General features: G+C 31.1%; 26 protein-coding genes across 43 annotated transcripts; 12 read left to right on the top strand and 14 right to left on the bottom strand.

Moving 5' to 3' along the window:
• Positions 1-6403: 6403 nt before the first annotated feature.
• LOC114399536 (hydrophobic protein RCI2B) lies at positions 6404-7605 on the bottom strand. The gene is made up of 3 exons (XM_028361733.1): positions 7434-7605; positions 7194-7303; positions 6404-6704 (listed from the first exon to the last, which is right to left on the bottom strand). Exons 1-2 carry the CDS (start codon positions 7521-7523, stop codon positions 7220-7222), a joined length of 174 nt encoding a protein of 57 aa, XP_028217534.1. The 5' UTR covers positions 7524-7605; the 3' UTR covers positions 6404-6704; positions 7194-7219.
• Positions 7606-12919: 5314 nt separating this feature from the next.
• LOC114399010 (transcription factor PIF3-like) lies at positions 12920-17881 on the top strand. Its single transcript, XM_028361106.1, has 8 exons — positions 12920-13129; positions 13614-13860; positions 13964-14999; positions 15079-15180; positions 15308-15373; positions 16766-16831; positions 16937-17356; positions 17584-17881. The coding sequence occupies exons 2-8, from the start codon at positions 13769-13771 to the stop codon at positions 17701-17703; spliced, it is 1902 nt and encodes a 633-aa protein (XP_028216907.1). The 5' UTR covers positions 12920-13129; positions 13614-13768; the 3' UTR covers positions 17704-17881.
• A 9818-nt stretch (positions 17882-27699) lies between these two features.
• LOC114399071 (transcription factor MYB61-like) lies at positions 27700-29974 on the top strand. Its single transcript, XM_028361173.1, has 3 exons — positions 27700-28050; positions 28220-28349; positions 28524-29974. Exons 1-3 carry the CDS (start codon positions 27918-27920, stop codon positions 29563-29565), a joined length of 1305 nt encoding a protein of 434 aa, XP_028216974.1. The 5' UTR covers positions 27700-27917; the 3' UTR covers positions 29566-29974.
• A 9229-nt stretch (positions 29975-39203) lies between these two features.
• LOC114400067 (pectin acetylesterase 10-like) lies at positions 39204-44413 on the bottom strand. 2 transcript variants are annotated; one of them, XM_028362331.1, is made up of 12 exons: positions 43962-44396; positions 43316-43398; positions 42831-42960; positions 42646-42719; positions 41749-41835; positions 41554-41678; positions 41385-41445; positions 40973-41026; positions 40761-40838; positions 40527-40632; positions 40284-40429; positions 39204-39767 (listed from the first exon to the last, which is right to left on the bottom strand). In XM_028362331.1, the coding sequence occupies exons 1-12, from the start codon at positions 44170-44172 to the stop codon at positions 39660-39662; spliced, it is 1263 nt and encodes a 420-aa protein (XP_028218132.1). In that variant the 5' UTR covers positions 44173-44396; the 3' UTR covers positions 39204-39659. The 2 variants fall into 2 exon arrangements, with proteins under 2 accessions (XP_028218132.1, XP_028218133.1); XM_028362332.1 differs by lacking the exons at positions 39204-39767; positions 40284-40429 and having other exon boundaries at positions 40544-40670; positions 43962-44413.
• Positions 44414-49121: 4708 nt separating this feature from the next.
• LOC114400066 (protein NRT1/ PTR FAMILY 4.6-like) lies at positions 49122-53671 on the bottom strand. The gene is made up of 6 exons (XM_028362330.1): positions 53080-53671; positions 52862-52949; positions 52534-52751; positions 51898-52320; positions 51659-51777; positions 49122-50352 (listed from the first exon to the last, which is right to left on the bottom strand). Exons 1-6 carry the CDS (start codon positions 53080-53082, stop codon positions 49473-49475), a joined length of 1731 nt encoding a protein of 576 aa, XP_028218131.1. The 5' UTR covers positions 53083-53671; the 3' UTR covers positions 49122-49472.
• Positions 53672-63131: 9460 nt separating this feature from the next.
• Positions 63132-64696, top strand: LOC114400068 (rhicadhesin receptor-like). The gene is made up of 2 exons (XM_028362333.1): positions 63132-63429; positions 64002-64696. The coding sequence occupies exons 1-2, from the start codon at positions 63315-63317 to the stop codon at positions 64544-64546; spliced, it is 660 nt and encodes a 219-aa protein (XP_028218134.1). The 5' UTR covers positions 63132-63314; the 3' UTR covers positions 64547-64696.
• Positions 64697-68442: 3746 nt separating this feature from the next.
• LOC114400064 (phytochrome A-like) lies at positions 68443-74532 on the bottom strand. Of its 4 annotated transcripts, none has more exons than XM_028362327.1 (5): positions 73963-74529; positions 71191-73280; positions 70077-70893; positions 69395-69685; positions 68443-68910 (listed from the first exon to the last, which is right to left on the bottom strand). In XM_028362327.1, the coding sequence occupies exons 2-5, from the start codon at positions 73262-73264 to the stop codon at positions 68700-68702; spliced, it is 3393 nt and encodes a 1130-aa protein (XP_028218128.1). In that variant the 5' UTR covers positions 73265-73280; positions 73963-74529; the 3' UTR covers positions 68443-68699. The 4 variants fall into 4 exon arrangements, with proteins under 4 accessions (XP_028218128.1, XP_028218127.1, XP_028218129.1 ...); XM_028362326.1 differs by having other exon boundaries at positions 71191-73275; positions 73963-74528; XM_028362328.1 differs by lacking the exon at positions 68443-68910 and having other exon boundaries at positions 69485-69729; positions 71191-73275; positions 73963-74532.
• Positions 74533-80444: 5912 nt separating this feature from the next.
• On the bottom strand, positions 80445-80885 carry LOC114398894. Its single transcript, XM_028360996.1, has one exon. The coding sequence runs from the start codon at positions 80883-80885 to the stop codon at positions 80445-80447; it is 441 nt and encodes a 146-aa protein (XP_028216797.1).
• Positions 80886-81880: 995 nt separating this feature from the next.
• LOC114400109 (translation initiation factor IF-2-like) lies at positions 81881-87329 on the bottom strand. 2 transcript variants are annotated; one of them, XM_028362391.1, is made up of 8 exons: positions 87181-87329; positions 86058-86111; positions 85771-85891; positions 85606-85672; positions 85106-85424; positions 83472-84512; positions 82697-82846; positions 81881-82584 (listed from the first exon to the last, which is right to left on the bottom strand). In XM_028362391.1, the coding sequence occupies exons 2-8, from the start codon at positions 86082-86084 to the stop codon at positions 82153-82155; spliced, it is 2157 nt and encodes a 718-aa protein (XP_028218192.1). In that variant the 5' UTR covers positions 86085-86111; positions 87181-87329; the 3' UTR covers positions 81881-82152. The 2 variants fall into 2 exon arrangements, with proteins under 2 accessions (XP_028218192.1, XP_028218191.1); XM_028362390.1 differs by having other exon boundaries at positions 86058-86098.
• A 13026-nt stretch (positions 87330-100355) lies between these two features.
• LOC114400582 (transmembrane protein 184A-like) lies at positions 100356-105150 on the bottom strand. The gene is made up of 6 exons (XM_028363097.1): positions 104803-105150; positions 104631-104704; positions 103265-103414; positions 102683-102968; positions 101608-101841; positions 100356-101086 (listed from the first exon to the last, which is right to left on the bottom strand). Exons 1-6 carry the CDS (start codon positions 104956-104958, stop codon positions 100727-100729), a joined length of 1260 nt encoding a protein of 419 aa, XP_028218898.1. The 5' UTR covers positions 104959-105150; the 3' UTR covers positions 100356-100726.
• Positions 105151-108204: 3054 nt separating this feature from the next.
• LOC114399084 (DEAD-box ATP-dependent RNA helicase 3, chloroplastic-like) lies at positions 108205-113733 on the top strand. Its single transcript, XM_028361188.1, has 10 exons — positions 108205-108698; positions 108791-108924; positions 109044-109458; positions 110131-110229; positions 110761-110985; positions 111638-112015; positions 112286-112426; positions 112549-112644; positions 112761-113092; positions 113241-113733. Exons 1-10 carry the CDS (start codon positions 108288-108290, stop codon positions 113323-113325), a joined length of 2316 nt encoding a protein of 771 aa, XP_028216989.1. The 5' UTR covers positions 108205-108287; the 3' UTR covers positions 113326-113733.
• An 844-nt stretch (positions 113734-114577) lies between these two features.
• Positions 114578-116209, top strand: LOC114399275 (anaphase-promoting complex subunit 13-like). Its single transcript, XM_028361429.1, has 4 exons — positions 114578-114714; positions 114971-115083; positions 115188-115241; positions 115817-116209. Exons 2-4 carry the CDS (start codon positions 115008-115010, stop codon positions 115876-115878), a joined length of 192 nt encoding a protein of 63 aa, XP_028217230.1. The 5' UTR covers positions 114578-114714; positions 114971-115007; the 3' UTR covers positions 115879-116209.
• Positions 116210-117202: 993 nt separating this feature from the next.
• On the bottom strand, positions 117203-130435 carry LOC114399050. 3 transcript variants are annotated; one of them, XM_028361148.1, is made up of 21 exons: positions 129904-130435; positions 129747-129831; positions 129091-129130; positions 128757-128999; positions 127761-127857; positions 127612-127686; positions 127252-127350; positions 126751-126867; positions 126538-126653; positions 126320-126419; positions 125540-125898; positions 124892-125216; positions 124194-124408; positions 123883-124101; positions 122304-122490; positions 121219-121463; positions 119416-119508; positions 119211-119312; positions 118714-119098; positions 118249-118386; positions 117203-118177 (listed from the first exon to the last, which is right to left on the bottom strand). In XM_028361148.1, the coding sequence occupies exons 1-21, from the start codon at positions 130033-130035 to the stop codon at positions 117539-117541; spliced, it is 4011 nt and encodes a 1336-aa protein (XP_028216949.1). In that variant the 5' UTR covers positions 130036-130435; the 3' UTR covers positions 117203-117538. The 3 variants fall into 3 exon arrangements, with proteins under 3 accessions (XP_028216949.1, XP_028216950.1, XP_028216951.1); XM_028361149.1 differs by lacking the exon at positions 127612-127686; XM_028361150.1 differs by lacking the exons at positions 126320-126419; positions 126538-126653.
• Positions 130436-135341: 4906 nt separating this feature from the next.
• Positions 135342-141061, top strand: LOC114400215 (cathepsin B-like protease 2). The gene is made up of 11 exons (XM_028362551.1): positions 135342-135495; positions 135575-135634; positions 136042-136122; positions 136224-136380; positions 136503-136507; positions 136600-136674; positions 136857-136982; positions 137186-137404; positions 140337-140450; positions 140548-140583; positions 140726-141061. The coding sequence occupies exons 1-11, from the start codon at positions 135433-135435 to the stop codon at positions 140858-140860; spliced, it is 1071 nt and encodes a 356-aa protein (XP_028218352.1). The 5' UTR covers positions 135342-135432; the 3' UTR covers positions 140861-141061.
• A 5120-nt stretch (positions 141062-146181) lies between these two features.
• LOC114399450 (paladin-like) lies at positions 146182-157263 on the top strand. 2 transcript variants are annotated; one of them, XR_003663732.1, is made up of 19 exons: positions 146182-146492; positions 146560-146679; positions 146863-146934; positions 147079-147149; positions 147253-147352; positions 147444-147542; positions 147761-147887; positions 148889-149022; positions 149108-149167; positions 149346-149581; positions 150518-150947; positions 152018-152341; positions 152468-153070; positions 153158-153331; positions 154058-154285; positions 154373-154656; positions 155234-155506; positions 155700-155814; positions 156546-156682. XR_003663732.1 is itself a non-coding variant. In XM_028361639.1 (19 exons), the coding sequence occupies exons 1-19, from the start codon at positions 146340-146342 to the stop codon at positions 156676-156678; spliced, it is 3744 nt and encodes a 1247-aa protein (XP_028217440.1). In that variant the 5' UTR covers positions 146182-146339; the 3' UTR covers positions 156679-157263. The 2 variants fall into 2 exon arrangements, 1 of the variants encoding a protein (XP_028217440.1); XM_028361639.1 differs by having other exon boundaries at positions 155692-155814; positions 156546-157263.
• Positions 157264-160057: 2794 nt separating this feature from the next.
• On the top strand, positions 160058-165751 carry LOC114399696 (glucose-1-phosphate adenylyltransferase large subunit 1-like). The gene is made up of 15 exons (XM_028361906.1): positions 160058-160553; positions 161024-161146; positions 161261-161434; positions 161682-161774; positions 161931-162014; positions 162099-162154; positions 162237-162330; positions 162433-162545; positions 163439-163511; positions 163679-163759; positions 163861-163947; positions 164033-164137; positions 164298-164404; positions 164735-164795; positions 165197-165751. Exons 1-15 carry the CDS (start codon positions 160317-160319, stop codon positions 165296-165298), a joined length of 1590 nt encoding a protein of 529 aa, XP_028217707.1. The 5' UTR covers positions 160058-160316; the 3' UTR covers positions 165299-165751.
• A 4743-nt stretch (positions 165752-170494) lies between these two features.
• On the bottom strand, positions 170495-175479 carry LOC114399058 (mannan endo-1,4-beta-mannosidase 4-like). The gene is made up of 6 exons (XM_028361159.1): positions 175376-175479; positions 174179-174549; positions 173435-173629; positions 171748-171870; positions 171145-171350; positions 170495-171039 (listed from the first exon to the last, which is right to left on the bottom strand). Exons 2-6 carry the CDS (start codon positions 174536-174538, stop codon positions 170691-170693), a joined length of 1233 nt encoding a protein of 410 aa, XP_028216960.1. The 5' UTR covers positions 174539-174549; positions 175376-175479; the 3' UTR covers positions 170495-170690.
• A 17603-nt stretch (positions 175480-193082) lies between these two features.
• On the top strand, positions 193083-194462 carry LOC114399718 (putative expansin-A17). The gene is made up of 3 exons (XM_028361934.1): positions 193083-193283; positions 193447-193768; positions 193928-194462. The coding sequence occupies exons 1-3, from the start codon at positions 193151-193153 to the stop codon at positions 194235-194237; spliced, it is 765 nt and encodes a 254-aa protein (XP_028217735.1). The 5' UTR covers positions 193083-193150; the 3' UTR covers positions 194238-194462.
• Positions 194463-195484: 1022 nt separating this feature from the next.
• LOC114398039 (germin-like protein subfamily 2 member 4) lies at positions 195485-196978 on the bottom strand. The gene is made up of 2 exons (XM_028360152.1): positions 196673-196978; positions 195485-196192 (listed from the first exon to the last, which is right to left on the bottom strand). The coding sequence occupies exons 1-2, from the start codon at positions 196782-196784 to the stop codon at positions 195657-195659; spliced, it is 648 nt and encodes a 215-aa protein (XP_028215953.1). The 5' UTR covers positions 196785-196978; the 3' UTR covers positions 195485-195656.
• A 1370-nt stretch (positions 196979-198348) lies between these two features.
• LOC114399208 (protein phosphatase 2C 32-like) lies at positions 198349-205327 on the bottom strand. Of its 2 annotated transcripts, XM_028361344.1 has the most exons (4): positions 202398-205324; positions 201870-201983; positions 199229-199493; positions 198349-198622 (listed from the first exon to the last, which is right to left on the bottom strand). In XM_028361344.1, the coding sequence occupies exons 1-4, from the start codon at positions 204564-204566 to the stop codon at positions 198507-198509; spliced, it is 2664 nt and encodes an 887-aa protein (XP_028217145.1). In that variant the 5' UTR covers positions 204567-205324; the 3' UTR covers positions 198349-198506. The 2 variants fall into 2 exon arrangements, 1 of the variants encoding a protein (XP_028217145.1); XR_003663680.1 differs by lacking the exon at positions 198349-198622 and having other exon boundaries at positions 199360-199493; positions 201800-201983; positions 202398-205327.
• Positions 205328-216953: 11626 nt separating this feature from the next.
• Positions 216954-219470, top strand: LOC114400570 (peptidyl-prolyl cis-trans isomerase, chloroplastic-like). Its single transcript, XM_028363076.1, has 7 exons — positions 216954-217112; positions 217307-217501; positions 217989-218130; positions 218244-218332; positions 218473-218527; positions 218687-218772; positions 219096-219470. Exons 1-7 carry the CDS (start codon positions 217053-217055, stop codon positions 219249-219251), a joined length of 783 nt encoding a protein of 260 aa, XP_028218877.1. The 5' UTR covers positions 216954-217052; the 3' UTR covers positions 219252-219470.
• LOC114400568 (uncharacterized protein C24B11.05-like) lies at positions 219434-222659 on the bottom strand. Of its 6 annotated transcripts, none has more exons than XM_028363072.1 (9): positions 222320-222338; positions 221947-222011; positions 221669-221737; positions 220821-220886; positions 220617-220714; positions 220421-220546; positions 220055-220336; positions 219867-219932; positions 219434-219764 (listed from the first exon to the last, which is right to left on the bottom strand). In XM_028363072.1, exons 3-9 carry the CDS (start codon positions 221718-221720, stop codon positions 219615-219617), a joined length of 840 nt encoding a protein of 279 aa, XP_028218873.1. In that variant the 5' UTR covers positions 221721-221737; positions 221947-222011; positions 222320-222338; the 3' UTR covers positions 219434-219614. The 6 variants fall into 6 exon arrangements, with proteins under 6 accessions (XP_028218873.1, XP_028218872.1, XP_028218870.1 ...); XM_028363071.1 differs by lacking the exon at positions 222320-222338 and adding an exon at positions 222193-222302; XM_028363069.1 differs by lacking the exon at positions 221947-222011 and having other exon boundaries at positions 222320-222659.
• An 8295-nt stretch (positions 222660-230954) lies between these two features.
• LOC114400774 (pectin acetylesterase 6-like) lies at positions 230955-236908 on the top strand. 4 transcript variants are annotated; one of them, XM_028363405.1, is made up of 14 exons: positions 230956-231334; positions 231843-231925; positions 232114-232243; positions 232364-232437; positions 233044-233130; positions 233207-233331; positions 233418-233478; positions 233679-233732; positions 233827-233904; positions 234385-234490; positions 234596-234741; positions 235381-235484; positions 236300-236338; positions 236425-236908. In XM_028363405.1, exons 1-14 carry the CDS (start codon positions 231151-231153, stop codon positions 236537-236539), a joined length of 1386 nt encoding a protein of 461 aa, XP_028219206.1. In that variant the 5' UTR covers positions 230956-231150; the 3' UTR covers positions 236540-236908. The 4 variants fall into 4 exon arrangements, with proteins under 4 accessions (XP_028219207.1, XP_028219206.1, XP_028219208.1 ...); XM_028363408.1 differs by having other exon boundaries at positions 231265-231357; XM_028363406.1 differs by lacking the exon at positions 236300-236338 and having other exon boundaries at positions 230955-231334.
• Positions 236909-240183: 3275 nt separating this feature from the next.
• LOC114399142 lies at positions 240184-242134 on the bottom strand. Its single transcript, XM_028361267.1, has 2 exons — positions 241076-242134; positions 240184-240694 (listed from the first exon to the last, which is right to left on the bottom strand). Exons 1-2 carry the CDS (start codon positions 241719-241721, stop codon positions 240609-240611), a joined length of 732 nt encoding a protein of 243 aa, XP_028217068.1. The 5' UTR covers positions 241722-242134; the 3' UTR covers positions 240184-240608.
• Positions 242135-256211: 14077 nt separating this feature from the next.
• Positions 256212-258115, bottom strand: LOC114398964 (transcription factor MYB61-like). The gene is made up of 3 exons (XM_028361055.1): positions 257819-258115; positions 257593-257722; positions 256212-257436 (listed from the first exon to the last, which is right to left on the bottom strand). The coding sequence occupies exons 1-3, from the start codon at positions 257949-257951 to the stop codon at positions 256452-256454; spliced, it is 1248 nt and encodes a 415-aa protein (XP_028216856.1). The 5' UTR covers positions 257952-258115; the 3' UTR covers positions 256212-256451.
• A 26771-nt stretch (positions 258116-284886) lies between these two features.
• On the top strand, positions 284887-288233 carry LOC114400808 (charged multivesicular body protein 7). The gene is made up of 8 exons (XM_028363445.1): positions 284887-285198; positions 285304-285363; positions 285458-285622; positions 285908-286090; positions 286364-286494; positions 287164-287332; positions 287444-287573; positions 287772-288233. The coding sequence occupies exons 1-8, from the start codon at positions 284998-285000 to the stop codon at positions 288041-288043; spliced, it is 1311 nt and encodes a 436-aa protein (XP_028219246.1). The 5' UTR covers positions 284887-284997; the 3' UTR covers positions 288044-288233.
• Positions 288234-288358: the final 125 nt, after the last annotated feature.

Raw genomic sequence — 288358 nt, 5'->3', positions numbered from 1 at the left:
TAAATATTCATATAATATCACTATCTATTTTTAATTTCGGCTTTTTCTTCGTGCACCATCTATTTTTCTTTTATACCTAGTATATGACTTTTGTTTTGTTAGCCCAACGTTTTAACCGACCGATCTAATAAGTCAATTATATTATAAAATAATTAATATCGTATATAAAACATTAAATTTTTTAATATATATTTAATATACATATAAATTTACATAATAAATTTTGTAATAATTAATTTTTATTTAATAATATTTTTTTTAGATATATAAATTTTAAATAAAAATCATAAGTTTAATAAAAAAAATTATATATGTAAAAAAAATATAATTATCAGTAGTCGCTGACGATATGCATATCGAAAAGTTTAATATTACTGGGTCCACAAATAACAAGTTAGAAAAAAAAAAGTCATATACGCCCAAAATGGGCTGATTATGGATGTGAAACCACTTGGCCCAATATAGAGCTCGAAATAGTGGCGGATACTGATAATTTTGGGATGAATAAATAAGGCTATTTTTTTTTTCTTAATTTGTTTAGTGGGTTCAATTGATTTATTTTTACAAAGTTAAATTAGATCCTTTATTTTTAAAAATAAGTTCAATATATATGGTTCCTTTATTTTAAAAGATTCAATTAAGTCTTTTATTTTTTAAAATGAATTCAATTTAGTCTATTTTTTCTGTTAGCTTTGGACATTTAAGAAAAAAATATGAGTTAAATTTGGTTGAAAATGGAATCAAATTGAATTTATTTTATAAAATAATTAATTTAATTGAAACTTTTAAAAATAAAAGATCAAATTACCCCTGATAAATAAATTAAGAATCTAAAAAATAATAATTTAACCAATAAATAATAGTTTTTTATTTGGTAATAACTTTGCAACTTTATACATATTTTAAAGATGGTAAAAGACAGAATTACACAAAATTTAAACAACAAGAGGGGAAAAAATAGGAGCCTTCTTATAATAAGGAGTAAATTACATTAATTACTCTTAAAATTTTGTAAAATTATAAAAATTACACAAGTTTTCCTTACCTTTTTACTTATAAACTAACTTCTCTTATTTGTTTAAAAAATATTACATCGATAATTATTATATATTATACTGATTTCCTTAATTATTTGAAAAATATTAAATCATGTTCCTCCCTAAGGAAAGTTGCTATAAATGTTAAGACATAAAAACATGTGTAATTTTACAAAACTTCAAAGATAATAATTAGTGTAATTTACTCTCGTAATATGTAGCTTTCTAATTTTGTTTGGAAAGGTTTATTTGAAGGATGAGGCTCGACTGCTTCTTGTTGTACCGCAGTGGCATAGATACTATCATGATGATGTTTGTTCATGGGAAATTTAATATTTAGGCCATATAGAACATTTTAACTCTTTATGTGTCAATAAGCTGCATTTTAATATTTTAACAGAATCATTTTAACTCTTTAACTCTTGTTTATTGTTATATCAATTTATCAATTTTATCATAATACTTTAATGGAATTGATTGATGATTAATTGAGAATGATTCAAGTATTTCTCGGTCTGTTTGAGGTTTCAGGTTAAATATATATAACTACATAATAAAAATACGTTTTTATTGTACTTACACGTGTCTTTATTGTGACATTAAGGGGTGTGACTCCCAACACAAAACAAAAACATGTATTCCTTAGATGACACTTGATTTAAGTGTTTTCTGATTTTATTTTTAAAGAAAACAGAAAATAATAATAAAATATGTTTGAAAATTGAAAATACATTTTCTCTAATAATATTTTAAGAAATAGGCCTAAAATTGAAAATAAAAAATTAACGTTTTTAATATTTTCCGAACAAGTAAAAACATAGTGACACTTTAGAGTTTTATTTTTGATAAATATTTTTAAAATCTTGAAAATAAAAATTATTTTCAAAAATTGAAAAAAGAAAATAAATACTCAAGTTAAACGTTACCTTATATTAAGAATAGGTGTGCTCCCAATATACAATATTGGCACGAATTCACACCCCTTGCACCAGCTAATACATAAAAGAAAAATGTTTCCTATTTATATATTGCCTAAAACAAAAATGTGTTTCTGTGAAGAGTATTTTGATAAGAACAACTAAATAAAATCATAACGTGGAATGTGTACTTAATAATCAGGGGTGAGAATAACAAGTTATACAACTCCGTAGAATAACCCAAACTTCCTTTAAAAGGTGAACTAATAGATTAGTCCAATTTGTCAAAAAACAAGACTGATCCATAAGTCAAATTTATATTCTCACAATCTCACCCATGAACTTATGCCAGTGACGAAGGCAAGATTTTTCATCTATATCCTTAATCATTTATGAGAACCTGCATTTGCTGATAATATCTTTTTTTATTGGTTAATTAATTTACTAAACCCAGATATTTTTCCTACTGAAGACTGATGAGTGATGATAATGTATCCAAGCGCTACACTACTGCATCCTCTCACCTTTTTTTTAAAATCTTTTTTATTGCATCTTACCTTTTACTTTATTATACTAGATGATCATCACTAAAAGAAAGTTTTCATTTAATAAAATGAGACGTTTAAAACACAGGAAAGACAGCAATTTTAGGCAATGAAACCAAACCTGTGAGGTCTGAATATGAAATAAAAACTTAAACTATTGAAAACGAATCACAAATATGCCATGTCAAATGGATGTGAGAGAAAGTGTTGAAATATAAGTGACATAAGTTAGGGATATAAAAAAAGGGATATAAATCTCATGTATTTTTACACAAATAAATCACTGAAACTGAAAATCCATCTGCATACTCTCCTTGACGCTCTTGAACAAGAGTACGTACACAAAAAATTTAAACATTTTCGATGCCATAGCTTCTAAATGCTCCTAATTGCTTCAATGAATTAAGTTGATTCTCGTAGCTAGTTGTAGGCCCATATGGGATCTTAGGCCGGGCTAGTAGTACAATACAACTACCAAAAAATGGCCTTATTTAACTAACACCTAATGTCACGTGGATCAAGTTTTCAAGATTTGTTATAATTAAGTTTAAATGCTCTTTATACTAACCGGATAGTAATATACAAATTATAATGGTCCAAAATTAAATAAAAACAAAACTTAGATACTCCTTCCGTACCAGGATATATGACGTTTTAAAGATATTTTTAATTTTTCTTCTTCCAAAAATTAGAGTTTCATTCGGTCTATGTAATAAAAGTTTTCATTTAATATCAAGACAAATTAACTAGGTAAAACTCTCATTATGATAAGAAAAACAACATTAATATCAAAACATCACTCATAATTAATCATTAATCATATATGACAATCAGGTGTTGCCATGGTGGACACTCACGAGTTTTCCAAATACTAGTTGCTGCATCAAAAAAAGGATTGGTGGATACTAATTTTTGGGATGTAAACATTTGAAAAAGGTTTTAAAAAAATAGATAAATTAAATATTAGTGTGGTTGCATGATTGGTTTTACGTGTAAGTAATCAGATAAATCAATTCCCCTACGCATTTAGTCTGCAGTCTGGATTATACTTCAGGCACTGTCAGCTTATATTTGATTTTTCTTTTTTACTTTTTAATAAAGTTTTAATAAAATAAGTAATTATTTTAAAAGGAAAAAGTTAAACGAATTGTGTAACTCTTCTTCCTCGCCTCCTAGTTATTCCATGCGCATAAGATACGTTGTTACTACTTAATTTAATTTATCTATTGTTGTTTGTGGTGTGTCGGATTGGGGAGTATCTAAATTTTGCTAACGTATAAAGAAGCCTCAATGGTTAGTTGTTTTTCTGCTATAACTTATAAGAATAATATAATATCTTTTAAACATATTTTTTTAATTTTCCTAATATTTTATCAAATGTTTAATATAAAACATAAATTATATTTAATATTTTATTTAATAATTAAGGAGATAAAGTATATTCTAGAAAATTTACATTATTTATGCCAAAATGCTTTAATTAGTTTGAATCTCTTGTCTTTTTATTTTATCAAGAAAAAATGTTAATAATTAATTTATTAGTTTTTATTAATGTGAGAATCGAAACTCATGACCTTTTTATTATTATTTTTAATCATTCAATGTTTTATATTTCCTATCTTGCCCTTTCGTAAGTGTTTGTTTATTAATTCATCTAATCCCAGAATTTAAGAGCAAGCCCTTCGAAATAAATAAAAAACTAAAAGCAAGGATAATTAACAATTTTAATGCAATGTACCAAAAGTATTCAAGTTTATTTTATGGCTAATAAAGTTGGTTCTTCTAGTTTTTTCTGATCCGATTTTGAGTATGCTTTACGCCGATATCTTATCCTTACCTGTCAGATATGTCAACATTATGCTTCCAGGTCATTGAAGATTGGATAAACTAGGTTTTTGGCTTATTATATACATATATATATATATATATATATATATATATATATATATATATATGAATTGATGATAATATCATAAATATATAATATTCACGTATTTTTTTAAATTAATTAAATTAAAGTTTATTGTATCTATATTATTAAATATATTAACTTAGTAATATATTTTTAACAATTTTTAAGATATATTTTATTATTACTTAAATTTTATTAAAAAGTTATAAAATTGTAAATGAAGGTTTTTTTGGTACAATTTTTTTGGTGTAAAAATTGTAATGAAGTTATGAGACTCGTATAGTTTATAATTTTAGAAAAATTATTCAATAATATATATCAGAGTATAATATGTTTTTTTTTTCTTTAAAAGAAATAATATGGTATTAATTTCTTTAAAGTTTTGTTTTATTTTTGTTTCTCTAACTTTAAAATGCGATACTTTTGATCTCAAATATTATTTAAATTTCTTTATAGTTTACATTTTTGTTTTTAAACTACATGTTAAGGACTACAAGTCGTATATTTTCAAATAAAAGGACTAAAAATAAGACTAATAATTTTAGAGAAATTGAAATTGAATTAAAAAAATTGAAGAAAAACATATTTTATCTAATATACAACAAAAAGTATGTTGAAAATATGCTTTTTTAAGAGAATGTTGAAAAATGTGTTATTATCCTTACTATATGTTATTTAAAAAAAATACATGAGATAAGATAAATTCTATAGATTTTTTTTTTTTTTTTGTGAAGGAGTGTTGTAAAACTTGTAAATAAAACTATATAGTATCATGGGGAGAGGGTTTGGAAAGGATCTAATCTACAAAAAATGTATAACTAGTTTGTTATTGACCGAAAATTAATAATTGGTGTGCAACAAAAATACATAAAGAGTATTGACAATAGTTAATCAACAGAGCTATTAGAAACTCCCTTACTCCCTTTTGTTAGGCTTGCCTAACGGCTGGGACAAGCCAACCTATAGTAGTGGATGTGTTTGGACAAACATTTCTTATAATTTCTTATATTTTATTGTTTTCTTTTTGTATATGTGTAAGAATCATAGAAGATGGTACTGAAAATTTATAATAATTAACACACTCTCAATTATATATTTTATTGTTTAAATAAAAAAAACATAAAATTACTATTTGTAGTTTATAGTTTAGTATAGATTGAATGTTTTGAAACACGACAAATCAAACATACATATAATAGATATGACTTATAAATTTAGCATCATGTTTAATATGTAATTTTTTATTTAATTTAATTTTTCTTAATGTACAAATATTATATTATATTAATAGTTTGTGTTGTCATAATATATTTTAAAATATTTATTATTTTTGATAAAACAGTACCAATCATTTTAATAATTAACACTTTAAGTACATTATGCATAGCAATTTAAATTCTGTTATAAGTTTTTGTGGCAATCCATTCTGCATGTCCTACTAATCCCACTTTTTAATCCTATTAGTTAAGCAATGTTTTTACTTTTTAGGAAGATAAGAAAGAATCTAGTGGGAAACGATGATGAACGAAATCCATAAAAGATAACTCTCTCATTGCTTAACGAAAACGCTCTAAAAAAAAGAGATATAGAAAAGAGAAAATTTTATTAATTTGAAAGAAATAGATAGTAGAACCATTTGAGCAAATAGGCTCTTAATTATAAAGTTATTATAGAAGTTGTTTGATATAAATTCTTTAATCAAGATTGTTTAATTATTAAAAAAATATTTTAAAATTAAAATGAGAGCTATTGAATGCGTAGAAAGATATATGAAACGTGATTCACTGAAAATAAGTTAATAACTTAAGTTGAGTTCGACTATTAAAGTAAATTAAAATTAGTAAATGTTCCTAAATCTTATTTAATAATAAAAATGTTCATTAAAAAAGAGTTAAAAATTCAAATTGATCGTTTATGTTGAAGATGCTCTAACACATATTCCTTTTAAATATGGTTAAAAACTTAAAATTTGTTGAATACATTAATGTTTAATTAAAAAAGCTGAACAAGATAATTAATACCAACCAAGTAATACATTTCAATTTGATACCAATACTAAGACTAGAGGCCACAAAACAATGTCTACATTTTGTTTCCACACAAGATAAATAATAACAATAATTAAAAACACAACAATGAAAAAGGAATATTGAGACCGATAGACAGAAAACAAAAAAGAATCACATTTGTCCATCTGAGATCAAACGATTATACAGGAATATCAATATTGGAGTTGATGAGGAACATGCATAGCCGTCGTCCTTTAATTTGACAAATTATTCATTGTCCACCCCTGCCAACAAAAAAGCATTGATTTTCACTTGTGAGTAGAAGGTCCACCTCTTTCACATGAAACAAAAAGGAAGGTCCACTTATTTTTACGGAAACTCAACAAAACACAAAGTAAATCTTAACCCTATCCATGGAACTATTTTTTTCTCCACATAATCAGTATCCTATTGAGATTGTAAATTTTATTATTTGGCTAAGTTACAACTTACTTCCAATTTATAATTAAATCCAAAAGGAAACACCTTCCCAAATCTCAACCCATCCTATGTCAAAATCCCGTCTCTTTATGTAAAACCAAAACTATTTCATGTTTAACGGATAATTAAAAAAATGAAAAAAATAATAATACCTCATAAATATCAAATTAATAAACAATGTACTTGGAGTTGGATCTTAAAAGAATAGACATCAAATAATAATTTAATATATAAAGAAACACATACTTCTAAGAAAAATCAAATAAGAAGAGTGAAAATTAAAGGGTACTTACAAAATTAAAATGATGAATATGATCTATCACTTGGTGATAGCATAGACAGCATAGATAATTCCAGGAATGTAGCCAAAAAGGGTAAGCACCAAACAGATCCAGAATTCTACCTATAAATGGAGCATAGTACCAACAAATAATAATGAATTAAACGTACATACATATATAGAGTAGAAGCAATATAATTAACCAATTAATTAATTAATGAAAAAAATAAAAAAAAAAATAGAAAATTGAGACCTTGCAGCCATACTTGAGGAAGACACCAAGAGGAGGAAGGATGATGGCAAGGAGGATGTCGATGCAGGTAGCTGTGCTATCGTCGGCCATTTTCTCTTACCAACTGCGAATTTGCTTTGCTGCTGTTGAGGCTCGGAGTGATGCGATAATGACCAGTAAGGCACTGGATGGGGGTGCTTATTATATAGGCCATAAATTCAATACGTGAATAACATATCTCTATGGACCACCTGGCCTCTACATTTAATTTATCAATTAATTAATTAAAGTAAAATTATTTTTTTTACCCATAAAAATAAAAAACATTATTAAAGAATTAATACTACTCATACAACTTGTTTAACCAACTAAATTAGACCTTTAATAAAGTAATGACTTATATTTTAACATTCACATTTACTTATTTAAATAATTAGGATTTTTAATATTGTAAAAAACTGAGAAATGTATAAATTACATTAAACAAATTTCATGCAATCTACAAAATAAAGTGTTTATTATATTAATTTAATGAACCACTATAACTTTTCATATCCTAGTCTCATCATCAACCTCTAAACAAAAGCATCATCAACAATAATAAATGCTTTTAATTATTACATTGAAATATAAAAAATTAATTATTTAATAAATTTCTTAATTCTAGTGGTAATTTATAATTAATGCTTATATAATATTTAATAAAACATTAATTAAGGGGAAAATAATATTTAATAAAAATTATTTATTAAATATAAAATATAAAAGGTGTGGGTACTAATAAGTTATTGATCCGGATAATATTAGACTTAAATTCCAATGTTATGGTATTGATGAATATTTCACATTATTATTATGATAAGAAAAAACATCTAATAAAAAATGTCTAAGTAATGTATTAGTTTCCCATCAATGTTATGATAATAATAAAATTTTAAAATATAAAAATTAATTTTTTGTTCTTAGGAATTAAAGATAAAAAAATTTACAATAATTCGTTCGCTTAACCTAACCTAAGTTAAATCCCTTTGACAATATGAAAACCATTTAACAAATACTTAGTTTTTTTAGTAATTACAACATTTAATGTTTAAGCCTAATAAATGCATTTAATTAATGCTTTTTCGTTGCAATAATGATAATGGGGTTTAATTAACTTATAACGTATACAGATTTAAACTTCAACATTATTACTATTAATTAATAGATGGAATTCAAAACATATTCTAAATATTATTAAATACTTAGATCGCTTATTCAAGCTTATCTTAAGAACTATTACTATTTAGTTATCCATCACCACTAATCACACCATTCTCATTGACACAAGAAGTTGTTCATGTGGCAACAAAGTCTTACATATGACAGGCCAGGCGTTACACCTTGAGACTCACACTCTTGACTGTAATTAAGAACAAATTCATCATCACCTAAGGACCACAACCCTAGAGGTGGTTGTTTATAACTACTCCTTGTGGCCACTTGAACCAGATATGTTATCTAACAATTAATGTTGCTACTCTATCAAACTCTAACTTAAGTATTGGAGTCTATGCAGGTACGCGTTTCCTATGTGGACCGAGAGCGCATGGAAGCTATGGATACACGAAATTGGACTTATTCTAAGAAGAATTGCATCGGCAATGTATAATCGATCGATCACTTAGAACAAAATCAATAAAAAAAAAATGTTAAAAATGTATTAATAAGACTATTATAATGCTCTAACACACATAGTATAGAAGTAGTAGTAACTAGCACGCGATTCCCTAGCCGCGTACCGTGTAAATGGTGTCTGGAATTGTGATCATCATTTCATTCGAATATGGAACAATATTTATTTTAATAATGATAATTAAAAAACACTGTTGAAGCATGGAAAGTTAGCATTTGCAATGGATCAATCAAGGGACAACTCACTGTGTGACTAAAAGTTGAAGACCAAACGAAAAGTGAGAAAGACTTATGGTAGCATGTGGGAGCTACGCCATTTTCTTATTTATTTTATCCTTTTAGTTGTGTATCTGATTCTGATACGCTGATTATTAGGTTAACTTTCTTGTTAATTCTTTACGGTTATTTACATTGGTTATTAATTCACTGTATACACCTATATTATAGATTAAAATTTTAAAATATACAATTTAAATAGTGAAATTTTTACTTTCCTCGCTTTTTTTAAATAGTCGTTTTTTTGAGAGATTTAAATAGACATTTTCAACCTTCTCTTTTTTTCTCTTCTTTGAATGTACATTAAAAAAAACGTATAATAAAGAGAAAAAAAAAAGAAACATATTGTTGACGTAATAAGAAAAATGAAAGAGTACGTAATGTTATAAAAATTTATTATACAAATAATATAACTCTTACCATTCGAGAATGGGAGAAATTACTCATAACAATGGAAAACTTTCATGCATGTGTAAAAGCAATTGTACGTGAAAGTTAAGTATGAACTTAGAGTGTGACCAACTCTGAAGTTGATGATTCTCTGTAACTGTTTTCTTCTCTTGTAATATACCACCTTGTTCCTTCCTTTTCTCTACAACTTATCATATTTTTCTTTAGATTTTGTGGAGTTGGGGTTAAGCTAACCGCACATTCCATGTTAGAAACTGGCTCATCACGTGTGCCAGCTACTGCATATTCTTTTTCCGCACCACAATTGCATGGAGTAATCAAGGAACTTGTCCTCACATGTGAATGTGGACGGAGCCCTTTTTTTTTTTGGTTTGTTAGTACTTTAAAGGAGCTAAATTCTAAAATATTTTTATGAACAAGTTCAGTTGTAGAATAAAAAAAAAGCTTTATATGGTTCGAAAAAAAGGTAACAAATGGTTGTTTAATTTACCAGATTATGAAAAAAGCATTCAAATAATTTATTAATTTATAAGACTCATAAATACTAATTCTTAAATACTAAATTATTCGATCTTTCTATTATATACTAAAAAGTAAATCTAGAAAAACTTTTGCTTTCTAACAAGTTTTTGTATATATATTAAATTTTAGACTAAATTATAATTTTAGTCTTGTAACTTTTTAAATCGATGATTTCTATTTTTTTAATTATTAATTATAATATTTGATCCTCTTAATCTTATAAATTAGTAATTTTGGTTCATTCGTTAGATTATTCATTAATAATTGTGATGAGTAGAGTTAATAGGTTAGTTATAAAAAAAATTTCTACCAAAGTTAATTATAAATAAATTAAAAACCATTAATTATTAAAAAAAACTTATCTCAGGTGGACCTCACGTCACTATCCCTTGGGGTTGCTTCAAATTTGATTATCTCTGCATTACCAATACCAGGGCAAAACTTTCAAGTTTCAAGAAGAAAAAAAAAAAGTCCAGAAAAGAAAGGTAATAGTTATGCGAAGCGAACCTAACTCACTTTCTGAAGGCCTGGCCCAAAGGCCCAATGTTTTGGCTTTGGCTAGCAGTAGAAACCAAGTGTAGCTAACTAGCCATCTAGTCATGATTATTAGGAAACACTAATCTTAAGCACATTCTTTCCTCCTCCTCTTGTATGTAAAATGCGGGTCCATCCACCACACTCTCCTCCTCAACCAACGTTGTCACGTGGACCACGCTCATAACCCAACTCTCCCATTGCAACAAACCCTTCCAAGCCTTGACTTTTTTCAACCTCTTGCCAACCACACCCATATACCCAAACAAGGATGATAAAAAAATTATTTAATTTTTGAAAGTGATAATTAAGTGAATATCCTTTAGTAACACGACGGGAACTAAGTTATATGAGTAGGCAAAGGCAGCGTGAGTCATGCAAGGATGATGGAACACGAACGACAACAAAACAAAACAGTGAGTCACATCTCATCATCTAATCTATTAATACTATGATTCATGAAATGAAAGAAAAACCCGTCACGTGAATTTCACTAACGCACGTGAAATCCACGCCACAGGCAAATGGTCAGCGTTTCTCTTCATGAGTATAACGGTCTTGATTGGTCAATTTGAAGAGGTTCATTCATCCACAGTTCATGATGGGGTATATGCTCCATAAATAAAAGAATGGTCCACATTATAGGTGCCTAATCGCTTTGTGGCTGACCCAACCCAAGTGATCTATGTTTTCTCCATATAGTGTTTTTAGCTCCTGCATACTAGACCTCAAAAAATAAAAATAAAAAAAGAGTTAGGGATGGTACTTGCACTCAAATTTAGTGGGTATTTGAAAACTTATTTATGAGAGGAGAAGTATCAATTAAATTTTTATAGATCTTAATAAAATGTATTTTTTTAAAAAAAAATATACAGATGGGTGCAAATATATAGTAGTAGGAAAACAGGCACCTATTTATATTTGTCAGCATAGCGTACCTATTAAATAAATATTACATACAATGTACCCAAAAAATATATAAAAATACATTTTTATTTAAATATACATTAACTATACAAATATATGAAAGATCCATTTATTTCAAAAGTAATTTTTTATTATTATTACAACTATTTGATCTTAAAAAAATAAATGATAAAGGCGAACAATAATTCTGATTCTCTTGGAGTAATTCTCTTGGACGAAGGGAATTTTCTCATATATATATATATATATATATATATATATATATATATATATATATATATTTTGTATATGTATCACAAGTGCAAACCTACCTACCGGTTAAAAAATCTTTATATCTATTTATCCTTTTTCAGATAATGATATAATAAAGTTTCATACCAGTAATTCATGTAATATTTTAATCAGACTTTTATTTTGCTATTGCGAAAACCTCTTCTCAAAGGAAGAAATGCAAACAATCGAGAATAGGATGTCACTATTGCCGCTATAATTACAATGTCAAACGGCCAATGTGAAAACTCTTTTACAAGCCCAACAACAAAGGGAAGATCCGACCTTAAGGATTTTTTGGTAGAGTAGAGTAGAATTGAATGAAATTGATAAAAAAAAATATATTTAAATTAAAGTAGTGTAATGGAAATATAAGACCTATGTTATTTAAAAAAAAAATTTCTTTCAATTTTATTCTGTTCCTGGCAACCAAGTCAATGACTTTTTTTTCTTTTTCTTAACACCGATTTTTAAACCAAAACATTAATTATCATCCAAGCTCATAACCATACACAACAAAGGGGGTCACTTTGTCCCAACAGGTATCGATATGATGGTGCTGCGGTACATCATACAACATAACAACACTCACACACAACACACCACCACAAAGTACTATTAATGCCAACCCTTATCAGATCTTGCATGGACAACAAATTCAAAGAGCGGAAAAGAATATGATGATGATATTCCTTTCTTCCAAGTACGCAGAACAGGGACGCGACACTGCTCATCTCATCATGGTCTTGCACACTTAAAACATGCGTGTGCTTCACTCGCTCAAGACTCAAGAGGGGTGTGGCTCCTTCACCTTTGTTGAAGGTGACCGTTGGATTTGTATGAGATTGCACAAAAGATAATGGACCCCACACCAACTTAACCACTGCAAATGCAATCACTTGATTAACCATAGTTAGAAAAAAAAACCCTGAATCTATTCCATTTCTCTTTCTTCTGTTACATGTTACATGTGTCTCCTGTTCTGTATGCTTTCCTCTGCAACTTCTTCGCCGCCTTCCATATCCCTTCCCATTCTGAAATTTTGAGGTTTCTCTTTGTTCGAGCCGTGACTCGGTCTCTGAAGACTCATGTTAACTACCAAGGTGGAACTGCGAATACATCATCACTCAAACGCTGTTTATTGCATATTTGCGTTAACAAAATTTTTTGGTCACGAAATTTTGTTTCTTTTTGGATTCCCTCTTATGGGTTTTGCGCTTTTTGGTTATTTGCATGGTTTTTCCCTTGATCTCAACCTTGAATCAGTGTCACTGTGGTGTGGTCCATATTAGAAATATATTATAACTTGGGTGTATTTTGAGCTGAATGCTGATTGGACAACTATAAGACCGAATCATTTTCAAAGTCTTGAGGTCATTACTTTACTTGGCAGGGTTAATTTGTTAATGATATATCAGTTATTAAAGAATTGGTTTGACCCTGATGCTCTTTGTTATTAATTTAATTAGTTTTGTGTTACAGTATACTTTCCTAATGAGGACTAAAAATAAAATTTTCATGTTCCACGAATAATATTTTATTACTGTTACCATCTTATCTTTCTCCTCCAATATTCAAATCAAACAGTGCAGTGGGGCTAGCGGCAGGTTTCCGTGTTTGGGCTGTCAAAGGTGGTTCGCACTTCGCAGTTAACATTGTATTTTTGTCGGATGCAACGACAATAGTAGTGGTTGAGTTTTATTTTCTTTTGTTATGAGAGTGTTTCTTTACATTGATTCATCATGCCTCTGCATGAGTTATACCGTGTGGCTAAAGGGAAGCTTGATCCTATAGAGATGAACAACAACACATGTGCAGTTGATCAATCTTCTGTGTAAGTTCGATAGCATGTTTTTGTTAATCCCATTTGATTTGATCTTTGTTCTATTTCTCTGACTGTTTCCTCTTTTATTTTTTTGACCCTACTTTTGTGGCAGACCCAATAATGATTTGCTTGAGTTGGTTTGGGAAAAGGGCCAGATTTCAGTGCAGGGTCAGTTCAGTAGAGCTAGAGTGAGCCCAAATTGTAAAACTTTGCCATCTCACTGCTTACCATCTCACACTCCAATAGGATATGCTAATAATGCTATTTCTACCAATACAAGGATGGGGAAGTGTGGGAATTTAGGTGCTGAATTGAATGAAATTAGAAGGCTTGTCCCTTCAGGTGAAGTGGATTTGAGTGAAGAAGAGGAAGACATGGTGATGCCTTGGTTCAATTATGGAATGGAAGACTCTTTGCAACACGGATATAGTACTGATTTTTTCCATGAACCATCATCATATGGGGTCACCATGAATGAGCTTTCAGCATCAAATAATTTTTCTTTGCTAGATAGAAGAAATAATTGTACTAAGATATTTAGGGACACTCATAAACACTCTTCATATGCACCTGTTAGATCCAGCGTAGCAGATATAGCTGAAAACAATGCAAATAATGTTCCATCTGGCTCAAGTGGTTTTTCTAGCTTAAAGATGGAGAGGCAAGGTCCAGTTATGTGTAGCAGTAGTTCCACCATGATGAATTTTTCCCATTTTGCAAAACCTGCTGCTATTGTCAAAGCTAACATTGAGAACATTGGCTTGGCATCAAGATCAGGAAATGAGGGAATACAGATAAAAAGTGCTGCTGCAACTGTGACCAATCCTGCTGAATCAACAAAAGTTGAATTAAGTGGAGAGTGTCCAAAGAAACCAGCCACACACAATCAAGATCAAGATGTCACTGTTTCTACAAAGTGTGACCCTTCTTGCAAAGATGTTTCCAAGGTTGATCAAAATCAAACTTCAAATCTAGTTGTTGGGGAAAGTGTGAATAAAGGACACGAAGCTGTTGAAAAAGGAGTGGAGCTAGCTGTGGTCTCTTCCTCTGTTTGCTCTGGCAATGGTCCAGAGAGGGGTTCGGAGGATCCAAATCAAAATTTGAAGCGAAAAAGTAAAGACACTGAGGACTTTGAGAGCCAAAGTGAAGTTAGTGTGTTAAGACTTACCCTGTCTTTTATGTTAAATTGTTTTCTTATTTGTTTTATAGTGCAACCTTTGTTTTTAGGATGTTGAGGAAGAATCAGTTGGTGTCAACAAGGAAGTTCCTGCACGACGAAATGGAGCCAAGAAAAGCCGTTCAGCCGAAGTGCATAATCTATCTGAAAGGGTGAGCAAGAATCAGTGTTGTGTTTATTAAATTACAACAAATGTTCCTTATTAAGTGCGTGTTAAGTATATTGTTTCTACTTTTTCTGATGTATACGATAATAAAATTTTGGGATTTATTTATGCAGAGACGAAGAGACAGGATCAATGAGAAGATGCGTGCGTTACAGGAACTTATACCAAATTGCAATAAGGTTGACCTTTGCTTAATTTCTCGTTTATGCTTTGGTACACTTTGGAAAGTTTTTAACATTGTAGTATGTTGGTTATCACTGAGGATTGAAGCTTCAATTGAATATATTATGGTTTGTTTAATTTGATGGAACGTAAAATGTTATTATCAAATCATTGGTGCTTCTTGTAGAGCTGTCAAAAAAGTCATACTGTCATTTTTAAATGTTTTGCTTGATTTTTTTCCTTCTATGTTAGAGTTTGAGCTTCTGTTTAATAATTAATAATGAAAGATATGTAGATGCAAGTAGAGTTTGTCCATCTTCCATGAATCTAGTTTTATTGTGCTATGCGTAGGATTCATGATTATTTGAAATTATTGTGGAAATATTGTTTTTTTTTATTATTGTTATGGATTTTTTTTCTGTCTTAACATGGAAACCAACCCTTACACCACAAGATAGAGATTTCAAAATAGTTATATAAACACTAGAATTCGAGGCCCAAACAGTATATAGAAAGAAGGTCATTTCAACACTCAATCAGCTATATTTCAATCTCAGTATAGTGATTTTGAGACTGGTAAACATGAAACATCCTTGAGAAGATCAAATTTCAAATTGGCCAAATAGATAGTGCAAATCATTTGGCCTTTGTTAAACGAGAATTTTACGAATAGGTAAAGGGATTGTAATATGATTAATGAAGGAAACAGAGAATCATGTTAATTAATAAAGAAAATAAAGGGACATATGAGATAAATAAAGGGTGAAAAAATTGAAAGAATTATGTTAATCAATAGTTGGTATATTTAACATAATTAATATTTATGTAAATAGAAAAAGTCATAAGATGAAGAGATTTTTTTTTTTTTTGCAAATACATTTAACTATTTTTTATAAACTAATACTCCCTCCAATCCTAACAAAAGATAGTGTATTATTTTTTTTATAAAAAGACTGGAGGGAGTATTATTTATTAAATAATCAATAACTCTGTTTTCCATTTTTAAAAATATTATTAACGTGTAAAAATATTTTTTATAGACCAAATGCAAAGATTTTTCCCTCTTTAATTAGGCTTTAGCTAGCCTTGACTTAAGCAATATACATGTCAATACTAAAGTTTAGCTTTTGTTTATAGGGTTTCAAATTTCAATTCTCAACTTGAATAGTAATAAAGATAACAGAAGTTCAGTTTAATCCCTTGAATGTAATTAGTGAAAAAACAAGTGCCACATCCTTGAAGTAATTAATCCTTTTCACTTAAAGAAAAAGTTTTTAATTATTTATGTTAAACAGGTAGCACAATTTATTTGGTTAATTAATTAACTTTGATACCATAATCGAAGTTAAATTCTATTTTTCTACTCGATTTCTCATTTATTTTGGTTTTTCTGATTTCATGTGCATTAGGCGGATAAAGCTTCAATGTTGGATGAGGCGATAGAGTATCTCAAAACACTTCAACTCCAACTTCAAGTACTCTTTTTCCCTCTCCCCCTTTCCATTGATCCTTTGATTTTAATTTTTCAAAATATGTATGCATTGTAAGGTGAGATTAATTGTTTCCATCTTTTTACATAGATTATGTCAATGGGAACTAGTTTATGTATGCCTGCAATGATGTTACATCCGGGAATGCAACACATGCATGCACCACATATGGGTCCTTTTTCACCTATAGGTGTTGGCATGCAAATGAGGTTAGGAGTGGGTTGTGGAATGGGCATGCCTGATGCTAATGATATTGAGTCCTCTAGATTTATTCAAGTGCCCCAAATGCAAGGAACTCATCATCCTAGTCAGGGTCACCCCATTCCAATGCCACATGCTCCCATCTTTTCTTTCCCAGGAGAACCTTTTATCAACCCATCAACTTTAGGACTTGTGGAAACTGTGGATAAGGCTTCTTCAGCCTTTGGCTTAATTAAGGATCAGATTCCACAACTTGCACAGAACACCAACAACGGTTGTAATTCAACAAATCAGATGTCAACAGTACAGGTTTGTTTGCTAACAAACTCTTGAAATTTTGTAGACATATATATTGGTTAAGGTTTAGTATAATCATATTCATGACAGTAAGTCTATTTATTACAACAAATGTGGAATTGAAAGGATATGACCTTTTTTGAGTTTGCTAAACATTTAATTGAAAATTTAGTTTCTATGATCATTTTTTTTAAGTCATAGGAATGCTGATGTTTGTGTGTCCATTTTTGTTATGCTAGTGTGAAGCAACCATTGGTGGATTTGAACACTCAATTTTGGTACTTAATAGTGGTCATGCAACTTCGGTAAATGACAGAGGAGCTATTAATCCCAGTACAGAAGATAACCCTTATCATTGATAAATCTAGCAAGTATTACTAGATGCTCGTGATAAATATACGTGTTTATTTTGACGTTTTACTTATTATTAAAAAAGGAGTGTTATATTTGAACAACTTAATCATTCAGCTGTACTTGTAGGTTACTTATGATTAATGCATTGACTATGGCTAATAAATTTTTATCTCTTGCTTCTCATCTTGAAAGTTCAATCTAGAGTTTTACAGAGAATACTTAAAAGCATTGAGATTGGGCCGTCAAAATAATCATTGGTATTCCTTTTTTGGGACTAATAAAGCAAATATTTGGAGACAACACTTATATTTGTACATTCACTTTAGAGACTTATTCAATCAATATCATAAAATTGTTTGGGTTAATTAACTGAGTACATAATATGTACTGATTGTGTAGAGAGTTTTATAATATTACAAACTATATATGATATTTTGAGTTTTATAATTACTATTTTAAAAGTTTTATGCTTTCGAAAAAAATTAAAAGTTATATTAACAACATTTTTTAACTGATTGATAGTATAATTTTTTTATACTGTAAAGAAATTAAATTCTAATTAATGGTATATCTGTCTATTATTACCGACATTAGCATATTAAAGCAACAAAAAAAGTGGTAATACACCACGACAAACGAGATTAAGACACTTGTGCCAGGGTGGTGAAGCTATACAGATTATTATAGTAATCCGTGTTATATTGGATTAATTTTCTTTTTCTTTTTTATCCTGTATCAGAAATTAATTAATGTCGTAGACTAATTTTACTTGAAAAAAATTTAGATATAAAGAAAATTTAAGATGACTTTTTTATTAGACTTATTTCTCACGTTTAAACACAATAGAATTTTACATTATTTCGTCAATAATAAGTTTCGTTACATAGGTTTTTAGAAGTCGAAAAGATTATCTTTTATTTTATTTTTTATTTTAAAATTTGTGTTATATTTATTCCCGGTAACAGGCATCAGCCAAAAAAGAGTGAATTGGTTGATCACAGATATAAAATTTAAATTTGAGAACTATATATATTTTGATGCCTTCAAACTATACACTTTGTAGAATAAGTATAAATGTTGTAAGTTACTCGAGAATAACTTAGAAAGATATAGGAATAAAGTAAATCAAGATAAAGATAAATTCCAACTTTAAATTTTTATTACACTAAAATGATAAATCAATCAGTTGTTACAACTTACGATATTCAACCACAACTTTTGGATACCTCATCAAATAAAAAAGAGACATCTCTCGTCCAAATTTTGATGAACGTCTTTCCGTGCTTGATGTTGCGGTGATTATTTATTTGTTGTTAAGAATTATAAGATTTAGCAGCTAATTTTTATATTTATAAATTTAAATCTTTATGAACATTGAATGAAATAATTTCAACATATACTTTCCTTCTCATATAGTCACGTTTTTTTTTATCATGTAACACTTACGTGTTCTGCATGTTAAATTATTATTTTGTATACCTTAATTAGTTATTCGTTCAAAAGATTTTTTTTCATCTTTCTTAATTTTCTTAATTAACACTCAAATTTATTTTATCTACGTTAAATAAAGTGAGATATATACAAATTATTAATAAATTAAAGAAACTTTTAACTATTAAATTAATTTTTGAGTTTGTTTAAAATTTAAAAATTTGAACAATATTTTAATATTTTAATTAAGATATTTTCAATATCTTTTTAAATTATCTACGGGCACTCATTTAACTATCTATCTTCTATCAGTTAGAAATTTTATTCGTAGATTTGAGTACAAATATTTTTGCCACCCCTGACAGTGTGTATAAACCTAAATAAGAAGTGAGTGCAAATTTAGCAATAAAGATATAAATATACTCAATTATAAGTACTTTTGATTCATTTGGAATATTTGTGAAGAAAATTAACTATATTTAAATATCAAATAATATAAAAAATGAATTTTAATATACTTATTATAATCTATAGAAATATAATTATTATAAAAAAAACAATAATTTTTTCAGGTATTTTACTTCGTATGTACATAAGCATAAATTATTTATTATATATTTTTAACTACATTAAACTGCGAAATATTCTTTAACTTTTATCGATGACTAATGCATAAAAATTATTTAATCTCTATTAATTAGATTTTGAGCATTAAGCAGGTATGGAAAGGCAATTTATGCTGTGCTGCCACATTTGCTGTGTTCTCAGCGGGCTTATTATTCCTTTGTGGACCGTGTTTTTTGCTCTTTCGCAGCTCTATATTATGGACAAAGAAAATTGGCCCCAAAAGGCTAATATGAAGTCCTTTTCCATGAATTATGCACGTAAAGAATTTTGCACATGAAGAATGTTAAGCCCAATGGATAGTTCAGTGAGAAAGCTAGTGAAATGAGTAGGATAATTTTGCATTAGGTAGCCCCAACCCTCTCCCCAGTCATACACATTATCTTGTGAGATGAATTTCTTATTTATTTGTGGGAATAGAAGATAATAAGAGGACATTTACAATGCTACATGTTATTTAACCAATTGAACTGCATTTTCTTGATCTTATGAGATGAAATTGATGACGAAAGAGAAATACAACGAGTAGTGATAAAAAAAATTGTGTGATCAAGTGGATAGGGTACTTTAGAGAGTAAAAATCATAAAATAATAATTATTAGTGAGGAAATTAAACTATCAATCATATTGTTTTGAAAAAAATTGATTTTTCTATATCATGTTATTGATGCGGAATATCCATTAGTTTTATTAATGACTAATAATCTTCGTGGATAATCTGACTGACCATTTTTAGTAAGATCTTTCCTCTTAACCATGATTTTTTCATTTACAAGGTGCGGATTCAAAATCTTGTTTAAGGGACCAAATCTAAAATTACTCGACTAATGACTTATTGGTAAAAAAAAATAGATGATTTAAATATTATAACCATACCTAAATGCTATTGAATTTAAATAGAATCACATACAGTGGTGCATAACTGGGCTGATTAATTAAAGGGGTTAATTAATTTTACAAATAAATTACAAAAGTAGAGCTATTTTGAAATGGTAAAAAAAATTCAATTTCATGCCAACTTTTCATTAGAAAAAATAAATATTATTTTTTTAATGTCACTTGGTGTCCACGTGGGATGCTGCAATGTCTGTAATGTTTTCAGAAAATGTTATTAACACTACAACGTCCTAAGTGACATTAATAAATCGAAATTTTAAAAAAGTTGACTTAACACTGAAAACGTCCTAGAATTTTCAAACGCTGATTGTTCCAATTTGGTATAAAAAAAATTAAAATTTTATTGGATTAGTTTATAATGATAGTAGAATTACCCCTTTATTATTTTTTTATATAAAAAATAGATACAGTATAGGTAAAGTCCATCACAAGGGGTATTGCAAAATCTAATTAAATTGACCATAAACGCGTAGAATTTCAACATCACGATCCATTTCGGACTAACAACTGAAATCACACGCCCTTACCAGTTACCATTTAACTGGTCTTATTGATACTACGTATAAGGAATATCTAGTAACTTAACAAGACCACCAATAATAATAATAATAATAATAAGCTTGATATGACATTGTATTTGAATCATCAGAGTAGGCACCCTCGTGAAATTCCATGTCGCTAACTAATAATGAAATACAATTATTCAGGTAATCCAATATGATAAATTAAGGTTGTAAAATACCAAAAGGTGTACGGATATAAATAAGTATGTAACCAAAAATCCTTAACGAAAGTAAATTTGAAAGCTGGCAATGTAAACAAGAAGATGATGACATTATGCGTAGAATAGTACAGAAGCATGCTGTGGACAAATAAATTATGGTTGGCTCGGATGTATTAAGGTGTATTGTAAAGTAACCATCTACTAGGTCCAAGTTTGATCGAATTAGATATTGGTCTGTCTAATGTCTGGCACTAGTTCTCCTGAAGAAAGTTTTTTTTTTTTTTTTTGGGTTTGATTAGACCCCTGTAATCAAAATCTGTGGAGTATTCCCCAAGCTCAACACACAAGTTCTGATTGAGAAGACACAAGTCCTAGAGCTAATGCCAATTAGAATCTCAAATAGTTCAAATAGAGGCATAAGCTCTCTCCCAAAATCAAAAGTAATGATGTAAATGTAGCGATAAAGTTGACTATCATTTCCCACTACTAAGCAAAAGTGAAAATGTAATTATTCAAGAATGGGGTACAAAGGAACATTTCAACCAGACGAAGCTTTTGATAATTGATGGGTTTAGGGCTTTAAGTCTCATGGGCTTATGTGTCATGAAAAACCCTTATACTAATAATTTCGCCTTGTTTTTCAAATCAATTTCCTCTGTTTATTATTATTGGTCATTTCCTAGATGCTTACATGTTGTGCACTTAATAAAATAACTAATCCCAGTGATTAGTGGGGAATAACTTCTTGAATTTAACTTAATCATTATTAGTTGGATCTTAATCTTCCATAAATGGAAAGCAAAGTCATGAATGAGACACTCATGTTTCTGTCATCATCATCGCTTATTGCTTTGACAAGACTAAAGATAACTAAGTTGCTGTTAACTAAAACACATGAATTTTGCATGTGCCTGTGTTTCCAATCACGCTTAATGGGCCAATTTAGCGGGATAATATGGTCTTCTTAGATTGAAGCTTTTGTGAACATAACTAGCTTCAGTTATCCAACAAATCAAGGTGGGAACTCGCTGGCCACGAATTCTATTCCATCATAGTTGTACTACTAATACTCCTACTACTCATAGGAATTTCCTTATTACTTAACTAAGGAAGAAAAAAAAAATGTTACTCTGAAACTTAAGGAACAACCACAAGCTTTTGAGATTTTTTGTGCTGCTTAATTTGCAATGATAATTATACTTTTCTGCCTTCTGGAATAATCTCCTTGTTTATTACTGGGGCCTAACCCAAGAAAAGACACTTCACTTTAGGCCTAGGCTAAATAATAGTTTTTGGTGGGAACTTTGACAGAGACCAAATTTTGCAAAGTAAGCTTAACTTGAAAGTGGTTACAACTATTTCTACAGTTTCATGTTGCTTATTTTAATCAAATATTTTCCATTAGCAAACTAATTCAATTATACCAATTACCAAGCAAAGATAGGTTAGTATCATGAAATTATCAATTGTAACAACTTCTCTTTCTTGTCAATTAGTTGTCTGTTGTAGGATTAGATGTGGAAATGCTGGTTTTTAGGATAATGCAGAGGCATCTTCATTTTTCAAGGGCAAGTGGATTATGTCTCCTTCAATTTCAAATGCCCATTATGATCATCTAAAAAGATCTCTTTATGAAATTTACTTCACAAACTTCCCATCAATATTATAACTTGCAGACGTTTAAGCATTTCAATCACACATTTTGCTTTACTTTGATTGCATCGTTTGCTATGATTAAAATCGTTTGTAGTACTAATTGTTATCAAAGCCTCTCCCACATGATAAGATAGACTTTGCAGAATATATGCAAGTTGGTAACCGTTTTAGAAAATTTAATAAAAAGAAAATTTCTAAAACCAAATTATTCTTCTGCTTTATGTAGTCAATAAAGAATCTGAAGGCCACAGAGACATTTTACACTGAACCTGTTTAGAATCATATTGTGTCACTGAAGCAAAATAATACCAATTGAAGGGTCATGGTTGCTACTTGCTACCAATTGTTCTGTACTGCTTGTATTTTGTTTAGTGCTTGAAAATTCAGGTCATAAATTTCAATAGTACATTGAGCTTCATGTTTTCTTTAAATTTGTTGATTATGACTTTAACTTTTGAACTTGAAAATTATTCTTAAGTATTTTACCCTATGTCTTTAAATATAGGAGGACATTTACGAGTAATTGCTAGGACCGTGTTGATGTAAGGGAGGGTTCATAGTAAGGACAATACTTTTGTTCAATTAATTTCAACATTAGTAATCAATGATTTCCTGGACAAATTTGAAGAAAATTGAATACATTTTTTTTCTTTTTTAAAAGAGGGTTATAGTTCTTTAATCTTTCATTTATGGCACTATGCACTGGACCTAAATAATAAGCTTAGCTTTAGGTATGGCCTACCAAGATTAACATCACATATTCCCATATTGACGATAATGCCACACAATTCCTTTCTTATGCAGTCCTATTTGCTGCAAAATAACTAGGGGACCAGTAGCTGTAATTACAAAAATTGCCACATATATTCAACCATCTCAAAGCAATCCCAGCTAAGCAACTTGTGAGACAAATACACAACAAAGTGTCCAAGTGATTTCGGATTAGATTTGTCTCAACTACTGTCTGCCTCTGATTATCAAAATGCATGGTTCAACAGAATTTAACATACCTATTGGCTCTTACCTTCTGTGAATAATGGTCATTGGTCAGCTAATTTTTTTTTATAAAAAAATATGAAAAATGTAAAACAGATTCCATGTACAAGCGTGCTTCTTGAACAGTTTTATTCTTAATAAGAATTAAGGTGCCACCCTAGCCTGTATCCTGGAACCGAATATTTGCCTCTATAGACTAAACTTTTATCATAAGAAAACAACTATAGTCATTTATTTTATTTTGCTAAAACAAGACTGCTTCATTTGTCCCATAAACATAGACATCAATTTTGATTTCACGCAAGAAAAGAAAAAGAAAGAAAAAGAAGACGACGACTAGAAAACATTGGTTCAATTATAAAGCTGACCAACTTAATTTTTGTCACTAATTAAATGACACAAGTGATTATTTTGCTGTGAACACCCAAAGGACAACGAAGCCGACACATATTATAGACGTATTTAGACAGCAAGAGTAATGGAGTATAAAGTATAAAACATTTTACAACGTTATTAGGAGTTTGACTTCTTGGAACAGCTCATATGGGAAAAATATAAGATAAGCCTAGAGGCTCATGATGAGGTATGGTCGTGGACTATGGAGATTACAATTACAAGCATCTTTCTATTGAGGACTAATTTATAATTCAAATTTTCCAATTGGATGGCTGAATTAGGACAAGGCTTAGGCCGCGGAAGCTTACAATGCCAGAACAAATAGACAGGCAATCGCAGAAAGATATCAAAATTAATATTACTAATATTATTGAGAGGTGAAGGAAGATACCCTTATGGGTTTAGAACGTGTTCGTGAAAAAATGAAGCACTTGAAGACAAAGCACTATTTTGGATTCTTCTGTGCCATGAATAACTTGCAGAGAATATTGTACAATTTGTGCCATCTCAGAAGGACAAAGGAAAAGTTTAATTTATTATGCGTACAATGTCCTATAATTACTTCTATTCCAAGATATGTAATGTAATTTAATTATTTTCTATATAAAAAATAAAGTTGGTCACCCTTTCAATCTATCTTCAATTTGCATTACTTTAGACACATGCTGCGACCCTTACTGTTGTTAAGTTTTCCTGTTTTGAAATGATTGAAGCGAATGTCTATGAATTGATTATTTTACTACTTGATGGCCATGCCCTGCTGTTAGCACACAGTAACTAGTCCCTGATTTAACTAACTGGTGTGGGCATCATCTTTTTTTCTATTTAACTTTTGCATTTCTCAAGCAGACAAACTCTTTAGAGTGAAAGGCTTAGTTTATTAGATATTTTACCTTTCATACATGCAAGAATTATTCAATGACATAGTGAGGAATCCTCCAATCTCCATCCATGACACGAATTACAATGCCATTAAAAATTGACTTTATCTAGCAAAAGTCAGAAAGCTCATGGGCTTTTGGGATCTGTGATCTCTCTGCTACGCTTTTGTGATTTTGTCCCTAGAGAGGGTGAAAGCTACCGTTAGCCAAAATTGTTGAACATCTTTTTTCAAACACATTTTTTTTAATCTAAACCACATCCCATAGGTAACTTTTCCGAAAGAATTTTCCTATGCACACAGCTCAAATTATGAGACTTTACTCGAGAAATCAATTACGTGTTACTTAAACTAACTGGCTTTTTGGTCAACTTTTTTTTTTATCTTGGTCCCACAATCATTTATGCAATAGTTACCACCTATATAAATAATGTCTAGTTGTTTTTGGTCTCCCATTCTGTAATATTATTGAAGTGGCACAACCCTTTGTCCTAGCGAAATTTTTTCACACTTTTTTGCATCGTCTTCGGTATGCATTTTTTATTTTTATTTAGGCTGAGGTAATGAAAGGTCAGAGAATATTTTTGAGCAAACTATACAAACAATAGCCCAAATATTATTTGATCAATTGCAGGCTGTAACAGTATAAGTAAGGTTACCACTTACCAGTATAAATACTTGATACGTGACACAGAAGCAGACATAGTAACACAGCAAATTTGATGTGTTTACACGTAATGTATGCAAAGTATTGTCCAATACAAAATACAACCCGTGCTTAAAATATCCGTGCTTCATGAATATCAATTAATTGTTGAAAGTCATATCATATGCTTTAATGTACGTACCCGAAATGCAGGCTTCAATAAGCAAATTAAAGGGGCAATTATATTATTGTGATTGTCAAACTTGCATAGAGTTATTTGTCTTTATTATTAACTTGGCTATAGTACTCTCCCAAAATCAGCGACGGTTTTAGTATCTTTCCACACAAACATAGTACGTATTTTTATAAAGATCGAAAATTGAAATTGAAGAAATCCACATTTAATAAAAAAAAAAGATACGTAATTTTCAAATTGCAAAAATGATGAATCATCTCGACAGTTGGTTGAATTCCAGCAATTTCTATGGGAAGAAATGCGACCTTAACTTGCTCAGATGTCAAAATGTAAATTTGTATTTGTACACAAATGATGAAACTTTTCCAAACGATAATAATGATTTTTCAAAAATGATCCCTAAAAGCTAAAAAGAAGAGAAGGTCAGTTTTACTACCAAAGAGCATCTGGTGGAAAAGTTGGACAAGAAAAGGAAAGGGCTATAGAGTTTTCAAAACTTGAAGTATTATCACCAATAGGAACAAAAGAACCTAGAGAAAGTTCTGTTATCGTCAATTTAATGCAGTATGCTTTGTTTGCTTACCTTACCCCTCTGAGGCTTTACTTTTCCACGAGAATTTTGTCCTTCTTAATTCTTGTGGTTTATTTGTACTTCATATTACTAATCTTGGAGTAGGCTTTGCCTAGGCCAAGCCACTCCTTGAAATTCCATTGAAGTTTCTTCTTTTCTCTCTCATCTAAGTCATATGGCAATGGAGACATTTCGTCACACTCGAGAAGTTTCAAACTCACGAGATAACAACTATATGGTCTAAAGCAGCACGGTACATATTACATAACCACCAAGGTCGGTTAAAAGTGAAAACCGTCCTAGCTAGAATTGCAGCAATTACCCACCAAAATTTGGCATATAGCTATCTTTAGGATTTGATTCACTGTCTTACAAGGAAGAGAACTTTTTTCCTATAAAAAATTTACAACTGTTTTTTTATTTCTCATATTCTTATTAACATATTATTTTGTTTACTTATTGCTCTAACATAATTTTTTTTACAATAAACTAAAGAACACTCTCATTTTAACCTATTATGTCTCCATATATCTTTCTCTATATTTATTTCCAAACAAAAAAATGTTAAAGAACGTTAATTTGCAAGTAACAAATAAGTTTAATTCCTTATATACACAAGTGATAATCAAATGATATACAATGTTAAAAATTTTATACCGTCAATCAATAAAAAAATTACAATAAATATGATACATATTTATTACACATGATAATATAAATCTTATGTATAAACTATTTTTTTGGTAACAAAATTCTTAAAAGAAAAAGGCTGGCCTGGCCTTGGTATGTAGTGGGGCATTCACATTAATAAGTCAAACCATATGATCCTCTATGGAGGTATCTTATCCATCGGATAGAAGAGAGCAATTGCATCAGAAACGTTGGCTTAGGTTGTGGGACCAAAACAATTATGTGGAATGTCCCGTGAAGAAAGGAGAGGAAAAGCCAGTTCTGGAAGGTCATCAGATATATAAATATAAATTCAAAACCCCCTCTTATTATAAGGCTCCCTTCGATTATCTACCAACAAAGTTGCAATATATTTCTTTCTTAATAAGCTCCAACGCTTCCCATTGAATTCCACATCAAAGTTCTACTCCTGTGTCCTTCTTAACAATCCATCCACGTAGGTTTCTGACAAAAAGACTTACTTTGCCGCTTTTAAGAAACATTTTGAAATCGCTTAAGGCATAATAGTGCACATGGGGAGACACTCTTGCTGCTACAAGCAGAAGCTTCGTAAAGGCCTCTGGTCTCCTGAGGAAGACGAGAAGCTTTTGAATTACATCACCAAACATGGCCATGGATGTTGGAGCTCCGTTCCAAAACTAGCTGGTAGGATGATGAGTACTATACTATACAATACTTCATGTTTCCATCATCACTTTATCAATATATTGTTGCTGCAGCATGTGCACAACACAACACAAAAGTCATCATTTGAATTAATTAACCTTCCTTTTTTTTAAGATTTAATTTTTTTGTGTTGTATATCTTGTCTCAGGTCTTCAGAGGTGTGGCAAGAGCTGCAGATTAAGATGGATAAATTATCTCAGGCCTGATTTGAAGAGAGGAGCATTCTCACAGCAGGAAGAGAACTCCATCATTGAACTTCATGCAGTCCTTGGCAACAGGTACTACTACTATATTGTTTTCAAAGTTGTTGCTAGTTTAATTCGGCTTTTCACCATCAATTACTGCAAGAATTTTCGCTATTACAGTGTCACTCAGAGGCTGTCCGTAAAACATGTTCTTTTGTTTCATGGTTTTGTATATGTGATTTTATGTGTTTTTGATGATTGTATCAGGTGGTCACAGATTGCAGCTCAGTTACCAGGAAGAACTGATAATGAGATAAAGAATCTATGGAACTCCTGTCTGAAGAAGAAGCTTAGGCAAAGAGGCATTGACCCAAACACACACCAGCCCCTCTCAGAGGTTGAGAATGACAAGGACAAGCCTCTTACAGCTGACAAAAGCAACCAGAAAGCCTCCAATGAGGTGAGTCTTATTGAGCCACCAAAACCAAAGCCAATATCTACTACTTCTATGCCCATGGATAGATATCCCCTTGAAGTTTCTTCAACTTTCAAGATCAGCGGTGGCAACAACAACAATAACAACAGCAACAGCACCCTAGACAGGTTTGACAGCTCCATCACTAGTTCTGATATGATGGGAATGGGATATTTCCCTTTTCAGCACTTGAACTATGGATCAAACATGGGACTCACTACTACACCCAACAACACTCCACTTTGCTTCATGCCAAGTTCCACTTCTTCTCAAATGATGTCAGAGCTGAATTCCACCATGCTCCATTCTATGTTCCCAACACATGTAAAACCCACTGTTAGCCTCCACTCTAACAACAACAACAACCCTTCTTCCATATCCTCTGATGGGGTTCAGAACTGGGAAACAAGTACCTTCAGTAATAACAACAATGCAAGCAAAAGCAATGGGAGCAGTAGCTGCAGCATCCAATTACAAAGCGGCAGCACTAACTTTCTTGATCATAGCAGCACAATAACATGGGGGCTGCAAGCAGAATCTGCCACCAAGGCAGATAAAGATGCTCATGTTGTTGTACCTTTGCAATCATCGGAACAAGAAGACATTAAATGGTCTGAATATCTCAACAACACCCCTTTCTTTCTGGGAACCATGTCAGTGCAGCATCAAACTACAAACTCTCTCTACAGTAGTGATGAGGTGAAGCCAGAAACAACAGGCTTCATAGCAGACGAATCAAGTACCAGTTGGCACCACAGCCAGCATTTTCAACCTTCGGAAATATATACCAAAGATCTGCAGAGATTTTCAGTGGCTTTTGGACAAACCCTGTAGTTTTCAGGCACTGAACACGTGGAAACCTCAACCAAAGAGAGAGGAGAGCAAGATGCCGACATTTCCAATGTGAAGTAGGTCAGAAATTTGTCGCGAGTTCTGACCGCAGGTGTGTGCTGTAAATTTTTTCTTTTCATATTTTTCTTTTGATATTGTAAATGTGTCTAATTTATATATACCAAAAAGAAAAAACCACCTCAGCAATCAGCATTATGTTACAGTATAATTGATATTTGTGATTGATTAATTCAAGTTTCTTCTTCTTCTTCTTCTAATCACTTTGTTATTCATTAAACATAGAATAAGTAAGGCTTGTTCCAGCTATCCAGATCTTCCTTTCTTATACGTACGATACTATTATGGATCTATATATATATACAATTGATCACATCATAGTGAGAATTATTCATTTGAATGAGGGTATTGTTTTGTTCTTATGATTATTGTGTAACAGTTTTGCATTAAGGTGATGGAGCGTGCGTGTGACACAACACAGCATGATGATATTTTGTATGTCTGGAAATTGTTACTACACAGTCAGCTTTTCACTTTGATCCTTTTCAAATTGAGAATCAATCCAGTGGAAGTTATTTTATTTTGTGTGTGTCGCGGTACATCGTTTTTCTTTAATGGGTGTCTATCACTGTCTCATACAGATAAAGAGTGTTTTCACTTTTTGGACAAAGCTTGGCTCCCTTCACTTTCACCTTAATGAAAATATCGTAGACTAGTGCTAGTCTTCATTTCATTTACGTCTTTCTAATGTACGCAATCGAAAACTGTTGACGGTTTTAATTCCCAACTGAAAGGTTGTAGTCTCTGTAGGGTAGAAAAAGAGTCCAAAACCACCCACTCAGCAAATTTATGGCACCCCACCGACTAATTCTGTTTGATAAAAAAGGTCATAAGAACTTGTTTAACGGGTTTTTTCATCAGTTAACGTTATCGTAAGGACGCGGCGCAACCGAAAAGTAAAAAGCAAAATGAAATTGAATTCGTGGTTAAGAAACCAGGATATTTTAGTTTATTCGTAAATCATGATGATGTTACATAGTTTACGTACATGAAGTAAGTTTTACACGTGATCTTCGTAACTTTCTCAGTTTCACCATCGTCTTTATTTCTAATTTTCTTTCTTCTCTCTCCCCATTTATTCTTTTGGACCAATTCAGTAAGTGAGCCTGTTTGTCAATGTCTCCGTGAATAGAGAAGGTTTTGCTACGCCAAAATATTTTATTTGTAAATTGATCCAAGTTAGAGTAATTTTTATTTTAAAATCAATTTTCTAGTTAATGGGACCGATTTTAAGAAAATGATTTCATTAAATAAAGATAATTTTAAACACTCATTAAATAAAAAATAACACCAATAAAATTTTATAATTTTTAATAAATTTTAATATATATATATATATATATATATATATATATATATATATATATATATATATATAAGAATGATAAAACAGGACAGATTAGGGTTGGACTAACCAACTTATTTACAGTGGACTAATGAAGGATCGTGTCAACTTGTTTTGTCGTCCCTGGACAAAAAGAGGATGTCTAAATGTTTTAAGGTCTTAGACGAGTATATTTAAAGACTAATAATTTAATATAATTTGTCAAATCTTATTCTTTTTGTTTGATTACAAAATTACTATTGAAAGTAATATAATTAAGTGTTTTTAAACTTTTATTATCAATACATAAAATCATAAAAACATTTAATTTATCTTTTAATATAGTTAATATCAAAGAAATTTTGAGTAGTTTTAATTTTGAAAAATTACTTTAAACAATAAAAATAATTACAAATATTACCAAATGACATTTTAATATATATATATATATAAATTTGAAAAAAAAAACTTTTTTTATAAAAAATAACTAATATATATTTTTCAGTGAAATACAAATTTCTTTTCTCTATATTTGGTGTAATATCTTTATTTTTAAAATTAAATCTAGATCTTCAATATTATAATACTTGATAGAACTTAAAATATTTTTAAGAGAAATACAATATTATTATCCATATTCGTTTGAAGTTCTCAATCGTTCAATTAATACAATTTTAAAATTAAGGTCTTACTAATAAAAATAATAATAGATAATGGGTTTAACGTTTATGCATTGACAAATATAAAATAGTTTTATATAATCTTTCAATCATATATTACCATTTAAATTACTTTAAGATAATTATTTTAAAAATTAATAAATTTATTATGCATAATAGATTGTAATTGAATAATTGTGTAAAAAAAAATTACATAACCAGTATAAAACATTTTTTTCTCATATATAATATATCATATAATAATTCTAGTTAATAATTATTATATATTTTTAAAAAAGTATAAAAAAATTTAGACCTTAATAATTTGGAGGCATAAGGCAACTGCCTAAATGGCCTTGCAATTGTCACTGCCTTGCCAGGCAAAGTAGGTTATTCTTGATGGATTAACTTGTCAAAAATGTGGAGGTAGATTAAATTATCCAACAAACCTAATATATATCAATCGTACATGTTAAGGATGAGTTGACGAGTTGACTTCTCAGGTTGGTTTATCAAGTTCACTTGTTGTTTTATTCAATTTCTATTTTATCATTAGCATTTTCCAGAACCTAGCTATTATCCTATGTGTAATTTGTATAGAATTTCTTAATTTAATTAATGTTTCAGGTTGAGGAGGTAGATTGAAATCATGCACACTTTGAGTATTGAGATGAAAATTTCTTTTTTCAAGGGGGTAGGTTTTGATAGGTTACCACTAACGCATCGTTTTATGAACTGACAATCCATTAGGGGGTTTCATGACCTCCCTAATCCAAGTGACGTGTTCTGACTTGAAGTTAATTTGATAGATTTGGGTGTAAAAATTTGACCTAATGTATTTTGAAGACCAATTCAAATTGTACTTCAAATCGTCCAAATCCAATCCAAAGTCTAATATTGTTTTTGAAGTATCATTATTTTAATAATTATATATTAATAGTATAATTTATTGTTACCATTTTTTTTCAAGTTTTCTCAAAATTAAATATTGTTTTCAAATTTTAACATTCAATGTTTTTTTAGTACATTATACTAACATCCCTAAAGTTTCATAAAATTATACAAATAATTATATCTTTATGATAACAATTAAATATGAGTTATTTTTTATAATAAAAATATATTGAAAAGATCTTTAAAAATATTTAGTAGCAGTTATTTTTGGCTTAAATATTAAGAATTGATATTTTCTTATTTATGACTTACAGACATGAAAATGAGGGATTAAAAGTAAAAAAATATTAAAAATATAAATAAAAAAGTTTTTTTGAGACCAAAGTCTACTCCAATAACTATAGAAAGGAAGTCAAGCCCAAGTTCACTCCATCAGCTACAAAAAGGAAGTCAAGCCAGGGAGAAAAAACACGATAAGTTTGAGAGCACTCTAATACACACTTAAAGTTGGAAAACTATTCCTTAGGAAATTCTTTCTTCTCTTTCATCATTTTCTACTCCCTTTTTCCATTCCTTCTCCTCCATTAGTTCTTATACCCCTTTTTTAGTGTAAGATCCCTTATGACTATGAGAAGTTAAATCCTTAGTTAGGGTCTAATAAGCCTAAAAAGTCAAAAGATGTATTATACACTTCATATTTATCAATGTAAACAAGTGTTTTCTTTCCTATTATCCTTTCTTATTTTTAATTTCATGCATTATTCCTCCTTGCATCATCTTTGGGAGTTAGGTGCTCGACAAAGGATAATTTATAATAGAACTAAAAGGAAGGAGTATCTTAATAAAATTATTGCTAGACATAGATTGATTCATCAAAGCAAACATTTAGAATTAGAATTTTATGCATTTTATCTATTGACTATTTGCAAAGACATTTGGGGGATAGATAGGTAAAATATGTTTGTAATCGTGAGACATCAGGACAAGTAGTCTAACAGATGTGGGGGTAGGATAAATTCACCTGATTGATAAAGAAAAATCACAAATAATACATCTTAGGCAAATAAGACATCCTAGGTCCTAACATTCTCATCCCATTAAATTTCCTATTATTATTTTTTCTATTTATACTGTGTTCTTTTAAAGTTATCTTTTATATCTCATCTTATCTTTTTTTCTTATAAATTGGAAATTATCCAACACAAGTACAAAACAAAATCTATGTGAAAATTGACACTCGAACTTCCGAGTCTTTATTACTTGGACATTTAGTATATTTGTCAACGAATTAACACTTTATCTACTCCTACAATAATCTCCCATAATTATTTTAAAATATACACTAACGCTCCCCTTAAATGTTTAAAAAACATTACACATGACTCTCCTAAAAAGAGATTATTGTAAATGTTAAAAAAATAGTAGACAATTGTGTATTTTTACAAAATCATTGGATTGATTTATGTGATTTAGTCATGTTTTTTTAAAACTTTTTTCTAGTTTAATTATACTAAAATCAAAGTAAAAGAATGAGCTACTTGATTTGAAGAAACACGGGGGAGAATAACATTTTAAAGACTTAATTGTATTTTTTATTTTCTAGGTATCGTAATTATGCAATTTTGATTCTAAGATCTTAGTTGTACAAATTACATGCTTTTGAAAGTGTAATTGTACCATTTTAGTTCTTCTAAGAATCTTTCATTAAATATTTAATGAAATGATGACGTGTTAATAACGTGATATACATGTCAATAATATGTTGTTTGTTATATATATATTGGCATCACTTAATTATATTACATTTTTATTTACATGATATTATAATTGTAAAGGATAAAAAATACAGTTAAATTGGGTTAACATATGTGTCAAACAACAGGTTAATTATTATGTTATCATTTAGTATTATATTATGAAAATTTGTCAAATATTTGACGAAAGACCAATTAAAAGATAAAAATTATACAGTTATGATACTTGAATTTCAACAATAAAATATAAGAGACCAACGATACACCATTACGATATAAGAACAAAAGTACACTTAAGTTTAAGTTTTTTTCTTCATGTGCAGGTGCCTATTTACTGCTTCAAAGTTCAACCACTTGAAAATGTAGCTAAAAATATATGTTTAAATTAGCTATTAATTCGACTACAATAAATTCTAAAATCATGTTAAAGGTTAAAACAATAAATAATTACTTCAACTTTTAAATTTTTCATCGTAATTTTGAGATGTGAATTAATTTAGGAAGTATCCAAAGAAATCGGCATTTTGAAGTAATGACGATAGGATTCTGTCGCGTGGGCCTAAGCCTGTAGAAAATGGGTCCCTCACTTGGACCTGTTTTTCACAGTGCGTGACAGAAGAAAAAATATCTGAAAATGAAAGAATTGAAGAACCCATAATTCTGTTGGGGATGAAGTATGCAATGTGCATCGTCCGTTCTATCATAAAATGACTCAAACACATTGCATTTATTTCCTTAGATAAAAAATGTCGTATTTGTTGTTTATACTCATAATCATATTTATTGGTAAGTAATGTCGGACTTTTTTCTGCTTCTGTAAGTGAAATCCGGATAATAAGAAACAAGTTTTTCAAAATTTATTTTGCGTTGTTCTTGACCGTAAATCCGTAATATTATTGAGAATGAAACATAAGTTTACATAAATCAATATATATTATACTTTCTATTTGATATAAAAATAATCTATTTTTATTTATTAAATTACATATATAAACCGTGCATAAGTAAGTATGATTATCAAACAAACTCAACTAAGAAATATTAATAATTAATGTGGTTATTAAATTATCAGTGAGATACTTTTCGTAAAAATGATTAAATTATAATATTAATAAATGAGTCATTTAGTATATTTTGATAATTTGATTTAAATAAATAATGCCACACGATGCTACTTTAATAGATATTGATTATGACTAAATACTTGAAGCATTAATGGTTGACTAATAAGGAATCCTTCAATCTTGATAATTATTTTAAGATATATGTATAATTATGACAACTAATTTAAGACCCTGGCTAATGTCATTTAATAAATGAAGAAATAAATTTATTGATTAATAAATTAATTAATTATTAACTTGAAACATAGATTGTGGCCAGCTAGAGTTTGATAGTTATACGAAGGAAACATTACATTTCATTAATTAAGGTTAATCCAAAACTTGAATAATATAAGAAAATATTGCATTATCCTTTATATATTTGTGCATGGGAACATTAAGAAAGGTTGGTAGACTACAACCCCGATTAGCATATTAATTTAATTAATTACTACTACACTAAATCATATTTCATAATTATCAACAAATTACTATTCACGACCAAAGATTATATTATATATTTTTTTTATGAAATCCACATTAGTAATTAACAGCCAAAGCCATGGATATATACCTAGATAATGCACTAACTAACAATAAAAAACTAAATCTTCCATAATTTCAATACTTTTTTTTCCTATAGTCATTCCTTTCCAACTCTTTCTCAATTCCAACACCAATTAGCAATATAACCAATTATATTAACACATCTATATAACCAACCATGCCTAATATGCACTATACCAACTAGATAATCACTGTCAAATCCAACCCTAGTAATGTCAAAAATATAGACAAGATCAAACTTTTTTTAGCTACATAACTACTATCTAGTAAGGTTACCTCAGTTGAAAGCTAAAAAAATTATCTTGTGATTATGGTGACGAGATAACTACCACCAGTTGCAGCAACACCAAATGTTAAATGGAGTAGTATACAGAATCCTCACCAAAATTATTATGAAACTTATAAATAAGGATCCTCTTCTATAAAACACGTATTCTATATCCCTGTATCAAAACAAAAACTCGTAAAAACATTGAATACAACTCAATTTAAAATTTAAGAAACCAACAAAATCTCTATAAAGCCTTCATGTCATCAGTACCAACTCCATAGAGAATGATATTTTTTGCTTAGAAAAATCAGACACCAGCCATAACCCAACCCTAGCAATTATGTTCTAACTAGATATCTTTCTAAAAAAAATATAAATACATTTAAGTTTTTGTGGTAAAATGGAAAGCTTCAGAACAATTTCCGTGCATCACCTCGTTTTCCTTCTTCATTTCTCCCTATTAGTGCATGACGATTTTTCTTGTAGACTTTTCCCTTGTCATTTTGTTGAGATCTTCTTCCCCATGTCTCTTAATTAACCCCTGCAATGAAGCTTTTTTGTTGGTTACTCATTTTACCTTAATTAGATACCTATCTAAATCTCTTTTCTCACCTATGATGGAGGTCTTTACTGGTCACACTCTTTTACGATAGTTGTGGTTTTCTTTTTTGTTTTGACGGTTTCACTTTCCAAAAGAGTGTGTTATAATATTATATTGTCTTTTCTTCAAGACCAAAGTGGCCAAGTGTATCTCTTTTTTTTTTTGTTTTTTTTACACGGGCCAATAAAATTGTATGAGTTTTGTTTTTGTTGTGTGAAAGCCTATTGTTTTCCATTAATAGTTAAATTATGTGTGATTAATTAATTAATAGTTATATTATGGGTGAGATTGAGTTTTGTATAGTGTGTTGAGAGAGTGACATGGGTAAAGGCTTACTTTTTGTATTACATCTCTTTAATTTGTATCTATTTGTATGTAGCATTGAGACCTACAATGCACAATACCAACTTTAAGAAGAAAAAAAATCTTCCTCTCTTCCATGGCCTTATTTCTTAAGTCCTCTTTAGCCTTACTCCGTCCTTTCTTCCTTTTATATTCTTTAAAATTAGTAAATTACTAAAATTATTCATTGAACATTAAACTACAGGAAAAACAAAAACTTAAATTGTTCAGGTTTTCTTTTCTCTCAATGTATAAACACACACTTCAACAACAGAACCGAATGATTTTGTACTAGCCCCTCCTTTAATTTCTTAAGCATTTCTCCATCAAAAAAGCTTAACTTGAACTGTTTCAAAGCATTTAGCCGCTGAGACAGTGGCACCTGCCTTTTCATTTTTCTCAAATTACATGATAAACTATCTAAATTTTACAAACCATCTTATGAAAAGGAAGAAAAGTAAGCTTCTTACATCATACTAATCAGAAAGATCCCTATAAGGTTGAGGCATAAAACCGAATATTTTAAAAAAAAAATTAAAGTTTGTTTATTCATACATACATAAGGACAAATTGTGGAGCCATAGGTACAAATACTAAAACCATCCCCATTATATACTTAAATTTAATCACTTCCAACACGATTTGCTCCTATTGGCACTAGTTTATTGTCCATGTGCACACACATTCAATAACTCTTAGTCATTTAATTATTTCCGACCTTGTTCATTGTTTAATTTGCAGACAATTCTGATTCCATGTTTAGAATCTCTAACCATGTGAAACAAATTATTGGCTTTATTTGCTGGGCCCCTACAATCATCACTGTACAGGAACAGAACAAAAATCTCGAGTAGGATAATGGGATAATGGAAAAGCAATCCCATGTTTGATCTCCCATAATATATTAATTTCTAGTTAAACAAAGCTCACAAAGTTGCTTGGGCACACACGGTTTTGTTAAAAAAAATAGTTTTTTATATAAAAATTACGGCAATTAAAAATGTATTCGCATCATGTTACATTTTCTAAACAAAAACTTTTCGTTTATAATTTGTTAATTATTGTCTTCAAGACAATCTATATATACAAGGACAAGTAACTAATAAACAATTTGTTGATCATGACAAAGATGAATAAATGATTTTCGATAATGATTGAACTAATAATGACGGTACGTTGATTATAAAATAACCTTGTCAGAAGATTTGATCCTTTGGACGGATAATTTATGCATAGTTTAAAAGAAAGAAAGTGAGGCCAAAGTTTAATGCAGTGCACAATGAATTCGAAGGCATGTGTATATGATACTACATAGAATGATAGGAAGCAATGGAGAGGACTATGTTAATGTCGCATACTAATTAAAAATTAACGACTTCATGCCCACGTTTTAAACAAAATTAGGTGTCTGCAAGAGTTATTCCTTCTCAATAAATTTGGGTAAGAATAGTGTTAACCCATACAACAAAGATTTGCATCGGCAAATTCATACACGAATATTATCTCCGTGCTTGTAGGAATACATGGCCTTGAAGTATAGATGAAGTATTGAATTTTGTTTTTGAGGAAAGATTGGAATCCTTGTGATTGATGATTGGAAATTAGAAGTGATTGGGTTGGGCAGCTGGAACATAAGGAACTTTGGGCCAAGCCCAACCCAACGACGTGCAGTGTGCACTCAATCCAACCTAACATAAGAATCTTAGCATGTTTAGATTCACATCATGAATGCCAATTCAAACACGCACTGGTTTGGTTCTGGCCTTTGTATAGCAACATTGTATATTCTCAGTAGTTTTGTTGAGACATACACATAAGAAAACCCCTTATTCTCATTTTTTTATTTATTTTGATAATGTTTCGGATGCCTCTTTCTTACGTATAATTCTTTCGATTTTACTTTATTTTTGGAAGGGCAGGGGATTTGATAACAATTTAATTGAAGATAAATTCGCGTAAATGCATATATATCACGGAGACATTGAGGAAAGAGAAAAAAATTACTTTAATATTTTGTTTTAATTAAATACTATAAAATATACTTTAGATCACTGGTAAATTAGCTAATAATGTTATAACACTTTAAACACATCCCTTTTTTTTTTTTTCAGTTTCGTTGGGTATGAGTATCCGAAACAACTTACAAGACGTAAATTACTCAATGAGTTTTACCTTTTCTAGTCAAGTGTTTTTCACATACACAATAATGAATCAACTCCTATGACAGTTAAGAACACAACTATCTACTGACTAAGTGTACCAAACTTTGTTGGAACACGTTCTTTTTGTTCCAAGCTAGAAGGGAACTAAGTGATGACATTTGATCACTGCTGCACCATGGCATTCCTAACATGAAAAGTACTTACGCCAACATGGTAATAGTTGACAGATTAAATTTGCATCAGCTTCCTCTTTTCTTTTATTGTTTTCCATAACTTGATTGAATAGCATCTCCACTGATCAGAAGAAGGCAAAAATGAACGAGATGATGGATGAAATTTGGCTCATCTGAAAATCAGATGATGGCATGTATTATCACAAGGGTAAGGACAATCAATGGCCTTAACACCTGCTCGATCGAAATACCAGTCTCCAACAGCCAGAGCAATTGCCTGTATATTGTCAATATCTAAACATTAGATACATTAACATCTTTAAATTAAAGAGATTTATCAGGGTGACTTACAAACACAAACCACAGCAATGTTTTATTACTAGCAAGCAATCACTATTAAGTAACATATTCCTAAACCATCTATAACTTACCATAATGTTTCTACAGGTGAATCGATGTTCTATAGTGAGTGCTATAGGATTTAAGTCATGTTTGGATAAACTTCTCAATAGGCACTTATAGAAGAAAAAAATAAGAAGTTAAAATGGATTAAGCTTCTCCCGAAGTTAAAACTAACTTATATATAAGCTAATTGAAAGAACTTTTCTCATGTAGTTTCTCCAAAAGTTTATATTAACTTCTGCATAAGTTTAACTTATGGAAGAACCATCAAATATTCGCCCTCCTCTTCTGTTTTCTTTGAACTTTTCAATGGCTACAATTTACATTAGGAAAACAAGCTCATGTCAACATGTCAAACTGAAATTGCATTAATCTACAGTGTCAGGCTCACCTTGTTCCTAATAACAGGAGAATTGTCAGCAAACCATGTATCCTGCCTCTCAGTTTGGCAGTGAGAAAAACAAGAATTAATAAACAAGCCATTCTGCTTTGATCTTGAGAAGTATTTAATAGCATTCAGCATATGATTCCTGAATCCTGTATCAAAGAGAGTGAAACGTCTCAATCGACTGAATGATTTATTGAAGACTTCATTCCACTTGTCATCAATGTTATATCTCATACATCATATTACCTTGCAGAAATTGAATTTGTGGTCCAGTACATTTAGCATGGTTTAATCTACATTGTTGCCAATAGCCATGGGGATCTGCTGATGGAGGAGCTAAACTGGACTGGATCTGAGGATAAGCAGGAAAATTTATTTATTTAGCCTAATCTGTCAACAATTAATATAATGATCATTATTCCCAGAAATTATGATCTATTACCAGTTAAGACTACCAGTTGATAAAGTGAGAAAATTAACCTGCCATGAATCATAAGCAGCATTAAGAATGAATAGCGGGGTCTTAACACTGGCAATCAAGTTTTGAGGAAAGAAGCACTGAAAAGGGATAGAAAACAAGTCATTGAAAGTTCAATTAAGAGCAATCAACAATGATGTATCCGTTTTCTGCAAATTCTTTCAAATGAAACTGATATTCCTAAGTTTTTGGTATAAGAGAAGTCAATGATTACCGAGATGGGATCAAGGTGATTAGTACAAATTTGTGGCAGATTCTTCTGTGCTCCCTGCAATGATTAAACATATATTTATCAGCATGCCTTGAAGCTTATACTCATGTAAACTGGCTGAGTTTTGAAACCATACAAACTGTTTGGAAATTGGAATCGTCTACATGCTGTTTTAATTAAAAAATGGTTTTCAAAATAAAATTTAACTGCTAATAATATGATTTCCTGCTCAGGTTCAGCAAAAACCATGTCAAAGATTATTGACCAAACAGGATATGTCTAACACAATGCTTGAGTAAATTTTACATTACATTCAACATTAGCTTTTGGTTCTATAGTTGATGAACCACATACTATCAGTCAATTCTCAAGAGAACCATGAAATATGGAAGTGCTTTCTTAATAGATTTCTTACCTGCAATCCTACAACACCACTGTATAAATTCCTAAGGGTATGCCCTCCAGATACATCAATCCTATAATTCCAAAGGAAACAACAATAAGTCACAAATTTAAGAACAAAAATTCTATGATGATGGTGGAAATGGCACTGAAAGCATGAAATACTTCAGTTTGCCACTTACACATCAAGAAACAACCCAGCATCACTAAGACATTTCACTTTGGTGGTCCTTGGAAAGAGACCACGAAATTCATCACAATGAATAATAGTAGCCAGGCCACCCGCAGAGCATCCCGAAAGAAGAGCCTGAAGCAAAATGAGATGTACATAGCATGAGATGAAAGATTACTGAAATAGCATTATATATGTCTATAACCTGATTGGCAAAACGCATTCCTTTTGACATCAAATCTTCCATTGCAGCTGCCCAAATACGCTGTCCTCTGAATTGCAGTTCTGCAGTCTATTTGGACAAACAATTTATGCAAGTAAATATCGTGGAATAACCCTCAATTGATCATATATATATATATGAATGTCAAGTCAATTCAAGGGGCATATGTCAACAATGCTATTTTCTCTTTCTAATGTCTCACTCATGCAATTTTCTGCTATCAAATTCTGAATTTCTAAAGCTAACTTTTATCCAAGAAAGAGATGTGTCGACAACTTGGCCAAAATTAACTATTTCAGAAGAACTAGAGTAGTAGACTAGGAAACAAAAAGAAATTAAGCATAGGCATCTTGCGTTCTCTTGTAGGGTGGTTGAATAGGTGGAAAGTATGAAGGAAGAAATTGGAACAAAAATCACTTTATATTTTCGTGGTACAATAAACCCATAAGAAAGTGGATGTACTTCATTTCAACCTGTTTTCTAATTCCATTTTCACACTTCACACCTACTCAACCAAGAGAGCCTAGAATCTATATTCCGCAAAATTAGTCCTCTGTGTGCATTTAAGTTTTTTCCCTTTGTACTTCGTGTTGGATTTACTTTTGTTTAACTAACAGCGTAAAGAGTCTTACACTACCAGTAAACCACATGGACCACGAATTTTAAGATTTGTTGAAAAATTCCGTTGCAAATTTAAAACCATGGTTACTACAATGACTTGACATTGACACTCTCAAACTGTACTCATTATACTAAAGTGAACAGTTTATAAATGCGATTCCACATATAATACTTAAATTTGTAAAGCAACAACTTTTGTTATTTCATCTTCTTTAACCAAAAATATCAATTTAAGAACACCAAGATATCAAACTGTACCTCATCTTCACTATCCCCAGTAAATGAGGCGCCATCACAATAACGAAGCTTTACTCTATTCCAATTGAAAAAATCTACAAACATGAGAAACAAAAACATGAGCAAAACGGCTATGCCTATGACAAGAAAAAAGAAAAAGAGCAGAATTTGAGCACTCCAGATAGTTAGTTCAATTGAAGGGAAACCTGGATTTTCTTCAGCCTTATTACTTAATATTCCAGTAAAAGGTATCTCCTTTTCCATGAAATCTGATGATCCACGCCGGGTTTTCTTGCGATAAACACATGTTCTAATATTATTACACCATCCACCACCCTGCAACAGAATTTTCACTTGAACACCACTATAAACTTATACAGCACAGAAGGGTAGGGAAGTAAGTTGATCAACAGTTCAAACTCAACACATAATGCCTTAAAAAGAAAGGAAGAAAAAAAATCTCAATGACATTTGGGGATCCTAAAACTTTTATTTCTAAATATTTTCAGCCTTGTCGTGTCATGTGACAAAAATGGGATTCCAACAACACATTCACAAGAAATGCTTCTGAAGTGTCAAAAGAAAGACTTATCAACCTTTTGCAAGGCATATATTATTTGCTACACAAATCTATTACAGAAAAATAAAATGAAACAGAACAATTAATTAAAGAGATCAAGTAAAGCAATACCTCTAAATTAATAAGCCAGCTATTTGCTCCTGATCCATATCCCCGATGCCAATGATAACCAGGCAATGTTCCATCCAAGCAGACTGCCAAAGCCAAAGAAAGGAATTATATTTAGCCAAATTAAAGGCAAAGTATACTCAATTATTGTTAAAAACTGCGACCTATTCCAAAATTTTCCGAAAAAATATTGCAGTTCCTTCATGTAGAAACATTCATACTTTAGTTAGTTGATAATTAATGTAACGGAGAGACAAGTGCAAGAATTTAGTACAAGTGGGAACAAAATATGAGGTTGACAAAAATAGGTCAAATTAATTATTAGTACCGATAATAACAGATTTGCTTTAAATAGCATGCTAGCATCCAACACTTGAATAAATACTCACGAGCAAACAAACGATCAGTGCATAAAAATTTTAAGAATTGGAACTTGTACGAAATTAAAAATAAGAATAAAAAAATCAATCAGACAAAGTGCATTCCAAGCAACAATCGAATATTAAAATGAAAAGAAGGCAAGGTTTCCGGGTGGTACACAAAGAAAATCAAGCAATTATATACTTGAACCTGTTTCATAAGTTATTTTAATTTGTTTATAAAACTATAAATAAATAAAATAAGGTTGAAATTGAAATTAGATTATTACCTGCTCCTTTAGCAGCAGCATTTTGAATAAGGGTGAGTCCTACCAGCAGAAGATTATTTCTCTCGGTCCCGGCGTAGGACAAGGAAGCTTCATGAGCCTCTAATAAAGACAACTCTGTTTCATTGAAGTGATATTGTTCATATCCTACGACCCAGTTGCTGAAAACAAGTCCTATAGCAATGCCAACCCACAAAACTCTCTCCATCTCCATGGAACAAATTAAGACAAACAAAACAACACTGTACGTACTTTTTGTTTCGCTAACGAAGCACACCCAAATCTGACATTGGCAACAGATGAAAAGCCATTTTTGTTGAAAATATTTTTCTTCTCTTGAATTTCGGAGCTAATCAAGGAAGAGTTACGAGGTGGTAATAATAATAATAATAAGTGAGATAAAGAAGAAAATGAAGGAACAAGTGAAGAGGTGGGAGATTAATACACACACGACACGACAGTGTTTGCCGGGTTTTTATTGCTGCACGTTTCGAATCTTATAAAGTTTACGATTTTGCTAAATATACATCTCACCGATCGTGTCACGGACGCTCTTTCTTTGCACTTTTTTTCTTCTTCATGCACTGATATTATTCAATGAGGCTACGTAATCAAAAGTTTAGGACAATGTGTAAAGAGTTACTCTTTTTTTTCGATACTTGTATAAAGAGTTACTAACTTATAATAAAATATCAATGATTATATAGTAATGATGCAAGCAAATTAAAATGTCAATATACCGAATCAAAATTAACTTCTTGTTTAATTTTTGCATAATCTAAGTAAACTTATATGCGCAATTCAAACTAAAATTTTGTTACAAAACAAAAGTATTGTCCAATTATCATATATATGCATGGGATCAAACGCCAATAGGGTTTATGCATTTTGGTTTGTGTAAGAGAAGAAAAGAAAAAAGGCAACCTAATATAAAAGTGCAGTCTGATTTTACTGAGAGCACGAGACATGACGGTGAGGTGTGCGGTAGTTGTGTCGTTCTTCTTAGTTGTCAATAAATGATCTACGGCGTGGCCACTTTTGTTGTTTTATACTTCTTTAGTTCTCTTCTTTACTAATTTATTTCTGCCCATGATCGTCTCGTCAGCCAGAGAAAATAGAAAATCGAGTTTCATAAACCATAACATATAAAAAAATTCTTTTATATGATAAAAATAAAGTTTTGGCACAATTTTGTCCGTTTATATGAAGAGCACTTTGAATATTTTTTAACCATTTTTTTCATTATTAAATATTAGGAAAAGGAAAATAGACGTTAATGATTTTAATATTTGTTTGTTTGTTTGAATTCATGTATTAATTTATTTATTATTATGCATTTATTTATTATATTGATGAATTTATTTTATAAAAATGGAATATTTTATTTTTATTTTAAAAATGAAAATAATTAAATTCAAAATAATTTAATATTTTTACAAATTAAAAGTGTTTAAATATATGCATTCATTTATTATATTTAAGATTTTTAATTTTTTAAAATAATAAAATAAAATAGAATTTTTTTATTATTTAAATAAAATTGTGTTTTAATATCTTTTCCTAAATGAATGTTATTGTTTAATAGGCCGTTGAGATTATTAAACAATGACATTTAGATTGAGAAAATGTCTTCAATCAATATTTATTTTAAATAAAAATTCATTGAAAAGTTTGGTATAAAAAAGTCGTTTAAAAGTATTTACTTTTGTAACTAATGTATCTCATTTTTAAAAATTATTTAATGTATTTTTCAAATTGAAGACTTTTTCGTAAATTATAATTTATTGTTTGATGAGTGATTGAAAAGTCTTTATTGTTGTAATTGATCTATTCTATTTTTAACATGTGTCACTTGACTGATGTGGTATTTAAAATATGTAATATTTTAAATATTATAGTACTAATAAAAATATTGTTTACACTTTAGTTTGAAATATTGTTGCAATATAATATTTTTAATGTGAACTGTTTAAAATCTTATGGTACTAATTGAAATATTTAGACGTTTATTTTAAATATGTTTTAATGTTATATTTCTTGACATATTTATGGCTCCTTTTTGTTCTATAATGTGTTTAAACAATTGTATATACTGTTTGTTAATTTATTATCTATTTTAAATTTTTTTAAGGTTATATTTCTTGACATATTTATTGTTTAAATAAATTAAAATAAAATAAAAAATAAATATTAAAAAAATTACATATCTCTTATGTTCATTTTTTTTAACACATTACATTAACACCCTTAACATTTTTGCGAATTACACACAATACTTCTTTTTTATTTAATGTTTACGAGAACCTTTCTGATATGTGGTGTCATTGTAATCTTTATGAGTTTAACTCTTGCAACCTTTGGCGTACAACTAACACCAATTTACTTCCTAAAATAAAAGCGCCAAATTACATTTTCATGATTTTCACCCCATGGAAGTTCCAAATTGTGGTTGAGTTATCGGTTAATGTAGCCGTATTTTTTCGAATTAGCATAATTAGCAAAACAATATTTGGAAGAAGACATGGGGTACCCAGTTCAGAGTTGCCAGACAAAATCAAAGAAAGAAATTGAAGCTTGAATTCAGTGCATGGGTCCATTTTGATCACTTTTCTAGCTAGACGCAAAGCCAACTTAGCCAAGTGAGGAAACTAGCAAATTGGTTTTATTATTTTCTTTGGGCCATACATATATACCAAACTTTAGCCTAGCGGGATCAAATATGCGTTTCTTTTCAATTTCCATTTCCCACTCAAATGGTTAGGTGGATGAGTGGTTAGTGTTACAACGGCAAGCACCTCATGAGCCCTAGAGCCACCCAAGCTTGTGCACCCGTTGCGTGTACGCAATTTATCCCATTTCCATTTGTGCCTACCACTTAGTTACTGTGTTGTACATTCACTCAACACACTCTTTTCCAAGCTTAATTAACTCCATTCGTTTGCATTGAGGCCAGTAAACCACACTTTGGTGTCATTTACTCATGCACTTAACTTGTTTCTCTCAATGTGTAATTCTTGCTGTGTTATTGGAATTTAGTTGAATAGGGACAATAATAATAATGAATATAACAATGATAATAGCTAGATATAAAAGTAACAATAATAAAATTGAGTCTAATAAAAATAATAGTAATAACAATGTCGATGATAATGACCTGTAGGAATAATAGTGGGTGAGAGAAGGAAGAAAATATAATTATTATGTGAGAAAGAAAAATGAATATTTTTATCTTTTCAGTATTTATGTGATTTTAAATTAAGCTTTTGTTTTGTTCTTTATTACTTTCTTTTTTGGTAAGGTAATGAAAATAAAACAAAAAATTAAACTACTACCAAAGAGTCAGAAAGAAATATATTTTTATTTTATTTTTAACTTTGTTCTATATCATTTGATTAGTCTCACTGTAAAAAAAAATGATTAGTGTCATTCCATAATTTTATTTTTAAATCAAACACAAAACAAATATATTTATGTCATCTAATACTATATTTTTTTTAACAAATCAAATTAAATGGACCCTTAATCTTTAAAAATAGTTAACGAGTTGTGTAATTTTTATTGGGAGGGTGTATTAAAAGTACGAAAATTACCGCGATCAAACCATTTCAATTTTCATTTTATTTAAATTTGATAAAAAAAAGTTTAATAAGATGATCAAATTATATATCAGAAATCATAATATTGTTTTGTGATCACGTGCAATAGACACAAAGATTAATGGTGAACTCTAATTCATGCTCCTCAATCATGATCCTCACAACAACTAAAATAAAGGGTAAGATAACCGGGGTGCATGTGAGAGCTACATGTCCCGCAATCACATGCGTGATGCAAATTTAGCAAAGGCACACAGCTAGCTATTCGCCAATCTCACATGTTGATAAATTAGTTTTTTTTTTTTTTATGACAATGTGGTATATAATCATGAGAACACATAGAAAGAGAAGAGAGAGAAATAAGTCATGTTATAAAAAAAATTGGAAAAAAATATATAATATTCTAAAAAGTGCTATATAATACCTAAAGCCGCGGAGCAACTGATGAACTTCAATATTAATAGTGTTTCTTCTCTTTTCTGTAAATTTTTCTTAACCAAATAAAGATTTCCTTCCTCTCAACTAACCAAACACGGGATAAGCACAAATAAAAATTTATTGGATACAATAAAGTTTCAGCCTTTAAGGTATAATGCCTAAAATGCAGGTGTTATTAATTACTGGGTACATTTGAAGCTATAATTGTAGAATACTGGGACAACCTTGGGGTCATAATCGGAGTCTGGGATGCCTAATCTTAAACCAAGCGTGAGGTGTGAATGGATTTTCCTTCAGTTTTCGTTTTCAATCTTTTTCTGATGGAACGCCTTGTCACTTCGCCATCACACCCACTACGACCAAACATCTATTTTGATCTTCTGTTTCATTTTCTCTTTTCATGTTCACCCTGTGATCGTGATGATTCTACAAAAGGAAACCTGCGCTGCAAATTTATGGGGAAAACTAACTTACTATAAGAAGAATCAAAAGCACACACCCACTTTTTATCCGTGTCATTCATTTTAGCGTTAAGAGTTTTTCTAATTAGCATTTCTATGTAATGTTACATACGTGTTAAAGAAATCTAAGTTAAAATATTAAATAAAAGCTAATATACTTATTACATTCAAAAATAAAAATAATACTTTTAATTTTTTTTATTAATAATTATTGATTGAAAGAAATAATTTTATAAAATTTATTAAAATATTTATTATATTACTTGATAGAAGTGTATTAAATGTTCTTTAGTAAATGTTCTTAAAACATGCAACATTCTTATTTTTATTTACTTAAAATTCTTTTTTCTATGAATATTAGTTGAAAATTAGAAATGTTATTTAGCTTTTTAACTTTTTCCATCTACTATTCTTATTCTAGTAATTTTACTAAATAGAATAAGAAAATACCTATAAAGTAAAAAAAAAAAAAAAGAATAGAATATATCAAATTCAAATTACATTAAAACCAAAAAATTAATAATTTTCTTAATTTTGATTTATACCAAACCTTAACAAATAAATATATATATATATATATATTAAAATTGATACTAACTCAAAACTCAAAACTGCGGCATTAACGTCTTTGCTCTTTATTTATCCGCTCACTCAACACACAAAAAGAGTCATTACAAATTATAGAATAAGCTAGTAACAAACTTAATTACATTTAGTTTCTTTTATATGACTAGCTATTTAAATTAACATCTCTTAACGGCCATTGACCAATTACAAAACCAGGTGAATCAACTTACATTAAAAAAAAGGAACAAGTTTTTTTAAAAAAAAAACTTTGAAGTCTGGACACACATGCTATAGCCAACAAAAACAAATCAACCATACAAGCAAACATGTACCATAATAGTAGAAGATTTCAACTACTAATTATTTCCACATCCCAAAGCTTAGTACATCATAGCAGCCTCTTATGCTTATTCTATTGAGTATCCACTAATAATCCCATATGGTGGTTCCATTCACTCTTGGCTAACTTCCCAATCTTGTTTTCTCTCAACCCTTTTGAGAGACATTTCACCTAAAGGTTTAAAACCAGGGCCTGAGTCTTCACGTTTGTACTGGTACCTTGAGGCCCAATAGAGGTAGTTAAAGAAGTTAAGGCAACTAAGGGTGGCAAGGAACCAATAGAACAAGTTAAGGTTATTTTGGTTCAAGTCGAACCCATGCAGCCACCCTTGTTTGCTTGGTGTGATCCTTTTGCTAACAGCATTGATGACATTGACAAAGACTGTGCTCAAGAAGTAACCAAGAGATGTTGACAGCCACGTGAGAGAGGTTGAAAGTGATTTCATGCTAGCAGGTGATTCCCTGTAGAAAAACTCCAATAGTCCCACAAGGGTGAACATATCTGCAATGCCAAATATGCCATATTGGAATGAAAGCCAAAATAGGCTTATAGGCTTAGAAGGGTCTTTTCTCCCTTGGTCCCTTCTTTTCACTTCCACAATCCCTGCCACTGCCATTGATATTGCCGAGAGTACTAACCCCACACCAACCCTTTGTAGTTGTGTTATGCCTGAAGGGTGGTGAGTGATCTTTCTTGCAAATGGCACAAAAAATAGTTCATACAAGGGAACTAGGACACTTATGAAAACAAGGGGGATAACAGGAATGGATGGTGCAGGCACTGTTAGAGAGCCAAGTTTTAGGTCCATCACATTTCCTTGTTGAACTGAGAATGTTTGCAGTTGTGCCATACAAGTGTTTAGTATAATGGTACTAGCTACTATGGGTAACACTCTTGTTAGGATCTTCACTTCTTCAACTTGTGTCACTGTGCAAACCTTCCATGCCTTGGGTTTTGAGTTTTCTTGGATGATGGCAGCTTTGTCTAGAAACCTGCATAATTTAGACAAACCACAACTTTTTTAACATGCATGTATGCGAGAAAAAAAGGGAGGAGACATATGTATGTCCAGACCCAAATCTTGCCATCAATTATTTTCAATTATTGTACATGGGAAGCTATGCTTTAAGCAACCAAATAATTATAAGTTTTTAGTTTCTAAATTTTTTTTATTCATGATCCTTTAATTTTTTTTATTAAGATTTTTAATCTTTAAACTTTTATTTAACTGATTACGGTCCCTACAATTTTAAAAATTTCAGTTTTTTGTTTCTAAACAAAAATTTGAATTTATTATTTTTATGTATTTAATGAGATTTTAAAACTAAAATTTAAAATTTTCAAAAAGTTTAGAGATAAAAAGTCTTAATGAAAAAAATTGAGAAACATTGATTAGTCAAACAAAAATTTAAAAACTAAAAATTTTAATGAAAAAAAAGTTAAGAGACTTGACTAGTTAAACAAAAATTTAGAAAATAAAAAATAAATTTTATAAAAAAAAATTAGAGACTAAAAATTTAATTAATTTTAATAATTAAATATTGATAAAAAAGAAAATCATTGAAGTTGATGAGCCAAAAGTTTTTTGATTTCCATTTTCCACCAAGTAAAGGGATAGAGATGGCGAAGCAAGTTACCTTATTCAGCGTGGGGCAACTCGATATAGATTGCGAGTTATAGTAGATCGAACAAAAAAGCTTGAATTTAATTTAAACTTTTAAAATGAAGTATAAGCCTAACAAAAACTCAATTTTTTCGAGTTTTAGGGTTAAGTTCAAATTATGTCATGACTGAATGATGCTAAAAAAAATTCATTAAATTTAGGTTCAAAATTTAAAATTCAAATCCTACATTTCAGTTAGATAGTTTAGCTAGCTCACTTTGCCGGAAAGTGAAGCCAAATTGACAAAACTGCTGTTCCCTGAGCTCAATTATATTTCAGTAAAAAATAAGAAGAGCAAATTGATTGGATCCGGTACTGTTCTTTAAAGACCTCTTCTTTGGTTATGTTATGTCAGAATACTTTTTATTTTGTGTTTTGCAGTTTACACACGGCATAGATTTTTTTTTTCCCTTCCATAATCATTCATTCCCCATATCTCTGCCGTTCCTAAACGTGCAGAGGTTGTAGTGGGGCCATAGTGCTTGGCGTTACCTACTACGATGTACATGAAAAAGAATCCTAACATGCCAATTTGCTGGGACCTATTTTAGTTTAACAGTCTTATCATTTGCACAAAATTATTAGCCCTTTTATTTTGTGTATGCCTGTTGTTGTTACGTATGAAATTGAGTCACCTCATCTGGTTGGTGTGGGCAATCTTCTCTGCTGTAGCTTCTTTATCACTGATTTCATATAGTTCTCCATGTGACTCCGGCAGTGACAACTTACGGTTCTTAAAAGCCACAACAATAACCTGTAGTTAACAAATAAAATGGGTTTTTTTAGAACATTATAAAATGTGCATGTAAGTGTATGTTTAGTTGTTTAGTAGTACTTATTATTATCATGAATGAAAATAGAGAGAGATGCATACCTGAGCAATTCTCAAAGTGGGGCTATCTCCTGGAGTTTTGATGCGGTAGAATGGTTTACCAAGAGCAAGGGTCACAAAGCCAACAGAGGAAGCTATGGTTATAATGAAAAAACCCCAATGCCATGCTTTTTGTGTGCTAACCCACACAACACCAGTGACTCCTGTGATTGCTCCCACAGTTGAACTGAGCAAAAGCCAATTGAAAAAACTTGCAAGGGCTTTTGCCTCAGTTGGATCCTTCTCATCAAATTGGTCAGCTCCAAATGCAGTCATGGATCCTCTCACCCCTCCCATTCCCAATGCCAACAAGCACAGTGATGTGTAGAACATCACTGCTATTCCACCTTTCACACAGCTTGACTTGCCACATGCTTCAGGGTGTAAATGTTTTGAAGCTGCTTGGACTGTGAGCATTGCCAAAGCCTAGTACATGTGTGAAATCAGATACAATACAACTATGTTTGGTACGAGATTACCTTTAAGAAATAATAGTTTGTTTTTTTTTCAAAACTTCTTTCAAAAGGCTGAAAAATAAGTAATTTTCAAATAAAATTCCTTTATTTCTATGTTTGAGCAGGCTATTGGGATTGGGAATTTTTCAGAGATATTATTTATTGTTCAGTGTTCATCACTTACCAGAACCTCGAGTGATCCGAAAAGCAAGCATGTGGTAAATCTGTTCAAGTAAGTATCTGAGATGAAGCCTCCAACAAGGGAAAGCAGGTAGGTTGAAGCCATGAAGTTTGTGAGGGTGTTGGCTGAACTGGCCAAATCAAAGTGCATCACTCCATAAAAGTATAGGACTATGCTCACCATGTTTGCCACAAAACCCATGTTGTCCAATGCTGACAAGACTATACAATGAACAACAAGAAAGGGAAAGGGGGCAAAAAAAGCTTAACATATATCTTGCTGAGAAATCACATAACATAGAGTAAGAGTCTTTTTTTTTTTTTTTGCTTACCAAAAATGAACATGGAAGCCATGAATCCCCCTTTGCTTCTTCTCCATTGGTTGAGTGGCCTTTGTTCTTCTTTTGCATCATGGTCAGCCTGTATGACAAGAATTTGAAAATCATCAACTATACACACATAGGGAGAAGTTAGAAAGGGAGATAGAGAAGGAAGGTTGAACACTTGAACTGAATGAATGAGTCACTAGTCACTAGACTTAGTGGCTTACCATTCTAGAGATAGATATTGAGAAGTGTGTTTTAGACAGGAATTGGGTGTTCAGGGGAAATGGTGTTTGTGAACATATAGCCCAAAAAGGAAGCTTTCGAGAAAAGCTAGAGCTCAGAGAAGGATGGTAAAAGAGAGAGAGCAACTTTGAGCATAAAATGCACAAGAGGACCTAGTTTATAATTTTCCATGACCTTAAATTGATTCCCTCTATCCTAGACTAATTGTCCTCCATGCTACTCATCATGCTCTCTGTCCCTCCTTTCTCAAGGCCTCTTAGCTCACCAGTTTGGCATTTTCAAATCCAAAACAGAAAAAGAAAGATTTGGGTTGTATTCTTGACAGGGCATGACACTCATCACTCACTGATTTGGAGGCACAAGTGGTTGTTTAAGGCTACTAATTGTGGAGGCTTAGTCATTCAATTTATCAATTATCTTAATCAACCCAACATACTTGCCCCACCCCACTCCATCTATATGCTTGTCTTCGTTGAACAATCCATTTGCTGGCATTTATCTACTTCCTAAACCAGAAGCTTTCATGGGTCAAATTGAAAGGAAAAGACTGCTTTTCGAAATTGCGTAGACTTTTCTCTACTTGATACATAGCATTATTTGATTAAGTGGTCATGTCACAGTTCAAACTCATCAACTATTTATTAACTTTAAAGCTGCATCATACTTACATCACGTGATTTCCTCATCATTTAGCTCTTAATTATGTCATAACAATAACCCTGATAGGCCCTAATGAGAACTTGTATCTTGTAATGGTTCGTAATTCAAAATTGGGTGTGTGAAATCAGCAACGTGTACTCTTAATTAATATTAGTAGTTAAATTAAAGCTGGCACTGGCAGCAGCAACCTTGTATGTTGTATCAAAGCTAGGATAATTAATTATTATCATGATAAGTATGAAAGGATTAAGGTTAAAATTGAAACTTGTCCTTTTGTTTAAGTTAAGCAGCTTTGTCAGGGATTTGGATTCCCTGCATTCACGCAGTCATGATTATGGACTCTGATTTTATTAGTATTTTAAAACTGTTTTTTAAGTTAAATTTACTGATTTATTTATGAGACGTTAGATCTTAATTACACAGTTTTAATCGTCTGACGGCATGAATGTAGGATTTCTCTAACGGTAGAGAATCTGGATCCCTTTGACAGAGGGAAAAAATCTATTTTATTTATTTCTATGAAAAAAAAAATCACATATAGCCCAAAAATTTCCATGTGTACGAACTACGAAGGGAACACATAAAGCTACCCATTTGGCCAAAGCTGACCTTCTAGTACCATCCCTAGAGGCTAGGACAGTAAAAAAATAGATGTATATGTTATGAAAAACCGAAATCCTAAGTCAAATTAATATTCAAAGTTGAAACTATTGGGCACATGGTACAGCTCATATGGTGTCTTCAATGTCCTTTTTAGAGCTCCATTGGTTTGATAAAAGTCCATGAGTGTCACTTTCCCTCTCTTATCATGCACATCACAGAAACTCAAGAGCCTTTGCCTTTAGCTTTACTTTGTGAATCTCATTCCACTCATAAAATCCATCTTACATTTGAACTGTCTCTTTCAAAATAGCAGTCTAACTTCTAGTATCTTAATCATGCTAAATCTTTTTTGTTTGAATATCACTGTCAACTGAAAAACACTTTTTTGAGTGTTCCCTCATCCTGTTTGATTGGTGTGGTGTGGTGGGTCAGAACTGGTATTGCTATCATCCCTTCCCTAAAGGAAGGACCTTTCACAGTTTCACCTTACAAGTGAATCACTTTGGCATGATATTTATTAACTGCACAACGTGTACATGTTAGTTACCATGCAATGCATGGTAGTTTTTATTTTCTTGTTTTGTTAATTCAGCCAGAGCCAGCTAGTCCCACAGAAACAAAGACATTATAGTAAATGAGCCCATCAATATCTGTATTCAGGTAGCTGCTTGTCAAAAGGAATGCACATGATAATCACGTTCTTTGCATTTGAGGGACATATCAAAACACCTGATGCTATCAATGTCCTGTTTTAAAGATGGAGAATATAAGAGATATTTATACAATTAATCATTCTAAGTTTAAAATGGAGCAAGTGTCCCATATTTTTCTTTTTTAAATTGGCATCCTCAATGAAACTAGAAGCATTAGTGCCTATAATTTCTGAAAGTTTAAAATTTTAAGTGAACAAAATGCATATGGCGAAATGGAACCGAAATGTCAAATGGACACATCGATCCCACTTTCTAAAGGATGGGGTGGTATTTTCAAACTAAGCAGAAAAGAGAAAAAATAATGTAGGATTACAAAAAACTCATTTGTTTGTGTTTTTACTTTTTAGTGACAAATTTATCATCTTATTTTTAATCTGTTTTGTTTTTTAAGATTTAAACATGAAATATTGGGGAAACAATTTGTTTTCGTTGTGTCCTATACAATTCTTTACGACGAAAAATAAATTAAGAATAAGGTGACAGTTTCATAATTAAAAAGTGAAAAAAAAAAAATAGAAGCACAAGCAAACAGTAAGGGTGTGATTGGTAGGAAGAAAAAAGTGAAAAATATGATGAATAAGAAAAGGAAAGAGAGACATGTAGTGAATGAAAATAGGTGAAAAATAAAATAAAAATAGTTATATTTAGTTTGAGAAAAATATTTTTTTTTAGTTTTAGAGAAATAAATAAATAGAAAAAATAAAAAAATCATTTTTTAAAACAAATAATCGATTGTTATCGGTAAACAATCGACTATTTTTAAAAAAAAAACAAGGATAAAACTTAATTTGGTTAGAAGTGATTTATAACTTATTTATGCTAGTTTTTGCGGAAAAATAAGAAAGTTGCGAGACCCATAACTTTTATTCCTCCTCCGTCATATTTCACTCCTACCAAACATACCTCAAATCTCATCTCTTCTCTATTTCTTGTCTATCCATCTTATATTTTGTTTTTTTTATTTTATTTTCTCAATACCAAACCAACCGTAAGAAAAAGAGATAAAATCGGACAAAGTTATAATTCTAATTAACTTTGTTATTCCTTTTCTATATCATAAGATACACATATATTAAATGTAAATATGCATTTAAGATGAATTTTTTCTCACTCTTTACTTTTCTATCCAAGCAAACAAATAGAAAGACCCAACTTTACTTTCTCTTATATTTCTTTCCATTATATTTTTCTTACGTACTTCTCTTTGTTCAAATAAAGTGTAAAAGTGCAAGAAAAAGACGAGTAATATAAATTGAAAATAAAAAAAATAATTCAGAAATGTTTTTGTTTTTTAATTTAAAAAATAAAAAAGATATATTAATTTTGAAAATAATTTTAAAAAATTATTCTTATTAAATATGTTTTTTATATAAAAAAAAAACTGGTCCCTAACTCTGTGTAGTCAATTAATTAATTATTACTTGAACTAAAATATAAATGAGTTGAGGTTACTAACTCGTGTACACTTTTGATTGAAGAAAAATTATTAGCGAGCTATAAAGTATGGAGCAAGGAAATTACTCATTGCACATCAGCAGCAGCTATAAACAGAAGAAACAAACCATTTTAGTGCCGTGGTGGGTACTAAACTAGAAATCAATAACCATTGCTAATAGAAGTTACTAATGCCCCTTTAAAATTTTGGATCTATCAATTTCAATCTACATCATGCATCCCTTTGTCGTGGAGGGTGAATTTCTATTCATGACTAGACTTTTATAGAGACTGTAGATGCTTCTCTATCTGAAAGACATAATGTTCCGGTCCTTAATTCATAAATGTTCTTTTTTCATAAAGCTTGATTTATATTATTAACAACCCCACCTTCCATTCCATGACATATTATATGCCTTTTCAATTACACTCATTCTTATCACTTCCCCCCACAAACTTGTTCGTGTTTTTCTAAAGTGTCTAAGTGATTCAATTCTTTTAACATTGATCTTCTTGATTTCTTGATATCCCTTCATGTGACATCCTCCACCCAACATACATATAATTAAGAAAATATATAAAAAAATTAAATTAAATTAATTTTATTCAAATTACTTAAATAAATTCACATGGATAAAAATGTCACATATAATTTACTGTTATCAAATAAAATTTATTAAAAATATTTCCGATTCAAAATAAGGTCGTCCAAATTTACAAAAGAACTCAAGTTAAGCACTAAAAGAAAATGAAGTAAAATAATATGTTTGAAACATCGTGCAATTAATACAAAAACTCATGTCCAAATGTTACATCCTACGAGAGCATTATGTTTCAGCGTTCTCTAGCATGAGGTTCTCCATAATCATCCATCTAACCATCTGTTCTTACGAACACAAATTTTGATATCATCACAAGATTTAAACACAAACAACACACAGAGAGAGTTATCATATTCCCAACTAATAGAGAGAAATGAGACAACATATGTATATATCATATAAATGAAATGCAACTTAATTAAACACACTCACGTCATTCCACCACGTATCGCATAACATCACATCTCAACACTATATGTCTCACACATTTTTGTATCATTCACGTACTCAAAGATCAAAACATAATATCACTCAACCAATCAATATCAATCAATACATAAGTGTTATGCAAAAAATATACTAAGACTCAATCCTATATGCAATGTGATACCATGTTAGTGAAACATCTCGTTAGATGCCTAGGAGTACATGACAAGACAAACCACACACTGGTAAGTCAGGTCACTCTCACTAGATAAAATCATAGGGAGACTAGTCAAGGTCACGCTGTTTTGCAAGAATGCTCCAACCATGTGGGATTGACACAAGCTTAAAGGAGCGCTCAAACCAAGTGTATTTACCCCTAAGGCCTAGACTCTGAAGAGTCCGTCAAGGCTTCTCCCTCTTGATTCAAGTTCAACCCAGAAAATATTTTAGAACACAAACTTTATTTATGAATTGTATAAAACACACAACTCTTCAATCATTCTCAAAATAATTTTAACCCGTTGTGCCTCAAAATGATTAAACTCATCTGGTTCTCACAGTGGATCTCATCACAATACTCGTCGCGTAAAAATTCGTTGTCCTTAAAAGGTCTTACAGTTATGTGGTTGTACAGTTCATAGCCCACAACTTAATGTCATTACTTTGCACTTACAATAACATGTATAATCACATTGAGGACCGCATTAATCCTACACTTGTTCACAACACATGTCTCATCACATCTTCTCACTAACACATTATCACTTTTCTCGTATATCATATATATATATGTATATATGTTATACAATAGCAATCTTTCAACATTTAAGACATATAATCATTCACTTATTCATTTGGTTAATAACATAGAACATGTGATCACATCATGGGAACAAAACCCCTCAATCAATTTCAAGAAAACATGCAAGAATCAAGAATTTCCAAATTTCTAGGTTTCTAACTTTCAAACCCAAACACTCAATTAAACCATCCAATTCGCACCAGAGAATCAATTGACTCGTAGAACATGAGCAATTTGTAGTTACTATTGCACAAGCAAAATCAAAACGCATAAAACACTCCCAAAATTAATTCCAATTTGACCGCTAAGGATCTTTACACATGTTTACTCTAACTCCAATTGCGATAAACCCATCTCTTACCTCTAAGTAGACTCATGTGTGTAGTTCGATAACGAAGGGATTGGAGCCTCCATTTCCCTCACCTCTAAGTGGTTCCCTAAGATTCTTCAAGCTTTCTCTGTAGTTACTTTGCTAGAGTTTTCAAGCGTCAGAGAAAAAAACAAAAGGGATTGAAGCCTTCATTTCACAATCCCTGTGCAAGGGACAATTCTCTCACCAAATACATTATTTTGTAAATCCCAACAGTGAAGATGTGCAAAAATGAGTTTCGAACCTAATGTTCAAATTTCACAACGATCCAACGATTAACAAATATGAGATTGCATTGTTACTTGGATAAGTTTGAGTGTATGCGAGAAAGAGAGAAGGTATAGGTAGAGAAAAAGAAAATCGAATTTGAGAGGAAGAAAGAACGTAGAAATATTGTAAAATGTAAAAACTATCTAACTATAATACTCTTAGCCTATTGTCTATTATTTTTATTTTTACTTTATTATTTTATGGAAAAAAATATATTTTACTCCCTATCAAATGAATAAATAAAATATTATTTTTATTTTCTAAGAATATATAATTATTTTATTTATCTTAAAACCATTATTTTTATTAATAAAATTATTTGTTCGTATTTATTTGATTACAAAAATATTATTATTTTCCTAAAATTTTATTTATTTTTAATTTATTTTAGAAAAAAAATAAGATGTTAAACTCCACTTCCTTTTGAATCGGTTATCCCTTTCCCCACAAAACAAATATCTGCTTGTGAACATATACACCGTGTACCAGTTGTTCTCAACCTTTGCGCTTCTATTATTAGTTATTAGTTGTGCTTGTGCCTAAGACATAGTACACATACTATGTTAACATTTTCTGGTATTTATGGCAGATTGTATTTTAGTTCTCTGTGCGTGTGTGCTAGTGTTTTAATTATTAAGAGTATTTTATTTGAAGATGACAAATAAATAAGACAATCTATGTTATATATAAAAGGCTGGACTTTAACCTTGACATAATAATAGTTAAAAATAAATTATATAATTTGAGAAAAGAATTCTTTGAAAAATCACTCTACTACTAGTGGAAGACAATTACTTTATATTAATACATTAATGTCATATATTAAAGATGATCACTTCATATTAACACATTAATGCCATGCTTGGTAATTATTTTTAATATATATATATATATATATATATATATATATATATATATATATAATAGTTTAGTAATTAAAGTATTAAAATTTTTAATTGAATTTAATTGGTTTTGACAAAGTCACATGCATTTGTTCCATCGACTTTAATGAACGTCAAAATGATTCAATCTTACAATTTGATTACAAATTAATAATTAAATGAATAAGGCGATTGAATCATAATTTGTTTACTTTAAATGTACAAGGATTGAAAAATGACCATATCTTATTATAGTTAAGACAAGTTCGTCCTATAGCAATCCCACAATAAAGTTTGGAGACTTATTTTATTCTCTCTCTCTCTATATATAATAGGTGTACAAGGGGCACCTCGAACCCGTACACAGAAGATTAAATGAACAAAATCCACTTTCCACATGTTCGACACTATTTTTACCATCTCATAATAAAAATAGATACTACTAACCCAGTTTACAATAGCACACTCAATGTCAACCAAAGACTACCCCACCTCCTACGCATATGACAAGGAAGCAAAGCTTGATACTGGTCTCATATGTCTCCATTTAGTTTAATTGGTTAAATATAATATGTAAGTGTAAGTTATTATTTTTAATTTTTCCATATATATATATATATATATATATATATATATATATATATATATATATATATATATATATATATATATATATATATATATATATATATATATATATATATATATATATATATATATATATATATATATATATATATATATATATATATATATATACTTGCACAAGCTAAATCTCCATGTACGACTATATTTAATCACTAAGCCAAGTAGCCAACAGTTCGTTATTTTCGGGCCATATGTAAACATATTATTATATAAGTTTATCCAACAATTAAAAATATCTAACAACTAACATGTCCTAAAATTAAAATGAGGTACCTCATTCTTTCCTTGTCTTCAAGAAATAAAATTAGCAAATATTTCAACTGTCATTGCTGTATACTGTGTAGTTTGCCTTATTCTTTTTCATTTTTAGGTCCTTAGTTTGCCTTATTCTTGTAGGGCATAGGGACCTTGGTTGGGACCTTTACTTTTCTGGTCTCTCGTGTTACCACCGTAAGCAGCACAAAATCTGTACCACCTGCATATTCAGTCGTACCATTTTACCGTATTTTGCTTCGTTTTTTAATGTTGCTGCATATTTATGAATTATTATGACTAAGCCTGGTTCGAATGGATTGTAATGGGCTGGGCCGAAATCTGTTTGGGCCAATTATTTGTAGGCCCAACTCAACCAATCCCTTGAGGCCCGCTTATTATAACTTTCGGTGAGTGATTTCTTTTTAAGATTATGCATTTTAAAAACAAGTTTAATTTAATTAAAGAAACGTTATTGATTAACATTTTTTTATATTATATAAACATACTATTGTTTGAGGGAAATGAGGAGCAATGCCTTTCTGCATCTACATCAACTTATTTTATTTGGTTTGGAAGTAACTATGCCACGATGTTGGTGTTTTGATCGTCAAAAGAATTCTGACACACAAGATAAAAATGATTTGATAATTCTGCAACGAGTTATCAAAATGTCATAAGAAATGGACTGTGTATATATACTATAGTAAATGTATACATTAGCTCAAATCAACACAATTTGAAAACTATAAAATCACTTATCTTTTTATTCAGAATTCTAGAAAGAAAAAAAAAAAGATAAATCGAGGTTTACTCCTCTTATTTTTCCTTCGTTTCCATTAAAATTTTTAAAATAAAATGAGATAAAATTAAAACAATTTCCTCTCTCGTTAGATTCCTCCAATCAAATACATCCTTAAAAGAATGCATATTGTTTTCTTAGACTACCACAGAGAAAAGTTAATAACACTCACCGGTGTGTCTAATAAATTTGTTTATTTCTTTTTATAATATTGTTTTTACATAGCAATAATATTGAGGAGGGCATGTTCCTCTACTTGACGTGGCAAGTGTTCCTACAATTGCTGCCTTCTGAAAAGGAAAGCAATGATGTAAGTTTCACAAGTAACTGATTATTTAATTTAGAAGACCAAAGAAATGGAGTAAATAAGGCAAACACATCTATCATCAATATTTTATTGCTGTGTTGATCACTGTCCATCCCAAAATGGAGTTCTATATCTATAAACTTGCCCGCAACCAAAGTAATTAATTGCATCTGATTCAATCCCTCGTCTTGTGTAGAAATATATATATCTCTGATGCCATGGTCATCATTAGCTGTGTTACAGAAATGGTACGATGGAAAAGTCAAGTAGTGATAAGATAGAGCAATTAGAAAGAGAGGGAAGAGACAATAGTTCTGAAATTACTAAATAGAAGAGTAGTTGGTTTGAATTTGGAGGATGGCTTGTGTCTAGGTCTTTCCTTAGCAGAGACTACAATATTCCAAGGTCCCCACAACATACCTAACATGTACCACTCTATCGTCTTTTCTTTGCATGCAAGATTATGTATATGCCTCTTATTTTATTTGAGGATCAAAACCCACACACCAAAGCAATTCAAGTCATAAGGGGAAGTTGGCACGGCATTTTGGCCCCTTCATCGACTCTTTTGTGCCAAGACCTCCCTAGATTCTATGCAATTTGGATAAGCATTTCACATTTAAAATGATTCCAGTGTCACTTGTTTTATTCAAGGTTTCATTTACAAAAATGTCAACTTCTACCATGTGTTAGACAAATCACTTACGTACTATGATACACCATTCGCTTCTTTTATTGGGGAAGTTTCTCAGCTTGTATTTATGTGTATTTATGGTTGTAGAACTTGGTACCACTGGTACTGTCTTATTTATAATATTGTTTATTTGCTGTTTTTTTTTTATAAAAAAAAACGTTACACTGTATAAAACTATAAATCAAGAAAGAAAAAAAATTCATGTTTATATTAAAATTAATTTTTTTATTTGTATTTTTTTAATCACTTCCATTTATTATTTGAATACGTCATATACATTAATTTTTTCACTCTTTTTGGTAAAAATATAACTAAAATAATAATAATATTTAAAAAATTTAAAGTAATAGAGAAATGAAAAAGTAATTTTCTTTTCTCTTCCAAATGATGTATAAGTAAAAATGAAATGGAAACCAATGTTCAGCAGCTCATAACGTAGAAGACACGAACTAAAATAAAATAAATTTAAAGTAAACACCATCTAAAGTGGAAAATGTGACTAGAAATTAATAAAGAAATACAAAACAGAGAGAGGTCTATGACTATTCTTTTGTTATAAGTTCACACAAGACATTAGAGGCATGTTGCATGCGTTTAATTCACACGCGCACCATTTATTCAACAACCTATGATATTAATCACTTCCTAGTTCCTTCCAACTCATACAACAAACAATTTCAGCATACTTTTCTTGTCTTTCTTTTTGTCCTCTTGTTGGCTTTTGCTCCTTTGATTCCCAACTTCACCATATTATGAAGCTCACAGGTTTCCTGCAAGCGGTGACTCTAACTGCTTTGGTGTTATCCATCTTCACTGCATCAGATCCCGATTCTCTTCAAGACCTCTGTGTCGCAGACCTTGCCTCAGGTTTCTATTTTCCTTTGATCTTGATGATGCACACTTTCATGCATACTTCCACTTTCCCCCTTAATCATTAGATTTCATCCTTTAACCACGTTAATCCAACTCACTCTCTTCGACCTACCAGCTACTTTAATTCTGCTTTTTAATGACTCAAAAGTTTAATCATGTAGTGCAGTATCCCCACCATATGATTAACTTTTCTTCCTCCTCCCCTGTATGGCTGCAATTGAAACACCACCACATAAACAGTGTCCTTTTCAATTCAAATAAACTTATTACCAAATTCCATAAATCATTGCATATTTTTGTAGCATGATTTATACACTAAACTTTTAATTCATAGACAATTTATTGGGTGTGAATTTTTTGAGTTTAATAGACTGAACAAAAACTTTTACCATCTTAAATAATCAGAAATAATCTTCAATTCATGTTTGAAGTAATTATTATAAAAATCAATAAGATTATTTTACATGATAATAATTTATGATTCAAAAAAAGACAGTGGTAGTAGTACATATATATACAATTCTTTCTTATTGTTGGTGGATTGTAAATTGTGATGGTAATAACAGCGGTTAAAGTGAATGGATTCACCTGCAAAGATGCTGGCAAGGTAAATGCGAGTGATTTCTTCTCAGACATACTAGCCAAACCAGGTGCCACAAACAACACGTATGGCTCCCTAGTGACTGGAGCCAACGTTCAGAAAATCCCAGGACTCAACACCCTTGGCGTGTCTTTGTCACGCATTGACTATGCCCCAGGTGGCATCAACCCACCTCACACGCACCCACGTGCGACCGAAGTAGTGTTCGTGCTTGAAGGAACACTAGATGTTGGGTTCATAACCACAGCCAATGTGCTCATTTCAAAGGCCATCAACAAGGGTGAGATATTTGTGTTCCCAAAGGGCTTAGTTCACTTCCAAAAGAACAATGGAAAGGAACCTGCTTCAGTTATTGCAGCATTCAATAGTCAGTTGCCTGGCACACAGTCCATTGCTCTAACCTTGTTTGCAGCCACACCACCACTTCCGGATAATGTGTTAACCAAGGCTTTCCAGGTGGGTACCAAGGAGGTTCAGAAAATTAAGTCTAGGCTTGCACCTAAGAAATAATAATTGATATTATCATGTGGGATGTGGTTGTAATGTCTTTCATGTTTGTTGGGAACTCATAAAGGATTTGGAATCAGAGTATAAATGGAGCATATTCATTTATTTGATGATTGGAATTTGAAAGATGATTGCATGCTTCTTGTTTTGTTAATCAAATGTGCTATTAGTGGTTCTGACTTCTTAATATGTTACTGTGAATGTATATTTGCACACTGTTCTCCCGTGAAACCGTGAAATGTGAATGGAGACACGCTTTCCATTCTTAACTGTTTCGGAGCAACGATAAAAATCTACACCTATTTTTTAGATGTCTAAGCGGAAACAAAAAAAGAAATAAAACAGAACGGAGAGAAATAATAATGTAATAAAATTAAATAAAGAGAAAAGTGAATCTAGGATAAGTATTTTTCATTATTTTTTTTCCCTTGCTTGGATAACTATCTACTGTATCATTTTTTTTCCCCCTAGCCATCAACATCCCTCTGGAAGGTGCAAATTACTTCATCTGACTGGAATATTCCCTCGTGGGCTAGCAATATATATAACCCCGTATCATTTCTCCAATTACAAAATGGATTTGCTCAAAAAAAAAAAAGACAAAGGATAAAACTTTTTGTCGTTGTTAGTCAACAGCCCTATTGTCGTGTTTTTCGTTATAATGAAAATACTTTTTCTTTTAACACCAAGGAATGATAAAAAAAAAAAAAGTTATTTATTTGATTGAGCAAATTACATGTACAATTTATCATCCAACAAAATTTCCAAGCTTTACAAATATATACAAAATGACTACTAACTTTTGTTTCCTAAGTTCTCTCTGAACTTTTCCATATATATATACGCAAACTCAAAGAATGGGAGCCACATTGCAAAGGATCACCAATGTAATATTAAAATAATCAAATCGCGCGAACTACCAACCTTAAAAACAAATTGATAATATTCTCAAGCTTGAGTAATAGAAATAAGATTCTATCATAACTAGAGATTTGAAGCATAATTAATTATTTTTTTTACTAATTAATGTCTTTAGAATATTGATTAAAAAATTAAAAAAAATATATTTATTATATAAATAATAAGAAAGCATAAAAAAATTATAAAGAAGATAAATCCAATAAAATATTTTTACTTTAATTTTTTTAATCAATATCTTTAGAATACTTATTAATATTTTCCTTGAACAAATTCCTAAACACTAAAACTATTTATATTTAGGCATATTTTTAACATCTCTGGAAACAAACAAGACACCAAAAACTTAAAGTGATGGAACAGAAGGAATCTCCAACAGCAACTAATTAATCCCGCACTTGGGGAAGCGAACAAGAAAACTTTATCCTCCCACTTTCTCTTTGAGTACCATCACCACTTGCATTGCTAGGAAGAGTCATTTTGCTTCTGATTAAGTAGTTGCTTCTTTGCTTTTGTGAATAGTTGCATTACCCATTTTTCCTCTTCTCTGTTACTTTTTTTCAATCTCATAGACATAATTCTCGTCCTCGTCCTTGTAATCATTACCTCCTCCTTCTCTTTCGTAACTATCATCTAAGATCTCCTCAATCTCGTGGGAATAACCCTCCGACATCAAATCAAAGTGTGCTACTTTCTCGCTCACAGGGAATTACGTGTTGACTTGAGACGAAATAAAGAAAAGAATTGATTATTTCCACATTGTTATTCAGTGATCCATGTACTACAAGTAAAGGCTAAGTAAAAAGGGAAATAACTCATCTAAATTCATCCGGTGATAATAGTGTTAAAAATTTGTATCATCAACTAATCAAAAAATATTTTTAGTATATAACTTTTAAAATACATATACTATCAAGTCAATAACAATCTTATTTATGTAATAAGCTTTTATCCCCTAAATATTTAACTTATAAAATCAATAATAATTTTTATATTTTTCTAAATAAAACTTATCTCAACAGTATATTTTATTAATTCCCGTTCTTATTTGGCAAGATTTCATTAGACTGATAAAAATTATTATAAAATTAAAATATATTTTTTGTCCATATAAATATTGAAATATTCATAATTTATTTTTTTTTTGTAATTTTTTTTTCAATTTCAAAAAATTAAAATGTTATTTTTTTTTTGCTGGATATTATTGCATTGATTTCATTATTGGTTATAGAATTGGATTCTTGAGGTTAAAAATCACCATAAAATAGAGAAAAAAACAACAACAAAAATTTCGATCTGAGGTTGCTTCTTGGCGTGATGGGTGCTCCAATCGCCCGTCCACGTGTGCACCACTGACCCCTTTCCTCACCTCAGCATAAAAGACATCCCCATTATTAGTCCCCTCTTGTTGTTTAGAGATCATATAGAGCTAGGTTCAGAAATTGTTTCATTTCTCTTAATTATTAAGTTATGTTGTCTAAGATCAGTAGATATTATCATTATTATGTCATGTTAAGCATTATGTTAGGGAAAATGTGTGTGAATGAGTATTATCACTTTTTTTATCTTGCAGGAGACTTCTTCTGCTCGGTACATATTGCAGCATTACATTGCTGCTAGTGGAAGGCAGAGGCTTCAGAATTCAATTAACAATGCGTATGCCATGTCTTGGCAGCACCAAGGTAGGTTCACGCCCTGGTGCTCACGCGCCTGAAAGGGTTGGTTAGGTTCAGATTTTGTGGCGGTTTGAAAGATATCATATCGCATAAAATTAAAATAAGCAATTTAATTAATTAAAATAAGTAATTTAATCAAGGTTGTAAAACTTGAAAGTTTACACAGAGTAATGGAAGTGTTCTATAGACTTGACCCATGTATTCAACTGATAGATTTATATCATGTACTTCATATGAAAATAATAATAAAATATTTATAAACAACATAGTAATAATACATCACGATTACATAATAATTTGTTGACGTTATAGAGTAATAGATCATTCTCATAGAGGATTTGATGTTATTAGAAAATAACGATTTGATCTTATCAAATTAAGAATTTTGTATTTAAAAATAACACACTAAACGAAGGTATGTTGAATGTTAAATAAACAAAAAAATAAAAAAAATAACTTACATTTTTGTCTAATTTTTTTAACTTATTAATTCGTTGACTCGGTACTCCAAAATCTATTTGAATCTACTTAGAGTTCATAGAGTTTACCAAGACTCTACTAAAAAAAGTTTAATCAAGAATCAATTCGCAGAAAATAAGTAAACCGTAAACTTGAGAGTTTGATAATCATGAATTTATATATATATATATATATATATATATATATATATATATATATATATATATATATATATATATATATTTGTCGGATGAATATTTATTTTATGCCCTCCATTCTAAGTCCGCCTCTGGTTTCAGTAATAATTAGATAAACATCATCACAACAAATTATGAAAACAAATGACTATCCACATAAAACTGCAAGCCTTCCATTTTAAATTATTTACTATTTAAGATCACATATACATGTTTATGCCCTAAAAATATTATTGTTTCTTTTTATTTATTATTGAACATAAATTGAGAAAAGTTAATAAATTCCTACTTTTTATTAAAATTATTTATCATTTTTTAATATGTTTTTCCCTCTCTTATTTATTTTATTTTTTGGCATTCATATATTATTATCTCTCTCTCTCTTTTTATAAGTATATAATTTTAAAAAAAAGTAACTAATGTCATTTTAGAATTTTAAAATGACAAATAAATAACTATTTTTAAAGTGACACTGACAGATGAAAAAATGAAGATAACAAAAATTATTTATTACTTTAAAAAAATATTTAATATTTATTTTTGAAGTAATTAAAAGTATTTATAAGAAATACTTTACTAATATTTAATACTTATGGTATCTCTAAGCAGGATGTTTTAAATAAAGTTTTGGAAGAAAATGAAATAAAGGTAGAAAACAATGCCATTTAACATGCTCCTAGTTAGTCCCTATGTTTCATTTTGTTGCAAATGAAGCATCATTGCTGTAGATGAGAACAGGTCTATAGTGTGTAAATAGTTAGTTATACACTTATACATTACATATCTACATCACCTTACAAGAAGGTAATCAATAACGAGTTAAATATTGAACAAGGAATGCAAATTTCTTGCTTCCTTTCACTTTCTGATGTACAAAAAATATGGTTTGGTTTTATTTCCAAAATGTTAAGTGTTGGATTTATGTGCTGCGGCAAGTTCAACAGATAGGATGAAAGATGATTTGCCTGCTTCCCTTAAATAACGTACGTCTCCATTCATGAGCTTTAGCAGCTTTCTGCTAATCAGCATGCTAATACCCTCCTCAGATTCATGTCCATCGCGTCCAAACATCTGGTTCAGCAATGTTTCTGGAACCCCAAAACTATCATGCGTTATGCTGCAAAAAATAACAAAAGCAAACACAATGACTTAGAAATCACGTATATAATCTCAAAACGGCGTGTATCAAGCATAGGAAGGTATCATCCAAAAGATTCAAACCAATTGCTCTCAACCCCTCCATACACACTTTTTTTTTTGTCGTTATTTGACCAATGTGAGAGCCTTTAGTTCTCATACAAGAGTGTATAATGTAAAAAGAGAAAATAGTTTATGCACAGACAATGTACAACAGTTTTACACTGTCATCCAATTACAAAGCTTCATTAACTTTGACAAAGCATCATCCAATACCCTCCAATTACAAGGTAATTTTTAGTTAGTTGACTGTAAAAACATTTATACTGTTAAACTAAAGTCATAAAAAAGTGATAATATGTTTCTTTTCATGTCACGTTTATTTTGCAGGCATTTAAACCAACTGAACTGAAGACCCACAAGAAAGTTTGAAATGTCCATCTGAGTCTGGAATAGATGATTACCTGAACTCCAAATTAGCAAGATGAACTAATTTCCCTAACTGCTGTTGGGTTAGCGTGGCTGCTACAACAACCTGACCTCCAGTTGGTGTGAAATTGATGGAAATCAATAAAAAGTCAGCTAAGACCTGCTGAAGCCTGATACTATCACCATATAAGGTCTCTGTTGTGATCTTCTCTTCAACATCATTGACTACTCGGATACCTTTTGCATTACTCTTTGTCATGACTTGACTTAGGGAGGCAACCAAAACTTCATGCAAAGTGAATTCAACCATCTCCAAATCCATGTAGCTGTTATGCAGGACAAAAGGGCCACTAGTACATCAAGGTCTTTACTGGAAAAAAAAAAAGTAGTTGTAAAGAATCTGATTCCTGAAATTCAGGAGTCAGTATTCACTTATCAAAACAGAACACAGTTCAAATCCTGATCTCTTTCATGTTTGACTATAAACTATTTGACACTCAATATTAAGTGTGGTTGATTTAATAGGGGCTATTGTTGATAAATGATTTAACATCACACAAATGACAAGGACAAAAGACTAGAAGCATAAATTAGGTGTGGTTATGAAATACGAAATTGTATGATTTAATAGGAACTCTTGTTGATAAATGCTCAAAATACCACACAAATGGCAAGTAAAAATAAAAACTAGAAGCAACACATTCACAGATATCATACCCATCAATGATGCTGTCAAGATCCGAGTCATCCAGAATTTTGCTAATCTGGCGTTGACACCGAATGCCCGTTTGCAGAAATTGTTTTTGTTCAGCTCCCAACTCAGTACCCTCTAACAATTTCCGGGAGAACATAATCCCATATAAAGGATTCTGGATTTGCCTTTTCAAATAAGTTAAATCTTTCAGTCTTTTCAATGAAGTTTGTTCAGATATGCGCTGAATGTGTAATGCTTGTTGCAGCTCTGCACTTGCTAGTTGCAAGAAGCAGAAGACACCAGTAACTACACCTTCTGCATCCAATTTCTTAGTCATAGAAAGAATACATTCTACATGCTTTCCATCACGAGCAAAGAAACCAAAAGGAACCTTCTCTGTTTCCAAACCAGCCATGGCTGTATTAAGTACAATGCTAAAGTTAACAACAGCTTCATGATTCCTTAGGCGACAACAAGCTATTTGGGTCCCGAAAACCTCTCCTAAAAGCATTTTATCCATTACCTCCTCTCGCTTCCATCCAGTTAATTTTGCCATAGCTGAATTCCATTCACAACACCAACCAAATTCATCTGTGCCAAATATTGGAGGGATCAATGGGTTTGGGTTCTGTACAATTGCCTTGTAGTCACCTTCAATTCGGGTGAATTTGTCCATCATTGTTTTCTGAGCAGTTATATCTTGTGCCAGAAAACAAACTCCCACAACATTATCTTGAAGATCCCTGCTTGCACAAGCATTAACTACCAAGCTGATGGGACCAGAATCAATCTTCATATGATGTGTTTGGATCTCAAATTGGACATTTCTCTCTTCCTCACCTAATCATATTGTAGCATAACAAATCAATTAAGTAGAAATATGGAAAGCTAGGATAAAGTATCTTTTGCAATGCTCCATTCCTTCCTAAGTCTTTTAAAATTGAATAAAACTTGGAAGCTGTTATTCTTTATTAATGAAATATTTATGGATGGTTGTAGAGAACATAACATCCCCAAATCTAAATATCATTACACTCATTTCAAAGTTTGCTTATGAATGCTAAAACCTAAAAAAAAAAAGTAAAAGAACATAAGAGCTAGAATAAGAATAAGATGGGGAAAGGAAAAAAGGCATACCCTGCAATGCCATGTCCAACATCTTCTTGACTCTATCTACTGAAAAATCCTCTACAAGTGTGAGTAAATGCTTTCCAATAGCTTCATCAACTGGAAGACCTGTCAACTCAGCAATTTTTGTGTTCCATCCATTGATCATCCCATTAACATCAACCGCCAAAATTGGCACCGTTGCTGTTTCAATTAACCTTACCACCTCACTTGTCACTGCATCCAGTTCTTGCATTCCTTCAATCTTCAAATCACCTAGCCTTGTATCGATAGCATATGTGCTTATCTCCATGCTCTGTGTCTCTTTGAATGCATCTCTCAGTATTAACTGCAACGAATGAATGGCATCCGTTTCATAGGTCTTCCAGGGTAAGCTCCTTGTCTTCACAACTTCAAGGAAAGCCTTGAATGATGATCTTGGATGCACCCTCCTACCATCATCCCTTTCACCAGGCTCATGCTTTGCACCACCCCATCGGATTTCTGAGGCTGTGTGAGACCGAAACCAGAAAAGTATATCTTTGGAAGCTATTCTGGCAGCTGCCATTCCACATGCAATATCACCAAGAGCAGCAGCCCCAGGGAAGCCTGCATCAGACAAGCTATCTGTACAAAAACCTGTGGAATCCTCATGGCACTCAAAGAGCCACAAAGCTATCTCTTTTATCTGAGATTCACTTGGTGTTACCCCTAATCGCCACACCTTGTTTTTATATAGCAGGGCTGCTCCATCACACTTCACAAGATCCATTATATTAGGACTTTGTGAAACAATGCCTAGGGGCTCACCTTGCACCAGCATATCACACAAGAGTGTTTGAGTTTGCAGGATGTTCTTCTCAATAATCTGATACTCTATCTCTAGCTCTTTGCTCACATGAACCGCAAATACTTGAGCCAGAAATTGACAAGCATACCTAAGAGGGAAAGGAACGAATCTGGGAGTAGTGTGATGGCAAACTACTAAACCCCAGAGTCTCTTACTCTTCTGTGGTTGAACAGCATCAGAACTATCCCCATCTTCATCATTGTCATTTACCACAACTGCCATAACCAAGGAAGCACTAGAATTCATGTTCTCCATGTATTGCAAGTGGCAACTATGAGCAGCTCTCAAGGTTGATCCACACAAGGTTAAATCAAATGGAATTTTTTTGTCTTGAAGCACATTCACATGCTTTGCACAACAATCAACTATCATACGCACCTTGTTCTTCATAAACAAAAAGCGTGTCGCCTGAGGAATATCAGTGGCTGGGTAGTGCAACCCCAGATATGGCTCTAGGCCTGGCCTTTTAACCTCAGCAATCACTTCCCCATGATCATCCTCATGGAATTTATAAGCCATCACTCTGTCATAACCTGTGAGCTCAAAAACCTCTCGAACCATTGTGTTACATAGTGTTTCCATGTTCCCAGTAGTCAAGGATTCCAATCTAGTTATTGCTTTTGCTGCAAGCTTGTAGGATTGCAGGGCTCCTGATGCAGTCATGGGAACTTCATGAGGCTTGACCGGCTCAAAATCGATGATCACACTACCGGTAACACGATGGATAATTGCATAAAAGGGCTTCCCAGAGGTCTTGCAATGGACTAGAATGGGGTTATGAAGTGAAACATCCCCAAATCTCAGTGCCTTCTGAATAGCAGCAGAACTTGGGGCAGTGAAAATAGTTCTTATGTCAGTGCCAATGCCAAGAGCAGGGTGGTCACCTACACTGGGGACAGCATGACTAACCATGGTGAGCATTTCAGGTGCATTCTCACTGTAAGCAATGACCTTGCATGTTTTCTCATCTAAAGCTAACAAACACCCAAATGGCTGGATAAGCTTGATTTTCTGTGTCTGATGGAGGTAAGAACTTGTTGCTCTATCAGACCTTGGTTGATGGTCTCCACTGACAGTACCAGCAGGAGACATTCTCACTGAACTGGAGTAGTCAAAAGAACTACCCGATTCCTCAAAAGTTGCATGCAGTTTTGCATCTAAAGTTGTCTGAGCCATCCTCCTAGCACTGAGTCTTGATGTTCTAGATCTGCCAGAATTATTGCTGGATGATTGGCTGGGCCTTGAAGAGGACATTGTCACTTCAACTGCACTTGAAACCACAAGCATAGAATCACTAAGTTAATCTCTCACAAGAAAGAATGGAAACTGTTTGCTCTAGTAAAGATGCAAAGCTTCTAAGAGTATGGACCTAGTCAATTCACATCATCCTTTCTCACTGTCACAATTGTAGAAGAGAAAGTGGATTTTTCCACACATGAAGAACAAAACTTTGAAAGGATTTCAGTAAGTAATGATAATTAATGATCCAATCATATCCTGTTGTAATACTCTATCCAAAGATCAAACAACAATAATAATATTAAGAATCTTTATCATTAATCTTCCACTGTTATCTGATGCATATGGTAAGAGGTTATAAATTCTTCAGAGGAACTCATGAGCATGCACTCAACTATACACTTTTTCAGCAAAACAATAGTTTCTCTTTCTTTTTTTTTTTTTTTTTTTTGCAATTTGATTTTCATTTTTTCCACTTTAATTGTCAAGAACAGTAATTGGTACGGAACCTTAATTGACCCGGAAACTACAGAAAACATCATCCAGAGTACGGTAAACAAGAATTTTCCGTGGTCAAAAAAGAGTACATACATCAGAAAAGTTAAGAAAAGCAAATTTAAGAGAATAAGGGGTAGTGATAACCCAACCTACCCAAAAAGAAGGAAGAATCAACTAAAGCAAGGAGAAAGAAAATGAAGAAAGGGAAAACCCACCTTGCAAGGAAAAATTCTGATGAGCAGAGAGAAGGGTGAGGTTTTTATTAGAAGCAGAAGTAGCTTGGGAATAAAAATCCCCGCTAGCAACTTTACTGTTACAGCTGCATCTGCATATATATGTCTGGTTGTGAATTGTGACGAAGCACAAAATCTTAATCACCGCCCTTTGGGATTGGAACTTGGAAGTTGGAACCCCTTCAAGCTCACAGAACAGAACTCAGCAGTTAGAACTGAGACACTGCCATGCCATAATAATAATTTAATACTCTCTCTCTCTCTCTCTCTCTCTCTCTCTCTGGTGCTTACTTATATTTAAGTATTAGTATTATTCAATCATTATAGCATATTAGTAATAGTAAAGAGTGGATTGGTTTCTAAATAGGCAAAATACGGAAGGGACATGTGATGATGATTGCAGCCGTAAATAGCAACATGCAGCTTTTACGGACTCTGATCACGATCTGCATCATCACCTTCAACTCTGACTTTCCCTTTTGGGAAGAGAAGAAAATACCCAACAAAAATTTTGGCTTCAAAGTGGGTTTGCTTCTAATTAAGGTTTATTATGAACTACTGCAAGGAAACAGCAGATATAAGATGGTTGAATAGTTTTAAAAAAATAAAATATTACGAGTTTAATTTTTTTAACAAACAAAACTAACATTCTAATAATTAAAATAAAAAACTAGAAGGAAACTTTTATCTGGGTCACTCATTTTTATTTTAATTGGATATCATCTTAGCGAATGGCAACAAGAAAAAAAAGAGTTATGGGTGTCACGTGCAGCCCTCAAAGCAGGGAGGGTCTTGCGGCTTTCGGCTTTCGGCTTAACTACTAAAAAGTACTAACATCATAAGCCACAATGTGATCAAAAGTACACACACGGAATCATAAGTTTCTGTACGGTATTTACAGTGGTACAATATTTATTTGTTTATTTAGTTATTGTGGTTCGTCGGGTTATAGAAACTAACTAATATTTTCTTCTACCGATATTATAATATTTTTTTTCTTAATATTCTTGTTGATTAAAAAGTAATATTTTAATTATAAATAAAATCTGATAAAAATTTATTTTTATTAAATATCAAACTCAAATAGTATTGAACATTTATTTTTAACTTGCCCACATTAATCATTTATGTGACTTAATTTATTATTATTATAACTCTTGTTATTGTGTTCAACGTTTTAAGATTTTTATTATAATTAAACTTTTGCTTTCATAATTTTTGTATAAGATCACATGAATCATTTATTTATCAAAAATAATTTTATTTAAGTCGAATAAAATTATTATAGATGAAATTTTTTTTGCTATGAATATCTAAGATTCGAATTTAAAATATCTGATTAAACTTGAATGATTATTTGCATAATAAAAATTAATATTAAAAGTTAAGTTTAATTATTAATGTGAAACTTCAAACACAAGTATATTTAAAATACATCTACGTTAACAATACTCCTATTAATATATTAACAATGCCTCTGTATTTTACTGATATAATAAACTCAAATACCGATGCTAAATTTACAGAAGCATCTCTCTAGTGGAGGTTTATCAGCAAAGTGTAGTGTATCTTTATCGGAAGCTGGTTTATTCAATGATAGCGTAATGTGCACGTTGGGTCGCAGTCATGAGTTGGTACTTGCGACTTGCGAGCTACAGGCTTGAAAATTGGAAAGGGTTCTAATCAACTAAACACAACATGACCCAATGACTTTTGATTTGATTTGAATCCCATGATGGATAAACCAGACTTTTTATTATCTCCATTCGGCCACACGTTAGATGTTTATAATTTTATTTTTTTGAGAGCAACAATATATTTATACTACATCATACTGTGTAGAAATAAAGTGATTTTTAAAAATTATTAATTTTCTGTAATAAAGGTTATTAGCAATATTAAGTTTCTTATGTATAGACAATCATACCTATATTTGTTTTAGGAGCATGATATAAGTCTTTTTAGGTCAGGGTGATTTTTGATTTTCTCTAACTGCGGAGTATGCCCCGTTTATTATTGTATCATTTTGGGTTTAATATAATTTACATTTTTCTATAAAAAAAACTTGATCGATTGATCTTTTATTTATTAGTTTATATTATAAGATTCAATTTTTTAAAATACTTCTTAATTCAAAGATAATTTTAAATCATATAATTTTTATCCTCAAGAAAATTGTTTTATTTTTTTAAAAGTTAAAAATTATAACCTTTTGCAAAAAAATTAAAATCATCAAATGACTTTTTTACTTTAAACAAACTAGTTCGTAAAAATTAATAGCGTTAGGCTTCTTCCTGTCGTATAAAGTTTAAACAAATGATCTGTTAGTAAAAATTACCGTCCAAAGTAAATTACGAAATATTCAATGATTATGATCCAGCAAAAATTAATTATGGATTTAATAGTAAAGGATGTTGCTATCTAATATCCTCAAGGCACACTTATTAAAGATCAAACATAAATTTTTATTAAAATCAGAGTGTAATAGAAATTATGATAAATTGAATTTAACAATAACTTTTAAAGAAAATCTAATTTGTAATTTTCTTAGTTAGTAGTGTAAAGATTTTGGTTAACATTTGTCATAAAGAATGTGAATGAGATGAACGGTGGGCAACTTGTTAAAGAAGTAGTAAGCCTCATTAACGTGTGCAAATTACAGTTTTAGTTTCTCCTTAATTACATTCTTCTCATTCTCTTGCTGGCTATTCCCTACTCCATCATGATCCTTACCCCACCCATATGCAAATTCAATATCTTCCATTGATTTATTGGTTCGTCTCTCAGATCCATCCACTAATTCTCAAGCTTTCCCCACTTTCTCTAAATCTTTTCTTTATGATCCTTCCTCCAAACCCCACAGCACCATTCAAAATTAATTGTAGTGCCGACTGCTGAGGAAACGGATTCTTGATGGTGATTGGTGGAGTGGAGTTGTTGACATATCTAGTACGAAAAGTGCCTAATTAGGTTGCAGCTTAAAAGCTTTTAGCTTCCTATGTTAATGGCATATTCCTAGTTGGTATCATTGACATTAATGTTAGGTTGGGAAAAAAACATGTAATGAGCTTCGTTACAGTCTGCAGATATTTGTTGTCAAAAGTATAATTAAGGTATTTTATGGACAAAATATTAAATATACAATTCTTTAAGACAGTTGTTACAATCGGTTAAATTTGTATGACAATCAAAGGTTGCAAAATTAGTCACCTCCATCAATTACTAGTGTTTTTAAGAATATGCTACGCGTTGCTGGACATGAAACCCCAATGCAACTATTAGTTGCTTTTGCATTTGTTTTTTTACATGATTTTGTGCTAAACGTGAATCTCAAATAGAGAACCAAACAAGCACTACAGCCTGCTTTGGTACCTATGTTTTGTGCTGCTTGCTTGTATTTTGTGTTGTAAAGAATATGATTAAGATTCAGACCACCTTGTTTTGGTAGCAATTCGGTTTCCATAACAAGTTTATTTAAGAAAAAGCTAAATAGCACAAAACATTTCATGGAAACAACCACTCAGAGTTAAGCCAATCAAATGAATTGCTCTTCCTATTGATGGTAGTGTGGTCATTCACCATAACAGTTCTCTCTGATAACAATCGCATTTGATTCCGAATATTTTGCCTCCCACAATTCCCGATAATTTTTTGTTTTCGTTTCAGAAGTTGATGTCTGAGTTTGGTTATATCTGTTTACATAATTGTGTTCCAGCTTAGGGACCATTTATTGGAATAAAATGCTTTTGCTTTTGGGATTCCCCTGTTTGTAACCAAAAGTAAAAGCTTAAGGGATAAAAGAATCTCATAAGTATAAATTCTCTATGGATGGGATAGGGATACCATATTTCTTATCTGTTAGTCAAAGCCTGCAAGCTTTGCCTTAGAATCAGAACTATGTATGCATAACTGGTTTTCTTTATCAAGATGGCAGATGAACTCAACTTATGAGATCATTTAAACTAACTTACATTTCCAATTCAAAAATAGCTTGTGCCAATTTTAAAATAACCACATACCCCACGATAAGAATGTGAAAGATTACCTTTTGATTTATAAGGGACTATACATGTATAATGGAGTAATAGCATGAAACAGGAGGATTAAAATTGTTGGTTTACCATCTGTTACAAAATTACCAAACCATCCATCACAAGTAATATTTTCAGGGAAGGCAACTTGTCGGCAGCCGACCACCTTTCTTTGCCCTTGCCAATTATAACTCATCTACTCTCATGCATCCATTACAGAGCTGCTCATTCTATAATTATTCAAAATTTCAATAAAAACAAAAGAATCAAAAGCTGGACAATCAAAATTCCAATAAAAGCTAGATGAAAAATGCAGTAGTGAAACGAATCTCCAACATCCTCCCCCCACCCCCCACACATACACAAAAGAAAAGAGTTCATTGTGGGGGCAGCTCTGAATTAGTGATGAGGATGAAAATAGATACCAGAAACAAAACTAGAAAGAGATATCAACAAACAAAACTGCATTTTTTTTCTTCTTTATATCTTGGTTTTCTTTTTTTCTTGTTTCCTATCTCATATAGAATGCACCCCATACTAGAAGAGATGAACAGCAGCAGCACACACAGAAGTCCTCTAAACCAAGTAAACAAAGGGACAGTGCAGCAAAAGAAATTTGCCCAAACACTGCAGTACACATCAGCAGCCATCTAATGCGGAAGCACAGGAAAGATAGTTTGCCAACCTATTAAATTCTCCATAGCACAGAAATTTGAGGAGCTTATAATAGCAATACATTACTTAAATGACTAAGGTAGACATCATAAAGGGAACAATGTACTTCGAAATGCTTCTGAATTAAAATTAAAAATTAAAAATATAAAAGTCAATTAAAGGAATCTCTAGCTTTGCTATAGGTCAAAGATACAAGTCTCAGATAAGATGAAGGTGTATCTCCCTTTGTTTCTACAATTCTTCCATCCAAGCTTGGGACCAATAAGTAGATCACACCTCTATGAAATGCATAACTCAACTGTTGGACCATGGTAATATATATATATGTTGAACAAGGGTTTTGTACAGAAGCCACTAGATCACAAGCACAAAGCCTTACCAAACCTTGCTTTTAACTTCTTTAGTCAACATGGAAAATGGCATGGGCTGCTACACAAACAAAAGAAAAGGATTTCCATCCTGCCTGATGAAAAAATGGCATAAACGCTGTTATAAGTTTGCTTTTGGCTGGAATTTGGAGCAAAGAAATTCTCTGGCAAAAACTATATTAATTTTCTTAAGATGAAGTACCAAAATTATGTATTTAAAGTGATAATGTCTGAGGTAACCTTACAATTTGAAAACACTTGAAACAACAATAAATTAGAAATGTAAATTTATGTGAACTGAACCCATTAAAGTTCACAATTTAAATCCCTAGAAATTGGATTTTAGCATACAAATGAAAAGAGAGCACAAAAATTGTTGGACGTAGAAAAGATCTTGCACTTGCAGGGAACCATAGAGAACTGAATAACTGGACGAGAAAGATAAGATACTAACTATGTATACAGCTACTACTTATTATAAAATCTCATTGGTGCCGGCAGCCTAACCAAAATGAATGACAAACAAATTAACTGTATTAAAAATGTAACATACTTGTATATATCGACAAACATATGCCAGACCAATCTACGATCCAACAAATTTGTCCAGCTTTACAATACAAAATGACTTAAAAACGTTGCTTCCTAAGTCTCTATGCTTTTCCCTATATATGCAGACTCAAGAATGAGAGCCATTGCCAAAGATCATCAAACACATGTGAGGACATGAGTAATCAAAAGAATGAGATCCAACTAATGATGAGAAGAACAATTTGTGTTTAAATTGCTAATCAGAAAAAATTCCATAAATTACAACCACTCAAGGCCTCTCACAAAGCCGAATGAAAAATTTGTATGCACGAGTAAACCACCAAAAGTCCTAACATCTAGAAAGAGATTATGAAAATAACAGACTTAAAAAAATTTCAGTATTGATATGTACAGTGTACAGTTGTACACCACTTTTCCTGCTGAGAACAAGTAGAGATAATACCAGAATGTCAAAAAAATTCAGTTTTCACCAACCTCTCCAACGGCAGAAGTTGATCAAGCAACCCTTTCATTGTCCAATCCACATTAACCAGTTCCAAGTCTTCAATCCTTAATAATTGAATTGCAGCAAGTTCCCTGTCTATAAACTCTTGAACCACATTACTCTAAATGAATACAAATGCAAACAAACAACGGTTTGACATTTCACTGTTCCGACCACTCAAGTCTCAACTCTACCATTTTTATTGAACATTCAATCCAACCATTGCCATTTTGAGCCATAATGTTACAATCTCATCATTTTTGAACAACCCACTTCAAATTGAACAGATTATCATTATCCTCTAACAAGGCACCAAAAGAACCCAACGCAAGGAATCTTCAACAGTAAACTAAACTAATCCGAGTGGGGGTTGCATTCTTTGGAATAGAAATCATTCTTGTCCATCAAAGTTCTCAACATGGCATGAGTGAAATTAGGGTCATTGGGATCACTCGATGGAGACTCCTCATTAGGCGATTCCAACACTTTGGGCCGCGAAAAACAAAACCTACACCCACTCCTTCCACTAACGCCAGCTTCAACAATCACCACCTTACCTTCTTCTGATTTCGCGAGAAGACTCGTTCTGCTTCTGATTCTGCGCACTTGCTTCTTCGCTTTCGTGAATTGGTGCACCACCACCTTTCCAAAACCACTACCCATTCTTCTTCTGCTGCTGCGATGTTCATTCTTTCTGATTTCGGAATCGTCGTCGTCGCCGTCACTGCCTCCTTCGTAACGGTGACGATCGGATTCTGAGAACGAAATCTCCTCCTCATCGGAACAACCAGACATGAAATCAAGCCTCGATGGTTTCTCGGTCGCAGCGAATTAGGTCAGGCAAATTAGGATTCTCAATAATCATCAAAATTGAATTTCGGAAATGAACAGTGAAGAGGAGAGAGAAAGAAAGGTAGCGTGAATGGTGACGAAAGCAAAACAAAAGAATGCATAGTAGAAAAAAAATGTAAGGTACCACAAACAAACAAGAAAACCTAGATGGTTTTAAAATTCAACCTTATATATACATGTGATGTGAATGTGTTTGGTTCAATTGATTTCGATGTGTTGTTCATTTTTACGACTCTTGGCAACGCAGAGACGTCCACGTGTTAGATGTTCATTTTAGGTTTCGGTTTATTATTATTATTTTTAATTATTGGTTAGTTTCGTCTTCATATTGATTTTATGTTGTGTCTGTGTCACACATTATTGTTTTTGGGACCAAACCAATTGCTCATCCTGTCAAACAACCATCCGCCTCCACGTCATCCTAAAAGGCCAAAAATTGAAAAGAAATGTTATTCATACTCTTTTTAATACATTTTTTTTTATGATGGAATGAAATGAAGAGGGTTACGAATACGTTTTTTTAATACATTTCTTCAAATATATTCTTTCCAATGACTATTTTTTTTTAAATTAGAAAACTATTAAAGAGAATTATTAAATATCAATTAAGATCCATTAAATTTTATCATTTTAAATAAATTTTAAGTCCCGAGAGTATGTATATGAAAAGTATGTTAGAGAGTGTTTTTAACATTTTTTTATTTAAATTTTTTGAAAATCATAATATTTTTGTAAGTCTTACTTGTCGGTGTCTTTTAATCTTGTAATTTTTGATAAATTTTAAATTAATGTTAGAAGAAATACATTAGAAAGTGTCTTGCCATCCCATGTCAAAATTGAAAAAGGAAGATGATAAATGTCTCTATTTTAAAATAAAAACACTAAAATCATAATATTTTTATAAAAAAAAATTAAATATCTCAATTTTAAAATAAAAAGATTAAAATTACAAATCAAACAAAATAGGAAAATGATAATTACATTTAAGCTTAATTTAAAAACCCGGACTATTGTTCCTGCAAAGCACATGTCAAAAAATACTAGTATAACTACTAGGCGTTTCAAATAGTGCCTCAAAATTTAATTACACTTTCTTTTAGTACAACAAAAATTACTTACTCTAATAGTCCTCCCATACGAGGTTATTTTGTTGGCTCAGTGTAATTGTTCTCACAAAAAATGTGTGTTGAAGGATCATCAACTAACTTGATCAGCACTCAATTCGAACAGCACCACTTTCGGACTTAATGAACTGGGGCTTCCTTATGACCTGTTCCAAGCACTGAATAACGTCTCCAATCTGGAAATCATACCAATTGCTGATTACTACTCCACACTCAGTTCCCTTTTTCACAGTATCCACATCCTGTTTCTCCCGCTTAAGAGATGTACAAAGTCCTTCAAACACTACTTCCCCACTTCTAAGAAGCCTCAGGGTTGCTGATCTTGTCACAGAACCATCGATAACACGACAACCCGCTATCTTAACATCAGGTCCCTTGGATTTGCTCCCTTTGATTTCAAAGATATTCAGCACTTCTGCTTGCCCAGCAACGTGCGTTTCAGAAGTCCCAGGGGCCCTCTCTATTATCAAATTTCCTATGTCTTCCAAGAGGTGGTAAATTACACGGTGCAAAATTATCTATATAACCAAACCAAATGGATGTTAAAAGGAAGTCAGAGTTTCATGTCACAGAATCTTAAGCATAACACAATGTAGTTAAATATGAGCATAAGCTTAAAAAAGTCAATACCTTGATACCAGCACGAGCTGCAGCCTGACTAAGAGCAGTAGGTGGACTTTTGACATTGAATCCAACTATGCAAGCACCACAAGCTTGTGCTAAGTCCACATCAGATTGAGAAATAGGCCCAGCGCCAACATGGACAACATTTACGAAAACCTAGCAATATATAATGTGTTAGCAACAAATAGTAAATGTTAGTACAATGAAATTTTAAAGTTCATAAACTTATAGTATGTCGGTGTCACAAAGCTGGTTCACATGTATGCCACACCCGGTAATAATTAAAAGCAAACAATTCCGGGTCATCAAAGATATATAGTGAATATGATGAACAGGAACTGACTAGTGATTACATTATTTTTTTTAATACTGATCACTCAAGCAAATACCTTTTCACATGTCATTTTCATCAGACCACCAAATAAACCTTTATTAAATGGATTACTCAAAGGCATTCACAACTGCTACATCAGTAATCGAACATTTCTTGTAAATAAAAGCATTTCACTTGAAACCTTAATCAGATAGATGCATGCACTTTGGGTAAAGCATAAACTGACTAACTCACATCACCTTACCTTCTGATAAATTTAAGTTGTTAGGGTTTAGTAAAAAGAAAACAGCAAGAAGGTCCCAATCACTTGATAAAAAAGACTCTGATACCAAAAGGGTAAAAGGCGAAACTTTTACATCTCTAACACAAACTGTTTTCCCTGCCTGTGGGCAAGCATGCGCGTGTATGCAAAAATAGAAGTTTACTATAACTATAATCTTCACAAACCTGAGCACTATTTAAAGTTTTTAATGCATCAGTGACGGCTTGAACAGTTCCCTGAACATCTGCTTTTACTATTACTGGCATTTCAACCCACCGTGGAACCTCCTTGGAATCATCTGAAGTAGTTGGCTTGTCCTGTATCATCTTATTCCTAAGCCTGTTCTCCTCATATTTCCTTTGCCTACCAGAACTAAGCATTCTAGCTCGCTCCTCAGAGTGAACAACAATAACATCATCACCGGCCATTGGCAGCCCTCGAAGCCCTTCAATCTCAACAGGCATAGCAGGTGTTGCTCGTTGAGTTAACTTCCCTGTCATATCTTTAATAGCCCTTATTCTTCCCCATTGTGAGCCTACAACCACATGCTGACCACAAACTAGAGTCCCTGCCTTCACTATAGTAGTTACTAATGGACCCCGTCCTTTGTCAAGTCTCGCTTCCACCACATATGCTTGAGCAGGCCCATCAATTCGTGCTTTAAGATCCATCATATCAGCCTGAAGTAGTAAAGCTTCTTCTAGGTTATCCAGTCCAATTTTTTCAGTTGCTGAAACCTCAACAACTTGAACATCCCCACCCATCTCCTCCAGAAGCAAGCCCTCTGAAGCAAGCTGCAGTTTAACTTTTTCAGAATTTGCACCTGCTTTATCACATTTGTTAATGGCAACTACAATTGGTACATTAGCTGCTTTTGCATGGGACATGGCTTCAAGTGTTTGAGGCATCACACCATCATCTGCAGCAACAACCAGCACCACTATATCTGTAACTGCTGCACCTCTTGCCCGCATTGCACTAAATGCAGCATGACCAGGAGTATCAAGAAATGTGATTGATGCTCCTGATGGCATGGCCACCACAAAAGCACCTATATGTTGAGTTATGCCACCGGCTTCCTTGGCTGCCACTGATGTTTGACGCAAGGCGTCAAGAAGAGAAGTTTTACCATGATCAACATGACCCATCACTGTTACAACTGCAGAACGTGGTAAAATTTCTGCACCTTCAGCTGAATGTAGCCTCTTCACATTGATGCCAGCCTCCTGCATCAGCAATAAACTAATTAAGTGAAAAAAAAAATCTATAAAGAGCATCACGTGGCAAATTTAGAAGGGAAAAAGGAGGGTGGAGGGTGAAGCTTTTGAGGCAAGGACTCAGAATGAATGCAAACAAATAAAAACTTGTAAGAATACCTAAGTATAATGCTTCAACAATGGTTTTAAATAAAATATTTATCCAAACCTACCTACTCATACTTTAGGCCTAGTCTTCTCAGTTACTTTTCCCCTTAATCTTTCTATGCATAGAGCATACTGTCAATGAGACAGCCAAGTACCAACTAATTTCAGGAAAAGCATTTCATCAAGCTCCATAGATCCATCAAAACTTTTCAACAAGTCTTGTAGGTTTTATTTCAAAATTCAAAACACTAAAAAATTCTGAAAACTAGCTTCAAATCTCATATACTTCAAGTGAAGATAAGTAAATCGAGCTATTTTTAATTTGTTCATAACAAGTTGCCATTTACAAATGACAAGAACAAACAAACAAGTATTGGGATCAAACAAAGGTAGTAGGTACCAGTTCCTAATATTCACTGGTTTAGTGTCATCTGTGACAAAGAGGGGGAAAATACCATTGCGACAAGTTCAGCAATATCCATGCTCAGAAGCTCAAACTCTGATTGAAACTTTTCGCCAACATCAGTGAGGATATCCTGCAAAGAAGATACTGATCTTCCGGTGCGCTTTGCCAGTTCAACAAGGGTCATGCCTTCAAATATTTCTATTGTTTTATCAGGATTAGATTTGGTAGCTGGAACATTACGACAGGCATAAGGAGCTCCAACAGGTAGCTGGTTTCTACCACCCCTTTTCACATATACCCTCTTTGGGGTCTGCAAACCTAATGGTCCATCACTTCTTGCCCAGACTTGCGAACTAGCATGGAAGCACCTACAAATTTAATCAAAACACCTTATCTCTATGCCTTTTCTTTTTTACTTAAGCAACTTTTACATAAAAGTCCAGTACTATTCATATCCACTATGCATAGGCCATATTTTGTTATCATCCTTATATCACCTAAACTGTAATGCTATTAATGGCTCATTTTGAATCTTGAATATTATTTTACCGTATTTCACATTCTTTAGTCTCCCTGCCAAAACCAGCCACTCCCTGAGATGATTGGTTGGTGAAATCTGCATATTATAATTAAAAGAATTTGTGAGTGGCTGAGTATGTAATATATAATAAGAGCACAAAATACAATATTAAAAGCACAAAGCATGTTAATTACCCGGCACACATCTTGCTGATGCACAAACAGATTGCACAGTAAAGATTGATGCAAAATTTGATCCTGCTGCATACCTAAATGGTGTTGTTGTCAACGTTCTAGTAAAATTCATATATATTCTCTGCATTTGGATAACATAAAGAACATTATCAGCAACTGAATGAGCTACATGACATAATAATTTTTATGGGAAAAGTTCAATCACCTGCAAACGGGATACTTATCATATTTGATACAAATTTGCAATGAAAAGAAAATATGGCATATCCATATAAAAGTCAACTCACCTTCTTTCCAAGCTCACGCCACGCCATTCATAAGCATGTAACTGCAAAATTAGGCTTAATGCAAATTATTCATAAAACAATAGACAGGGAAGGTGACGGAAGTAGTTAGAAGCTCATCAATGATGGATTTATATATATGTCAGCAATAACGGCAAAAATTACAACAATATTTCAGATTGTATTAGTTTAAGACATCATTTGGCCTCTCAAGTTCTAGCTCACAAAGGTGTAATGATGAGGATCATAGAAGACCAAATAATAATAATAATAATACAAAAGGGGGTCAAAAGCCACCAGATTTTTTAACTAAAAATTTCAGTTTCTACAAGTGACTTAGGAAATCAACAACTTGACAGGGGCATTCAAGGAAACAACAGTTACTACTATACTTTCTAAAATGACAATCACTGCTGACATAGACAAGTCAAATTGCATTTAGTCAATTTCACTGATAAAAAAAAAACCCTTCTGGACTCAATGTTGTAATTTACATATTCTACTACCATCTTTGCAACACTTCAGTCATCAGACAATGTGACACGACTAGAAGAACACATTGGAAGCCAATATGGTAATCCGTTGTAACTTGTAAGGGGCAAATTCACTCTTCCTGAAGAAGCTGGAGCTTGGGGGTGAGAGCTCAATGGCTCCTACGAAAAATCCAAAACTAAGGGTAGCAAGTGGATGGCCAGATTGATTTTGAGTTGAATTAATCGAAGTATTGATCCATTAAGAAATTATTTTTTTTAAAAAAAACTACCCTTTATACGTTTAATGGATAGATTCACGGATACCTAATCACGAATCAGAATTCTAACGAAAATATATACAATTAGCTAATCCGCCAATTACCTATCATATTATTTTTCAGTTTTTTTTTTCTTTTTCTACAGCTTGTAATCTAATAATACAGAAAATTGATTGTAATAGAATGCAATATGATGGAGCCGTAGGTGAAAAAATAGCGGGCACGACTAGAATTAAAGCATAGAGTGCGAGTCTGAAACTAGAAGAGCAACACTAGTACGTTGTGCGTTGTAAGGTTAATGGATTGAAGAGTGAACATAACAGGGGCAAAGAAATAATCAATTTTATTGATAAGGTGAATAGAGAAGAGCAAAACCTGTAATAGACACGATTGCAGTGATTTACAAAAGCATAAGTGCGTGAGGGACAACAACGGCCATTACCACCGGCATAGGCATAGTCACTCTTTCCTTGTAAGACAAAACCACTGTTATGAAATTTATGGGCTTATGTCGTAAGGAAGCCACAAGGCCCAACTGGCAACTAGCTCCTCCACACAAGGAAGCCCCAATGTATATTTCTTTTGTTTTGAAATGCAGTTATGAATTATGATACTTAATCTCTCGCCCCTTTAGTTTAACAACTTTTTTTTTTTAATACGAAAAAATTTAGGTGAGTTAGATTCCTCAAAATCAAGGAACAAAACAAGTCTCAATGTTCAAAAAGAGTGCTTATAGAGATATTTATCAAGATTCTCACACTAAGAGTGAAAATATAATCTCACATCTTATCAAATCTTTCACATTTAATTAATTTTCTTTTTTTTTTTACTTATAAAATTTTAAAATTATTTCACATCCTAATTCCATGATAAGCTTCCCAAATATTTGGGTGAAATTAATATTTAAAGTAAGAAAAAATAATGACTTTTTTTTTACTTAATTTGAAGATTAAAGTAACTTAATTAGCTAGAAAAAATCACACACAATGCAACTAATATCTTTTTTTTAGTGAAGGAGTTTTGGAATGGGCATGAGGACAAAATTTTGATACAATGAAATAATTATTGTCGGTGTTATTCTACAATTGAAATTAATATTTTACTTCACTAATTGCTCTCAATTTAAGTTACCGCAAGAAAACATGTCAATTTCAATTGAAAAACAACTCAACTAGACTATTCTATGTAAATTTTCTAGTATTAATTAATTTATCAGTTCCCACTTTCAAAGACATGCAAGGAATTTGGACTTAATCGTACGTGTACATGATTTGTGATGAATATATACTAGGTTGTCAAAAAATTATATGCTCGTTATAATTGAACCATCGCTGTAAAAGAGTACTGTGTCGGTGAACACAGTAGCTGTTATAGGTAGTCCATGTCTCTTTTTTTTTGTAGCTTCCCACACCCAATTAATCATAGCATCCAGAAAAAAAATTGATTGTAAAGTTAGCTAATTTCAGTTTATGTTCTGTTACTCTATTTCCTTCACGCAACACAAGATTTCTCCACATTGTTATGTGCGCTCCGATTTTTTTGTTGTCCTAGATTATGTGCGTCTTCTGCTGCATAAATAATAAGATATCATGGTCTACACCCTAGCTGAAAGTTAAGAACTAATTAATTATAGAAGAATATTTTGGGGATAAATGTGTATGCCTAAGATGCATTTATCGTATTATTAATTTATTAAAAAAATATTCTTTATTTTATTATCATATTTATTATTTTATTAAATTATTGATTTAATAAGTCATTGATTAAAATTAAAAATTTGTTATCTCTAATTGATTTAATAAGTCATTGATTAAAATTAAAAATTTGTTATTATGATAGAGATTGTGATAATAAGAAATAAGTCTTTTATAATTTTAATCTAAATTATTTTTTATTATAAGATTATTGGGAATAGAACATCAATAATTTGGATAGATTAATATATGCATAATGATCTTTATTATATAAAGATTAATATATCTTATTTATTAAACTGAATATATAAATGATATATATGTGAATGTTATCATTGAGCTGACTCAGATGAGAATTCCTAATGGTTAATATTACCTTAATATGTCAACAAGGCGTTCTTAAAAGAAATATAATATTCCTTTGACATGAGATTACATAGTAATTAATAAGTTATTTGTTATATTTTATTGTTATATTTTAATTTTGGACACGTGATGCCTTAAGAGACTAGCTGAATGAATATTAGATATAATTAAATATTTGTAGAATTAATGATTAATTAAGAAAGAATATATCAATCATAGATAATGAGTTTGAGCTCTATGATAGAATTAAGATGTTAGTCACGAAAATAAAAGCAAAAAATAATTTCTTAACTCATTCATTGATTAAATACGTGTTAACTTATTAGACTTTGAAAATAATATTATAATCTAAAGTTAACATTGAGTTATAAATGATAGAAGTAAAGATGCATTATTTTTTTATTGGTTTTTGTAGGTAAAAGATGTTAGCGGGGACCTGAGGCTAGAAGTCTATCTTGATTAGTAAATTAATTTACTATCGATTTAGTATTGAACCTACAAGATCATACACAATCAAGTGTTCTAATTTTTGCAAAAGAAAATAATTTATTTGATAATTAGATTAGAAAATTTAATTTATTCAAATAAATATTTTAGTGGAATATTATTATATTCTTTATTAACACAAAAAATATAATTAACATAAACAAAAAGTTATTTTATAATCGTGAATGTCCACAAAAAAGAATAAGATTATATGACTATATATCAAGATCAGATCATATCATGTGATTATTCATGATAATTAGTCATGTGGTTATTTGGAAATGATTTTTATCTTATATTAGAAACTCTTAAGATAAAAATATGTGAGACAGTTTTTATTTTCAAATATAAAAATAAAGAGATATAAAATTATTTTAAATAAAATTTCTTCTTTTTATGTCAAAATTCATATCTCTTACAACATTATAAATAAAATCATACACTTGAGAGTAAAGCAAAGTGTATTAGACACAACCTATCTCATATCTCAAACTTAGTCTTCGATCTAGAAGTGAAAGAGGGTTTAATGTTTAGACTTTCACTCATAAAGAGCTCATATATTAGTCTCAATTTGAATATACACAGAAGTACATAAATTTATTTATTTTTATTTATTGTTATTGTTTATTTTGACGGTAAAATAAATCCTAATTTTTCACTGGGAGAACACTTTTTATGTATTAGAACCTTTTACTTCTAGTTCGTGACTAATTTTTCTTCACAAAAGGATGGTTTCGCTGTTATTTCAAATTTTCCATGATTAAAATGATGCTCGTGGAAAAGTGATTCTCGCCAAATACGTTTTAAAACAGAACAGACAAGAAAGTTCAGAGTCAGGCCTGGTTCATGATATTAATTGAATTGTTGTCATTTTATTGAAAAGTATAATTTTTGCTCTGCTTATTTTTGTATTGCATGTATAGGCTGGAGTTGTGTTTCACTTTGAAAGCTATTGCTAGCTGCTGCTGTTTTCCCTGTGTTCGCAGCTTTGCCTGTTTTGTAACTTTTTTATCGAAACCTGCTTATGCACATCTTGTGCTATAAGTGATGTTGATAAGATTTCTGATGGCATTTAAAACAAAAAGGCCAAAAAAATATTTTAATTTGATTTTTTATCTTTTAGAATGTTCATTTTAATTCTTTATTTAAAAATAAATAAATCAAAATGATCCTTTCATCTCTTTTGAAGTAACACCTTTAATGATTTTAAAATTAACAACTAGAAACTGTCATGTATCATTTTTTCCTTCATCTTTCTCCTCTTCTTCTCCCTTCTCCCTTCTCCTTCCTCTTCCTGGTTCTTCACTAGACAACACAGATTATGAGGACGACCTTCCAGATTTCATATCTGAATCAGATCTAGATCACGAGGACGAAATTGAGAATCATACACTGGAGCATTGCAACAAATAAGGGGTTGCCGACGAGGACGAACTTGAAGACAATGCGCTGAAGCATTGCAATGGAGAAGGGTCTATCAACGACAAGGACGGAGTTGAAGACGGTGTGCTTAGATCCAATGCACAGAAACTTATGGAACCTCTGTAGGCGGTGAGGAAGATGAAGAGGGAAAAAGATACTTTTTGGGACGTTTTTAGTTATTAATTTTTAAAAATTATTAGCCATGTTAGTTCAAAATAGATAAAAGGATTTTTTTTTTAACATAAAAGATCAAAATCAACTTTTTTAAAAGATAAAACATCAAATTAAAACAAAAAAATAAGTTAAAATATTATATAGATCACTTTGAGAGGAAAAAAAAGCATGTTCTGCATCCTAAAGATGTTAATCTAACTATTTTACTCAAAGCACGAGTGTAAATATAGTTAAGATGTATCAACAGAACAGAATTAACCTTCAAGCGAAAAAATAACTCAGAAAACAACATTGAATATTTTAATACTACTATGAAAGTTGAAAAGTATAACATTGCCAATAAACTCGAGGGAAGATTCAAGGTTAGGAATAAGTACCGTCAGATGCACATGTACTTCAAAATTGGCCATGTATCCTTAAGGTACTCATACTGGATACTGCTATACAATATAAGTGATTCCGTACCAGAATTCAGGTGTTTTATGTTCTAACCTCATATTTTCGTTGGATAGAAATTAAATTATTTTGACTACTTCAATTATAATATTTTTTATTTAAATCTGGCTATGATAATGCTTTTCAGCAAATTTAAAGAGTAATAATTGATAATAATATATGCATGAAGCTGATTACATATATTTAATTGAATTCACTATAGAATACACTGTGACTCTATGAGCCAAAACATAATCCAAGTTGCTAACAGAAAGTGACTTTTCTGTCAAGAGGGAAGACCCTCCTTCTGCACACGTGTGAGGAATAAGAGAGAACGGGAAGGCCCCATTGAGTGGTGAGAGCTATAGCAGGATACTTGTTTTCCATGTTCATCATTTGGTTGACAACCTCATTGTACAGTCTTACAATTCTGCTCGACAACACCACAACTCCTAAGGAAAGTTTCCTAGACCGTGACAACCTTAGGCCACGTAATCTTCCATTCAAAGACTTCACCCAACAGCTTCTTCCATCCCTCATCATCTTTTGACTCGAACTTGTTAGCTTCTCATAGCCACATCTCATGCGTTTGGTTGCCAAATATTGAAAATTCATCTTTAGCATTATTGTGGCCAAAATCAACAAGAACAGATAAGAGATAAGAGTTATTAGTGTATGGGGAATATATGTATGTGAACCTAAAGCTCCTTCAATTGAAACATACACAGAGAGTGATGATGATGGCATGATCAACTATAGCTAGATTAGATACCTTATATAACACATGGATGTGCCTTCAAACTTCAACACACTTATTCTTCCTTGAGGCAGATAGAGACAATGTTACCTCATTTTAAATCTTTTTAACACGTGACTACAAAAACGTTGCCACTTCAGAGGTCTGTTAAGTTGTTCAGTTAAATATATGTGGCCAGTAATCCAAATTAGTTGGTGGTTGGAGGAATATTTGGTGCATGTGCAATGATTGATATGCACGTTAAAAATATAAGCTAAAGCTAATCATTTGCTTAACTGTGGAATGTATGTGGCTGTGATATTTAGTTGCTAACAGATAGTTAATCATTTCTAACTTTGTTTAATGATTTTTCACAAAATCAAGCCTGTTAACTGTTCCTCCAATTTGTCCTTTTATAGCATAAGAATATATAATAGTATGCACTACGTGTTTAGTCCAAGTTTCAAATCTTGTTCTTTGACAAACTTAACCAGCCTTTTACTTCTTAATTATTTCTTTTACAAAATTTTAGAATGGTTAAGCTGTAGCCTGGCACCATACTGTGAACGTGGCTATTAATTTTTAGACTTGCAAACAGCATATTATTTTAAGACCTTCATTTGATCACACTTTTTGTTAATTAATTAAAATTTATTAAAAAAAATATAAAATTTTCTGAATTTCACTTCATACTTAATGAGAATGAGTATCACTCCTAATTTCATACTTTTAATAAATTTTAACAAATAATAAAGATTATGTAACAAAAATTATATTAGAGAATGTATTGGTATTTGGTAGTAATACTTTTTTAGATGGGCCGTACTTTAATTTAGTCCATGACCTGCTTCAAGTCTATGAGTGTGTTTGCGCTCAAGTCAGACTCAATGCAACTAGCATTTCGGGTAAAGCTTTCCTCACATTGCTTTTGGCATTTTTATAATTTTTTATTGATCCATCACAAACTGGTTTTTACCAGTTTTGACCAATTTTCTAGTTTTTTAAACAGTTTTTTTTTTCTGAAAATTAATTAAGCAATTTATTTAAATAAAAGACTGGACCAATTCACCAACTTTTTAGATGGACACTACTCGTGAGGATGTTTTCGGTTTACCATGGTTGAAGATATATAGGTTGTTGTTTTCTTTACCTTCAAGATGCTTTATGTATTCTTTTTTGACTATCGAAATGACTAATCCAAATTGATTACAAATTTTGATTTTCAGGATGGAGGAATCAACTTGAAAAGTGCAGGAAGCCAAACTTGGAAACCAAAATAGAATTTGCCAACTTTTAGTCTTGGATCTTTGGCCCAAATACCTCAGCGTTAGTACGAACATGACAAAAGGGCTATTCATAAATCATAAATCATAACCCATATAGCCCATAGGCCAGCAACCTAATTATCACCTAACTCGTTTTGAACACGCTGATTGGCCTTTCAAAATTATTTATTCCCACCAAACCCATGTGTAAAGCTACGAACATTAGGCTTATAGTGTATATATGCTATTCTCCTGCATAGTATATTTGAAACTTTCCTATGACTGTGGCGTAAATTTGTGTGCTATATATGCGATGGGTCTACATCTACTAGTAGATTTATGATAAAGAGGAAATAATTGTTTCATGGAAATTGGATCCCATAACACTGGCAAATAATTTCCATTTGTTTTATCCCACGATCCAACTTCACAAGTATATGCCCAGATCTAATAATCTATATAATCAAAGCCATAGAAGCATGGAACTGGCAAGTGTCAACTGTGTATGTGACTGCAACCCAATCATATAACAATAGCGAAATTATATATTGGATACTTTATCTTATTTTTAAGATTTTGATTTAGTATCTTATCTTTTGAAGAAAAAAAAAACAATTTACTATTCTATATTTTAGATTTGAGTCACTTTTATCCTTTCATAGTTTAGTTTAGAATCAATTTACAATTAATGTTTTTAATAATTTTAACATAATAGATGTCAAAAACTACCAGAAAACAATACTTAATCTGAACGTGTTTTCACATGGGTAATAATATGATGATAATTTTTAATCTTAAAAATTATATAAAAAAATCTCCATATTTCCATGCTCAATTTCTCTCATTTTGTTCCATAGGTACATATTTGATTCAGTTTTATTTTGAAAAAATAAATCAATCTTTTGGAAAGACTTTGAGAAAAAAAAAATATTTCTTCCCATAATCAAATTTCCAAACATGTAATAAATTTTCATCACAATTGAAAAACATTCACCATAGATAGATTCTGGAAAAGAACATCCACAAGTAACTTGCAGCACCAAAATCACACAAGTTTTTGTTTCATTAACTTTTCTTTATCATTTGTTAAAAAAATGTGAGAATTCAAACCCACAAAATCTTTCTTTTCCTTTTACTATTCTTTTAACTATCAAATCAACCTTATATATCTTATAGTTTCATTATCTTGTTTTGTTTGTTTTGCTTATCTGCAATTGCTTGCACGTTATTTCATGTTAGTCTGACAGAGGCATTTTTAGCCGTTAATGACTATTTATTAATTGGCCTTCGATCAGGATCAACTAGGTCTAGAATCTGATCTGAAATAAATTGCATGTTCCGTTTGCTTGTCATTTATGTTACCGTTGGCAACATAATGCGAAAGCCGTTGACATTTCTTAACACTTCTTAACATTAATTTAAGCAATAATAAAACCCAACTTTATAACATACTACTGTGCTAATTAATTAGGAAGACACATAAGAGCAAGCCGAAAAGAAAAAAGGAAAAGAAAATCTTGCGCAAATTAATTGTGTGGTTGTGCTTGTTTCTTTCCTTATGCAACTTTTTTCCCTAGCGCTGATTTTCTTCTAGTAGAAGAAATAATGCATGCTTCATATCTATTTTATTTACTGCTATTGTCAACTTAGTGCTGAGTTCATGAGCTGTACACAATAAATATTGGCAAATTTTTGTGAATTTTTATCCCATGGGTGCGTCAGGATTTAGAATGCGGAGATGGTTTTTCAAACGAGATGCTTCAATTCGTCAGCCTTACTTATAAACAAATCTAAACAATATTATTGACCCATCAGATTGATATATCCTATATAGAACTCACTTTGAAGAAATTTTATATGTTGAAAGAGATTAATCTTTTAAATTGATATTAATATCTCAAGAAATTAGTCTTTATTAATTCTAGACTAGAAAAGTCAATATTTCACAGGTACAAAGTTACAAGAATTATGATTAAAAAAAAAGTGTACGATTTCTAAAATGTTTTTTTTACACGTACTATCAAATAATAATTTAAATCTTTTAAAAATAGGTCTATCTAGTAATTTAGATACATGGTGTCTATCTAATGATTTGTCTGCTCCACAAAGTAGGTCGTGTTATTATTAATAATAATATCAATATTCTATAATAAAATCAGGTTGCTGAAAATTTATTTGGCTATGACAGAAAAGCTTTATTTGCAGATGTAGTAGTAGTATACTTTGAGTAAATTACTTCTAGTATTCTATAATGAAATCAGGTCGTTGAAAATTTATTTGCCTATGACGGAAAAGCTTTATTTGGTGATGTACATTATAATTATGGAAAGTAAGTAAATAGGACCACAAAGAATTCGAACATTTTACCATATTCATAAATAAAATAGTGACAGTAGCAACCACCAAACACAGACCAACCCGTGAGTCTTGAATTCTGAATCAAACATAGGGGAAGAAGCCACTTACACTTACTGAAAAGTAGTGATGATAATAATGGTACTATTTAAAATTATGGCACTTAATTAGTTCTCACCCATACTGAAAAAGAAAAGTATGTATGGACATATGGGTGTTGCTTCTGAGTTCTCACCATTTGGTGGCAAATATGGAACCAGAAACTTGGGAAAAGTAGAAAATCAAGCAACTTTCAATGCTTTTGAACTTTTTGTTCTTTGGTCCATACTGTTAATTTAAATTTTGAACCAAGAAGCCTTACGCTTAGCATAAGAATAATATACCACTAACGTTATACGTATAAATAATATCGACTATCAAATAACAAATCAAGTACCTATATATAGACATTACCTATTTTATGAAAGCAGAGAAGGCCTCGCAATATTTCAAGGTTCTTCGTATATATGAATAACAAAAATATATCGTTACAAGTTATCGTTTCCAGGGAACATGGCCTGTTAACTGTTGAAGACATATCTTGTTTTTCTTACATGGTTTAAAAGGAAGAGAAGAGACAGAGGTAGCGTTCTGAGAATAACAATATATGCTGTAAATATATTTCCTTGTTCCAATTTCCAATTTGCCTTTGTAATAATTAAGTAGAAATAAAGAATTACAAATAGTAAGTAACTGATGAACAATGAAATAAAAAGTGATAAATAACTAAATATCATGAGTTTTTTTTTTTTTCCTGAATTAATTGGCATGAGTATGAGTGGTGGTCCTAGCTAGCATAAACAAGAGGAGGAAGAGACAATTTTGCGGTTATGGGCACTGAGAAGGCGTGAAAAGCTTCTCCTCCGGTAATAGAAGCCGCATTTGATTCTGATTTTGGAAAAAACCAACCTTCTGAGTTTCATAGCAGATCCTAGCCGCAGCAACAGAACCTTCTTTACACGAACCAAAGACCCTTTCACTCTCTCTTTGAGGCTCTTCTTTCTACAGAACCGATAGCTTCTCAGGAACAATTGCCTCTTCTCCATCATAGTGTGACTGTGTTCAGACTCAGGCCCAAAAGACTCACTCCTAAATAACGGATTCATGATAAGGCTACCCTTTTGATTATTACGAATCAAAAGTTGCTTCTGAAAAGACAGATAGAACAAAATAAGAATTGTAACATTTAAATAGGAGAAGAAAGAAAGGGTTTCGTATGTGACATAACATAGAAAGAAAGGGGGTCTGAACTCCGAAGTGTAGAAATTCGACGCACCTTATTGTTGTTGCTTGCTAAGCGAGCCAACCACGCCGCAATAGCTGAAGACAAGTCCTTTTCTTTGATGTTGTGAAAGAGTAAGCACTTTAACAAGTGGATCCTTCCATAGGTTCTTGTCTTTTTAGATGAACGGTCACGTGCATTTTGTTACTGCACTGATACTGTGATACTTAAGTTTGTTTCATTTAGTATGCTAAATTAATTAATCGTATACAAAATATTCATAATATATATTTGGAAATTATAACTATTTACTGTCAGTCTAAGTCTGATGGCACTTTGAAAAAATAAGAAAAATTAATTTTATAATTTTAATCGTATAATAATTAAAATTTGATAAAATATTATATTTCAATAAGTTTTCTTAAGAAAAGTATAATATTGCTATTAATTTTATAGTATATAAAAAATTCAAGAGATAAAAATGATTATAAAATAACTAAAATTAATAAAATATAATTTTTAGATAAGATTTTTTTTAAAAAAAGATAAAGTTATTATTAATTTTATAATTTAGAAAAGTCAAGAGATAAGAATGGATTGTACAGTAACTAAAATTTGATAGAATATAATATTTAAATAAGATTTCTTAAAAAATTATTATTTATTTATTTAATAATATATATTTTAAAAGTTATATATTAAAAATGATTTTTGATTGGTTGGAACTTATTTAAAAGTTATATTTCAAAGATTTCTTTAGTTAATTGTTTTTTTATGGATCTGGAACGGCAACGTAGAAGGTGAATAAAAGTATAAAAAATATAGGTGAAGAAAAGTAAAAAAAAATAAAATCTGTGAACATTTAATTTAAAGTTTAGAAAAAAAAAGAAAAAAAAGCCAGGGGCCGAGGCTGTGGTACTTAAGTTTGTTCTTTCTTTCTTTATTTTATTTAGTATGCTCTGCTGCCTGTGCATAAGGGATTCATTGTTAAGTCAGAGCCATCCTTATCCTATGATTGTCCAATGAGGGAAGGAATATAAGTTGAATTTGGATCCTTGCTTATCGTTAAATAGTAACAAAATACAATTGTGTACTCAATTTTTATTAAATTAAAGACGATTAAAGGTAAAACTATACAATTTTATATTTAATAAGAGAGAAAAAGATGTTATTAGTAAAAAGAATTACACAATTATCTAATCACAACCTAATATATATGATGAGTTGTTGACTTTTAAAATAATTCATACAGTAATTTATAATTAGATAATAATACCAAATTGTTTTATACCGCGTATATAGACATTAGACGTATTCGATAATTGTTACGTTTGTTTTAAACTTAACCATATCATGAAATTTCCCATCAGAGGGAGAAAAAAGCTTTGGTAATGTTGGTCACGGTCTAAAGCGTATCTCTTGGCGTGTAACAATAAATGCAAGAAAGGCTACTAATCTTTGCACACAAGTGACAACAGCGGTACACAGTACCTAACGGAACCCGAATAAATGGCTATATAATAAAACTTTTGATAACATGATGATCTCTACGTTACGATACAGGAGTAATAACATTAATAATAATAATTGGCTTTATGAATTGGAAATATGAGCAATTAGTAGCACAAGAAATTGGATTAAGGTAACCTTGTTTTTTGCATACTTGTTCAAAGAATTAGATAAACAATCGAGTTTCGTTGCCAATCAAAGAGAGGGTGATGAGTTTTGTCCTTGTGACACCCATACGTATTTATTAAATATTATATATGACAATTTGTAATTAATTAAAGAGATTTTATTTAATAAATATAAAAGATTTCACGTGAATAAAAAAGTTCACATTTGTATTAATTATCAAATTAAAAACTTATCAAAATATCAAAACATATTTAATCCAAAGTAAAATCATCCAATTTTTTTAAAAAAAACAAGTTAAGAAATAAAATAACATGTTCATAACATTATATAAATAATATAGAAATACGTATACTAATGTTACATCCTATCATAGTTTTATTTTTTAACATCTTCTAACACGAAATTCTTTAAAATCACCTACATAATCATATGTTCTCACGAACACAAGATTTAAGACGATCATAAGATTCAAATATAAACAATACAAGGGAGTGAATTATCACATTTTAAATTTGTTATTATTTGATATGAAATTTCACTTATTTCCTCTTATTTATTATTGAATTGATAAACATGATTATTTCCACCAATACATAAATAAAAGTTGTCAAATTGTGAGAGAATTATAGCAAAAAGATTTAATTTAAATGTTATAGGTGTTTTCATGACCATTAGAAAGTCAAAAATTATTTTCGGGCATCAAAATGGCCATGGGAAATTTTAGCATGGTTATGCAGATGCTAAATTTAGCATAGTACAAAGTTGTATACCATGGAAATCAGCACGGGACAACAACAACATCGTAAATATCGAAGACAGTTGTGTAACCCATCAGCTCACACATGCAAAGTTGCAAACATCCAACAAGAGTGTGCAACTTAAATGACAAGCTTCTGTGCACCTTACCTTAGGCTAGTTAGGCTTAATATGTTTAATATGCTTAGAAAACTAAGCTTGCAGCAGTGCAGATATAATAAATCAACCAATGATGCTCTTGAAGAATACAAATATAATTCTCATGCTTTCTTATCAGCTTCCTTACTAATCAGTATTCTTCATAAAGTTGGTTATGAGCTTTCTGAGAAAGTATGCATATAAACAAGTAATAAGCAGGATTAGCTAGCCAAGTGCTTTCTAATTAACATAGAATGAATAAGTTTAATATCTAAACAATGAGAAATGTTTTGAAATGCTATTTAAAATGGTTATGCAACGGATCGATAAGGCAAGGCACAACGATGGCATCGCAAGAGCTCGTACAATATATATCTAAATTGAACTCAAACTAATATCGATTGAAGATCAAACCCTATGGCATTCTCATGTCCTTGAATCCTGACATTATACAACTACAAATTCATCAACGACTTTCTTGAAAAAATTTCGTACGCGAGATTTACATTCTGCACTTTCTTTCAAATTTAAAAAAGATCGTTTTACTCGGTATACTTTTCTTTTAATTTTTTTGGTCACATCAGTTGATTTTATTTTCAATAGATGTAGTATAAGATGAAGAAACTAACAAATGAATTAGAATTAAGGAAAACGTAGAATTTGAAATCTTAAACCGTTTGGGACTCGTCAACTCCTCCGTTAAAATTTGTCGTCACAGACAATTTACTCAAATTAGTATCAAACACAATAAATATAACCAGATTCCAAAAATAGTGTAAATAACGACAATGGCATTGCTATAAACATTGAAACCGACAAGAACAGGTATCAAAAAGGTGCATGGGAGAAAAAAATCAATTAATTCTAAATCTTTTTTTTTAGTATCTTCCATGGTTGAACTTTGAGGCATGTCAACAAGTTCTGTATCTACAATTTACACACAGGACACACAAAAATTGGAGACAGAGACCAATATCAAGAACTATTTTGCTTGGCAGTGAGGCCGACTAGACGCTTAAGGTAGTTTGCACAAACGTATGTTCCCACATGATCTGCTTAATTCCTTTACCAGGATTTAAGAAACCACAATCATAGTTCGTTCTTTCCAAGCACAGAAGATATGTCTGACGCCCCTCTAATCTCCTCAAGCGATAACATTTTTCCCATCAAACCTAGCTCTGAATATTCCTCATGGTCACCTACCACCAGCTTTATCAGCCGCAGGAACCTCTTCAGGGTAACTGGATACATCCAAGTCAATGAAGGTCAAGTCGTATGGTTCCGAAACAGAATTGGACATATCCACAAGCAAGGAAGAATTCGTTGCATCAGAATTTGAAGCATCAGGAATGGAACCAGAATTTGAAGGAGTGCTACTGGTAGAAGACAAACTTGAGAGCTGTATGTCATCTAACTTGTCTCCAGACATATGTTTATTTCTTACAGAATCCATCTCTGGGCCAATTGGAACAGAAGTTCGTGACCTGTACTTCTTAGTTCCCTCCTCACCTTCGCTGTGATTATAGAGAACATATTCATGATACGTTGGTGCAAACTGCCACAGGTTTAAGTGGTATCAGATTATCAGCAGAGAAAATATAAAGCAAAGAAGAGTCAGAAATTTCAACTAGAACCCAGGATACCAAAAATGCACTGACATGGACCATTTGGAAGCAAAGAAACAGCATTATTTTTTCCAATGATTCGTTTAATGCAAATAAAATTCAGGAAGATGCTATTTTCTTGTTATGGACATGGCTCAGACATTTGGAGAAGGGTTTTGACATTCACTATAATCAATGGTCATCCAACATTAGCGAGGGGTTTGCAAGAAATTGAGAATAGGAAACTATAGTAAATATATGTATTACATATTTATATATCCATCATTTGGTTTAGGTCAGACATAAAGTCTGATACGAAACCAGCTTGAAGGTGTAACTTGTACTTTTCAGTACCACTGGTACTCAATTAATATATATAGTATATTTTTACTGAAAAAAAAAAAAGGCTGATGCAAATGCTATGTTAACACTGTCCATAAACCACAGAGAGAACATACAAAGTGAGACTCACCTGGTGGACTGTATCATGGTAAAAATCATTTAACTTCAAAGCATGCCCAAGGCTAGCTGTCACACCACGGGATCCACCTATATTAGCACTGGAATATTCTTTGTATGGAAATGCGTAAAAGAGGCCTACGGCAGCAACAAGCATCTCAACACAAATGATAAAATTTTGAAGTAAGGCAGCTTCATCAGCATCCTCGATGAATCCTGACTTTGCAGCAAGGAAGAATAACACGCCCTAAGAAATGAATAAGAAAAATGTCACCCTGCTTCAAACTTCAAAAGTGAAAAGAAAAAAACAGCCGAACCAAGCAACACCAAAATAACATAGCCATCTTCAAATTCTAAATAATCCCATAACACCGCAAACTTTGTGCATTCAATAAATACAATATAAGATAAAGCTATTAAACTTGGCAATATATCAAATGAATGTCGTAACACATGCATAGTACATTAGTTTCATTTCTTTTTTTTTTATTACTTTTCTAACTACTATGCCCTTAACAGTGGCCTCAAAAAAGTTAATACCATTAAGTAAAATAAGGAAAATATAAAAACTAGAGAAACAAAGACAACAGGAGGGAAGATGAAAATTATAGGTGACTGATGACTTTCACAAACAAATCAAATCCTAAAATTTAAACTATGTTGGTGTATGAGAAGAAAACTCACACACCAAATCCAACTTCTAGTACATAAACTAGCAAAGATGTTACAAATCCAGTGCATATCCAATGTCTGTTCACTAAAGAAATATCATTTTATATCCTAGGATTTAAGATGCAACATTCTTATTTTCCTTCTTTTAAAGAGACGGAGGCTAAAAAAATTTGCTCCAAACAAATTGCAGCTCATCTCAAGAATAAATAGGGCATCCTCTTTTTACATGACACTCACATCCTTTCTAATGGTCACAAGAATAAAAGATAACAGAAATATAACTTCCACTCTTCATGTACCCAAAAAATGTCACTCTTTATTCTGTTCTTCCTACATTACCTTACAACCAGAAACAACGTACAGTTGAAAATAAAAGAAAATAATAGACCATAAAAATGAATGAGGTATAAAATTACCTGCCAATAAGTCAAGAATACAACAGATTTTATTATAATAAACTTTGGAACTGGATTGAATGGCTGAAGCAGATCCTTGCATGCCACATAAAACAAAGCAAGCACATAGAGTGCCATTGTATACGAGATCGTATAAATGATCGTAAGATACAAGTATGACTGCTTTGGATTGAAATTTCCATCCTTATACTTCCCCTTTACATAAAGTATAAGTGTAACAACAACTAAAATGGGCTTCAAAATCACAAACTGCAGACATCCTTGCTTGCATTTACGTATGAAACGCCTGAAATAGAAGTTCTAGAAATGAGAGAAGAATATAAGTTATGATATAATGTCATGCCACCATGTTAGAAGTCTACTAAAATCCATTGCATCTCCAGGATGTCTAGGTCGTTTTCCAATAATCCATAAAAATAAATCTCCATATTGTGTGGCAAATGTATCATCCTAGTACTTTCAACTAACAAAAAGTTAGGTAATTAAAAAAAACCTCCATAGAGAAAAATCAGGGGATAGTTTTCAAGGAATACATAACTATCTTCAGGCACATCCAAAAATATGAATCAGATACAAACCCACCCATCCAGCGGTATAGGAGGAAAGCAACAAGTCATCAGACAAAATGATGGCTTCAGAACTCGACCACTCAAACTTATTACAACTGCTCCAGGACCACCAACCCATGCCAGACACAGTGACAGAAAATTATAAATGACCCAAGCTTCATAGCTGAAACAGTAGACAAGAGAAATCCATTAAGAAATTGCACCAGTCTAATAAACATAGATCAGCAAAATTCATTATAATTTTTGAACGGACCACAAAAATTAGCAAGTTGAACTTAAATTTCAAAACTAAAATGTTGTAGGCTAGTACACTGAAGAATGTACAAGAGAATAAAACCACACTAAATAGAAAAAACGGGGGAGGGGGTATTGCCTTCCCACTCTTGTGACTGCATATGTAAGCACTGCAGCAGCCTGCAGCAGTGGTGGCAACCACCTATAACACCTCAGTCCCATCAACAATGGAAGAATGTTACTTTTCTTAAGCATTGTTTGGAAATTACTGACGAAAGAAGAAGCCTTATTATACCACTAGCCACCAGGTGAGGTTGGCTACATGAAACACAAACTGTAATTCAGTTCACTTAAAGACCAAATTTTCAGAGGTATTATTTACCATAAGATCCCTCTTAACTTCTCCCAATATTCTCTCCCCCTTTTCACAAGACCAATCTACTCTCCTCACTAGTGCTTCCAGTAGTCTTCTTTGTATGTGTACAAACCACCTTAGCCAGTGTTACACCAATATCTCCTTGTATGTAAACATTTTTTATCATTTCCTTTTTTGTGTGGCCACACATTCATTTTAACATTCTCACTAATGCTACGCTCGCCTTTATTCCTGTTATCCCTTTAAAAACCCAACATTTACCATCAGTACCAGAGAATAGCTGTATGGCAATAAAATAAAGCTTGCCCTTGAGCTTAGTAGGTACTTTGCAATCACAAACAGCCTTTACCCATTTTTCCCATATCTCTTGGAAGTTACTGACCAACAAGGTAAAAATTTAAGTACCCCAATAACATGTTTTCAGATATGCTCCAATGATAAATCAATCTATTTGAAGGATTACACACATTTTTCTATCCAATGAAATTGGATTTTGAACTCTATCTAGAGTAGGGTACCAGATGAGATAGTTCGATATAGCAAAACTCCAAAGGGGTTTCTGAATGGAAAGACGATAACTACTTCTGAGGCTTTGGAAGTCACAATTGGTGTAGAATAACAATATGTAATTCATATATCACGGGTAACAATTAATCACACAAATCAAAACCAAAATATACAACAACAACAAAAAAAAAAAAGAAAAAGAAAAAGGAACTCAGACTAAACATCAGCAACAACCAAATATTGAAAAGACAGATGAACTTACACTTCCCGAATGGAATTAAAATAGATTGAACTCTCGGGTATTACAAGGGACAAGAATGACATTAGTGCATAAACCTGTAAATGAAAATTAAAACAAATAAGAGACACATTTTTTGGGCAAGTGAGAGAGAGAAAAAAATCTAGTAGATGAATTGAAGAAGTGAGTGACTGACCGGGACCATGAAAATAATCCGAACGATGTAACGCTGATAAGTGGGCTCGGTGTAACTGAGAAGGTGCCTGTAAATGTGAAGAACGGCCAAAGCGATAGCTGCAACGGTGCAAATGAAAGCGACGACGTGGAAGAAAAGCGGAACCAGAATCCCCATTCTGGGCAAACTTCTCTTCCCTTCAGAAAACCGTAAACCCTAACCAGAATCGAGATCGAAGAATCAGAAGATCCACGAAATGATCAAAGTTTTAGAAGATGAATGAATGAATGCTTCACTGGCACAGCAATGGGGACTGCTGGCTGGCTTTGCTGCCAAGGAAAAACAAAATTGAAATCTGATAATAACAGCTATTTTACGCTAATAATAATAATATGATTTTTGGGTTTTCAGTTTTTACATACTATTCTTCGCAAACCAACTGGCCCGCCGGCCCAACACGCTCACGCCAAGCGTGCATTACACGCTGTGAGAAACTTCATCAACTAACGTTATTACATTAGACTTAGACTAGACTCTAGTTTAACATATTCTCTAAAAAAAATTAAATAATTATTTTCGTTAACGTTAGTAAGTTTGTCCACGTGACATAATTTGTCATAATAATTTTTTATATCCCTTTTCTTTTCATGTTTTTCCTTCCTTTTCTTTTCCTTTGGGTGTTTTTTTATTTTTATCTCACCTCCATTCATTTGAGTTATTAGCAAATACGTTTTCGAATTAGTAACAGAGAAGATAAATTATTACTAATAAAAGAGGATTGTTTTCTTATCTTGCGTGTCATAATAGAACACAAAACAACATAAGAATGATGCTCTTTCATAGTGGCTATGGAGATTGGCAGAAAAATTAACAAAGGATAAATGATCATGTGTTTAGGTATAACTCAAGTAGTAACAAAGCCAAAAATTATCTTGATATTTTCATCCCTATGAGTCATCACTTCATATCAACCCACGAATGCTACATGAGCAATTATTTTATGACATTTTTGTCTTTACATGTCACATAGGTAAATTTTCCAATGTTAATAGACCTAAGTTAACGGTGACACAATTTTGTTTTATTTTTTACATTTTCAGAAACTAAAATGTTCATTTACTTAAAAAAAAACTAATAGTTGTACTATGAATACTTATCGATTATTAATGGATTACTTATATTTGATTTATTTCATGTGTATAAGGCATTTATCAAGTGAGAGTCTTCGATGTGAAATTAATATATTTTGATCGTTCAATATTATACAATCAGTCTAGATTATTTTAACTAATTTTAAAATAATCATTCATTTTAATTACAATATTGAACTTCATTCACTTACAATCTCAAATCTCATATCATGAAATACATTTATTTATTTATTTCACACACACATAATTTAATCTTTTCATTGAAAAATTAACATAAAATTGCTCTCATTTTCTTAAAACTAGCATGTTTCAAAAGAATTCTCTTGATATGAGTAAATGTTATATGTAAAAAAAAATGTTAACAGATAGAGATAGAGATAAGAGATTCAAATTTCCTCCCATTGTAATTACATCTACACAACTAGCCAATCATAATTTTTAGATGAATATTAGACAACTTGTTCCAATAAATAAAATAAAATCAGACCACTTATTTTTCCTCATAAAGTTAATTTTTCAAGTTTTGAGGGTGAGATTCTCGCTCTTATAACTTTTCAATTGGATATTTTTAATATTTTTTCTTCCACTTCTTTAGAAATATATTTTACACACTAGTTATATTCAACATATGCATATACAATTTAAGTTATTCATTTTTATTTATCAGTACCAATTTATGAAATCCAAATCCTTAGGAACTACTTCATAGTAGAATTGCTGCATTGTTAAAGAACATGGACAACTTTAGTTTATACAGAGGTGTTAACTCTTTTTTTTCCATATAAGTTTGGAGTAAAGACAAACCATCCCCCAACATATAATCGTGATTACTCATATGAGATGATCGCAAGAGACTATACATCAATACTTAAACAAACATTCTTAGTTATAAAAATGTTAATTACCCAAATATGAAGGTGTGAATTTTTTGTGTCTAAGAAAGTGTAAATTTTTTTTTTATTCTCTCCCAACAATCCAGACACACTTGATTAGAGCGTCCGTTAAACCAAATTATAGACATGAAAAAATGGATTAGCAGTCCAACGTGAAAATAGATTGGATCGGACAACCTGAATTTTATATGGACATTTTTTTTCCAGCCAAACCCAGTGGCCCATCGGGCTAATCCATATGGGAGATTTTCTTCCAGCACCAAACAGTTTTTACGATACACCTAGCAGAGAAAAATAAAAAATACTCTTACATATAACCCATAAGGATTGACACACAATTCATAATGCTCGTAATTTGTAAGAGGCTTACGAATTGGTAAAAAGAAAATACATTGTTAAATCAAAATTAATTATTATAAAATTTATTATATAAAATTACATGTATATTAAATATGTATTAGAAATTTTAGTGTTATATATATTATTGATATTAATATTTTTAATATAATTGATTTATTAACTCAATTGATTAGAGTGTTATATTCATAATGTGAATGCCACATATTCAAGACTTACATAAGCCATTAATTTTAAATTATTGAATTTGGACCTATATTTTTTGAGTTTATCCTCATCAAATAAACCCATTAGACGGTCAAAATTAGATCATTTTATTTGGATAAATAATTTTGGTAAAATTATAAATTTAATCCCTCAGTTTGTCTCTAATTTTGAATTTAGTCACTTAGTAAATTAATTCACAAATTTTGTCCTCCTATCTTCTAAACTCATGCAATGTTGGTCCCCAGCCCACAAGGAGATGTGTTACGAAAGAATGTTGACTGTCATGTGTTACATTCTTATTGGATGGTGATTGTCATATGTCATGTTTAGATTGATAAATGAAAATAACAATGTATTTCATCTTTCATTGACATCCAATCAAAGCATAATACATATCCAATAACAAAGTGACACGTGATGATTAACTTAATTTGTTAACGGTTAACGACTGATCGTTAACCAGTATTGCATGATTTTAAGCAATAAAAAGACAAAATTTATGAATTAATTTATTGAGGGACAAAATCCGAAATTAAAGACACATGAATCAAAAATACAATTTTATCATTAACTTTTTAGTTGAATCGGAGCAGATCAATGAACCAATCCAATTTTACCATCTCTACCAAATTGTTATTGAAAATAAACGGGCTCTAATTACTCCCGAAGTCTCTCACATGTAAATATAAACTTGAATATCTTTTAAAAAAAATATGAATATCTTTTTATAACAAGTTGGGAATATGGGTGGATAAGGGCAATTTAAAAATATGAAAATAATGGAGAGACTATAGTGTATATATATGTTCACTAAAGCGAGCGAGGTGGAGATTGGAAGGGCCATACATTCCCAAAGAAGAACGTGGCCTCTCTGCTAAACCCCTTATCGTCTCCAAAAATGGCTTCTTCTATCATAGGCGTTTCCTCCATTTACCAAACACCCCCTCTCGAACTATACCAGAGGCCAAGCACTGCTTCCACTTCCTCCGTTAGGTTGCAATCTTTAGACTCCAAGTCTCACTTCAACAACCTCCTCCGAGCCCACCGCCACTCCACTGGCCCGGGCCTCAAGCCTACACCGTCTTTCGTCCCCTCCGCCGTCGCCACCCCCAACTCCTCCCTCCTCAGCGAAGAAGCCTTCAAAGGACTTGCCCGCGAATTCGACCAAAACGACGACCAATTCACCCGCGCCTCCTCCGCCGCCGAATCCGTTAACCCCGACGAACTCGACATTTCCAAGCTCGACTTGCCCTCGCGTCTCGTTGAGTCTCTCCGGAGCCGTGGGATTACTCAACTTTTCCCCATTCAGGTTCGTTTCTCTTTTCTTCCTTACTTGTTACTACTTGCTAGGGTTACTTCATCAGCAATTTATGCTTCTTTTTCTTGTTCGCGTGTGATTAGAGAGCGGTGTTAGTACCTGCACTAGAAGGTAGAGATATCATTGCGCGAGCGAAGACCGGTACCGGAAAGACGTTAGCGTTCGGGATTCCAATTATTAAAGGCCTCACTGAAGATGAGCACGCACCTTCTCACAGGTAATTTTTGTTCATGTGCTGCACTTTGCTTCATGTATGTATAATATAATAATTAAGGTTTAATTAAACCTATAGTTATACATCATAGTCATGTGCATGCATTTGTTACTTTGTTGCAGGAGGTCTGGTAGGCTTCCGAGATTTTTGGTGCTTGCTCCTACGAGAGAGTTGGCGAAGCAAGTGGAGAAGGAGATAAAAGAATCTGCACCTTACCTGAGCACTGTTTGTGTTTACGGTGGTGTTTCTTATGTTACTCAGCAGAGTGCGCTTTCGCGCGGTGTTGACGTGGTGGTTGGGACACCGGGGAGAATAATTGACTTGATAAACGGGAACAGCCTTAAGCTCAGTGAGGTTCAATATTTGGTTCTTGATGAAGCGGACCAGATGCTTGCTGTTGGGTTTGAGGAGGATGTGGAAATGATTCTGGAGAATCTTCCATCTCAGAGGCAGAGCATGCTTTTCTCTGCTACCATGCCCAGTTGGGTGAAGAAGTTGGCGAGAAAATATTTGAACAATCCACTCACAATTGATTTGGTAAATTTTTGTTACTTTTGGCTTCTCTACTCTGATTATATAGAGTGTGCATTGCTAGCAGATAGTACAGCATATGATTGTGTCAGCAATATTATATCTACAAAGAATGCTTTTATGAAGAGCATTGCATACGCAAGTGTTTTTGGCCAGTATATATGCATATGCGGTTTGTGTTGTTCTATGCAAGCTGGTTTGAAATTAATTATAAAAGACATTATCTAATGCTGTTCCAGAGTTGTCTTTTGATCTTTTCCAGAGTGTGGTTTAGATTCTCATATAACTAAATGTGACAAAATAGATGGTTGTCATATTCATATCTGTGCTGAGTAACTTGAAGTTTGTGGTGATGTGGTGAAGTTTCTTCTCACAAACCTGCCATCTGTTTGGTTTTGGACGCATTCTGTGTTTGGAGAGAAAAGAAAGGAAACATTTATGTTTCTGGACTACATCGTAATGTAGACGCATCTGTTCTTTTGTCATAAAATTCTTTCTATTTAGCATTAGCCTTAATTACTTTTGCATTTCCTGACCTTATCATCAAATAATTCAGGCATAATTGTGCATATTAATGTTTAAGTTGTCGTAGGATGAGAATTGAATCTTGATTATGATGGATTTTAATCTGAAAATCACAATCACGAGTATAATGCCTTCTCTTTTTCTTTTAAAAAGGTTGGTGATGAAGAGGAAAAGCTTGCTGAAGGGATAAAACTTTATGCTATAGCAGCCACTGCCACTTCAAAGCGGACAATTCTTTCTGATCTTGTAACTGTAAGTTGTCAGTGAAATTTTTCTATCTTAGCTTGATGTTCTTAATCTCTTCAGTTTGCATTTTGAGGGTTCTGTTTAGTCATTATTTTAAATAATATTACCAGTTACTAGTTTAGGTAACCAAAAAATGTATCCGTTAAAGATCAAATGTTATTGTTGAATGTTGAGTACAATATTGTATTTAAAACAGATGATCTAATATATTTTTTGTTAACTCTAGTTAACAAATCCATCATTTTCATTATCTGTTTGTTTTGAAATTTATCAAATGCATTACTTCCTAGTTATCTAACTTCTGGATTTTATGCACTCAACACAAACTTATGGCAATGTATTCTTTTCTATAACTCATCTGACTGTTGTCACTTTAAATTTTAAAATATATCGAATCAGTTAATTTTCTATTTCTGATGTTTTATAAACTATTATTTCCTGTCATGGTGTCATTGTACCATTTTGCTTTAGGATACTCATGAAGAAATTTTTTGGTGAGGGGTCAATAATTTCACTTACTGTTCCTTTGTCTTTTAGGTTTATGCAAAGGGTGGGAAGACTATAGTTTTTACACAGACAAAAAGAGATGCTGATGAAGTATCATTGTCATTAACAAATAGTATAATGTCTGAAGCACTGCATGGTGATATATCTCAGCATCAGAGAGAGAGAACATTGAATGGTTTCCGGCAAGGAAAATTCACAGTGCTTGTTGCCACTGATGTTGCAGCTCGTGGACTTGACATTCCCAATGTTGATTTGGTAAGTCGAAAGGATGTTTTGCAGTCTACATTTTGCAATCTGATCTCCGGTGTTGGTTCTGTATGAATCTGCTTGAATTCCAGCTTTATTATTTGTTAGTTTAGATCTAATGCCAACTAAGGCTGTGAAGTAATAATAAAGCAAAACACTTGGAGTAATTTTAGGCTGGTGATTGGGGGTTTCAATTGTGGATTCAGGATCTAGCTATCATTTTTTTGGAATTCAGGGTTTATTAGTTTGGGTTTTGGGTTGTCTTATCCCTAGACTGGACTAGAACTTTATTGCCTATTCTGAAGTATGATTTGTCTAGTCTTAAGTTTTGGGTGCTTGCTATAGTCAAATTAAGGCTTCCCATTTTGTTAATATGATTTCCACTACATTTGACTGTTTCTTCAATCTTTTCCACTGTACACAGTCTCATTTGACTCAGGAGTTAGAATTTTATATTTGATATAATGTGCAAACCGTGGACATAAATGTGTTTATTTTAATTTTGTTGTTTGATTATTTCTTCACAATCTTGAATCTGTTTAGAGAGGTTTAAAATCTATATCTGAATTAGAAGGTTCTTGTTAATGTCTTGATCTTGTACTGAAATGCTATCTGTTCTTAACATATTGAAAGGCTTATTGATCTTACCTGTTTCATTCAGATTATCCATTATGAGCTTCCCAATGATCCTGAGACCTTCGTACATCGCTCTGGTCGTACTGGGCGTGCAGGAAAACAAGGTAATGCCATTCTGTTGTACACCAGTAGCCAGCGGAGAACGGTTAGATCCCTTGAACGTGATGTAGGCTGCAAGTTTGAATTTGTTAGTTCACCAGCTATGGAAGAGGTTTTGGAGGCATCTGCTGAGCAGGTTGTTGCCACACTTTGTGGAGTTCATCCCGAGTCTGTTCAGTTTTTCACCCCTACTGCACAGAAACTGATCGAAGAACAAGGAACAAGTGCCCTTGCAGCTGCACTTGCACAACTGAGTGGATTCTCCCGACCACCATCATCCCGGTCTCTTATCACCCATGAACAGGTATTGTGAAATCTTATATTTCCAATCGAGTGTGATCTACATCTTAAGCATTTAAACTAGTGTCACGGTTGGTCCCTAGTTCATGTAGGTTATAAAGCATGGCCTGTAGATATTTCATGATGTCTTATTATTTTTGTGTTCAGTTATTATCTACGTATTTTTTGTGTGAACAAGCACAACGTGATGCATGGTTTTTAAGTTGATCTTTCACAAGTATGCTGCTATTTCTGAAACCTTGTGTTATCTCATTAAAACTGTTTTGTATGTCAGGGATGGATTACATTGCAACTAACTCGAGATTCAGATAGTAGAAGATATTTTTCAGCAAGATCAGTCACTGGGTTTCTTTCTGATGTTTATTCTGCAGCTGCTGATGAAGTTGGAAAAATCCATTTAATTGCAGATGAAAGGGTTTGTACCTGAGTTATTTTCTCTTATTTATTTTATGTACTTGTCTTACTTGGAACATCGATCCTATTGGGAACACACCCACACAGTTCAAACCGTTTGACATTGCCAATACTTAACATCAGGTTCAAGGAGCCGTTTTTGATCTTCCCGAGGAAATTGCTAAAGAGTTACTTAATAGGGACATACCACCTGGAAACACCATTTCCAAGATCACCAAGGTAAATTACAATATCTGGTTAATATTTTGTTTTGTAATTATTTGTTGTCTCTGCCTGTTTTTTTCCTGTATAACTGATTATATAAACACATTGCTAATGTTACTCTGTATTGGCAGCTACCTCCTTTGCAAGATGATGGGCCTCCAAGTGATTTCTATGGGAGGTTCTCTGATAGAGATAGAAGTAGCCGAAGAGGGTCTTCTACTTCTAGGGGAGGTTTTAGTTCTAGGGGAGGTTCTTCTTCTAGGGACCGGAGAGGTTTTAAATCCTCACGGGGATGGGATGGGGAAGACTCTGATGATGATGACTTTGGTGATCGATCTAGTTGGAGAGGTGGTAGAAATTTTAAAACTGGCAACAGCTGGTCTCGAGCAGCAGGTAGAAGCAGTGGGGATGATTGGCTAATTGGAGGTAGTAGACGATCAAGCAGGCCTTCATCATCAGACAGGTTTGGTGTTCTTTAAAATCATCATACAATGTTAAATAACTCTAAATTTTGTTTGCTATTTTTTTTTCTCCTGTGCGAATTATTATAAGCCCCATTTGTGTGATATTTACTCTGTGTAACTGATATGACATATGAATGTGCATTGCAGATTTGGAGGGGCCTGTTTTAATTGCGGAGAATCCGGGCATCGTGCATCAGATTGTCCAAACCCTTCAAACAGACGAAGCTTTTAAGTTCCCACATATTTATTTTTGGGCACCACTTTGTTCAAGACGTGAGCTGCTTGCTGCCACTGTTTTTGGCCTAATGGGTTCCGGAAAATTGAAAGATGCTTCTCAAAAGAGTTACAGAATTGATATTAATTTGCATCTCACGTGTTGGCGTGATCTCCATAGGGACCTCTGTTTTTCGTCCTGAGTCTCAATGAAATTTAGTATTTGTTTTGGGAAGTGGTATTGGATAAAGAATAGTCTTAACAGTATGGTTATGTAATCTTATTTTTGGGGTGAGTTGGGGGATTGTATGGTTCTGTATTCTATTTTAACCATGCTACTAGTATTTAACATCTTTTTGAACCTTCCTGGTTTAGGAACAGACAGGAAAAATGAATGAAAGATGAAATCCCAAAGGTTTATGCAGAAGATTCATTTTCATTCACTTTTCCTGCGTCATATTTTCAAGTATTAAATAAAATCATAAAATGTCATCGTTTTCTGCATAATGATATAAAAAAGTCACACATGTAATTAAGATTAAAAAAAACAATGTACTGCGTACTTGATAACGTAAAACGAAGTCAAATGATTATTTTAAAATGTTCCAAAAATTAAGGCCAAAACTATGATGCATTATATTTTTGTTCAAAATGAAACACTAGTGTCATTTAATTTAAGGGAGTAACTGTCATAGGGAAAAAAAAAATGAAAACAAATATCATTGTTACAGTAAAATATTTTAATTGAGCCATTAAGATTGATAGATCTAATAATTAAAAGTGCAAAACTTCTCGTTTTTTAAATATAAAGATTTATTGTGTAAGCATCATATTATCATTAACTTTTTTGTGATTTCAAGTGTTAATTACTTCTTGTTTTTATGTTATAAACAAAAACGTTTAAAAGAAAAACTAATATTACAACATGTTGTTTTGGTACAAAATCACAATTATCTTTAATTGAGTAAAACCATTGTTAGTAAAGTAGTGACAATTTAGAAAATGTAATTTAAATTTGTTCGTTCTTAATTTCTTTCATTTATTGGTCAATACATTCTTTAATTTTGCCTATTTTACGTACAAATATTAATGAATAAAAATAAATTAAAAACTAAAAATAATAATTCTTTTTATAAAAATTAAAAACAGAAATATAAATTTTAAAAGGATTAAAATCTTCATCTTGATTTTTTTTATCATATCTTGATTAACCCTTAAAAATACAATTTCACAATAAATGCGTGATATCTATATCTGACAATAAGGCAAGCATTTTGAAAATAGTTCACCTTGTTAAACGCTAACGTTAACGCGGTCTTATAAAATGTTAATACTAATAATTTGAAACCTTTTACTTTGAGAGACAGTGGCAGCGGCGGTACTCTCAAATTGATCCTCTCAGTCTGAGGTTCGTTCGCTTCTCTCCTTTTTCCACTCTTCAATTTCATTCCTTCTTCCCATTTTACGCACCCTTTATTCGTTACCGACAAATCTGTGGGTTTTAAGAAACTATAAACAGATTTCTGTTGAAGCAAATTAAAATTTAGGTTTTGCATAAGAAGCATCCACTTTTTTTTGCGTATTAATAAAATAGGCATTTATATTTATTTATTTATTTCATTTTACAATTTCAATAGTTATGATGTTATGTTGACACTGAATAGGAAGGAAGACGGTGCGTTCGTAAAAAGTGAAAAAGAAATGGCAGAACTGAGTTTGGGAATTCTAATTGATATTGTTGATGAGGAATGGATGAGAGACACTCTCCCTGATGATGGTATCTTTTTTTCTTCTTTTTTCTTTTTTTCTTTTTACTTTTATTTTTTCATGAGTCTTTTTCTGCATTATATTGATGTGATCTTTCTTGCTGTTACTCTACAGATCTTCCACTGCCCCCAACACTGGTTGTAAGGACAGATGATACTGAGGACTCAAGTATGTTTCTTCATTCACCAATTCAATGATATTCTCTCCACAATCTGTTTCTTCACCTTGGTTTATCAAATCATTTTCAATTCAACACTTCTTAAGTGTTTGGATTTATGTTGCATCGTCTAAAATTAAATTGAAATTCTAGTTATCATGAATTCCGGTAAACGTTCATATGTTGGGTTTTTGCACTAAAGAATTCATTGAGTTGAATCAACTTTATGTGTTGGATAAAAATATTTATACTAAGCTTTACTAGTAACTTACTTTTAGAATAAAATTATCTAAACATAAATCAGCCCACTTCAAAATCAATTTCAGAAAAACGCTCACCCAATTACGCTGAAGAGTTTTTTGAAAGATAACTCCACATTTGTGCATTAACATTTGATAGTACCCTTAGAAGAAGATACAAAACTATGAAATTGATGTGCTAAAAATATGGTTGCTAGAAAGAAAGCTTGTGTTTGGACATCTGTAATGATAAATAATAGTGAGATGATTATTGTTAGTCTGGTGGGTTGTTTCGGATTTTCTTGACTATTAACATTTAACACCATGTGCTTTGGTATCTTGATCAGATCAGGAGACGCAACAAGTTAATCTGGATGCTTGGCACGATCTTGCCTTTGGTCAAGAATAGAAGTTTCATCATTAACCAGTGTTGTGTTTTGTACTTAGTGAGTAGATGGTCCCTGTTATTTGGACTTGGCATCTTCCTTTCTATTTCCCCGATAGATTGTAACTTATCAACTACTAGTACCTGTTAAGGTTATATTAAGGAATTGTGGTGTCATTGCTGAATGTTAATGTTTGCTGTGCCTGTCAGGAAAGCACTTTTGTATTTTTGCTTCAAGGTTGAAGTAAGTTTAGGGCAACCAGTGCCTACTGGTATGCTCTGGAGTCTGACACCTGTATTAAGTTATGTTAAAGTAATATTAATATGTTTAATAATAATACATAGTTTCTCAAAATATAGTAGTAGTGTTGTTTGGAATCACTTACTGTTTAAAAAAATAGCTTCTTGTTTTTAACAATAATTAAGTTGAACGCACAATTACAACTTAAACTTGATTATACTAGCTGTATTCATAATTACTTTCTTGTCTTAAAGGTACTAGAGGTAAAATTTATTCAATGAAACAAAACAACTATTCTGATTCGTAAGAATTGTGTAATTTTGTTCTGATGATCAATTTTGTATATTTTTTAAGTCTACTCATCATTCTTTCATGTTATGCAACTTTGGTTTTGTATTGCTATCAGATTCCTCGGATGTATTAGCGTTCAAGAGTCCATGTGCATGTGCTGGCTCCCAATAGATTCTTGGGTGCTAACTTGTCATAATCTTGTTTAAAAGAAAGTGTATTGACTATTGAGTAATTTTAGATGAACATCTTTTTTAAGTTTCATGCAATAAATGGTAGGAGGCCACCATTGACGTTAAATGCTAAAAACACCAGCTCATTCGCAAAGGATTGTACCAAAAAAAAAAAAGGATGTAAAGGAGCAATAGAGCAGTTGCCTCCCAAACGCTTCATAATTATATTTTCTATATAAAATTTGATTATTCAAATTTGCATAATTTGAAACACAAAGCAGCATTGAACTGTTTAATTTAATAAATAATAGCATACATTTGCCTTGAATAAATGAATGAAAAAATAAGTAGCTTCATTAAAAAAGTAGATGTCTCAATATAAAAGATTAAAAGTTAGGTAAATATTTTTAAAGTTATCTAATTAATTAAGGTTTAAATTTTGGATTATATCGTGTAATGCATGCAACATCTCGGTTGTAAGTCCTCTACGACTGTCTTATGAATAAATAAAGATTAAGAATATAAATAACAAGTTATACACATAAAAAAATACCATATTAATATAGTTAAGCCAGAGTAAAATTTCTAGTAGAGGAGTGCTAAAAGCACACTATCAATAAGAAAGAAAGTGTTGTTAGAATCAATCTTTTGAATGCGAAGAGGAAAGGAATGACAGACAAGATATCATTTTATATTAATTCCTAAATAAACAAAACATCTCTCAGGTACCCAGTCAGGAATGGCCACATGTAAAGAGAGGAGCCACAACTAATGACAAACGAGTGAAAACATAAAGATCAAATACATAAAGACTGCAGTGGATGGGTACAATTGTACCTTTGGAGTTTAAACTTGTCACAAACTAATACACTAGATTTCCTTCATCTCTAAAATGATTTCTTTACACAACTGTAATAAAACATGAATTATAAATGAATTCATTTTCCAAGTGCTTATGTCAACAATGTGGTAGGTATACCAATCATATAAAGGGATCACTCATAGGAACTGTAGGTGGACTTGGAGCAGTAGTCTCTGAAACCCCTGCTGGTGATAAGGGGGCCTCCGGTGGAGCTGGTGCTGGTGCTGGATTGCCCGTAGATGCTGCTTGAACATTTTCACCATTAACATTTGGATCTCCATCACTTGCTGGTGTAGACGTAGGAATGCCATTTTCTACAGTGCTTTCACCTGATTCCGGTTGCGGTGGAGCAGCCGCAGGAGCTGGCGTGGAGTCTGAGGTAGACTCTGATGGAGGTGGATCATTACCTGATGCAGGTGTGGATTCAGGGTGCTGTGTGGCACTCTCTGGTGCAGCTGTGGTTGTAGGAGGTGCTTCCAGTGCCAATATCTTGCCTGGGGGTTGTTGGGAATTCTGTGCAGCAGAAGCTGGTTTTTTCTGGATGGAAATAGGACCATTAAGAGGCGGCATCCCCGGAGGCAGGATTTCAATAGGTGGTTTCTTCCCTGCATCTGCCAAACTTGTGAGCTTAGGCTCCTCAAGAGAAGCTAAAAACGCAGCTGCAGCATCTGTCTTCTGTGATGGAGTAGGTTCAACCTCTCTCTGCAGCTCTTGGTTCCAAGCCTGAACTAAGTTCTTCAAAGTTGGACGTCCATGTGCCTGGAAAATAACAAGGTCAGACTACAAGTGCTAAATTGAGGGATCAACTAGCTGCACGTAACAAATCATACATGAGCATGAAGCACAGCCTCTGCCAGCATTCCAGTATCCTGCCATGCTTTCTCCATCAGAGCATTGTCGCCCAAAACAGCACCAGCAAATGCAGCTTCCCGTCCCAAGCCAAGCATGACTAAGTTGTTAACCAAACCCTGCAGTGCAAGAACATACTCCTTTGTTTATGAATCAAAACAAAAACAATATTAAAATAAAAGAGTTGAAGAAGACAAGTTATCCCAAAGAAAGACAGATGTATGCCATCTCAAACAGTCATTTTATTATTTTAACATAAATTGAAGGTGTTAAGTTCAATAAGAGAATTGGAAATTTAAAATATCAAAGAAACAAAAATTAGTCCTTTTTATTCCATCTATGTGCTACCTTTAAACCAACAGTACTGGATGATCATGGCCAAAAAGCAGAGGAATAACGAGTAATAGCTAAATTAACATATGCAATATTAAGTAAAGGCTGCCTACACTTAGCCGAGTCAACTCTCCATGATTTGCAAGGCGTAATGCTAATCCTCTCAATTCATGACCTTCTAAAGCACCTTTCACCGAACCAGCTGCAGCTAACCTCTTGAGAGCCTCACGGGCAATTTCACTCTGTGCTGTAGCATCTGCAGCATCAATAAGATCCAAGAACTCTTTTGCGAATTTCACTATACCCTGAACACCTTCAACTATATCTTGTTTTTTATCTGATACTTTATCTGGTTTTTTATCTGATAAACTAAGAATGTCATTCAAACCAAGTCCTTGAGTACCATCATGTCCTATATCCCTGCTGTTACTCATGGTAAGAAGACAATGAAGAGCTCTTTTCAAATCATTGCTCTTCATTGCCAAATCAAACTCTAACCTGCAGAATGTAAACAGAAATGTTTTTGGTCCAACCATACCTTGCCATATGGAGTAAACAAAAATCTTAAAGATATCAAATTAAAATTGCAGGCACTTGTCTCTAAGCATACCTCTTAGATATTCCAGGCAAATGAAGTGCTTCAGTAGCATAGCCCATTCCTAGCATAAATTGTGCTAAATCATCATGGTGTTCTCTTCCAAGTCTACTTGCCCTGTTTCAAAAAGTATAATGTGAGATATACAGACATATCTGAATTAATAAGCAATGATTATGGAAAAAGAGGGAAAACCAGGGAGAGAAAGTAATCACAATACCATTTTACTGCACTAACAGCATCACCATAAGCAGCAAGACATCGGCAACGAATACCAGGATGACTCAAGGATAAGGCATGAGCACACATGTACCTACCACAACCCAGGTATGTATGAATAACATCATTCTTGAAGTTGAAAACAGTATCTAATACAAATGAATAACCTCAAATTTGACATCCATATATAAATTAAGACATGCCCATATTAACTTTTTATGGGTGTATGCCCATGTTAATTATGACACTTAAAAGTTAGCCTGAGGCCAGAGCTAAGACTAAGAAAAAGTCAACCCTCAACTGAATCAGCTGGATCTAGTCATCCACTAAACACATTTAAAACTGAATGAACACATCTCTTTAATAAGTGCAACTTCAACTTTCTCCCAAATACATTTTAGTCCTGATCACATCATTTCTTGTATGTCTTCCCATTCAACACAACATTTGCTACCAAGTACATAACATTACAACAAAACGTTGACCTCTCAAGTTTTGATTAAAACTATTATAAGACCCTCCTGAGTTGTAGGCATACAAAGGGTGGATTTCATAGGAATTCCAAGTAATTTCATCAAAACCTCAAAGGAGATAGATAAGCATTTTATTTTATTTATCAGCAAAGATAGATATTTATATATATAGATAACAGAGTACCAGAGGTACTGAAATACAAATGGATGGGTGGCCGTGCAATTGGTTCCGAAGCAGACTAAATAGAGTCTAGGAAGGAACCAAGCAGGCTACACCATGTTAGAAAACCTGCTGCTAATCTATGTGTCTTTTCCTTACTAATACAAAAATCCATCTCTAATGTTACTAGACCACTGATTAAAGTTTACTGAAAAGTCCTTCTCCAAATTCGATAGCCATGTCCACAATAGGAAGGCTGCCTCGTCAATCAGTTTGTTGGCGTCGAAGGAGTCATTGAAGAATATAATCTTATTCCTCTGCTGCCAAATAGTCCACGTTACTGCCAGCCACCAGCATTTCCATCTAGTAGTCCTTATCCCACCAGCCATTATCAAATCATGTTGGAGGAAATGTTGCCTTGGGTCTTTTGGGAGAGCTCCAGAGATGTTCACCCATGATAATGATTCCCACCATATGGGGATGATTTTGCTGCAATGAAAAAACAAGTGCCCTGCATCCTCTTCCACATTTCTGCAAAATGGACAGCTCCTATCCATGACCTGTATTTGTCTCCTATGCAAATTTACTTTAGTAGGCAACCTATCCCTAAGTAGCCTCCAAGCAAATACTTCATATTTGATTGGCACCTTTAGCTTCCACAGTTTCTCAAACGCCTTATCCTTTATCCCCTCAACTCCAGCCCCCCTCATTAGATAAGCATAATTTACCCTAGTGCAAAAGCCATTGCATTAATGTGTTTTATGCATTAAAGGGGAAAGACAGAACAGAAAACTCAATGGGAAGGAAAAAATACCCTACTGCACATATGTGCGGGCTTTTGAACATATTAAATGTTGCAAAGGTTTCACATTGATTAGAGGTGCTGAACTGTTGGTGCTGATTGGATGGAAACAGTTATAATATTTAGTGCTGTATTAAAAGTATTGGAATCATTAAATTGTAACTATTGAAAATAATAAACTGCAGGAGTTAATGAAACATTGGAACTTGGGATCAAAGAGAATAGTTAAATTTCTACATATGGTCATGTGTGGATTTATTTTTTTATGCATATAAACACAGCCTGCTGAGTGCAAATCACTTGATCAATTATTTTCCTAGCCCATTTTCAAGTTTAAACATGCAAGTGAAACGGCAAAGTTCTAATTACCTGTCAATTAGCCAAAGAACTCCATCCCTGACACCTACAACCACAAGAGGCCCAACAGGACGCTTCTGCTCCATTGGAAAACGAGTAACAGCCACAGACACCCCACCACCACCAACTGCCACCTCACCTGCCTTTCTCTCTTCTGTTGCCATCCAAGAGTCATCACTATCAACTCTAGATTGTTTTGGTAATGATAAGAAAGGTGGAACTGAAGGAGCATGCTGAAATGAAGCCAACCGAACCACCTAGAGTAGGGACAAGAAAGAAATAGCTTTACATTTTTTGAGAGAAAAAACATTCCAAAGAGAAACCAGAAACATGTTGACTTTTAACATATGAGATAGTAACCAGTATACATTAAGTAAAAAGTGCATCAAGTATAGAGGTCAAAAACAGAATTTCTAATTTTCAAAGAACGATGAAAAGGAAGACATCAGATATATAACCAACAAACCAATGTCTATTGATTCAAGTGGTGAGGATCTTGGTTCCTTCCTCCTAATTCCTAAACAAGGTCAGGTTTATGAATGGAGAAAAGAAAAGAGGTGCTAGGAAAGCTTCCCCCCCCCCCCCCCCCCCCCCCAAATGGGTCCACCTGCCTTGATTTTAGATCAAACAGGGGCCAATTTGGCCAGAGTCTCAAACCAAAAGATACATAACCAATAAGAAACTAAGCAAGCAACATGCCTAAGCTTTCAAATTTCTCACAAGACATTATTTTGAATAATTTGGAGCATAGTTCAACATAAAACCAGGATCGCACACTTGAATTTCATTTAATTGTTTTCGACTATGTAAAAAATAAAATCAAGCAAAACTTGCATATTCATTACAACCTTCAAAACTTAAGAAATTAATAGCTAATCCAAGATGCAAAATAAACCAAATTTGTTAACAGAAGGTTTAAAAGATTAAAAATATTCTCATTAGACACACTCCCATCTAAAATATTCACGTCAATTCCTTCCAGCAACCTATATCAATCATATCAAGAAACAAAATATTAAATCTGAGGAAAGACAAAAAAGGCTCTGAATGTTGGAAATAATTTCCATAGATGATACAAAGTTGAAAGCTTTGGTAACCTGCAACATTGGTGGCCTCAATGCTATTCTTTCTTCCTTGGCAGACTGGATACCTTCTACAGTAATTAGTGCTAACTCTCCATGCTCTGCGACTGCTCTTGCCTGTGCTTCTTTCATTTTTTGCTCTTCTTTCATCTTCTTAGTTGCAATGTCAATTTGAGCAACCCCAGCGTCGACAAAAACAATTCTGAAAATCAAAACATATATTAGTAATTAGTAAAGGACTAAAGATAAAATGATTACGAATTATGGCCGCAGCAGATACTAATCAAAAACCATTTTAAATCTTCACCTAACAATTTATAAGCTTGGGATAGTTGGACCATTGAGATTAGTTCCTTTAATATGTTTAGCATATTATTAATTGCTTAAACTTTAAATATCATAGTAAAGATTTGAAAATGAATGAAAGTGTCCTACGCTCATACCACAAAGCAATGCAAACACAGAAGATAGTCAGTAAAACAAATAAATGAATTGATTTGTCTTATTATTATTATTATTGCTATTACTTGGAGGAGGGGGTGAAGGATATGGATGAGATGACAAGTGTTCGGGCATCAAGTGTGTCAGTGAAGAGTTCCAGTACAAATAGATTTGCTCCAGTCAGACCTTAATCCCATACCTTTTTTGCGTTCATAATGGAAAACTGATTAGATTAAACACAGTTGAGATGAAGGGAACTGGTGCATGCTTTTTACTAATGATATTGTTTTGGTAAATGCTAATTGTGGAGAAATGCTTTGGTAGACCAAATGATTATATCAAATCCAGAATATATGGAGTTTATGTTCAATCAACAAAAGAGTGAAGATGATCAGACAGTAAGAACTGAGCATGAAGAAGTGCTGAAAACTGAGAGCTTCAGAGATTTAGGGGTCTATTCTACTAAATTGGATCGATACTGATGTCACACAACATATAATATCCAAACGGGAGGGTAGAAGTTGAGATGTGCCTCGGGGTATGTCTGATCATAAGTGCTTATTAAAAGCAGAGGAACCTTTTATAGAAACACGGCTAAACCAATCATGTTAAACTCCAGTTAATGAAATCAGGATAGATTGTTGTTTTTGTTGGGATAAATCGAATTGAGGAAATCCAAACAAACAAATTCCCTAGGAAGTAATTTACCATTGTTGAGATTTCTAGTTAATATTTTGTTAACTGTTAAGGGTGTGTTTGAAACCCTGTTGGGTCACATTCAAAGCCAATTCACTGCAAGAGATGGATTGGTGCTGAAGGTGCATTGGAAAGTGGGAATTGGAAAAAAAAACACACTCTAAGGTATTAACCACTATTTGGACATGGATTTAACCATTATTGATTACTTCCTAAACTGTATTTATGTTCATGAAGATTTCCTACATCATAATTTTCCCTCTTCTTTCTTTGGTTATGATGAGTAGATGATATTTTGGCCTATTAGAAGATAGACAAATTGACAATGTAAAACACTGTTTGTCATCATCTCCACTTTCTAAACAACTAAAGCAAACTTTGAAAAAATAATAGAACAAAAAACAAAATAATTACAAAAAAGGACCCAAAAAATTGTAGGCAATGCCCATAGGCTTACTCTATAGTAGTTGGGGTAGCCACAAACAGTTGCCTCCGGTGCCAAACAGCACTAGTAGCATATGGGATTGCAACATCTCCCAAGTATCTATATTGAGGGCGTAAAGAAGATATGATTATATATTGCTGGTATGCGAATGCACAGTACTCGACGGTTTGGTCCCAAGCAGTCCATTCTGGCTGAGGAAGTAAACCCCCCACAGGCTGAAATGTCTCCCAACTGAATCACAAACAAAATTATAAAAGCAATGTCAGATCTATAGAAAACTTGTGAACTTGTAGTTGTACCCTCACAAAAATTATAAGTTTCACCTGTATAACTGGAAGTTTTGAGGTGCTGCCTCAGTAGGAGGTCTTTGTGAAGAAAATCCATCATCATAAGTAGTAAAAGAAGAAACACCACTGCTTCCATAGCCTGATAAGGGCATCGACTGGATTGTTGAAATAGCTGTAGCAGCAATAGGACTGACTCTCCTAGATGTTCGATAGGCAACACCAAGCAGTGCCCCTCCATGCAAACCAATGACCTAAAAGAGATACATGACTTAAAAAAGGCACCTTAACATTCAAATAATCAAATTATTGTTCCTATTTACACTGACACTTTCTTAGAAGAATAAAATGCATAAAAGGAATTATCCTAAAGACTTTAAAAAATATTAGATTTATTTAATACATCTAGGATAGCATTACTGCAGCCAATTTCATACAAAGTAGGTGAACCTTCAATACAACATTTTTACATGATTTATCAGTGAGTATTAATCCATCTAAGAGCCCTCGCCCCCCTCACCCCTTTTCAAATATACATCTAAGAAAATACTAGATAGTTGTCAGTAAGCAATTAAAATAAATGTGATCTGAGACAAATAATATCTTAATTATTGTGACTCATTTACTTTAAAGTTTTGCAGAAGTTATATTCATTAGAACAGAAATCATCCAAGCCTAGTTTATTATGAGAACTTTTTTTTTTATAAGGAAAGTTTTAGATTGAGAAAGAATCTTACTGGTTCACTGCGTGTGCCAACAGACCTCATCAGTATATTTGATGTTCCATCATCTAACAAGATGCGGACTTGAACAGAAGCTGTGGAAGCAGCAGCAGCAGCTGCGGCTGCTGCTTGTGCCGCAGCAGCTTCTTTCGCTCTTTTTGATGAACTACCCTTGGGAACTATAGGAATTCTAGGTGGTAATGCTGATTCCAATATAGCAAATCTGTCACGACAAGTATCCCAAGCGAGAAGTCTTGCACTTCCAGAGTCAACAATTGACCAATCACTAACCTTGTAGACAGAGAAATAAGGAATATCTGGCCAAACAATTGCTAGATACCTGTAAACATACGATGCAGTAAGAAAGCAACAGAAAACGCACTCCAATTTAAGAAACTAAATGCTAGAAGAGGAGGAAGCATAACCAAAAAAAGATCTGGGAATACAAACCACAAACACAGAAAAGATAGTATTTATTTTGAGTATCACTGATATATATGGAATGCCAGAAGTTAGAATTTTATTCATCTTATATTCTATAGAAAAACCCAAAGCCACAAAATTATATTGAAGAACAAAATATTAGTTACTTTTAAATTACAAAATTTCTTTACAAGAAAAAAAAAATCAACCAAGCTGTAGCAAAAGTCAGAGGCAACTTACTTTCCTGAACTGCTGACAGAAAGAACTGAATGTGAATCATGTGGAACAGGAGTACTTATGTGCTTCTTCCCCTGCTTGACAGGTAATGGTTCAAAAAAATCTCCCTTGGGTCTTCCTGTTTCTGACAAGGAGCTGTTATTTCCAAGAGATGGATTTGCAGAGTTGTTTAACTGAAAATTTAATAGCTTTAATTCCCTTTCAATTACAAATATGGCAGAATGCTCTCTACTGTCTGATGGGGTTGGTAGAGGAGCAACAGGTGGAAGAGATCTAGCATCAAACTCACAGATAATAACACCAATGTTGGTTCCAACAGCTACAAGATGCGGCTGCAAAGTATGTGCAACCATACAATACACCTGCCCCAAAAAATCAGAGGCAAAATTAAGTTTGACCAAACTCATTACCAGGTAGAGTAAACAAAAAGAATGGGAAATTGGGCAGGGAGTGATGAGGGCTGGGCTTGAAATTCAGTTTCTTCTTTGTTAAAGAGGACTTATTGGCCTGAGGTATATAAGCATATTATACAACATACAGAAACTGATAACAGGATTGAAGTAAAGCTTTCCACAGATTTTGTTACACTCAATTTTGATCTATCCTTGCCTCCATTCAAAAAGATTGATATCAACTATTTGAATGCTTTGAAATATATTCAAATCATTCCAGGTTGGATAGCTTCAACAAGAAGTCATACATGGAACAAAAAATACTACGCCAATTCAGAAATTAGAAGAAAAAAAAGGTGATAAATGATAACCAACTAACCAAACCACATACCCTCAGTTTCTTATTAGGAGCAAGGGCTTGTGGAGGAATAACTGAGGTCAATTCACACAATGGCCTTGTGAGAGCAGAATAAGTGGGATGTTCAATTGCCCTAACAAAAATTTCAATTAAAATTCTTTATGTATATAATGAATATAGTGCATGGCCACATTATCAAATAAAAAATATAAAAAACTTAAAGCCACCAAATGAGAAAGAAGACTACATACCATATGTGAGAATCTTTGACGCAAGTTAGAATATCAAGGTTTGGAGCTCGAGGATGGCACCAAGAAGCCACACTGTGGCAAGCCAATTTGGGAACTGGCTTTATACGCCGCAGCTCCTGAGAATCAAAAGCTTTTTCATGCTAAGTCTTTCTAGTTACCAGGAGAATTTTCACAAAAATTTAAAATAGCCAGGCATTAGCCCCACTACCACACCTTAAAGGAGACGGTGTCCCATATGGCTAATGTCTTATCTGCACCAATTGTGATTAGCTGAGGAGCACCTCCCATCACCCTTGACAACTCAACTGCCACAACCCCTCCATCATGTGCCTAGATAGATGCATTAAGTGGTATCATTAACCAATGAAATGTCCATGCACGGAATCATTCATGAGTCATACAGAAAAGAATAATAAGGTAGAAAAAGAGAAAAGGGGGGGTGGGGGGGGGAAGATACATTATTTGCCAATGTAAGTTTGCATTTCGCCTTGTACCCAAATTTTAGATGTTCCTTTCTATTATAATAATATGTTATTCATCTCATATCCTTCCTTTCAATTGTATTCTCACCTTCCAATGTAGAATGCAATTGCTTGAACAACAAAAAGGAAATAGGAACTATAATTAAGCCACAACTAACAATGGCTTATCCCTGTTTTGCAGCCATAATAAGCAATTGACAAATAGGAGTTAGAATGAGGAAAAGAGTGGTACTTTTAAACTCAGCTTGGGTACAAGTTCACGTGAATCCTGTCCGTGGTCAGCACTCCAAATTATGAGCAATCCATCACTAGCACCCGAAACCAGAAGAGCCTGAAATCCAAACATACCCCACACAAATGAACTGCCATACCAAAGTACAAAAGCAACTTCCAATTATAAAAGCAATATATAGAGATAATCAGTCATGCGAAAAACCTGCACATACATTTCACATATCAACTAGCAATTGTAATTTCTCAATAAATTATCTTGATTGGGGGTGCCAGAGAATCCTAACTAAGTTCCTAAAAATTAATGCAAGTAAAATACAATAAAGTAGAATAAGTTCTTCAATGGGGAATCAAGACTTACCTCACCAGAAGCAGCCATGAATGACATCAAGCAAGAGATAGACCCCTTATGACCTCCAGTGTACCTTCGCACAAGCTGCAAGTAACTAAAGTATCACATGATATGCTAATAATTGTAACTAGATTAATATTAATTTTTCAGGTCCCCACCTTCCATGTCATCATTGATAGAACTCTAATGACACCATCAGATGCACCAAAAGCAACAAGAGGACCATCACCACCTGTTCTATAAAGGAACTCCATGCTGCAACAGCATGTAAAATTGGAAAATTGAAACAACTTATACAGTATGCATAAATATTGCAAAGAAAAGTATAATATGTAAACAAAATATGTATTCATTGCAATTAATTAACTTAGGACTAGGATACAAAATTATGTCATACAACATGTGATGCCAAATTTCCATCAAGAATTGAGACAAAGGATAAAGCAGCAGTTTGATACATTTAATGAAAAGGTGGAGATTTTACACACGAAGGATTTTAATTTGTACAAATAAATAGAATTAGAATATCAGAAGAAAAGATGGCAAACAAAAGATTGTCTAGGGAGAGAAATCTCTATTTGGAATTTGGCAATTTATTCACACATATGCCCACCTATGCTGTACTTTTATGCGTGCCTCAATGATTGCTTCTGTGAAAGAGAGATATTTGGGAGCGGGGAAGGCAAAAAGCTCACACAGTAGAGACTAATTAAGGAGCAATAAATTTTAATTTACAAGTAAAATGTTTTACGGAAAAACATGACCATAGCTTTAGAAATTATTAAATTTAACGAATCCTACAGTATATGTTAGATGAATGCACCAGAATTAAACTACTTTCATTGTTTGATTAAGAGTTGTATGAGGTTGACATGATTCTAGATGAGTCAGGAAAGAATGGTGCTAACAAATAAATATTTGCACAGTTTGATACAACATTTGCTAAGTTGAAGAGCGTCAGATTATATCAATGACAACTTCACAGTTATAAAAGGAACTAGAACAAAAATGATCTGGATAGTCATTAACACAAGCACCACCATCTATGAAATAGGCAACACAAGTCTTGCCTTAATAGATACAGTGTGTAGCAATTTTTTAGCATCAATGACAGAAGAAGCTGAAGAATATTGAATAATGTAATAAAATTTTACCATAGAAGGGACTTATTATCAAGCTCTTGCTTTGGTACATCACGGCCACGCATGGTCACCAAGTCCAAAAATATAGCTTTGTTTAAACAACATATGACAAGAAAATGTCTCCCTTTTGTTGATGGGGCAAGAGAGCTAAAAGCTGAAGTATGGACAGCTGTTGGAGCTTCAGCAGCCACAGAGCGATTATGCCAAAGTTGCCAAAAGCGTACATCATCATCATAAAAATTCACCTGCTTAACACTTTAAGGCCAGTAACGAGTCGTGGTAAGTAAATGAACCATAAAATAAAAGCCAGAAAAAGATATAAAATCACAAAGCAAACGCATATTACCTTCCTCCCCGAATGGCTTCTGTCGGCTTCCCTTTTGACTCTACCAAACAAAAAACATGTCATAGAAGTTCAGTTACCAGATCAGCAGAGAAATGTGGAAGGCCACAAATAATGTTTGAGGAACAGTTTATCGCGTTGTTTTTCATTTTGCATTTGATGAAACTCACTTGTAAGTTGTTACAATATCCTAAAGGCTATATTAGCAAGCTGCAAATACGTCACCAAAACTAACTAGTGGCTAACATTAACAGAAATTCAAGCAATTCTCGCTGTGAAACCATAAATCTGCAGTAAAAATTGCATTCTAAGAAAGTTTGGCCAAACAGGAACAGTATCATGCCTAGGAACTATAAACTATCATAGCTATCAAACTCACAAAGCAAATTTACCTGATAAGGTTTTTCACTACTTAGAAGAAAACAACTTGGCAAGTGGCAACCATGGATAACTAGTCAATTCCTCAAAATAAAAAGTGACAACTAACAAATTCCTATCGACAAGTGTTACTAAAGACCACTAGCACGGTTACATTTACGGATCACGAGACTTATGCTTCCAAAACCTCCAACAAAAGCAAATGCACCAGGTCTACATTATAACAACGATTACGAAGACTATCTATATATTCATTGTTACAATTTTGAGGAGAATTGAACCTGTTTCTCCCTCGGCGAGCTTCTCCAACTTGGCGCCGACCAAACGCCGTTCATCCACTCCGCCAGCTTTCAACTCATAAACCACCTGAATAAGGTTTCCGTTAAAACGCAACAACCGAAAGCGAAAACATCGGTGAATTGAACAAGAGTTCTGTACCTGGCGGTGCTCCCAGTTCCAAACCGAGACTCGATCTGAATCATCGGCTGTCACCATCCATGGATGCGTAGGATGCAATTGGATCTTAACGATTTTATCGCTCGTAGGCCGAAACGCTTTCAGGCGAAGCATCTTCTTCTGATTCGAAAGCTAATTAGAGTGCAGAAATTAGCGACGACGAAGAAAAATGGCTTTCGGAAGTTGTCGAGATCGAAATCGCGTTTCAGATTTAGTTCAAATCTGTCTAGAATTTGAACTCCATGTAGATTTCAGGAATGTGAGTTCATTGAACGCACGGAGTTAAAAAATGCCCCCCTCGTCAGCAACTGTGCCTTCCAAGCAACCAAACAGGGAATAAGCAAAACCTCGCCCTGTATGAAGTGATAGTTTTCGTGGTTGGCGTTGGAGGGTCGAAGTTGAATTGCGCTTGTATGAAGAAGCAAATCCAAGATCTCTGCTCTGCTCTGGTGCTTGCTCTTGCTTTGTTAAGCCTTCAAAAAATTGCCTCGTCTTTTCATTTGTTTTTTTAACGTCAACTAATCTAATTATTCTTTTATCTTTTCAATTTAATTATTTATTTTTTAGAAAAATCATTTTCGTTCTTAATGTTTAAAATGATTTTTTCTTCCGTTAATAATATTCAAATGTCACAGCAATTGCACCATCACATATCCACTCTTGTCAGCCACTAACACTTGCACCACACGTCATTCAAATGCCGTCGAAATTTGACACAACCAAAAAACTTGCAATGCATTCTTTGGCATTCTACACATACCCACTAATCATCGCAATCCAAGCCAACCATATCATTCTTCACAACCCGTCAAACAAGTCCTTCATGACCTTTTGGGATGAAGGTACTGGCACCATTCATCACGCAGACGAGATAATTCTTAAAAGCTAACAACATTACACAAACAACCGAACACAAATTGGGCAACAAGTTCACTCCCTCGTTGAATTTCTATTTCAAAACACAAACCCATGGTGGCACTGGACAATGGTGTTGGTCGTCTGAGAAGGGTTGGGGTAGTGTGCAATGACAGTTTCGGCGACCTCTTGTCACATTAGGTGTCGATGAGGGCAACATTTCAAAAATGAAATTAGATTGAACCCTAATTGAGGAAATTAGGAGTTTATTTTTAGTTAGTTTTCCACCTTAGAGACCATTCATTCTAGTTTTTTGGATTATGCATTCTCATTTTGAATTGTGGGTGTGATTAGTATTTTGGATTTAAAGATTTTTGTTCTATGTTGTTAAGTTAGAGATGGAGATGGTGAAAGATAAGAGAGGGGGAAGGAGAATGGAAAAAACAACTTGTTAGTTTTTAGTTGTTAATATGGTTATCTCATTAACAGCGTTAAATTTAAATAGAGTAAAGGATATTTTAAACTAATTTAAAAAGATAAAAGAATAAGATAAAAAATCAAATAGGTTATTTCATTTTTTTAATTCTTATTCATCTTTCATTTTCTTTTAGGCTTTCTAATAAATTTTTGAATGGGTTGCGTTATGATAACTCAAGTTCAAAAAACGTTTTTGATGTCTTAATGGACAATCATTTAATGTACCTCATTATTTGCTTGGTATACTCCTAAAATTCCTAATAGAATATCTCTTTTTGCCTCCCTCTTCCAAGAAAACTATGGCCACCTCTTCCCCCAAACCTCCATGACCACCGCACACCACCACCTCCACACCGCGCCAAACCCACCAACACCACACATCACACCCCACCAAACCCACCATCACATCACACCACTCCCATATAGTTACGAATAGAGTAATCTTTGATGCAAATTATAGATTGTTCAATCCATAATGCATTTGTATATATTATAGACATGGTGGTAAGTTTGGTGCAATGTGGAGATGGCATTGGGTGGTGGCAATGGTGGTGTTTAGTGGTTGGGTACAATGGTCATGGAGGTTTAGGAGAGAAACAACTAGGATTTGTTTGGGAGAAGAAGGTTAAAAGAAAGAATTAGGAATTTTGGGATGCAAAAAATGGGGTACATCAAGGAACTTCCTTAATTATGGGTTATTATTATTTACACATCCCAATTTTATTAATATAACTTTTTATATCTTTTTTTTCTTCGAAAATAACTTTTCGATATATTAAAATTTTAAAACTTCTGAAAAATATTTTTATAATTTGTTAAAAAATTTAACACTTCTAGAAACTACTTTTTAGAATGTTAAATTTTAACATTTACATTTTGAAAAGTGCTTTTTGAAAGTCATTTAAAAAAAATAACAAGGCACCAATTACCTTTAAATTGTTATGCATTAATATATTCACTTTCGCGATATATTTAGAAAAAAAACTTAACAAAAATAAAATTATGAGATTCTAGAAGAAGTCATAAACATGAATCCCATGGTTGTATCACAATGATGATAAATCTTCCAATTGAAAGTAATCATTAAAATCATGTGTTGTATGTTGGTGTAGCTAGGCGCCCGGGTTCTCTACAATCAGGATGTTATTGTCGTGGACTATCCAAAAAAGTGTAAAGATTGTCCCCTTAAAAGCAATTTGATATCCCCATTTCTCCCTTAAAATTGGCTTTTAGGAAGTACTTTTATGAATATGTTAAATTTTTAACACTTCTAGAAAGTACTTTTTTGAAAAAGTACTTTCCAAAGTTCATTGGAAATTTAACCTATTTTGAAAAGTGGTTTCAAGAAGAAAAAATATATATAAAGGGAAAGTATATTAATAAAATTGAGAAGTGTAAATAATAATTGTCTTGACTAAACATGCATTAATAAAAGTTTGGCTAGGTTTTATTTTCTAAACAAACTTGCCAAATGTAAGCTAGCTCATAAGTTATTTTTAAGTTGCCTAACCCATTTTTACCATATTCCACCATTAACCTACTAAGTTTGTGGATTTTGAGACGACTCAATCGCTTAACCTTTTTGGACAAGTTAAGTAGGATGATTCATCAAATCCAACTTATTTTACCATCCATATGAATAATTGAATTGAGAATTTGGTTAGTTGTTGGATGTGGAGACAATGACTAATTTACATGGTAAGTCACAATTTGGTAAAGGGAATTACTTTCAAGGTACAAAATGAACTCCCAAGAAAGTGAGTTTATGAATATCACATTCTCATGTTTAGTATGAGGATTGAAAAAATATTTTTCATGAATTGTTGATTTCCATGAATATAAAAATATTTTCACCTCCCTTATTTTTTTTATTTTGATTGACAAATATTAGTTGTTAATTTTATTAGTTTTTGTTAATGAGAAATTTGAACCCATAAACTCTTCTCATCCATCTTTTCTTTACCATCAAATTATCTTATATGTCCACCTTCCTTATTTATTGTTCTCGTGGTGGGTATTTTTATTCATACGAGAAGGAAAGTTATATTGTATAGTAATTACCTATTCCCATTTCATTCTTTTACATTTGTTTTTATAGTTTTATATTTTAAAATTTTAATTTAATATTTTTTTTCAAAAACTACTATATATCGACCAAATAATATGATACTAATATTTGTAGGTATATCTCTAGGATTGTGATTCATAAAAATACAAAATTATACCTTAAAATAAACGAGTCATCATGGTATGTTTTTATTCTTTTTAAAACTTTGATAAGGTAAATACTAATGCACTTCAAGAAGAAGTAACAAAGGAGTTGGTTCTGAACAATATATGACAACCGAACAATAACACAAACATGCAGTTAATTTTTTAAAAAATACTTTATTTGTTCCCTTGTAAGGACCAATTTATTTGTGGGTTGGAATAATTAATTATCAAAAATTTGGAAACTAATTATTTGTTTCTATTCATGGATGGTCCACTTGTTTGTTCACTTCACTATTTCATTTTTTTGCTTGTTGCATTGGATAACTGTACAAAATATGTCTATTTTTTCCACAACAACTTGTTTGCTAGCTCAATGCACTTTAAAGTGCATCTTTCAAGGACACAATGCTTATTGGTAAAAATTAAAGAATCTTTCATTGTAATTGTTTTAAGAGAATGTAAAAATTTCGGTTCAATCCTATAAAAATGAAACAGAAAAATTCATTCTATTTTAATATAGTCTCTTCTAATTTTGCACCATTCAATGAATTTGTCGTCTTTGTTAATATACAAAAATGAAATTAATAAGAAAATTAAATTCATGAATGACATAAAATTATAATTTAGTAAATCACCACAATAATATAACTTTATCCTACCAAGTGAGGTTGACTGCATATATCATGCAAAGTCATTCTACATAGTTAAAAACTAAAATTTCATAAATAGTCTAACATGAGATTCTCTTGATGATTTGATCCAACTTTCTTTTATGTCTTTTCTTTCATTGGACTAAAAATCATACAATCTTCATGCAATCTATCAACACCCCTTGTGATATTCTCTACGCATGACTACATGTCTAAGTAACCTTTGTTATCTTTTCTTCAATAGGTGTTACAACATTATTTTAATATATTTTTTATATGATCATACATTTATCTTTATTATTTTCATTTTTGTTACTTTCATTTTTTTCTTATGTTGTCCATATGAATTTAGCTCTACAATAAAACTTATCTTTTTGAATGTAATAGATACTCTTTGATCACAAATAATTTTAATATCTTTCTTCATCTAGGTCATTTTGTCTTCAATAGGTGTGATATTTTCATTGATTTTTCAGTCATTTTGTAGGAGTGATCTCAAATATTTAAACTCACAAATAACATGACATTTTTTTCCCTAATTTTACCTTGGAGTCAATCTTCTTTTTGTTTCGGGCTAAAATTAGAAACTAGACAACAAAATAAACCAAATAGAAAGTCAAACAAAACTGAAAAAACAAATATTAATTGCACCATACATAAATCTAGTAAATCTCATAAAAAAAAACAAATATATAAAATGATTTGATGATCCACTTATAAAAAAGTGTGCGGATCCAGCATCAGGCATCCCATACTTGAGGTCGAATTTGATTGGAGACTTGCATGAACTATAGATATTTCAATTAAAAAACGGAAAAACCTAAAGTCTTGGAAACGTTGGGTGCGGTGATTTTTGTCGTGTCAGGCCACTATTCTTTCGATAAACCCCTCCAATCACCAATCCCAAGCATTGGGCACAAAGTTTAATGCCGCAACAAGACACACGCATCACTCTAGTAGTATTTTATTTTAAACAAATACTAACGAATGTCTTAATAATAATAATTAAGTGCTGGAAATTTTTTTATTAAAATACGTATTGTATGTGATTTTTTATTTATTTACAGAATTAAAATGTTATTTAAAAAAAATTGAGTTCAGTACTACTGAACTTAAGGAGTTATAGATAATTTCATGTGATTTAGGCGTTAAAAACTTTTTTCCGTTTAAATTTATAAGCGAGACCCTTTAATGGACGAAATAAAAATAAAGCGGGTAAGAGATTCTCTTTCTTTGAGTTGCGTGTGCAAAGAAAAGTGGTCTATAAAAATCTGCTCTCAGTCCCACTTCCCAATTCATTTTCATTCCACGGGATATGGCTTCAACTCTGCTTCCCCTGGCAACCTTCTTCTTAGTTCTCTCCGCTTCTTATCTCCAGGTATTACTTTCATCTCTTTAGTAGTAATCGTGATTATTAAGTACCTTGTTTAGTTCTGAACTCACTCTGTTCTTGACAGATTGCTGGGGCGAAAGCACAACCTTTGACTAGTCTCAAGCTTAACTCTCCGATCCTTCAGGTCATTCATTTCGTTTGCTCTCCTCGTTTCCCATGTGTTTATTATGTCACTCACTAGGGTCAATTTATTTGTTCCTATGAAATTCGGGGAAAGCCATCTATGATTTTAGTCTTTGTAGAGCTAGTAGTAGTGGCCATGTTTAGATTTTTTTATTGTTTATTTTTTTGGTTGGGGGGTTGAATACTTTTGGTTTAGGATCATATGTATTCTTTCCTGGCGTCAAAACTGCCGAAACTCGAATATTTAACGTAACTGCCTGCATGCCCAGGACACAAACTCGAGTCTACTAGTTAAACTAGGACAACCTCATGCTAGCTGATTCATGTGCTCGATGGTGTGGTGGATGAATATTTGAACATACGACCCATGTCATGTGATTGATGAACCTTTCTAACATTATGATGCAGGAGTCTATTGCTAAAGAGATCAATGAAAATCCCGAGGCAGGATGGGAGGCTGCTATAAATCCTCATTTCTCCAATTATACAGTTAGACTTCAATTTGTCTTATATGCCTTTAATTAAAGTGTGGATTTCACAGTTTCGAGTGCACATGCTTAGTTACTTAAATAATATGCTTTGATTCACAGGTTGAACAATTTAAGCGCCTTCTTGGAGTCAAACCAACGCCTAAGAAGGAACTGAGAAGTACACCTGCTATATCTCACCCAAAGTCATTGAAATTGCCAAAGAATTTTGATGCAAGGACAGCTTGGTCTCAGTGTAGCACTATTGGAAGAATTCTAGGTCCTACTTACTCATTCTCTGTTTATTTTTTCTAATTAGATAGTGCATTTGGATGGAGGGGCTGACTCTTGTTTTTATTGTTGACAATGACATGGATTGCTAAACCAATTTCCTCGTTAAAGATCAGGTAATCCTCATATTTTCTCACACTAACATCTTTAAATACATTCAATTCAAGGTTCAAAGAGTTTTCAGCTGATCCTTGTGCTGATGATTCAGGGTCACTGTGGTTCTTGTTGGGCATTTGGTGCTGTTGAATCATTGTCAGATCGCTTTTGCATTCATTTTGATGTAGTAAGTGAAATTTCTTATTGAAGCAATTTTGAACTTCCTCTTGCTTTATTGTGTGTGGTTTTGAACATTCATAATCACGACAAACTTTTAGTCTTTTTCCTCCCTTTCTCTCCGGACACACACCTACTTGAGAGACTGGATTCCTTAAAGGAAGAATTTATATCTTATCTGTTTAATTGCAGAATATCTCTCTCTCTGTTAATGACCTTCTTGCATGCTGTGGCTTTCTGTGTGGATCTGGTTGTGATGGGGGATATCCCTTGTATGCGTGGCAATACTTAGCCCACCACGGTGTTGTCACTGAAGAGGTAATGCATTTCCATTTTGCCTTGGTAGTTTCCACTTGGTAATCATAATTCATAAGAATGGTTACTGGTTAGACTCGTTAGAGACAGAAATCTTATGCTCCTTTTCGGCTAGATCTTCCCTTCAATTAATGCAATTTTTTTGCTGAAGAATTATATTTCACAACTTAAACTTTCTTACGCTCGGCATTCTTATTATGTGGCAGTGCGACCCATATTTTGATCAAATTGGCTGTTCTCATCCTGGTTGTGAGCCAGCTTACCGGACTCCCAAGTGTGTTAAAAAGTGTGTAAGTGGGAACCAAGTTTGGAAGAAGTCAAAACATTATAGTGTCAATGCATACAGAGTGAGCTCTGATCCCCATGATATCATGACGGAAGTTTACAAGAATGGGCCAGTTGAAGTTGCATTCACTGTTTATGAGGTAAATGAAACTCTTACACACTCTTTTGCGATTAATTTTTCTGCAACTTCCTTTGTCAATTTCTGAAAACCCAAAACCATCCTATTTAAAATTTATAATTATACATTAATATTTTTGAGACAATTGATAAGGTGCGTGAGATTGGGTGTCATGTGATCTGACATGCAAAGCATATTATAAAATACAAACTTATGGATAGGTGTTTAGAGGAAATATTTACCAGGTTTTCATGGTATAGGAGAAGATTAGTGGGGAAGTTGAAGTGAATATTCAACTTCGGAAGCTCAGATCACAGAGTGACTTTGATCATTTGAGGCTTTTCATTCTGTTTGACTATAGATGTCTTTAGAATAAATATCTATGTTGCATTCTTTTGGCAGATTATATTGGATTCCGAAACTAATTGTGAAGTAGTAGTCTTTCAAAGTTTGACACGAAGGAGGGTGGAAATTCCATATAAGTAGTATTGGTAAGAGTTGAAAAATATAGAGTAGTTTGGTAAAGCTGTATTGGGGCGATATTGAAGTTAGTGTAACTGTCCTTCAACCCTAGGCTATTTCTTTCAAATCTGTGTCTTATTCTCATAGAATTATGGTTAAGGTGAAGTTCATTATCTTTGTCATATTGACAGGACTTTCCTTATTGTATGTGATTGCAATGTTGGGATAGTTTTTGCAAGAATTAGGATGCGCAGTCATCTAAGATGTAATACAATGAATTATGAACATGAAAATTCATTTTAGGGCAGCAATGTGAGTAGTTAACGTCACAACAATGATAGAGTGCAAGCTCTAGATTTACAGGATTCACTGACGTGAAAGCTTTTAAATTTCAACAGCTAAATTTGGCAATGGTGTAAATTTCTGCAAGCTTGAGCCTTGAATTAGGAGAGGAGATTAATGCTAAACAAATTCAGTATTTGAATTTTTAACTATATGAAAAGTTGAATCAATAATTAATGAGACAAAGTAGTGAGTGAAGAGAATCTATTACATTTAACCACTATGTTAACCCAGAAAAACAGTCAACAAAACAATATGTTGCTATTTGCTAATTGGTTGGAAGAGTTTAAAGAAATAAATTATAAAAGGAAATTGATTTTAAAGCTACAAATTTTCTCACAAACGGATAAAAATTAAAAAATCTAGATGTTCAAAATGGCTTATATCAGATTTTTGGATTTTTCTATATTGTCTGGGTTAGTGACAGAAATGTTGCCCAAAGACAAACGATATTATACAAAACTAAACAGCTCTTATGATATATTTATGCTAAATACTTTTAATTAATGTATGCCAAATAATTAAATATAGTTAATTGGCCCCACTGACCCTTTGGTATTGTGGGAACTTTTTTTTTCTGGTGCAATTTGGTGTTGGCATCTAATGAGTGTGCAAATTGAATATGATATGATTGAGGATTATTTTTGGGTAAAAACTTTAAACAAGATATGTGAAGGCTGAATGGTTGGGGGGTGAGATAAATGAGCTGGGGTGATAATTTGTTTGTGATAAAGCTGTTGGGTTTGGAAAAATTAAAGTAATTTTTAAAAAACAATTATTTTACAACATGGTGGGTTTCAATTTTTATTAAGAACTCTTCTAATTAAGTTTTCCCCTTAATTGTCATATTGGCATAAGTGCTTTCTTTTAGCTAGCCCAAGATCCATTACAATTAGCTTCCCCCCATAGTCACCAGCAGCGAATCTTTTCTTTTGCCTCATTTTGGTTGCCTTTCTTGAGCAGCCATGCTCTTAAGACATGTACAAGACAGGCCAAACATTTATATTTGAATTCTCCAACTTCATTAAATACTTGTTGTTTTAGGGTTTAATGACTTTGGTGCTGTTTTAGGGTTAATGTTTACAACTTACAAGTAAAGAAAAATGATCAGATGTCTAATGAGAAAAAATAGAATAAAATGCAGATGGTTATAAGGATCAGATGGAAAAGGTTTAGGACCGAATATACTCAGTTCAGATAGAAAAGGAGATGGATCAGACATTTTTAATACCCGAAAAGTAGTAATTGGCTTTTGAAGGATACATATGATTCTCATTAAGGGATCATTAGTGCAAGGGTTGGAATGGTTTTAGAAGTAGGAATTTATTTTTATTAGCGTTCAGTATTTCAGTCTACTAAATCTGTGGAGTGGGAAGACGTAGGCATTCACAAAAAATTTGGTCCAACACTTGAAAGAGGCTTTGATTTCTTTCCTCTCCTCTCCTTGATTTTTCTTTTTATTTTTCTCCCTTTGTTTGGGTGCTCATTCTATCCGGACAAATATGGGGGCAATTGTCATCTTTTATGCTTTGAGGGTTTGGATTGATCTTAGGTAGAAAACAATAATTTTTAAATTAGAAACTAGTGTTATCAATCAGAACTGTTGGCGATACAATTTTAACACACCAAAAATAAAGCAGACCTTACAATACAAGCTGGCCCTATTATGTGTTCCATGGGTCACCACCTAACTGTTAAGCTACTTTAGCAGACTTTTGAGTCATTGGATTCACTTTATAAAAAACATGAACCTATAAGAATCATTTATTTATTTATTTTGGTCGCTTGGTCTCTTACATGCTGTAAAAAAGATGTGTGTAACTGCAACTTCCTATGTCATTTTTTTGTCCCCATCATACTGGCAGGACATGCTTATTATATCTGATTGGAATTAACAAAAGCATTAAAAATGACCCCTCTTTGCTTCCTTCCTGTTTAAGCGTTTAGAAGGGTCCCTCTTTGCAAGTGACCTTTCAATTAACGAAACCATCCGGAACTATTCCCTGCATCATTTGCATGTAATATCTAGACTTCAAACATAAAATAGTACATTTTTATGGAACCTTTGTTTTCTTGCGGGTGGAATAGCGTTTACTTGGTTTCATTATTTTAAGACAAATTTACCTTTTAATAGTTTGACCTCTTCACAGGATTTTGCTCACTACAAATCAGGAGTTTACAAACACATCACAGGTTATGAACTAGGTGGTCATGCAGTAAAGCTAATTGGATGGGGAACAACTGAAGATGGGGAGGATTATTGGGTATGTTGATATGTTCCTGATTGACATTTCAGTCCCCTGGGACATACCATCTGAAATTTAGAATTTTATACTGATTGGGTGCTTTTCATTTTTTCAGCTTCTTGCAAATCAGTGGAACAGAGAATGGGGAGATGTATGTTTCTTGAATTATTCTTCAACTTGAATGCCTGTTACTTAAGATATGGCTTAGCTGATGGACTAATTTAATCTTAACTTGAATGCCTGTTACCTAAGATATGTCTTAGCTAATAGACTAATTTAATCTTTAATTGCAGGATGGTTACTTCAAGATCCGAAGAGGGACAAACGAATGTGGGATTGAAGAGGATGTAACTGCTGGTTTGCCTTCCACCAAAAACCTCGTCAGAGAGGTGACTGATATGGATGCTGACGCTGCTGTTTCATTCTGAATGCAAATATATTATTACCTTACCAATTATATTCTGTATGGGTATTGTAATTGAAAAATCAGAACTAGATGTTGCCTGTAGTCTGAACCTCTCTGTTTTAAGGGGAACAATCTAAATTATGATTACGATGTTCAAAGATGTTAAGCTTTTGTTGTTTATCTGTTATACGAAATAAGAGATTAACTGCTATAGTTGGAGAAAGTCATGTGTTGGTATTTTTAATGCTGATGATGCTTTGGCTTGATTTACAAATTCTCTTCATTTTTGTGTGTGGTTGAATTGACTTTCAAATCCCTGGTATTTGAAAATATATGATATATGGAGTGAGGAAATGTTTTGTTTTTAAAAGTTTATATAGAAAAAAGTTAAAAAGGAAATAAAAAATAATAAACAAGTTTTTTCTTAGAAAATTCAAATGGATTTGCTCAAGTTCTTATGTATTGGAGTGAATTAGGTTGAGTTGTTATATAAGAACAATTGCTTATACAAAATATTGCAAATAAAATATTTTAAGTTGAAATCAAAGTATAAATACATGTGTTAATTTGTGGGGTCAAGGCTTCATATTCCTGAAAAAATAGAACTTTATGCTTCATTTGGTGCAACTGAAATGGGTGAGAAATTGGTGGAAGAGAGAAGAAATAGATGGAAAATAAAGAAGTGCGTGTGTTCGGTAGAAAAAAAGATGCAGGTTTCATTTTTTTCTCTCCAAAACAATGCTCAACAGTAAATAATAGACATGGTGTATATAATCAATTATCAACGAATGAGAGTTGATTATGAGTTAATTTGTTTAAACTTTCAAAAAACTTTAAAATAAATATTTTTTATAAGCATTTTTTTAAGAAGCCAATAGGATTTGTTTTTTTACAATAAACAGAAAACTGCTTTCTTTTTAACAAAACCAATTTAGACAAACATATTAAAAAATAAAAAAAAATACTTATTTTAATAAAATAAGTATTTTTTTTAACAAATAAGTTTAAATAAACTAACTTTTATACACCTAAGCAAGTGAAGTTAAGGATTTGAAAAATGATAACTAATTATGTGCAATAATCTATTATGTTTGCATATGATGTGTTCATAATGTTGTGATATTTTGATAATTGATTATCACATAATCAATTATAATTTTTTGAATATCCATTATTTAAATTAAATAATTTTTTTCTTCTATTTTTTTTTAATCAAACACTTTTATTTCTATTATATTTCTTTGTTACTTATTTTGATTTACTCTACTTTCACTTATTTTTTTTATCCTACCAAACATATCATTAGTATTAGACTCAAATTTTTTTGGAGTTCCTAAATCTAGATGGCACTATAGATTCACAAAAAATAAGTTAAAACCCCACTTAAGCAACTAAGCATTGGAAGTGCTGTTATACATTTTATTGAAAATGAAAAATAAAGTAAGAATGCAAAAAAAAAAAAAAAAAGTTTTCTAGATGTGCATGTGCCATGTGTGGTTGTCTCCGTTGTTATCCAGTTAAATACAACAGAACGTGACTATGAGTGCGAATGCATGCAGTGCTAAATGAAGTTGACAACATAACAAAAAGGGACTCTAGCTAGTCCTGATAGAGCAAGGCTACGCTGTAACGGGAATTTAAATTACGGTTCTGTCCATAATGCACTATGGACAAAGCTCTCCATAGAGATTATAGAGTAGAGAGCATAGACATTTTAGCAACCAAGATCACACCAATGGATTACGAAATAATTTGTGAATCATTAAATAGTCATTAGGTTGTTCTTAATTATCGCCCGATTGCGTTAATACGTATTTTTTAAGACCATAAAAAATCTGAATCCAAGTTGACTATCTTCTCCGTTATGCAACCTAGCTAGCTAGGTCAGTTCAGATGGGAATGATACTTCCTCATTCAAGACTATTGACAAACTAGAACCTATATTTTGGTTAATTGCCATGAATATCACAGCCTTTAAAAGAATGAGACTATGAGAGTGACGTGACACCTGTTTTTGTCTCTAGTTTTCTTTTTGATATGTGTTACCTTATCAAACAAAACACGAAAGAGATAGAACAATGCTCCTAAAAGAAGGCGTAAAGGTTGTGAGAGAATCTATGTGCTACATCGGTATCACGTTGGCTTCTCAAAACTAACACCACAAATGGGTTGTTAAGACATTAATTAATTGCAAGTAAAACTCATTCAGCTAAAAGTCATTTGTGTAATTGTGCGTGTAAGCATTCAACAAAATTCTTTATACACGTTCTTTTTCTAGATTTTTCCACTAATTAATTTTATTTCCGCTAGCATTCACATGTGCATTATTTAATTGAGATATAGAGTGTGCAACTTACGTAAGATATATACATGAAGAGAAGTAATTAATTTATTTTGATGAATTAAAAATAAATGAATAATGTTGATTAACATGATCTAAATTAGGTAAGCAAAATAATATGTATACGTGTAAGCGAAATATCCGTTTAGTTTCCTGATTTCTTCACAAAGTATATTTGTTTAAGACAGAACCGTGCAAATTGATCTCTACTCAAAATCAGTCAGCGGCAACTTAATTTGAGCGCTTAAAGTTATTATTATATTATTATGATGAACCAATCAACACTGTTGGTTAGGCCCCTATATAATGACCATGACCCACTAATTGCCATTTCTTCCACGATTTGTTTATTCCCTTTGTTTTTATCTACTTATTTGAATGAATAGGAATTCCATTTACTATTTTTTTCCCAATTACACGCAATTTATTTCTGCAGGTCACAATTTTGTGGTGAATATAATATAAAATTCCCGTTGAGAAGGAAAAAGCTGGTACAGTTGGATGGGCAAAGCGCATCTTGCACCAACCCAAAGACAGTTAGACAGAGAAGGGAATATTCACAGCATTGGCCATAACTCACAAATTAAGCGCAACGGAAACTGAGAGAAAAATATTGTCTCTTTGTTTTTCGCTGTTAAAAAACGTTCTTTTGTGACGTAACAGATATTAATTTTATAATTTGTAAATTTTCATGTATTATAACTTTTGAATGTATTTATATATTATATTTTAATTAATAAATATATATTAATATATATACGCACACACAATAATTAATAATATGAATATACAATAAAAAGAAAATGTATAAAAAATTACACCAAAATTTTGTATGGTGTATATTATATTTTCATATACACACATGAAGTTTGAACTTCATAAAAAAATGTATTTGTATGAATTTTATTTATATTTAATACATTTTCTATATTTTTATATTAATAAATTTATATATTGTTAATCAAAGAAACTTTAACATTAATTAAATAAGTTAATTTAAAATATAAAAATCTTCTTTAATTAAGTATAAAAAAGATTGATTTAAACCAAAAAATTATTTAAAATAGGTGAATGTTATTATTGAAACTTTATTTTTTTTTAATATTTGAACATATTTTTATTAATTAATTTTTAAATATGGTTCATGAATTTAATATTTTCTTTTATATTTAATTCTTATAATTTCTAATTACATGACATAAAACATGAGTTTATCCTTATGTTGTAAAACTGATATGGCTTATTGTTTAAAAAAGATATACTGTTAACAAAAAATACAAAAAAGAATGAAATAATCTTATGGATAATTTTTCGTTGTATATTATTAAACAATATTAGAATCATTATTAAAAAATGTTAAAAGATAAATGAAATAATTGATTAAGAATAAAAATTCTAAAAATATAATAAAATTTTGTTATTAAGAATGAAATAATTTAACATACTTCTAATAGAATGAATAATAAAAATTGATTATATTAAAAATATTAAAAGCGGAATGGAATAATGGATTAAAAATGCATTTAATAGAATAATAATTAAATATAACTATAATAAAATAGAATATAATTATCTAATAGAATAACATTAATTTAAATTAATAATTGAATTGAATAATAACATTTAATATTTTTGGTCAGAATGGTCTTTTCACATTATATCATTTCATAAAATCAAATATTATTTTATATGAATAGTATATTAATTAAATAAATAATATTTAATTTTAATAATAATAATAAAATAAACTTTTTTTAATTTCCTCACCAATATCCTAATCCTTTAGACATTGTTAAGAAGATAAAATGAGAAAATATGAATCATATGAGAGCGTAAAAAATTATGATTTTTACTTTAAGGGGAGTATATTGAATTAGGATTTTAAAAAACTTTATAAGAATGTAATGATTTTTATGTTTTTTTCTTAAAAGGCTTTTATAATTAAGATTTTGTAGTTCAGATTTTAACCAAATTGGAAAATATGAATTCATATTATGAATTTTTAAGATTTTAAAGGATTTCGTGAATTCTTAAAAAATATTTAAAATTATTGTTAAAAATCCATAAATTTTGTTTACCCGACATTTTGAATAAAACTCATTTTATATAAAGAATTATAAACATATTACATAATAAATCAAGTTTTTCTAAAATATTTACACAGTAGCTTTATTCCCCTTCAATCATATTAATTGTATGAAAATTATATATTATAATATCTATTACTAGTATGGATATTTGTAGTCATCCCCGTAATAATGATTCCATCAAACAAAAAAAATTCATAACAATTATTTCAAATCTCATTTATATATTTATGGACTTATATTTGAATTAACTTCTCATATTCATTAAAATTATATAATTGTCATGTGAATATATTATACATATTCATGTCTATTTATATGTATAAACACATAGTTAAGATGTTTTTCAAATTTAAAGAATTGAAAAAGTCTCTTATATCTTATGTTTTAAGATATGTTTACCATTGATCGAAAGAGTAAAAAAAATTATAAATATATACCGATTTCAACAAAGAGGAAGGGAATTATGTGTGATGATAAAAGAAAAAATGTCAATTTGCAAGAAAAGAAAAAAAGTCTCATAAAATTTCAAAAAATTGAATAAGATTGTTTAATATGTATTTTTATTATAAAATCTATTAAAATTCTTCTTAACAAATAATCTATAAAAAATTATATTCTTTTGAATATTATAAGGCTTTTTATAAGTGATAAATTTTTTTAAATCAAATAAGAAAGATTTTATTGAATTTCTTAAAAAAAAATAATCTTAATTAAATACCAAAAAAATTTATTTATATTATTTAAAATCTTAAATAAATATCTTAAGACTTAAAAAAAAATCATTTAAAACCCTTTAAAATCTTACTTGAATGCCAAGTTTATTAATTAGTGTATGAAGGATATGGATAACATTTTTCATTAATAATAATATAATAATTAAATAAGCATACATACACGTTAAACAGGCTTATTGTTAAGCTCGATCGCACTGAGCTGACGCAGCTTTCTGGATCACTCCCTCAATCACGCATTTCACGTTGTTGTTGGCGTTGGTTTCAGAAATGTAATGTAATAATTATATAATGCGTTACTAAGAAATAAGTAGTATTGTAGTGAAGAGAGTGAAGAAGATGTCGCAGATACCGAAGGAACCGGAGCAGGTGATGAAGATGAGAGGAGGGTGTGTGTTGGGAAAGAAAACGATTCTGAAGAGCGACCATTTCCCTGGTTGCCAGAACAAGCGTTTGTCGCCTCAGATCGATGGCGCTCCCAATTATCGCCAGGTAGCTAGGTTTTTTCTTTCTTCCTTTAGTTAATCTTCTTCATTTTAACTGTTCTTGTTATCGTTAGGCGTCCGACTCGTTGCATGTTCACGGTGTTGCCATTCCAACCATTCATGGAATTCGGAATGTTCTCAACCACATTGGTGCTCGATTGAAAGTTCTTTGGATTAGCCTTCGTGAGGAACCGGTATTTTTATATTTTCAATTTTAACCTATGTTTAACTTCAAGGAATTCAGAACACTTGAGTTTAGGCTATAAGTAATAAGTATTGTTAGTTCAAGTTTTACTCATTTTTTTGGCCGTGGAGATGATTAATGCTGTTACAATGTTCTATTCTAACTTTTCGTTCTCTTTTTTTGTTGGAATCAGCTTGCCTACATTAATGGCCGTCCTTTTGTTTTGCGTGATGTGGAGAGGCCGTTCTCCAACCTTGAGTATACGGTATGTAACTGCGATGTATCTCAGTTTTGTGCTGCCTGTCAATTTGGTTGAACATTAACAATTTGGCCATTCGGGGATAAATTTGTTTTTGGCTGAATATGTGTCCATTAACTAGGTTTTGTGTGGCATTCTGTGCTTAATTAGGGAATTAACAGGGAAAGGGTTGAGCAGATGGAAGCTCGTTTGAAAGAAGACATCCTGGTGGAAGCTGCAAGGTATTTCTGTGGCTCTGCCCTGTTTTTGTCTTGAGCTTGTCCCGTGAATTCGTGGTTGTCTTTACTCTTTAGTGCTAATCTTATCTGGACATGGACACAACAGATATGGAAATAAGATTCTTGTGACTGATGAACTGCCAGATGGGCAGATGGTGGACCAATGGGAGCCGGTGTCATGCGATTCTGTGAAGACACCGCTAGAGGTAGCTGAAACTGGTGTACAATGGGAGTGTCAGACTTATCCATCAATTTTCTGATAGCAATGCATCAAGGTTTTTTTTTTCTTTTCTGTAGGTGTATGAGGAGTTGCAAGTGGAGGGATATCTTGTTGATTATGAACGCGTTCCTATAACTGATGAAAAATCACCAAAGGAATTGGATTTTGATATTCTGGTTAGTTCTTTTGTATGTATTTGGTATCACTTTCTGGATAGTTATTCTTTTGGTGCAATCAAGGAGTTGGTGATGTAGTTTCCTTCTCTATTGCCTTGTCATTCAGCTGCTGCTGCTGGTGAATTATGCTTAATTATCCAGGACTCTAGGGTTTTTTATTTGGTACTATAGTTATTAACGTAGAAAACCCATACTCTTCATTTTTTATTTTATTTTAGGTTAATAAAATTTCTCAAGCTGATGTAAATACGGAGATAATTTTTAATTGTCAAATGGGGCGTGGGCGAACTACAACTGGAATGGTTATTGCAACTTTGGTATACCTCAATCGAATTGGGGCCTCTGGTACTCTTCATTTATTTATTCAATTTTTCTGCTTTTATTGCTTATTTTCTTTATATATGTTGTTTTTCATCCTAGAAATTTGAATATAAGACTGATTTCTTTCATATTCAGCATCAGATTTGCGGCTATTTGTTTTGCTGTTTAATGAAAAAACAAAGGAATTTTATTTTTTTATTAAAATGCACTACTTTGCTACAACAATACCGGAGCATATGAATACACATTTCAGCTTTTAGTTAGCATGAAAAGTCTATAGATTTTTCATAAATATTGCATTTTTATTACCAAGGCAACATAAGGCTGATGGCTGCATCCTTCTTTTCTGTATTTGTTTGCAGCTACCTTGGTTATGATGTTAGTTATGAGTTTAGTGGAGTAGGAACTGGTTGCTTATTTTTGTGGCCTGGTTATTTCATTAGCTTCTTGAGAAAGAAAACATTTTTGTGGTAAGAGTAAGACAGCTCTTTAGTTCATCTCCAATGGTGCAGTTTTTATTTATCATATTATTTCTAGGTTACAGGGCTTCTGTCCAACTATTGATCATGGGGAGGTTGCATGTTGGTATGCATGTGTGAATGAGTCTAATATATGACATGAAAGCACTGACCTTTTTATTGGAGTGAGAGAAACTTAATGCACCCATTGAATTGAGAGCTAATGGCCTGAATCAGAATAGTAGGTTGATGAAGGGCATGCCTATTGGTTTTCAATCCTTGCCACCCATAATTAATTTAATGACTGTGATTAATTTATTTCTGCTCTTACAACATATCACTACTTTCATTAGATATGCATGCATGCACAAAACTTTACCTCCATGAATATGGTATTGCTAGTTTATATACTGAGTAATCCTTATTTAAAATTATTGCAAGTCACTTGGAAAGAAAATTGAATGATGCCTAGCATTATTCTTACTCCATTGCATCAAGTTCAAATCATGGAGTGTACAAGTGGAATTGCCATTAACAAAATATTGCTTTTATGTTATTACATGATAGGGTTTCCAAGAAGCAATTCAATTGGTAGAATTTTTCAAAGTATGACCAATGTTGCTGATCATTTGCCTAACTCAGAAGAGGCAATTCGCCGAGGAGAGTATGCAGTCATAAGAAGCTTGATTCGGGTGTTAGAGGTATTGGCTTTAAAATTTAAATCTAATGTTTCTTATATAAAATAAAAATTTGTTCTTGTTGTCCTAATTATCAGATAAGTTTTAGGGTGGTGTTGAGGGGAAAAGGCAAGTGGACAAAGTCATTGACAAATGTGCTTCAATGCAGGTATATCTGTTTCTATTCTCTAATGACTCTAGTATTGTGTTATTCAAAGACAAATTTTAAGTTGGTTATTTGTAGTGCTTCTTCTATGTTTTGAATTTTTTACTTGTATCCTGTGTTTTGAAATTTCATATCTTCTCCATACATGCCTCATTTGATCCCTGTCTTGCTTGAATTTTAGAATCTGCGTGAAGCAATTGCCACCTATCGCAATAGCATTTTGCGACAGCCTGATGAGATGAAAAGGGAGGCATCACTATCTTTTTTTGTGGAGTACCTGGAGAGATACTACTTTTTAATATGTTTTGCTGTGTACATTCATTCAGAAAGGGCTGCACTCCGTTCTAATACTGCTGATCACTGTAGTTTTGCTGACTGGATGAGAGCAAGGCCGGAACTCTACAGCATTATTCGCAGGTTAAAAATTTAAGTTTTACTAATTTCTCTTCATTAGGTCCATGAATTATCACCTCATATTTATTGAGCCAAATTGATTTTAACTAGTGAATCATTTTGGGCCAAGTATATCTAGCAAAGAAAAGTTTATTTTCATAATTACTGAACTTAGATTGCTTCTACTTTTAAGTATAATCTTCACTTATATGGTTTGAGGTCCTGATTGCTCTTGTACTGGTATGAAAGAAATCCTTGGGTTTACTTAATCACTTATCTTTAGTTTACAACAAGGTTTATTTATGTGCTTAGTTGGGACACTAGATTGGCATTAACTTCTGACAGTGATTATCTCTGGTTTTGAATTATGGTGATGCTTCGGCTAGTAAAAAATTTCTCGTGTGGCTCCAAGACAGATTCTTTAAGGCAGCCAACTTTAAACTTGGCTCTAATTCTCTAAATAAAACGGCATGGTACTTGTTTTATTATTGATTTAGACATTCTGTTGTGATTCCATTCTACTTTTTACCCTGAAAAGCATATCCCTTTTGTCCCATCCTTATTTTGTATTTACATCAGTAATTCAGAAAGAGGCGCCAAGGAGTTGACTCCATTTGAGATATCTGCTATGCTTGCAATTTATAGCAATTTTCTTAGTTAATTTTCACTAGAAGGTGCTGGATATCTTTGTTGATCTAATATTCACATTTGACATATGTTTTCATCATATAATTGGACCATTTTTACCAATTGGGTTTTTTTGAGATCCCACATCAACTATAGATGTGATCGAAGTAGAGATTGTAAAGGCTTGGACAATCCTCACTTCATGAGTTATCTTTTGTGGTCGAGTTTGGCCCAGTCCAAATTCAAGAGATTTCTAATGTAATTTAATTTGTTAACTTGCTTGATCTTATGTCTATTAACATTTGGCATGACTCACAACAATTAGCATTGCAGGTTACTCAGGAGAGATCCAATGGGTGCACTTGGATATTCAAGTTTAAAACCATCTTTAAAGAAGATAGCTGAATCTACTGATGGCCGCCCTTCTGAGATGGGTGTGGTTGCTGCCTTGAGAAAGGGCGAGGTTCTTGGTAGTCAAACTGTTCTCAAAAGTGATCACTGTCCCGGATGTCAAAACCCAAGTTTACCTGAGAGAGTGGATGGTGCTCCTAATTTCCGAGAAGTTCCTGGATTTCCAGTTTATGGAGTGGCAAATCCAACCATTGATGGTATTCGATCTGTCATTCAAAGGATTGGTAGCTCCAAAGGTGGACGTCCAATACTTTGGCATAATATGAGAGAAGAGCCTGTTATTTACATCAATGGGAAGCCATTTGTTCTTCGTGAAGTTGAAAGGCCATACAAAAACATGCTGGAGTACACAGTAAATATCACCTTTATCATATCCTTTTAATCAATTTTGAGTTAAGGAATGGGGAGTGTAGACTAGATGTTGATTTTAGAATGACAGCCTTTTTGTTTTAATCCACTAGGTCATATACCGCCAATTTGCTTTCCCAATTTTTCCAATACTCTGTCAATAGGATCTTTAGTTAACAAATGTAGTAATTGGTAGCAGGAACCCCATACTCCCAAAAGAATATAGTGGTCTAATGGTGAAAGAAAGTGTATCTAGATGGGCAAGGTGAGACAGGCAATGAGATCTGTGTTTACAGTGCTTTTTGTTGTGGTTTACACAAAATGTAATCCATGGAGTCAATCTCACCTAGTAGGATAACCTGATAAGGTTTTTGTTGTTGTTGTAGTAGTAGCAGTGTCTTCTAGGGTAGCAAAGGATATCTATTTCACTCTAAAGTATAATATTACTTGAGATGAAGTATTAAAGTATTAAAACCACACTCCAAAACGGATAGAGTGGTCTAATGGTGAAAAAAAGTGTATTTAGACGAGCGATGTGAGACAGGAAACTAGATTTTTGTTGTTCTTAGCACAAAATGTGATCCATGGATTCAACCTCACCTAGTGGGATAACCCCATAAGGCTATTATTGTTGTTGTTTTGTAGTAGTAGCAGTGTCTTCTAGGGTAGCAAAGGGATATCGGTTTCACTCTGAAGTTTAATATTACTTGAGATAAAGTATTAAAGTCACAAAGTTCATAATCTATTGGATGAATATTGTCAAGGAATATTTTCATGTCTAAAACCTTAAGCTGTTAAGTGGAGACTAAGGAATATTTTTATGTCTAACAAATATTATTTGATCCATTAAAAGTCAGTGCAAATTATCTGGTCCATGCCCCTATACTTTGTCTGGTGCAGGTCAGGGGATGTGTTAATATATAAATGATCAACAAATGCTGAAGTAGATATAAAATGAGGCTTATCTAATATGTTGAAATTAAGATACCATTAGAGGCCTCTTTGAATTTCATGTTAATTTGGAAATTTGTTCCTGATTGTTGGTCAATTGGAAATTGTAATTTGTTCTTTAAGGGCATTGACCGTGAAAGAGTGGAGAAAATGGAAGCTCGATTAAAAGAAGATATCCTACGGGAAGCTAAACAGTATGGCGGTGCCATAATGGTTATTCATGAAACAGATGATAAGCATATATTTGATGCTTGGGAGGATGTTACCTCTGATGTGATTCAAACCCCACTTGAAGTTTTCAAAAGTCTGGAAGCCGAGGGGTTGCCCATTAAGTATGCACGTGTGCCCATCACTGATGGAAAAGCTCCTAAAAGCTCTGATTTTGACACTTTGGCAAATAATATTGCTTCTGCTGCAAAGGACACTGCTTTTGTTTTCAATTGTCAGGTACTTTCTTAATCTTTTATATCTTATGCTGTTTTTTTTTATGACCTTGTTCATTTTGTGTTTGTTTACTAGTTCTTATCTTTTTTTTTTCCTATCCATTTCTTACTGTTGTTATTGATATAATAGATGGGTAGGGGCAGGACAAGCACTGGTACTGTCATAGCTTGCCTTGTGAAACTTCGCATCGATTATGGTAGGCCCATTAAAATACTGGGTGATGATGTGACCCATGAAGAATCAGACCGTGGTTCTTCAAGTGGAGATGAAGCTGGGGGTTATGTCACTACATTATCCTCCAATACTTTGCAAAGAAAGACAGACGATAAACAAAATTGTGCTTTTGGTATAAATGACATCCTTCTGTTATGGAAGATAACAACATTATTTGATAATGGTGTTGAATGCCGAGAGGCCTTAGATGTTATTATTGATAGATGTTCTGCACTTCAAAACATTCGTCAAGCAGTCTTACAGTATAGAAAAGTATTCAATCAACAGCATGTTGAGCCTAGGGTAAGGAGGGTGGCATTAAATCGTGGTGCTGAGTACTTGGAGCGGTACTTTCGTCTAATTGCTTTTGCAGCATATCTTGGAAGTGAAGCATTTGATGGATTTTGTGGGCAAGGAGAATCCAAAATGACGTTTAAGGTTTGGTTGCATCAGAGACCAGAGGTGCAAGCTATGAAATGGAGCATCAGATTAAGACCAGGGCGATTTTTCACTGTCCCTGTAAATGTTTTTCTACCTTTTGCTTGCAGTATTATTTCCCCCCAATTTGAAGAAAAATTGATTCAATAATAGCTATTTAAATTGTAGGAAGACTTGAGAGAACCACAAGAGTCTCAGCATGGAGATGCAGTGATGGAGGCCATTGTTAAGGCCAGAAACGGTTCTGTTTTGGGGAAAGGCTCCATACTGAAAATGTATTTCTTTCCTGGTCAGAGAACTTCCAGTCACATACAAATACATGGTGCACCTCATGTTTACAAGGTATGTTTGCTTATGCCAGTACTACTAAAGAAACTAACTTATAAAATTTGTGATGCCAGAGGGTAAGGCCACACGTCCAGTGATGACCTACAGGATCAACCAATTGTAGGTAGAATTAGCATCTTTTACATGTTTTTTGGTGAGTTTGTTTGGAGAAAACTATTGTCTGTGGACCTAGATTGCATAAATGATCAAGTAGAATACATTGCATTACCATTAGTTGATAATTTACTATTTAGTTTATTTTTTTTCCACTCATTTTGTTTTTTGTGTTTTTTTTTAAAAACATTTCACACACACAACACCCATATTGCCATAGTTGTACATATAACTAATTTTAGCATATATTTATAATTTTAAAACTAGTAATATTATAATTTATATTATCAATATATTTAAATTTAAAAAGAATATTTTATGCAATTATGACATCACGGTTTGTCAGTTGGGACTGCTGACAGTATACAAATAATGACCAATGACCTTTGGTTGCGACTTGTGAGAACTGGCAAAGAATCCGAATGATGAAATGAAACACCATGACTTGCTTACAGTAGCTTGTTTTATTATTTTGGTGTTGAAGGTCTTTCAGAACTTTTTTTACTATATTCCAGTTCTTACTTTTCTTCTTTCTAAATTGTAATAATGAAAGAGCTTTACCTTATGTTTTTATCAATAATGTGGTTGACAGTGAGAATGTCATTATCTAATACTTCACCTTTTCAGGTTGATGAATACCCCGTGTATTGCATGGCAACTCCAACCATCTCTGGTGCCAAGGAAATGCTAGACTATTTGGGTGCTAAGCCTAAACCTTCCCTCACTGCTCAAAAAGTTATATTGACCGATCTGAGAGAAGAAGCAGTTGTTTATATCAATTATACTCCCTTTGTCCTGAGGGAGTTAAATAAACCAGTTAATACACTCAAGTATGTAGGAATCACTGGTCCTGTGGTGAGTCATCTTTACTATAGTTTTTGTTAGAAGTTGGTATATTTTACAAAATTCATTTGTTATCCAACTCATGTAACTCCAATGCAGGTGGAACACATGGAAGCACGGCTAAAAGAAGATATACTAGCTGAGATTAGGCAGTCTGGTGGGCGAATGCTATTACACCGTGAAGAGTATAACCCCTCAACAAATCAGTCAGGTGTGGTTGGATACTGGGAAAACATTCAAGCAGATGATGTGAAGACACCTGCAGAAGTTTATTCCGCTCTTAAAGATGATGGATATGATATTGTCTACCAGAGAATACCTTTAACAAGAGAGAGAAATGCTTTGGCCTCTGACATTGATGCAATACAGTATTGTCAAGATGAGTAAGTATCCTCTACTTTGCAGTATATAGGTCTTGTAAAGTTTGCTGACATTTTTGTTCTTGCCCTGTTTGCATCATTTATAATTTGGGGGTTAATAATATGTAGTACTTAGAATATTCAATATATCAAATATTCACTTAGAATCGTAACCAACCTATGATTGCTAATAATTTTAGGGCCTTTCTTTTTCTCTGAAATGAAGTCATGGGGTTCTTGTTACATTTTGCTTATATAGTACTATATTCTTTTGTTAAAGTTGATTCTTTAGATCTCTGAACTGGACTGGATAATCAAACATTTTGCTAAGAATTTTTAAATTAAAAACATAAAAGATTCATACTATTAAGTATAATAGTCCCATGCAAGGCACAGGTTTCATACAATATCAATACTGATATAAATCTGTCTGGCTAATTAATATGTGCCAACCACTCATCATTTTGATTCCTGCCCAATGTTCTTCATTTGTTCTGAGTCTGTATCCTTATTGTCTAGAAACTGTAATCCCTCCATGTTAATCTTATTCTTTGTTTGAATATAGCAATGTACTAACTTCTAAACTCTTGCTTTATTGTAGCTCTGCAGGTAGTTACCTTTTTGTATCACACACAGGTTTTGGTGGAGTTGCGTATGCAATGGCTATAATTTGTATCAGACTTGATGCTGGATCCAAAGTCTCACAGCCATTATTCGGTCCTCATATAGGTGCAGTGACTGAAGAGGACTTGCCTTCTCAAACTTCTAATGAAATGGCACTTAGTATGGGTGACTATGGTGACATTTTGAACCTTACAAGGGTCCTCATACATGGTCCCCAGAGCAAAGCAGATGTTGACATTGTCATTGAAAGGTTATCAGGAAATTTATTAGAAGCTTTACAAACCATATATTATTTCCTTTAGAAATGCATATTGTCGGGTGAGAGGGTTACCTTTGAAAATATATTATGTACCATTGGGGAATTTTGATCTGGCAACTTAGCTTTAGTTATTGGCTTTTCATCGAAGATACTGAATTTTTCTACTTTTTTAATAGATGTTCAGGTGCAGGGCATATACGAGAAGATATTCTTTATTATAATGGAGAATTTGAGAAGTTCACAGATGATGATGATGAGGAACGTGCGTATCTTATGGACATGGGTATCAAGGCTTTGAGGTAAATTTACTTGTCTCACCTAGAGGAATGTCCCTCCTGTATTTTATAGCAATGGTATTGATATATTTTCTATTTTTCTCTAAAAAATATGCGGAGAATCATCATACCCTCGTGGATGTTGCTGTGTTGGTGCTTATGTATGTAATCAGAGGATGAGGGTCTATTGACACGAATACTAGAATTAATGCAATTAGTCATTTACACTACTAATTAATTTATAGAAAATGATTTTGATTTGTCCAATTCTAGAATTGTAGCTAATTATTATGTAGATTTTGCATGCTAAATTTTAGAATTTTAAAAATATTATTACTCAATCGTTAATTTAATTTCTTTGAAAAGTAATTTATACGTTAATTTAGTGAAATACATTTTGGAAGAGCATGAAACAAAGTTACAGTACAAACTTTCTATTCAACAATGAATTTGTGAGAATTTATCTTATAAGATGATTGACTTTGATTTACACCTCTCTTTTTTCACACATGCATTGTCAATATAACCTACCAACCATTAATATCTATCATGTCGATCTTGCCCTTGCAAGCCTAATTTTGAAAAAAAAAGAGTACATAATCACTGAATTTTGTGAGGCAGCAGTCATCGCATAAAAAATTATTAACCATGTACAACTGCTTTTGCTTTGTCACTGGTGGGTGTTGGTGTAATATTGTGTTGGACATGTACCATTTTGTTGTTTAACCATTTCTGTTTCCCCCCTCCATCTGCAGGCGATATTTTTTCCTTATCACATTCAGATCTTATCTCTACTGCAACTCTCCTGCCAATATGGAATTTGCAGCATGGATGGATGCAAGACCAGAGCTTGCTCATCTATGTAACAATCTAAGAATTGATAAATAATATGGCAATGTTTATAACCATGTTGTCAATGTGCTGTGGGCATTTGGTGTTACAATTTGTGCCACCTGTTCCTCATGCTGTGCAATACCTTATTTTCCCCAAATGTAGTAGACTGTGCACTCATGCTACTTTGTAAACCGCTATCTCAGGCGAGCCGTATCCTGCATTCAGTTTCTGTCTAGCTTTGTATGCTACGAGAGGTTGGCTCTTACACAAGGCATGAATATTGGTGAACCGAAGTGTTCATCGGAGACCTGTATGGTTGTAGGTTACACTGCTGAGAAATGTTACATTATCTCTTCCAAAGATTGTATTTCTATTTGTTTGTTTAGGCTGAAATGTAGTGCTTCAATAGGTTGGGAAGAGATATCTTTCTAGTGAAAGGGGAGGAGGAAGGCTCCCTATTTCTGCAAAACCCTTGCCCATGTTTCATTAACGCCCTTAAGAATTTTTAGTCACTTCGCCCAAATTCAATTGTATTTTACTTCCCTTCATCGAAGAAGTAAATTCTCTGTTGTCTTAAAATATATGTGAAGCTTTTTATTGGAAAGGAAAATGCTTGTTGCACATCATGCATCATTCTCATCAGCTCAAGAGTATGAGGTTGCACAGTCAGAGTACAGGTGAGTAGAAATTCTAGCAAGGCTAACTTTAATCACTAATTTCCTGGTGGGACTCTTGAATACGTGGGATGATCTTTTTGTATGTGTGAATGCATGTGTATAAAGATTTTGATGATACCAAGACAGACAAGTTTACTTCAAATCAAGATCAAGAAAACAAAAGATCAAGAGTAAAGATATATCTTAGTCTATTTTTGTTAAAAGAATCTCTTAGTGATTGAAAATTTACAAAAATTATTTATTATAAAAAGTTATTAAAATATTTTTTAACATTTATGGAAAAAGTATTTTTCCACTGGTAATCGATTATCAGGTATTGTAATCGATTATCAAAAGCAACATTATTTTAAAAAGTTTTTTCAGGAAGTTTGAAATTTGAATTTTGAAAACTGGAATCGATTGCCAATTACGAAACTCCTGAAATTCAAATTGAAAAGTCATGATCCATTATTACATAATTCTGTAATCAATTACCAAAGAGCTGTAATCAATTACCAATGAAAAAATTTTAAAAATTACTCTGAAAAGTCATATCTCTTCTTAAGTTTTTGAAAAACCACTAAGGGCCTACAAATATGTGTGACTTATCTATGAAAGTTTTCAGACTTTTTTAGAACTTTATTATCTTATCATCTCAAAAATAAATCATTGGTCAAACACTTGCAAATTAATTAAAGATTTTTCTTAGAACTTCATCTTGTATCTTCTTCTCTAAATTGAGAAAAACATTTATACTTTCTTTAAAGACTTATTGAGATCAAGAGGTTGTTTGTTTCTTGAATTGTGAATTTCTTGAACACAAGAAAAATGGATCCCACGAAGTGGCCGAACCAAGATAAATTGAGTTTGTATTTTTCTTTTTCCTATCTTGATTATTTTATCTTGCATACTTGAAGTGATATAATTTTTCATTTTCATCTTATTCTTAACATATAGATTTACAAGGGGATTTAGAAGTCAATTTAAAGATGAATTTTTTAACTTAATTCATCCCTTCCTCTTAAGTTATTAAGATCACTTGTCCAATGGATAACATTATCTAATGTATCTAAAAAAAGAATATTATCTAAAATATACTATTTAAGGATGGGAACGGATTGGTTCATATTGAATTCGAGACATATTTTGATCCAAATCGGTTGAATTTTAATAGGTTTGAAATGATTTGCATTTTTTTCTTGTATAGGTCTCCAACCATGTTTGGGTTGATTCATATCGAATAATTGGATATTATTAAATTTTTTAAAAAAAAATTGGTTAAAAAGAAAAAGAAAAAAAAATTAATGTTAAATTGCTATTAAATTATCAAATCAGTCATAAGTCATGAGAACCAAAAGCTCAAAATAGAACTAAAATTGCAAAGACATTATCATTTTTTAATATAAACACTTTTAATAAAAATATTTAAATAAATAAAAGATGTCATTTAATGAGGTGGATCGATTCGGGTTGGATCTTTAAAATAATTAAAGAATGGAGAAGACAGAATTTTGTTGGCATGGTTGAAGTTGAAGGAAAGAGGAAGCGTTGGGTTACAGAATAAGATGAGCGTCATTTATCTTTCAAGATTTTTTATTATTTATTTTAAAAATATTCTCTTCTCTGAAAAAAGATGAGCATCATTTTGTGATTTTTAATGTTATTGGAATAGTGTTTTTTGAAAACTAAAGAAGATATTAAAAAAATATATGAAGAATATAAAAGTAATTTTTACATAACGAAGCATATCAGAAAAATACATTCCATGCATCGTGTTGACATGTTATATACTAGTTATTATTTTTAAAATGACGTATCACGTAAAGACCTGCAATCCTGCTAAATATGCTCTCACTCTTTGGTGGACAGACTTAAGAAAGCGACGATGGGGTTCAAATTGAATCTACTTTCTCGATTTTTGTTGGGTCATTTGAACTGATAATCGAAGCAAAATTAGAAATAGGCAGAATGCACATTATAATTTATAATTTGTTTTATTTTTTGTTTTTTGTTTCAGTAATGACACTTTAAGTTAACGATCAACAAGTTGGTGTCATCATTGCAATGCATCTTGCTGTAATCTTTCTCTAGCCAGCTAGCTAGTGAGAAATTCGATTCCTGGAAGAAGAGAACAGATTATTAATAGGGTCTTCCTAACAAGTATCATTAGGACATGTTAAGAAATTAAAAAAAATATGTTTATTCTAAAAATTATAGGAAAGTGTAAGAAAAATCAAGAATAATCCACTATAAATATTTTTTCTTTTGATTCCCTAATAATGTGCTGCAAATATTAGTTATCATTTATCTTATTAATATTATCACGATGACGATGATAAAAGAAAGTCGTAAATTTCTATTTGATTGATTAAGCATTTGCCTTAATTAACGGTTAAATTGATTAGACCAAAACCTTAAAAGAGGAGGGAAACAGCGTACATGATCTGACATAAAAAGTGTGCATTTGGGACTAATAAGGATGCGGTTTTAGCTTTTAGTGTGGTATAAGCTACTTGAGAATCTTTAGAAACTTATAGCTCGGTTTGTGTTGTGTAAGGGATTTTCTGATCCGAATGAAAAGAAGAAGAAAAAGTGTTGGTGGGTTTCCATGTTGGTTTGAAGCTATTAACTATTAAGCCATTCCTTGCTCTACCTCGAGGGAAACCCACCTTCCTTTAATTCTTTTTTAAATATTTCATAAAACAACATGATATGATACCCAACAAGACATATATGCTGCTGCTTTAATTCCCCCCCCCCCTTCCCTTGTACTTGTACATTACTTAAACAGAAGGGTCTTATGACATTTCTATTTCCATTTATACACATTCATTATTAAAGATGTATGCATTTTGGCCCATTTCTATTTCCATTTAAACACATTCCTTTCAATTTTTTTTTAATATTTTAGATAATCTAGCCGAATTAGTTCTGTCTAGTGGTATTAAACTTTGGCTTCAAATAATAATCTGATTGCTCAACCGCTTGAGGGAAGAATCAAATAAGACGGTTGTCATAGTGTATAGCAATTTAGAAATGATGGTGGCAAGTGAGCTACAAGGATTTTTCATGTCCCTGGGTTCAAAGAAGCCATCCTTCCACCGTGACAGGAATCTGCCTTCCTCTTTCACTGGTAGCAGAGTGAACTTGCTTCATTCAAAGAATGTAGCATCTGGTTTTCGTCTAGGAAAATATTTTAGTGTTACACAGAGAAATACAACCAGAAGATTTTTGGCTACTTCTACTCTTGCAGATGTTGCAAATGATTTTATGGTAACTTACTTTCATTTTGCTTCCCGAATGATGTCTTAGTTTGTGTTAATACTTCATGTTTCCATGAACAGTTTCTGCTCCATTGAAAGCCTTGGACTTGTTTATCCTAATCTTGACTTTGAACTTGATTACTGATTATTGACTTCGTTTTTACCTGGTTTCTTAAGTACAAAAAGTATTCATAGTCATGGAGAGCTATCATAATTAAGTTATATTCTTTTGGACACATTACACTCACAGGTTTAATGAAATTTAAATACCCCTCCCTTATTTGAAATTACTCGATCTACATAATCACATAAGAAATTAGGAGAGGTCTGTATTAACAGGAAGGATATATGTGTAGGTAAAAAAAACGGAGGGATGAGGGAAATTTTGTTAAACTATGTGAGTGTAATTTGTTCTATTCTTTTTAATCAGGATATATGAGGACTTGAATATGAATTTACCTAGATAAAATTGCATTTCAGGCCCTTCAATCACCAATACTTACAGGAAGAGAAGCCAACCCAAAGACTGTTGCATCGATCATATTAGGTGGTGGAGCTGGAACTCGTCTATTCCCCCTCACTCAAAGAAGGGCTAAACCTGCTGTAAGTTATTAACTTCGCTAATCTGTGTGTATCTTTTATGTTATTCCAGGCCTAGGCTTAAGTTCATTCATTTGTGTGTGTCTTTTTATGTTCTGCATGTTATGTGATGCTCAGGTTCCATTTGGAGGATGCTATAGGCTGGTGGACATACCAATGAGTAATTGTATTAACAGTGGAATTAACAAAATCTACGTCCTTACACAATTTAATTCTCAGTCCCTAAATCGCCACATTGCTCGAACATATAATTGGGGAGGTTGCATTAACTTTGGAGGTGGTTTTGTTGAGGTACTCAGTCTTATATATTATTTTTATTATATTTTACCTACCTTTCAAGTTGTGTCTCACTTATTGACATGGTATACACAAACTTAAAAGTTTGATTTCTATGCACTGTTACATTGTCAACTGATCATAAATTATGTTAGGTATGACTTGTATGGAAGTTATGTGATTGGATAATGATACAAGTATAAATCTGCTTTACACGGTCAATGCATAAACTATATTCTTAACTAAAAGTTGGTTATGATAGGTATTAGCAGCAACTCAGACACCTGGGGAATCAGGAAAGAAGTGGTTTCAGGGTACAGCGGATGCTGTAAGACAATTTCTTTGGTTGTTTGAGGTATTATATAATTCCTTATCCTGTTCATATAATTGTATTTGGAAGAATAGTCCATTTGTCAACAAGCTATGGATTACCCGAATTGTAAGTGTTTAAGAAGGATTTATGTCATTCTTACATTTGCAAAACTGATCGGTGTTTTTGGGACTTGAATAGGATGCTGATCATAAAAATATAGAAAACATTCTGATATTGTGTGGTGATCAGCTATATCGAATGGATTACATGGAAATTGTGCAGGTTGGTATTAGCTGTTAATTTGTTGTTTTTTTCCAATTCACTTACTGTGAATATTTCACACGTGAACTGATCTAATGCCTGCAGAAGCACATTAATTCATGTGCTGATATATCAGTATCTTGTCTCCCAGTGGATGGCAGGTATTCTATGTACAGTTTCCTCTATTCCATTATACATATTTTGTTTCTGAAGTATTTATGTTTTCTTCCTTTTGACCTGTAGTCGGGCTTCTGATTTTGGATTAGTGAAGGTTGATGAAAGAGGACAGATATGCCAGTTCCTTGAAAAACCCAAGGGCGAATTGTTAAGATCTATGGTTGTTCCTTTTCCAATTTTCTCTTAAAAAGATTGAGTGATAATCTACTACAGTTATCAATCTGAAATCACCTGTTTCTGATTGAAGTACTTGTTCTCATAGCATGTAGATACAAGTATTTTTGGACTATCAGCTCAAGAAGCAAGGAAATTTCCATACATTGCATCAATGGGTATATATGTGTTCAAAATAGATGTTCTGCTAAAAGTTCTCAGGTGATTAATTCACTTTTTTGCGCTTTGTATTTTCCGTGTTGGTTCTTATTCTCCCATTTTTAGTAGAACAATCAGTTTTTGTAGTAGGAGGTGATTATATGAAGGTAGTGAAGTAACTGTGCCCTTCCCTCTGTGCAATAACTGATGAAGGTGATATGATCTATTTTGCATCAGCACACAAATATACAGAATGTGTTCTGATGTTGGTCATATGTATGAAGTTCCATGAATCTCTTTTATCTGGTATCTGATAGAGGAAAAAGAAAACTTGAAGCATTCTGAATAAATGCTTCAACAACCTGATCCTGTCATATTATGGCAGCGAAAATGTAGAGGTTGTAAATAAGATAACAGAAACTTGGAAGTTTCAAAAGTCCAGAGGTAATAAGCAAGGCAAGGAGGCAGTCCAACATTTCCCTCCTTAAATTAGTTGGTCAATTATGTTACTACCACTACTGAGTTAACTAAATTTTCCTAATCTATATAGGCAACATCTGGAAACTGCACATAATTTTTCCTCTTTTATGAGATACCATGAAATGAAGTGAATGTGATGTTCAAAGCATGAATTCTTAGTTACCACTTGTTGCTCCCAAGAGAAAGTGAGAGACTCCGATTAAAATTAAGAACAAAAAAATAACCAAGTCTTATTCTACTAGGGAAGGTTGGTTACCTTACCTGGATCCAACACTGGCATTAGGCCTATGCAAGACAAACTTAAACTGAATAATTAACTTGTGGTCGATACTTTTACGATTGGTTGGATTTTCATCGTTTCATGAGTTACACTCTCAATTATAGAAAGCTTTGGATTAACATAGGATTTTTTTAAAACTCAAATAAACAATTAAATATGGTGTGATTTTCATTCTTCTTTGATGACAAATTCGCAGGGGTTGTTATCCTAACGCAAATGATTTTGGATCTGAGGTCATTCCCATGGCTGCAAAAGATTTTAATGTCCAGGTAATTGCTCAAAGTGAAAACTACTCAAGTTATACAAATTATTCGAGCGGAAGGATTTTGCATTGTCAAATATTCATCTGTCAATATAGTTTTTGATGAATGCATTGAACTATTATATTCTATTTTCATTGTAAATAATCAAGATTGGTCTTTGTATTTCATCGCAGGCATGTCTTTTCAATGGTTATTGGGAAGATATTGGGACTATAAAATCTTTCTTTGATGCAAACTTGGCTCTTATGGACCAGGTAGGTCTTTTACGTACTATTTAAAAGTTATAGGTCTCAGTCAGAAAACCGAATCCACTGAGTTTACACAAGCTGCAATTTATTGTTCTTCCATGTTGAAGCGGCCCAAGTTTCAGTTGTATGACCAGTCCAAGCCTATTTTTACATGTCCTCGGTTCCTACCACCAACTAAAATGGAGAAGTGTGAGGTAAAACTGTTAAAATTAGTCCATATAACTAAAATTTGTGATTCTGACAGAGCCTAATGAAACTGTGCAATAACTTCAATTGTAGGTAATTAACTCTTTAATTTCAGATGGTTGCTTTTTAAAAGAGTGCACAGTTGAACATTCCATTGTGGGAATCCGATCAAGACTTGATTCTGGAGTGCAGCTAAAGGTAACCTTTATCAGGAGCTAAGTGTTATCTTGTCCTAAGTTCTCATCATATTTCCCTTCCTTTATTCTGTCAAATGTATGGGAATGAATGTTTTCTGTTCAGCTTCTCTTAACCTGAAATGAAGCCATATTAGTCATACTTAATGACAATTACTTCACAGGATACCATGATAATGGGTGCTGACTATTACCAAACTGAGGCTGAAATAGCTTCTCTTTTAGCAGCGGGAAATGTTCCAATAGGCATTGGGAAAAATACCAAAATTGTGTAAGAATTCTGAAAATTGAAAATGCTGTCATATTTTCACATTATACAGCTTAATGCATGAACAAATTTACATGGTGTTGAATTTTACTAGTCTTTAGATTGACATGCCTTCAACACGTGTTTACACATATGGACATAAAATGATGAAAAGTTGAAAGCAACAAACAATTATTCTTCTAAAATAGAAGTATAATAAGAAGGATATTCATACCATATATCTATGTGGAGTTTTACAACTGTTTCCATCTCTCCTGTTAGGTTTTTTTTTATGATTACTGCATGCTAGTCTATTTTTTATGACTCCTGTGCTAATGTAAGAATTGTATGCAGGAATTGTATAATTGACAAAAACGCAAGAATTGGAAACAATGTAATTATTGCAAACAAAGACGTAAGTAATAACTTGGTTGTAGAAGTTTCTCCAACCATTTTTCTTTTGGAAGTTATTTCTTGTTCCTACTACACTTCTCGTTTTCAAAATTGGGGGCAAATGGTTTCTTTGTTCAATTGGCAAATGAGATGTTAGTTGTGATTTTTTTAATAAATGAGAAGATTTGTGTCACACCAAGATTAGTAGAGATACATAGCTGTTCTTTTGATAATTATTGCTCTTCCATGTAAAAAAACTCATTGACAAATAATAAACCAAAGTTAGGCCTTAAACATTTTAAACATATCAATTACTATGGAGTGTATTTAAAATTAACTATAAAATGTTTGACATATTCATTCAGAACATTTTAAACGTTGTATTTTGATTAGATTTAAGTGACATTTGTACTTGGGATGCAGAATGTGCAGGAAGCAGATAGACCATCAGAGGGGTTTTATATTCGATCTGGAATCACGGTGGTGTTAAAAGAGTCTGTAATAAGCAATGGTACAATCATTTAATGACTGGTGCAAGGTGGTGGCAAAATACAACATCGGAGGATATATACAGGCTTCAAATTTTCGCACAGAATAAAATTTTACGGTCTTGGAAGTAAGGGCTCAAGTATCAATTTTTGAATCTTCAATCATGGGAATCAATCAAGAACGTACACATTCATTTGGCACAACATTTTTTGTTGGCTCATTCAATTGAGAGAGCAACAAAATTATGCGGGCAATCAAGTTCTTTTCATAGCTTTATTATTTGTATCGCTTTTATAAGCCAAAATAGTAAAAAAAAAAAAATAGTTGAGATTATTTGCAAGATTGAATATTACTTTTGGAATAAGAGAAATATAGCCATCAATCTCAATAATAAATTGTGGGTTACACGTGAAAGTGTTAGGTATGTTCTGTTGTTCAAGAATCATGACTCATGGGACATGAATTATAATCAAAGAGAAGATATCCACACCAGCTAATCTAATTCTTTAAATTTAAATTTATTTTAAAAGTAAGCTATGTAAAGTCCATTTGTTTCTTATCAATTTTCTAATCTAGATTGTTGTCTTTTGATTTTATGTTAATTTGTTGATTTATGGCTAGTCGTTTTGTTATTATTGTATGTTCTAATAGTTTCAATTGCAATCTGCAATAGAAATTTTTTGTTGTTAAAAACAACCTAAAATATATTTTCTCGATGTTCTTTCATTCTTTGCTGAATAAAAATAAAGTTATATTAACATTTTTTTCCATAACAATTTAACTTGTCATCTTTGATTTTAATTTTCAATAATCTTCTTAGATGGTCATTCATATATTTTTATTTATTTTTATCTTAGCTCATATTTGTCTTCTATTTTTTGTCATTGAATTTTGTCCGCTTTTAATCTTTTAATTTTAAAATGTATGTTTTTCATTTTAAGCACTATCTAATTCTTTTTTTTATACATGTATAAAGTGTTATTGATAAATCATATTTTGCATGTCAGTATGTGATGTGATATAAACTTTTAACAGATGTTGTATATATTATTTTAGCATGTTTCTTGTTAAGTGTGCAACGAATAACATGAAAATAAGTGTAAAAAGAACTCAAAATTTACGTACGTATAATTATTTTATTGTCTTATTTAACACGAATAAAGTAGTAATTGATAAATCATATTTTATACGGATGAGATATAAGTTCCGACCCGACAATGCTTTATTTGTTGTACTTATTTTTTTTTGACAAAATAAGTGTGAAACAAGAAGGTCCTAAGAATCTATATTCTAAATATGAACATGATTTTTATCAATGATAAAAAAAATAAAATTAATTCAAATAGTTTAAACTTGTACTTTTTAACTTAAATATGAAGATAAATCATATAAAAATTGATAACATGATTTTTAAAACAATGACATTTACGAGTAAAAGAATAAAATAATCAAACATATATGTTGATGAACCAATAAAATTATATATTATGAATTATTGATTCATATTATTTAAAAAATAAAAAAATCATAATATATTATACACAAAAGAAATATGTAATATATTACATAAATAATAGAATATTATAACAATATGATAAATTATAAATATATTATTTAATAATAATAGAGTTTTTGGCTAGTAGAATGGTAAAGAAAATTTGTGTATGAATATGAAAGAGGAAAAAAGATAGAAAGAAAGAAAAAAGCTAGAAAAAAAATTAGAGGACAAAAATAGGGAGAGTGACGTGTCCTGGGAAAAATATAATAGATTAATAAATCACTAATTCATATTATTTAAAAAATGAAAATTATAATATAATATTATATAAAAATAAATATTTAATATAGTACATAAATAATACAAAATATTGCAGTAAAAACTATAAAATACTGTAATAATATAATAATAATAAATAATTTTGACTAATAGAATGATAAAGTTTTTTTTCTTGTAATTTATAAGTATAAATATGAAAGATAAAAAATGATAAAAAGAAAGAGAGAGAAAAGCTAGAAATAAAGAGAAGTTTTGGAGGAAAAAAATCTCACCTAATGTTAATATGTGACCATTCAAAAGCTTTTTATTTATTTATTACGAGTAATAGATAATAGATAATATAGAGATGAGGCGCTTGAAACATGTTGTGATTGGTTCAACAACTGATATGTCATTTTGTACATAATACGCATATGAGCCATATCCATTCCATTGCAATGTCATGTGTCACCTTGTCCCTACAATAAAGAAAAGTAGGTAATAAATTTTGCAATTGATATGTTAAATCCTTCTTTCATATCAGTACTCTCTTTGTTTCATTATGATTATAGTGTAAGAGAAAAATATTATACTAAAATAATTATTATTTTAGTTTTTAATATAATATTAATTTTTTTTTCATTTATATCTCTTGTAATATTAATAATAAATAACAAATTTTATAAATAAATTAATTTTATAAAATTATTTTTTTTCTTGATATGTGTATAACAACCTAAAATAACAAATATTTTGGGACGATGAAGTAATATCATAATAATTTATTTTCATCATTTTCCAACTTTTTGAAAAAGGGAGTTACTTTGGTTCCATTGCCATTGCTAATGACCCCTACCAAGGGGTTGGAACCTATTTTTTTCTTCTACAAATGCCCTTTTCACTTAAATACGATTCTGTACAAACAACAGGGTGATGTTTCCGTTATGTAGTGGGAATGCGAATAAAAAATAAATAATGAAAATATGATTATGTTATGCATTTGTGAACGGAATTATATTTTTGTTGTATTAAAACAAAATATGACTCTATTGAAACAATACATCAAGATCATATTTTCATTGTTCACTAGAGGGGGTGTTAAAAAAATAAAAATATGATTTTGTTATACTATTTGAATATAATGGTATTTCCGTTGTTATTTCAGCGACAATGGTGTCCAAAGGAGTTGCAGAGGTGGCTTTGTGGTGGCACGGTGGTGACTGGACCGTTGGGAAACAGAAGGTGAAGGTTTGCACTGAGGGGTATGGGGGTATTTTCTCATATTTGTAGGGGCCAACAAGGAGCCACTAATAATTTCCTTTAAAAAAATCTTTCTTCCAACCACTTTGACTCTAGTCTAGATTGTGGGTACAATTCTCTGATTCTATGGCCAAGAGCTTCAGAATCTCTTTCGACCATGCTAACAACTTTTTTCCATTTCTTGATTGTCCATTACAAACGTCCCAATGCTTTCATGTTTGTACCTTGCACTAAACAAAATATGCTTCATAACTCTTAATTAATAGACAACCATCATTTCTCTTATAAACCTATATTCATTCCTTAATTGTGTATTTTTCACCCCTACATCTCCTTTATCCTTATTTTAGCATTTTTCCCCAACTTATCCATGCCCTCTTCACTTATCCCAATGAAAGGTCCCCTTGTATTTTTTCCATCAGCCACAAAATTTTCTTTGAAGCTTTATAGATTAATAACACATATATAGGTATACTAAATACCACTACATTTAACAAGACAAACCTCCCTCCAAATGAAAATATATGTATTATTATTCCAAGTTAAAAATAATTTTGTACGCATAGTATCTAGTATCCACCATTGGCTCCCATGTTACTACATATTTAGGATTGAGACCCTCTAGAGCCCCTAGATACTTGAATGTTTCCTTGCATTCTTACAATTCAAACAATCAATCATATCTTCAAAGTTCGAACCAACCTGCATCCATATTAACGAATTTTTACTAAAGTTAACCTTTAAGTCTCGAACTAATTGAAAACAATAAACATATGTTAATAATATCACTTAAATTGCACTTTTTTTTTACTAATGCGCTATTGTCGATTTGCACTTTCAAAAATTTATTTGATATTTTATTAGTTTCAAGTACTAATATGATAATGCCTTCTAATTTCAAGGGCTAAAGTAACGGTTTTCTCCTTTTATTGCTTTAATATTTTGTTTAGTAGCATCACAAAATAGAATAATGTCATTGCAAATTGTGGATGCGATGACTCAATATTTTTTATCTCCCCACCACATATTCATCTCCTTTGCCTTTTCAACCAACTTGTGAAGACTTTTTTCTCCGTTTTAATTTTTGAAGAGGAACTTCCATTAACCAAAACAGAAACCAAAGCATAGTGTATAGATGCTCTGCTCCAGTACTTCATTTATCACAAAAGTATATTTTCTCCATCATTTGCATTAGAAAATTTTGGCTAACTAAGATATATTTTTGAAAATCCTCCTTTAACATCACAAATTTGGTTTCCCTGCTGCTCTTGCATCAAGATTACGTCATTAACGAAAACCCTATCTACTATATACCTATCTCAATAAATGCAATTTAATTCTCATTCACCACCCATCTTATCACTTTACAAAATCTGTTTACAATTTTTCTTACAACATCTTGTACATACTTACGAATGAGGTATATTTATACCTAAATTATTAGCCTCTTGAATAATTATGCTTCCAATTATTTTTCATATAACATGTAATTAAGTGCTATTAATTTAAAAAAAATTAAAAAAATTTAAATAAATATATATTACAAAAGAAATTGACTTGGATCATGAACATGTGATGCTTCAAATTAAAACTACCTAATATTTTTTCTATAATTTTCAATTTTTTACTAGACTATCGACCTTTAAAATTAGCACCACATGATGCATTTGTCCCTTTCACGATATTCGCTTTGACACAAAAATCATGTAAAAATTAATTCAACACACCAACATTCTTTATGATACTCCAACATTTTTCTATGGGATGAAAATTTAATCCATTAGGTCTAGGACTTTTGGACCCATCACAGTCCTTAACAGCATCATCTTCCCCCTGAAAACTTTTTCAGTAAAAAGCATCAGACACCTTCCTTGATATCTTCTGGATTCACTCTCCATCTCCCATTTATTTCGGGTCCATAATTATTCCTCGATCCCTATGCATTTGTGATATAATATTGCAGTGTATCACCCACTTGCAAGTTGCAACCACTATTTTGCTTTTTTCCTGACCACGTACTGACTACTAGTTAATTAAACATCAAAACTTAGTTTAGCTACCTCAGACATATATATAAGTGTTGAACAACTAAGAGGTAAATATGAAGGAAATTTACACTAATAAATTATTAAACAAATCAGATAAGTGAATTTTATTTTGTTGGTTAATTTAAAATCTTAAAACTTAAATTTATGAGTTTTTTTCTCACGGTAATCTTCTTTAAAAATTGTCTTCTTGATATATCATTGCACCCATATATAATTATTGCATCTGATTAATTTGCTCACACCACGCGGTATTTTCCCATGAATAGTGCTTGTAATGGGAGGAATATATAAGTAACCAAACAAACTATAAGTTTGTTACATATATATTTACATGAGCTAGGTAGGCGACATTAATGCTTGTTCACTAAGCAATACTTGACATTTTGTGGGATTGCTGATCTATAATTCTGGTAGTTGAAGGACTCTCCTCGAAAACAACTTCATAACCATCACGAAAACCATCCATTCCTTGAGCCATGAGTTGCCAAAAAAGCCCACCCGCACAGGGTCCCCCACTACTAGCACTACTGTATATGGCATTATACATTTTGCTCAAGTAATTGTCCCTTTCAACCACGCTATATGACTTCAAAGACTTGCCAAACTCACCAACAACAATAGGCTTCGCCAGAACATTTTTGGCATCTTGAATGTGTGTTTGTAGCCATTTGTCAACAAATGCAACCTGAGCAGCTTCGTTTGAGCCTGGCAACCTGTACCCTTATGCATGCCATATAATAACTTAATTTAATTTGCCTTAGAATATACTTTACTTAATATTTTTAATTAAATGAAAATAATTGTATATAAACGTGTACCATTGTTCAGGGTAGAGATGCATGGTAGCAAAATCAACTTGGTGAACTAGGTTGTTAGAAATGAAATCAGTGCCAATAAGTTGGTACCCTGGATTGATTTGTTTTTTCTCTGGCATTGTTTCACCATAGAACCCTTCGAGTCCTATTTCCAGCAAATGATTGCTATCGATGGATTTGACGTAGGCAGCCATCTCAATCACCCATTGCTGCAAAAAGAAAAAAAATACATATATTAATAATAATATTATGATTTGTATATAATTATCTATATATATTTGGAAAATTAACAACCAAGTTTAATTAATTAATTTTTTATATATATTCCTCACAAAAAATTAATCAATGTCCACATCTCAGCGATAATATTGTATTTGGCTCTTCTAAAATTGGGTGGCTTATTTCATTTGGGAATCTTACATTCAAGGAAAGGAATAATATATATCGATCACAAGGGTAATTGTATATGCAATGCTGTCAATTTCTCAAGAAAGAAAGCCAAAAACAATCACATATATATGTATGTGTGTGTGTGAGGCCAGTTATGTATATAATGTTTTTGGTAATATATAAACTAATAGTAGCTGCTAGTATGAGAGAAAGGACCTGAATAACTTTTCCGGAGTTGTCGTGTTGGGAACGGGGTTCATTCATAAGTTCCCACGCAAATATGGCAGGATCGTCCTTATATGCCACCCCAGTTATTGTGTTTTTTCTTGTCAGCACAGCCTGCACATATATATTTATGAGCCGGAGAAAATTAATTACCAACCTTTTAATTTATGAAATTTGGTCAAAGAAATAATGTCGATGTTTTTTTAGGGTAATATCGATGTTGTAGTAATGAAAATAATTATGATAGGGACTTGCCTTAATTAATGAACCTCTTTTTTTTTTTTTTGGTAATGTATGAAAACAACCTCTTGTTAATTATACTATACTATTATTCAGGTGAATCTTGTTTTATACAAAAAAATTGGTTCAAAAGTTTATGAAGAGCGGTTAACCATGCACATTATAAGTTCTTTATTATCATATGTACTATGCTAGAAATTCATTGGTTAATTTTGAATTCGTGAATTTTCGTAACACATGACAAATTTTATGATGTAAAATTAATTAATAAACTAATATTTTTTTACAAAAATATTAAAATACAATATTTTAACTGTGGAATTAATTTACTTATTTGATTTTATATGCAAATTAAAATCAAAATTTCATTATAACTAAGAGAAAATATTATTTAAAAATAAAAATATTTATTTTTAAATAAAGTAGCATTTAAATTGAGGCAAAAGATATTTAAAAGTAAGTGAATATATATATATATATATATATATATATATATATATATATATATATATATATATATTAACTGATTTTGACAGAAAGTGTAATAAAAATATATTTCATCCGTTTCAGAATGTGTCATATTTTTAAAAAAAATCTATCCCAAAATAAGTGTTATATTAATTTTTAAATTTAATAATATATTAATTATTTTTTTCCACTAATATTTCTAATAAGTTTCACTTTCATTTTTTAATGTGCTATTAATATTATTTTCTTTTATTTATTTAATAAATTTAATTTTATAAAATTATTATTTTTTATGTATTTATTAACTTTTCTTAATGTAAAATTAAATAACATAAGAGAATACTTATTTTAGAACGAAAGAATAATATTTTAAGTTAAGGTCAAAGTATCTTTACTTGAATATATAAATCGCATAACACATATAGCATATTTCTTGAACTGACGTTTCATTAATATCTATTTAACTTTTATGGCACAATAATATTTGATCGATCCAATTTGGACGCAATAATTTGAGCGTGTATGTAGAATAGAAATTATCGACTAATAAATCAAGTAATTTTTTTTTTGTAAAATAACACTTTTTATCAAAAATAAATATTATTAATATAAGAGTTGAACCACTTAATATATATATATATATATATATATATATATGATTTAAATAATATTTATTAATATATAAATAAATAATAACTATTTACTTATATTATATTTTAAATAATATATCATACATTAAAATAAAGTGAGGTGATAAAATATCAAATAATTTTTTCAATATGTAGACTTTTGTGGAGTTAATTCCTGAGAACATAAAATTTAATGATATGATTAATAGTTTTTTTTAGTTAAAAAAATGGTAATAAAGTGTCATCTTGCAATGGCATACACTACACGCAAACATAGGTACCCCACAAGAAGTCATTGTTTTGCTTATGCTCGTGCATGTTTGGTTGCAGCATTGGCTTACCTTAATATGGTTTTTGTAGTGTTGCTTAGCAATAGGATGTGAAAAGAAATCATCTTCGCTGTTCACGTACTGTCCATGTTCCTTTACCCATTGCACATACTGATTTTTCCCACCAAAATCTTTCCAGTTGTTCACCAAGCTCAGTATCAAACGCACCCCATATTTTCCCGCTTCTGATACTACAAAGTCCAATCCCTACGCATGCATGCAGTTCATCACCAATTAATAAAAAAACCACGTAGCATGTAAAGTATAATTAATAAATAGCAAATATATACACAAGTTAAGTTCTTGTCATGCTCTTATAGATGCTCTATTACGATAAATTATTACATGATTAATGTTTTTTATATGTCGATGATTATGACTGATTTTCACGTGATTTTTCAATTTAGAATAAAAGGAATGATAAAATTCAATTCTGTATCTCATGTGTAGAGATTAAATAACATCATGATAATTAATGTTAAATTATGTAATAATTTTCTAGAAAAAAAGTAGCCATTGAGATTATTTTTTTTAGATCACCATATAATATTATGACATTGTGGTGGAGTATCACTAGTTGATGACTTATCTCTAATTGTATTTTTTTATTTACAAAATTTAAATATAAGACTTTGTTTTAAAAAATTGAGTCTAATATCACTCATATGAATAGGTTGATGATAACTCTTGAGAATATATTAACTTTGACATGATTGTATTAAAAAGAATATTATTAATTGAAGATGCAATACGTACCCTGAATACTTTCTCGTCGTAGGAACCGGGAGAAACCTGAAGTGCTCTGTAACCTCCATCACTGAAAGCCCAAGTTCTAGCAACAGTTAAGCCATGGTTGGAAGCTTGTTGCAAAACGGCAGTGACCTTGGGCCTTGTGGATGGGTCAGATGCCATGTACATTAACCAGTACGCGTTGAATCCGTTGAAGTAGAAACGCTTGTTATTCAGAACGAAGTTGGTGCTACTTCGTTGAACGAAGCCACCATGCTGAAGCAATATGCGAGCTGAGTCCCCACACTTCACATGTTGAACAACAACCAAGGCCACCATTAAAGTAATCACGATGACCATGTTTTTGAGACGTCCATTCCAACCCATATCGCTTCGTGCTGAGAACAACATCATAAAATATATCACTACCAACGATCGATACCTTCTATATATACTATTTTGCATAAGTAACTATGCATGGCAGTTTCAATATATTTATGGTAATGATGTTTTAATCAACTAATCATAAGAGTAATATTATTACGCAATATTTTTTATTTTACATTTTTTTTCAATATTTTTCTGTCTCTGCTGTCTATCTTTAAATTAAGGTGACAAAGCCAAATCAATTGATAAACATAAGGTTAAATATTTAGAGAGGAATAAGAATCTTTTTCGTGTGACTAAATTCAAGATAAATTATTAGTCTTATAACAAACCAAAGAATAAAACTTATAAAATATATCTCGAATTTTTACCTGAAGTTAAAAACCCTAGCTAATAGCGAATTATAAATAAATAAATTTTGGTTTGAAATTAAACTTGAACCTTTTTAACCTTATCTAATTATGGTCATTTGGGTTAAACAAGAAAAAAAAACATTTAAAAAAAGGGGAACTTTCATCAGACTTATTCTTATTTTAGAAACCCAAATAAAATTTTCCCGTTTTATTTACCGGGACCACTATATATATAGCTCGCGACATACAAGAATCATGATACACCAGACCACTTGTGTTGTCACCTGTGCCTATCTTATCTTATTTATAAAAAAAAAAATCTTAATTTTCTATCTCTCATGTATAATTTGTTATAAAGATGTGATGTGTAAATAATAACAAATTAATTAAAATAGTGACAGTGAAATTCACTAAAAACAGTGACCGCCGATTCTACGTATGATCGATAAAATTAAAAAGTAACTAATTAACGAGAGCGTCGTACCAAACAGAATGATATAATAAACAAAAAAAAGAGAGACACAGAGAGCGACTAGGTTGGACGGCAGAGAAGAGAATATGCTTTATTGGAAAGGGGAAGGGGAAGAGTTTGTGGGAAATAGCTGATTCTTTGAGGCTTTATATAGTCATAAAGATGCACCAGTACAACAGCGATACTTAAGAATTGAGATATGCATCGTAACAGTTTTAAAATTTGTCATTATTTAAAAGCTTTAAGTTTGAGTTAACACTTTAAAATTTTATATTTTGTGTCGTGGCTTCTATCCAAATTCTTGTATTCGGTTCATGCTTCAAAGAGTGTATTGAGATAATACACTACTAAAGGTTGTGTTTGAAAAAACTAATTAATTAAAATATTAACTGATAGGTGAAAAATAGTTGAAAGCTAAAAAATTATTTTATTAAATTATAAGTGTTTTAGTAAAATTATATATTAAAGTAATTGAAAATATAAAGCGACATGAAGATAATTATGTAATGTTTTTATATAAATTTTAATTTAGTTTTTTTGATAAAAATATAGTGTAGTATTTATAATTTTAGTAGTAAATTAATTTTAAATACTTGTATCTTTTTATTTATAAAATATCCAAAAAATAAAAAATTACATAATTTTTTTATATATCACTATCAATATCATATATAATAAAAAAGAAAAAATGAGAAAACTATATCATATGTAAAACAAAGGTTAAAAATAAAAAATACCTTAAATAGAAAATAAAATCTAATAAATATTCAAAGATAAAAAGGTAATAAATATAAAAGGTTATAAGATAGTATTTGAAAAAATATTACTTTAAGTAATATCTTAGAAGTTATTAAAAAAATTCATCTACCAAATAGTAAAATACTTTTTTCAACTAATAAAAAAATTAAAAACTAATTAAAATGTCTTGTCAAATACATTCTATATTTTATTATTTTCTATTTAAATGTTTTTATTCCTATAATTAACTTCAATATTAATTTCGGTCCTCTTACTTCAAAACGTGAATTTTTAATCCTTATATTTCTTTTGTTAAATTAATTAGTTAATTCCTAAATTATTTTAAAATTTTTAAATAGGTCCTTAAACCAATTTTTTTAAATTAGGTATCAGGTCCAAACTAAAAAAAAAGTCTCTAGAATTAGTTTGTGGTGGCCTGAAATTGTCAGAAAAATGATCATTTATGATGATTTTAAAAATCCTAAAATCTCAATTAAAAAAATTACATAATCAAGTACCCAATTAAAAATAATGAATTTAAAGTTTTACTTAAAAATTCTCAAATAATTGAGACACCAACTAATAATGTAACCTTTATTTTTACAAGTTTCTTATTCTGTTTTGGTGTTGGTGGCTATAGTGCCATGCATTATGTCTACGTTTTCATTCATGCAATTGGTTCAAATGGCTGTACTCGATCGGTAGGACACACATTTCGGTATATTTCATAATAAAACTTTTAAAATTATAGAGTTAAAATCTAATCTGTCGAAGTATAAAGATCAGAATCAAAATAAATTATAATGTAACCTAAACTATGATGCATGATAAATTCTAGGCTTTATCGGTTTATCCTAATTGGCCACTTCATAAAATAGTTAAGAGTTGAATTTATACATGGCAGAGCTAGCTTTCCAATAGTTTTAATCAGCAAACAGTATTATTAGAGAGAATACAAGAGTATCCTAACCTTGTGTATATATATATGTGTGTGTGGTTGGTGACTCAGCATGAAGTGTTTCATCAACTTAACGTATTTTCATATAATAAATGACATTTTTCACGCCTAGATGGGGTGTCTACGTACGTTCTTGAGAGGAAAAAGAAATAAATATGATAATTGATGTAATATAAAAATAGAATATGATAAAAAGAAATTAGAATTATTTGCATATCTATCCAGAATAATCATACATCATTTAATAGTTATCCTTATATCCATTACAAAAGAATCTCTTTAATTTCTCCGTCTTTGTCAAATTATTTGATATTTTGTATGGGAAAAATAAGAACAAATGTGAGAGATAAACACTTTTTGTAAACCCTAATTAATTGCGTCTGAGTCAGTATGGAAACAACGGTTTCGACGGATAAGAGGGGAAGTTCGGCCCACCACCTTAATTGAAATGCCATTTTCTTTGGGAAAGAAAAGAAAACAGAGAGAAGAGAATAATACAACATAGCAATAGCATGCAGGTTGTAACCAGCTGGTTATTTTGGGTCCCATCTTCATAGGCTTGTAAGGAATGGACGAAACTAATTAGAAGACATCCTCCACAGAAGGACACGTTCGAGAGAATGGAGATAAGCCTGGTGAGTGGTGATGTAATGAATGGAGATAATGCTAATGAGTGCATATTGATTAAAAAATATGTTGTAAAACTATTTAACGATTATTTCTTAAATAAAATTTATTTTTTATATGGTCAATTAATATATTGAAACCACTTTAAAACAATAATTTTAATTTGTGTATTTTGTATGTAAACAAATTTATACCTTAGAACCATTAAAAATTATGTTAAATATGATTTTTAAAATGATTATTATATAATTTAACAGAACTTTAATATATGACAATTTTTATTAGATAACAATGTAAACCCTCTTAATACATTTAATTTAAATGTTAAAATAATTATTAAAAAAATAATAATCTTATTATATATGACATTTTTTATAAACGCATATGAATACATGATTAAATAACAATATAAACAACTTTTACATCGTTAATAGATTTAATGTTTAGATGATAAAAAAAATACAATGTTGATCGATGAGTGTAGACACTAAGCTTCTCATATAACTAAAATTAATCCAATATTAAGTCGATGCAATAATTTAATTGTGAAAATTGAAATTTTTTCCCTCATTTCATTCATAGATTTGTTGATTATATATGAATATTTTGTTAATAAATATATTTAACATATGATTAACAGTCTTTAAACACACAAAAAATCATATGAATTTTAAAATTATTAATTATTAATCATATTAGCAGTAAACACGGAACACTTCAATTTTTTTTAAATAATTAAAATTCTAGAGCTAAAAAGATTTTCAAATTTGTAAGTTTTTAAACAAAAACGGATGTGTGTTATTATTAAAATTTTCAGAGTACCAATTTGAGTGTTTTTTCTTATATTTTTTTTATTTACTGATTGATAGGTACATTTAATATTTATTGCCCCTCTCAGGCTCTTCCCCCACCCCCACCAAGAAAAAAAAAGCGAAGCAAGAAAAAACTACATGACGTGATAATTTTTTATTTAAATGTGCACAATATCAGCTTTTTATGCAAATTAAGAAGGATATTTGTGGAAAACTATTTATTTAAATACTGTTCGACATGTCTTTTCCTCAAACATTGATTGGTCTATTTAACAACATCGACCATTAATTCATTATTATTATCCTTTTCACCCAAAATTTAAAAAAAAAAAAAAAAAAAACACAAAGCCGTTGTTATCCTTAAGAGATAATGTGGAGAAGTCATTTCCAAAAGCAGTTTCAATAATCATCTATCAACAAACCAGAAACGGTCCCAGCATACTGAAAAACTTATTAATTATCTATATTTTCTTACCACATATAGGAGAAATGTTACTTGGTTTAAATAAGTTTCTATATAAACATACATATATTCACAATATATATATATAATATTGACCATTTAATTAATCTTTGTTTTGATGATCTTTGTATAACATTTAAATTTTATATAATTATATTTTTGTTATTAACTTTTACCTTGTGGCCTGTGAAGTGTACGGACGAGCAGTGGTCACGAGTTAGGTTGACTAGGGTTGCTTGGTGTAGGCCTGTTCTATTTGGGCGTTTGTACTTCTCAACACTTATGTAGAAGCTAATCCAGAAATATTGTAGCAGGAAATTAAAGAATCAAAGTACACTTTATACTTAGATGCATGCTTGATATATAACGTCTAAATTTAAAGAAATAATTGTTTGTTTAAAAATGTCTCTTAATTAACAAAAAAATTGCAGTAGTAATTATTTCTTCAAAATAATTCATGCTTTAAATTACAGTTTCTATAAGTTTTTTTTTTCTTTCAAGATAAGTAATTATTACATACATGGAATCAGCTTATTGACAATGATTTTTGTTCAGATAATGGTCTACGTACACTAACATAGTTGCTCACCTTCTACTCATTAATTAGGAAATAGGTATGCCTTAACAGATGGGGTGTGAATGTGCTGGCCCCTGCTGGAGCACCAGGGTTGGTTTCATTTGAATTGAACTGTGTTCATCATTAGATTAGATTAGATTAATTAGTCTTTACTGTCTTTTTCTTATATGCATTTCTGCTTTAACATCGTACGTATATGCAATAATTCAAAAAGGAAATGAGAAATGGCAAGGAATAGGAGTTAACATCCCAACTATGTTGGCACCTCAATTCCTACACCACTAATGACTCATCTCAGAATAAATTGATAGAAGCAACGATACAAAACACTTGGGAGCTAGGGTCAAACCATACCCAAGAACTCAACTATGTGAATCTATAGAAGGAAAGTCCTTATCTGTACCTAAAGAACTTCTCAAAAATAAAAGGAGGAGAAGAATTCCATTAAGTATAACCTAGATTCTGAGCAACAAAAGAACCAAGTATTGTCTTCACGATAAATGTGACAAATCCTAAAGTTGAGATCGTTAGAAGTTGACCAATTTTCTGCTGATGACTTAAGCTTTGCTAAAGCCGTTAACGTTGTTGAAACTTGAAAGGGTTGAAATTAATTAAATCAGTCACAAGGAGGTTTGCCTAACCAATTTTTGAATCTTTAGTCCTCTTGTCTTCAATGGTAACATGCACGACCTTGTCTCGTGATGTTTATTATCCGTCTCTCCTCCCTTCAATTTTTGGAAACAATTATTTTGTATTGTTAATTATATATAATTATATAGTGCACTTTTCCAGTTTTCCCCTTTTTAAATAACTTAAAATGCCAAATGCAGCATGAATGATTCACGTGACTTTAAATTTTAGAGATTTGGATTTTCTCCTAGACTTAATTAAATAATAAGTGAGGTCCCCAATTAGATAAATAACAAAAGAAATAGTGTTCAATATAATTACTGTTGACGAAAAAGAAAATATAATTACTGCACCTCACAACAAAGTGGATTTGAACACAAGAAATCTTGTTTCTAATTCTCTTTGACAGAATTGTCACGCGATAAACGAGTGTCTACATCCAACTTTTGCTTTATTAATCAAACTCCTAGAACATATGCTCATGATTATATATGTTAAGAAAACATGTGACATGAATATATAGAATGAAACATGATCCCCAATATAATTAGTGTTCAATATAATTACTGTTCAAACTTCTTTGGCATTTAACGCCTTTTCTTTCTATTAGGTAAATTGAATGAAACATGATCCCCAATGCTTTAATTAATTGCTTGCATCCGAGTTGTCTCCTTTGTGTTCTTGGAATCTTTTATTTAAAAGAAAATTCTAAAAAAAATTATTTATTTCTTTAATTTTAGTTATTGTTTTTTCTCAATCAATTTAAATCCAAATCTTTTTGTGTGGTTCCTATTAATTGTCTTTTGTGAATTGAGAATTAGTCTTCAATTCCTAGGATTATACTTTATTCTTACCATTTTATTATTTATTATATATAATCATGCAGTATACTTGTTGATGTCTAATCAATAGTTTAATATAACTCATTTACTCTATATATAATTTCATGATTTTTATATTTTTAGTCTTTATAGTTTGAAAATAATTTTTTTAGTCCTTATAGTTTACATTTTAATTCTCTTTTAGTCCCTGTAGTTTACAAATATTCTTTTTAATCTTTATAGTTTGTATTTTAATTCTTTTTTAGTTCCTATAGTTTAAAAGTGATATTTTTAATTCTTATAATTTGTATTTTAATTACCTTTTGGTACTTACTATAAAAAAATATATAAATAATTAACTACAAATTAATTATAAATTATCAATTATTTTTTTATTATAAATTATCTTACGATTGTAAATCATGAAGATTTTGATGATATCAAGAAGAATTTGCTTGAGAAAGGGGGAGAATGTAAATCATGCAAGCTTTGATGGTGTCGAGAAGAAATCACATGTTTGTCATCATTAAAAAGGGGGAGAATGTGAATGTATGTATACATGATTTTGATGATGTCAAAGAAGAATCTAACAAGGCTGCTTCAAATGATAAGCATTTGCTTCAAGAATAATTCAAGATTGCTTCAACAAACAAAGCATTGTTTCAAGATTCACTAAAGACCAAGTCTTGCCTTAAAACAAAGTGTTTTCAAGATATGCAAGGCTCTGGTAATCGATTACCAGGAAGTGTAATCGATTACCAGAAGACAGGGTTGAGAAATAACTGTTGAAAAAGGTTCTGAATTTGAATTTTCAACATGTAATCGATTACCATATGTTTGTAATCGATTACCAGCAACGATGTAGATGCAATTGGCTTTGATGTTTTGATGATGGCTTTGATGTTTTGATGATGATCATGATGATGTGTTGCAATTGATACAAATGGGCTTTTCAAGATTAAAATTCAAGACAATACTTCAAGATTACAAGGCACAACATCAAGATGATCACTAGAATATTAGGAAGGGAATTCCTAATTGAATTAGCAAAGGTTTGGCCAAGTGATTTAAAATAAAAAGTGTTTTTCAAAGGTTTTACTCTCTGGTAATCGATTACCAGATGATGTAATCGATTACCAGTGGCCAAATACGTTTTATAACAGCTATAAAAATTTGAATTCAAAATTTTAAAAGCTGTAATCGATTACACAATTTTGGTAATCGATTACCAGCAGTTAGTAAACGTTTTAATTCAAATTTTAAAAGCTGTAATCGATTACACAATTACTGTAATCGATTACCAGACAGGAATTTCAGAAAAATGATTTCAAGAGTCACAACTTTTCAAAGGCTTTACTCATGACCACCAATGGTCTATATATATGTGACTTAAACACGAAATTGCGCAGAGATTTTCAGAACAACAAAGTGTTTATCCTCTCAAAAAGCAATTTCATTTTATCCTCTTAAGAATTCCTTGGCCAATTCAATTGCAATTCATTAAGGAATTAATTGAGTGCTCAATCTGTAAAATCCATCTCTTTCTAGAGAGATCTGTTCCTCTTCTTCTTCTCATTCTCTAAGGGATTAAGAGACTGTGAGTCTCTTGTTGTAAAGGATCTCTAAACACAAAGGAAGGATTGTCCTTGTGTGTTTAGAACTTGTAAAAGGAATTTACAAGATAGTGGAACTCTCAAGCGGGTTGCTTGGGGACTGGACGTAGGCACAAGGGTGTGGCCGAACCAGTATAAAACTGAGTTTGCATTTTCTCTTCCCTTAATCTCCTTTATTTATTATTGCTTTATATTCATATTCAAGTTGCTTCGTTTGAATTAATATTTAAGAAGATTGTCATTAAGGGAAATCATAACTTGAGTAAAAAGGTGAAATAGATTTTTAATTAGGGGAAACAGTTTGGAATATCTTAATTCAACCCCCCCTTCTTAAGATATCTGAGGCCACTTGTCTAACAAGTGGTATCAGAGCTTCATTCTTGTACAAAGTTTAGAAGCTTCAAGAAAAAGATGGCCTTAGCAAATTCCTTATTTCCAGAAGGGAATTCTATCAATAGACCTCCAATCTTTAATGGAGAGGGTTACCACTACTGGAAAACCCGAATGCAAATTTTTATCGAGGCAATAGATCTAAATATCTGGGAAGCCATTGAAATAGGGCCTTATATACCCACCACAGTAGAAAGAGTTTCAATAGATGGTAGTTCATCAAGTGAAAGCATAACCATAGAAAAACCTAGAGATAGATGGTCTGAAGAGGATAGAAAACGAGTACAATACAACCTAAAAGCCAAAAACATAATAACATCTGCCCTAGGAATGGATGAATATTTCAGAGTTTCAAATTGCAAGAGTGCTAAGGAAATGTGGGACACTCTTCGATTAACACATGAAGGAACTACAGATGTTAAAAGATCTAGGATAAATGCACTAACTCATGAGTATGAATTATTTAGAATGAATACAAATGAAAATATTCAGAGTATGCAAAAGAGATTTACACATATAGTAAATCATCTAGCAGCCTTAGGCAAAGAATTTCAAAATGAAGATCTTATAAACAAGGTGCTAAGATGTTTAAGTAGAGAATGGCAACCCAAAGTAACGGCTATTTCTGAATCAAGAGATTTGTCTAACATGTCTCTTGCCACTTTATTTGGTAAGTTGCAGGAACACGAGATGGAACTATTGAGATTGCACCAAAATGAAGAAAATGACAAGAAAAAGAAAGGAATTGCTCTTAAAGCATCATCCTCAATTCAAGAAGAAAGTGATCAGGATAATGATGCAGATGATGATGATGATCTAAGTTTCTTTGTAAAAAGGTTCAACAAATTTCTTAAAGTAAGAGGAAATCAAAGGCGACCAAATTTTAAATCAAAGAGAAGGACAGAAAATTCATCCTCTACTCTAAAATGCTTTGAATGCAATCAACCTGGACATCTGAGGGTTGATTGTCCCATCTTCAAGAAAAAGATGGAAAAATCTGAAAAGAAAAATCATAGTGAGAAGAAACTAAAGAAAGCATACATCACATGGGATGAAAATGATTTGGAATCCTCTGATGATTCTGAAAATGAAGAGATAAATCTTTGCCTTATGGCAAAAAGTTATGAAAGTGATGAAGAGGTAACATCTTCAAACAACTTATCTATTTCTTTTGATGAATTGCAAGATGCATTTGCTGATTTGCATAAAGAATCAATTAAACTTGCAAAATTAGTTTCATCATCAAAGAAAACAATTTCAAATTTAGAAAATGAAATTTCAAAATTAAACAAAGAATTAGATCTTCTTAGAAATGAAGTTTCAATCTCTAAAACAAATGAAAAAGTTAATATCTCCACAATTAATGACAAGAAAATAACAGATTCTTGTAGTTGTTGTGATAAATATGTAAAAGAAATTAAAGAGTTAAAAAATTCACTTGCAAAATTTTCATATAGTAGAAATAATTTAGATGTTATATTAAGTAAACAAAGATATGTGTCAAATAAAAATGGACTAGGGTATAAATCTGAAAAACTACAAAAGGTTCATAAAAACTTTTCCACTTCCACACAAAAATGCAATTCTAATTCTATCACTTGTTTTTACTGTGGAAGAAGAGGACATGGCATATCAACTTGCTACTTCAAGAAAAATTACAGTAATATTAAAATGATATGGGTCCCAAAAGGATCCTCAATTTATACTAACATGCAAGGACCCAATAAAATTTGGGTACCTAAGTCAAAAACTTGATTATGCAGGTATCTTTGAGAAAGAAATGGTACATAGATAGCGGATGCTCAAAACATATGACTGGAGATGCATCAAATTTTACACACATATCTCCAAAGAAAAGCGGGCATGTAACATATGGTGACAACAACAAAGGTAGAATTCTTGGAGTGGGTAAAATAGATTCTTTAGAACATATGAACATTCATGAACAAGATTCCAAAGGAAATGACAAAGGAAACAATGAAGATCCTCCAGAAGAAGGCAAATCCAATGATGCACTCCCAAGAGAATGGAAAACTTCAAGAGATCATCCCCTCGACAACATTATTGGTGATATCTCAAAAGGGGTAACAACTAGACATTCTCTTAAAGATTTATGCAATAATATGGCTTTTGTATCTATGATTGAACCTAAAAATATAAAAGAAGCCATAGTAGATGATAATTGGATCATTGCCATGCAAGAAGAACTAAACCAATTTAAAAGAAACCATGTATGGAAATTAGTAGAAAAACCTGAAAATTATCCTGTCATTGGAACAAAATGGGTTTTTAGAAATAAATTAGATGAACATGGTATAATTATTAGAAATAAAGCCAGATTAGTAGCAAAAGGGTATAATCAAGAAGAGGGGATAGACTATGAAGAAACATATGCTCCTGTTGCAAGATTAGAAGCCATTAGAATGCTTTTGGCATATGCATCCATAATGAACTTTAAACTCTATCAAATGGATGTTAAGAGTGCCTTTCTAAATGGATTAATTCAAGAAGAGGTATATGTTGAACAACCCTCTGGTTTTGAAAATTCTGATAAACCAAACCATGTTTATAAATTACAAAAGGCTCTTTATGGTTTGAAACAAGCCCCTAGGGCATGGTATGAACGATTAAGTAATTTTCTTCTTGAAAAAGAATTCTCCAGAGGTAAAGTGGATACCACATTATTCATAAAGAGAAGGCATAATGATATTTTGTTGGTTCAAATATATGTTGATGATATAATTTTTGGATCCACTAATGATTCATTGTGCAAGGAGTTTTCCCTTGATATGCAAAGTGAATTTGAAATGTCAATGATGGGAGAACTAAAGTACTTTCTAGGATTACAAATCAAGCAAACTCAAGAAGGTATATTCATCAATCAATCCAAATACTGCAAGGAATTGATCAAAAGATTTGGGATGGATAGTGCAAAACACATGTCTACACCGATGAGCACTAATTGTTACTTAGATAAAGATGAATCTGGTCAGTCTATAGACATAAAACAATATCGAGGTATGATCGGATCTCTTCTTTATTTATCTGCTAGTAGACCTGATATTATGTTTAGTGTATGCATGTGTGCTAGGTTTCAATCCAACCCCAAACAATCACATCTAAGTGCAGTAAAGAGAATCATGAGATATCTATTAGGAACAATCAATTTAGGATTATGGTATCCTAAGAATTCAACATGTAACTTAATAGGATATTCTGATTCTGATTTTGCCGGATCTAAAACTGATAGAAAAAGTACAAGTGGAACTTGTCAATTTATTGGATCGGCTCTTGTCTCATGGCATAGTAAGAAACAAAACAGTGTTGCTTTATCTACTGCTGAAGCGGAGTATATCTCTGCCGGTAGTTGTTGTGCACAAATTTTATGGATGAAGCAACAATTATCTGACTATGGCATCATTCTTGATCGCATACCTATTAAGTGTGATAATACTAGTGCCATAAATCTATCCAAAAATCCAGTTCAACATTCAAGAACTAAACATATAGAGATTAGACACCACTTTCTTAGAGATCATGTCTTAAAGGGAGATTGTGTTTTAGAATTTGTTGATACTAAGAATCAACTTGCTGATATTTTCACTAAACCTCTCCCCAAGGAAGTGTTTTTCTCTATTAGAAGAGAATTAGGTCTCTTAGATGTAAGAGATTTAGAAAAATAGGAATTGATTGGTTGATTGATTGGTTGATTGATTGATTGATTTACTTTTTACCTTTTGATTGTAGATTATTTTGTTTGATCTTGTTTGAATTCTTGTTTTTATGATAGAATTTATGATTTCTTGTGTATGTAGTAATTGAATGATTGAATTGAGTGTATTAGTAGTGAAAATTAGTCATATAGGATGTATTTGAGCCTAAATATAGATACTCTCTTAGAAACTAGCCTAGGATAGGCTCTGGTAATCGATTACCATCCAGTGTAATCGATTACACATAAACAGGCAGCCTGTAATCGATTACAACATCTTGTAATCGATTACCAGAAGGCTTATTAGAACTGTAATCGATTACCAATACCTGTAATCGATTACAATGCGTCATCTTCTATAAATACTCACGAAACCAGAGCTGCTGCGCAGCCAAAGCTTCCTCCACGCTTTCCTCCATACCTAGAACTTCAAACCTTCGATTCTCACTCGATTCTTCACCAAATCACGTCCCGTAAAGCCCAATCTTCCTCTTTTTCACTCCTCTTTCACTTCCACCGATCAAAATCCAGAAAAACTTCATCAAATGGCAGAGCCATCAAAGAAGAGAAAGGGATCATCCTCCACCGCTACCGCTGCTGCCCATCGCCATCACGGCCCATCCGGAGCACCCACAGCACCTATTCCTCCTTCTTTGTCATCTCCAAGATCATCAACATTGTTTTCATCCGATGATCAACGTCTACGGTACCTTTCTCAGTTTTCTTCTAGAATAATCTTAGACCCTAAGTACCTAGACGTAGAGTTCTTTAATGATGAAACGTTTGATTGCTATCAAGTGTTTCAAAATTCTGGTCTTGTTGATTTCATGTCATTTAAATTGCCATATTATCCTGAACTTGTAAAGGTCTTCTACTGCAATTTAAAAATTCAGGATGGTATTATTATGTCTGAGGTACATGGTACTTCTATGGTCATTGATCAGTCACTTTTCTTTTCTTTGACTCACTTACCCAGTCAAGGTGCACCTTTTGAGGGCACCATTGTTGATGACTGGAAATTCGATTATTCGAGTCATGATGCTCGTCGCATGGTCTGCAATGATCAAGCTGACATGACCGGTAGATTGTTGGCCGGGTCATTAACTTTTGATAATCGCATCATGCATTATATCATTGTTAGAATTTTGCTTCCTCGGTCTTCAAATTTAGCACAAGCCTCTGAGGAGGATTTGATTCTTATGTGGGCTTTTCTAACCGGTCGTCAGATCGACTGGGCCCATTTGGTTCGGTACCGAATGCATAAGGCATTACGGGCCAATGCACCTCTTCCTTATCCACATTTGATTACTCTGTTTTTGCGTCATTTTCAAATTCCGCTTGATGATGAACCCTTTGTTCAAGTCAAGCGTTCCTTTGCAATTGGTGCTGGAGCAGTGACCTCCTTTGGGTATCGTAAAGATCGGAATGGACAATGGCTGAAGAAGGATGCACTCCCTCCTCAAGATGAACGTACTCCTTCACCTCCTCCTCAACGTGAAGATTCCGCACTCATGAATGAAGTCCTCTCCGAATTACGGGGTCTTCGTTCGTATGTTGGTGACCGCTTTGACTAGTTAGATTCACGCTTTGCCGGTATGGACATTCGTCTTACACAGCTTGAAGAGGATGTCGGATACATTCGTTAGAGTTTCGATCTTCCACCACCTCCTCCGTCTTCTTAGCTTTTAGATTCTGATTATTTATCTTTTATAAGCCGTGTATTTTGGCTTTTAGTTTCCTAGACTTTACATTATTATGCTAAGTACTTTGCTTATTTATCTTGTGTTTTTAAAATTTCAGTCTTGGATAGTTTGTGGTTGTTGACATTTTATGTTATTTGAATTCTGGTTTGATTATTTCTTGATTATGAGTTTGACTTGTTGTTTTTAATACTCTGATACTTATATCTTGCTACTCCATTGTTATAACTGTGTTGATTTCCGAGTTCTTTGGCTTTTTGATGTTGCCAAAGGGGGAGAAAAAGAAGGTTGTAGCAAAAGCAAACTTAGAAATCAAGTGATCATGTATTCCGAAATATAGGGGGAGAAAACGGATGCACATTTTATCTATATACAATTGTTTGTTGCTTGCTTGAATCTTGATTTCAGGTATTGTATTGTCATCATCAAAAAGGGGGAGATTGTAGATGCAATTGGCTTTGATGTTTTGATGATGGCTTTGATGTTTTGATGATGATCATGATGATGTGTTGCAATTGATACAAATGGGTTTTTCAAGATTAAAATTCAAGACAATACTTCAAGATTACAAGGCACAACATCAAGATGATCACTAGAATATTAGGAAGGGAATTCCTAATTGAATTAGCAAAGGTTTGGCCAAGTGATTTAAAATAAAAAGTGTTTTTCAAAGGTTTTACTCTCTGGTAATCGATTACCAGAGGATGTAATCGATTACCAGTGGCCAAATACGTTTTATAACAGCTATAAAAATTTGAATTCAAAATTTTAAAAGCTGTAATCGATTACACAATTTTGGTAATCGATTACCAGCAGTTAGTAAACGTTTTAATTCAAATTTTAAAAGCTGTAATCGATTACACAATTACTGTAATCGATTACCAGACAGGAATTTCAGAAAAATAATTTCAAGAGTCACAACTTTTCAAAGGCTTTACTCATGACCACCAATGGTCTATATATATGTGACTTAAACACGAAATTGCGCAGAGATTTTCAGAACAACAAAGTGTTTATCCTCTCAAAAAGCAATTTCATTTTATCCTCTTAAGAATTCCTTGGCCAATTCAATTGCAATTCATTAAGGAATTAATTGAGTGCTCAATCTGTAAAATCCATCTCTTTCTAGAGAGATCTGTTCCTCTTCTTCTTCTCATTCTCTAAGGGATTAAGAGACTGTGAGTCTCTTGTTGTAAAGGATCTCTAAACACAAAGGAAGGATTGTCCTTGTGTGTTTAGAACTTGTAAAAGGAATTTACAAGATAGTGGAACTCTCAAGCGGGTTGCTTGGGGACTGGACGTAGGCACAAGGGTGTGGCCGAACCAGTATAAAACTGAGTTTGCATTTTCTCTTCCCTTAATCTCCTTTATTTATTATTGCTTTATATTCATATTCAAGTTGCTTCGTTTGAATTAATATTTAAGAAGATTGTCATTAAGGGAAATCATAACTTGAGTAAAAAGGTGAAATAGATTTTTAATTAGGGGAAACAGTTTGGAATATCTTAATTCAACCCCCCCTTCTTAAGATATCTGAGGCCACTTGTCTAACAAACGAAACTTTGGAAATTCAAATTCAAAAGTCACAACCCTTCAAATTATAACTGTGTAATCGATTACACAAACATTATAATCGATTACCAGTGGAAAGTTTTCATAAAATCTGCCAACAGTCACATCTTTTCATTAGATTTGTGAATGGCCATCAAAGGCCTATAAATAGGTGACTTGGGCACGAATTTGAAGAGAGAATTTTGCTGGTCCAAAATGTCTTATCCTCTCAAAAGACAATGAGAGAGATTCCAAAAGAACTTCATTGTCAAATGCTCTCTCAAAAGAAATCCTTGACTAAACACTTGCAAAATCTATAAGGATTCCTACATGATCTTTATTGTAATATTCTTCTCTTTGAAGAGAGAATTCTTTTTTCATTCTTCTTCTTATTCAATGAGATTGGTTAAGAGACTATGAATCTCTTGTTGTAAAGGATTCCTGAACACAAGGGATGAGTTGTCCCTGTGTGGTTCAGACTTTGTAATGGATTTTACAAAGATAGTGAAAATCTCAAGTGGGTTGCTTGAGTACTGGATGTAGGCACGGGAAGTGGCCGAACCAGTATAAATTTGTGTTTGCATTCTCTCTTCCCTTATTTCATTTATGTTATTGCAATCAATTTTGCCTTGCATGTTTATAGAACATTATTAAATTGATTGTTGGTGCTTCTTCTGCATTCTAAGCCTATCCCTCTTAAGAATTATTGAGGCCACAAGGTCCAACAACGATAAATTAGTTATGAATTATTTATTAATATTTTTATAATTAATTGTAATTGATAATATTACTCATATTTTGATGGTAAAGACTAAAAGAAAAATAAAATATAAAATATAGGGATTAAAAAGACCGCTTTCAAACCATATGGACTAAAAGAGAATTAAAATATAAATAATAAAGACTAAAAAAATCACTTTTAAAACTATAGGGACTAAAAAAGAATTAAAATATAAATTATATGGACTAAAAAAATTACTTTCAAACTATAGAGACCAAAAAAGTAAGAATCGTAAAATTATAAGGATCAAATGAGTAATTTAACTTTTAATATATTAACTCATAAAATAAAACTTTACAATATTCATAAATTGACCAAGTGCATTAATATAAATCACATGCAATTCCAAAATTGATACATTAATAATTTAAATAATATTTTATTTAATGTATCTACATATTTTATTTATTTAAATCAAGACTAAGAGAAGTTTTGGCTTAAAAGAGGAAAGAAAAATAAAATGATTAATAATGTTTATTTTTATATTTCTTTTAACGTCAGAAATTCCAACTTAACAGCTTGCATGACCATCCTTGTTGGTCTAGGATATATTTTAACATCAAATTAATTAAGACCACTTCCAATTTGCAAAGTTGAACGTGGTGGAGATGGATAATGGGAAATTGGAAATAAAGCCTAATACTATGCACCACCGACAATCATTTTTGGTATTTGTCATCTAGATGTGGTAAATAAATTGCATTTGCAATTTCAAAAAAACTCGTTGCTCTCAATAGCAAAAATATATAACTTGATCACTGTGAACTATCAAAGCACACACACATAATTAAACACCCTAACAGCTTTTTTATATCATATAAATTTAAAAACCTTAGCAGTACAAACACTTTATTAATTAACATTTATCCACTCCTTATTTCTCTCTTCTTTATCACACTCATTATTTATATTACTTATCATACTTAAACTTTTTGGATGAGGGTTTATGCAATTCTCATTCAACATGCAATATGAGGAAAAATGTGGCTTTTTGTGTGAAGCAGTAGTTGGTTCAACATGGCACAAGATACCATCAGCCACGTGACATGTGGGCGGTGGCATAATACATGCATCTAGCCATGAACATATTTATAGCTGACTTATTATAATGTGTGTGAATCAAAGCTGCTTGCAAGAATAAAAGACCCCATCTCTTGTGATAAACAAATAAGGTCATTGCAGATAGTTAGGCATTGCATGTTACTACAACTATGAAAGTAATTAAATATCCATGCAAGATAACCATAATGTCTTTCATTCTCTTGCGTGTACGAATTGACTTTTCATATATTATATATATAAGTACGGAGCTGAAGTACCTTCTATATGTTCGATTGATAGCCTATCATTCAAATGGCCTAAAATTTATACGATTTATCATTATAATATGAATGCATGTTGTGTACTGCAAAAGCAGGCTGTGGAAATTGCATGTGGTACCACTAACGTACTACAGATATATATCCTAAAGGACCTAAACGATCAAATCAAATGTGTAAACATGGATTTCCTTAATTAGCCGAAGAATTGGGGTTCAAAAGAATCAAAACCTTGATAAAATAAGAGTTTTGAAATTTAAATTAAAGAAAAAAAGATGTTTTTAAAACTCAAATTTTAAAATTTCTTTCCATTTCTTCTCTTCCACTCATGCCATTAATGATGATGAGTTTGATGCAATATTCTTCCGCTGCACAATGACCTATCAATTCGATGGGCGTCGAAGTAACATGAATATTTTAGAAAATAAATCATTCAATGAAAGAGATAAAAAAAAAGATGAAAAAATATAACAAGTAATCACTATAAATTATTATAAATAAAATAAAATAAAAATATAACAAGCAGAATAAAGTGAATGTAAAAAATAGAATGTGAAATTATTAAAGTAGAAGATCCATTAAGTTTCAACATGATGGATTATATATTCAGTAAAAAAACATAATGAATGATATTAAGATATTTTTTTCTAAATTAACATTTTTTATAAAATAAATAAACAATGTGTAATAAATTTTCAATTATTTAAAAAAATTAAAATTACAATACATTTTAAATTAAAATTAATAAACCTTACTTACTAAATTCCAAAACTAGTTTATTTTAAGATGTCTTTTCATTTATATCATTTGGTGTTATACATAGCGTTGTAAAGGCCTAAAAATGACTTAAATTGACAATAGTGTTGGGTATTGTTAATTAATGCATGCAATGGTGTTCAATATTGAATTTATGATAACAGGAGACAAATTTGTTGGTCAACACTTTGTTTCCCACAATTTGAATTTCAAGCAGCTAGCTAGCTTATTTCTATGGGCTAAAAGCCTCTAACTGCAGCTATAAATGGTCATAGGAATCTGCCATCTTGGGCAACAAATTAAGCAATTCTTCATTATTCAAAGAGAGACAGAGAAAAAATGGGAAAGTTCATTTTGAGTGGTCTTATATTGTTTGTGGTGTTTTTCACTACAGAACTTGGAGTATCATCAGCTGTTTGGCAGCGAGCTCATGCAACTTTCTATGGTGGGAGTGATGCCTCAGGAACAATGGGTAATTAAAAACGCAACTTCTTATTGTCTCAATTTTTTCCCTTCATCATTTCTCTAGTTCAATTAAAATGTAAACTCCCCAGAAATTAATTTTACAAATGAAGAGCACAATCAAATTAAATGATCACGAGTAGCTCAATTAATTGTTTTTGACTTGCATGTAGGAGGTGCATGTGGCTATGGAAATCTCTACACAGATGGTTATGGTATAAAAACAGCTGCCCTGAGCACTGTTTTGTTCAATGATGGAAAATCATGTGGTGGTTGCTATAGGATAGTTTGTGACGCAAGGCAAGTGCCCCAATGGTGCCTCAGGGGCACTTCCATCGTTGTTACTGCCACAAATTTCTGCCCACCAAACCTCGCACTCCCTAATGACAATGGTGGCTGGTGTAATCCTCCTAGACCACACTTTGACATGTCTCAACCTGCCTTTCAGACAATAGCCAAGTACAAAGCTGGCATTGTACCAATTTTGTACAGGAAGTAAGTATCTTTATGTTATGTCAATTGCCATGTCTTAAACCTTTTTTTTTTTGTTTCACCCCTTTTGAAAAGTTTAAATTAGTTTGTTATCGATCTCTCGTAAAGGATACATGTGGTTTAAAAAAAATTAGGCTAACTAGTAACATTTATATTATGCAGAGTTGGGTGCAAAAGAAGTGGAGGCATCAGATTTACCATCAATGGGAGAGACTATTTCGAATTGGTGCTTATAAGCAACATAGGTGGAGCTGGAGAGATTTCCCGAGTTTGGGTTAAAGGGTCCAGAATGAATAATTGGGAATCCATGACGAGGAATTGGGGTGCTAACTGGCAAAGCTTGAGATATCTGAATGGTCAGAGTTTGTCTTTCAGAATTCAACTCCGCAATGGGAAGACTCGCACGGCAAATAATGTAGCACCGTCCAATTGGAGATTCGGCCAATCTTTCACCAGCAATGTCCAGTTCTGAGAACCGAAGAAGAATTAATGCATCTATCAATCTTAATTTGACTATTCTTGTATTCCATACGTCCTTTAATACTACTACAGTATATTCCTTGTGGTTCTGGCTCGGCAATTAATAATTTGTCATGAAGCCCACCACCTTTGGTATACTAGTATTTTATAACATAAGCCAATCAGATTGAAATATTCGTAGCTTACATTACTACTTTTCATTTATATATTAAATACATCTCTCAGAATTTTCCGATACCTTTTCATATACCTTCAACATGTGTAATACAGTTAACTAAAAAAAAACGTTAGAGTAATATGTCTAACATCAGAATTGCTTCACAAGGGACATAAACCATTTACCGTCACAAATCTAGTAATTTTGCAGAACTACATAACCAACCAGAGATGCACCACATATACTACAATCTATCCTTTTTGTTGTTAACATAGACCACTATAAAGTCAGATACATGATGCCAGTACGTAATGGATTAATTAAATATGAAAAAGAAGAAGAATCGATGGTATGTCATTGAAATAAAAGGGGTTGGACTTCTAGTTCTAGCTATCCTTCACATATACTAGTATTTTGTTGCCAAATGTGTCTCTAATATCGTATTCTAAATCCGCATTACTTGGTGGCGTTCTCGTTTCCTGAAACAGTCTGGCTGAATTCATATCTTGACTGTTGCAGTTTACTTCCTTCCTCCTGCATTATTGCATCAATTATCCACATATCATTGCGCCATTCTACACCTCATCCACTTTTTATTAGTAGGGTCGTTTCAAAACTTTTCGTCCCAAACACAATAAAGAAAATGTTAAAAAAAAAATATGAAATTGAGTTTTAAAAGAGCAAATTACACTGACATGTGTTTAAAAGTTATTAGAATTGCAGCATTACTTTTACCTCCCCCTCATCCTTGACAGTGTTAATTTTTAATGAAATGAAAAGAAAAGAAAAAAAAAACCCTCCACACACAGAAGAGTTAGGAAAGAAAAAAAAGAAACACAAAAGATGAAGAACTGAGAGGACGCTGCTCTTCAACCAGCGATTGTGGTCGCCGGATGCCAATAGGATTTGGTTTAGCGGGGTGATGCATCTCAGCGGTGAGATTATGGGGTGTACGTGTGGTGAGAGGTTTGGCCATGGAGGGTGGATGGGTTCTGTGAAAGGGAAAAATAGAGGGAGGGGGAGTATAATCCCTTAATTTAGAGTAATAAGGTAGGAAAAATAGAGTGCTTAGGTGCAAAAAATTGAATGCAGAATAAGAAAGTGTATTTTTGTTTTTTCCTTGTATCAACGGGTAAACCGCAATGTCAAAATACAAAAGAGATTCCAGAATTATTGTAGGAAAAAAAAAAAAGCATGTTTGAGAATACTAAATGTTGGCGCGTTTGGCTGCATATATATGAATTGTTGTTTGAGCTAGGAAAGACTGTTCTTGATCTTGTCAACGTCTTGAGTATCAATCTGGAAGGCATGTGTGAGCACATCATCTGGCACACTTGGGGTAGAATTAAACAAAACCGCAACTATAGAGAATGTGCCAGGGAGTTGGCTATCAAACGCAGAAATAACAGCAGCAGGCTTATCCCCATTGTTCTTCTGAAAGTGCACCAAAGCTTTCGGGAACACAAACACTTCACCTTCTTTTACGGTTTTGGAGATGAGTTTGTTGGCTGTGGTGATGAAACCCACGTCAAGTTCTCCTTCCAACACGAACAGAATCTCGGTGGCACGAAGATGTGTGTGAGGTGGGTTTAGCCCACCAGATTTGAAGTCTATCCTTGATAAAGACAGGCCCAATGTGTTAAGCCCGGGAATCTTTTCAACATTGGCTGCAGTGACTACTGACCCCGTTGCGTTGTTGATAACTCCGGGATTCGCTAGCCCAGCAAAGAAGAAATCTGCTTCTGTCACATTTGCCTCCTCCTTGCATGCAAATCCATTCATCTTCACACCTGCATAACCATAACATTACGTACACATCATTTTTCCTAAACACAATAATAACTTGCATATGCTTATTTATTACTAGCTATGTATAAAAGAGAAAAACTCTACGAGTGGAATTCAATTCACAACACAATTGAGTCTGTATAAGAGGATCTTATTCAATCCAACAGAATACATTGGGGAGGAATGAGATAAGTATTAAATTAAGGATTAGTCTCATAGTCAATCCAAAAAATTTAAACTTGTGAAAATACCTGGGAGACTCACACTAGTTACCGGATTGAAAAAAATATATATAAAAGAGAAATGCCAGTAATGTGTTTCACTTCTTATTTAGCAAATCTCAGTTCTGATTTTTTTAAATTTGTAATAAATTTTAACTAATAATAAATCATATGATTGTATAAATGTGTTAAAAAGTGTATTGGTAACACATAAATAAGAATGTAAAAAGAAAGATGTCAAAATTTGGAAATAGATAGTACTGGAGGAGGGAAAAGCGACACAAAGGTCTTGAAGTGCGTCGGGATCAGAAGCGTAGGCAATGGAGACGACACTGGTGATTACCAAAATTGTGAAAATATTTGTTGGCGACATGGTTGGGAAGACAATTGTATGAATAGGCTAAGAAACGGGAGGAGATAGAGGATCCAATTTGGAGGAATGTTGGGTTGGATGGTGACAAATTGTTGTATATTTATATAAATGCAATCTTGTACACAGAAGGTATGTGATGTTACGGGCAGGAAAATACTCAAAGTGGCTGCTGACAAATGTTGAGGTTACGGGCAGATCAGTAGATGGTTAAGCATTAGCAAATGAAATCAAAGTCCTTCAACTTATACTCAAAGCAATTGTTTAGTAGGAAAGGAAAATACTCATCTGCTAGAAAAAGAAATGTACTTATTATAGTTTGGTGTCTAATAAAAAAATGTGAATCAGCCCAACAGCTACATAATCGTTGAGATTTATATTCGAGTTCACATTATTCAAACATAAAAAAAAAAAAAAAAACTGATACTGTATATAATACTACCTCCATTTTTAATATAAGACACAATTAATTAATTTCTCATAATTGAAAAATTGGTTAAGTTAATCGAAAGCGTTAAATTTGTCTCAAATTAATATTCATTTAACTATTCCATGAATAAAACTAACAAATTTTAATAGGTTATGTTTCTCTCACTCTCGTATTATTCTAGGACTAACTTTAATTAAGGATAAAATAATTAATACAAGAAAATATTTAGATTAGATCTTATAAAAAGAATCAAACCATATTTTTAATTAGAAACTTATAATAAGGACAGCAGGTATCTTATTCCGTTTACTTAATTTTTATCCGTTTTATATACATGCATCTCAATTTACTTTCAAATAAATAAAAATAACTTTTTATTGTCCTAATTTTATTATGTTCACAAAACATTTCTGTTTTTGTTAAGCGTGTTTGTTTTATGATACTTAGAATCATTCTCAAGAAAATGAATCAATGCTAAATGACACGAAAAATTTAGCACAACAATTTAAAGAATTCTGATCAAGTATTAAACAATCAAATCGTAGATTTACGAAAAACAGAAAATTCATATATTAGGAGTTGTTTTGGAAGAAAAAAATCTTGGATATTAATTTCCAACAAAATAAAAAATGCAATCAAGCCTTTTAAAAGTAAATTATTAGAATTACCACCAACAAAGCTTGTAAGGTTTTTTCTTTTCTTGGTATGGTAAAGTAAAAAGAAAGAAACTGGACTATGAATTTTGGGTGGTACCAAATCTCAACAACCATCGAGAAAGTATTGGACCCCACGAGAGTTGTTGCTGTCAACGTTTACGTCTCCAATTCACCATTAAGCATGGAAACTAGAGAGTCTACTATACATCATGAATCATCATCCCTAAACAACCAGAGTCAACTTCAAAACTATCCTTATCTTACGGTTGACTAATTAATTTTAAATAAAACGACAAACAGTCCAAGTTATAAAAGTAATTGTCTGAGGAAATGACAATATTTTCCATTTTACAAATATTCAAGACAGTGAATTATTAGACTTGAACTTTGAATTGTTTTGGTAAAAAATAATATCACATTTGAATTGAATTTTTTTTATAAAAAAAATATCAAATGAAAAAAGACTCCTTTGATAAAAGGATATTAAAGGAAAAAAGCTTCCATTTCAAAATATTTCAGAGCCTAATTTTGATTTCTAAAATAATTTTACTTCTAGCCCAAAATTGTTACATTATCAAGGCAACATGCAAATTTGAAGGCACCTAACCAAAAATGAAAGAGTCATTTAAAATAAATAAATTATCCCGATGATCTCCAAATCCTTCCCTCCAACGAAACCACCATAACAGAAACATCATCATGATATTTACGCCTATCTCCATGAGGAATATCCAGCAATTCATGAAAATCCATTCCTGCAAAAATTAAATAAAGACAACTTATATCGATGTGGATTGAACTATGATAACTAATACTAATAATGGCAACACGCAGAGTGGAGTTAGAAACACCAAACATCTATCCCACATGAAAGAGCAAGTGAGTAAAAATTCAAATGTATTGCTCTACCATCAACATTGTACGGCTACCTAAGTAAAAACAAAAGAACTCAATTAAGAATGATGTTTGGGGTTGGAGAGCTTGCTTAGAAGCTTTGAATGAGAGCCAAGTTGCTTGGAAATTTGGAGGGAATCATTTGGTTCATGACATGTAACAGCATCTTAGCTTTTGAAAAAGTTAAATCAAAAGAGCTTCTATAAAAGTTAAGTGCATAAGTTGATTTTGACTAATGGGAGAAACTCATTTTACATTCTTATGTCCTTCTCCTATAAATGTTTATGGAGAAGTTTATCCAAACAGAATCTATTTTCAGAGCTAGTCACCAAAACTAGCCCACTTAAATTCCAACCTTGCATTTCCTTTATTGTTTTTCACTTTTCACAAAATGGCAAGTATTTTCCATCTAACTTGATCATCAAATGCCACAATAATATTGGAGGGACTTGGAAGGTGAAACTGACCGTTCTTTTTAGCCGCACGGAAGAGAAGCTCTGCGATAAGGTATTGTGCAGGATCACCTTCAGGAACATTTTCCATGAACCATGTGACATGGGCAACTACCTCTTCATTGCTGAAAAATTGGTAAAGCCCATCGGAGGAGAGCACCAGGAACCGGTCACTTGAGGAAAGTCGGTGATGAAGGACAGAAGAAGCACAACTTAGGTAAGGAGCATTCCCCACATAATCAACTCGAAACATCTTCAGTAGCGGTTCATTAAAAGACGGCTATATCATACAATTGAAGTTAGAAAAGGGTTGAAATACTACAATCCGGAGGAAATAGAAGGTATATTTGATTATTGTCATCATCAAAAGTTAGTAAAACAGCACAGTATAAAGAAATATGTTCCTCAAAACTACCTATGGTCATGTACATTTACCAAGGGTCCAAGGCTTTATATTATGCCATTAGATTGAAGGAGGAAAGATAGCAGTGTGAAATTATCATCCAATTTAATGTATGAAGCTCAAATAGTGATGAAACTAATTACGAAATTCAGGTTATACACTTCTAAAAACAAACATTGGTTGGAGTATCCCCTAAACAAAAAATGCAGCAGCAAGCCACAGATATACTACTTCCATGAATTAGCTTTTATTCTTCTGCATCAGTCATGATTCAGTCATCGTTAGACTTCTGATATCTTTTTGGAAATTTAAGTACCGCTGACTGAGGCGGAGTCGCAGAGATGGACAAAGTTTGCCCAGGAAGCACGAACACATAAAAAATTGTCTGTGTCAGAACATTTAAATTAGGATGCCTTAATTTTTTCTGTGCTGATCTCCCTGCCTGAGCTTCATAGCTCAGGAAATTAATATAGACACATAAAAAGAGAATTTAAATAACTGGAAACTAATATAGCCAATTATTATTAGTTCCAACCAAAATAACTTATAACTGTTTCAATTTGTAATTGACTCGAAATCTTAATGTATTTTTCAGTTTTCACTATTTAATTCTAAATAATAGTATTGGGGACTTGGAATCAAAATCTACTAAGTATGAATACTTGCAAGCAAAGCATTTATTCAAGTTAACCTTGATGTAAATCAAATTACAAGTTAAATTGACAAAGATACTTGACAGACTTGCAAAGTTAAAGAAAATAACATGTAATAAAAAATATCTTGAAGCATAATCATGATTCAAATAAAATAAAATAAAAATGCTTATGAAGCATGTTAATTTGGAAGTGTAAAAGAACTAAATGCATAAAATTAGGGAAAAGACGATGAAGCAATGATTAAATGTGTCAAAATCTAAAGGAAAACAAATAAATTGAAAGGAATTTAAATAAACAATTGTATAATGTGCAATGAAATTTAAAGAACTTGAATTTAAAAGAGTTTGAGAAAGGAGAAGAAAGAGAAGTGCAAGTTAAAGTAATATGCTTGAAATATAAATGTGCAGGACACTTAAATCAAAAAGCAATGTAAAGTTTCTGGAAATGTAATTTGAAACTGAGAGAGAAAGTAAGACGAGAAGAGAAACAAAGTAAAAGAATGACTGGTGATTTAAATTGCAAAAATATAAATTGAAAGCAACGTAAATGGACAAAGATTTTATTGAAAGAAGGGGTGGGAATCATACACTCGACTCATTAAGCAAGTAGTCATTGATGTGTGAAGCGTGATAGGTGTTTGTTTGGTGTAAATGTTTCAACAATGATGAATATCTATGAATTTTTTCATACATAAACTAGCAAAAATGCAGTTGTATACTCTTCTCTAAATGTGAATAATCAAAAACTCTTTGATCACAAACTTCATAATATCTAAATCGATTAAACTTTGTATGCCTAATCATGCTATAAAAAAGGACAAAGTCTTGCCACAATTTGGAAGAAAAATTAATAGCTTTATAGAATAGTGGCGTGATCACACAAATAAAGGTTAAATATTCAAAATCAGTCATTCACCACATGCATAAAGTAAATGAGTGTATAACAATGTATAATTATAACTAACTTCAACATGCTACCTCCTTTATATGCTTTAGGGACCAAACTGTCCCTGACCACCACTAAGAAACTATACTAAGTTTAAAATATGTTAAATGTTAAGTGAAGTTCCAACAATATGTTTTTCATTTAACATTCTTTATCTCACCTTTAAAGTAGATTAGACCCGAGAAGTCAAAATATAACTAATTTACCATTGACTGCATCACTGTTTATCCACCCACTCCATTTTTGGTTAACATTTTTATAATTAAATGAGATGAAATCAGAGAGTATGATGGGATTGGTAATGAACAGGAACCCTCTTAATGAATTAATTGTAGATACTCATTCTTGCCATAGAAATGTTTATGAATTTTCTTTTCAAGGCATTCATTCCTTCAAGGATACACACACATATATGCACATAAAGGGAGACAGGATGAATTTGAAAATATTTATATTTTTAGGCTCAAAATCTGAAATGGTAATGAACAAACTGTCACATTCACAGATTATAATATTTTATATACCTTTTTCTTTAAATTTTCCATGTTATGAAAAAAAGTATGAACACAAGTAGAATCCCACCTATAAACTATGGACAAAAGGACTGGAGCAAACTAAAATTCAGATAGCCAAAGTCAGAAGATCAACTGACCCTCTTCAGGAATCCAGCACCAAATGCTCTGGTCACTTTTAATTGTCCTTTCACTCGATCATTGAATATGGCCTGATTATCATCAGGGTGTTCTGCTCTTATTCTAAAAACTTCCTGCGAGCAAAATTGAAAAATACTGCATAAAACTGTTTTAACAAATGCAATCAAGTTTGCTTTCACTAAAGATAAATATTTCAATATGTTTGTATATGGTGTTACCAAATTCCTTTTTTTTTCCCCCAAATTTCTAATCTCTTCATTTTTTTTTTCTTGAATTTCAAAAGAAACATATCTAATCTAAATAATAAGAAAAACTGAAATTTAAGCATTCTCAGGTATGTAAATATGAAAAAACAGTTAAAAAGTATGCAGAGACAAGATAAATCAACATATACATGCAATCACCAAGAAGCAGAACACAATTCAACAATTCATGTAAGCCTAGCTGATCAAATTTTAGAACTAGAACATTTGGCTATAATGTATTAACTTATAGTTCATCAATCCACAAAAAAGGAGGAAACACACCTCTTCAATGCTTGTGCTGTGATCTGTGGAAAGCTGAACAGCCCTCATTTTCAGTCTGCACATGGATATCTCTCTGTTTTTGTTTATCTTGTTAACATGCTTATTTATATTGTGCACTGGGGACTCCTCCGAAATTCTATCCAACTCCATGCCCACTAACAACTCTCTAGATCGATTCTTATGCCTCATGTCATCTTTGATAAGACACGGATTAGGATGACGATCATTTGGCCGTTCTTGAGCCAAAATTACACGACTATCTCCAAGGTTCATAACATAAACATCTTGATCCTTCATCAGCATCACTAAAACACATGATCCCATCAAGGCAAGCTCTGGATTTTTGTCCATATTATTCTCCACCATTTTCAGGTATTCCTCCTCTGTTCTTTCAAGAGCCCTAGCCATTGCTCTTAAAACTGCATTATGATTTACTCCAGACTTGCATATTCTAATGGGTCCTGAGGATTCAACTAATTTCTGGTCAACACAAGTTTCCTCCCTATGCCAATCATAACTCCAAGGAAAAAGTTTCTTACGCAAGGACTTCTGCTTCCTGTACATTTTTCTGATTTTTGTACCAATGAATGACTTTCTTGAATTCTGCCTTTGTCCTGAAACGGAAAAAGGAGCTATTGGCTCCTGGTAGGTCGAATTAAACCCAGCACCTCCATTTTCCCCCGAAGTAGTGGGACCTTCATCTGGATGTCTAGATCTATCCTCTTTACCATCAGGTGAGCAGAATCTCATCTGCCTCTCTTGTGCTATTTCCGCAGGAACCACAGAATCCTTGCCTTGTTCTGACACCTGTTCATTCCAAGATTCCATCTGAAGTAGCTCATAAAGTCGCACACTTCTTCTGCCTTGACCACTCAATTGTCCAATTGGAACAGATGCAGGAACAGTATGTACAATACTGGGACTTCCACAATTTTTCTGTTCAATATTTACCTTAACTTCAGCATTTACCTCCACTATCTCACTATTAGATGATTGATCCTTGACCATTATGGGACAAGAATTTTCTAAACAGCAAGAACTTTCTTCATTTGAAATGCTATGAGCATCTGACATTTCCTCCCTACCACATTCTAGAGCAACTACATCATTTCCATTTTCAAGGACTTCAGGTTTAAGTGGATCAACGGGATTATCCTCATAATCCCAGAGCAATCCTTCTAATTCCTTGTCTATGAACTTATAAAGATGACTCATCAGAAAATCAGGTGCATCTGGTCCACTAAAACCATCATATATCCCAATAAACAGCCACCCTTGTTCTTCAGAAAGCACAACATGAACCCTATCTTCACCAGCCTTACCATGTGCCCACTGCAAATTTTGTGTATGTTTATACTCCAATTCGGACGATCCAACTTCAGCACAGTTTCTAGAAACTTCCGGTCGAAACTTTGCCTCTTTGGAATTCCAAGCTAGTTGAGACACCGGATGAAGGAATAATCGCTGCACCCAACTGCCACCCATGGAGTGCCTCGAAAAAGTCCGAGAAAAAGTGTTTCTCATAGGACCACTTACACTTCTCATGAGGCGCTGGAGGTGTGGCCTTCGACGACCACGGGCAAGTGGTGCTGAAAAGTTGGACTTATCAGTGGCATCAAGAGGACCCGACATAACGCCCTTCTCAATCGGCCCAGACATGAAATCGCCGCCCTTATCCAACGGACCGGAAGCAAATCTCTCCAGAGGTCCCGACATGAAACCGTTCAAAGGTCCAGAACCCCGGGGAACAGGCTGCAAAGGGATTGCAGCGAACGACGAGGTTCCCTCAAACGATGCAGCAGGCTCCAGAACATCGCTAGCTAGTAATGCGTTCTGGTTACCAGTCCTGGCAGTGGAAACATTGGCACTAACCGAAGCCCCTGATATTGTTTTGAACGTGGTTTCCGCAACATTCTTACCAGGCCTCTCTTCAATGCTCTCATGCCTAAACGAACCACTCAATGTCTCAGAATCAAGGGTACTAGAATCAACAGTAAACCTCTCAGAGTTTGATGGGGTAATGGCAGGAGATTCAAAAATAGATGGCCTCACATAACAAAAGGAATGGCCTAACCCTTCATCTAATGGCTCTAGAAACTCCAAATCAACCCCACTTTTGCCATTAAATGGCACCAGACAGCCAACAACACGAGAAGTGCCGTTGCCCATTATTATTTATTATTATTGCAACAAATGCAAACACCCCTGACACAGAGATGCCAACACCACAAGGTTTCTGAACCTAAGCACCATTACCAGATACAAATACAAACCAGTCGAAAACCTAATATACCCCTAATTATTAACAACCCCATGATTACACATGTCACCACCATGCACCATCATCATCGTCGTCGTCATCAAATTCCAAGGCTGAAAGCGATGCGACCCATTTGCTGTTTCGGGATAAAGTAGCATAAAAAGAGGCAAAAACACTGTCTTGCAAAGTGGGTCTGAATCATAAATAAATAAAAATAGTAAAATCCTTCAAACAGCGCCAAGGGGGTAAAGTAGCAAACGCAGTTTTGGCAGGGAAATGTTGCGATCTAACCTCGTGGGCACTGCTTGAGAAACAGATCTAAGAGCGCCACCAAACACAGTGCAGTGAAACACACATCAGAGGGGGATACAGAGACAGAGAGAGAGAGAGAGAGAGAGACCCATTTTAGAAAGGAGAGTTTTTTTTCTTCTTCTGCGCGGAATCTGACAGATGAACATGGATAAAAGCGTGCCCGAATTGAATCATGGACGAACGGGCACGCCCTCGTGAGGGGAATTGGGAGGAGGTGTGAAATGGAGTGTGTGTTTGACTAATGGGGGAGCTGAGGGAGAAGACAAGCGACGAAGGATGAGAGAGAGTCTGGGTTTTTTGTTTGCTATCGAATTTTAGATGCAAATTTTTAATTGCTGTTTTTAGTGTTTCAGTTTCGTTTCGTTAACCTAAACATTAAATTAAGTGTTAATAGGTCGTATGAAATACTACTGAAATCATTAATTTATGGGTTAGTTTAATAGGCAAGTACTTACCCTGTAAAATATTTATTATATAGGGGGATTCGTGATTAGATCATACTATTGTTAAAAGAACAAATATGTAGTTGGTATAAATAGAACTTCACTAAGTATTTTAAGTAAGATTTTAATTTGGAATTTTATAGATAGAAAAAATATAAATGAAAGGATAAAGTTCATTAAAATTGACTGGTTAGTTTTAGTTTTGTAACAAAAATTAGTCATTAGTAGAGTTAATGATATTTCGTATATGATAATCTAAAATAATTAAAGCATGTTGAAAAGTATTTTAAGGATTTTAATTGAATTTTTTTGTACGGATTTTAATGTCTCTCGTACCAATTTGTTTGCTTAATGAGCAACCTTGGTTTGAGTTTGTCCAATAATCTTCAAGTAAGTCTATGCTAAAAATATTCTTACGAGTTATTAACGTCTGATCCAATAATATTAAGGGTATCTCTTTATTCTACCACTACTCTTCATAAAAAAATTACTATATTGTAAAAAAAATTCATACTGTTAATATATACATTATTAGTTTAACTTTATTTACAAATTAATTGTATTATTAATAACTATTTTATTTTAAAAAATATATAGCTTTTATTGTAAATAATGCATGCTTTAATTGTGTAGACAATTTTCATGTAATTATTCAATCATAAAATATTATATATGGTAAGGATGTTAATTTTAACAATAAAACTTTAAAAATCATATAAATGATATTTTTTTATTAGTTAACCGTGTAAAAAAATTATACCATTAATATATAGAAATTAAACTATAAATTTTTCATTTTAACATATTTAATTTCTATGAGATATTATGTAGAAAAAAAAAAGCAAGGAAGAGTATATTTATTACTAATTAAAAAAAGAGTCTAATAGGCAAGTGTCTTTTCTATAAGTTTTTATATTGTTAATTATTCAAAAACTATTTTGATAAAAAAATATTATAAAAAATAATAAAATTATTATATATTAAATTATGATTGAATAATAACATAAATGTATGTGTACATATTATTTATTTAAAAAAAACAAGTTTGCAATCATTTTTATTTCACATCAAAGATGTTGAATTTTACCTGATCTATTTGAAGTCAGATCACAGTAAAATACTAAAGACACTAAAGTTTTTCTATTAGATCTTAACAATACTTATAAGACTTAAATTTAAGATTACTAATAAAGTTCCCTAAAAAACATTACTGATAAAATTTGCATGTTTAATAGTAATTAAAACACAGATATAGCCATCTTGTTTTATATATCTTTTCATTTTAAATGAAATAAGTATAAAACATTTTTTTATCATAAAGTGCATAAATTAGTTGATGAAAAATTTTCTAATTAAATAAAAAATATTCAATTTGATCTTGAAGAAAAAGATTTTTCACCCATAATTATTGTATGTGACTTGACGGTAAACTATAAAAGTCAGTATGTAATTAGACTTTTTATAACATATTAAATGAATTGTTAAAATGATATTATGAGAGAATACAACTTTAGTCTTTAGTAATAGGAGTAGGAGTAGGGATTTGGAAGAAATAAGAATCAAATATGGGTTCAATATGGAGGGTCTCTTTCCTTGGGTTTCAAATGGTTTGAGAGGTAAATACAAAATAAAATAATAGCGTTGAAAATTAGAGAGTACAGGGTGGGGTGTGTTGTATACTGGGTTTGGTCGTTTTCTTCTTTGATCATATATAATATAATGTTTCCCTGCGAATGATTGCTGGTTTCTGGTGCTGTTGAAGTCAATAAATTAGCTATGCCCCATCATCACTCTCATCAATGAAATTAAATGGGTGGGACATACCCCAGAATTTTTTAACATCGGTTTTATTTTGTTATTTTCTTTAAAATTCTTTTTTATGACATTTTTTTTGGTAATTGGATGACTTTAAATATTAAGTAAAAAAGTCAAATAAAAATATTTATATTTGATATTTTCTCACTTCAAAAAATTAGTAGGGGTTTATGATAATTCAATAACATAAGCATACTTTATAAGACAACTTAAATACAATGTCTATTGCAAGTAATTATATTACCGAGCTTAATTTTAATAAATTTGTTAATTATTTTTTCAAAACTCAAAAGTACAGAAAAGTGAATTGAAAGTAAAAAAAAATAGTTTATTTATTTATTAAACAATTATGAATATTTAATAAAATATGTTAAATATTATCAACCAACAAATGTAAGGTACTCTATTGTAAATTTTTAATTTAAATACATTATTCGAATTTTTAAATTATCAATTTTTTTATAGACGATTCAGTGAGTAATTTTAGTGATGTTTTTTACTTGAAAATATCGTATCAAAGAAATGTAAATATTTTTTCATTTACATTATATTTAAAATAAATTTTATATCTTTAATTCACTAGTCACAAAAATTATTTAACCAATGATCTTTCGTGTATGATTTGAGGTGTCGTAAGTATAATTCAATATGAGTGGTATTTTTCAATCTTTGACAGAGTACGATAATAGCTCCCGAATTAGGGACATCAACCAATCAATCCGAAGAGCTTTGAAAAGAAAATGTAATCATACTCTTATTTTTCTATTTCTTTGACTTGTGGCTTCATATAATTGAGAAAGAGGGAAAATGTTGAGAATGCATCTGTCACATAAGTTGCTTTCTGTTCCAGGATCTGCCATTGCAACAAATTAAAAAATAATAATAATAATCTCTCATTACTTATATTTCTTTCCTTTATTTGAATATTTCGTCAAATGCTCAATTTCCTTTTAAATTCTTTACCCCTGTGAGTGTTCGTCATTAATTGTAAAGCCCCAATGTTTGGGACTACATTTTGTCTCACATATAAGGTGAAAACAAAGTCTTCAGAAAAAAAGTCTTCAAGTTGCAACCATGTAAACCTTTTGCTTTGCATATTTTTCAAGTGACAAAATTGACTAGAAAGTTTTGTTGAAATTAATTAATAACAGTATATTTTATAATTATTTTATAATTTAGATTAAATACCAAACAATGTAATTTAGAAAGTATTTTTTTAATATTTAAAAGTATATATACGTAATACACACGACTTATTGAAATCCAAAAAATTTAAATAAATAAAAATAATGTACATTTTTTAGAAAATGACATGCCAGGAGATTAATTTATTCTTAAAATAGCGTAGTTTAATTTAATATATAAAAATGAACTTAAAACATTAATGTAAACTTATGAGTTGCCAGGTTTTGAAGAGAGAAAATATAATATCATGATTTTTAGATTCGGATAGAATATAAAAGTATACTATAAATATTTAAAATTACATAAATAATATGTATAACTGTTTTTTTAAAACTAAATTAGTAAAAAAAAAAAAACAGAATAGTGCATAACTTTTTAGGAATTAAAATAATATACTAACAGATTAGTTTATTCTTAAAATAGTTAATTTTATAATAGTTATATATAAACATTAGTTTTAGATTAAAAATAATTAAGACTAAGAAAAAATACAAATTTTAACATTAAAGATAAAAATAATATACTTAAACAGTTAGATTTTAGCGAAAAGATAATTTTTTAACATAAAAACCGAACAAGTTAATGTGTTGTTTCTATTACAAAAGATAAAAATGTACTTTAATGATTATGATTATGTCGTATTTTCCAAAAAAAAAATCTAATAAAAAGTTATCTTACTTTTAAGAATTACGATCTTTTATTATACAATGGAGGATTAACATGGAATATTTATAATTAAATTCAGTCATTTTGGTTCCATACTGATTTATAAATCGAAACTAGTTGAATTATAGATGGGGAGAGGGGGTGTACATGCGTCTGTGTAATCGGAATTAATTTGAGTTAATTAGAGCATCTCTAATTGGTTACAACTTAAACAACTTATTTAAAGTTTTTTTTTTATTTCCTGATAATTGATTTCCGTAATGTTACATTATAATTAAACAATTCATATATTTTATTTCAATAAAACTTTAAATAATCCTTTTTGATAATTCTTAAATGACAAAAAAAATATTTCTTATCGTAAGCAACTTGTTGTGCTTACAAAAATAATTAGAGTTTAATTTTAAATAACTCAACATAATAGAAGATCTCCTACGATGCTATAAAAATATTAAACAACCTGTTTTAAATAAGTAACTTATATGTATAAAAAAAAAAAACAGGTAACTTACTAAGCAACTAGGATTGGAAATTCTCTTAATAAAAGTTAGAAGTTTAAACTTTTATTATCTATGAAATCTTACACTAATAATTTACGAAATTGATTCAATTCGTTAACCTCTGATCTACTAGTTCAATTTAGTTCAACCAATTTTAATTGATTTGGTTCAACCAATTCGTTGACCTCGGTGAACTTTGGTTCGGGCACCAAGTTTTTTTATTTTTCAACCTATGAATTTCATAAGCAAAGTCGTTGAGGTGATATTTTAATTATTATTTATACTTTTTAATATTTATAACTTTTTAGAAAAATTAAAATAATATTTATTTTTTGACCCAATAGACCCAACCCAACCTAAAATTTTCGTACTATACACCAACAGTAACAGGTAAGCAATGCATGCTTTCTTCCATACTCTCTCTCATTGCACCTGCAATTAAACCGCAGGGGACCATGTATTGCTCATGCGCAGCACTTCCTTTTTACATTCATTATAATTTATATAATTTTAGGACCGAAAAACAAAATTCAAAGTTCAAAATTCTAATCACAAGAGGAATGGTATATTTCTGTCCTTGGAGAATTTGAAATTGTTGGTGCAGGCATGGCATGCTCGATCGATGGAAGTGAATTGTCTAGTCATGCTTGTTTTTTTCATTAATGGGAGCAAAGGGAGAGGGTGAATTATGAGGCATTTAACCATATTTTCCTCGACGGTTATTTGGATAAACATAATTGGTGTGACGACCAAAGTTTAGCACAACACAAGTGAATGTAAATCGGGGGCAGATTTCCCACTACTACTACGTCCAACACATGCTGCGTGATCATTGGAGTTGGGTGCAACTTATAATGCAAAATGCAAAAAGGGAAAGAAAAAATATAGTACGAACAAAGACATAAAAAGTCCCCAAAAAACTGATTCCCCACGACTAAAGGCACCAACTTCTCCACAATATATATATATATTCACGACTAACCAAACCCACTAGACGATGAGGGGAACTCAATGGCCACCCTTTTCTATCCTTTCAAAGCTATTGGTAAAAAAATATCAAATAAAAAACACGCAGCGCTGACTTTGGCATATCTTTATCCTTGGGTCCATTTGGAGCCGTCAGGAGTTTTTAATTTTCAAATATAATTTTTAAGAGAAAATATTTTTAGTGAAAATAAAGTTAAAATAATTTTTAAATCATTTTTGAAATCAAGAAAAAAAGTTTTGAGAACTTGATATTTAGTTTTTAAAAAAATATTTAACACATTTGAAAATGACACTATCAACATTGTCACCATCACCTTCACACCAATATTATTATCATCATTATCATTGTTATCACTACCACTACCAACAATGTCACATTTATTATCATTATCATTACGGCCACCACATTATCACTGTTATCACTTACATTGTTACAACGATCACCATCACCTTCATCACTTCTATTACCACCAACATCGTCATTGTCACTACCATCCACATTGTCACAGTCATAGTCATCACAATCACTACTGGTATTTCTATCGTCGTCACTTCTACTGACATCATGATCATTACCATTGTCATCACCACCAAATAAAAACACTTAAACTAACTTTAATTTAATATGAAACTTTTAAAATTAATTTACTTTCAAATTAATCATATTTTTAAACACTAAGTTTAAAGTTTTATTGAAACTAAAACTAAAAACTTAGTTATTATTTTTTTAAAAATTGAAACTTCACCCCAAGCAGGACCTTATTCTGTATAACTCACAAGCAAATATACTGTTTATATTAATTTCATGATAGCCTTTTGTAGTTACGAGTTATTCACTTCGTTAATTATTAAACGTGGATAATCAGTAAATATTACATGCTTAAAACTTTTATTTATGTATAATAGTGACCGCAAGTATAGAATTTAAGATTTTGTATAAACTATTTAAACTTTACAGCCAACCCTAGTTATTCTTAAAATATTTAAAACTTTAAATAATATATCAAATTAAAATAAATTTGCTATAATTAAAAATGTTTGAATATGTGAATTCATTTATTATATTTATTAATTTTTTTAAAAATAATATTAGAAGAAAAAAATAAAATAAAAATATTTGTTATTGTTTAAAATAAGATAAAATAAATATTGTTGAAAGGTATTGTTAAAAACAAAAAATAAAACAATCACGGTTTGAAATAAAATAAAAATCATAACTTTGTTTAATATAAAAATTGTTAAAAATAAAATAAATTAAAAAAACATTTATTATATGTTTATTTAAAATAAAATAAAAATGCTTTGAAGCCCTTTTCACTTTCTCAATTTTACTGTTTAATAAATCATTAAAAAAAATCGTTATTGTAATTAATGTATTCATTTTAGATAATTATTTAATGTGTTTGGCAAATGGGATACTTTTTCACAACCTACAATTTATTATTAGTGATTCATTGAAAAGTCTTCGTTATTGTATTAATTAATATATTTTATATTCAATATTAAATTATTTAACACTAATGAATTTCAAATGTTTGTAGACTTTTCAATGATAGAAACCCATTAATTTAATGTTGAACATAAAATTATTTTGTGGACTTTGAAATTTATATAAAGTGAATAAAAAATTGCGTGACCTTGATTGTTGTTATATTTAAAATATTATAATACTAATAAAAATATTCATACTTATATTTGAAATATATTATTTTAATGTATTATGTAATATTGCAAATGTATAATATTTTAAATATAATGTAATATTTCTTAACTTCTTTATGCTTCATTTTTTTTACATATTAACAATTCTCAAAATAGACATTTGAAATTAGTCAATGGAAAAAGGAAAATGAAAATTACATACAACCATAGAAGAAAAAATTAAATGGATAACTATTAAAAACAGAAAAAAAATAAGTAAACCAATTTTCTCAACTTTATATTTAATTAAAAAATAAAAAAAAATATGTAAAAAAAATATTTAAACATATTTTTAAGATTTTTACTTATATATTGATTTTTAAACTTAAACTATTTAAAGTAAAAAATTAAAGTTATATCCAAAATTCAATTAAGGGAAAATATATTTAAAATTACTTTAATTCAAATAAGGATTAAAAATATTTAATGAATAATATTGACTTTATATAAATATTTAAACTTTATTTATGTTTTGTTTATTAATATCTTTAAATATAATATTCAAACAAAATTTTTTTTTTTTCATTAAAAACATTATATTCAATGTTTTACCAATACATACTCACTATTATTTCAATAAATGTTTTCAACAAAAAAAAGTTTGTCAAAAACACAAGGAGAATGCATTAAAATAATGTTCTTACTTGATACTCAATATTATTCATTAAATATTTTTAATTAATTAAAAAATACCTTTAATTGAAAACATTATAGATTATAAATTTATTTCTTTCTAATAAAATATTTTATTATTCTTTAATTAATCGTTAGATGTCCAAAATAATATTATTTGATTTCTTACAAATAATATTTAAGTTATTCATTATAAATATAAATATTGTATTGAAAATATTTTTAGATATAAAATAAATTTTTTACTTATAATATAATTAATATATTTTAAATTATATATTGATTATAGATTATAATTATATAAAAATAACTAATTATTCTATCCACTTGTTAAATTATTAATAATATTAAATGTGTGTAATAAATCAATATTTAATGCTAAACAATATAAAAAAAATATTTCAAACTTTGACCATTTAAATATTTACTCATATTAAATATTTTTTTATGGTAGTCAAGTTTTATCAAAATAACGAAAACAAATTTCAATCAAAATTGCACACAAATACTATTTAATCCCTCTTTCAAACTCAATACTGCACAAATACTCACATTGTCTCTGATTTTGTAGGCATTTATTTTTCTTTCTCAATATTTTTTCATTTGTTTCCCGTTTCAAATATTGTAATGGAAGGATAATATTGTCTCCACCGCACTTTCTTTCTGCCACCACTTATGTTTTTAGATGTCCATTACAAGGTAATGCTTGCTTCTCTTTGTCGACGATGTTCCAATGGCGATGCTTTCGAGAAAACATTCCAATGAGAGTTGGAGAAATAATGAGTCAATGGCATTGGAACGCTGATGGGAGCTTGAAGATGAGGTGGGGGAGGAAATTGCGTTAGAGACCCAACTAGTTAGTGTATAATCCCATGTTTATTATACCCTTCTTTTGTGTCTTTATTTTTTTCTTTAATTTCAATTTTGGTTTCTAGCTTCTTCCTCAGTGTTGTTTGGATTGCGGAAAAGGTTTTTCTCTTTTAGTTTTTGATTAAAAAATTGTCTCCTTGTTTGAGAATGTTCCTCCATGCTAAATTGATTAATTAGTCAGCAAGTATAAATGATTTTTGTTTATCTTATTACCAACTAGACCAAATGCTGATTAAAAAGGTTTTTTCCTATGTATTTTTCCCCAACAATCTTATTTATTTCGTTGTATTACTATATTTAACATGTTAACTTAAATCATTGATATACTAATGTAAGACCCAATTGCATTTATATATATGAGAGAATGATTCGATTAATAGGTTATTGATTTATTTTGTGTGTAAAATTATTTAAGGCCAACGATAATTAATGAATAAAATTAGTTTCTAACCGGTGGATTGAAAAACACTCATTATTCTTTAAAAAAAACTCATGCGTACATTTTTTTTAGGTGAAAATAATACAGAGCAAAGTGATTTATGTATACCAAAGGCCTCCGAAAAGAGTAGCTGATTCAATTTTTGGAGAGTCTCTGCATACTAATTTAAACGTCAGACGATTAAATTTCATCATTATAAACTACAATAATTATTACATTACCAATAATTTTATAAAAAATGTAATTTTTATAGTTTTAATTGTTGAATTATAATATATATTACTTTAATTGTTTGTATTAAATTTTATCAAAATTTAAAAATTATAAATATATAATCAAATAATTCTTAATTTTATATTTTTTAAAATTATTTATTATGTAAATTTTGACATGCATCAATAAAATATTAAATAATTTAGATTAATATAAGATTCTGTAGGTATAATTTATAATAACAAAAATCAATCTAATGGTTAATTTTCAATAAAACCAGTAGATAATAAACCATCGTTCTTGATTAAAATTTATATTAATCATATACAATTTTAGAAATAAAAATAAAAATTTAAAAATAACATATTAATTCCATTGAAAAGTCGAGAGTGGCAAGAATAATAGTAAATTTTAGTTCCTTTTTAATTAAAATTTATATTAATCATGTTTAATTTAATAAATGAAAATTAAAATTTTAAAAGTCAAGAATGTAAAAAAAAAAAATGAATGGTCAAAGTTTTTTTTCCTCCTCTTCACAATTATCTGAACTTTTTTCTTTGTGTGCTGGCTCTCACTCTTGGGCCTAAGGCAATGGCTTCTCCAGTCTAAGTCTAAGCTCGACTCTAGTTTTATTAAGAGTGTTGTTAGGTGCACTCAGTATTATTGTTGGTGTTAAGATGAAATGACGAAAATATCTTTAATTCGTAAGCCTTTTAAGTTGATCCGTAAAAGGCTTATGGATCAAGTTGATCCATATGCTTAATATCAACATACGGATCAACTTGATTCGTACAATTTATGAACCACCCTCACGCACACCCATCACAAATGTGAAAAAAATATAGGGGTAGTTTTAGTATTTTTTAAAAATTATAAAATTATGATTTAAATATATTTTTTATTCTTATAATTTAGTATTTTTTTATTTTTGTCTTTGTAATTTTTTTGTTTAAATTCTTGTAAAATGTGTTTTTTATCCTTAAAAGCGCTTTAGATAGTTTTTTTCATTGTTTGAGGCATTTTTTACTGTTCAAAACACTATAAGAATGAAAAATAAAACAAACACACTTTATAAGGATTAAAATGATTTTTTTTGTAAGGATGAAAATAAAAATAACATTAAATTGTTGTGACAAAAAATGTATTTAAGCTTAAAATAGAAATGAGTTACTAAAAAATGATCTAGACTTCAAATCAAATAGGACATTTTTATAAGCCTAGGTGTCTTTATGCTGAAATTTAGAATTGATTTCTATTTGACACTCAACTTAATTGTAACATTTATAAATGTATTTCTATTACTTATACTTATCAATATTCAAGAACATCCCATAATTGAGATGTCCATTTCCTTTTTCTTGTTATCTATGTTGTAGAAGACTTACTTATCTTCTCACATGTAACTCTTTTGTTTCCAACTAAACTTTTGCTTTTAGTGAAAGCAATGACCTAGGCAATTCTTTTACCGCTAATGAAAATCTGGTTGAATTCAATTTCACACTTCATACACTCTTCCATTCCAATCAAGAGTCATGACATTATCAATAATTAGAGTGTGATTCCAAATCAAACACATTCATGTAAGGAGTTTTTATTTTCTTCTTCTGCGGGTTGTAACAAAAGCATGACTGTTGTTTCCTATATCTCAATAAATTTTTACCAGCACCCCTATAACATTTTGGAAATGGGGTGCAGGTAGAAGTATACAGAGGTGCAGGAAGTTTTAGCACAAAAGCATTGGTTATAATATTCAAAGCCTGGACCACTTTGATGGGCTGAAATTCGTCCTTGTTTTAGATTTTTGGTCGAAGCCTAAAAATAACTAATTCGTTAGGAATTGAACAACAGAACAAACATATGCATATTTGAATAATAACTTGTTTAGATGTGCTGACCATTTCTCTTTGCCATTAATCAACATTACATTTTAATTCACAGATCGTGACGGAGAAATCAATGCGAGTCGAGTTCGTGGTAGGACCAGCACTAGATAGCAAAACAAAAATAAGTTAGTATTCATCTTATATAATAATTAACTAAATCAAAGTCTCACAATTTTATAGAAAACTTGCAATAAGTTTTTTTATACTGCATCGGAGTACTTTAAAATAAAATTACTAATTTAATTGAAACGAGACTATTTTTTATGGAGTAATAATTTTACATATAAAAATGGATAATTATTCATTTTGTTGCTTGTGAGGGGTGGTGAAAAGTTTGGGCTTCAATGTATAAAAGATGTGATAGATTAATACTCGCAATAATTTAATAATAAATTACTTTTAAAAAAAATATAACTTAATACTAAATTAATTATTAAAATATAATTTATTATTAAATTAATCTTTTAAATATTATAATCTAATAATAAAATGATCCTCCAGATGTAATGGAAAGATCAATTTATTATACTTTCTAGCCAACTTATTGTTAAATTTTTTTTATTTTTATTTTTAAGTATTAATTTGTCACCAACTTACATCTTGAATTACCAAAATGGGTATTTACCCTCTGAAAATACACATACTTAAACTCTCTTATCTCTTACGGTTTTCAGTTTCAGGCTGTGTCTTCTCTTGTTTTTTGCAAATTCGCAACCAACACAGCAAGGGAAGGTGCGAGTGAGTGAGTATGGCGTCTCCATTATCAGCTCAATTGGTTCAATGTCAGAACTCACTTCCACCTCTTCAGGTAACTGCTTCCTACTTTTCTCTCTCTCATCCTCTGAGGGAAAATAGCCATTATTTTTAGTGCACTGTTTTTGACTTTGCTTTTCTGAAGCACCCAAATCGCTTCCATTTAATTTAATGTGTGAAAGGGATGATTTTTCAAACCTTTGCCCATATAGGGTTTTGGGTTGTAAAAGTTTGCTTCCATTTTTTCAGGGTAATTTTAGCCAAGATGTGTCTAAGGTTCAAAGGTCGCGTGTGGTATGTTACGGTACCAGATCACCGCTTGGTTATTATGGTAAAGCATTGACATCAAGATCACATAACGCCCTGAGGTTTTCTGTCACGCGACAATCTGAAGCACGGTCAATTGGATATAGGAGAATGACATGTGTCAATGCTGCAGACAATGTAAGTTTGTCATTTAGAATTTGTGGCTTGGGAATATGTTTACTGAATAATAGTAAGCCAATGTGAAACAGTGGAGAAGTTAAAGGATAACACCTTTGGGTTTTCTAATTTATGCTCTTTGTTCCACTTGGTCATTGTTACAAGAGTGTGAAAAGGACATGGTTTTCACCATTTGCTTTACAAGTTTTTGAAAATGAGAAACAAAGTGAAAACAAGGTGATATTCTTGTAATTATGAAAAAATAGAAAAAAAAAGAAGGAGATAACGTTGTTAAATTAAAACCAAATAGATCCTGATTGATTATTAAAATTTAGACCTCTTGTTGATCGTAGAGTGTTTCAGTATTTGGATTGTTGATTGTTGCAACACACAACTCCATGTTTGGGATTGTATTCATTGAGTTAAACTGAAAAAGGTCTTGGTGATGCTCAATAATCTATTCTGGTGCGGTTAAGATGATTTTCTTACATGGTTTTGTTACCTTTAGGTTGTAGAGCTTCAAGCCAAGGTGACAACCAAGTGTTTCTTTGATGTAGAAGTTGGGGGTGAACCTGTGGGCAGGATTGTTTTGGGCCTATTTGGAGAGGTTGTTCCTAAAACCGTTGAAAATTTCCGTGCTTTGTGCACAGGCAAGCAATCAACTTTTTTCTGCATCATTTTTCTTTTTGTAATTGAATTACTACTGTGAAATGGATTATGTGACATTGAATTTCATAGATCAAGCTGAACAATCTTTGTACAGGTGAGAAAGGATATGGTTACAAAGGAAGCTCCTTCCATCGTATAATCAAAGATTTCATGATTCAGGGAGGAGACTTTACAGAAGGAAATGTGAGCTCTGTTATATTTGTTTGTGTGCCTGCATATATGTACTGATGAGTTCATTTACTTTCACTCTGCTATGCCATGTATATGCATCAGTGAGGGTGGTAATGTTTGTTCTCACTTAAAATGTGTTTTATTGGCCGCAGGGAACTGGTGGAATTAGTATCTATGGTCCTAGTTTTAAAGATGAGAGTTTTGCCTGTATGTCTCTGTTGCTGGCTGGATAGTAATATATTATTTATTTATAAATTTATAGCAGTGACTGACGAATTGGTATCTGAAATTCAGCTTTGGGCATGTTCCAATTTAAAATAGTATATTTAATATTCTGAAATTTCTACTATCAACACTTTCTTGCAGTAAAGCATGTCGGTCCTGGAGTTCTGAGCATGGCAAATGCTGGTCCTAATACTAATGGGAGTCAATTTTTCATTTGCACTGTAAAGGTGAGAGACATGTACTGTCATCCTAAAATTTACAAGTTACTAATATATAAAAACTTCAGTGATTGTAAAAGTAAAAATTCTAATCAAGCCTTATCAATATCCACTGGCTGGTTTAAATTATTGGTAATGTCTCGTGAGTCACTAGGGAATATATCTATTAAGTCTGTTTTCAGGTCTAAGAATATGTTTCCTTCTAATAGACTGGACCATTTTGCTGTGGATGCTATTTCTTATATTCAATGCTCAATTATTTAACTAAAATATACGAATCTTCAAAATTTTGACTTTTATTCAGTATTAAGTGTCTTGATTTTTTGATGCAGACTCCATGGCTAGACAATCGTCACGTTGTATTTGGACATATCATTGATGGAATGGATGTTGTGAAGACACTTGAATCCCAGGAGACGAGTAGGTTAGATGTCCCTCGAAAGCCTTGCAGAATTGTTAATTGCGGAGAACTGCCTATAGAGGGTTGATCTTTACGTGGAAGTACAACACTTTTCTTCTGATTTTCAGTTCAGTTTCCAATGTTCTGATTGTCCCTTATTAATCATGTTAATGTGTCTGGATTATCATTAGTGGCTGCCAAATTGGTTGATTTCCGGAGACAGAGTGGAGATACCACATCCATATTTTGTATGACTAGACTCATGCTTAATTCTTATAACAATAGTATTCTCTTTTCCATTTCTTAATTTCTTCCTTTGTTATTTGCGCTTACATGCTACCAACAATATGATTTACATTTTTAAGCATCACCATTTGTGGGGAGACAATTGCTATGGACCATGGCTGGGATTGTTCGGTAGGTAAAATTTGTTTCTTTTTTAAAGCAAAATCTATGCAAGGACCATGGTTTCAACTGCTGGGGATTGGATCATTTGCTGTAGCTCTCCCTCAACCTCCCATATTTCGGGTAATGCTTCTTTGATATTATGAATGCTACTCAGTGCATAGTCAGCACCAGGAACCAAATCTGATCGTCCCACCTGTCACCAGAATGTTAACTTGCTTTAGATGTGTACATGAATTATGGAGCCAGTTTTCTTAAATTTCCCAATAAGATGCATAAATAGTAAATTATAGCTTACAATAACTGTGTTAAGTCCAGCAGCTTTCCCACTTGCAATGTTTCTAGCACTATCATCAAAAAACAACTGCATAGGATCGAAGAGGGGGAAAAAACCAATAGTAAGTTGATTCCAAGACCAAAATCTATAAATAAACACATAAATGCGTAAATTTCGTGTCACTTTTTAGTTTGCATAATAGATTTTACCGTTTTCCTTGGATCTAAATTAGCAATCTGAATGGCAACTTCAATGGCTTCCACAGAGGGTTTGCATAGGATTTGTGTCTTGGAGTTGAAACATCGGTTCTCTACTTGGTTACAATCTTTGTTAAACGAGTTACTCCATGTTAGCGCGAGATTATCAGTAGGTACATTTGTGTAATTAGGAGGATTAAGTGTTTCAAAGCATATGATGCTGTCAAAACATTCTTTCAAGCCTAATCTGTTGAGAACTTGATGTGCATGTGCTTGATCTGCATTAGTGAATACCTGGGATGGCGATTTCCAAGTTTTATAATTGGATGGAATGCTCTCCACTGAATAAAACAAACTAATATGAAATTATTTGCATACTATTTTACGCTGAGGCATGGAAAACAGAAGGTTCCTTAACACTGGATCTGGCTTCAGTTTCTTGTATGGTAATCTTCCATGCACGTAGGCATGAAATTCATCATTGTCAAACTCATGACCAAAGGCCTGAAATTGTTATTTCATAAGGAAATAATAACGAAAGAGAAAACCGAGAACAATGGCAATTTTTTCTTACCTTTAGTCCTGCCATAGTTGTCCCATATTCCCTGTACAAATCCACGCAAATCTTTGGTACTTCACTTTCTTCCATATGCAGGTGTTTCAACATATACTCTGTAAACAAGATTGGTTAGCTAAAGGACGTGTTTTACACTTTTGCATATTATCTTAACACTAGAGGCATTGTAGTTTTAGTAATTTTCATTGTTTATGTTTGTACCTTCTATGTTCTTGCGACATGCCAAATTGAGACCTGTGCTCAATGGGTAGAGAGTATCGTCCATATCTGTTGAAAAGATTGGAGCCATGAATTAATAACACACCCTCCTCTTTAAAAAAAAAAAAAAAACAGAACACGTTTGCAATGTCTTGGTTCAATTGGTTGGGGAGAAATGAGGAAAAAGATGAAAATAATGCTTTGATTGTCTACTTGTCTCTCCCTTGCTTGGAACTCCTTAAGGAATATCAATTAGTGACACCTAATGCGTGTTTGGAAAAACCTTGGTAATGTATGTCAAACACTTTCTCACTATGTCTAATGCAAAAACAACACTAAAGAGTTTTTTCTATGTCTTTTAAGAATTGACGTGAAAATAATAAAGATTCAGATCAAGGTGTATCCAAACACACTAGTAATCTCCAAAAAATCTTACTTCTTAAAGTTGTTATTTTCAATTTAGAAATTTTATGAGAAAAACTATTATCACACTATAAGTTTTCATTGGTTGGACTCTCCCAAAATTAAAAATTTAATAATCAAAATTCAAAACAAGACGAAAGTTGTATTTTTCTTATTTCAAATATATAAACCAAAAAGAAAACATTTTTGTTTCTTTTTTCTCTTGTCTTTTAATTCCTAAACAGTTTGACATAAAACTCGTTCATAATTTGACGTGTCATTCTATACTCTGTACTCCTTGCTTGATTATACCATTACCACTATAATGTTTGCAGAGCTTACAAAACTTGGGATAATAACTTCAATGTGCATTTTGGTAACACTTGAACCAAAATTGTACAACTCTTGAAATATGTAAGAGTGCATTAATAGAGTAGCACAGATCATACCGAAAAGCAAGCAATCATATTTGAATCCAGCAATTCTGCGAGAAGTATCCATCGCAAAGAGATTATAATCTGCATCAACATCCAAAGAATTTTGTTAATTCCAATGTTTATGAAAACCCTGCTCAACAAACCATATATTAGCTTTCGGCATTTAAGTCTTAAATGCAGTTTGACTTTGATCATAAAAGTAATTGAAAAATAAATACAACTATATAACAAACTAGTTTCAAATCAAGTTTACCAAAGGTGTATACGTATAAAGACCCGATAAAAACTACCTGGTGCACCGATGAAGAATATATGACCAAAACTTGCAATTTATAGCTTAATATATCGACTCCGCCTAATATAAAAACGACGAGCTAAGTGAGTTATTTAATGTGGTGTGATAAAATCAATACATGAAGCATTCTCATCAATCATCAATGTGAACCACGTAAAGTCAATCATGAACAAATAATTATCAAGGCTATGCACAGGAACAGAACATTATTAGATTATTAGAGAACAGAAAAGGAAAGTACAATAATTTGCAAAGGAAGGAAACAACACTTGTGCGGCTGGTGTATGAGTGTAGCACGAACAATTAAGTAGTGGCTCACACAATCTTGTTTATAATATTTGTGTGCATGAATTTGTAGGAGGACCCACCACTAAGTTTAAATGTGAGAGGTGACCCATGAATGGTTGAAATCTTTGAGGTGGAGACCATCGATATTTTTCAATTGGATTGGTAGGATTTCCACCACTAGTAATTTTTTTGCCCTCATTGATCAAGTCCACAAATTTGAAGATAGGATTTAGTACTATTATTTAATCATAATTACTTTATGCTCCAATGCATGTTGCCCATGTGTGTTAGCTCTACAAACATAAACACCCCTTGAAGAAAAGCAGAAATTGGACAGCAATCAATCTTCTTCATATATATAAATTAGTCGTATGAACAGGATAAGTTTTTGCTTGTTTAGAATCTCAATGCCAAGGAAAAAAGGGAGGCATAATTTAGAGATGGGATGGTGAAAATGAGGTTTATTCTTTTCTATAGAAGGAATATTATAAGCATCAATGCTGTTATCTGTAATTCTAATAAAGCATATCAACATCAAAATGCTTGTTTCTTGATGTCCTTTGCAGCCAAATCAGATGCCAAACCGAAAAGGCTTGTCATGAGGGACGGTCCGGACGGACGGACATTGTCCAAATACATGGTATTTTTCATTTTTTTTATCTACTTCCAAGTATATTTTCCTTCCCATATAATTATGTTCATGATATAACACAGCCAGATAGTAAATATGGACAATTACTTAATATGACCCGAACAAACATTAAATATGAATAGTTCTTTCAACTAAAATTTGAAATTTGATCCACCCCTTTATATGGGATTAGTCTCTTATTCTCTTTTGTTAAATTTAACTCACATTAATTAAATAGAAATTATACTTGTGACAAATCTTATGACAGAGAGAGAGAAAGTGAGAAGAGAGAGAAAATTTTAAAATATAATAAATGAAACAAAAAAGAAATAGACACATAAAATATTGTTGCATAAATTGTTAATAGAATTATTGTACATGTATTATATCTCTTAATTGAAATTTTGCATATATAAATTTATATTAAGATTTATACTTATTTACATATAGGTGTATATGAAATTTATTAATGTTCACTCACATATTTTCATAAAGAATATTTTAATAATTTAAAATTTAAGTGCATTTTAATAAAATTATAACTCATTATTTACAATACTCGTATACTTGAATATTTATATACTTGGATTTTGACCTATAAATTACGTTTTGATTAAATGAAACATTTTAAAAACAAATTAATGACACTGATATTTTTTATAGTGTATACCGACAAAAACAATAAATTAAAATTTGATCTTTCCTTTCGGCAATTCATCCTCAAGTACATTACTAGAAAGTAACATATTCCTTCCAACTTGGAAGGAATAAGTAACAAGAGGGTTGGGTAATATCCCATTCATTTTACTTTATGTATCAAGCTTTAGCCAGTGATCCACAAATTTTATTCCTACGAGCATTGACAAAAAAAGATACCAATAGTAAGCCCAAGAAATTTTGTATCAGTTGAGATAAACATATATATAATATTAAAACAGTGACATGTTTAGCCATATTACTAGTTTAATTAAAAAAACAACTTATATAAAAATTACATAAAAAAATGTTTTCCTCCTTCAAATATCCTTCTTCGGAAGCATCCTCTGAAGAAGAATACCTATAGGAAAAAAATATATTTTTTATGTAAATTCTATGGCTCTTGTAAGTTTTTTAAAATAAAATTTATATTTAAATATATAATATAATTTCTCATTAAAAAAAAGTACTTAATTGACCTTTTTACTCAAATATAACTTAAGTATATGTCTGGAAAAAGAATTAAGTCGCGGGGAACTACAGCATCAGCTACTGATCAGCTTCAGAGGCCGCTCCGAAACTTCGAAGCATTCGTCAGTGCCCATTTTTGCGAGCGGGCGTTTCCGATTCTCGCTGCCTGCAGCGACTACGTGAACGGGCGCGTGGAAGTTGGTTACTATTCTTGTGACCTGCCTTCGTCTTCGTCAACGGTACGAGTTTCAAGGAGAAGATGATACAGATTTACCTTAGCTTTTTAAAGCGTTTCGACTGAAAGGTGCTTCTTTGGGGGGTTTGGTCGAACACTTGGAGTTGGAGATTGAGCAATCCGAAAAGAAAAGTAGCGGCGGCGGGCAAAGGCAGCAATTGAAGAACAAAAGCAGAAGAATCTTCAAGAAGGTCATCAAACAAACTTTGGGATGGAAGAAAAAGACCCAGACTGAAGGGAGAGATCGCAGTCCTCAAAGTTCTTCAAAATAAAACTATGCCTCTTTTCTGCTTCTTCTTTATTATTATTATTTTTTTATGGTTGATTCAAAATTTAATTTTTTATTCAAATAGAAAATTTAAATTAAAGTATTTAAAATTTTCAGAATTTAAATTTTTTTTATAATTTTGAATTATCTCATCCACACACACTCTTAAAAAAAATTATTGAATTTACTTTTCTAAATTTATTAAAAACCTGGAAGCAATTGCCCGAGACATATGAGGATTTATTTAAATTATAAACAAATAAAAAATGTTGAAGAGGGAAAATATATTCTTCCAATTTCCAATATTTATCTAAATTTATCAGCGGCTTAGTCCTTTTCATATTCTGAATTTTAGTGGTGTAAACATTCTAGTTTTATATGAAAGGAATTAAAAAAAAAACATAATGTATATTCTAAAAAATAGGGATTACAACTCATTGTAAGACGTCCCAAACAAATTATACGAATCAGTACAAATAATTGATTCACAATTGCCTTCTCTACCTCGCCTTTTCTTAATTTTTATCTTTTAAATTATTCATTTTTCTAACGTTTGTTAAAAAAAAAAAAATTAACCCTCACATTTGAATTATTTTACTAAATTCATTCCAAAAGAGTATCTTATGATACTAAGAAAAGGAAAACCAATTGATTAAACTTGTTCTACTTTTAGCTAGGATTTTACTTATTAAAATCTTACTTTATGATGCAAATTTAAGTATTTAGAGGATAAACATTGAACTTCACTCCTTGTTTGGTATGGTGGATGAAAGTGATTTTGGTGGGTGTTTGGAGGAGAAGAAATAAGGTGAAAATAAATTTAAAAATTATAATTCACATTGTATTATTTTTCATATATTTCCCTCATTTATTTATCTTTATAATCAAACACTTTTAAATTATATTTTATTTCTCATCGATTTTTACTAATTTTGTTTTATTTTCACATATTCTTTTTCTCTCCTCTTTACCAAGCAAACCCTGAAAGTGTAAAAAAAATATAATGAAAAATAAAACACTAAAAACTCATTATTAGGGCATTGGGCACAAGAGATTTTTTTTAAAAAAATACACAATGAAAACACATTTTCATAGTATTATTAGGGGTGTGATTTCTCCATATTTTCGTCAAGAGTAATGTTGTTACGAAAATATTTTGAAAATAATGGTAGTGAACATAGAAAAAAACTATGAGAATAACAAAGCCTTGTTTTTGCAATAAACGAGTTGACAGGGTAAAATCTTACGGACCAAGCCCATATCAACATAAGACCATCTCTTACAGCCAGATCCACTTAAGAGCTCGCAATCATTTTTTTTTTTCTGAATCTTCACAATCATGTTAATGATACTATAATGTAATATAATACTATTCTATAATATAAAAAATTAGATGTTGATAAATGTAAACATAAAAACTTCTTACAGCAGATAAGAATTAATGTAACATGATTGTGAAATGTAATATAATACTATTAAAATTTATTGTAATGTAAACATTGTAAAATGCAAAGAGTGTTATAGAAATGTTTATATTAATTGTTATCTCCTGTATTTACACATTAAATAATATGCAACTTCTTATGTTGTGCATCAATTGCCAAACAATAAATAATATAAAAACTTCAATAATTATAATCAAACGCTGTTTTTTTTTATTTCGTCCAATTTTCCATCTAATTTTCTTTTATATTTCTCTTTTTTTTTTTCTGAACACATTATTTACGTATTTGTCAAATTTTCTCTTTCTTAGTATGTTTGATTTAAGAAGAAAAAATTGAAAATGAAATATTTATGTTGTTTGGTAAGAAAAAAAATAAAAAGAAAGAAATAAAAAGTTTTTATTTTCTTTTATTTAGTTAGGTAGAAAATAGAAAATATATGTATATAAAATGATATAAATATCTTAAATGAAAAATAAAATGTCATATAATATTTTTGTCATTTATATATAAAAAGAGACACCCTCTCTTCCTTTTTTCCTCCACTTTTTGGAGAGAAGATAAAAATAGCATGAGATTCACTTGCAAGAATCATTTCCTCATTTGTCTCTTTAGTTTAACCAAATTAAGAAAAGATTAAAATATTTGTGATTTTCCTTCCTCCCTCAATCCATCTTTCATTTTTTTGCATACCAAACAAAGCCTTGTTTTTTTCTTCTTCGTCTATCTCTTTCTTCCTGAATCCTACGTGTGAAACAATTTTAGAATCATATTTAAATACCCATTAACCTATGATAAAAAAAAAATACCCATTAACCATTAATGTGGCCCTTTTGTGCGTGTGTGTGTTTTTAGGGGTGTGGTCTATTAAATTTAGCCGTAAATTTTAACTTTCCAAAGAGGTAAAATCACTACCAACATTAATTACTCCCCAATTTGTTATTGGCAAGTTTATTGATTCTGTATATAATATTGTAACTTTTTCTGATTCCATACCTCGTTTGAGTGCACGTATTATCTTCTAGGTCATGAATTAATTAAACCCTCTTGGCGTTCACGTTATGCAGGTTTGAATAGTTGCAATCATTAATTCATCATCATCATCGTTGGTTTTGACAAAGTTTTACATTGATGGTTCGCCAATTCATTCTACAACTAATCTCATTCATATTTTTGGAATCAGTTTTGTAGATGCTCTGTGTCTCAGTTAAACAATTTGAGGGCTAAAGACATCAAATACCAATAAACATTGATCAATCTCATAAATAAATTTTATATCACATTTTAATAAAAAAAAATTAAGATTAAATTTATGAATTTTATTCTCATTTATCTCGTGTTTAATTTTATTATTTTTTATTCAATGTAAGATTTTGTCTCATTCTTATATTCTAAGCATCTCTTCCTTGTTAATATTAAATATTTTAATACCTTACATCAATTATTAAACAATTTCATAATAGTAAATATCAATAATAATTAAATTTGATATTATATTTTAACTCAAAACCTTAATATTTAAGTTTATTAGTTTTATTCTCACTTAATGTTTAACTTTTTTATTTTTATCTAATATAAAACTTCATCTTACACTTATATTTTATTATGTACGTTTATCAATGTTGTGAGCTTTTGCATATCCTTGATTAAGAAAGACAGACTTAACAATGATTATCAAATAATTATTCTAGAAATATTGATGCTCTTATGTCTAAAATTGGTGAGTTGCATAATGTCCCGTGAACACACAAGAAAACGACAATGATTTGTGTTAAAAGCTCATCTTTCTCTGATTAGTAAAATTTGAAAGTCAATACAACATAACGAAAAAGTCAACTCGCGATTAATGGCTAACATTACGGACCCAAAAAATTAGAACCTAAGTGGTAATAGCATGCACTAATGAGGAAGTAAATAAGGAAACGATAATGAATTAAGGTTTACTTGTCTCTCTTTTTTTCTTCTTAAAATCAAAATATTCGACCAAAGAAATAGAGTCAGATACCTCTTTGGCAATGAGAACATCCAAATGGTAACTAAGAAACATCATCAAACCAGTACATAGTGTGAACAATAAAAGACAAAGAAACAAGTTTGTGGGCAGAAGGTTTGCATGTCTTTATTTCTTACATCCTTTCATATATGTCTATCTAGTTAAAAAAGATGAGATGTGATTTTTTTCTTTCTAAAAGTAATATTTTCTCTTCTGTCTAGGTAGGAAGTAGCTAGTGCTAGTGATATTTCTAAGTACTGACTATATTTTGTTTTAGTTGCATTAAACATTATTTTAGTAGTATTTTTTATATTTTTCTTTTTTCTTTTTATTTTTTTATGCAAATAAAAGTTGAAATACCATAATAATTAGATAAATTATATCATTTTAAATAAACGTTTATTTCAAAACATGAATTTTCTCTTACAATTAACTGTGATGTTTTAAGAAGCTTCAATATTTAGATGGCATACTAGAACAATAATCAATCTCGTATAGGATAAGATAGTTGTATCTTTTAAATATGTAATAAAATATTTGATTTTCTTAAGTTCATATGCATAAAAAAATATTTAGGGAGAAAGAGATTGATTCTGTAAATAAATCTCAGTATTTTAAAAAATCAATTCCTAACTTTGGAATGTGAAGTTAAGAATAATACCAAAAAAGTAGAAATGATAAATAATCAATCAATATTATTATAAAAATAACTAATATGATATGATATAGTTAGTAATAATTTTTTTCTCAAGCATGTAATCATATATTCAATTCCTATATTGTATTTATGAAAATATCTCTCAAGTCTAATTCCTAGAATAATTTTTATAAAAATAATGACTAATGTTTATTAGAGATTATGAAAATTATATCTTTTCCTTTGGAACACAATCAAGTAAATAATATCTTTTCCTTTTATTTAATAATCTACTAATATATAAGGATGAAGTTGTGAAAATAATTAATATTTGTAATACAATAGGCACATATATCAAAACAAAATCGTTTTCTGCGCTTCAAATGTTTTATATATAACTAAAAAAGTAGTTATCATGATAAGTCGTTGAATCAATTAATTAAGATTCGTTTGTATAAACTTCTCAACAACTACCTATACGAATTTTTTTTAATAATTTAAAATTCATTCATTCATAAATTAAATCATTTTGTAATTAGTCTTATACACAAGTTTCTTGAGATACTAAAATCTATTTAAAATATTACATTGGCTTATACATAAGTTAATTTATCAACAAATTCTCATTTAGTTTTTTTAAAAACTAATTTTAATTTATACATAAAAAATTGTAACTTATAAGAAAATTTTAATTTTTAATTCTTCTCTAAATATTTGTTGAAAAATTATCAACGTCACCTTAAAAATTAACTCTTGTAGACATTCAAAGGTTCAAATAGTTATCACAATGTTCAAAGGTTCAAATAGAAATAATCAACAAAAAATAAAATAATGAGAAATGTATAATTGATGTAATCCTTATTAGGAGCGGAATAGAGGGAGAAATTCTTACCAAATTTTATCAAATGCCAAAAGTTGTTTCTTTTGAAAATTAAATCAATACATATAGTGTATCTGAACGAAAAGATAGAAATAGACACAGACTTTCAAAATAATTTTGGCCAAAATTACACTGAAAAAATTATAAATAAAAAAATAAAACATATTTGACATGAGCCTTTAAATTAGTCTAGGTCTTACACAACAATTAATATTGTTAGTAATGCGTCTACCCGCTCGTGGGCTTTCATCCTTTTTCACTCGGGCTTTGTTAGATATGTTTGATACCAATTGTTGGAAGGTATCCACTGACTGTTTGATCCTACTCCTGATCATAGGTCCCTGTAGTTTTAAAATTCTCATCAATAATAATCTTTAAAAGTTAGTTTAACGATACTTTTATTATTTAAATAAAGTAAAAACATCTAAATGAATAAATGCAAATGCAACATTGACCAGTATTTTAAGAAGCTTCAATATTTTGATTGTTTTCTGATTATTCATGATAACATACGAGAAGAGGAGAAAATAGTTGGTTAGATTTGTAGGTAAAAATTAATTATCAATAAAATTGATAAATATTTTTTATTAATAATTTTTTAATATTTTTGTTTTTTTATAAGATTCAAATTAAAAATGATGCTCATTTTTCATAAGATCTAATCCATAATATTCAGTGCATTCATTATTTTTAGATTAACATATCATTAATTAAACAGGAGAGAGATCATATTAGTAAATATTTACAAGAGAAAGATGAACATTAATGATAATGATATGATATTTTTGAAAAAATATGAATATAAATCTAGGATAAATTTATTACTATCAATTAACTCAAAAGCTTTCATTAATCATATGAATAAGATAATTGGATCTCATAAATAAAAATAAAAGTGGAAGATACTATAAAATAAAATAAAATGAAGTAAGGAAGGTTTGATGCACTTTTTTTATTATTAATAAAAGGGCACCTTATACAATTTTTAGTTATTTTACTCAATAAATTATAGTATTAACTAGTGAGACATTTAATAGAAAGTATATTTTAAATGAACACTTATTATATTTTATTTATTTATTTACTAAATTATATTAATTAATGAGATATTTAATATAAAGTGAGTTTTAAATACATATTTATTATTAAGTATAAGGAGAAGGATAATGAGTTGTAATGGTGATTAATGAATATTTTAATTATGTATTTGTTAATTAATTGTCACACATTTAATTATCATATTTATGATTTTTTTAAATAAAAATATTAAACAATAGAATTTATAATATAAAATGAGGAAGTTTTAGTGTATTTTTTCCAGCCTAATAAAAGGACACTTTAGAAAATCTTTTAGTTATTCTATTTTTAATTTATGAGTATAACATTTAATAGAAGTGATGCAGTTATAAAAGAAAGATAGCTATTAGTTTGATTGGGACAAAATATACTGGACGACAAAAAGGGGACCGACAGTGAAGGAAGGACTGTTGCTGCTGCTCACACACATACATACGAGCTAGCTAGACAGGATATATGTCCGATTCCGTAATAAAAAATGAAAATGATCAATAATCCTTGTTTCTGTTTCTGTATAAATAAATAACAAAACAGACGAGTGAGTGAATAGTGTGATTAAGCTTTTGAGGTTGTTGCGAGAAATGAGAATGAAGAAGCTGATTTTAATACTCATAGCAGCATTTACCTTCGTTTCTGTGGCTAGATCTGCGGCTGATCATTTCTTCGAAAACGATGGCGTTTCACTGGCAGTTGCAGCAACGCCCGGACCTCCACCTCTCATGGTCCCCCTCACTCTTATTCAGGGAGCTGCTTCCAAAGGAGCCGGTGAAATTATTTCTTTTGCATTTGTAATTCTTTCTTAAAGCTATGTTCTCTGTGTTGTAATGATTTAAATGCTGCCTCCACCATTAAGCCACTTTGTTATTATTATCCTCCGTACTTAGCATTACTCTTTCCCTTTGTACCCCCGAATGCTCTCTTTATCATTTCCGACTCTTTTTTTCTTTTTCAAATGCGTGTGATTAGATGAGCGTTTGCAAAATTAATTTTGAATTAACTTGATTTTGAAGTGAAGTGATTTATAGTTGGGTGTTTTTATTCTCAAAGTAAATTAGTAGTGGAACTTAATATTATTTTCTTTTTCTGACACAAAAGTTACCTAGAGTTGCTATGACTCAAAAATCAATTATGGACCAGAATCTATTCGTCAACATGGGATTAAACATGTGAACTTTTATCTAAACTCAACGTGAAATCAAACATGCACAAATCTCTCACTCCACTTCAATTGCATACTCAAGATTTATATTTTTGTTTTGTCCTGTATTGCCAGTCTGTTTGGATGGAACATTGCCTGGTTACCACTTTCATCCTGGATTTGGATCTGGGGCAAATAGTTGGCTCATTCAATTGGAGGTATGTAAAAGAATATCCAAGTGTTTTGACATCGAGTCTCAATAAGAAATTAAAAATACTTTCAAGATTTTACAATTTCTTAAAGTTTGAAAATCTGTATGCAACTGTGATAATTTATAGGCATGCTATTATATCATATACCTCTGAGTACTTGTCTACCTGTCTTGCTTTTTTATACCTTACTGCAGGGAGGAGGATGGTGTAATACCATCAGAAGTTGTGTCTTTAGAAAAACTACTCGTCGTGGTTCCTCAAAATACATGGAAAAACAACTAGCATTCACAGGGATATTGAGCAATAAAGCTGAAGAAAACCCTGGTTTTTCTCTTTACCTTACGCATGCTTGCTTTAATTACTTCTGGTTCTGGAGATTACAAGATATGCTTACTCAAATCTTGTGTGTTCTCATTTTTTGCATATATTTTCTTGTGTGCACAGATTTCTTTAACTGGAACAGAGTTATAGTACGTTACTGTGATGGGGCATCTTTCAGTGGAGATAGTCAAAATGAGGTTAGTGAGAGTATGACAGTATAATAGTATACATTTTTTCCCCTTTTATCTATATAGTTATTGGTGCATTCAGAAAATTAGGCAGTCACTTGAAGTAAAGAAGCAGTGTTTTGCTATTTATTTTACATGATGTCAAACGCATCAATGGCAAAGAAGCAGAGTTTTGTTTATCTGTGGGAGCGGAGAGAGTTAAAATTACGGTCCTAGTATTACTCCATTCTCCTACTCATATGCCATGCATCTCTTGCAGGCAACTTTTGTGACACAATGATTCATAGTTTCATAATGTATTTGCTTTTTATGACAGAAAGTAGACATATTTATACCAGTATATGTCTATTTTTTCAAATATAGACCTTTTTCTTAAAGCAGGAAGGAAACATTTAAAACTTCACATTTCAACCAAAACTATCTTGTCTTCTAAAATTATTATGATGAAATCAATCAACATATATATTTGTTTTCATGAATCTTTGCTGGTCTGGAGTATATATCTTTTCTAATGAATAGGTTGTTCTTATATATTAGTGCTGGCGAGTTGGTTGCATATGAAAGTATTCTTCATTTTTGGAACTTGAGGGTATATTGGCATGTGAATTGTTTCAGGCTGCACAGCTTCAATTCCGAGGACAAAAAATATGGCAAGCTGCAATGCAGGAATTATTGTTCAAGGGAATGCAGAAGGCCAACCAGGTTTACCATGTCTCTAACTCTCTATATTGTAAATCTTCAATATGCATGGATGTTAATTAAAAAAATTTTATATTAGGCCCTTTTGTCCGGATGCTCTGCGGGTGGTCTGGCATCTATAATACATTGTGATGAGTTCCGGAGCTTGTTTCCTACATCTACCAAAGTGAAATGTTTGAGTGATGCAGGGTTTTTCCTAGATGCGTAAGTTTTGTTTTATATGGCTTCTACTGGCCCACACCATTAGCCCAGAAACTTAGATATAATTGATTGTCTGTTCAATCATGTAGGGTTGACATATCTGGGGGTCACACACTGAGGAATCTGTTTGGAGGTGTAGTTAAATTACAGGTAGTATATTTAATGCAAATAAAATTGTCTAATAAATAGAATATAACATTTATGGATCTATGTTGTTCTTAGCTCAAAGTTGAAGACTCATTTGGTTCAAGCTTGCAATGAACTTTCTTGTTACTGGTTTTATTCCTCTGATATAATGTTTAGAAAATTTGAATAAATATGCCATGACATTGATGTTGTTGAAACTGCAGGAGGTGCAAAAAAATCTGCCAAACAGTTGTCTCAACCAACTGGACCCAACTTCGGTAATTCTTTTATTCTGTATACGAGTATATCATTCTATTGATAACATGAAATGCTAAACTTCCAAACTTTAAACATGTAATTTTCTTTGTGCAGTGCTTTTTTCCTCAGAATTTGATCAACCATGTTGAAACTCCATTGTTTCTACTCAATGCAGCTTATGATGCATGGCAGGTAATATTAATGAAAAACACTGTTTCTCTTGTAATTTTATGTCAATAATGTGCATAGTTATATGCTTGCAAGCTTGTATATCTTTATTTGTCCTCAAAGTGTTATCATATGGATCTCATGGTTTCTTGTTTGACTAATATGTTGTCTACGATTTTCTGGTTTCAAATTGTTCTAGTAGCAATTTTTTCTATTTCTCTTTTTTCTTTTGTACAAGAAAAATAAATTTAATTTTGACTTTTGCCAACACCCAATCCAGTAAAAGCCTTGGCCCAGCAGTCACATTGAATTCAACCATCATTGAGTAAACTAGTTTTGAATGTCAGTGATTTTTTATGTCTAAGCAAAAGTCCATAGGGCAAGCAAAGCAGGAATCATATTCACTATAATTATGGATGTTGATCCCGTTTATAGCTGCTGCAACCACATTATCACTGAATTCTTTATGCTATGGACTAAATCTCTCTTGTTTGTTTTCATTAGGTCCAAGAAAGTTTGGCCCCACATTCAGCAGATCCCCATGGCTCTTGGAATGATTGTAAATCAAATCATGCACGCTGTAACTCATCTCAAATTCAGTTCCTCCAAGGTGACTTTGATTTCTACAAATGTGAAATTGTAAATTGTGTGTAGCAATTGATGTATATCTACAATCATCTGATTTGTTTGTAATATAATATCTCCTTTGCATCAGACTTCAGAAATCAAATGCTAAATGATGTGAAAGGCTTCTCAGGGACATCTCAAACTGGGTTATTCATAAATTCTTGTTTTGCTCATTGCCAGTCTGAGAGACAAGATACATGGTTTGCTGATGACTCTCCACTAATTAACAACATGGTATGCATGATTTAGATTTCTATGCTTCTAAAACTGTGCAGGTGAATGAAACATTAGACTTTTTTAGACTAACTTTTTCTTCAAATTGGAGGTATTGAAAATACTTAGCAAGAAGAGATAATGGATAGAGATTCCAAAAGTATTCTAAAAAATCTTCATTATGATGAAAGATTTTAATAGGAATAACATGGCATAACTACAGTTCAATACTATCTTTCTGTAAAGCACTGGTTCATTTAGAAACAAATCCTGGTGGTTACCATTACTGTATAGAATAAAAAATTGCAACACTGAAAGATTTCAAGTTATATGCTGAGAAATCTTCTGGGATGCTAAGATCGTTACTGTATTAGTTCAATATTGTTGAAATATTGCTTAAGTGGTGGATAACACAAACCTATTTCATTTACAATCTCTTTGTTTCAAGGTTTCATACATGACATTATAATACTTCATAGTTCAATCCTTTCACCAAAGGAAAACAGCCATTCAAAAAATATTTAGCCTTCATTTGATTGCAGCCTCATGTTTGCTGTCAGGTCTAAGACAAAGTGACATTAATGCCTTGGGTGAAATTATTCACTATTTATTGTTCTCATAAAAGAGTCATCTGATAAGCTGATGTATCTTATCCTGCAGCCAATTGCAATTGCTGTTGGAGACTGGTTTTTTGATCGGAAAACTGTCAAAGCTATCGACTGTGCTTACCCCTGTGACAATACATGCCATAATCTGGTCTTCAAGTGAGTGAGAATTTATTGTCTTTTCATGTGGCAATTTGACATTTTATCAATATCATCAGTATGATTGCCATTTGTGTATTTAACATTCATTAATTGTAATGGAAATAAATATCATTATTGGCTGAGGCTACAATTAATCAGATCTGTCTGTTTATTAATAAGTCATTTTAATAAGATTTCTTTGGATTGAAAATCCAAAATTAGCAATTGAGGTTGTGCATCTGCCTTTTTATCTTTGAATCAGTCTTGGGAAAAAAAAGATTGAAACATGATTCCTGTAGATCAGTTTCATAGAACTTGCACTTTAAAGGCACCACCTGAAAGAGTCCTTACTTGATTTCTGACAGTTGTTCTTTACTAACAGGATTCTACATGTGATAAACTTTGATAATAGGCCTTACTTATATTGATCATCTCATTGTAGAACTTAGGTAAAACGGAATAGGTTTCAGTAACTGTATTCATTCTCTTTCTACAAGTTGAATTCCCATGTCTTGTGCACCCCCCTGCTGTAAGTTGCCTTTTTGGCTCATATTCCCTTGAACATCATGACCAGTGCAGTATTCTGGTCATAAGTCCTTTCTAGTTTCCACCACTACCTAGGTGATTTAGATGGAACTCAGCAAAAAATGGGTAGTTTGAAAGTTGAAGTTGGCGTCGGCATGATATTTCACTGAAATTTTCCAACTAAGAGGAAGAAAAACCTTTCTCATTGTCTTCCTATTTTGTCCCTATCAAGTATAACAAAAATTGCACCCTTTGTCTTTTCTTCAATTCCACTGTGAAATTGAGATTGACATTTTCCTGCTTTGCAGTGCTGTTAAATCTGCTGTGGTGGACTACCAGTCCACAAGGTTGATTTTTATTTCACCCTCCATTCCTTTTTGAATGTCTTCTTTGCAATTCCTCAGAGACTGAAATTCTCATTCCTCCTTTGCAGTGATGATGACACACCTACCAATACCATGACCATGATATATTCCCGCTCCACAAGGCTGACTTTTAGTAGTGGCCTATATATGCTAAGTATTTTATTGCCATTTACATGTTCCTAGTGCACTATGGATAGTTTCAGCCCAGAAAAGCAAATGCACTATAGGCAGGTTCGTTAGTCCCTATTCAATCTTCCATTTAAGCCACTTATGGTTATCTGTGTCAGCTATTAATTACAGGTCAAGACCTGGATTCAGCAATAGATACTTTAGGACTTGAAGAACCAATTTGGTTAAGGAAGAACAACCTGTAACTATGTAGGTACCTCCTCCGATCTTCTAAATATTTTAGCGAATTGCACAGTTCACTTTGTAATCTCAAGTTTGTTATAATGGAGTTTAAGAAATGATTTAGTGAAATTTGAATTACATCAAGGTGCTATATATAAACACATGCTGTTCAAAATGAAATGGTTGGCATATTGAGTTGTAGCTTGATCTAGGCTCTAGCCAAAATGTTAACAGAGGATATAACAATGTGAGCTCCATGGGAAGCAAGAGAAGAAAATGTCTTTAGGCAATCAATAGGAGTGAAGCAAGAAGAGGTCGATACCATTAAGAAGTTTTAGAAAAGTGTTATGTTGCTGAAGTTTGATTGATTCACATCACGATGGTGTGTGTGTATAACAAGAGTTTTGCACAAGGGGTACAAAATGGATTTAAGCTTACCACTGAGCGGGTGGATTAACTTATAAGAAGTTGTTTTAACTTGACCAATAAAAAGGATGTAGATTTGTCATCCACATTAGATTTATTCAGTTCAAATAAAATTGTCTTTTGTAGTCCGTGAAAGATATTTATGGTCTTAAAAGATTTAAACTAAGATAAGAATAGGACATTTGAAGATTACAAAGGTTACAACAATCCTATGATTAAGGTGCTGTTAACAAGCAAAGCACTCCGACATGTTGGACGTTAACAAACAAAACCTTAAAGTGATTAATGTAGTTTAGCAAACTGAGAGAGGATGCTCATCCGCGGTAAGAATTTTTCTTTCACATGCAAGGGTCTCCTAGAGTTTAATCATCCTCTCAAGATTTAGTTCATTTATATAATATTTGGTTGAAGGTAGATGAAAGAGAGGTAGGTGTGAGGCAATATCCCTTATTTGGTTTAGAATGTTTAGGCAGTGAAAATAAGGGAAGCAAAATCCTTAACTTCTAACTTTTGCCTCTCCCCTTTTATTTTAAAACCATGTTATTTGTGTGAAATATCTCCACTTAGCTGATTTCATCCCTTTGATTTTATTTTTCTTGCTCTTCCCTTTTCCAAAATTTTTCTCCTTTCTCTTAAACCAAATTGTCTACTGAATTGAAGGGTGTAAAGGGTGGAGTTATAACCTTATTGAAAATTCCACAATTAAGATTACAATAAAATACATGCAACATATGATGCAATATGAAGTTAAAATTTAGTTTATCTTCTAAAATGTACCTTCGCTTCAAAGAGTTAAGAGGAGTCAATTCCATGAGGACTTGGTTCAAAGTGGGCCTCTTGAGTGGGCTGGTTTATGTGACTCAATGAGTTGAGCACGTAGTACACCTACCCACCATACAGATTCCGCGAATCATGGATCCGAATCACGGTTCTTTTACATACCATGGACCACCGGCAAGGTCCAAGGTGCATATTAATTAAATGTGCACTCCCTTTTTAAAAAATAAAAACACTACCTATATTTTTCTAAAATTATAGATTTAGTTGAAAATTATTTTCATGAACTAATGTCTTTAATAGAAAAATAATATATTTAAAGTTTATCTTGCTTTCAAGAGTGATGAGTTTAATTTATTGCATAAAGGTAAGTGATGCTTTTCGCAAAGGCAATTATCCCTTAATCAATAGTATGATGAATTTTGAGGAAAAGCCAGTAAACTACCTAAAATTATTAACATAGCTGCAAGATCGCTCACGACTTGTTAATATCAAATTAACGAACCGCCATAAATTTTCTATTATAGTTGATAGATCTGTCCATGTCTTATAACTTAATATCATTGTCATGCATTAAGGGGTTGTTTAATTGAAGAGAAAAAAATTATTATTTAAGAAGAAATTTTTAAAAAATAATGTGATCCTACACCTCTTTCTCTCTGCTTAATTCAAATATTTCTTTTATTTTTTTCTTTTCCACACAACCAATTAATCCCTAAAGCTTTACATACGCATCGCCAACATATTTACTAACTTTATTAATTTTTGGAAATACGAATAAAACTTTGACACCTTTTCGAGGAGCACGTGTGCAAATCCAAGTCTAACGTGTTTAGCGGGTTTAGTTACAAGTTCAACATGTGGTCGATTGATGCCACAACAGAACTCATATTTAGTGGGTGTAGAAAGAACTATAGATGCACTCGAAGGTTTAGAATCGAATTTACTGTTTAAGTCATCCGATACCATCATTATAGTTGTATATTAAATTTGCTTTTTGATTTGAAAAGAATTACTATTTTTTATATATGATGTAGCTAAAAGAAAATATAACTTTTACATATCCTAATTCTTTTTTATCTGAAAATATAATGAGTTTGTTTTTTATATTTTGCCAATGTAAAATTTACACTATCAACTAAATAGATAATATTATAAATTTAATTTTTAAAATAGTTATAATCAATGATTTTCAAGAGATCAATGCAGCATAGTGGTAGTGCTGTAGGGGTGTGCCTTTTTTTGGTAAAAAAAAAATATAATCTTAATACATGTAATATAATAATGACATGCATAATAAAATAAGTAGGATACCATTATATAGGTAATTGAATTTTTTTCTACAAGGGTTGAGGACACTTAGATTTTGACATATGCACATATCCTTCCCATCACCATGATCACTTATAATAATTCAATAGTAGATGTTGTTTTGTAATTTTTATCTTTTCTCTTGCCAACACAAGTTTATCTTAATTTATTATATATGTTAATATATTCCAGTGGATTGTACGAGTTACTATACCATTATAATCTTAATCCATGCATAATATTAAATCCATTATAGCACCACTGAAAAATCACTTGCTCCCTCCCTCGACTGATGAGTTATTTTGCAGACAAGGTAGTTAAATGAATATAATAATTTTTAATTTAAATGAAAATTTATTTTGTTAAAGGATTTTCTTTAATATTTAGATATATAGTTATTATTTTTGAAAAATTGGAAATCATACTATATTTTTCTTTAGTAAACTAAAAATAAAGAATATTTTAAAAAATAACTTTTTTTCTTATTTACTGATTAATAATATTTTAAGAATCGCATGAGAATGTATGTGACATGAATTTTACTGAAGATTTATGTCTAAAACATACACATTTTATAAAATAACAAAACAATAAAATTATATATCACTTTGTGGAGATTATCATTTCCATTTTGCATTTGCGCTGGTTTATTTTTTGACAAACCTTGTGATGTTATATTTTTTCATCAGAATCCAGATGATCTAAGTACTCTCTAATGTCATTTAGGGTATGCTTACTTTTTCTCTTAAAAAAATTAAACCACCATCCAGGCGAGAGTTTCTCTTGTAAATTTTATTTTATTTGAATTATAATTTTGACGCTTCAAAGTTCAAACGCAAAACCAAATAAATATTCAGTTACGGCATTAACAGTGTTTAATAATTGACAATTTGTCTGTTTGTTTTACCTGCAAAGACTTTTCAAACGTTTGTTTGCTTGCAAGAAGAAAAAAAATCTTTGGATGTCTCTGCCTCTCTGGCCATGTTTTTTCATATAGTTTACGACAAATAAAACCATAACCAAACATGCTAATATGAATCCAAAAATTCCCACAACAATTTCACCCTTCTTTTTTCTTTGGCCATTTACATTTTTGTACTACATATTTTCATTGGCTATTCACACACTGCTACTTTACTTTCTCTGATTAAGGCCTTTTCATCTTATTCAAACACTACTCCTGTACAGAGCAAAAGTGACCATCACTCAAAAAAGAACTTCCACCTGAAACCTCAACACTCCCAGTGAAAAAAAAAACTCATGAACAAAAACCTAAAATCTACAACAAAATTATATAACCAATCAAAGTGGGAAGACAAAAGGCTTATATTATACTGATACGCTATAATCGAACAAAAATCAGGTACGAATTAGGAGAAAATCGAATTCATGTGCCGTATTTTGAGGCAGATGCTAGTGCCACCGCCTGCGCCCACACTTTGAGCCGTGCCTTCACGTCTCTTGGATCATCACCTGAATTACAAACAACTTGATTAGAGAGATCAATCACTTCATTCTTTTTCCTTACAAAGACAAGATCACTAATCATGCCAACACCATTCAATTACCAAATCAAACTTCACCATGAACAAATATAAAATCAATGTTCCACAAAAATGTAAAAATGTAACATGGTTGTACATATTATTGCCACTATGGACTATTTGGTAAAAAAAAAATGACATGGTAGTTAAACCTAAGACAAAACCTAGATGTAATTTCGTAAGTGTTTGTGCTATTCTCTAATCAAAATTGGAGTTTATCCTTAGTAATCTGTACATTATGTACCCATATGATTATTGAAGCAAAACTCCAATTCTGATTAGAGTAAAGAGAAGATATAGATATGTATACCTGGAGAAGAGATACGCCAATTGGTGATGGGGGAGTTGCTACCACTGCTAGTGTCAAGTGTGGAATTGGAGAAAGAGAGAAGAGAGGGGATCTCAAGCATACGTTCGTGTTCCAATTCAAAGCCAAGATCTCTACAAGCCTTAACTTCCTCCAAGTCCATGCAAAGAGACCTAATTCCACCTTTGGGTCTAGTTATGAGCATGAGACCACTTTGATCACTCTCCCCACTAAACCCCTCCTCTTTCCTCTTACTCTTCTTCTCCATTCCCTCAAACCCCATCATTGATGGTCTTCTCCTTCTTCGTGGATCACTCTTCTTTGTTTCATTCCCATTGTCACTTGCATAGTCCTTAACCTGTTTCCTCCTTCGTGGGGGAGTAGAGGGCAGAGAGTAAAAACTCCCCAATTCGTTTTCAGAGTCGGAGGATAACACACCATCTGCGTCAAAGCTTTCAATGGACAAGTGTGAGACGCACATGGAGGCGAGATTGTCAACATGGTCGTTGTCGCCAAAGGTGCTGCTAGTGCAGACGGAGAGCCTCGACAAGTTGTGGGGGTGGGGGTGTTGGTGATCATCATCATCATCATCGAAGTCCTCTTCGTGTAAGGAAGAAGAATGAAAGCTCATGGTGTGATCCGAAGCCATAGCGACAGAAATTAAGACGGATACAAGAAAGAAGGTAGAGAGAGTATAGAGGGGCGTTTAGTGTTTTTATGATGATAAGGTAGCTAGAGAAGACAAGAAGAAGAAGTAGTAGTAGTAGAAGGAACCTTCAATCAACCACCCTATTTATGCCAAAACTTTATATGCTTAACGCATTATTTAATATTATTGTTATTATTTCCAATAAATTAAATCAAACCTGGTTGGTCTCATCATGTCATACTCTTATTTTGGGTCCTGGAAAGGTGATAATAATCTGGCAGTCAAACAATGGAGGAAAATTGGAAGGTGAAGGAGATTTGGGTTAGTTAAAGGAAAAAAAAGGTGTAATTGACTTGCTTGCTGATTAACAGTCTCATTATGTGGCTGGAAGTCTCGGGCATCAACTTTTAAGTGATTCTATTTCATTGCTATATTCTTATCTATAGTATATTGGTAGTTTGTAATTTACAATTGATTCTTGCTACTAATTTATTTCTACTTTCAAGAAACCCGTAAATTACGCGGAGAATGTAGATGAGGCTTACAGTTACTGAAGATTAGTTTATTACTTTTAGATTATGTTATAGTATAAACGACGTCCAATGTTATTTAATACGAAAAGCTTTTGACAAATGTTACAATTTACAAATATTTCTAGATTAGTGAAAAAAAGTAGTATTTCTCATCCACATACACACATATATTTAACAAAAAAAAAACATTTAGCATTTTCTTATCTAGTTAAGAGTTAAAATAAATGAATGATACAAAATTATTAAATTATTCATAAATTTATACAGAATGTGATATGACATTTTAAAAAATAAATTTATTTAAAATATACTGACAGCATAAAGGTTTATTCACCGTTTATCTAATCATAAATATAGTTTCATAATAAAATTATTGGTTTTGATAATAATTACTTTAACAATCGTAATTAAAACCGTTTTTAATTTATTGACAATTTAAACTGATAGTATATTAAAATTAAATTCTTAAAAATATTTTTCCAATATAAGTTAAACAATGTAATACGACCTCATTAACTCTAATTCGCAAAAAAGAAAAGAGAAGTAATCGATGCTACGTGTAAGAAGAAAGGGAGAACATATACAGCAAATACTCGTAATAAATAACAATGATGGTAAAATAAAAAAGTGTTAGGCTTAAAAGTTTAAATTATATTATAATCCTGGTTTATCCGTATCTTTTGTTTTTAATATTAACCCGGGTGGCGGGTAGGATAGAAAAGGGAAAAGAATTAGGAATAGGAAATGATGACTGTTTGGTTTGGGGCAGCAAAAGAATAGAATAGCCTGGAAATTTTGTGGGATTGGCCACTCCAATACATTACCTTAGCCCAGGGGTTTTATTTTACATATTATAACTTTTTTAATTATTAAATGTAACCCAAACATAAGATAAAGAAAGCTCATTTTTCTCCACGTGCAACTCTCTGATGATGTAATTTTCGACACCTGTCCACGTTTTATTACGCTTTTCATTTTCACTATTCGTTATAAAAAAAGAAGAAGAAAATGAATTAATTTATATGATGAATGTGACCTTGGGGCCACTTCTACATTTGAACAAATAAAAATTAAAGGTAAGAAAAAGGAATATAGACATATACTATACTCAGTCACCGGGGATAAGGAAGTTTACACTGTCACAGACCAAGCATCCATACCCTGTCTCCTTCCTTCAAAGTCTGCACCACGTGCCTCTTAATCGCTGCATCCAACGCTTGATGAGAAGGAAGATGGAGAAATTAATGCATATTCTCTTGTTTGTGTTTATAAAATTGATTTTATGGTAATTTTATTTATATTGGATGCATTTGGTTTTAAAACAAGTTAGTCAAAAAAATAGTATAAATTTTTTAGCTAATATGAAAAATAGAGTTTAATTATCATATGCTTAACATATAATATAATTTTATATTATTATTGATGTGATTTTTAGATTAATTATCATTAAAGTTAATAAATTTGTGTATAGTCTGAGTTAATTTTTACATGATATATTGTTAGATTTTTTAATTTATAAATTCCAAATTCTGTATAATGTGAAAATAACCAACCATGTTCACAATTAATGTAAAGGGATACCCATATTTAGTGTCGAAATTACTCAAATAAAATGGACCGTAATCATAAACAGGTGGAGTGAAGCATGCAATAATTTATGAAGAAGATGTGAGTGCGAGCGATGGAGAAAGTGGGTCCCTGCTATTCAATCTTGTTGGTGTACAGTTGTACAAGGCAAACCTGCAAGCCATAAGGCCATGGATATTCAATTTTTAACGTTTTCTTCAGCCACCCATTTTCTTCTTTAAGACAATTTGTCACTGTTCATTCCAAGTTCAAACTCTTCCTAAAACAATTTAAAATATCTTCAAAATTGAATTTTCTGAGTCATTAAATTAATTGATGAAGGCATTTCAATGGGGTTTTGGTAAAGATCAAGTTCATTAACGCTGGCTGAGACGCTCACCGACCGTTGATTAATTTTGAGAAGGGGACTTGGACGGTTGGAGCGCATTAGATTGTGTACACGTATTAATTTAGAAACATCTTCGATTCTAATTCATCGAAGTATATTCAATCTTTTATAATATCAAATGTCTCGTTTAACTATCTTTAAATCAACTACTTAATGCAGCGACTTAAATAAATATTATTTTCATGAATTTCAAATTTGGGACAAGAAATAAATACAATTTGATCAATAACTATTTTTATTAAGGATTGATTTTGGATATTGTCTTTTCAACACATTAGTCACTCATACTTAATCACTCTATTAGTAGTATTTTGGTATAATTAAATTGGATTAGAATATTTTCAAATATAAAAAAAGAATCAACTTATGTTGTATTAAATTACATTAACTCTTAAATTATAATAATTTTCTATAGATATTATTTTTATCAATTTAATTATTAGTTGTTATCTTATCTTAATTGTTTATAAAGTTAAATAATTACAATAATGTAATTAGATAATTGTTATTTTGTATATTTAAAAATATATGCTGTGTCATTTTTATGTATATCGATAAAGTATTAACTAATTATAGATTAATATAAAATTTTGTAAATATTATTTATATGATAAGAAGTTTAAAGTAATCTCCTATGTAATACTCAATTAGCCATTGAGTATTAGAGGATCTCCATAAAGAGAGTTGCCTAGTGCCTACTAAACAAAATTTTAATAACTTTAGAAGAAATCCAACTCATATTATAAAAAAAAATATGAGAGCTCATTTCAAATAATTAACTATTTGTGCGCAACACTATACCTATGGAATAGGAAGAACTATAACTTGTACATTCGTGTTGCAGCAGGTGAATAATTAACAAATTAGTTAGATATAAACTTTGTATATTTACATACTTCATTTTGAATTTAGTTTAATGTACTTTAGGTGTAATTTTTAGTGATATTATTATACTTGTGTTATTAAAAAATGGTTTTACAATAATTATTGGATTTTTTCAACTTTTTAAATTTTGTATTACCAAGTTATTAAGCGGTAGCATAATTATTTTTTATGCAAAATATTTTAAAGAATTAAAAACAAAATAAACTAATCAATTCGTACGAAGTTGAATTTTGCACGATAATCACATAAGAAATGTGAGGTGATAAAATGTTCGTTGAAATTTATGTGGAGTTGGATGGCATTATACAAAATCACATAAGGGACATGATGGACATGTTGGGTCCCTAGCCGTTTGATGAGTCAGAGTCGTTGTCTATCAAGAAGACGTGATGATTTGATATCCTTAAGGAACTCTTTTTTTTTTTGTGTGTGTGAACATTCACTAATTCACAGGAAACTCTAATGCCCTTTCAGCAGAGACTGAAGAAATAAATAAACGGGAATAAAATAATAATAAAAATAAAAGATATTTCATTAAAGAAAAAATAAAGAAGAGAGACGGAAAGAAAAAAAAAAGTGAAAAAAAATATAAAAAAATACTCATGAAAGTAAGCCTTACTCACTTTTTAAATTATGTCATTTATATTTCCATCATTTCTAATAAATCTAATTATTTCTATTTCCCCTCGGTCACTCTAACCAAACAAGTTGTAAGACCAAATCAATTCACTGGTATCAACAATACAGGATTATTTCTTACCCTAAAAGGTTATAACGTCTATTTAATTAGAGAATTTCATGAAAATTCTAAGAAAAATATCTGTAATATCATGTTAATATTTTAAATATAAATATTTTTTATAAGTGTATTTTGACTGAAGACATGATTCTGGTTAGTTTGATGATACTAGGAGTATCTTGATAATTTTTTGAAATTTGATCTAGAAAAATATTTTAAAAATTATAATTAAATAGTACTTGATGATGGTGGAATTACTAAACTCCTTTTATGTGTAAATTTTTGAATAAATCAGAAACAAAGATTGGAAGTTACAATGTTTTAAAGAAAAGAAAAAAGAGAGAGAAAGAGGAAAATACCACCATTTTTTTTAAAATACTAATTTTTCATTTTGGTCTTTATTGACATGAACATAAGAAGAAAAATTTATCTTTTTAAGTTTTTATTTTGATCCTTGTTGATGTGAGATCACGTGATGGAGAAAAAAGAAAAAAAAAAGAAAAAAAAAAGGAAAAATTAAATAACTTTTTATTTTTTATTTTGGTCCTCAAATCTTTTATTTTAGTGACTATTGACTTGAAAAAAAGAAAACATTTTAAAAAGTATTGTTATTGTCATTTTAATTTATAAAAGTTTCATTTCAATCTTTGATGTGCACATGATGAACGTAGAAACATGACTATAAATATAAATCATAATCTTTAAAACTTAAATAACAAGAACTAAAAAAAAAAGACATTAAAGAGAAAATCAACACATGAAACACACATGCAAAATCACAAAGCAAATCCAAAAAAGAGAAAAAGCCAAGCTAGAGATTGAAAAATCAATCCAAACATTAAAGACCAAAGCTGAAGAGTTGGGTATATAATGTAAACTCTTCCTATTTTAACCAAGTTAGACTCCAATGATTCATCAAGATTTTAAAACTAAAATTGGCTCAATAATTGAATCATAAATCTATCAAATTTTTGAAGGAATAGGTTTAATACTTAGAAATTTGCTTTTAGGCTAAAATAGTAAAAAGACTTGATTTTCAACATGAGGACTTGACTCCCACGAACAAGCCTTGAGTTTGAAGTGAAAAACTGAGTTTGTGAATGAAAAATCCGACTATACTAAAATCTATATTAAGAAACTTGAATCCCACAAGTAAAACATGAATTTCAAAGAATAGACTCAAATCTCGCAAAATAAACTGAACTACATAATCAAATGTTTCAAATCTAAAGTGAATAATATTTTTTATATCTAAACTTTTGAATTAAAAAAATTAGTTGTAATCTTTTATAATCATTGAAATATGGAAAGAATCTTAAAAGATATTGGTTTTTGGTCAAATCAAATTGGATTTTAAGGGATTTTGAACTTTAATGACTTTATCTTTTTTAATCATACATACGATGGAAAAGCTAATATAAATTACAACTTAGGTGCATATTGACAACATTAACATATTGGATAAATAATTACTTATTTTTAAAAAATCTTAAAAATTAACAAAACTAAATAATTATTTTTTGGTAATAATCATTATCATTACCAAAATAATTAATTTTTAAAGTAAACTAAGCCAGACATATACTAATGTTTACACTGATGCGAAGTATGTATGCAAAATCTTAGAAATAATTCAACTGAAAAATATCAATGTTATTTACGCTCACGCTCCAATATCTGAACCGCATTGAAAATTTGAGTTCAAGGCGGAAACACAGGTACTGTCATCAAGAATGATATTTCTTTGGGCTTTGACTTGGGTGTTCCTAGGTTTCGGAATGATATTTTCTTTGTCGCGAACAGCCAAAGAAAAATAAAATAGGGAAGTTGATTTTGGACCGTTTAATATCAAGAATGGGTAAAATAATGTTGTTTACATCTTAAAAACAAAATCAAAGAGATGGAAAATGATATCCCCCCCTTTAACCCATTGTCATTGATGTGATTCACAAAAGCAAACGGTATTTGGTTGCCTCCCCCTTTGTAATAAACAAAAATTAGGAGGAGCTATAAAAAGAAAGTTAATGAAAAAACTATAGTTTTTTATTCATCACTGAAAAAGTCTTAAAAATTATTTTTTATTTGTACAATATACATCTATTTAATATTTTTTTACACCTAAAAGATAAATAAAAAAATAGCCATATATAATGTCATTTGATTATAACAATTCCCTCTTATAATAACCATAAATTATGTATTTTTATTTGCACACAATTAAATGTCTTAATTTATTATTTTATAATATATGTTTTATTTTTTATATTAAATTAAATCAATACTTTTATTTTATCTTTACATAAGTATTCAATTAAAAGTTATTTTATTTAGTTACTTTAATTGACACTGGAATTTATTCAATCAAAATTTTATATAATAATTATAAATTACATTCAATTATTTTCCTAATTATATTACTTTTTAAATTCAAATATTTAAATATTTTATTTTTCATATTTAATTTATTTTATACTAATAAAGCTATTATTAAAAGCATTTTTAATTTATATTTTTATAGTTTGCCTGTGTTCATAGAATCATAGGTATCTGTATGTCGTGGAAAATAATTGCTAGTGCTAGCTAATGAAGCAAACTATTCTTTTTTCCAATAGCAGAACCAATTTAAGCATATTCCCATCTTCCCCAGACAATGATATGGAAGAAAAGAAAGCTGGAACAACAGAATTCAGAAATAAAGTCAATTAATAAATAGAGTTGTCTGAGTTGATGAAAATGAAACCCATCAGAATAGTGATCACTGATCAGTAGCTAGCAACCAAGAAACGAGTGGTGGTTTTTTGTAACTTCAATATCTTGAGGAAAGCTATATTGCTAAGCAATACAAATCAAATGGGACCCTAGTTTGCAGTTTCTTCTAAATCTGTCATGACAACAAAGTTACAGTGAAATTAATTTCAAGTCTAGACTGCAATATCCATGGATAAAAATGGCTATTTGTATATATTGAGTGGCCAAATATTAATTGAGTAGTGAAAGTTTTGTTAAATTACGCATGCACTTTTTTCATTTAAAAATAAAAAACATGTAGTTGAATCTGACTTCGAGAAATATCCACTATCACAATGTAAGTTAATTCATCAAAGATATCTTAGTCTTGTTTATGAAAATTTTATATTTACAAAAGAATTAATCTTTCAACTATTGGGTTGTCTCAGGTGGAAATTGTTACATGATTTATTTAATTTTAAGCAGCATCATTTACTAATTTTTTTATTACTGAAGTAGATAACATGAAGTTATTTATATAGCTTATAAACAATCCTTTCTTAACAAGATTATACAATAAATAACATTTTTTAAGCATTGTTGAACCTATAAAATCAGTTTAAGTATTCATTTGAGTAACCTTATTATTAGACTGAATTTTTATATAAAATATTTATATCTATATAAAATTATAAGACCCATAAAATTAAAATAAATAATTCATTTAATTAATTATATATTATAGATGCTCTTAAGAGATATTTGTTTCATGAAATTTTTTGCAATCACATCCCTAAAAATATAAATAGTTAAGAATATTATTTCTTAGTATATATGAAAATGTGTTTGATTAATTTTTAAGTATCTTAATAATATTTTTTCACATTTCACACACAAAAACAAGAATAACACCCACCCAAACAAAAATAACAAAAGAATTAATAAATATATTTTATACAGGGATCCTAACAATTTCAGTCCGAACTTGAGATAGGAATATATATAAAAATTAATTTCTTAAAAATATAATAAACAGAATTTGTAATGTTAAGAAAGTATCTAGCTTGCGTAAAAAAAAAACGTAGCTAGCTGACCGCAAATTTTCTTCTTCAGTACCATTGTAAGTTGGAGAAAGTGCCTAATTCCATCCATTAATTAATAAGCAACCCCGCATTTAAGGCTTCTGAACTTTGGTTGGAATAAAAAGTATTATAGAAGATTGAGGACGGTGAAAGGAAAGTGAAATCATGTGTAGAATTCTGTTCTGATCTTAAAATCAGATTACGAGCGTTATCTTTGGGAAATATTATAAGGGTAACGATAGTGACAAGTTCAGGCGTAGTTTGTTTTTAAAAAAGTATTTTCTTTTTAACTTAATTAAAAAATAATAATTTTACCTTTATTTTATTTCTTATTTTAAAAAATTCATATATAAATCATATTTTTATTATTCTTGTATATTTTTTAAAAATAAAGTCAAATAAATTAAATAAATTCTTAAACTAAATGACTCATGTCCTTTTGTAATACATGAAAATTTCAATCCCCTGAAGACCAATGTCTTTTTGCCGATTAGTCTTATTTTCACCCTTCCACTAATCAAATTAATTGCTTTTCGATTTTTAATGACCATAGAGATCGATTAGAGACTTTTTCAGTCTCTAAAGCTTTTTCTAAGTTAGACTAAATATTTCCAGTCTTTAAAATTAGTCTTTACTTAATGAATTTCTTGAAATGATATTTTCAGCATGTAATAGCGTCTATACAAATTCTTCAAGTTTGTGATCAGTTTTATATAATTATATATTTATCATTCAAATATAAATTACAAATACGACCAATTTTGTGTATATTGTAAAATGGCGATAAGGTGCTATATCTTACGAAACTGATTCGCACGAATTGCACGAACACGTGAACTTTCATTTTCCCACGTGCGTTTTTTTTTATTTCTTTAATTTATAATTATAAAAAATTTCAATCAATAATGTGTTAAAATATGTGTTGTTGGATACTTATCTTTACTACAAAATGCATATTAAAAGTTACATCTTAGAAGAAGATATTAAAATTATGTGTGTGTCAAGACTAAGAATATAAAAGAGTATAGGCTTTTTACTTATATAACTTGTTTTTTTTCCCTAAACCAATGTAACATCTATTCTTCTCTCAAGTCTAACAATTATCAATTGTAAATTGTTTTTTATCTTCCGGTGAAATTGTTGGTACACTCAACAATTTCACAAATTTCTTATTTTACCCTTTTGTAAAAGGATATGGATCAACTGATCCGCAAGCCTCATATCCGTATGAGGTAAGAGACTTACGGATCAGCTGATTCATATAAGCCCAACCGAAAGTTTTTTTTTTTTTTTTAAATGTGTGTTATGAATTAATTTAAAATTAATAGTTCAAGCAAGAATCAAATCATGACTTTCAAGTTAGCACAACATTCTAACTAACTGAGCTAATAGGTCGATTATATTATAAAATAAATAATATTGCTATACATAACACTAAAATTTACAATGTATATTTAATGTGCATGTAAATTTAAATAATAAATTTTGTGATAATTAATTTTGATATAACTCATACAAATTAATTAATCCGTATATTTTTTATAAATAAAAAATATTTATTATTAAAAAATTTAATATATTAATAAATTAAAAAAAACACATTATTGAAAAAAATTAAAAAAAAATACCTGCTTGAATTTTTTTTTAAAAAAAACACGTAATCTGTAAGTATTTTTTTTAAAAAAAAATTAATAATATTTTTTTAAATTTATTAATATATTAAATTTTTTAATAGTAAATATTTTTTATTTATAAAAAATTATACGGATTAATTAATTTGTATGAGTTATATCAAAATTAATTATTTAAATTTATATGCGTATTAAATATACATTATAAATTTTAGTGTTATATATAACAATATTATTTATTTTATAATATAATTAACCTATTAGCTCAATTAGTTAAAGCATTATGTGATAAATTGGATCTACTAATCCATATTCTTTTACAAAAGGATAAAATGAGACATTTGTAAAATTACTCGTTGGAGGCACGTAGGAGTGCCCCTTTTCTAGCCCCCTTCTCTTTGGGCTCTATGTCTTCTATTGAAGCATGATATTGATGATACCATAGAGTTAGTACATTTAAACTCAAGAAATTATTTTTAAAACCATGCTTTTATAAAAGTGATTTTTTAAGAAGCAAACATAATTTTATTTTTTAAAAAATAGAAAACTTTTTTTTATAAAAAACCATTTAAAAAAATACATCAAAAATATAAATCTGTTTATTTTTTAAAAATAAAAAAATTTAAACAGGCAATTTTTTTCAGTGGGGTGTTAAAATTCCTATGATATGCTACTAGTCACACGATGTAATTAATTTCATCTGACACCCGCTCTAAAATCTAGGTGAGTTCTGTCAAAAATTCAAATGATTTATTTCTAGCTATATATGACGTTATTATTTTTTTTTTTACAGCCATTACTCTCTCTCTAATAATTATGGTCATGGATGGCTAAATTATTTTTGTTCGGCTATTGCTTTCTGCATTCCCATGTTGCTTCCTGAAATCTTTCGGAATGATTATTCTGGACATAAAAAAAGGAATACGTTTCAGAATGTAATTCTGGTTCTGGAAGGAAAAACAAAGTACAGGAAGCAACATTAGAACGGCAATTCAACGGTGAGGCAGAATCTAATTTGGGCCTCCTTCGAGCCGATCCAGATTAACCAGATGGGCTTTTCTGTCAGCATTCACAAATAACTGTTACACGGATAAGCCCTTCATGGGCCCAAAATCAAACAAGAAGCAATAAACGTGAATTCTTCACATAAGAGCGAATCGACACGTTGACCAAAAATAGGAAACGCAATTCAGAGTCAAAACAGTAACACTACTCACGAAACTTGAAAGCATTCCCTACATGTAATTCAAAGCAACAGTTGGGATAAGATAATCATTTATTATATTCCCACTCTCTTTCTTCAATGATTTCTCATATACTTTGGAAGCTTAAAGAGTTATCTTATGTCTTTGTCTTTGTCCTCTTTAGGCTATACAAATACTAGTAGCTACATGCAAGCCTTTTATTGGTACCAAAGTTTTTTTGCTGGGTCCAACTCAAGAGTAGGACACATCGTGTAGTTTGACATGTTGTAAGGTAACTTGAGGTACTTGGATGATTAATTCTTGGCCCTTATGCATATCAATTATCTAACGAGTAACCATTTGCAACGCCACTGAAACGTATGTAGTTAACTGTCAAGTTCAATTTTTAACATCTAGCAAATTGGATTTGTGTTCATCGTTGTGTTGGAAGTTCACCTTTTAACTCTAATTTGAACTAGAAGTTAATTATTCTCTGGTTTGCTTTGCAGTACTATTATCATTTCGAAATGCTATTATTTAAGCAAGAATTAGGAATGTTAAATATTCCCATGTGTAAAATCACATGTCAAATGCTTAAAGAGTCCATTAATTACTTATGTTTTTATTTTCTATTTTTACTTTTAATTTACAAATCTGTCATCTTGTTTTTAATTTGTTTCAGTTTTTACTGTTTCATCTACTAATATTTGTAAATAGGATATAAAATAACAATTTTATAAATTAAACTTTAAAAGTGAAAACTGAAAATTATCATGAGATGAAGATAGAAGTTAACCTCTACCCTAAATATTTCACCACACCAACTAGATGTGTACCAGTACCACATAAATCTGAGTCCAGCTGTAATCCCAAGGCATTCATATTTTACCACCTTGATAGTTACTTTATAATTTCCTCTAAACTAAATGGTTTTAATTGATCATAATACGGATAACGTCAAAACTTGGAAATGCTGGTTAAACGGGTGCTTACTGCAGGAAAGGTGCATTTTGATTGCATCCTTGCAGTTGCAGTACCTATTACGTACCTTTGCTTAGTAAACCAGGAAAGTAAACAATTATTAATTTATGATCCAGTTTTGTATTTTGTTAATTATTTACTGTAGCTGGGTGTAGTAGTTATGTTTTTCATATATCAGAACTAGTATGTACTATTACTGTGTAAACATGCATTTGTTGAGGATGACTTATAACTCACTCAATGAAACAATTTGGGGTACCTCGTACTCCCTACAATTTATGGACTAATCAACGTGTTAGTTCTTATATCATTCTTGTCCAAGTGTTCTGTGAGGAAAATGGGGTACTTGTCACTCTCTCACGCATACCTAGCTTCCAGTAACTTAATACTTAAGTCAATATTGTTAAAACAAGGTTGTTACTTAGAAAGCCCCTACTTTAATCCTCAAGTTGTAGATATCTATGTTTTTTTTTTACTTTCCTTCTTTATAATTTATATATACGTTTTTTTTTCCTAAATCAATCTACCTTGATTCAAGGCTAAAATGAAGGTACGGTTGATTTAGGAAATTTTTTTGGCATGGGCAAACTGTCAAATAGTTCCCACCGGAAAAACAAATATAACCTTAATCCTTATTTGTTTTAAAGTTGAAAAATCTTTTTTTTAAGTATGAATTTTTTTTTTCGGTTAAGTTGAAAAATCAATTGTCATATTTATAATGAAAAACGCATGCTCCAATAAATATATGGTTCACATTAATTTAGATACACATCTCAATCATAATGGTTCAAGATTATTTTTTATTAAAATTAATTCTAACAAATTAACTTTGAACCGAACCGCTGCTTAGTCTTTTAAATTTACATTTGATGCCGTCGGAAAATTCTCTTTTTCAGTTTTGCTGTGAGTTTTAGTACTCTGGAAATTCTAAGTTATATGAATATATACAAAATAAGAGGTAAGGAAAAAGTATATTCATAAACTAACATAAATATTATGTTTAATATAATTTCTAATTAATTAACTGGTATAAAATTTAAACTCCATAAATATTAAACCCTTTCTTAAAAGCATCTAAAGTTCCAAAACTACTTCTAAAAATATTTAATTTTACACTAATTAAGAAAATTAATTGACATCATTTAATTTTTTTTAATCTCAAGTAAAAAATAAGATTATTTTAAAAATATCTTTCATTGAAACTTATTATATATCATGAATAAAAAAATCATTAAAAATAAAAATAAAATTAAACGAATGATGTATAAGGAATCATAACATTAAATAATAAGATAAAATTAATTAAATTTACTTGTATTTAAATTTAACATAGAAAGTCATTATTTTTTACTTATATATAATCACAGTATATTATATTACATTCGTAGTATATTACATTACATTCAGACAATCATATTGTAAGAATTTTATAGAATTATTAAATATAGAGCACTGACTACTTTTACAACTTATCCCAAACTTATAAACGGTTAGATTACATTAGTAAATATATATTTACTTAAATAATTTTTAGTTTCATGATATGTATTTAAATTTTCTTTTAAGTTCATGATAAATTAATTTTATTATTCTAAGTTTGTGATGTTTATTTCATGTTTGTCAATGATGATGTAATACAATCTCAATTAATCGACAATGTCACATCATTAATTAACTTATGACTAAAATTTAAATAATTTTTTTAATATATCATGTAATTAGAACAAATTTTTTATATCTAAAACTCAAAACAAAAATCATTTATATATTAAGAATTCAATTTAAGTGATGTATATTTGGAACTGTCTAAGTAAATTATAGAGGGTCAATGAAATCTGCAGAATCGGTGGAGGGTGTGGGGTGGATTTGCACACGAGAGCCAAAGGGATATTGATGTTGCCACCTGTGGCGGGGATGTGGTTAGCCACAAGCCACTTTTCTGAAACTACCTTGGAATTGGAAGTTTCTCACTTTGCAAATGAGATAATGTTTTCAAGTGTGTTCAAAGGGCTAAAAGACACGTCCACACACATAAGGCGCACATTAACTTAGAGGTCCATATCTCTTTGTACGGACCCTAACTAAGTCACCAACTTTCAACTTCAATTCATTAGTGGTGCCACTCTACATACATACGCGCACATGATCATGTTATTGTTAGTCTTCCCTTGCGTCAATGACTTGTAAGAGGGAGAACTTATAAAAATAAATAAAATGTTCGCAAATGTCAAAGATTATCCAGGGGCATCTTTTTCTAAATTTAATCTTTGGTCCTGTCCCTTTCTTTGTGATGACTAAAGCAAATTATTAGTATTCACTTGTAGCCTTTTTTTTTTTTTTTGAGAGATAACAACACCAGTCACCTCCTTGTGCAAGTAAAATTAAAACTTGCTTAGATGGGAAAGTCTTGAAACTTAGGCTATTATTTATGGAAGTGAAATAAATAAAATAGAATAAATCATTCTTGTGTCAAGAAAATGATGGGCAACCCTTAGGATATTGGATAGGGTAAAGTTTTGGCTGCACAAGTTTGATGCCATTTTGAGTACTCTAAAAGATAGTGCGGTGAGAGAAGAATAGAAGATCATAACGGATGAAAGAGATTCGGTAAATAGTGTGTGGTCAAAGTAACTAAAAGTGATACTTCCCGTGTGCTAATAAACATCTGTGGATGGTGTAAAAGTATTGGAAGTTAATGAATGCACCGTTGCAATGCAGTCAACAGTGTAGCAAGGAAATGAAAAGAAAGAGTAGAAAGAACAAAGCAGAGCAATCCTTATTCTGCAATTCTATTCCACCCACACCCGAGAAGGTAAAAAAAACAAATGATTTGGCTCACAAATGTATTACCAAAATGTTTTTTTTTTTTTTTACAGACCTTATCTATATACAAGAGCAAAATTAATCTGTTGTTTCACACACCTGTACTAAGAACACAAATAAATCCCTTGGAGCCCTTCTAAAATAGTATTTCATTGTGTCAAAGCCTGGTGCTATATATGTCCAAAGGCTGCTGTTAGCTTCTGCATGTCCTTGGAGAAGATGCTAGAATTTTGAGATTGTTGTTGTTGTTGTTGCTCCTTGGAATCAGGCACTATTATTGACCCTAAAGTGTTATCAGGTACCAAATGTGTGGCTGGCCTAATTTGGTTGCACAATGATTCAGGAGCTGCCAGCATTAGCATTGGGTTTTGGAGGTACTCAGACCACTTTGTTTCTTCTGTCAATCCCCAAGAAGAGAGTACACTGTTCTTGCTACTTGTAGTTGTCAACTCTCTGCTGCCATCACTTGTGTTGTTGCTTCCATTGCTGTTGTTGGAGGCACTGGCTTCCCAGTAATTGGGACCATTCAAAGCAAAAGATGCTGTTGAAATATCTTCTGAAGGGACACCAAGTGATGGCTTGTAGCAAAAAGAAGTGCTTGGGAGAAATGAGGTTGTTGTAGGTGGAAGAATGGACATAACATTGGAAGTGATTGTAAACTCAGAGTTCATATCAAAGGGTCTTGCAGTTTGGCTGAACCAATGGCAAGAGTTTGAATTGGTTGGGAGAGTGTCAGTGATTTGAAGAGGGTAATTTCCCATCAAATCTGAGGGTTGGCAACTAGTGGTGTAGCTGTCTAAGAACATGTCTTTGTTGGAACAATTGGACATCAAGTTGGTGTCATTTTTGGTGGTGTTAATCTTGGAGCTGCAAGAGCCTTCCATCTCATAGGCTTTGGGGGCAATTGATGATGATGCTCTCTGCTCATAGGACCCTTCATCTGACTTGAAGCTCTCTGAATTCAGGAGGTTCAATTCATTGGATAACTCTTGGCTTCTTGTTTTGTCCTCTTCCCCATTCTCAACCTCTGACAGTGGCTTATGTGTCACAGGGTCTATTCCTCTTTGCCTCAGTTTCTTCTTTAGGCAAGAATTCCACAGATTCTTTATTTCATTGTCGGTCCTCCCTGGCAATTGAGCTGCAATTTGAGACCATCTGAGAAAGAAAAGGAAAGAAAAAGAACATCTATGTCAAGATATCTAGGATGACCCAATCACAAGAAAAATGTAATAGTTTTCTTCTTCTTTTTTTTCCAACGGTCAGGTATCACTGGGCCGAGAGCCAGAGATTAAAAATCATGAATAGATTTACCTGTTCCCTAGCACTGCATGAAGTTCAATGATGAGAGTTTCCTCCTCTTGTGAGAATGTACCTCTCTTCAAATCAGGCCTTAAGTAATTGATCCACCTAAGCCTGCAGCTCTTGCCGCACCTCTGCAAACCTGCCAATAAACGACATTGACAGGAAATGAACCACAATTTTCTTCCCTTGATTTTATGCTAAATGGGGTGGTATAGACTATAGAGTGTTGGAGTACCTGCTTGCTTAGGAACTGAGCTCCAACATCCATGACCGTACTTTGTAATATGCCTCAGAAGTTTTTCATCTTCTTCTGGTGACCAAAGACCCTTCCTAAGTTTCTGTTTGTAACAGCAAGAGTGCCTTCCCATTTTGTATTGTGGGTTTTCCCCCACAAAACAATGAGGGGGTGAACTACCTTTCCAATTAACTGATGGCTTATTGAATGGAACTTGTAGGTGAAATGTCAGCAGGAGTGGCACTGAACCAGACTGTGATAGGGAGAATATGAGAGCGAGAGAGATTATGTGAATTGAACACAGGAAAATGAAGTGGCAGCTAAGAAAAGGAGTTGAATTAATATAAGATGGAGGCCCCATGAGAGATGTCATAGTCGGTACTCAGTAGTAAGTTTCCTTCTATTTTTTTCTTTTTTCCTCTTAAAAGTATGTGCACGTATTATGGGATCAGGGAAGGTTCATTTTAACTAGGTGAGAAAAATAAGAAATATGAGGTTAATAAACAATATAACATGTATCAATCAATGATATCGTGTATTATGGTTGACAGATAATCATGTTTTTTAACCATGTGGTAGAAGTTTGATTGCCCAATTAGTATATATAGAACAATAATATATTGATTTTTTTTTAACTCTTTAAATAGATTTTACTACCTTAAAAAATGAATCTTGCTGAAAGATAATATGGGTTTACCCAAAAAAACAGTATACCATGTCTTATGGGAGGTATGACTTGTGAGTGTTAATGTCTCTTGTAGTAATGGTGGGGCAATTTCGCTCGTTGTATTTATGAAGGGAAAGACTTATCTGACTGCAATCCATGCTTGTAAATGAAGCATGAAAATTGATACTCCAAGAGTTATAGGAGGAAGGAACGAAATGAGAAGTGGCAGGGGTTTACGTCTCTGCTGAACAAGTTACTACAAGTTATCTTTTGTTAGGTACAAACACAAACAGTGTGTTGTGTAGTGTTGACTAATCCTATTACGTAGCACCACCATGGACCCCCTCATGAAGAAGAAAAAAATGCAATTATAACAAATGTAGCAATTAAATGCAAATTTCCTCGCCACACACTACAATTTGTGTACGAGGTGTTCATGAACCAGACTTGTGCCTCAACTCAATTTAGATCCGTACACTTCCCTATGTCCTGATTCGGTATCATGTGAGGAAAGATCAGGGCGATAATCGAGTATCATGATCTAATTCACGCAAAATATATATTTTTAATCATTTAGTAGAATAAATTAAAATTAACTTAGTATTTACTTATATAAAAAAATTAACTTAGCATTTACTATTCATTTTTATTTTCTTTCATTTCACCTACGTTACTTGGCTTTTAGTTTTTAATGACATCTTTTGTTGTAGGTTGAGAGGGATTCAGAAGATTTTTTTAAATATTTTTACCATTCTCAGACTGAAATTAGCTAAGTCGTTATTTATTTATATTTTATATTTTAAATAAAAGTAATAAACAAGCTATTTTTTCAAGTATAAAACTTGAATCCGCTCTTACTCCTGGTTAAAGCAATTTTTTTTTCTATCAAAGTTGGAAATTGGAACGATATTGAATGAATACCCATAAGTTCAGATATAATTATAATCCTTGTTAATTTTCAATTCGAGTGAATATAATTTGATCCTACTTAAATTCAATCTCGATTAGATATGCACATTATCAAGGGTGTTTTTTGTATTTAAGAACAAAACTGATTCTGAATAATTAGTCTGATGATTTAAGAATTAAGATTGAGTGAGACGCAAGTTCAATCAAAATCCATACGACAAGCACACTAATTAATTTTTGCCCATCTGTGTGACAAGCGAAATGTCAAATAGTGAAATATCCCTTTAGCTAGAGCTGGAAAACTTGGGTATGACAAAATAAATAAATAAAAATAAAATAGGATTCTGTCTGTTCTTTATGCTTTGAGCTTTATGTGTAATTCACCCAATGTCATGATTTCTTTGAAAAGTTCCATCAATACGTGGAAAGAAGAACAATGTTTTTTCTTTTTTTGTTATTTTATTACAAATAATGCACGTTACCCTTTATATGTAGAAATCCACTGAGTGTTGTCAATTAATTCCTTCTGATCATAGTTTCCATTTTCAAGGATAGATTTCTCTCAGTTCTCCTTTTGTTGAACTCATTTAAAATATGGAAACTTTACTCTATGGAGTAAATTGACCAGGAAAAAGGGAAAGTAGAGTAAAACAAAATGATTAGATTAAATAAAAATATATATCAGTATAGAATAATAAAACTATATATGGATGTTGGTGGTCACAAAGACGCGTCTACAGTAGCATATAGCAACGAAATTTAGAAAATATTCTATAAGAAAAAAAAAATGCTAACCATTTTGAATATTATAGGGTTTTATATCATTTCTATCTAACAATTATTAACCTGCCACTTTTAAGCAAAGCTTTAATTATGGACAACTAACATTTGGGCGCGTTAGTTGATTCAGTCGATAATAATTTGTCAATGGATTTATTAAAATCTTATTAAGTCCACAACCATCCCACCGGCATGTATGGTCATCACATGTGCAATATTTCTCTGAACAAATGATACAGAAGTTCTTTTTGTTTTACTTCTTACATTAGGAATTAATCTCATTGATTTTCGATTATAAAAATATTTTATTATTAGCTAAATTTTTTTTAGATTAATTAGTAATATTTTTATTTAAACAGTTAAACCCTTTTTTTAAACTATTATTGAATAGTCATATTTACTGATAAATATTAGCACAATTATAACATTATTTTATTAATTTTTAATAAGTAATCTTGAATTCAAGTACTAAAATATATAATTATAAGAAAAGTTGTGTGATTCATGTGATTTTATCTGGTTTTAATATGATTATTACTTGTAAAAAATATCTGTAGTCTATACAAGAAATACCAATTCTTATATTTACCAAATGAAAAAGTAAGTAAATTTATTCTTGTTAGATTTTTTTATTATCAGATTAAAAAGATTAATATTATTTTAAAAAAAATATGGCTTTACTCATAACATAAACTAAAGGTTTACTCATTTTGTATCCAAATCCAAAGGTTTTGTTCATCGACCAATCAAGCACCATGCATGTGTGTTTTGCCCGTAAAATGTTCATTGATTTCGTATTTATCATTTCATACAAGAAACTATGAGCTCGTGTGGAATGTCAAAAAGTAAGTAAATAAAAAATATAGTACATTATATAAATAGCACTTCCCCATTTGATCAGTAATTATATGCGAAATATATTCTGTTTCGATTAAATTATTATTTTTGAATAACCAAAAGCTAAAAAAGAAAACAGAAAAGAGAAAGAATAAAGCATGATGGTGATGATACTTTAATTTCATGTTATCATGTATACATACAGAAATACACAAAAGCAAATATATAGCAGCCTTGTGGTTCTTCCTCTCTGACTCTCTTTCTCTGTCCATGTTCTGTTCTTTTTCTTTATAGCTTAAGAACTCCCCATTCTGCTTTCTGCATCTTTTGGCATTATGTAGTATATCTTTATTCAGAAACTCAGGTAAGGATAAGAATTAAGAAGCTTCTGCATTTAAAAATGGAAAGAATATTCTGCAGCTCAACATTAACTCATCTAGAATTAGAAAGGGATTATCCTAGTCTGCAGCACAAACTCATCAACATCATATATTTTATATTAAATTTTTAAAAAAGAGAAATATACATATATATATATATATATATATATATATATAAGATTTAGAAAAACAGAGAAAAGGAGAAGCATTATGAATTATTGCACATCATTAACTGTCGAATCTGTCGTCCACATCGACTGTAGAACCTTTCAGAATCACAAAGATAACAATAAAAAATATTAAAGTATGGGATCATGAAACACAACATCAATCTGTTATAAACAATTTTATATAAATTTAATCATAATCATTACGGTTCTTCCCCAATTATATCTCGGTAATATTTTATAGTACAATTTAGGAACATAGATCAATTTATACAATGCAGTTACCTTAATTAGAAGTTGAATTTCCCCCCATTGCTGCATCTGGACCTCTGCTTGTGCTTGGATGCCAACATTCTGGTCCCCAAAAGTTCAACTTACTATAATTTATCAATTACTTTTTTCCATAATAGAAGAAGTCTTGTTAACTAAGTATTCTGAAAATGTTGGCTGATTAAAAACTATTTAATTTTCTAATAATTAAAATTTGAATGTTGTCTATCCTTGTTAACTAAGTATTCTGAAAATGTTGGTTGATTAAAAACTATTTAATTTTCTAATAATTAAAATTTGAATATTGTCTATTCATGAAATAATAACTTTTTCCCTTTATTTAATAATTTAGTCAACATCTTTGAAGTACAATTGACAGAATTAAAAAAAGAAAACTAAAAACAATGGTGCCGTGGTTGCACAAGTAGCAATGATATGTACCTTGTTCGACCAATTAATTGTATACGTACTTCGGCAAAAAATTAAAATGTGAAGCAGGGGATGTAATACCAATAGTGTGCGGAAAAAGTATAGGATACGTATGGTTCTTATCAATTTTTTCTTTGAACTCTTATATAAAAAAATAAATTGTTATTTTCACTCCCTTTGAGAAGGTAATTGTTGGGATACCTTCCCTGTAAGCAACTCACTACGGTCAGTCTATTAAAGGGGGATTTGGATGATGTGCACAATGTTCTAAGCATTATTTTGATAGTAAATGGAAATTAAAATAAATGAAATAAAAAAAATAGTTATTTCGACACTATGGATTTAGTTATAGACTCTTTTTTTCGAGAATTAAATGCATAATATTATTCAAATATACTTCTTTGTTTCAGATTATATAACATTTAATTAGAGAGAGAAAAAAATCATTTTAAATATATGTCCTTTTACAAAATTAATATTGTATTGAACATTTTTTTTAAAATTATCTTAATCAATACTTAATGGGAGTAAGGTATAAAAAGAGTAAACAAATCATTAATTAGAGAAATAGATGATATATTAGGAAGTTATCTATAATGTTTTTTTTTAATTTAACAAATTAATTACATTTCTAAATATCTGTATCAAAATCTTAAACATCATATAATCTAAAATGAATGAAATATATCACAATAAAAGGAATATCAATCTCTTTCTAAGATATATACTCTTTATAATTGATTGATATGGATAATTTTATTTATTCTTTAAAAAAAATTGACTAAAATTTATTATAAATCATTAATTTGGTGGATCATAGTTTTAAATCAAGAGAAATAATCATTATGAGAAGTGTGAACCCTCAAAATGGATCATTTCTAATAAATTTAAGCAAATTACAAAAGAAGTGTTAGAAAAAAAATACCAAATAATAATATTGTTAACATTCCTTTCATAATATTATAAGATACAAGTAGTTCCTAACACTCATTTGCATTTTACTAGCCTAGTAACTCGTGTCATGCACGAATTTTTAATTTATAATATATAAATCCATTATTGTTATATTTTAATGGTTAAAGAATAATTTAAAAGTAATCAGTAACTTAATATATATATATATATATATATATATTACACCATTTAATTAATAATTTTTAATTGAATAATTATATTTCAAAATAATCATTGAATTAAAAGTTCTGTAAATTATATTTATCAAATTTTATATTAATCAACATTTATTTAATATCTCATTTACATAGATCAAAATTAAAATAATATATATATTTAAAATATATTAAAATATGAATTATTTTATCACTTTTTTTTATTGATATTCAATTTTCATAAAATTCAACACAAGTAATTAAGACATATAATAATAATTCAACGATTTGATAAATCAAATTTGAATATTATATAAAATTATTAAATGATGTAATAATTTGTGTAAGTTACACCTCTTTCTTACATATATCAAATAAATGTTTAATAATAACGAATTTATGTATAATAAAAAAACATAAAAAGAAATGTTCTTATTTTCAAAAGTAAAAGTTTAAAATTATAGTAAGAGTGAGTAAAATGATCTTTGTATAATTGGTAAGGAACTAAGCATTGGATGCATAGTGACAAATGAGCTGCAGTTTCAAGAACAAAACAAAAGTTCAAAAGGTGACTATTGATAAGATTTCCTAATATTTTGCTGTATGAGTGGATAAAGACAAAAGCACAATGATATTATACAAAGTCAATTGACATTTCGAATTTGTATAGTTATTTTAAAAGAAAATAAAAAAGCTTGAGTACATAACTGGTATTCAATTTATTTCAAACTTTTGATATCTTATGGTCATTGAAAATTCATTTCTAAATTGGAATAAAATTGTTTTATAGAAGAAAAAGAGATAAAAACAAACAACGTGACATCTATCACGTGATGCTAATTATAAGTGATGGTACTAATTTGATTTAGGGTGTGATTGGTAAAAATAATTGATAAATTAATTGAAATTTTAAAAAATTAATTTTTAATTTAAAGTTAAATTTTTTTAAATTAACTTATTAAATTTAAAGTATTTGATAAAATTAATTCTTAAACTAGTTTATAAACTAAAAATGACATAAATAATACAGTATGTCAGTTGTTTGCAAAATATTTTTTATATTATTATTTTTAAAATACTTCTATTTACTGACAAAAAATATTTGTAAACAGTTTTTTTGTGTTTTTATTACGATTTTTAGGTAGTTACAGTTTACATTTTTAGTTTATACATTGTCTTTGTATTTTTTGTTTAAAGATTATATATTTTATTAAATTTTAAAAATATATTGTATAAATAATAGAATAATTAAAACGAATAGTACAGTATTGAAAGATATACTATGTGAGAAATTTTATTAAAGTACTATTAATAAAAATGAAAAAAATGATAATAAACTACAAATTACAAGTTCAAATATTACTTTTGTGATGTACAATATTTGTAGTGAATATAGAACTTATGACTTCTTATATATTACCCTAACTATCCACTACTCAGTCAACTTAGTGGTTCATTCAAATATTACTTTTAAATAGTATGTAAAATAAAGTTATAAAATAATAAAATAAATACATTTGACAAACAAATCTATTTAGTCTAATTAACTTATAAAAGAATTAAATAATTTATAAATAAATAAAATAACTTGTTAAACACACTTATTAGTTTACCCTCTAAAAATTATGTTGCCAGAAAGATATTTTAATATGGCTAGCAACCACAAAAAACAATAAGATAACACACCATAAAGAAGAAACGCATGATGCAAAGAAAAAAATGATCTAATTTTTTAGTGGTTCCATTTATCTCATCGCTCTAAAGATGTCCTTGTTGCTTCACCATAGATAAGGATTGATGTGTAGGTCTTCTTCTGGGGCCCTAGATTGTCTTAAACTTTCTCACTCCGATTATTGAAGGACTGGTTTATCATTGTACCTCCACGCATTATGTCACTCCTCGGAATCTTTCATCAATGGGAGAGATTCAATTATATTAACCTTTTTAGTTACAGCCATCATTGATGGAGAATGACTTGTTTCTTAAATATCGTTCGAATTCAAACTCGATCAATTAGCTTTCAAACCTAATGTTCACTTTTTGGATTTGGCCAATGGCCATGAGATGAAAAATAAAGTTATATTTTCTTATTATAAAATTTAAAATTAATTTTATAATTTATTATGTACGTATGCATACATTCAATCAAAAAATCGATGATTAACTAACGATGGAATAATGAGTCTATCTCTCTGCCGTTCTCATTATATGTAACAAAATGTGTAAAATAATGCTAACTATTATTACACAGGACAACAACCAAAAGAAAATGTAAATGATATCCAAATAAATATTACTCAAAACATAGTATTAATATTTTGCATTTTCTTCGATATTTTAATTTATTGTTTAAATAGAACAGTAGCACGTGTTTTGAAAAGAAAATTTTAGCAATTCAAAATATCCTTTATTTATATAAGAATATTAAAACGGCTACCGACAGTGGGAAAATGAGATAATAAAATAACACATAATAAGAGACTGAACAGATTTATTAATATTATTTGGTGTTTTAATTTTTTTAGAAGAATTAATATTATATTATTTAGTGTTGACAATAGAGAGATTTGGCATTTCTTATAAAAATATTTTAGGTGTATTTTATTTTCTGAAAGATATCTTAGTTAAATACACCAACATCTTTTTATAAATCCTTTTTATTTAAATAACAAAGTTAAATGTATTTGTATTTTTAAGATATAAAATACATTAATTCACGTTTTAGATATTAAAATAATTAATAAAACAATATATCGTCATAACATATTATTCATACTAAAATTAAGTTGTGTTTTCAGATAATAAGAGTAGAATTGACCTATCAATCAAATACTTTTAGGTGCCTTATGGTTATTAAGTTTGGTTTGGTTGAGTAAAAATGAATAAAATGAAAAAGAATTAAAAAATATATTTAAATTAAAGTAGTGTAGTACCAGTTGAGATGACATATATTTTTTAATTTTTTCCCCCTTTTTTCTTACTTATTTCTTGACAATCAAACTCATCCTAAGTTCATGTGGTCCTCTAAATTGCCCGGCTTAATTTGTCAGTTCCTGTGGAATAGGCAGACATGTTTGACTTTTATATTCCCTTTATGCATGTATATATATATTTTTATACTTTTCAAAATTCCCTTTATGTATGTATTTTTAAAACTTTTCAAAATCACTCCCTTGAGTAACCTGTGAATATATATGTCGTACATTAACATCATCATGGTGGCGCAACCTCAGCATTGTCTCATTGGATACTAGTAGTTTTAATACCCAAGTTTTCATTGTCTCAACTTTTCCTTTTTTATTTTAAAAACTGTATTCTCCTTTTCTAAGTGTTGAATATATCTCTGTGTGTGATACAATCAAATTTTAATTTGACACCTTGGTGTAATTTGATTATTTATATATATATTACACTTTATTTCTTTTTAATGTAAAGGAATCATTTAAAATTTGTCAATAATTATGAAAGTGTCTCTCAATTATATTGTGTCTTTTTCTACAACTTTTTGTATCACTAATTAACAATTAATTTTGAATGTCTCCTTATTAGTTTTTATTATTTTAAAAAGTAAATTGAGGTTTTAAATAATACCTTTAATTTTAACTTTAAAATTTTATTTAAAATCTTGATTATGCCATTTTTTAAAGGGACGGAATCGATAAGTGTTCAAAACTAATTATTAATATTGTGTTGAGAAATGAAAATCACCATATGAAAATAATGACGTTAGAACTTGATCTCCGAACTGATTCGTAGGGTGAAAAGGGAAAATATAAGCTAATTAACAGTTGTATGCATTCCGCAAGCTTAAGGATTAGCCACCAGAGGATGGAAGATTAATGCATTCCATATGGCCCTCAACATGCATGTCAACATTTAATGAGGTCCAGGTGAGACGTAGATGGATGTGGCTGCATGACCTTTCAATTATGTCCATATGCATTGCTTAAATGATCGATTAAATCACATCACACGAATGTGCTTTATGATTGGGTCCTATCACTTCCAATTTTTGGTATTTTGCTACACTTTTTATTTGTCCCTTCTAAATTATAAATTGAAGCTGACTTGTTTAGCATTTCATATTATTTTGCGTACATTGTCCATACATGTGAATTTTACTCAAAATAAAAAGAAGGATAGGATTCATATTTGCAAGAAGGAAAAATCTAAACTGAAAACCCTAATTTGGGATGGGTTGATAAGAAGAGAAGAGAGAGAAAGATAAGAAGGGGAAAAAATAGAGGAAAAAATGAATGATATAATAAGTGATATGTTAAGAAAGAAGAAGAGAAATAGTAAAAACTAAAGAAAAGAAAAAGTAGAAGAGAAAACAAATATAAATTTAAAATAATTCTCACAAGAATTTAAATTTCTTGTTTTTCCTTTTAAATTATCTAGTATTTACACGAATTTCTGTAAACTCCCCGTACTTATTTTCTTCCTACATATCATAAATAAAAAGTATCTACATGAGTTTACGGCAAATCTGAGGCGGCAATTTATCAAATAAACTATTAATTACTTATTATGCAGTTTTACTTGAGTATAAATTTTGACATGTAAATTTTGCAAAGCGTTTAATCCAAGTGTAGGATTTTATTGATGAAATGAACTTCCATAAAGAAAATGGGAAATATCGAACTGCACGAAAAATGCTTTGGTGGTTGATTTCGGTGATTGATGTGTTTTTAATGCGAGGATTTGGTATATTGTGGGATGAACTTCAGTAGTTTTATACGTAAACATATAGTTGGTTAGCATTTTTGTGTATTCACCTCTTCCTCTTGGTTAGTAGATATTTATTCTCATTGGTTGGAAGCTGGACGGGTGTTTCGGTTAAGTTTGTACATGGATTGTATGCACGACTTGTGTCATATAAATATTAATACATATACTTTTGCTGACAAAAAAAACAAGAACTGCACGAAAAAATATCGATGAATGCTTTTTATTAGTTATTTTTATATGTATCAGTCGTGTTTAATTGTTTATCGTTAAATATAAATGATTATTTGTTCTTCATCTTTACTAATAAATTTAAGTTTTTACGAGTGCTGAAAACCAAATTAAACTGCACTAAATCACTAGCGGATAAAATAATGAAAAACTGAAAACTTAAAAACCTTGTATTTTTTTATTCAGAAACATTGTATAAATTATTTTTTACTAAAAAATATAAAAAAAATATTAAACTAAATTGTAAAAATTCAGTTTGATGGCATTTTTGAATTTAATAATATATATAAATTGAATTAGACTTATTTACAAGTTTTTTTTATATTTAATTCAGATAATTTTTTATTTAAAAATTAAATCAAACCGCAATACAAACACCTAATAGTTCTCACAAAAATAAATGTCTATTGCAAGTTTGACATTTAGTCTAGAAATAGGGTATTTCATAAGCATCAAATTATGATAATTTTTTTTGATCTATTTTGGGTGAAAAGAGGAAGGATATATGACAAAATAAAAATAAAAAAGCAGAGAAAAAATGATAGATGTAATAAGTGTGTGAAGGAAAAGTTATTGAGTATAAGATGATATGAAAATAAGATGAAAGAGAAAATTAGTATGCTTATAATTTTTCTAATCGATCAAAATAATTAATGTCTTGAGCCAAAGATGGTCCCCTTCTTGCTTCATATAATTAGGGCCATTTTTCCTTATAATTATCGGGGTGCCCCCCTTGGCTCGTCTCTTACCTCCTTTGATTGAATAGTTGATATTTTTCTGCATGAAGTAGGCTAGATTTTCTCGTGCAGTATATATGTTGCTATTGGTGGCATGCAGGGAACATAAATTGCTATGTGCTTTTATTACTCTTCCTTTATTGGCTACCTGGAGTGATATGGTATCAACAGCTTTTGTTGAATACAAGGAGGTTGTAACGGTTGATTTTTTGGAAGTATCATAAAGATAAGTGGAAAAGAAAGATAGCTGGGGAATTAATTTGTTAGACACAATGAAGGTTACGTATGACAACAATTGTCTTGATGGAATAGAAGGGGAAGTGGCTTTTTCTTGTTATCTCCATGATTACTTAATATTTACATCTACATGATAATATTTTTTAACCTTGATTTAGAATTGGTGTATACAGTCATGATGACCAATACTTAGACGTAGGTTGTGGCACTCTTTGTGTCCTACATGTTTCAATATATATCTTATTTTGCTGATTAAAAATAAATAAATTGGAGTCCAAATGATCATCCTCGGACAAGAGGAAATATAATGCCAAAAAGGGAAGCATTACTTTCACAGGGGAAGCTATAGATCCCCAAATAACTGGTAACTACCGGGTGTCAATTCAAACAATAGTTGCTGAATTAATTAAAGAGAGACAACTTCATTACGCTATTACCTTTAAAGTTCAAACTGCTTCGTTCTCCTTTTGTATGGTTCCTTACAATAACGTCTCATGATGATGCTCATAATGCACTCCATCTAGTGTATTTATTGACTATTGAGTTAATGCTGCTATATATTAACATCAAATCAAATCATTGATGTTTTTTTTATGTAAATTCATTGATGATTCTAGAAAAAAACGTTTGACACTTAGCTATAGCTATAACGATATATATAGCTTCATATGCATGTGGTATTGCTTTGTACATATATGACTATGAAATGAAATCTATTTGAGAGAATTAAATACACTGTTCGTGTATTTACGAAAAGTCTCATTGAGAGTTACACGAAAAGACGAAACGACGATTGCGGGAACTTATTAACTCCAATGTCATTGTGATCATGAGATAGCATCTTCAATGTGGTCATAGATCGAATTATTTGTTATACATTATTCCACAAACATAAAATTAAAAATAAACTGCCTTATGTTAAGTTTACTAAATACAAAGAGATAGAATCATTAATTCTTTGAGCTGAGTTATGTCAGTTGTACTTTTTTTTTTTTGTATAAGCATTACAATTACTATTCTCTCCTCAGTGCAAAAAACTTAAGGTGAAAACGAACTCTTAAAAAGTCAATCATATTTAGCCAAAATTTGGAGTACATTCCATCTATGTGTCTCCCAGAAAGAATTGCATCAAACAAATGACTCATCAAATTCAATTCGTTTCCCTCACTCTTGATTATGCGCTCAGATTGCAGAATTAGGCATGCATGATGTGATTGAACTGGCTAAGATTAATTTGGAGAGGCAAAGAGTTGTAAATATTGAAGCAAGAGTAATCGTATTTGAATAAAGCACGATTTGAATAAACTTATATATATATATATATATATATATATATATATATATATATATATATATATATATATATATATATAAGCATTTGGATAAACTTCTTGACAATCACAATAAAAAAAAACAAGTAAATAAATAAAAAAAATTAGGCACCTTTCTTTCTAAAAAGTTTTTTTCATTAATTATTTTATGTTGATGTTAAAGTGCATAACTTGAATTTAGTTGATGAGAAATGTTTGATTCTTTTTTTTATTCTCTTATAAATATTTATGGAGAAATTTATTCAAAATAGTTCCAAGGCTATTTGTTTGTATTTTTTAAAGAATATTTTTAATTAAAAAAATTTGTGTATGTTAAAAAAGCGAATCAATTTAAAGCTATTCGATATTTTTTAAAATTAGAAAATAACTTCTGAATAATTTTTAATAATAACATAGTAAAATTACCTTTCTATAAATGCTATAAATTTGATTCTTGATTTTTTTTCTATTTTGAATACAAATGATTTTTATCCTAAAAATATTTTAAATAATTTTATACTAGCTAGCGTCCTAGGAATTTATTACATAAAAATAATATTTTATATTAAAAGTGATAATTACTCTTAAAAAAAGTGCATCTTTGTATTACTGATTTAAAAAGAGATATAGCTGACACACACAACACTTATATACACATATGGATCGAGAATTAATCTCCGGAAGGAAAAAAAGAATGCAAGAATGTGAAACTTTATTAAAATTCATTAATTAGTATACTCGAAAGTTCAACTGCGGGCGGGTACACAAGGAAAGAAGCCAAGACAGGCAATAAACAAGGCAATGTCACGATCTTCAGCCTAATTAAGCAGGATGAGTCCTGACATTTTATGGGTCCAGTGTAAAATAATAAATAAAGGATCTCTTATTTTTTAATAATTAGTGTATTACTCCATTTTTTGGTTCTCTCTCATGTAGTTTGTTTCTTGCTTTCTATACCTTTTATCATAAAAAAAATATTACCATTTCCATAAAGCTAGAAATTGGTGTAGGTTATTGAATAATTTGGTGGAAATTCAATGTTCAATTGGTTGTAGCCTTTAAATTTGAGATTTAAATTTTGGAACTGCCATTGAATGCGCTGAATTGAGAAATGGAGAAAAAATTGAAACGATAAGTGGTGCGTGAACTATATATATATATATATATATATATATATATATATATATATATATATTGGCCAGATTGATTAGTGTGTGAATGATCAATCATATTAAAATGTTTTTTAAAAAATATTACAGCAAAATAAAAATCTGGGCCCCTCAAATTTATGGACCCAGTATAAGTACAACTCTGAACATAGTTGAAGGTGGGGCCTAAGGATGAGTACACACATGTGCAATATATGATATCTTCAATTTTCAAAAAAGGAAGTTGCAGAGAGCGGCAACACTCAGCTGAGACATACATGCAACAAACCTTTCGATTCAATTATTGGTCTTTAGAGATGGATGAAGAGGAATGGGACATAGCTTAGCTCATGCATGCAGGACCCAATGCACATAAGAAATCTCTATATATGCTTGCATTTGCTTGGGGGCCAATGATCCTTCCTTCCACACATGGGACCCTCTTCAATGAGTAATTCCGGACTGTGATGAGATTGTACAACTACTTATGCCATAGCCATCATTTCCATCCAATGGAATAGAATATACCTATTCACATGCACACCTCCATCTCCATGTATTTGAATTATTAATTATATACGTTAAATATTTATATCATATAATTTATAATACTTTTATAACATTATTATACTTGCCAAAATCTGGGTATTTGTCTGCTGAGTCTTAACCAGCTGCTGGTCTGCCACGTCATCCTTCTAGTCCTCCAACAAACTTCTCCATGGGCGCGAAGGTAATACATGTAAAAACCCTCCAAACTCAAGTATTGTGATCCTCGTGGTAATTATCTTTACAATTCAACCATACGAACAAGGTTCCATCCCGATACAAAAACATTAATCAACACATCACACTGGAACTCAAGTTAATTAGGGTTTACACTTAGTCATTTTGTGTTAGAAGGAAGTGGGTTTTATACCTATTTACTGTATCAATGTATGTAACATTGTAAGCGTCACAGAATATCTGGCGTAACTATTTGTTCATGTTCTCCATATATATATATATATATAATCAAGTGACAGTTTTGATTAGAAGTCAAAGTCTCTTGATGTGACTATTGTTTTCTTCAATTCTTTTACAATTTGAAGTGATTTGATGTGAACATAGTTAATTACCGTTGATGCATTGCCCCCTGATATAAGAAATTTATTGTACACGGTGGCTGTCGGCAAATCCGTTTTAACCCATTTGCTAATTATTAATTTATTCACTGCATGTTAATGATCAATTGATGTGAAACCGAGACTAATTAATTTATATTTTTATATTTTCCGGTGTGAATGAAGGACGGGTGAATTTGCATTTGAATTGCCTGTGTCTGCCATTATTTTATCTTGATGGTCACCTGCTGACTTCTCCCGCTCAAATGGTACGTCGTTGACGCTAAATTAAACTATAATAATCTGCCACATTTTAAGGGTTGATTTAAATTGTGATTAACAACTGCAATTATGACCACTAATATAAATTGTGTGCTTTTTCCACCGTATTATGACTATATTTGGCATGCCATCATTATATTTTTATATGTACTTTTTTCTGATTGGTGTGGGATGTTCAAACTTAATTAACAATTTCATATTTAACTCATATGAGATATGTACCTTTGATCTTTAAAAAAAATTACGTTTTTTTTTGCAATGCAGGAAAATATCTCTACGTGAAATTTGAATTGATAGATAAATTCATTTTCTTGTCTATTTTGTATTTTACATTTTACCTATGTTAATTTGTTGATCGTATTTGCTTACCTTGTGTTATTTTCTTGTCTTAATTAATAGGCACATGTTACTCGATCATAAACCTCATCATGGAAACATATCATCTTTTCGGTATTTTTAGATGCACCATGTTTTAGCCGATCATGTGTATTTTCACGTTTTTTTATTTTTCTTTTGATTCATTAATAAAAACTAATTCTCTCAAATGTATCTTCATATACAAGATGTATATATACAATGATGAAATTCTATTTTCTATATTGGTTGTGATCATAAGTAATATAAAAAAGTCAAATTTTACGTAAATTATAATTAAAACTGATGTAAAAAGTTTTTATTTTATATCATGTGTAGTATCTATCTAGAAAATACTGACTTTTCCATATTTCACATCTAGATACATGGTGCAACATATGTGATGGAATGGAGTAAGGATTCTAACAACTTGTTCATATGAAAGAATATTGGGAGGTTAAAAAATGGAAAAATTATCAAAATTTATAAGTCAATTGCTGTCACAAGAAACCTTAGATACGTATAAATAAGAAAAACCCTAATGCTGGAAAACCCTAAACGTAAGATATAACAAAATGCCAAAAACCCTAAACGTAAGATATAACAAAATGCCAAAAGGTTAAGCATAATGAAAAATACAAACTTACTTAAAAGATTATTTTCATATGAAAAAGTGTACTTGTTTGTCAAAAATGGATAATGTTGACTTTCTTAGTCAACCTTAGTCAATTTTACACTACATCAACACATAACTAATATGAAATATAAAAAATATATACTAATTTCCCACCATGGAAAATTTACGGGAAAGGGGATTATTACAGGACTTTTTTTTAATTTTATTTAAGTCGTAAAAAAGTAAATAAATTATGATTTTTTTTCTTTCTTTTTAATTTTAATGTGAAGTTGTAAATTGGTTTATGATCTCAAAGTATTTTCATTTTTTAAAAATATTTATTAGAAGTTGTAAACCAATTTATGACTTCAAAGTCATATTTTTTTTAATTAATATTTAATGAATTTAAATTAGATTTAATTTGTAGTTTTATTTAATATTTTTTATATTTTTGTATATTATTTTATTTACTATTTTCTATATTTTTTTACTAATATTAAAGATTATTATTTGTTTTATAAATTAGAAAAATAATGTGCACAAAAGACTTAAATTTAAATAAAAAAAATAAAAATGTACTACACATATTTGTTTAAGAAAAATATTAATGGTGAGATGATGTCCTACAATGAGTTCTTTTTTATATACGTCGAAATTTTTCATTTTGTTACACTTGATTTGTTGGTGTTTGTTGTCCTCTAGTTCTACGACATCTTCCTTTTCTTGTTCTAGGATGATCATGTGTAATTGTTTAATGTTGTTGAGGAACATCATCACCATCATGGTCATCATTATCATCATCATCATTATCATTGTTGTTGTTGTTGTTATCATCATCTTTCTCCTCACCCTCATGACCCATGTCATGCATCTAAGTAAGTAATGATGAATAATAACAAGAGCTCGATGGTGGTGGGTTATACAAATGGCAGACTATTGAAAATGATAACAAACCTTTGTGAGTGTCCTTTAGAAACATTTGAGGTAAAATGAACTTATATTGAGTATTGAGACATATATAATGAAACTCCTAGTGTTTGAAAACTTTGTTCACATCTTTGAGGCATATATCCAGAGAAGCCCACTAATTGATAAATAGATTGTGCATGTGATTGATTATGTTGAGGGCATATATCCATAAACATGCATTGGAGGTACATTGGGTTCAACATGTGATTGATGGTGGTGATGGACACGATAATACTGAAAATTAATTCAAACCAAGTTAGAAATAATAATAAATAATAATAGTAATAATTTATCAAAATTCTTAAGTAAACTTATAACCTCGGTAGATGGTGTCCCCTCACACAATATATATCGTTTAATTCAATGTATATACCATTGCATGTATTTTGAATTTTCATGTAAAATACCATGGTGAACTTCACCTTGAATAATATAATCATTCAAATGATTTCATTTTTTAATCCAGTGACGATGATGATAAGGCCAAAAAATATATGTTCTACCTCTCATATCTATGTCGTGGAGTGTATCTAGGTTTAGTGGGTCATTTGAAATATTTTGTCATAGTCCAAATTGTCTCATGATCATATCTACTGTATGTCATTCCACAATTGCGAAACATATGAGAGATACTTTTGCATGAACAATCATAGATACTTCAACATTATTAATTAATCGCCTTATTTGAGGTGTCTCATAAGGTGTCCACAATAAATGCAAGACATATATTATTATTGTCACATATTTATTAATGAATAGGAAACACAAAGAAATACTTAATATAAATAATAAAAAATGACTTGTCTTATTCATATGTAATCTATCAAATATTATGCGTATAAGTCTAACTGCATGGTTGAGAATATTTGTTTAGCTCACTAGCTGAGACCACCTTCGTGCAAGAGAAAATCTAAGTCCTTGTTCTACTTCTTCGTTAAATAAATCATTTTTTCCTTGATATACTTATCAGGTGGAATGTCCTCTAATAAGGCTTGACAAGTAACATATACATTACCATTAATGACACCAGTTACAGGTAGTTCATCAATTTTGAGGACTAGCTGCAAGGCCTCAACAATTATAACATTCTACCAATGTGTGTGTTTTGTATTGCATTCGCCGCATTGCGTCAAATTTTAATAAAGAGTTTAAAAATATTGACTTAAAAAAATAAGTCATCAATAAGGGTAAACTTCAAAGCACTTTATGCGTCAAATATATTGTTACTCATTATGTTTTGTCTTTTTTCATAAGATATGAGATGAGGAAACTATGATTTAATGTAAAGTTGCTTGCAATGCAATAAAAGTTTCAACAAGCAGTAATTGGTTGGACCAAATTCCTAGGAGTAAATGGACTCAGGTCTATGATGAAGGAAAACGGTATGGGCATATGACTACCAATCTTGTCGTGTGTATAAATTTTGTTTTGAAAGAAGCCCGAACATTTCCTATTACTACCTTAGTCAAGGAAACATTTAATAAAATAAATGACTCATTTGTTACTAATCGGATGAAATATGATAAAGGCAAGACATAGGCACTCTAAAGAGGTATATGTCATGATGCAAGAAAATCGACACATTGTTACCTTGCATTACGTTTGGATGTATGTTCGAGAGGCAGGGGATTTTGAGGTTCAAGAGATTACAAATATCCGACTTGGGTGACGAGCAATGACATGCATTATTTAATTGAATGAATGGTGGTATGATTGTGAAGAATTTCAGGCACTTTGAATTCTTTGCTCACATGCAATTGCAACATGTGCTTTTTGTAATTTAAAAGGTGACGACTTTGTTGATTCTGTATATAAGTTGGAAAACATTTAGATAGTTTCTCAACATCAGTTTTATTCCCTTGGAAGTGAAGATAAATGACCTCAATATTTGGATCCTTTGAAGTCACAAGACACGATAGAAAGACCAACCATTAATCGTATACATAATGAAATAGATGAATCTATTTCAAATAGACCTAAAAAATGTTCATTATGCAGAACTAAAAGACAAAATCATAGTAATTATTCATACAAGTAAGTTGATGATTAATATTATTTCTACTTTTTAATTTTATATTTGTGTTTAATTTGTATTGTTCATTTTATATTAATGTATTATTTTATTTTTATTTTAACAATTACTTTTATTACTAAATTATTTTTTGTCGTTAATATTAAAATTATTTATCAAATAAAATCAATTAATAATACTGTATGGAATTATTAATTTATTTAATGATAACTGTAAAAATTAGTTAAAAAATAATTAAAAAGAATTTAATATTATTTGATAAATTTTAAGTTAGTATTATTTGTTAATATTAATAACAAAAATATTGAACTAGAAATTAAAAATTGAAACTAATTTAAATTCATTAAAAAGTAAATTACAAAAAATTATGACTTTGAAGTTGTAAATTGATTTACGACTTCTAATAAATATTTTTTAAAAAATTAAAGGACTTTAAAGTTATAAAAAAAATTTAAGACTTCACATTTAAATTAAAAAAAATTAAAAGTCATTTACTTTTTTACGACTTCAGTAAAAAAAAGTCATACAATTATTTATGATTTTGTCATCAGTAGTAGAATGTACTACGACTTATCCTTATTTGAGTATTAATTTAAAATTTTATTTCATTTTATAAATTAAAAGAAAAATACTCCTTTTTAGTAACTTTTTCAAAAATTACTGATGAACTGTTCATTTAATATTTCAGAGACTTCAATTAATTTTTTTTTATCAGTTTAAAATTATCTTATATGTTGCTCGTAATTGTTTTGTTTGGGCAAGATTTTTTTTCATCAAAAAAAAAATTTCCTATGCTAAATTAACTTTGAAGTGGGAGGATGCTAACCCTAACATCAATCATTAAGTTTGGCTAGCAGCTTTTGTCTTCTTGCATGCAACTAATTAATACACACCAGTTGCATCATGTTGAGTTGCACGGTATCTATTAGGAAGCAAATACTTGCTATATATTGTCCAAACAAGCACACACATTGCGAAAGGAGATAAAAAGGAGAATAAAGAAATTTAGCGACTAATAATCTTTTGATTTGTTGGCATTCGGATGATTTACGTGACTGGTGATTTGTTTATAAATTATAAACCTACTAGAATATAATGATTCGTATGTACGGGTAAATAATTTTTTTTAATAATATATGAGAAAAATAGGAATTGAAATTATGATTAAATAACATATTATATTATTATATAATGTCAAATTTCATTTTCTACAATTTAATTATGACTTTACATTTTTTCTTTACATGTCAATTCATTACATATAAAAATTAGGATGAAAATTTTAACTGTCACTTTTGTAACAAATATTGATATCTCATTATCTTTTTTCAATTTCTTTTTTTTTATGCTAATATAAGGATCTAAAATTTTATGATGAAAAACACTTATAGGATTATAATGCTAAATTTGTTATTTTTTATACAAGGCTAACGTTTTTAATTATTATGTAAAAATATAATTCTTAAATTGATTTCAAATGTATGTAATTTTGTATTCCATTTAAATTGTATATTTTTGGTGCTAAAATTAGTATTCCAATTAAATTGATTTCAAATTAAATTATATTTCTTAATTGGATGTGACAATAATCAAGCTATATTCATGAGTAAATTTGCAATCAATAATCAAATGTTTAATCAATTAATAAATGATTTCTTGAATTAATGGATAATTTTAATTATTACCTTAAATATAAATTCGGCAATGAAATTATGAAAAAATGTATTACATTTATGAATTTTAAAAAATTATGTCATCAATATGTTTAGTAATGATAAATCAAATCATATTCATTTTTTTTGGTGTTGTCATTTTTTTTTGCTAAAATTTATATTCAATTTAAATTGGTAAATAATGTGTACAAATTTTTCTAATTAAGAATTACTATTTAAAAACGGATTACTAGCAATCAACCATAATAACTTCAATCATTATAATTTAAAAAACAAATTACAATTATTATTATTTCAAATAAATTTATTGCATAGAGCTTTTGAGAACATTACATCTATACTTTTCTTTTATAACTTCTTTTTCTTAGTATACATTCGTTACATGTATCTTTTGTTTATTATTGAAATAACTCAAACATGATATTAATAGTGGTATTGAATCGGCATATATCCCTTTCAAATAATTGAATTACTATATGAACACAGAGTAATAATTTGACATATATTGTAAAATATAAAAACTAATTTTGATAGAGTACTATAAATGTAAACATTTTTAATTACATTCAAAAAATTACACAATATCTTAAATATAACATTTAAGATAATTTAATAATTTTTAATGATAGAATAATTTATATTTGACTATGATAGTATAGTTTTCTTATCCTTTTCATGCATTCTCATTAGCATTTAACTTTTTTTCTTGTGAGATAAATTTGGACTAAAATTAGAAAGATCTTGACTTTTCCTTTGATATTCCTGAATCGTTAAAGTTGTGATGAGATATGTACCGAGTGCAATGAATTAAACCCACATTATAATAAACATAATTTTTCATTTATTTCTCCCTTAATTAGTAATTACTACCATTTTTTAATGATTCCGAACCATGAAGTGTCTCTATGGTGGCAAGCCCTTCTTCTTTAAAAGAAGAAAAGAAAAGAAAATCTATGATATTTGGGTGTTGATGGGATGGGTTATTAGTAGGGGGAAGTTACAAAATTGTTAACTTTGTAGATTCTAATCAACAGGTTACTTGAAGTCTGAAGGGACCATCATTAACGTGTCCTTGAATACATAAGTGAGAGGTGCCTTCATTTGCCTCGTTTCATTATCTCTTTAACCTATCCCTTTCCTAAAGGATGACAACCAATTGACAAGAAACATCAACCATCACCTTGAGATAATGGGATTAGACATTGTGCTAAGCTCTTATTAAATATTGCTAATAATAATTTCACATGTCATTGCCTTATTGGACATTTTACATCGCCCAGGCCTCTAGCTACTATGGACTCCTTGATGCTAACGTCCAACAGATCAACATCTAATTCTCTCAAATCCCACAATTTATTCTAGGAAACATCCCATGTTCCTCAATGTTAATAAGCTCCACCACATAGAAGGGTCTATTAATTCAAGAAGACCTTCCTTTAAGTTGAGAATTGAACCCCCTTTTTTATTTACAATATTCATATTTGATAAATACGAGATTATTTAAAAAATACATTCTTCTTTTAATATTATTTTCCTTATACACATAAATTTTGAAATGTAACTTATAAATATTATATATTTTAAGGATTTTGAACGTTTGTATACTCGAACCATAATTATAACTCGTTAATAAAGACCCATAAGTGTTAAAGGTAATTTAGCACATGCATGTGTCACTGATATTGTCTAATTTTTAACTGCAATATGCTTATAGTACAAAAGATAGTTGGCAATTAAGAAAAAGATAAAGAAATCCCTGGTCAAATTCAATGTATCAAATCTTAAATGGGTTAATTAATTATCAGGCAGATAGACTCAATTAACACCATAATTAGTGACGCACTGTCCATTACTTTTTGTCACAATGATGCTATCCTTACAATCTTGTCAAAATTTATTTTCCCACGTCCGATTTTGATTTACTACAGTTAGATATGTTAGAAATAAGGGAGAATGCTCGGCTTTTTAAGAGGAGAAAGGCATGTCACTTTTTTTCATGAGTATGCACGACAAGTCAAGTTTGATGGGAAAAATGAAAATTAGTAGAGAAAAGAGGAACCAAGAGTGAGAATAGCACGCAGTCATTATTACAAAATGACTTTAATTTGAAGGAAGAAAGCTAATACAAGAGGATTGGATCTTTAATTAATTCATATATATCAAGAACTAATTTTAAAAGAAAAAATTCGACCGCGTTAACATTACATCATTTTCTTCACTGATATTAACTTTAAGATGTAGGATTAATTTCCCATGCTCAAGGTTTGGTCTCATCAACTAATGATTTACTACATAACGTGCGTCACCATTTCACTGTAGAGAATGAATGGAAATAGGATGTGCGACCTATGACGTACGGAACTACAATTTAATTTATTTTTACCTACTTCAATTTAGTCTATTAACGAAAGAGTTTAAATTTATTTATCTTTAAAATTTCAATTAATTACAATAAAACCTAAATCTTTTAATAAAGTATATAATTTTAGCCTACGACCTATGTTTAATCAGCAATTATTTAAAAATTTACAATATAATATATTTATTATTTTTATGTTAATATTTATGATATATTTATTTAATACATAAATGCTAATTTACTAAAAATCTATAGCTTTTTAATATTAAAAAATATATTTTTGATACATTTAAAGACCTTTATGAGATATATGCATTTTAATACGTACGTATTAGGACTTTATATATATATATATATATATATATTTGCAACAAGAACGAACCAAACTTTGAAAAAAAAAAATATAAAAAATAAGTCAAGTCCATATTAGTATTTTGCAAAATAGACTTGACTTAATTGACTTCTTCTTTGTAGTATTTAACGTGGCTCTACACTCTAGTCTTGCTTTTGCTTTTTCTTTTTGAGTTTGTGAGCATTCTGGTGGGGAGAAAGAAAACTACATCGATGATGCTAATATTAGGAGACTTACCAAAGTCTTTATATATTTAATGTGCGTATCAAATAAAATGGAAATTCTTGTATGCGTGCATTTTAATCATTCAATTCATATAAAAAATCTCAATCATTCAATGATGGGTTATCCACTAAATTAAATTCAAATAATATGCATCCCCCCAGTGATTCCTATACTCTCGTAGTCCCTTTTCCCACTCTCTCTTTCTCTCCTCTTCATTCTCCATTCCCATTCAAAGTTCTTTCTGTTCTTATTTTCTTGTCACATCTGAGGACTAAGATCTCTCTTTATAAGCACAATTAAAATTAGTTATCAATTGTTATGTTCTTTAAACACTAAGGAATCTTTTCTTCTCCAAAGTTTTTTCCCATCTCTTTCGATTTAATCCGTTCTCTATCTGTTTTTATTCAAAATAAATTTAATTGAATATTCAGATGAACATAACAGAAAAATGCACACAACTAATAACACATCTATAAACATTCACATGGGACCGAATATGATTGAAAATGTGACTAAAAACAACAGTGCCCTATACTGAAACTTATGAAAAGAGCAAAAGGTTGTCCACGAATTAACCATCTGAATTGTCCATACCAAACCGAGTGAATGTCCAAATTAACATGCACACATGGTTCTTCAAGATATAATGACAGAGTATGAAAGAGCCAATGAGTTTGCAGAACAGGAAAACGTGCCAAGGTAGAACAACCAACCCTACTACATACAAAAGCAATACATTAACCTTCCTCGCCAGAACATAGCAACTCAGATAAACCCGATGATGCATGCAGAGCACATTCATAATTACGACCACACTAAATTAATTTCTGATGTGAAATGTTTGGTCAGCCATGGGCATTGAAAATTTAAACATGAAGCTGGGTATTTGAAGCCAATTTGAGACAGTGTAGATAAAATTTGATTTAACATGTTCTAAATTAAGTAATAAAGTATGTAAAGTGACAAAATAAAAATATATGTATCTTTAATTTAAAATAAAATATCTCATAAATTCAACTCACTTTAAAATAAGGATAAGCTGGTTAGTGTAGCTTCCGCAAAGTAATAAATCACACTTCCAATCCCTGGTACTAGAGATGCATGTCTTATATTTAGTGCTTGATAATGTCACAAACAAGATTACATCACATGGATAATACATATAGCAAATAAAAAGATGCAATTTCATTCTCTGACATTTAATACTTTTCACTTTAGAGAAATTAAATTTGTTGTTAATTATTTTTGTTATGAATAATGTTATATTTTCCAAACAAAAAAATTTACATCATTTGATTTTTTAAAAAAGAATGATAATATAAATTAATTATTAATTCATTTCAATTAACAAGTGTCATAGTGAAGATGGAGGGTGCAAAACTAAGGTTTAAAGAAAATGGAGGGGATACAAAAAGAGGATTTTTATTATTTGTATACAATAGGATATTTTGGTATTAAAATATAAAAAAGGGTAAAGAGGATGTACTTAATAAATTAGAAGGAGTAAATAGCAAAAGCGATCAATTTGGTTCTAAATTTTTCCCCACCCCTTACAAAGAGCATGGGTTTGGGCTTATAAAATGATATTCTTTTTGTACCATTCACATTTCTTTTACACCCAACATATTTTTTAAAATTTTAAGTTCTCTTTTTTACTTCTTTTTCGTTCCTTTTTTTTTTGTTTTCTTTTTATACCATTCACTTGTGTTTTTTTGTTGGTATAGGTTTATCACAATAAAAAAAAAAAATCAAACATGATACTCAGGGTAGGGAGACGAGATGTGATAAAAGATTAATGATAAAGATTAACGGAGGAGAGGAGACAAACTTGCGACATAACAAGGAAGAAAAAGAGATATTAATGATGTCGCCACTCAGTAGGAAAGGGAAGAAAAGGAAGTGTGAATGGTGTGTAGAGGGATGAGTGTATATGAGTTTTAACGGAAGGGTACTTTCATATTTTCATTTCAATTATTGGGTGTAAAAGAAATTTTTATGGTGTAGGAATAATAACCCCCTACATAATCAACAAAATAAGCCTTTTACTGTTTTTTTTTTTATCAGTTTTAAAAATAAGATTTCTTATTATTCATTTCTCGTGTTACGACTCCATGCGCGTACAACCATTCTGGGCCTCCCCATCCCAATTTTGTTAGTAGCATTTTAAATGAATTAAATGTTACACCTTTAATTTTATAGTTAATTTTTCATTAAAATAACATCTTTATTTACTAGTTTGTCAAAAGAAAGACTAATATAAATCATGGATAATAGCTGCAATAAATTGGTTCAGTATAGTAAGTCAAAATTTCGATTGCCGAGCAAAAAAAAAAAGAAGTCAAAATTTCGATAAATTATATATTCAAGCCTCTACTTTTACCTTAGATTAATAAGTTTCAAAAAAATTTCTACCTTAAATTACCATACTATCCCCTCATCTTAAAATGAGTTTGTGTTTGAGTATGCCAATACCCATTAGGCTTAGTATTTTGTAAGTTCGGTTTTAGTTATACTAGATTTTTTTTAATTTTAAAATATATCACTTTTAGTATGAAGTAGTTTAAATAATACTTTATAAAGAGATGAAAAATAATTTAGATAACACATAAGAATTAAAAGTGATGCATTTTAAAATTAGACTGACGAAATTGTTTATATATGTTAAAATCGAACTTTAAAATTTTTAAAAAGAAAAATATATTTTACCTTTTTCTATACACCCATGTATGAATTTAGGTTTATATTTTTTTTCTATTACAGTAAATTATGCTTTGTCCCTTATAATTTAACATTTTCTTTACGCATCTCTTTAAACTTGTTTTAATCATTTAACACCCTAAAATTTAGGTTGAGATAAAATAAGTTAAATAGTTTTGATAGCCTTCGATTTTTGTGTTGGGTGATAGTTTTAAATAAATTAAATTCAATTAACATTTTAAAAAAATTATCAATAATTATATATAATATAAATTATTTATTACAAGCCTAAAATATAATTTATATACTAAAAAATATTTATTATTGTAAAATTTAATTATACTATAAATTTTAGTTATATAAAATAAATATTTATCCGGTAAATTTCACGAGTTAAAATATTAATTTTGTCATAATTTAAAACGGAAACAACCACTAATATATTTGAATTACCATGGGTTTTTAATGAACAAGTTTTTTATTTGTTAGCATTTAGCGTGTAGCAACGAGAAAGGATTTGGTTTAGGGGAGAAGAAAGAAAAGAAATGGGGAAAAGGAAGTGATTTGGTTTGGAAAATCAAATGGAATCAGCTACGAATTTGAGGGTTAGGGATTTCATAGCAAAGGAAGTTGCTGATTGGGACGACGAATTGATTGCAGTTGCTCGATTCAAAGCCTTTTCCGGTCAAAGATGCGATTGGGAACCCACCTTCCGCTTCTGGAAACACTTCATCATCAAAATCGCCACCCATTTTGGCCTCCTCCTCATTCGACCCTCCCAGGTATCTACCTAACTACTAACTCAGTACCAAGTACGAGGTACTAGGTTTTCCCAATTTAAATTTCCCTCCTTTGTCTCCCTCTCACCTTAAATTTGTTATTTTCAGGTCAAGAATGATTGGTTTAATCGAGGAGGGTTAACCCCTTTGTGTCTTGACGATGTACTGGTGAGTGCGAATGAGTTTATGTTTATGGTATCCAAAACCAGTTGTTTGTTTGTTTGTTTGTTTGTTTTTGTGTTTACATATTTTCATTTTCCAGTCTCTAATGTATAATGAAGGTGACATCACAAGAACTGTGGATCTTGAGGATCCAACGAGCGGGCGATTCTCCCAACTAGTCAGAAGAGTGGGTAACTTGATAACAAGGCCACCGACTCCAGATATTATGGCTGAACAATGTGTTATCGTAACTGCTATGCTTAAGGTTATCACCCACCCCACCCTTTTAGTAAGGATAGTTTAGTGAGTGCAGTCCATAAACTTTTAGCATACGTTATGTTAACACGGTTATAAGTGTTTGATTTATCTTATGCATTTGTAAATAAGATTTCCACTGTGATTGTTGCGTTTGCTTCCTTCCATGCAATGGCAGTGCTAGCAAGTCAATTAAGTTATGCAGGAGTTGGATTAAGTTTTCTGTTGTTTAATTCTGCTAGATATTTTCATTACTATGACTCTATAAATTATAGTTCTGTTTCTTCATATATAGGATAAGGCTGCTGAAGTTGTCAAACATCTATCTGAAAGTCACTGGAATTCATCTTGTATCGTTACAATGAAGAAATTTCAGGACATGTGTGGAGGACCGGATGAGGCATCTGTAATGTTGAGGTATCTGTCTGGGTGTAGAACAGCACAGTATCTATCAGTGAATAAGAAAGATTTTTTAGAGGTACAGAAACTTAGTTATTATTCTAATTAGAAAAAAAAATGGCATCATTTGATATTCTATCCTAGGAAAGTTTTTTCTTTTTTCCCTTTACATATAAGTTTTGGATGGGACATTGAATAACTTTTGACATTCTTGGTAAATAAATAGAACTCATAAAAATTCGTGCTATTATTAATACTGTCCAAGATTGTCCTGTTGCAGCAGGCAGGAATTTCAATACTGATTTCATTTATGCCTGATATACCTGTCTTATTTCAAGTTTTTATTTAACAGGGGGTAAAAGTTTCTCTCTCAGCAGGAGCATTATCTAGTATCACTAATTTAGATTATGATGTACTGCACTTGATTTGGACCACTGAGAAGCTTCAGCTACAACTGGATGTGACTGATAGGCGTTATGAATTGTAAGTTTGTTTTATAAATCTTTATACTTGTATATGCATCCTGAAGGAACGTCTAAGTTCTAACTACAAATAGTAAACAAAGTTTCAAGAGAAAATAAAAGAAAATCTTCCCTTGTATGCTGAACTATTTTCCCTTTCTTGTTCCAAAGTAAATTATTAGATTTTTTCTTACTGCATGTTCGGTTTTGATTTATTAGTAGAAGAAATATTTCTTTTTCTTTTCTTAAAACCTCTCAGTAGCATTCTGATTATAAGTTGTTTTTAACACAAAATAAGCTAATCCAAACATACATTGACAAAATAACATTGTTGATGTGCATGATATTCGCATTCATGTGATGTTTTACTTTTCTATTTTTGTTATGTGACCACTGAAATAGACCTTTTCACCTAATTGATTTTGGACCTCTTGTGATAGCTTGTGGGTTGTCCATTCTTAAAAACATGGATTAACGAACAAAAATTTGACAACAATGTAATTTGATTGGTTATACTACTACATATTTATGCTCAAAGAGAAGTATGTTTATTGTTTTCAACAGTAAAAAAAAAAATAGCAGTGATTTTCACATCATACACTATCATCCCTTCTCAGTTAACAGCTATGCTGCATCAGTGTTGGGATTTTTCTCAAAAATGTTTAGTTGCCTCACAGATTGATTTTATTAGGTTGAGAAAATCAGCATTGGCTTCTCTACAATCTGGGAACAAAAAATTGGCCCTTAACTATGCAAGGGAGCTGAAGTTAGTCACCCAGAGTAGAGAAAAATGTTCATCACTTTTGAACAGAGTAGAGGAAGTACTTAGCGTTATTGCCGATGCCGAGTCAACAAAAAAGGTATGATTTTAAATATTGTACAAAATTGATCAGTTTATACCATAATCTGAAGAATGTTTTGAGCTGCAGATTTGTCTTTGTTACATCTGGTGATCCGTTGTTTGTTAGCAGGTTACTGAAGCTATGCAGATTGGAGCCCGGGCTATTAAAGAAAATAAGATCAGCGTGGAAGATGTTGATCTTTGTTTAAGAGATATCCAAGAGAGCATTGATTCACACAAGGAAGTTGAGAATGCCCTAGGTATATTTTGTCATATATCTTCTGTGGCATGCATCTGAACTGTGCTTTTGCAGTTTGTGTTGAAATGATTTCACTGGGTTGCATGAGATATTGAACTTAACGGGATTTCAGGATGGTGGCAATGTTTTTGTGTCTGATGTCAATAGTTAAGGATTTTAATTTTTTTGTGACAACTATTTTACTTACTGGTGACTGCAGAACGAATGCCATCATATGTGGATATTGAGGATGAAGATATTGAAGAGGAATTCAAGAAGTTGGAGCTGGCTGTTGGGCAAGATGCTCAAGTTCCTGCACTGGAGAAGGCATTCAATGAAGAAGGAAGAATGGCTTCAGAAGCTGCTGATTTTATTAGTGACACTTTCTCAAATCTCAAGCTTTCAGATCGTCCAGCTGAGAAGCCAGGAATCACTCAGGCAGTGTCAGAGGGAGACAAAATAACAAAAAAATTAGAAATGGAAGCGGTGTAAGTTTGAAAATGAATATTATGGTTGTTGTGTTTTATTTCTGGCAAAATGACCTTTTTTTATTTAATGACCCATGGTTTGATTGTTAGTTATATATACATGTGATAACTATGTCCATTGTACAGTTAATGTTGCGGATAACTCTCCAATCGTTTGTGTTTTTAAATACTAGTGGAAGTAATTTGTCGCAATCCATGTCATTTTTTTTAAAACACATTTATACTTAAAAGTTTCACATGGAAGGTCGACTACTATTTGATAAGACCAAAACCATGGTATGTATAGCCTAATTACAAAGTGAGCATGGCAAGGGCTAAC

This window comes from Glycine soja, chromosome 19 (assembly GCF_004193775.1).
Source record: "Glycine soja cultivar W05 chromosome 19, ASM419377v2, whole genome shotgun sequence".
NCBI lineage: Eukaryota > Viridiplantae > Streptophyta > Magnoliopsida > Fabales > Fabaceae > Glycine > Glycine soja.
This window is presented reverse-complemented; position numbering and strand designations above follow the sequence as displayed.

Coding starts and splice junctions, on each gene's coding strand:
- LOC114398964 (XM_028361055.1), bottom strand. CDS start 257,951: ATGGGAAGGCACTCTTGCTGTTACAAACAGAAACTTAGGAAGGGTCTT. Junction 257,723..257,818: donor CTCAGTTCCTAAGCAAGCAG/GTACTCCAACAC, acceptor GTTTATTGGCAG/GTTTGCAGAGGTGCGGCAAG. Junction 257,437..257,592: donor CATGCAGTGCTAGGGAACAG/GTAAATCTATTC, acceptor TTTCTTTCTCAG/ATGGTCTCAAATTGCAGCTC.
- LOC114400064 (XM_028362327.1), bottom strand. CDS start 73,264: ATGTCCTCTTCAAGGCCCAGCCAATCATCCAGCAATAATTCTGGCAGA. Junction 70,894..71,190: donor GTTGGACATGGCATTGCAGG/GTATGCCTTTTT, acceptor CAATATGATTAG/GTGAGGAAGAGAGAAATGTC. Junction 68,911..69,394: donor CTTGCTAATTTGGAGTTCAG/GTAATCATCTAT, acceptor TATTTTTTGCAG/CATAACGCATGATAGTTTTG.
- LOC114399718 (XM_028361934.1), top strand. CDS start 193,151: ATGGGAAAGTTCATTTTGAGTGGTCTTATATTGTTTGTGGTGTTTTTC. Junction 193,284..193,446: donor TGATGCCTCAGGAACAATGG/GTAATTAAAAAC, acceptor ACTTGCATGTAG/GAGGTGCATGTGGCTATGGA. Junction 193,769..193,927: donor GTACCAATTTTGTACAGGAA/GTAAGTATCTTT, acceptor TATATTATGCAG/AGTTGGGTGCAAAAGAAGTG.
- LOC114399696 (XM_028361906.1), top strand. CDS start 160,317: ATGATGGTGGCAAGTGAGCTACAAGGATTTTTCATGTCCCTGGGTTCA. Junction 162,331..162,432: donor GCGAATTGTTAAGATCTATG/GTTGTTCCTTTT, acceptor TTGTTCTCATAG/CATGTAGATACAAGTATTTT. Junction 164,796..165,196: donor TAATTATTGCAAACAAAGAC/GTAAGTAATAAC, acceptor CTTGGGATGCAG/AATGTGCAGGAAGCAGATAG.
- LOC114399050 (XM_028361148.1), bottom strand. CDS start 130,035: ATGCTTCGCCTGAAAGCGTTTCGGCCTACGAGCGATAAAATCGTTAAG. Junction 124,102..124,193: donor CAAAACTTCCAGTTATACAG/GTGAAACTTATA, acceptor TTTGTGATTCAG/TTGGGAGACATTTCAGCCTG. Junction 119,509..121,218: donor GTTCTTTGGCTAATTGACAG/GTAATTAGAACT, acceptor GGGTTGTGGTAG/GTACATGTGTGCTCATGCCT.
- LOC114400808 (XM_028363445.1), top strand. CDS start 284,998: ATGGAATCAGCTACGAATTTGAGGGTTAGGGATTTCATAGCAAAGGAA. Junction 285,199..285,303: donor TCCTCATTCGACCCTCCCAG/GTATCTACCTAA, acceptor TGTTATTTTCAG/GTCAAGAATGATTGGTTTAA. Junction 286,495..287,163: donor ACTGATAGGCGTTATGAATT/GTAAGTTTGTTT, acceptor TGATTTTATTAG/GTTGAGAAAATCAGCATTGG.
- LOC114400066 (XM_028362330.1), bottom strand. Junction 52,321..52,533: donor TCGGATCACTCGAGGTTCTG/GTAAGTGATGAA, acceptor CACATGTACTAG/GCTTTGGCAATGCTCACAGT. Junction 51,778..51,897: donor CCACTTTGAGAATTGCTCAG/GTATGCATCTCT, acceptor TGTTAACTACAG/GTTATTGTTGTGGCTTTTAA.
- LOC114399071 (XM_028361173.1), top strand. CDS start 27,918: ATGGGGAGACACTCTTGCTGCTACAAGCAGAAGCTTCGTAAAGGCCTC. Junction 28,051..28,219: donor CTCCGTTCCAAAACTAGCTG/GTAGGATGATGA, acceptor ATCTTGTCTCAG/GTCTTCAGAGGTGTGGCAAG. Junction 28,350..28,523: donor CATGCAGTCCTTGGCAACAG/GTACTACTACTA, acceptor TGATTGTATCAG/GTGGTCACAGATTGCAGCTC.
- LOC114398039 (XM_028360152.1), bottom strand. CDS start 196,784: ATGTCGCCAACAAATATTTTCACAATTTTGGTAATCACCAGTGTCGTC. Junction 196,193..196,672: donor TGTCGCTTTTCCCTCCTCCA/GTACTATCTATT, acceptor ATGGTTATGCAG/GTGTGAAGATGAATGGATTT.
- LOC114399058 (XM_028361159.1), bottom strand. CDS start 174,538: ATGGGTTGGAATGGACGTCTCAAAAACATGGTCATCGTGATTACTTTA. Junction 173,630..174,178: donor ACGACGAGAAAGTATTCAGG/GTACGTATTGCA, acceptor ATGCATGCGTAG/GGATTGGACTTTGTAGTATC. Junction 171,351..171,747: donor ACTCCGGAAAAGTTATTCAG/GTCCTTTCTCTC, acceptor TTCTTTTTGCAG/CAATGGGTGATTGAGATGGC.
- LOC114400774 (XM_028363405.1), top strand. CDS start 231,151: ATGAGAATGAAGAAGCTGATTTTAATACTCATAGCAGCATTTACCTTC. Junction 232,438..233,043: donor GTGGAGATAGTCAAAATGAG/GTTAGTGAGAGT, acceptor GAATTGTTTCAG/GCTGCACAGCTTCAATTCCG. Junction 233,733..233,826: donor ACCAACTGGACCCAACTTCG/GTAATTCTTTTA, acceptor TTCTTTGTGCAG/TGCTTTTTTCCTCAGAATTT.
- LOC114399275 (XM_028361429.1), top strand. CDS start 115,008: ATGGCAGAACTGAGTTTGGGAATTCTAATTGATATTGTTGATGAGGAA. Junction 115,084..115,187: donor AGACACTCTCCCTGATGATG/GTATCTTTTTTT, acceptor GTTACTCTACAG/ATCTTCCACTGCCCCCAACA. Junction 115,242..115,816: donor AGATGATACTGAGGACTCAA/GTATGTTTCTTC, acceptor TATCTTGATCAG/ATCAGGAGACGCAACAAGTT.
- LOC114400215 (XM_028362551.1), top strand. CDS start 135,433: ATGGCTTCAACTCTGCTTCCCCTGGCAACCTTCTTCTTAGTTCTCTCC. Junction 136,675..136,856: donor TTTGCATTCATTTTGATGTA/GTAAGTGAAATT, acceptor GTTTAATTGCAG/AATATCTCTCTCTCTGTTAA. Junction 136,983..137,185: donor ACGGTGTTGTCACTGAAGAG/GTAATGCATTTC, acceptor ATTATGTGGCAG/TGCGACCCATATTTTGATCA.
- LOC114399536 (XM_028361733.1), bottom strand. CDS start 7,523: ATGGCCGACGATAGCACAGCTACCTGCATCGACATCCTCCTTGCCATC. Junction 7,304..7,433: donor TCCTCAAGTATGGCTGCAAG/GTCTCAATTTTC, acceptor CTCCATTTATAG/GTAGAATTCTGGATCTGTTT.
- LOC114399142 (XM_028361267.1), bottom strand. CDS start 241,721: ATGGCTTCGGATCACACCATGAGCTTTCATTCTTCTTCCTTACACGAA. Junction 240,695..241,075: donor TTGGCGTATCTCTTCTCCAG/GTATACATATCT, acceptor TTTGTAATTCAG/GTGATGATCCAAGAGACGTG.
- LOC114400582 (XM_028363097.1), bottom strand. CDS start 104,958: ATGGGGATTCTGGTTCCGCTTTTCTTCCACGTCGTCGCTTTCATTTGC. Junction 103,415..104,630: donor TTTAATTCCATTCGGGAAGT/GTAAGTTCATCT, acceptor CTACTGTTTCAG/CTATGAAGCTTGGGTCATTT. Junction 101,087..101,607: donor ACCATGATACAGTCCACCAG/GTGAGTCTCACT, acceptor AACCTGTGGCAG/TTTGCACCAACGTATCATGA.
- LOC114399010 (XM_028361106.1), top strand. CDS start 13,769: ATGCCTCTGCATGAGTTATACCGTGTGGCTAAAGGGAAGCTTGATCCT. Junction 15,181..15,307: donor TGCATAATCTATCTGAAAGG/GTGAGCAAGAAT, acceptor TTATTTATGCAG/AGACGAAGAGACAGGATCAA. Junction 15,374..16,765: donor TTATACCAAATTGCAATAAG/GTTGACCTTTGC, acceptor CATGTGCATTAG/GCGGATAAAGCTTCAATGTT.
- LOC114399208 (XM_028361344.1), bottom strand. CDS start 204,566: ATGGGCAACGGCACTTCTCGTGTTGTTGGCTGTCTGGTGCCATTTAAT. Junction 201,984..202,397: donor ACAGCACAAGCATTGAAGAG/GTGTGTTTCCTC, acceptor TTTTGCTCGCAG/GAAGTTTTTAGAATAAGAGC. Junction 199,494..201,869: donor GTGCTGGATTCCTGAAGAGG/GTCAGTTGATCT, acceptor TGTATGATATAG/CCGTCTTTTAATGAACCGCT.
- LOC114400570 (XM_028363076.1), top strand. CDS start 217,053: ATGGCGTCTCCATTATCAGCTCAATTGGTTCAATGTCAGAACTCACTT. Junction 217,502..217,988: donor GTGTCAATGCTGCAGACAAT/GTAAGTTTGTCA, acceptor TGTTACCTTTAG/GTTGTAGAGCTTCAAGCCAA. Junction 218,773..219,095: donor TTTTCATTTGCACTGTAAAG/GTGAGAGACATG, acceptor TTTTTGATGCAG/ACTCCATGGCTAGACAATCG.
- LOC114399450 (XM_028361639.1), top strand. CDS start 146,340: ATGTCGCAGATACCGAAGGAACCGGAGCAGGTGATGAAGATGAGAGGA. Junction 149,023..149,107: donor GCTTGATTCGGGTGTTAGAG/GTATTGGCTTTA, acceptor GATAAGTTTTAG/GGTGGTGTTGAGGGGAAAAG. Junction 150,948..152,017: donor AAAACATGCTGGAGTACACA/GTAAATATCACC, acceptor TTGTTCTTTAAG/GGCATTGACCGTGAAAGAGT.
- LOC114399084 (XM_028361188.1), top strand. CDS start 108,288: ATGGCTTCTTCTATCATAGGCGTTTCCTCCATTTACCAAACACCCCCT. Junction 108,925..109,043: donor GAGCACGCACCTTCTCACAG/GTAATTTTTGTT, acceptor ACTTTGTTGCAG/GAGGTCTGGTAGGCTTCCGA. Junction 110,986..111,637: donor ACATTCCCAATGTTGATTTG/GTAAGTCGAAAG, acceptor TGTTTCATTCAG/ATTATCCATTATGAGCTTCC.
- LOC114398894 (XM_028360996.1), bottom strand. CDS start 80,885: ATGTCTGGTTGTTCCGATGAGGAGGAGATTTCGTTCTCAGAATCCGAT.
- LOC114400568 (XM_028363069.1), bottom strand. CDS start 222,380: ATGGTCTCCACCTCAAAGATTTCAACCATTCATGGGTCACCTCTCACA. Junction 220,715..220,820: donor ATGTCGCAAGAACATAGAAG/GTACAAACATAA, acceptor TCTTGTTTACAG/AGTATATGTTGAAACACCTG. Junction 220,337..220,420: donor CCATGCCTCAGCGTAAAATA/GTATGCAAATAA, acceptor TCGCCATCCCAG/GTATTCACTAATGCAGATCA.
- LOC114400068 (XM_028362333.1), top strand. CDS start 63,315: ATGAAGCTCACAGGTTTCCTGCAAGCGGTGACTCTAACTGCTTTGGTG. Junction 63,430..64,001: donor TGTCGCAGACCTTGCCTCAG/GTTTCTATTTTC, acceptor TGGTAATAACAG/CGGTTAAAGTGAATGGATTC.
- LOC114400067 (XM_028362331.1), bottom strand. CDS start 44,172: ATGGAGATGGAGAGAGTTTTGTGGGTTGGCATTGCTATAGGACTTGTT. Junction 41,679..41,748: donor GAATGCGTTTTGCCAATCAG/GTTATAGACATA, acceptor ATTTTGCTTCAG/GCTCTTCTTTCGGGATGCTC. Junction 41,027..41,384: donor GTGGTGTTGTAGGATTGCAG/GTAAGAAATCTA, acceptor TAATCATTGCAG/GGAGCACAGAAGAATCTGCC.
- LOC114400109 (XM_028362391.1), bottom strand. CDS start 86,084: ATGGCGTGGCGTGAGCTTGGAAAGAAG. Junction 85,892..86,057: donor GGCGTGAGCTTGGAAAGAAG/GTGAGTTGACTT, acceptor ATCCAAATGCAG/AGAATATATATGAATTTTAC. Junction 85,673..85,770: donor ATCAGCAAGATGTGTGCCGG/GTAATTAACATG, acceptor TATAATATGCAG/ATTTCACCAACCAATCATCT.